Raw genomic sequence first — 288,358 nt, 5'->3', positions numbered from 1 at the left:
ACGTCTTCACCACCTGCTGAGCTCAACACGCTGCTCCACACCACAACTGGTTACATTTTACTTATGAACAGAAATGCAGGAGATATTAACAAATGCCTCACAGTGTAACAAAAATACAAGAGATATCCCAAATGCCTTACAATGTTTCAACTTGTACATAATGTCAGTGAACATTCCTAATTCAGCCAATGTTTTCAATTATTTTATTAACTTTTTAATTGTTCACAAATTCATGTCTAACATTGCTGCACACAGGGAGGGAATCTAACCCAATGTTGATTACCATTATGCTGATTTTTCTTCCTAAACCATGGAGAATTTCATAGTGATGACTTGACAAGTCATCTAACTCTGTGTTACTGTAAAATCTGGGTGTATAATTTACAGCTCCAGGTATGCTTTAGTGTCCTCCAAATATAGGGTTGCGCCTTATAACTATTATGACTCATAGCTTCCTTAGTCATTTCCTTTTGTGAAATTATGATGCAGACTAGATACTAGATATTATCTTTTGATTTTTTTCAGGTTATATTAGTGTGGTTTATTAACTCTACTTCTGGACTAAAGGAGATAATTTTAAACAAAAAAAGTTAATATTTTAAAGATCTCAACCTGACCCCAAACCGCCTCCAACCTGCCCACTTCAGGGTTTAATAGAGGGGGTTACAGCAGGGGAGAGCAACCAACACTTTCCCAGGAGTCTGGTTGACAATTTATATATTATAATAAGCTTGCATGCCTCATATTTAACCTATCCTTCAAGTTTAATCCCGGCCGGCCAAGTTGTCCAGACTTTTCAGGGAACCCAGCAGCTGAAGGGAGGCCAGGACTACCTCCCGCCTTTGCAGCACTGCATGTGGGCCAGGAAGAGCAGGCGTACTTCCTTCCAGCTCACCAAACTTAGGACAGCTCCCAGATCTGGATCAGACCCACGCTGGATCAGGGATATGACCCCCCCACCCCCAACACACACACACACACACACACACACACACACACACACACACACACACACACACACACACACACACACACACACACACACACACACACCCCCCCCCCCCCCCCCCCCCCGGTATTGGACCCCACCAGGATTGGTGACCACAGCCCCCCCAAGATCTGGACCCCTCCCCCACAGACTCCCTCATACACAGCTGCAGGCTCCCTAGCTGCTCCTGGCACTGCGCCCTTCCTCCAAAGCATTTACTGCTCGACAGGGAGCCAAGCTTGTCAATCAGACTGGCTTCATGGCAGGAAACCTGTTGGAAAAAAAAAGATGCTCTTCCAGGATTCCTGAACAAAACTCTTCTCCATTCCCCCACCCCAGTGTTCAGTGGAGCCATAATGAATCCAAATGTGAAACAGTCTGCTGTGGAACTAAATAAATTTTGTTGAATATAGAGGTTTTTCGGAACAATTTTAGATCATTGAGACAAAATATGATTGTGTGATACAGACAAAATCGAACAGGGACAGCTTCGTATCTTTAAGAAAAAGCAATTCTTGTTTTAATTCTTCATGCAGAAGATTATCAACAGCTAGAATGGTTCAAATGGAAAGGTGGTTAATGTACTGGACTGAATTAATGTAAGGAAGTGTCTGTGATGGGTTAGGTCGGTATTGTCAATGGATGAGATTAATCGGACTGAAAGGTCTTTTTCATGGAACCTATCTTGTGCTTTTGTAGTGCTTGTTACTAATAATGCAAGTTGACAACCATAAAAAAATTCTTTTACTTCTTTTCTAACATGTAGTAAATTCCCACATTGGTTTTGTAGCTTTTCTCAGACAATTCTTGTTGGGGATATTACATGTCAGACAGAACAGTAATGTGGCAAGAGCCAACCGACAGTCAGAATGGCAGCATGTCATTTCAGGGTTATTTACATGATCAATGCACTCCCAACTGGAAGTTAAGGGATTGTGTGTCAGGAATAGGGCTACAGTATTGCCAAATTAGCCCTTTGGTGATCACTAGCTGGAAATTAATCACTCAATGTGATAATCTTCCCTTGGGGTACAGGCAGCAACAGTGATACTGGATAAATGCTGCTATTCAGTTGTCATGACTGGTAACGTTACTGCCTGTAGGATCAATATTTTATTCTAATGAAAATCAGAGATAATAACTTCATAGATAAGAAGTAACTCTGAAGAACAAAGTCCATATTTTCGCACCCCTTTCCACCAACAGTTTTTCACTTTTTATTCTCCTTTATGCGTTATTTTGCATTCAAAACCAAACAACTTAAAGGCTCTGAAATTACTATCCAACATTCCTCTCTCTCTCATTGAAATGGAGACGTTCACCCAGTTATTATAAACAAAATACTTTTAAATAGGCTAGTGCCAATATTAATGTCAAGGTAGATTCCAACAGCTGCATTAACATTTACGCACTTCTTCTTCTTCTTCTTCTTTGGCCTCCTTGTCTCGAGAGACAATGGGTAAATGCCTGGAGGTGGTCAGTGGTTTGTGGACTAGAAACTATTTACACACTAGAATCCCAATTTCCAATTCGAGGCTTGCGATTAGAATATGTTAGGATCAGGATGGTGCAAGTTTTGTGAAGACAAAGGACAAATTTGTTTTTTGGTCAATGTGTGCAGATTTTTTTATCAACGGCCAGCAAAAAAAATTTGAGTGAACTAACATTTAGTACTTTTCATATTGGCAGGACATTTCAAAGTGTTTTTCAGACAATGGATTGCTTGTAGGAATTGGAGGAGGCCATTCAGCCCCTCAAGCCTGCTCTGCCATTCAATAAGATCCTGGCTGATCTGCACCTCAACTCTTTACCTGCCTTTGCTTCATGTCCCTTGATACTCTTACCTAACAAGAATCTATCTATCTCAGTCACTGTTGTTATGCAGGTGAACCTGGCAGCCCTTTTGTGCACGAGAGTCCATAAACAGCAATGAGGTAGATGACTAAAATTCCTCACTTAACTTTTGGTAGTGTTGGTTAACAGAAGAATGTTAGTCAGGATATTGGGAGAATTCCCTGCTCTGCTTTAAATATTGTCATGGAATCTTAAGCATCTATTTGGGTCCTCAGTTTAACATCTCATCTGAAGGACCCATCACCAGCAATGCAGCACTCCCGCAGTACAAAACTGGAGTGTCAGTCCTGATTATGTGCTCAATTCTTGGAGTGTAACTAGATTGTACAGGCTGACCCCGAGACGAGAATGCTACCAACAGAGGCAAGCTGACACAAACTGGTGTGGTATCCCATGGTGGGATGCAAGTTCATGCCCAGAATTCTTTATCCATAGAGTGCTTGCTGTAAGTCAATTCATTGATAGAGCTGTGCAGAGAAAGCTTGGTAATTCCTTAGATGTAGGGTGAGTTATCCTTGGTCGCTTATCCTCCATGTAAAATCTTATTAAAGGGTCACGTCTATTGGGAACTGGGGACAGGTATCTGTAGAGTATTCACAGCAAGTCATTTACACATTCTCATGGCTGGAGAATGGGATATAAAAGTAAAGATGTGCTTAATGTTTGTTAAAGGCCTTTTTTGTGCTTGTGGTATATATAGTCCGCCTCATCAGGGATCCTGAGTTCCAGACGCTCTTTTATTCATGTGATAGACCTTCATAACTCATTTGTGCCTGCAACTCCCATGAGTTATGAGCCTTTCATACTCATGAAGTAAATGCCATAACTCATTGTCATCAGCAAGATGTCCTCTATTTAATAGCAGAGTTTGAAATCTCTAATACTCTACATTGGGTGAAATGGAGGATTTATGTGCTAGCACAGTCTTGTGACAGCAACCTGCCACATCAATCACTTAAAATTCCTTACTTACTTGAAATGTTTTATTTTTCAGAAAAACATTACAATAAAACACACATAAATATGAAAGGACTGTGGAGCAATTCTCTTCAAGCGTTAAGATGTGAACACAATTGAAATAAATTCAGGTCCACTGTGTTAGAATGAATGGTAAGTTATTTATCAGTTGGACAATGTAGGAATCAAGTCTGTACAGTCTGAGTGAGGAAAAGAGCAAAACAAGATACCATCAACTTATATTAGAATCATACAGCACAGCAGAAGATCATTCAGCCCATCTTGTCTATGCTAGTTCTTGGAAAGAGCTATTCAATTAGTCGTACTCTCCTGATTTTTCTCCAGATGTTCTGAGATGAACATTCCTCACTTGGTCGTTCTAGCACAATATTCCACAAAGGGGTTCTGTACATTCAGGAGGTTTTTGGTTTCAATGGAGGTAATTTTGACTTTGACTGATTATACCACATCACCTGAATTGAGGTTGCCTGCTACACTGAGACAGGATCTTCCATCTAACTGTACAGTGGGGCCAATTAATGAATTGACCTCTCCATGATCAATCTCTGGGACTACATTACTGCCAACTGCTGAAGTTCACTTTGTGACTGTTGTTTTCCAGTGTAATTCTGGTTACAGATTGAATCACTTTAGGATTACGACGAAGAATCCCTTAGCAGTGCACAAGTCCAGTTCTTCAGCTCTCCCTGTTCAACAAATGTAAGGAATAGCTGATGTAATACTGGAGCAAAATAGGTTAATGGGATCATTTTTTTTGTCTCTCACAAACTCTATTCCCCATGGCAACACTCTAAGGTAAAATTTCACATACAGACATGTAACTCCCTTGTGCTACATTCCTGTGTCTATTTTAAACAGACTAACAGGAAGGTCATACAAGTCCTTGCATCCGTATGCAAAGTCTGGTGATTAGAATTTCTACTCTTTTTTTGTGCAAACAATATATTTCATTTTTATTCACTTCATATATTTAGGGTTACATTGGACTTATTAAGATAAAAGATGTCAGTGCTGGGAATGGAACATTTTTCCACTTTGGATGTGCAGTGTCAACACTTACTATTCCCAGATAGGGAATAACATAATTAACTGCAGAGTAAAGCTCTTTTTACTCTGTGTCACCAACACAGTAGTATAACCCAAACCTCAATCCCCATTATGACATCTCCCACCACTTGCTAATTATCTCTTTGGGAGATATTAACAACTGGTATCAATTTGTGCCAAGTTACATCAGCAGTGCTTACTCCAAGTAGGTTAAGATTGCTCCAAATCTACTTCACACAAAACACATATATCCAGTAGAAGCAGTCCTTTATCTCATTGGTGTGGAATGGCTTTTAATTGAGGTTTGTTGAAAAGACTGTTGTAACGAACTGCATGGCTGAGTCCCCCACCAGAATCCAACACCTAAACTACAGAAGCAAATCTTCATGTCAAATTGCAGACTTATTGCAAATTGGACACAGTGGAAACTGTCTGTCCTGTTACTGAGCCATTAGATAATACCTTTTAATTAGATTTTCCATCAACTTGGGGAAGTGTCCAGCATTGCCTGGACTCCTTTGGTATGCTATTCTTCTTTGGCCTCCTTATCTCGAGAGACAATGGATACGCGCCTGGAGGTGGTCAGTGGTTTGTGAAGCAGCACCTGGAGTGGCTATAAAGGCCAATTCTAGAGTGACAAGCTCTTCCACAGGTGCTGCAGAGAAATTTGTTTGTCGGGGCTGTTGCACAGTTGGCTCTCCCCTTGCGCCTCTGTCTTTTTTCCTGCCAACTACTAAGTCTCTTCGACTCGCCACATTTTAGCCCCGTCTTTATGGCTGCCCGCCAGCTCTGGCGAACGCTGGCAACTGACTCCCACGACTCGTGATCAATGTCACAGGATTTCATGTCGCGTTTGCAGATGTCTTTAAAGCGGAGACTGCTATTGCTATTGCTGTGGAACTAATCAGGACATTCCTTTGTCTATCCTTGAAATCAGTGCTATTTACCACCTCATTCAAAGATAAGTTCATTGAAGTAACTCCCACCTCTCACCCACCAACATGCCTCCCAGCCTTATGGATTACAATGATCTGTACTGCACATTTCTAAGTTCAAAGCAGTTATATGGGTTAAATAAATTCACTTAAAATTGACTTGATTTGATGCTTACATCCTGCCTGGTTACTTTAGGAGGGATTTTAACATCTGGTGTACAATCAGCAGAAGCTGTAGACTGGCTGCCAAACCTACTGCAGGAGGTCCAGTCCATTCTCAAAGCTAGTCCCGGCTTCATTAACATATATCTGAGAACAAAATTTGACTGATTCGGTCACCATATACTTGATAATAGGAAATCAAGGCCTTTGTGTGTATTATAGGGAAAGCTGCTGCTTTTTGTTCTTTGTTGGTAACACAGATAAAATTCTGGATTTATTTCCTTAGAACATTGGAGATAATCCTTTAGAAAATTGGATTTCTTCAGTCACTATAAACCATTGGACGTGGTGAGTTATCAAGGACATAATTTACACATAACCATCTAGGCAACATAGGCGAGCAGAAAATATTCTGATCAGAGGAAGAACAAAAAGCTGAAGATCATTCTAAGTGAGTACATTGAAAAATGAGGGATATGTCAGAATAAAAGTACAATTTCACCACTGAATGTATAAGGGAAGAAAAGGTTGAGAGAATACTTCCTGTATACAGCAATCCCTCATGTTCCATATGTGTGCAACATTGTATTTTAGCCCTGGGACCATGGCAATTTTGGACTCTGCTCCCCGCCTGTGCGGGTGATAGGGATTACACATCTCCTGGAGTTCCCTAGTGGCTGATCCAGAACAGCCAGGCCAGTTTGCAATACCAGCTTCAATTAAAAGCATTGGCAATCCTCTGAGAGGCAAACAGGCTTCCCCTGTTACTTAAATTACTCTAAGCTCCTTGGGAAGGGAGCAGAGACCTGAACTGTTACATTTCCACAAGTACCAAATTACAGAAAAACAATAAGGTTGTCTCCATACAGATAGGAGACATTTTTTTTTCAAATCAAGAAATACCTAGCATGTAATGTCCAAGCCTTCCTTTTTCCCCTAGGTTCAGCCTTAACAGAGGCTAAAGAAAATGGCATACATCACAGATATTGCATTGGTAGCAAGTGCACTGCTGGGCTCTTTTTCCAAGTGTAAAATGTCCATTTGCAGAGGAATTATTCTGGCTATTTTAAATATGATAGAAAACTGTTAATCCACCAAACCTAGTGAGAGATTATAATCAGAGGTACAGTCCAGGCACCCATGGAAACTGCAGCAAGCATTCCTGGGATCTTGTTCCATTACCATCTCCTTTTGCCTTGTACTAACATCCGTTTTGATATCTCTCTTGCCTTCTACCCTTTCACAGACCTGCCCTTTTGTTCTTTACCCAACTCCCCCTTTCCCCGCGTCTGTACTTGCTTAAAACTTGTTACATCTCTAACTTTTTCCAGTTCTGATGAAAGGTTTCATTCTCCACAGATTCTGCCCAACCTGCTGTGTACTTCCGGCATTTCCTGATTTTACTTCAGATTTCCAGCATCCGCAATATTTTGCTTTTGTATTGTTCCTGTGATCTATTTGATTGGTGATTCCCACTGTGATTCTTTTTTTATATTCGTTCATGGCATGTGGGCATCACTGGCTAGGCCAGCAACTATTGCCCATCCCTAATTGCCCTCGAAAAGGTGGTGGTGAGCTGCCTTCTTGTACCGCTGCAGTCCATGTGGGGTAGGTACACCCACAGTGCTATTATGAAGGGAGTTCCAGGATTTTGACCCAGCAGTAGTGAAGGAACAGCAATATAGTTCCAAGTCAGGATGATGTGTGGCTTGGAGGGGAACTTTTGCAGGTGGTGGTGTTCCCATGCATCTACTGCCCTTGTCCTTCTAAGTGGTAGAGCTCATGGGTTTGGAAGGTGTTGTCTAAGGAGCCTTGGTGCATTGCTGCAGTGCACCTTGTAGGTGGTGCACACCTGTGCCACTGTGAGTAAGTGGTGGAGGGAGTGAATATTTGTGGGTCGGGTGCTAATCAAGCAGTCGGCTTTGTCCTGGATGGTGTTGAGCATCTTGAGTGTTGTTGGAGGTGCACCCATCCAGGCAAGCGGAGGGTATTCCATCACAGTCCTGACTTGTGGTGGACAGGCTTTGGAGACTCAGGAGGTGAGTTACTCATCGCAGGATTCCTAGCCTCTGACCTGCTCTTGTAGCCATGCTATTTATATGGCTACTATAGTTCAGTTTCTGGTCAATGGTAATCCCCAGGATGTTGATAGTGGGGGATTCAGCGATTGTAATGCCATTGAATGTCAAGGGGAGATGGTTAGATTCTCTCTTGTTTGAGATAGTCATTGCCTGGTACTTGTGTGACGTGAATATTATTCGCCACTTATCAGCCCAAGTCTGGATATTGTCCAGGTCTTGCTGCATTTCTACATGGACTGCTTCAGTATCTGAGGAGTTGTGAATGGTTCTGAACATTGTGCAATCATCAGCGAACATCCCCACTTCTGACCTTATGATTGAAGGAAGGTCATTGATGAAGCAGCTGAAGATGTTTGGGCCTGGAACACTACCCTGAGGAACACCTGCTGTGATATCCTGGAGCTCAGATGACTGACCTCCAACGTCCACAATCATCTTCCTTTGCGCTAGGTATGACTCCAACTAGCATAGAGTTTTCCCCCTGATTCCCACTGACTCCAGTTTTGCGAGGACTCCTTGATGCCATACTCGGTCAAATGCTGCCTTGATGTCAAGGGCAGTCACTCTCACCTCACCTCTTGAGTTCAGCTCTTTTGTCAATGTTTGAACCAAGGCTGTAATGAGATCAGGAACTGAGTGGCCCTGGCGGAACCCAAACTGAGCATCACAGAGCAGGTTATTGCCACTTGATCTCACTGTCAACAACACCTTCCGTCACTTTACTGATGACCGAGAGTTGACTGATGGGGCAGTAATTGGCTGGATTGGATTTGTCCTGCTTTTTGTGTGCAGGGCATACCTGGGCAGTTTTCCACATTTCTGGTAGATGCCAGTTTTGTAGCTGTACTGGAACAGCTTGGCTAGGGCTGCGGCAAGTTCTGGAGCACCGGTCATAATGTGTCTTGTCTGCATGAGTGAGCTGTTGACATGTTTCATTCCAATTTGTAATAGTAGCTGGGCACTGATTTTTCATCACAGTTGATATATTCACAGGGGTGTAACGTAAGGGGGAAAGATTTATTCTGTATTCAGTGTTACAAAATCACAAATGCACCCTTTATAGAGAAATGCTTTTATGATTTGACATACTTATAATACATCCTCCCCAATGAACTTTACTTCCACTGAGAAACAACAAAATGGGACAGAGAAAATAAAATTAATACCCTTATAAAAAGATAATTCATCTATATGGAAATCGCAATGATATTACTTCACTGGCACTTGGAATACATCTTTTTCTAACAGCAACACTCATTTCTTTTCTTAAAAGATGTCTTTGACAGAGCCTCTCTCAGCACAGGCGTGCTGTGAGGCAGCAGGGAGTGCTGGAGACTGTTATCACACATCTCTTTCGATTGATGTGCAGTTTTCCCTCAGAGGTCCATTCTTTAATAGAAACTAAATGCATGGAAACTGTAAAGAATTAACTGTGTGTTAAATGTTCACCCAGATCAGCAACAACAGCTGCTTCTGTTGACAGGAAATACAATTTGTGGAAGCTGAGCAAATAATTGGCTGTGCTGTGAGGAAATTCGCTTATGGATGGTTCCTCCGGCCTGCAATAAAAATGACACCAACTTGTGCTCCAGGCTTTTGACTGCATCACACATTCTCTGTTAAGCAGGACTTGTGGCACTTTAGCCCATATTAACATTTCTAATAAAAAATAAAAGGAAAGTTATTGGAATTTTTGACTGACAAGGCAAGTACATTTTTTTTCAAGCATTGAAGTGTTGTCACAGTAATCCCTTTGGAGCTTTTTAGACTTGGACCCAATCAGTAAGTATTATCTGAAATTTGATTTTAATACAGTCTGTACCTACATAAAAGGAGTGCGGGCCATGTGAACCTATTTCCTTGTGAGCATAAGTTGACTAGCATGAGGGGTGGGGGAGGGGTGGGGAATGGTGCAGTGAGTTTCCCTTTGTGAGGTTGGGATAAAACTTAGCTTTTAGAGCTGTGTGGCGGTGCATCTAATCTGTGTGAAACCTGACCAAGGGTGCTTGTTGTTGACTCTGAAATGGGAAAACATTTCATTTTTAATCACATAAAGTGGGTAAGGGAAACTAGGAAGACATCTCTGGCACTAGTGTTCAAGCATTGTTTAAATAGACAGGGTAAAAGTTCCTTTCTCTTTCCCTTCAGAAAAAGAAACAAGTGGCATGGTATGAGTTTGGGCAGTGCTAACTTGGTTCTGATTGAGATAATAATCAAGCCGTATTACTGACAAGGATAAGGGAATCATAAACGCAATCTCACAGTTAACCGGTAACATGCAAGCACTGAAAGAATATTCCAAATTGCCTGTGTCTCAGGACACCTATGAAAAGTGATCTTGTTTAGCAAGCATAAAGTTTGTGCTGAAGCATGTGTCTGCAAAATTAATGTAAAGCACCCCCTGTAAAGATATGTTTTAATGGTTTACTTTCATTAATGCTGGTCAAGTATGTTGTATGCCTGTTTTTCAGCATTGATCTCTGAGTCTGTTTCCTTTCTTTATGGTGATCTGGTGAATATGTCTCTGTTTTTCACTATTTCCTCAGGCAATCTAGAAGTTGATAACGTTAACAGTCCAGGTCAGGTATTCACCCAATTCCCTGACCAGATATACACTATTACAAGATTTTGATATCTGGGTTTGATCATTTGAACGGCTTATTCCACAATTCTATGTCCATTCATTGTTAAAGAGTGAAAAATCTGTCCCTTTGAAGTTTGGATTTATCTGAATATTAATACTTGGGTAAGGTTTAATATAACTCTTCTAGGTCCCAATACCTGTGCCAACACCAACTGAATACCTAACTTGATTGAATTTTTTGATGAGATATGTTTTGATGAAGGTAATGTGGTCGATGTGGTGTACTTCCAAAAGGCATTTGCAAAAAGTCCCACATAAAAGGCTTATCAGCAAAATTAAAGCCCATGGAATAAAGGGGACAGTGGCAGCATGGATATAAAGTTGGCTGAGTGACAGGAAACAGAGAGTAGTGGTGAAAGGTTGTTTTTCGGACTGGAGGAAGCTATGTAGTGGGGTTTCCCAGGGACCGTTTTAGGACCACTGCTTTTCTAAATTTGCAGTTGACTCAAAACTTGGAGGTATTGTGGACTGAGTGGAGGATAGACATAGACTTCAAGAAGACATAGACAAGCTGGTGGATTGGGCGGACGCGTGGCAGATTAAATTTAATGCAGAGAAGTGAGAAGTGATATGAGGAGAGGCAATAGAAAATAAAGGATACAATTCTAAAGGGCGTGCATGTGCACAAATCGTTGAAGGTGTTGCGAAAGCGGTTATTAAAGCATGTGGGATTCTGGGCTTTATAAATAGGGGCATATAGAACAAAAACAAGGAGGTTATGGTGAAGCTTTATAAAACACTGATTCGGGCTGAACTGAAGTATTGCGTCCAACTCTGGGCATTGCATTTTAGGAAGGATGTGATGACATTAGAGAGGATGCAGAAAAGATTTACAAGAATGGTTCCAGGGAAGAGGGGCTTCAGTTACAGATAGATTGGAGAAGCTGGGGCTGTTCTCCTGAGAGGAGAGAACGTTGAGAGGAGATTTGATAGAAGTGTTCGAAATCAGGAGGGGTCTGGACAGAGTAGATAGGGAGAAACTGTTCCTTTTGGTGGAACCAGGGGAAACCCATTTAAGGTGAATGGCAAAAGGACCAAAGGCGACATGAGGAAAAACGTTTTTATGCAGCAAGTGGTTAGGAAGTGGAATGCACTGCCTGAGAGCGTAGTGGAGGAAGATTCAATTGTGGCTTTCAAAAGGGAATTGGATAATTAACTGAAGAGAAAAAGATTTGCAGGACTACGGGAAAAGGGGGAGTGGGTCTAGCTGAGTTGCTCTCGCAGGGAGCTGGCATGGACATGACAGGCTGAATGGCCTCTTTCTGTGCTGTACCCATTCTATTATTCTGTGAATTAAAAAGAAACTCAAGTCTGTTCTAAGCAAATACTGTAAAATCACACACTACAGTAGCATCAATTGGAGCTGCTAACTAACTGGCTGTAAAAGATAAAAGGTAAATTATATGCTGCTGGGAGCTACGAATTAATTCCATTCAGTATCACAGCAAGAAGTTAGGTTGGTCTCTGAGGCTGAACAGGAAAGGAGCAGTAAAGATGTCATGAGCAGAGTCACATTCTATTTATGACCCTACCACCTGTATTATTCCTTTACCTTTGTCTCTCAGAGGCCATTCAGACTTGTTGGGATGACATGAGGAGTCAGTTTCGGAATCACACTATGGTCTCAGTCACTGAAAGATAAATTGATGAATGAAACGCTTCACTCTTATCTGGTATTGAACTATTACAACAAAGTGTTAAAGTCTTTGTAAAATGCAACTGTCTCCTGAATTCTTTCGTCACGCATCATTGCAGAAATGAGAGTTCCACACTGAAAATACCTTGTACAAAGTAACTGATGTAAGTCAAGCAGAGGCTTAAACACCTATCAGCTGGCACAGTACTCTACAGGGTGCAATTTGGTAACCGGGTCCCTTCTGAGCACCCTCTACTTTGCTATTTTGTTTAATCTTACATCTTGTGAATTAATGCCAGTTGTCCTGTAGCAACATGGCATTATCAGCTTGGAAAATGACATTCCAAGTTATATAATCTGTGTGAAGACATGGTGGCTTAAATGTTTTTCATGAGTTTAATACAGAGGCATAATTTAAAGCTAATGTATATGATGCCTGTGCTTTTCCATTAAATTTCTGCCAAAATTTGTAGATCAGACTTTCCTAAACCATGATTACAGCCATTGCTGAAATCTCCTCTCTGCCTCCTAATCCTTTTAAGATGCAAATTCGCCGACGTACATGGTCTTCCTCCTCCCTGCAGCCACACTATTGGAATCAAGACTGATCACACGGTTTTCCAGTCTAATACATTATCTTCCTGTGCCTTAAAACTGCACAACCCTTTATCTCACTCAATCTTTTTTTCCCTAAATTCTGGAGTTTAAAAAGCCAAATTTAGCACCATCTAATCACCATTTCTTGTCTTACATTGTTGTTTCTCTTACTCCAGTTGTGTTCTATACTAGGAGAACTAATATTTATATAGCGCCTTTCATAAATTTAGGATGCCCCAAATTTCTTTACAGCCAACAAAGTACTTTTGAAGTGTAGTCACTGTTACACTGTTACTAATTTGAGCACAGCAGCATTCTACAAACAGTAATAAGATAAATGACCAGATGATCTGTTTTAGTAATGCTGGTAAGAGATTAATATTGGTCAGGACACCTTGTTGAATAGTGTCATGGGATCTTTTACACACATCTGAGAGGGTAGATGGGACCTCGGTTTAACATTCATTAAAAGATGGCGACATGTATCATAATTACCTATGGTAAATTGAACACTAGAGGACCGCCTGATGGAAGCAAGTATCCCCGAGCAATAGCAGTCCAGGTTCTCCTGTTATATCGTTTACTATATCTAATGGAAATATTATATATATTATGTTACAACACCAATAAGACTGTTTATTGAACATAACCGTCAGCAATGAGATAATGGACAAAAAATTGCTATGAAGATTGAATATTGGATATCTTTGTTAGTAAAGCAGTGGTCAATCTTTTCACTGCAGTTTTTTTAATCATGCCAAAATTAGTTTGTGAGATCACCGAGTATCAAACAGGGTCTAGCTGGAGTGAATGTTATTTTGAAGAAATTAACTTACCTTGGAGACTAAAAAGAGAGCAGCTTTACTTACTATCTGTGCACCTATAACATGTCCATTGATTAAGAATCAAGATGGTGAAAATATTTCTCAGTTTGTGGCAAAATGTGTGACTTTGGTGGTTTCTTGGACAATACAATAATAGATTGCTTTGTATGTGGTTTGAAGGAAATGTTGTTACAGGGGAAACTGTTGGTAGAAGACAAACTCACGTCCACTGGAGCTCTTGAAATTGCATTTGAGACGGAGACTGGGGCCTGGCTTGGGTATAAAATTAACACCCGACCTGGGCTTGACCCAACAACAGCCAATCTGAACCTAACCCAGGCCTGAGTCCTTTAATTTTTTTAAATGCCCGACCTGACCCGAAAATAACAAACACAGTAACAAAACAGAAAAAAATCGTACATTAAAACGAAAACAATACGAAATAAAGCAGTGCGGTGCAGCCTGACCTGACCCGAGCCCGAATACTGGACGCAGAATACAGACCCGACCCGACCCGACCCGACCCGAACCCGACACACGTAGTCGGGTTTGGTGGGGTTCAGGTCGGGTAGCCAGGCTTTAGCCTGCCAGGCTAGCAAGTTACAGGCCACAGAGTCCGATGGCTCTGATATGAACAGAATCACTCAACCATGTTGTAGGTAAGAAAGCTAATTGCCATCACTGCATGGAATACAGTCGTTTAGCTGAGTGTTTCTGGGAGCCAGTGGGTGCTGCTAAATTGGAGGGAGGGAGAAGAAAAAAGGCGGCAAATTATCACCTCACATTGTGAGGAACCAACAGAAGAAAAGACAAAAAAAAAACAATGTCCGTAATGCTAATTCCAACGAGGAGCCTGGGGATGAAACCGTACCACTGGGTGATTACCACAGGAAATGGACAATATTAAATTGTGATCATTGTCTGGATAAAAGGTGTAAAATGTGAATTTGAATTGGACACTAGGGCTGAGGTAATGATTATCATAGACTGAGACAACACAATTAGGGCGGCGCAGTGGTTAGCACTGCAGCCTCACAGCTCTAGCGACCTGGGTTCGGTTCTGGGTACTGCCTGTGCAGAGTTTGCAAGTTCTCCCTGTGATCGCGTGGGTTTCTGCCGGGTGCTCTGGTTTCCTCCCACAGCCAAAGACTTGCAGGTTGATAGGTAAATTGGCCATTGTAAATTGCCCCTAGTGTAGGTAGGTGGTAGGAGAATGTTGGGGATGTGGTAGGGAATATGGGATTAATGTATTAGTATAAATGGGTGGTTGTTGGTTGGTGCAGACTCAGTGGGCCGAAGGGCCTGTTTCAGTGCTGTATCTCTCTATGACCTCAAAAAGAGGCCTTTTGGCCAATCGTGCCTATGCCAGCTCTTTGCAAGAGCTATCTAATTAGCACCACTCTCCTGCTCTTTGTCCATGGCCCTGCATGCATTGCTTTTTCAAGACTACATCCAATTCCCTTTTGAAAGTTACAATTGCATCCTATGCAATCCTATTGCACCCTTTCAGGCAGTGCATTCCAGATAACAAGTTTCTGCATAAATTATTTTTCTCCTCATCTTTCCTCTCGTTCTGTCTTTATTTATGAAGCTGAGGATTCCCATATACTATTGTCAAGATTGGAAAATGGAATAGGAAATGTGGATGTAGGAATTTTTAATGGGAAAAGTGGATGCAAAAATGTGGTCAAAAAAGTCACATCAGGAACTTGGGAAGTGCTGATTTGTTGCCATCCAAGGTTACTCCTAATCTTAGTCAAAATCTAAATATAAATATAAAAATAAAGAAGTTAAATTATAGTTACAAGGTTAGGTTGGAAAAGCTGAGGTTGTTCCCCTTAGAACAAAGGAGATTGAGGGGAGGTTTAATAGAGGTGTACAAGATTATGACAGGCTTAGATAAGTTAGACAAGGAAAAACTGTTCCCACTAACTAATCCCAGGACTAAGGGACACAGATTGAAGGTTTAGGCAAGAGATGCAGGGGGAATATGAAGAAGAAATGTTTTTACACAGTGGGTGGTAATGACCTGGAACTCGCTGCCCACAAGGATGGTGGAAGCGGAGACAATCAAAGACTTCAAAAGGAAATTGGATGGTCACTTGAAGGAAATAAACTTGTGTGGTAAGAGGATCGAGCGGGGGAGTGGGACTGACTGACAGCTCCGTGGAGAGCTGGCATGGACTCAATGCACCGAATGGCCTCCCTCTGTGCTGTATAAGACTCTATTCCCACATTTATTCCAATTTATCAAAATTTCTTTATGTTGCCACTGAATGGCTGATTCGAATATGTGTTTGTCCTCCAACCCATTTTCCATTTTCTCTGGAGCTGCATCAAACCAAATAAATTTAAAACAAACAAAAAGCAATTGAACAGCTCCAAGCGAAGTGCAGACATAGAAAGGTTTAAACTTTCTAATCAATGATTTTTACAATTAGGGTAATTTATGCCTTCTACCTGTGTTTACGTCTTTTTCTTACAGACATAAAGTAATCTTAAAACATGTGTTTCAGCTCCTACTTTCCGAGAGAAATATCAGTGTTTCTGTCTCGAACTTGCTAATTCAACTGCCAAATTAAATAAACCCAGGCTTCTGATCTGCAGCCTGACCTGTAATTGACTCCAGCATTATTCCCAGAACTGGGAGCCTTACAGCAATATATGCATTAATTTTGTTTCACATAGTATTATGATTTATTTGTCAATAACTTTGGGTTACCCCATCTGAACCAATGTGTAATTTGGTGTAAACGAAAATGAAACTATAAAGAGGGACTGTGTTCATTGCCCACCCTTTGCTGCTCTGAGGGGATTAGGAGTCAACCACATAGCGCAGGGCAGGAGTCACATGTAGGCCAGACTGGGCAGAGGTGCCAGCTTCCCTTCCCTGAATGATATTACTGAAACAGTGGGGTTTTAAAGTCGTTTTCCGACGCTAAATTAAAAATGACCAGATTTCTTTTTGAACTCAGTTTCATAATTTACCATGATAGATGGTGATAGGGCAGAAAATACATCCACCCAGGCATATTTAAACCTATGCAAATCACAGAAATACATCACAGTGTAATTTACCTTTGCCATTCCTCAACACTTGACAGAAGAGAGGTCTGTGAATTTAACATGTTGCTATGGGTGTGGAATTGTTATTTAAAAAGCAAATGGTGGAGAGGGAACCTATGCAATTTACACCAGGCCCAATCAGCTATTTTTTAATTATATTACATGGGCTTTTAACAGATCTTTCCAGCTCAGGAGGTAGACCTGAGGCAGATCTCTAAGACTCTGGATTTGGAGTTTATGGATATTATAATTTAACTTTAAATATTGTGGTCAAATTAGTATACTTAACCATCTCCATCATCACCTCCACCCCTTCAATGCTATCTGCTCCCTCCCATGCCATCCCCATCCCACCACATTTCCACATTGATTCTGACTCCCCATCCCCCCACCACCACCTCAACCCCAGAAGCAGTGGTTCCTCAGCTGACATTTTGAAAATCATCTAATCAACAGGATCGGTTATGCCTGAACTAAACACAAGGCAACACTGACTCACAAAGTGGAAAAGGATCTCAAATTCACTTCTTAAGGCAGGGGAGTTTGTGGGTGGTACCTTCCCGGTCAGTCCCGCCGCAATCCTTACTGTTGACTGTGGCCAGTGTGTGTAGAGGGTAACCTACATTCAATGCTATCATCTCATAACATTAAAATGATTTGGAGTTTCATCTTTTTTATTGACCTTTTAATCAAAATTTGCCTTGAAAAATATTTCTCCATGAAACTTCACCAAATGTGTTGAGCACCAACGTTTATTACAAAGTTTTACTGTAAGTTACAAGAAATCATGTTAACTTTCTGTTAAGCTTCATAATATATATTGATCCTGTGCAATATGATACTATGAATATTTCAGGGAAGTTCTGAAAGGTCACTGCAAAGGACACGTTGTATTTCAGGGTATCAGCTTCCTCCCAGCTTACTTGTTTAAATGGCTGACGTAACATATTTGCTACCGATATCTATTCATTCATATTCATAATTAATACATGTTTAATTATGTTGGCTCCTTGTTGTGCCAATTAATCAGTAAAATCAGTGTCAGTAGAGGAGTCTTACTTTTTTGTCACCTTTTTAGAATTTAGTGTGCACTCACACACATGTTTAGCCTTGGTGCGAAACGGTTTCCAACACTAAACATGAGCAGTGTAAATTGGGTGTGAAGGCCCAAACTGACACTCAAATAAAGCAGATTGAGACAACCTACCTTCCCCTCTAAATACATGCTGTTTTTGCTGTAAAAGCAGCACTGGTTGTAGAGTGGTAAAAGCTTGAAGCTAAATATTGTCATTTAGTGGGCAGACAAGCATTCTAGCAATGCAATACTTCGGTATTATACTCAAATTAGGTCTGTATCAGAAATTCCACCTAAACCAGGCAAGCTCAAAATAGAATTTATGGGACCGAAAGTCCAAATGCAAAATCATAATTCTGAAAAATATTGAAAGAAGTGGAATAGAAGATTTATGTGCTGCATATATTATAATGGATGGCCACAGAGAACTTAAACTTTATGTTTTGGAAGGCTTCAGCAATGTAAATTGCTGCACAGGGCGGCACAGTGGCGCAGTGGTTAGCACCGCAGCCTCACAGCTCCAGGGACCCGGGTTCAATTCTGGGTACTGCCTGTGCGGAGTTTGCAAGTTCTCCCTGTGGCCGCGAGGATTTTCGCCGGGTGCTCCGGTTTCCTCTCACATCCAAAAGACTTGCAGGTGATAGGTAAATTGGCCGTTGTAAATTGCCCCTAGTGTAGGGAGGTGATAGGGAATATGGGATTACTGTAGGGTTAGTATAAATGGGTGGTTGTTGGTCGGCACAGACTCGGTGGGCCGAAGGGCCTGTTTCAGTGCTGTATCTCTAAATAAATAAATATGATCATTGATATGATCAAGCAACAGCAACTTATATATATATATATATATAGATAGCGTCTTTAGTGTAATAAAACATCCCAAGGCACCTTACAGGAACATTATAAAACAAAGTATGACATCGAGCCACGTAAGGAGATATTCGGTCAGATGACCAAAAGCTTATTTATCAAAGAGGTAGGTTTCATCGACAGGTTTGCGTCTGCCTGCAATGAATTTGGCCTAACCATCAGCCTCAAGAAAACGAACATCATGGGGCAGGATGTCAGAAATGCTCCATCCATCAATATTGGCGACCACGCTCTGGAAGTGGTTCAAGAGTTCACCTACCTAGGCTCAACTATCACCAGTAACCTGTCTCTAGATGCAGAAATCAACAAGCGCATGGGTAAGGCTTCCACTGCTATGTTCAGACTGGCCAAGAGAGTGTGGGAAAATGGCGCACTGACACGGAACACAAAAGTCCGAGTGTATCAGGCCTGTGTCCTCAGTACCTTGCTCTACGGCAGCGAGGCCTGGACAACGTATGCCAGCCAAGAGCGACGTCTCAATTCATTCCATCTTCGCTGCCTTCGGAGAATACTTGGCATCAGGTGGCAGGACTATATCTCCAACACAGAAGTCCTTGAAGCGGCCAACATCCCCAGCTTATACACACTACTGAGTCAGCGGCGCTTGAGATGGCTTGGCCATGTGAGCCGCATGGAAGATGGCAGGATCCCCAAAGACACATTGTACAGCGAGCTCGCCACTGGTATCAGACCCACCGGCCGTCCATGTCTCCGTTATAAAGACGTCTGCAAACGCGACATGAAATCGTGTGACATTGATCACAAGTCGTGGGAGTCAGTTGCCAGCATTCGCCAGAGCTGGCGGGCAGCCATAAAGACAGGGCTAAATTGTGGCGAGTCGAAGAGACTTAGTAGTTGGCAGGAAAAAAGACAGAGGCGCAAGGGGAGAGCCAACTGTGCAACAGCCCCAACAAACAAATTTCTCTGCAGCACCTGTGGAAGAGCCTGTCACTCCAGAATTGGCCTTTATAGCCACTCCAGGCGCTGTTTCACAAACCACTGACCACCTCCAGGCGCGTATCCATTGTCTCTCGAGATAAGGAGGCCCAAAAGAAGGTTTTAAGGAGTATCTTAAAGGAGGAAATTGATGTGGAGAGATTGAGAGGTGTAGGGAGGGTATTCCAGAGCTTGGGGCCTAGGCAACTGAAGGCGTGGCCACCAATGATGGATCGATTAAAATCGGGGATGCACAAGAGGCCAGAATTAGAGGAGCGCAGATATCTCTGAGGGTTGTGGGGCTGAGGGGATTACAGAGATAGAGAGGGCTGAGGCCATGGAGAGATTTGAAAACAAGGATGAGAATTTTAAAATCAAGATGTTGCTTGACTGGAAGCCAATGTAGATCAGCGAGTACAGGGGTAATAGGTGAATGGGACTTGGTGTGAGGTAATACACGGGCAGCAGAGTTTTGAAAAACAGAGAAGCTACCTCAGGGAAAAGAGGCAACAGTTAATTTATGCAGTTGTCATCAAGGTTTGATGTTCAGTGACTGTCTGCCTATAATTGCTCAATATATGCTGTGAAATTCATCTTTAGAGTATTAGTGTATAAATACTTTATGTGCTCATATTAAAACCCTCTTTATGCTTTAACAGAGGCACCAGCCTGTTTAAGATAATATGCCACCTTTAAAATAGCGGAGAAAAGAATATTATACAAATGTGTTAAGCATTTGCATGGTGAGACAAAAAGATCAAAATTCATATAAAAGTCCTTAGTCTATGGATTTAACAAAGATAACTATGTTAAAATAAACATGTTAAACCCAGTGTCAAAATAGCAGACAAAGAAGTATGATAAAAAGTGTAAACATTGTCAAGCAATGTTCATACAATAATATCACACATCTATCATATGATAAGATTATACAGTATTCACACAATAATAACACAAAAATTCATATAAGAATATCACAATGTTCATGTAATGTAACACAGTATAATTTCCAGGCCTTTGCAGAGTGTTTTTCTTTCACCTAATGCCCTTTGTTTAATTAGATAAATATTGTTTCACAAACTTCTAAGATCACAGAGAGGTCTGTTACAACTTGATGAAAGAGCTAATGCAATTTGCAAAACCTATGGAATAAATAATCCTTTAACACCTGAATAAAAATCAGTGAATCTTATTTTATTCTCCTTCAGCAATAACACAAACCACAGGGTAGGTCTGACACTAACATACTTGTCACAACAGTGTAAACATAGCATTTTCTCTTTTGGTTTTGTGGTTTTCAAAACTAAAAATATGTACATAATGTAGTATTAATGCACAAAGGGACTTGTCTGGTAACACGGCCATTTTGTCATCTGTGCTAGTTTTTCAAGACAGTGGGAGCCCCAACTAATGTTGGTTTAAATGATGCCGTTTTCTGAAAGAATTCATTTCTCCAGATTCCTTTCAACAGGGTGTCCTTTTTCAATGGAATATTAAATTTTATCTATGACCCAACTTTTATAGACTGTTCTGTTGAACAGCTGTACTCAAAATGTTAACTTAGTTTACTTTTTGAGATGCTGATTTACCTGCTTTGTATTTCCAGCATTTAAAAAAACCTTATAGATTTCAATCTTTGCTTTTGTGTTGGTCATCAGTGTGCAGACAGATAGTTACTAGATCATCAGATATGTTCAGGTGAAGAATGTCCTTTGATTCATTTGATCTCATCCTGAGTAAAATACCAACTCTACCCTCTACAGATTATGGTCCTGATTGTATTTTATTTGCCACAACCAGAATACATTCCATGAATGAATTTATCTCCATTGTTAAATATTTGTGCCGAGCAATATGGAAAGGAGTGAATGATTGAGCCTTAGCGAGAAGCATTGCTACTTACAGCACTAATACTATTCCACAGTTCTTTTGACATTTTCAATATTATTTTTCCCTATAATACTATGTACTCACTGTTCAATAAAAAGTTTTTTAAAAATCTTCCAATAGGCTGCTTATTTCCATACATCTCAATTTACGATATAAAATATTAATGTGACTAACCAAAGGATGAATTTTCCGCATTTGGGATAAGTTGAAAGATTGTGGTTTTAAGGTCCAGTCACGTACTCTCGTCCAGTACTGATTGAGTGCTGTACTGTTGGAGGTGTCCTCCTTTGAATGAGGTATCAAACTGAGAGGCCTCTGCCATTTCACGTGGAATTAGGGATCCCATAGAACTATTCTAAGAAGAGTAGAGAGCACCTATAGCGTCCTGGCCAATATTCCTTCCTCAAAAATTAGAGGGAACGAGAAAGCACAACTATGAGCTGAAGCATTGACTATCAGTGTTGTTTTATAGCCTCACCAATAGTTGATGTAGTGTCAGCCTTCACTGTTACTGCAATAGAAATTCACCCTGTGTACAGCAAGACTGATGGCTTGCACCTTTAAAATGGAATTCACGACCCCTTGCTTCAACATTTTCTTGAACTGTGTCATTATTTAAAGACCGTTGAATGAAGTTAAATTCCTCCCTCAAGGCAGGCATTGCCTTTTTAAATTCTATTTACTTGCACCAGTAAGAATTTCAGTGGTTAAAATTGACACTTGCCCATGAACAATTTTACTGCAGCCCACCCCGGGAAGAAGTGAGAGAACCATTGGCCTCACTATTAATCAATAGCAGTATTCTCACTGATTGCACATTGTCACTAGGTGCCAGGATGAAAAATTGACTTGTGGCGTTATTCACTCTTCCTGACTTCAGTTAGAAAGAAAACTTGAGCTCTTTATTTTGGGGAAACTGTTAAATCAATGGTTTTTTTTTGGTTTGCAGAAATGCTGCAGGTCCTGCCACAGTAACAAAATGCTGAAAATGTGCAATAAAACTTGACTGGAAACACTGAATTAAAATTGCTATTTAACAGTACTTTCCTATTGCACGTGTGACTAAATTTAAACCAGCCTGCAGGTTTATCTATCAGCACCTGTAGCCCTGTTTAATAAAACAGGAAAAAACACAAGGAGAGGAAATTCTGATGTCTAGTTTTGCTAAAATAAAGTTTCAGTTTCTTTATATTTTTGTACTTTTCAGTGTTTCTCCACAAGAAAAACAATCACTTTCTTTAGGTCATCTATACTGATGATGCGGTATTATTTATCTTGCAACTTAAAATGTCTATAATATAGTCAGACTGTCAGATCTGAACACCAGTATTTCAGTTAAGATTCAATCTTAAGTATGTTTCTCTGCTATCTCAATTAATGAATGAACTGTAACTGATGAAGTGATGCATGATCTATCAAAGGTTTTAGTATCCAATCGAATCACTCGATGACCCATACTAGTCTGTAGTTAGTGTCTGGGCTTTGCCCAAAGCTTGTAGAAAACAGTCTCCAGAAGGAGACAAATTTCTTATGAAATGAAACCCATGCCCTTATACACCATTCTCTGTTATTTACATTTATGGGTGGCACAGTGGCACAGCGGTTAGCACTGCAGCCTCACAGCTCCAGTGGCCCGGGTTCAATTCTGGGTACTGCCTGTGTGGAGTTTGCAAGTTCTCCCTGTGACTGCTGGGTGCTCTGGTTTCCTCCCACAGCCAAAGACTTGCAGGTTGATAGGTGAATTGGCCATTGTAAATTGCCCCTAGTGTAGGTAGGTGGTAGGAGAATTGAGGAAAGGTGGGGATGTGATAGGAATATGGAATTAATGTAGGATTAGTATAAATGGGTGGTTGATGGTCGGCACAGACTTGGTGGGTCAAAGGGCCTGTTTCAGTGCTGTATCTCTAAATAAAAAAATAAATAAATCTAGTGGATCAGTTAGCAAGCCCAGACATTGCAACTGCACACATTGTTAACTGCTTATTGACAGTAATTGGGTGTAAGTACTGCACCATGTTCTGCGAGTTTGGTATTGGCAACAATCTCATGACATGCAGCAGTCATTAACCGTTAACCATTCCCAGACTCCTCCATGGGCTAGTAGTCATTTAATAGTATCTCCCACTTTATTACAATGGCAACACTTTAAGGTGCTAAAATTAGCCCTCTTTGATTTGCTGGGCTAAGAATCTTTGTCCACCTGGTATTAGCTGATCAATTGGTTTGGTGAAATAAATGCCAGGTGACATATGTGGCACACTCAGCTTCTCGTCTGCTTGCCAGCTCCCTGGCATTTGTGAGACGACAAAATGTGTAGCTTACTTGGCCTGACTCTTGATCAAGCAATCATACCTTTAAATCATCTGGAACAGCTTCTAGTAAACAAAATTCAACATTAACTCACACATTGTATAAGTTGTTACATTTTCTTCATCTGAAAGAAAGACTTACATTTTAACTACAATCAGCATATGCCCTTCATTTCCATTGTCAGTTTTCTGTAATTATAATCCTGAATTTTACATAATACTTGAAAGGTATGTATTTATACTTGTAGCATAAGATCAAACGCAGCAGGAGTCACTTCCTCTTTACCTCATAACATACGTCAGATCTACTCAAGAAAATGTAGAAAATGCCTTGATGCTAAATGATGAAAGTGCCTTTCTGCACTCATTGCTCCCTTCCACATATAATAGTTTGTGAACAATTCAAATGGACCTAATAGATCCTTATGCAGTGTGCCCTTCATAAATCCTCACAAGGCCTGTTTCAGTGCTGTATCTTTAAATAAAATAAATAAATAAAAATACAAAATGCCTCCAGAAGCCCAGAAACATCCAATAATAATGGGGATACTAACTGCTGAGAAAGATGTCTGCAGCTCCCTGAAAACCTCTCGGGGCCTATTGGTCCTTTTCTCAATCTGGTAGAACGGAGAACTCTTCAGAGTGGGTACCAAACCTAGCATGATGTAGGCCTCACCAGATCAGGTCCACGTTTCAAAAACAACAATTTTCATTTATACAGCGCCTTTAACATTGTAAAATGTCCCAAGGTATTTCACAAGAGTGCAATCAAACCGAGCCACAGACAGAAATATTAGGACAGGTGGTCAAACGTGAGGTCAAAGAGGTAAGTTTTAAGGAGCAACTTAAAGCAGGAGTGGGTGGTTGAGAGGTTTATTGAGGGAATTCCAGAACTTAGGGCCTAGGCAGCTGAGGCGTGGCCACCAATGGAGTTGTGATAGATATCAGGGTGACCAGAATTAAGGGAGTGCAGAGATCTCAGAGGGTTGTAGGGCTGGAAGAGGTGAACTGAATTGTGGAAAGAGAGCCTCACAATCACCAACTGTAATGGAATACATGAGGACCATTTCAGGATGATATAACTACACCTCTCACTTGATGTACAAAATCTATCCCTGGAAATGCTGTGGCTGGAGAAGTACATCTTACACAACATATGGTCTGCTCCTATCCCCTCATTCTGTCCTTTGGGAGGCATAGAGAACACAGGCCTCAGAATCCTTGCAGATTTGAGCCCGTGCCTGCTGGGTTCATTTACTAGACCATTAAAACCCCTGTGACAGTTACCGTTGGCCACACAAGGCCAGTGGCAACACCAAGGTAGTTTACCCAATTCACCAACATGTATTTATAAGGAATGTTTTTACAATTTCATTAGTTTAAAGGGAAAATTCCCTTTAGTATTGTATAATGTACCATTGTGTTTGAAGTTGATACAGATTTACCCCCTCCCACCTCCTTGTCAAAATGAACAGCAGGATTATATACTGTACATAGAAACATTTTTTTTTTTTATCCCTTGGCAGACACACTAAATATATTTTTTTGGCAAATCCCTATCAACACTTGCCTCCCCGCTGAGCCTCTACCTCAGTAATCAGCAGCAGTTGATTGGGTCGGCAATATATCTCGAATTCAGCAATATCAAAGAGTGTAATACACTGCCAGAAACTCAGAGATCAAACCACAACATCCCTGGGGTTAAGCATAGCAGCTGTTCCCAAAACATAAGGAATGTTGCCTCTACCTGCATTAAAGATGGACATTTGTAGCTCTGAGAAAATCAGATGTAATGTAAATATCAACTGGATTCTGAACACGGAACTATATTTACCTGAAAGTCTTAATTTATAATTTGCTCCTGGAGCCAGTGTGAGTGGGCAACACAGGCAAGTTTGTATTTATTGCCCAACTCTAGTAAGGCATAAGAGTCTACAACACAGTGGGGAACTGGAGTCACATGCAGGCCAGACTGAGTAGGGGGTGACAGGTTCCCTTCCCTGAAGAACATTACTAAACCACATGGGTTTTGATAACAATCCAGCAGGTTCCAGGGTCAATTTCTGGTGTTAGCTCACAAATATCCAAATTTAACAAATTCAATTTCACAGGTTTTCATGTTGGGGTTTGATCTATTGCAGTACGACAACTGCTAGGCAACCTTACTCACTTGTGCAAGAAGGGACTATTTATGTTTAAGATGCAACCTCACTTTCAGGTATATCATGTCTGCCGAATGTGATTGAATTCTTTGATGAGGGAACAGTGAAGGCTGATCAAGGTAATGCAGTAAATGTTTTATATATGGACTTTTGGAAGGTACGCAACAAAGTTCCACAGGGGAAACTTATGATGAAGATGGAAGCCTAGGGAATTAAGTGGAAAGTGGTGGTATGGATACAAAATTGGCTCAGTGACAGGAAGCAGAGGCTGCTGGTGGATGGATGTTTTTCAGACTGGGAGGTGGTGCGAAGTGGTGTTCCCCAAGAGTCAGTTTTGTGTCCATTACTCTTTGCAATTTTTATTAATGGCCTAGACTTAGGCTTGGGGAGCATCATTATAAAGTCTGTACATGATATGAAACTGGGCAAAGTAGTACGTCAGGATGACAGACCGGTTGGTGGAATTGGACAGAAGCATAGCAGTTGGAGGTAAATGTGGATAAGTGTGAAGTGATGCACTTTGGGAGGACTCATATGGAAAGACAGTAAATGGCACAATTTTGAAAAGCGTGGATGAGAAGAGAGTGCTTAGTGTCCATTATATACATATAGGTGGTTTAACAATCATATGGGTTACTTGGGATTATAAATAGAGAAATAAAAAGTAAAAGCAAAGAGATCATGCTAGAACTTCATAAATCATTGGTTAGGCCTCAGCTGAAATAGTGTGGACAAGTCTGGGCACCACACTTCAGGGAAGTAGAAAGGGTACAGAGGTGGTTTATTGGGATGTTAACAGGGATGAGAGACTTCAGTTAGAATCATAGAAAGTTTAAGGCAGAGAAAGAGGCAACTTGGCTCATCGTGTCTGTGCCGGCTGAAAAACGATCCACCCATTCTAATCCCACCTTCCAGCATTTGGTCCGTAGCCCTGCAGATTGCAGCACTTGGGGAGCATATCCAGACTCCTTTTGAATGAGTTGAGGGTCTCTGCCTCAACTACCCTTTCAGGCAGTGAGTTCCAGACCCCCACCACCCTCTGGGTGAAAAGGTTTTTCCTCCTCTCCCCTCTAATTTTTCTACCAATCACTTTAAATCTATGCCCCCTAGTCACTGACCTCCACTCTATCCAGGCCGCTCAAAATTTTGTACATTTCAATCAGATTTCCCCTCAGTCTTCTCTGTTCCAAGGAGAACAACCACTGCCTATCCAATCTTTCCTCAAAGCTGCAATTTTCCAGTTCTGAGGAGAGGTTGAAAAAGTTAGAAAAGGTTAAGAGGTGACCTAATAGAGGTTTTCAAGATGAAAGGTTTAAAGATAAAGATTGGGTCTCGATAGAGTGGTTAGGAAGGACCTATTTTCCTTAACAGAGAGGTCAATAACTAGGAGGCATAATTTAAAGCAATTGGCAGAAGGATTAGAGGGAGTTGAGGAGAAATGTTTTCACTAGAAGATAGTGAGGGTCTGGAATTCACTTACTGAAAGGGTGGTAGAGGCAGAAGCACACATTGCATTTAAAAAATACTTGGATATGCATTTGAAGTGCTTAACGTAAAGGGCTACAGACCAAGAGCTGGAAAGTAGGATTCGGCGTTTTAGCTTATTCTCAGCTGGCACAGACACGATGGGCTAAATGTCCTCCTTCTCTGCTGTAATTTTTTCTATGTTTCTATGATAGAGTAAATAAGGAAAAAATATTCCCTCTGAGGTGATAGATTCAAAATCGTTGAAAAAAGATCTGGAGGAGAAAATTGAAAAAAGACATGAAAATTGGTGGTGTCGTAAACAGTGTGGAGGAAAGCCTTAGATTACAGGATGATATAGATGGGCTGGTAAGATGGGCGGAGCTGTGGCAGATGGAGTTTAATCCTGAGAAGTGTGAGGTGATGCACTTTGGGAGGACTAGCAAGGCAATGGAATATACAATGAATGGTCGGACCCTAGGGAGTACAGAGGGTCAGAGGGACCTTGAGGTGCTTGTCCTTAGATCACTGAAGGCAGCAGCACAGGTAGATAAGGTGGTTAGGTAGGCATATGGGATACTTGCCTTTATTAGCCGAGGCATAGAATATAAGAACAGGGAGGTTATGATGGAACTGTATAAAGCGCGAGTTAAGCCACAGCTGGAGCACTGTGTACAGTTCTGGTCACCACCTGTAGGAAAGATGTGATTGCACTGGAGAGTGTGCAGAGGAGATTCACCAGGATGTTGCCTGGGCTGGAGCATTTCCGTTATGAAGAGAGACTAGATAGGCTGAGGTTGTTTTCCTTGGAGCAGAGAAGGCTGAGGGGGAACTTGATAGAGGTATACAAAATTATGAGGGGCATTGATAGGATAGATAGGAAGAAACTTTTTCCCTTAGCGGAGGTGTCAACAACCAGGGGGCATAGATTTAATGTAAGGGGCAGAAGGTTTAGAGGGGTGTTGAGGAAAAATGTTTTCACGCAGAGGGTGGTTGGAATCTGGAACACACTGCCTGAAGGGGTGATAGAGGCAGGAACACTCACAACATTTAAGAAGTATTTAGATGAGCACTTGAAACGCCATAATATACAAGGCTATGGGCCAAGTGCGGGAAAATGGGATTCGTTTGGACGGGTGCTTAATGGTCGGCGCAGACGCGTTGGGCCAAAGGGCCTGTTTCTGTGCTGTAAAACTCTATGACTCGGTGACTCTAGGAGAGATGAGGATAATATTTTTTCACTCAGAGAGTTGTCGGGATCTGGTACACTCTACCTGAGAAGGTGGTGGAAGCTGATTCCTTAAATAATTTTGAAAGGGAGTTGGACACCTACGTGAGGACGAGGAACTTACAGGGTTACGGTCAAAAAGTGGGGATCTGAGACTAAGCACGATTGCTCTTTCAAAGAGCCAGCACAGGCATGTGGGGCTGAATGGCCTGCTCCATGCTATAAGTATCTATGATTCAATGAAGAAGCTGTGAAGGGACATTAGTACATAAGCAATTTGTAAATCATCACTGGTTTGATTGTGCAGGTAGCAGCCACCTTTAACAAAGGCTGGTTGTAGCTAACTCAAGCCTAATTCGTTCTGATTTTCTGACCTTATAACCTCTTCAAATCACTTAATTGGCACATAATTGAGTTTATTCAAACTGTTCACACAACTCCATTTTAGTTCTGAAAAGCTGTTTAAGTCCATTATTTTCTCCATTGGTCCACTTTGGAGCTAGCCAGATGTCTCTGATTATTCCTATTCTGATTTATTTGGTTTGTGTGGTCACTTGCAGCCTGTTAGATCAGTGTAGAGGGAACTTTTTCCAGAGCTTCATATCTGCATCATACTGCATAACCAGGGCTAGTGCCAGATCAACATTTTCATAAACTGAAGCATGCATTTGCATTGCTCTAAGGAGCTCAGATTCCAACAGCAGAAGTGTATGTGAGTATTCAATACAAATATGTTTCTCTCTTCTTACCATGTAAATACAGCTTTTGTTGTGCCAGTATTGTAAATGTGAAGATATAACTAATTTTAACTGATCAGAGAGCTGGTAATGGGAGCAAAAACTGAAAAGGTATTCTGTTCCTTAGCACTGAGAGCCCCCACTTTTATAAGCAGGGATTAAACCCCATTAAAATACAGTTTAAAAGTAAATAGCAGTGGTGCTGCTGATACTGTTGAGCTGCTGGCCGTGTGATTGGCCGAAGCTCTCGGAGGTAGGATCCCTGTTGCCATGCAGACCCCCCACCTGCCAAGATTGAGGCATATTAATTTTGTCATATGGACATTGATTTTAAATTGTTGCTGGAGCGAGGAAATGACTTGTTAAACAGATCAGCCGTGGCTGGAAAAAACATTTACATATGAACAGACAGTGCTTGTGGAGACAAAGAACCATTCCCTGACACATGCAACCCACAATGGACATTGATCACCAGACATTGAAGGTGAGGAAGCTCACATTCCAGGGTGACTGCTTAGATGGCCGAATCCACAAACAGGTGTGGTCAAACCAGTTGGTGACATGACTAACCTGCTGGGCAACCTGAGTTTCTTTGAATTGTACAAACAGTTTTGAGAGAGAGACTGTTTTGCTCCTGGACTGAAAAGACCTCTCCTGGCTGGCTTGCCACAGCCCTTCCTGTCTGCTCCCATCTCTTTCTCACGAAACTCAAGAGAGAAAAGTCTCCAACATCGAACAAGGTTTAAGAAGAATACTGGGCCCCAACGAAAAGCAAGATCTACCTACAATCAAGGACTCTACAGCGAGCTCAAAACAGGAACCAAAAACATCTTCAGATATTGCCTCAACATTTCCACTTTATTTCTTCTGCTATGTTCTGTCTGTATCTGCATGTGTGTGTATCGCGTATGCATGCTAGCTTGGACGCGTCGCTTATCTGTAGGCATTAACTGAATTAGAGTTTAAGTTTAATAAAGTTCAACCTTTCTTCTTTAAACCTAAGTAAACCTGTTTGGCTGTTTTCTTTGCCTTATAATTGGAAAGCAGTGAACAAGGATTCACCAAGGAGGAGCTAAAAACACAGTCTGCTTAAAGTTAAATCCTGTTACGGTAAGACCAGGTGAAGGCTGAGAGGGAACCCTAGACCCCTTCTCACCTGGTTATAACACTGTATTTAAAGGGACAGAGATCCTGCTGCTGGACACTTAGGCAACAAAACGATGGAGAATCGCTCAGGGTGGGGGTGGGGTGGTGTTGGGGTTGGATGTGGTGCGTGGGTGCATGAGCAGGCCAAGGCAGGGCTCCCCCCACCTTTTCAGCATGGTGCTGGGAGCCCCACCTCCTCCACAAAATGAAGCCCATAGTTGTGGAGTGGGAGCAGAGAGAGAGAGAGGAGCATGGTGGGAACAGCAGGAGCAGAACAGGGAAAAAACCGAAAGTGACATCAGAGTGACGTCACAATCAACACTGGGAGCAGAGTAACAGAGAGCAGTCGGGGTGAGTATACAGGTAAGCTTTTAATTTAATTTAATTTAATTTAAATCAAACATAACATCAAACATCACAGGCAAGCAGGTAGGTGACTGGTTTGGGAAGAAACTACCTGTTTGGTGAGGATCTGGTAAGTGATTAAGGCCCATTCTAATCCTAACGTTTAAAATAGTAAAGGAACTAGTGGTAAGCTTAATAAAATATATATAAAAAAGGAAAATAAAATAAATCATTGAATAAGATAATTAAGTAGTTAATTAAAACACGTTAAGGATGGCAGGACAGGTGATGTGTCACGGCTGCAGCATGTGGGAGCTCCTGGATGCTAGTGTGATCCAGGGCAAACATGTCTGTAGTAAGTGTTTGTGTCTCGAAGAGCTTTGGCTCAGATTCATTGAAGTGGAGTCCGAGCTGCAGACACTGTGACACATTAGGGAGGGGGAAAGCTAACTGGACATTTTGTACCAGGAGGTGATCACACCCCTTAGGATAGGGTCTTCTGATTTGGTCAGTGGTCAGGGACAGGAGAGTGTGGCTGCAGCTGAGGCAGGTAAGGGGACCCAGAGGGCAGGAGTGCAGGAGCCTCAGCCTTTTCAATTGTCCAACAGGTGTGAGATTCTTTCAGCGTGTTTGGAAGAGAGTGGGGGCTGCAGGGAGGATGAGCAACCTGACCATGGTACCATAGTACAGGAAGCCATTCAAGTGGAGGGAGAAAAAAGGAATGTAGTGGTAGTAGGGGACAGTATAGTTAGGGGTTTGACACTGTTCTCTGCAACAAAGAGTGAGAGTCCAGATGGCTGTGTTGCCTGCCCGGTGCCAGGGTTCGTGACATCTGCTCAGGAACTTACAGTGGGAGGGGGAGGGCCCAGTCATCATGGTCCATGTAGGTACCAATGACATAGGCAGGACAAGGAAAGAGTATGAGGAACTAGGCACCAAATTAAGAAGCAGAACCTCAAAGGTAATAATCTCTGGATTATTACCTGAGCCACGTGCAAATAAGATTACAATCACCAAGGAAGTGGTACTGAACAAATTGTTGGAGCTGCGGGCTGATGGATTTCATCCTAGGGTGTTAAAAGAAGTGTCTAGTGAGATAGTTGACGCATTAGTTTTAATTTTCCAAAATTCCTTAGATTCAGGGAAGGTTCCGCTAGTTTGGAAAATAGCGAATGTAACTCCTTTATTCAAAAGGGAGACAGAAAGCAGGAAACTACAGGCCAGTTAGCTTAAATCTATCTTAGGGAAAATGTTAGAAGCTATTATTAAAGACATTATAGCAGGGCATTCGGAAAAATTCAAGGTAATCAGGCAGAGTCAACATGGTTTTGTGAAAGGAAAATCATGTTTAACCAATTCTTTGAGGGAGTAGTTACATGTGCTGTGGATAAAGGGGAACTGGTAGATGTATTGTACTTCGATTTCCAGAAGGCATTTGATAAGGTGCCATATCAAAGTTTATTGCAGAAAATAAAAACTCATGGTATAGGGGGTAACATATTGGCATGGATAGAAGATTGGCTAGCTAACAGGAAACAGAGAGCAGCCATAAATGGGTTATTTTCTGGTTGGCAAGATGTAACGAGTGGTGTGCCACAGGGATCTGTTCTGAGGCGTCAACTTTTTAAAATTTATATAAATGACTTAAATGAAGGGACCGAAGGTATGGTTGCTAAATTTGCTGATGACACAAAGATAGGTAGGAAAGTAACTTATGAAGAGGACATAAGGGGGGTTACAAAGGGATATAGATAGTTTAAGTGAGTGGGCAAAGACCTGGCAAAAGGAGTATAATGTGGGAAAGTGTGAAATTGTCCACTTTGGCAGGAAGAATAAAAAAGAAGCATATTATATAAATGGTGAGAGATTGCAGAGCTCTGAGATGCAGAAGGATCTGGGTGTCCTAGTACATGAATTGCAAAAGGTTAGTATGCAAGCACAGCACGTAATTAGGAAAGCTAATAGAATGTTATCGTTTATCGCGAGGGGAATTGAATATAAAAGTCGGGAGGTTATGCTTCTGCTGTACAGGGCATTGGTGAGAGCACATCTGGAGTACTGTGTACAATCCTGGTCTCCTTATTTAAGGAAGGATGTAAATGCGTCGGAGGCAGTACAGAGAAGGTTTACTAGAATAATACCTGGAATGGGTGGTCTGTCTTACGAGGAAAGATCAGACAGGCTAGGCTTGTATCCGCTGGAATTTAGAAGAGTAAGAGGTGACTTGATTGAAACATATATGATCCTGAGGAGTCTTGACAGGGTGGATGTGGAAAGGATGTTTCCTCTTGTGGGAGAATCTAGAAGTAGGGGTCACTGTTTAAAAATAAGGGGTGGTCCATTTAAGACAGAGATGAGGAGAAATTTTTTCTCTCAGAGGGTTGTGAGTCTTTGGAATTCTCTTCTTCAAAAGGCGATGGCAGCAGAGTCTTTGAATATTTTTAAGGCAGAGGTAGATAGATTCTTGATAAGCAAGAGGGTGGAAGGTTATTGGGGATAGGTGGAAATGTGGAGTAATCATTTCAGCCATGAACTTATTGAATGGCGGAGCAGGCTCGAAGGGCCAAGTGGCCTTGTCCTGCTCCTGATTCGTATGTTCATATGCAAGTGCAAACATACTAGAGCTTTGCATAGCCCAAAAATACTTGATGAACCGAGCAGTACATCCATAAATCTTATTTAAACTCTCAATAAGCACATTGCATTGCTTATGCACCTCTGGTAAGTGATCAGTTATTACTCCCAGCCTCTTTCTTGAGTTGGTATTCCTGCATGTTGTAAATATATCTGAAATTTCCTAATCTCAAGTGCATGCCACTACATTTGTCCACATTAAATGACATCGGCCAACAAGGGCCCATTTGCCTAACTTGTCTAAGTTGGCCTGTAGCCTTTTCTTTGCACTAACTTTTGCACACATTTCCATACTACCAGCAAATTTAAGTATTGTTTTATTTAAACAGTTCTCTAAATCATTAATGAAAATGATGAACAGAAATGGTCCTTATACAGTCTATCGTGGACCTTCACCCATGGGGCTGAATTTTATTCGGGCTGCGCGCTGCGTGACAGCGCCCTTTCAACTCAGTGCAGCGCCTGCATTTAGCGGCCGCCGCAGAGCCCTTGCGATATTACGCACGAAGGCTCATTAGCATCACTGCACTGAGCCTCCCCCCCGATATTACGTGGGGAAGGCGGGACATTCGGCGCAGTGAGGAACCCTTTGACAGTTGTGCAGCAGGTGCTGGGGCCCTATTTTAAGCGCCCCAGCACCTGCTTCCTGTCAGCTGTCAAATAAATACTTACCTGATTACTGAAGAGTGGGGCTGCTGGCAATCTGGCAGCAAAACAGAAAATGCTGCACAAATCCAGCAGGTCAGGCACTTTTCTGTGGAGAGAGAAGCAGAGTTAACTTGTCCAAGTTCACAGAACTGAAAGTTAACTCTGCTTCTCTCTCCACAGGTGCTGCCTGACCTGCTGAGTGACCCCAGCACTTTCTGCTTTGCTGCCACATACTTACCCTGCTGTGTCCCAGTGTCCTGTGAAGTTGCGATCCTCTTCTCCCACTCAAGTGTAACATTCCTTCCTGGAGGCGTGCCGCACCTGGGTGAATAGTCTTAAATTTGCACATTCCAGGATGTGAGACTTAAAGAGACAATAAAAGGTATTACAGAGGTTTACAGAGAACACACTGACACAAATGGGAATGCACGGGTGTCACAGCAATGTAAATATGTCTTTCACTAAATGTTCCTCACCAACATGTGTGTCCTTTTCTCTGTGTGAATGATGTGTGCCAGCATGTAGCACCGATGTCACATCCCTTTGCACCACTGGCCCTTCAGAAGAGCCAACGTATGCAATAACATCATTGTCATGCCACCATTACACATGAGCATCTCCACGGATGCAGTGACATGGACATTAGCTCAGTCAGCTGCTGCCTCTAATGGTTTACACAGGGAAGCTGCAGATGTGGACTGGTGCAGAGCAGGTGAGCGAGGATGATGTGTGGCTTGCAGAGCTCATGTCAGTTCCTATGGTGCAGAGAGCCTTTGTCTGATAAGCCACTTCCGTATATCCCTAGCTTACTACTAGCCCTGCGTGCAGAGCCTGTGTGCCATCTGCCCTCCCATGCATCTTTCATGTTGTAGGTCGTCAGCATCCTCATAGTCCAAGGAGGAATCCTGTTGACGTCTCTCCTCATCATACCATGCCTGGCCCCTATTGGGTGCCTAGTTGTGCAGAGCAACAAAGAAAGGAGCTGGCCTTTTCGGCCTGTAGTACAGGGCATCACCATATCAATACAGGCATTGGTGGTGCTCTTTCAGCATGCTGATCTCCTGCTCAGTGGTAGCTCATGTAGCTCAGCGACTGGCGTTGTATCTCTCTTCTGTAGCAGTGGTGGAGTCTCTCGACAGTGTTGGGAGCCATGTCTGCAAAGGAAAGCCCTTATCTCCAAGAAGCCACCCCTCCATCTGAGCCAGTTCAATGAAAAACGGTTGCATCCGGGACAGGCGCAAGACCCAGGTGTCATGGCAGCTGCCTGAGAAGCGGTCACACAGTCGCTGCAAGCATCTGCGGTGTTCACATACCAGCTTCACCTAGATTGAGAGGGCTCCTGTAATGGTGACGTCTGCGGGTGGTAGCCTGGGAGTAGGCCTGAAGGCCACATGAGTGCAGTCTATGAACATTACAACCTATGGTTCTCCGGCAATGGTGCCAGAACCAATGGCCCTCTGGGCCTGGCTGTGAGAGTCCGTCCTGAAGCGGACATCCTTACTGGCCCTCCGGTGCAGGGCATTGGTGACCTCCCTGATGCAGCGGTGCACTGCTGACTGTGTGACCCCGCAAAGGTGTCTGTTGGGCCCCTAAAACGCTGCAGAGGCGTCAGGCTTGAAAACCGCCGCCACTATGAGGAACAAAGGCATAGGATGTCCACTGGAGCCCATGGGCTGCAGGTCATCCTTGAGCAGGGTAAAGAGACATGTCAGCACCCTCTCTATATGCGCAATCCCCTCTGACACTGGTGTTCTGACATCCGATGGCATGTCATGTGGGGCCTGTCGATGCATGGCAACCGTAATGGTGGGCTCCCCTTGGGGGCTGATGCTCATGACTGGGAGCCACTACGTGGATCACACCTGCCTGTTGATATTGCCTCTGGCGCATACGGATTCTCACATGCAGAGGATCACACAATGTAGAATGAGCCATACCTATTTCCATGTGATAAATAAAGTTGAACTCTGCACGTATTCGAAAGTTCCTAACAGGGCAGGGATTGGTGTTGACGGGTACATCAGCTGCTTTCCTGGATCAACTATGTGGCGGGCCATGGCATTGCCCATCTTGGCCAACACTCAGACTGACACAGCATGACCACATCAAGATCCTACCAGCTGAATCGATTGCCCCCACCATCCATAAAACCTTACTGCTTCTGTTGTTTCTGGCACCCTCCCCACACACAGGGTGCCTAGTGTGCCATTGCCCTCTCACAAACGCAGAACTTAGACTGTTAACGGAGGGATGGTACACGGTACCTCCCTTCATTCAAGCACAGCTTTCCCTCCAGTAATCCCAGACCCCCTCCCTCCCAGAATGCAAAGTTAGACCCCTGTGTATCTCCTCCCTCCCAGGATGCAGAGTTAGACCCCTCTGTATCCCACCTCCCTCCTCCCTTCCGTAATGCAGAGTGAGGACCCGCCGGCTTTTCTGATCATGAATGGGACGGCACTTGACGGCTACCCATTCAACGAAAATTCCGGCAGTGTCGGTGGAAAGGCGGCGGGCTGCATAATCAGCAAAGGTTGATTGTGTTGCCACTGCCATGCGGCGTGGTAAAGGCCTGCTACCAGACCCGAACCCGACTGGACCCGACGACGTGCGTCGGGTTCGGGTCAGGTCGGGCCCCTCTTCCAGGTCCGGCTCTCGGGCTCGGGTCGGGTCGGGCCGGGTCCGGGTCGGACAGGGTACAGGTTGGGCCGGACACACATGGTAATTGCACTGCCGGTAAGTATTAAAAATAAAAATCTTACCTGAGCTGGGAGTCCGTGACGAAACTGAGTCTGCGCAGTGAGCGAGTGACGTCATCATGCTTCAGCTTCCTGGAGGTTCCGAGTCAGAAGGTAAGTCAAGGGATGGTCGGCTCGGGTTGGGTCGGGCTCGGGGCAAAATTGGAGGGACGCGGACTGCGTTGGGCTCGGGTCCGCTGTGGATTGGTCGGGTTCTTTTTCCCGACCTGAGCAGGCCTTTATGGCGGTGGGGGGGGTGCCCACACCAAGGTCCAGCCACTGGCGGTAATATGCGGCAAGGCCTCCGTGACGTCACAGGTTGAGGCGGGCCTTTCCCTGTAACATTTACCGGCCCCCACACCACGACCCACAGCTTCGAGGGGCTGGTAAAATTCAGCCCATGATGTTCCAGTTAAATTGATTTCCATTTGCTTACATGATTTCAACAAGCTATCTGTCATTGCAGCACTTCAGGAGACTCGCCTCCCCGCGAGTGGCTCTCTAGCAGAGCAAGACTACACCTTCTTCTGGCAGGGCAGGGATCCTGAAGAACCAAGACAGCATGGAGTGGGCTTCGCCATCAGAAACTCCTTGCTCAGCATGATAGAGCCTCCCTCAAATGGCTCGGAACGCATACTGTCCATCCGACTGCTCACCACCTCTGGTCCAGTACACCTACTCAGCATCTATGCTCCAACACTCTGTTCCGCACCTGAAGCTAAAGACCAGTTCTATGAACAACTCCATAACATCATTAGCAGCATCCCCAACACCGAACACCTATTCCTGCTGGGGGACTTTAATGCCAGGGTTGGGGCCGACCATGACTCATGGCCCTCCTGCCTTGGGCGCTATGGCGTTGGAAGGATGAATGAGAACGGGCAGAGACTGCTTGAGTTGTGTACCTATCATAACCTCTGCATCACCAACTCGTTCTTTCACACTAAACCCTGTCACCAGGTTTCATGGAGGCACCCAAGATCACGTCGTTGGCACCAGCTAGACCTCATTGTCACAAGGCGAGCCGCCTTAAACAGTGTTCAAATCACACGCAGCTTCCACAGTGCGGACTGCGACACCGACCACTCCCTGGTGTGCAGCAAGGTTAGACTCAGACCAAAGAAGTTGCATCATTCCAAGCAGAAGGGCCACCCGCGCATCAACACGAGCAGAATTTCTCACCCACAGCTGTTACAAAAATTTCTAAATTCACTTGTAACAGCCCTTCAAAACACTCCCACAGGGGATGCTGAGACCAAGTGGGCCCACATCAGAGACGCCATCTATGAGTCAGCTTTGACCACCTACGGCAAAAGTGCGAAGAGAAATGCAGACTGGTTTCAATCTCATAATGAAGAGCTGGAACCTGTCATAGCCGCTAAGCGCATTGCACTTTTGAACTACATGAAAGCCCCCAGCGATTTAACATCCGCAGCACTTAAAGCAGCCAGAAGTACTGCACAAAGAACAGCTAGGCGTTGCGCAAACGACTACTGGCAACACCTATGCAGTCATATTCAGCTGGCCTCAGACACCGGAAACATCAGAGGAATGTATGATGGCATGAAGAGAGCTCTTGGGCCAACCATCAAGAAGATCACCCCCCTCAAATCTAAATCGGGGGACATAATCACTGACCAACGCAAACAGATGGACCGCTGGGTTGAGCACTACCTAGAACTGTACTCCAGGGAGAATGCTGTCACTGAGACTGCCCTCAATGCAGCCCAGCCTCTACCAGTCATGGATGAGCTGGACATACAGCCAACCAAATCGGAACTCAGTGATGCCATTGATTCCCTAGCCAGCGGAAAAGCCCCTGGGAAGGACAGCATTACCCCTGAAATAATCAAGAGTGCCAAGCCTGCTATACTCTCAGCACTACATGAACTGCTATGCCTGTGCTGGGACGAGGGAGCAGTACCCCAGGACATGCGCGATGCCAACATCATCACCCTCTATAAAAACAAAGGTGACCGCGGTGACTGCAACAACTACCGTGGAATCTCCCTGCTCAGCATAGTGGGGAAAGTCTTTGCTCGAGTCGCTCTGAACAGGCTCCAGAAGCTGGCCGAGCGCGTCTACCCTGAGGCACAGTGTGGCTTTCGTGCAGAGAGATCGACTATTGACATGCTGTTCTCCCTTCGTCAGATACAGGAGAAATGCCGTGAACAACAGATGCCCCTCTACATTGCTTTCATTGATCTCACCAAAGCCTTTGACCTCGTCAGCAGACGTGGTCTCTTCAGACTACTAGAAAAGATCGGATGTCCACCAAAGCTACTAAGTATCATCACCTCATTCCATGACAATATGAAAGGCACAATTCAACATGGTGGCTCCTCATCAGAGCCCTTTCCTATCCTGAGTGGTGTGAAACAGGGCTGTGTTCTCGCACCCACACTTTTTGGGATTTTCTTCTCCCTGCTGCTTTCACATGCGTTCAAATCCTCTGAAGAAGGAATTTTCCTCCACACAAGATCAGGGGGCAGGTTGTTCAACCTTGCCCGTCTAAGAGCGAAGTCCAAAGTACGGAAAGTCCTCATCAGAGAACTCCTCTTTGCTGACGATGCTGCTTTAACATCTCACACTGAAGAATGCCTGCAGAGTCTCATCGACAGGTTTGCGTCTGCCTGCAATGAATTTGGCCTAACCATCAGCCTCAAGAAAACGAACATCATGGGGCAGGATGTCAGAAATGCTCCATCCATCAATATTGGCGACCACGCTCTGGAAGTGGTTCAAGAGTTCACCTACCTAGGCTCAACTATCACCAGTAACCTGTCTCTAGATGCAGAAATCAACAAGCGCATGGGTAAGGCTTCCACTGCTATGTTCAGACTGGCCAAGAGAGTGTGGGAAAATGGCGCACTGACACGGAACACAAAAGTCCGAGTGTATCAGGCCTGTGTCCTCAGTACCTTGCTCTACGGCAGCGAGGCCTGGACAACGTATGCCAGCCAAGAGCGACGTCTCAATTCATTCCATCTTCGCTGCCTTCGGAGAATACTTGGCATCAGGTGGCAGGACTATATCTCCAACACAGAAGTCCTTGAAGCGGCCAACATCCCCAGCTTATACACACTACTGAGTCAGCGGCGCTTGAGATGGCTTGGCCATGTGAGCCGCATGGAAGATGGCAGGATCCCCAAAGACACATTGTACAGCGAGCTCGCCACTGGTATCAGACCCACCGGCCGTCCATGTCTCCGTTATAAAGACGTCTGCAAACGCGACATGAAATCGTGTGACATTGATCACAAGTCGTGGGAGTCAGTTGCCAGCATTCGCCAGAGCTGGCGGGCAGCCATAAAGACAGGGCTAAATTGTGGCGAGTCGAAGAGACTTAGTAGTTGGCAGGAAAAAAGACAGAGGCGCAAGGGGAGAGCCAACTGTGCAACAGCCCCAACAAACAAATTTCTCTGCAGCACCTGTGGAAGAGCCTGTCACTCCAGAATTGGCCTTTATAGCCACTCCAGGCGCTGCTTCACAAACCACTGACCACCTCCAGGCGCGTATCCATTGTCTCTCGAGATAAGGAGGCCCAAAAGAATCTGTCTAACATCATAACTGCCCTATATCCTATCTGGACTAAGTTTTTTCTAATAGCCATTTATTATCAGCTATCAAACACTTTTTTGAAAATTAAGTTGTGTGATATCTACAGGTCTTTATCTTACATTCAGTTTGCTTCCCCAAAGATCTAATTGGGATAGTAAAACAGTGCTTCATTTCCTAATGTCATGCCAATTTCCTAATGACTGCAAAAGCCATCAAAATGGTCACAAATACCAAACTTTATAATAATTTCCAACAGCTTCCCCATATCTAACATCCAACTTTCAGGCCATTAATTATTAGAGTCTGGTTTCTTCCCCGTCTAAAGTAACGGGATCACACGAGTCTCCTTCCAGTCCGCCCACACCTAGTGAGCTACTGAATGTATGAGCCAGTGGCTAACACATCTCTTCCCTCATTTCTCTTAGTATTCTGGGGTAAATGGAATTGAATCTTGCAGCACTATCAGCTTTAAAGACATCAGTGCATTATTTTTGCAGTAATGTGGCATATGGTTCTGCATTAAAACAAAACTATGTACCTGGCACAGTTCCTAACTAGTCAGAATCCTCATTAACAAATGAGGTTTCATTCTGGTTCGAGGCTGACTGTTGTTTTAAATTCTGGTACTGTTTTGACATTCAAAGCACTGGACGAATAAAATCTGGGCTATACATCTGAACAGAGCTTCACCAAATTCTTAACACCAAATGAGGTTTAGTCTTGTGAAACATAACAGGAATCAGGTAGAAATATGTCATTCGATTTGAGAGAACACCATTAAGTTTGTTAAAAAGCTTGGAGCTGTAGACACAGCTGTCACATTGTTAGGTGCTTCCAGACAGAACAAATTACGCTGACATTTCCTGGTGGCTATTAGACCAAGGAATTAATGCAGCTCGGAGATAAGGAGAGAATGGAAAAGCTTGATTGTGATGATTCACCCTCCAGAACATTTAGGGAAAGATTATGAAATACAGCTGTAGCATCAACTTGGTATCGACCTAATATTGGGCCCGATTTTAACATTGTACAAGTAGGTGGGTTTTGAATGCGTTTAAGGAGGGATTTTAACATTTAGGCAATGGCCCCACCCACCAGACCAAAAGGCAGGGGTGAGCCTGCCTCCGCCAGGCCTGGAAACCAAGCTGTCATTTTGTGTCACCCAGGACCTTAATTGATCTCAGTCAGGACTTCCGTCCCTCTGAGGCAGGAAGTCCCGCCAATTAGAAGCCTGCCAGCTCTTCAGTCCCAGCAGCGCTACCAGGACTGAACCCAGTGAGAGCAGCCACGATGGATGCCAACCTTGGAGCAGGTAAGTGGGGATTGGGCCTCGGCCTGGACTATGCCCCGGTGAGGGTGGGGTGGTGGAGGATGGGTTGGAGAGCAGAGCAGAGGTGTAGTTTGAGTGGGGTGGCCCATGTTGCTGGGGAGGGGCCCTCCATGGGCCACAGGGTGCCTGATCAGGAGGGCCCCTCCAGCCCTAGTTATTACTAGGCAGCCTCCTCACATGCTGAAGTACCCGTCCACGGTGGGAGGAGGCCCTGAAGTGGCAATTAATTGGCCACTTAAGGGCCTCAGTTGACTTGAGGCAGTTGGGCTGTTTTCCACCTCCCCTGCTGCTGGTAAATTGCAGCAGGCCGGGTAGGTAATGGGCACAGCAACTCCCCACCCCTCCGCCACCTCCCATTTGATTTTACTCCCATCTCCCAGCCACTCTCGGTGGGGTGGGGGTGTTAAATGCCAGCCAAAATCTTGCCCAATAAGTCTAATTTTTAAAAAACGCCTTGGCTTCAGTACCTTAATGTTTGGCCTGTACACTGCAGTGTTTGAGAAACACCTCAGCGGGCTGGAGTTGGAAATTTAATGCTCTGTAAGCATCATAGAAATGGAAAAGTCACAACTGTGGCAGACTGGTCGAAGCAAAATAAAAATTGTAAGTAGCAACCTCAGCAAAAAGAATAATGCAAATGATAAAATCTTCAATACTTTTACACATTTATTAACAGAAATCTATATTTGTAAATGTTATACTGAAAGGGTTGACTGAATAAGAGAGTGATGGAATGTCCTAGATTTTCTCCAGTGGCGGCTTTAGCACTGGAATAGCAGCAAAATTTCTGTCCATTAGTATGACTCCTCCCGGACTCAACTCAGTTTACCTCAGCGTACCTTCGTTATATAGTTGTAGTGGATTCCCAGCGCCAGTAACACACTATTTAGGCAATCTGTTTCTGAGGGGAGAAAACTTTCAGTGCTCCTGCAGCAACTTGTTTCTGTAACAATATGACTCAGTGTAGTGCCGGAGGCCGATTCTTCTTCATAGCACCAAAGCCAGAACTGTAAAGACTCTTTGGTTTAAGTTATTACTGTTTGTAATTCACCCAGCTTTTAGGCCCCAAAGCAAGGAAGCCCACAAAGAGAGTAATACAGGTTACTGGAAGGAGTTGGCCTTGGCAGTGGGTGCCACCTTATCCCCATTAAAACAGAGAAACAGGTGGAGGCTTAAGAGAGATGCCATTGGCCCCTGGGACCCACTCTGCAAGATTACTTGACAAAAGGCCATAAAAATAATTTTGAAAACTCTTAAATATTCTTTTTACGTGGTTGAAGAATGTTTGAAAAATCTTAAAACAAATTGTAGAAAGAATTCGGAACGTTTTAAAGTGAAACTCTGACAAAATTTAAGTATAATTTTCAAACTTTTGGTGATATTAATTGGTCTGCCTCTTTACCTCTGAGTATCTCTTTTAGCTCTAAGATATTAAGAATTGCCTCTGTAACAGTGGAATTCAGGAGTAAAATAATGGCGTCAATTTTTTACTTTTCTTTTTATAATTAAATGAATTGGGCCCTAGCTCGAAAAAAAAACTTACAATATTAGGGATGACACACTAATGATGCTAATTTGACTGAATTTAGTATTCAAATTAGGTTAATTAGTACAAAGACAAGTACTATCATTATGAATTTACTATGAATAATCATTATACTAATTGTAATAAGCTATTAATAAACAATGCTATTTGGATCCAATTGACATAGCAAAGCGGCCTAATTAAAAGACAGATTTTCCTATCTTTATAAAGGATGGGCACTCTAAATTGTACAGCCAATAAGAATAATCCATTAACATATTAATAAATTATTCTAATTAGTCATAACCTTTTGTAAAATAAATGGCTCTTTTCTAAAACTGAAGCCTTATAAATCTCAGGCCTGAAAATTAGGTGGCCATATCCTGATTGTAATCAGAGTCACTCAACTTGTGCCACAAGCAAACATTACAGTAGAGAATGCTGCTTCTTGGGGGAGGGACCATGTGCTGATTTCCCCACCTCAACAGAAGTTGAAAGTGCCATTTCTTCTCAGGCAGAGACCAAAATCTTTACCTGAACCCAAGTCCCCACTTCTGCACTAAAATAAGAGCAAAATACTGCAGATGCTGGAACTCTGAAATGAGAACAGAAAGTGCTGGAAATACTCAGCAGGTCTGGCAGCATCTATGTAGAGAGAAACAGAGTTAAGTTTTGGATCTGTGACCCTTCATCAGAACTGGCAAAAGTTAGAAATGTAACAGTATTTGAGCAAATGAAAGGGGGGAGGGAGCCTTTTGTCTGACTAGTATGCCTTATCTTACCAGGTTGTCAATTCTACACAGGATTGCTCTTTGGGCCAGGAGTGTCCTTGGAGTCCCCGCCCTTGGGCCCACCTTCTGCTGTGTCAATCACCTGAATTGGGGATGGGTGGAGGTTTTGGTCCCAATAGGCCATGTAGGGTAAAGGTCTGCAAAGGAAACCCGACCCGAGCCCGAATGCCAGACCCAGAAGTGCGACCCGACCTGACCCGAACCTGACACGTCGTCGGGTCCCGTTGGGGTCGGGTTGGGTAGCAGGCCTTTACCCACGTACGACGGGACCCAACGACATATGTCGGGTTCGGTTCGGGTCGGGTCGCACTTCCGTGTCCGGCATTTGGGCTCGGGTCAGGTTTCCTTTGCAGACCTTTAATGTAGGGAACGCTTGGGGAAGGCTGGGATCCAGTATAACTGGCCCTGTCCTAATACCTGAGTTATGGTAGAAGTCCGCTGGAAGGGCAGCAGGATTTTGGTTCCTCCTCTCATTACAAAGTCTGTAGAGTACAGTTAAGGCTATCTCCAACACAGAAGTCCTCGAGGCGGCCAACATCCCCAGCTTATACACACTACTGAGTCGGCGGCGCTTGAGATGGCTTGGCCATGTGAGCCGCATGGAAGATGGCAGGATCCCCAAGGACACATTGTACAGTGAGCTCGCCACTGGTATCAGACCCACCGGCCGTCCATGTCTCCGCTTTAAAGACGTCTGCAAACGCGACATGAAGTCCTGTGACATTGATCACAAGTCGTGGGAGTCAGTTGCCAGCGTTCGCCAGAGCTGGCGGGCAGCCATAAAGGCGGGGGTAAAGCGTGGCGACTCGAAGAGACTTAGCAGTTGGCAGGAAAAAAGACAGAGGCGCAAGGGGAGAGCCAACTGTGTAACAGCCCCGACAAACAAATTTTTCTGCGGAACCTGTGGAAGAGTCTGTCACTCTAGAATTGGCCTTTATAGCCACTCCAGACGCTGCTCCACACACCACTGACCACCTCCAGGCGCTTACCCATTGTCTCTCGAGATAAGGAGGCCAAAGAAGAAGACAGTTAAGGCTAACTTGAGGGGGGAGTACACTTCAACACATTGTAGAAAATAATTTGCAGCCTGGACTAACTCTAGTTATTACATTAAATACACCTTTTACAAATCACTCTGTCAAACTGGCAGAAACACTATTAAATGCTTGAAGCATCGGCATGGAGCCAGGCACCACTATGCTTTATCTGACAATGTCAGTTTTTATTGCAAATTTTTTGAACAAAGTTGTCATCCGCATGTACACTTTATTACCATTTTCTTGTCACGAGAATCAAATGCAGGCATTTGCAGCTTTTCATAAATGGGCAATGTATTCAAAATCTTCACAGAACTGCTGCAGCAGTCACTTTAAGAAGTAAATGATTTTCTAATAGTTGTAATGTAAAATGGTTCACTTCGAGTGTTTCTCTAAAGAATACCACATCGTGTTGTGCTCAAGCTCTGTTATTTTGCTTATTATTCCAATTTTGTCTTGAAAATTGACAACAGCTTGAGGACTCCCATTATCTATGTTAGATAAAGAAGAGAGCCAGGTGACAGCAGGAGAAAGAGGAAGCAGGAGGGCAGAGAGGGAGAGATGAGGAGGCAGAAGAAGGGGAGAGAGGAGAAATGCTGATTTAAGAGAGGGAGGGGAAAAGAGTGAGTGAGGAGGGAGGGGTAAGAGAAGGGTGGAGGGAGAGGAGAGGAAAAGAGAGGGAGGGTCAGGGGGACAAAAAATATTCAGAAAAAGTACTTATAATAGGAGAGATTCAAGCATGTTTTAGTGCAGAGTCCCTCTCTTCATCTTCAGTAATCTTTGTCTACTGGGGAAATATATCTTTACAGACAGGGAGGAATTTTCCCAGGCTGGTGGAGGTGGGTTTGGGGTTGAGTGGGGTGGGAAAATTCTGCAAAATGACCTTGGGTCGGGATCTCAATATGATCCCACCCCCTTCTGGCTTTCCTGGGGCAGGTTGCGAGTGCAGTGGAGAACCCCTATGGCTGTGGCGGGAAGCCAATTGAGGTACTTAAAAAGGCAATTAAAAGCCATTTTAAACAAGCAATCTCTCTTTCCCAGCAGTGCACGGGTCACACACTGGGTCTGTAACCTCGCGGGTTGGAGAAGGCGAGTGCACAGCAGGAAGTCATTGAAGACTGATAGTGACCTGATATCATACGATAAAAAGTAAAACCGGCAAGTGTGAGGTCAGCCACAGTCAGAAGCTCCTGCTAACGGGAGCAGTTCCTTCAGCCTAAACTCACTGAATTTGTGTAGCGACAGCAACTTAATGTCAATTATTTCAAATGCCTTGGATGTCTCTGAGGGACAAGTCACCTTATCGCCGGTGAGATCGCACAGTGCCATGGGATCCACATATCCGGAAGCTGGGTGGGCCACTGAGGAGGAGGTGCAGCCTCCTCCAGCTCAGCCCCCACAGTGGCAGGGACAGCAACTCCATTCTCCCCAGCCACATGCAGCTGGACGGAACTGAGGGATGGACACAGGGTTGCACCCTAGAAGGAGGCGATACCCTCAGCACAGGCTTTATAAGCCAAGGGTCAGCTTCCTCAACCTCTGAGCAGCAGTGTCTCCGAAGGCTCTGGCTGTCATGGCAGGTGGTCACAGACATCTGCTCCATCTTGGAAGAAGACTTAAGGCCGGCCAATAGGGGTAGGTGCCCATCCATTGCCCATAGTAGTCAAGGTGACCACAGCCCTTAATTTCTTTACGTCAGGTTGATTCCAGATTTAAGCTGCTGACACATATACATATCGCAATCTGCATCTCATGACTGCATCAACCAGGTTACGGGTGAGTTGTTTGTGAGAGTTTCCAACTACATTAACTTTGAGACGGATGGTGCCAGTCAAGCCCAGAGGGCTGTTAGCTTCATCTCCCTTGCAGGATTTCTACAGATCCAGGAAGTATTAAACTGCACCCCTGTGGCAATCAAGGTACCTTTGGAACCGCTGGGCGTTTTTGTTAATTGGAAGGAATTCCACTCCTTCAATTTAAAGCTGGTATGCAACCACTGTAAGAGGATACCGCAAGTGTGCGCCATGTATCCAGAGAGGTGCCATGACACGTTCATCCTTGGGCAGTTTCAGGTTCTGCAGCTCTTCTGTCCACCAGACAGCCTCAGCGGTTGGCTCCTGGGGATACCCACTCAAGACTAGGCTTTGACTCCAGTGAGGAACCCCACCACAGAGGCACAGGAGAGGTACAACCAGAGCCATCTTACCACCAGGACCACAATACAGCAAACCATTGGCTTGCTTAAAATGCGGTTCTGTTGCCTTGACCCATCAGGAGGCGCCCTTCAATATGGCCCGGCAAGGGTATCCTGGATAGTAGTGGTGTGCACAACTTGGCACTGCAGAAAGGACTGGAGCTGGTGCCAGAGGAAGGTGGAGAATGTCCAGCATCCTGTGAGGAGGAGGAAGAGGAGCAACACGAACACCTTATAGTGCCGTTGGTGCCTACAGCCATAGAGATACATGTCCGATAAACCCGTGATGCCCTCATCCAGGCACGCGTCACCAGAGTTCTGCCATTGCACTTAGCCCATGATGACCCCTCCCCCTGTCCCCAGCAACAAACCTCCTCAATACAGATAGGCATCCACCATTACATTGAGAGGCTTACATCCTCCTTAATGCATCTAAGGCCATTCACAGCCATTTAACTGCCAGGGTCAATATGGTAGAGCACAAACTCCGTCATGCCAATTATCAAGTCACACAAAATTATACCTTCATTAACAGAAACATCATCCAAAAGACAGTAACAATGTAATAACCACCCAAGTGATTCCCTTTGTGCAACTAAGACCATTTGCACATCCTTTTTCTCTTACTTCTACGTGGTATTACCCTTGTGGCTTCAGCAGAGCTAGGAGGTAGGCTGGTCATTCCTTTGCTCTGACATGTGAGACGCCCATGGCATACGTCCTCTGGGCTTTTGAACCAGTGAAGGCCCCGCCATAGATTGCTTGACCTGCATCTGTACCAGGGCAGCTGCAGCACTGGCAGAGGGGCTGAGGGCAAGGACTATGAAGTGGGGGTGCCATCATCCCTGTCTCCCTCTTCCCTGTCAGGGCCCACCTGAACTTTCCTGCTAACCAAAGTGATATAGCTATTGGCTGCAGTTGAGTGTGGTGTTCTGCCATCGGGGTGATTCTTTGATCAATGCTTTGCAAAGTTGCCACCATAGTGTGGGCCAGCATCCATTCATTTGCCTGCATCATGTGACTCTCCTCCATGAGGTGGTCATGAGCTCAACTGCTTGAGACATCATGGCACTCATGGTAGATATTGACTCCTGCATCTTCTGTGCAAAGGATCACCCTGCCTCTGAGAATTCTGACAGATGTCCACACATTTCCCTTTACTGCTCCACAATTACCCGTTTAGTGTATGACCCCCAGTGCTCAGAATCTGTGTCCAGCTGGGCAGAGCTTGAGGTGTTCTGAGCCTCGCCACTGTTGTCCCTGTCTCCAGGGCTTGCTGCTGCTCACATGTGATGTGCTCCTCACCATGTGCTGCCCTATCTACCTGTAATGCAGGACTCACGAGTGTGTGCATCTGCGCTGTTGGAAGTTTGCATGAGTCATGTGACAGTGCTTCCTCAGAATGATGCTCCTCCTCTGAGGTCTCCACGGCCTCCTCCCTCATCCTCTATGACCGCTCTGTGGGAGATGATAGACATGAGTTAGGGCTGCACGTAGGTGAAATTGGGTTCCAATTTAGCAAAGTACATATCATGACGGTTAATGTACTGGTGACATCGATTCAATATGAGTGACAGTTCAGTGCCAAGTACTGATTGATGTCTAATGCTGTCACCAGGCCTCTCAGCCATCCCTATCTTGCCATCGGCAACGGCCTGTAATACTGCCATCCTGCCAATCTCCAGGGCTTCCTCCTCTTGCGCTCAGGATGGCCATGGATGCAGCTCCACCCCCGCTTCTCTGTCTCTCCTGGCTGTTGTGGGCTCTCCTCCTGCAATGAGAAAAGGCAGAGATTAGGAGTTTGAGGAATTAAGTGATTGCTGAGGATGGAGGTGAGACATTTGAAATGCTGACTGTGGGCTGGGGGGCCAGACAGCACCTGTTTGCAGTGAGGGTTAATGCTGTCTGTTGAAATGGAGACTTGAGGAGAAGCCTGGAGAGAAAGGAATGTGTGTGGCAGAAAAGTGTGTCACTCAGCAGATTGCTGTGGGAAAGACTGCGAAGGAGGTGAGAGATTGATGGCTGCCAGCTGAGAGTTGCAGGCCACTCACTTTGCTGGACCTCAGGAGGTCATTGAACCATTTCCTGCACTGGATTCAGGTCCTCCGCACCACCCTCCAGTTGCTCATCTCCTCTGCAACCTCAAGCCAACTCTGTTTGGAGAGGCTGGCTGACCTCCTCCTGCCGTCCTCTGGAAAAAGGAAAACTCTCCGTGCCCTGACTGTTTCCAGTATTACCTCCAGGGACGTATCCGTGAACCGGGTGCAGCCTTTCCAGGCGTTCCATCCATGTTCCTCCTATTTTCTGCCTTGCACTGATTGATTCACACGACAGAAATAGTATTGTGAGTGCTGCCGGGGTCCCGTTAAATAGAGATCCTTCATTCCTACATTAGCTGTCCTACCTGCTCTCCCTAATTGGTCGGTAAACCTGGAGGCGGGCTGTTAATTGGTTTGCACTGGGAAAGAGCAGCTGCAAGGTCCACTCATCAGGGAGTCACGACCTGGAAATTGACCCACCGTTGCTCCAGAGACTAAAGCAGTAAGATTCCGTCCAAAGACTTGTTTTTTTACAGTGAGCTAAGTCCAATTTTCTACTACAAACTGATTACATTACTTCATAGTTTAGGAATGCTTACTCCCAGTGGCCTCCGATCATCCTGAAGAGAATGCTGCAAGGCACTATTACTGAAAAACAATATGCTACCAGAACAATCTGATTGATGGCAGTTTATTAAAAAAATTACAGTAGTACCAGGTGGCTGGCCCGAGATCCTTGATAAAATTAGTTACAAATTCTCACAAATTATACACTGCCTGCAAAACCAGGTTATCTTTTGGATTTAGATTTTTTTAAGGGGAGAACAATTTTATGTTTATTTGTGAAGGAGAAATGCTAATACTGAGGAACAGAGTAGGTGTCGATAGATACTATGTAGTATGAAGCATGCTGAAATCAATGCTACAATATTCTTTAAATTCAACCTTGAAAGAGCATCCCTACGTCACTGATATGAATTTTACATTATGCTCAATTTTACTTTCTATTGGAGTCAAAGAGTGACCAGACTCTGGCTAAAGGTGTTTTTTTTTTAAACCCCTTTCTGGCGCATGGACATGAAGATTGATTATAGTGCCTTGGATGAGATCAGCTAACAAACAGAGCATGCCAAAGACCACAGCAACCCCTTTTAAAGGGACTCCATTATCACCAATATTCTGTAATACAATAAGAATCAGAATCAAAACTATTAGCACTACAGTGTTCAAAATCATGAAGGGTCTGGACATAGTAGATAGAGAGAAACTGTTCCCATTGGGGCTGAGGATCCAGAACCAGAGGACATTGATTTAAGGTGATTGGCAAAAGAAGCAGAGGAGATTTGAGCATTTCTTTTTAATGCAACGAGTGTTTAGGATCTGGAATGCTCTGCTTGAAAGTGTGATAGAGTCAGATTCAATGAGAGGTCTTCAAAATAGAATTGGATAATTATCTGAAAAGAAAAAAATTGAAGGGCTACGGAGAAAAGGCTGGGGAATGGGACTAGGTTAGTTGCTCTTGCAGAGAGCTGGGCCAAATGGCCTCCTTCTGTGCTGTATACATTCTATGATTCTATGCTACTACACTGGCTCTTCAGAACTCCCTTCATGTTCCTTTAGTTAGGTGTCTCCGAGTGTGTCCAAACTGCTCATTATGAACGGAATGAGTTATGTTTCAAGAAGAGTTGTTTGCGTGCAATTTTTGATAACCAGAGGAAGAAGGTCCTCAATGGAGATCAGCAAAAGAATACTCATCAAAAGGTCCAAGCAAAGTAGAGCTAATAGATAGGTAACTGGGCCATTCTTACTTGAAGAGACTCTATTTATTCTGTAAGAATGTGAGTACAAATTGGAAATATAAACATCAACATGTACTGTTCCATCGGTGTTCATTCTGATGCCTTGAAAATAATTAGAGGTACCCGATTTCAAAGGGCACTTTTGTTTTCCCTGAGTGAACAATCAGGATGAAGGAGTTGACAGCTTTTTGGTATGTGATGAGATTTTAATTAGGTTTTATTTCTTGCAAACTAGGGCTGGTAAGTTTCTAAATGTCAGAAAGGGACTAACATATGTTGGTGAGAACGAGAGAATAACAATGGTTGACCCCATAGCTGCAGGGAAATTTTACTGGATGAATCTGGATTTTGAGTAAATATATCGATTTCACAAAGGAAATTAAATATCTTCTGAATTACAAAGCACTGGTATTAAGGATAGTGCCTGAGATACTCACACAGTGTGCCAGCATATTAATTTTGTGATCCATCAGCAACCAACTTAAGAACCAAAATGATTATTAGCTGAAACTTAAAAGGCAGAATTCTCTATAAATTAACAGTCTAATTTATAGCTCGCAAGGAAAGTGATTTATCAAACTTTTGTGTGCCTACTCCATTGTATTTGACAAATTAAGTGAGGGATGGTACATAAAAAGAGCCAGAATTTTTATCAGCTTAAGATTTTTGAGTGCTTTCTTGTGGAAAAATACAATAATTCTATCCATACGATAAATAGTGTCGCAATAGCAGTCAAATAGGAATAGAAATATTTGAGAGATTATGGAGCAATTGTCCATTTTATTCTGCTTCTTCACTTTACAGTGCAGTTGTGCGTTTGCTTTTGCATCACTGTGAAACAGGTTCCACTTTGACAGTGCAACTTCTAACCTTACTTAGAAAAACAGCAGGAAGATACTTCATTGCCTGGGCGTTACAATATGCGTAATAAAGCTCCAGGGCAACATCCCCCCTCCCTCACACCCACCCCACCGCTGGGTGACGGGATCTAACTTTAAATATTTAATAGAAGGAAATACATACATTTAAATAAATTTCACAGCTATCTTACCAGCTGCCGGGGATTTTCTGTGCGGCATCCGGCACTCCCGCGCCTTCACTTTCCTGTCCAGGGTAAGCTGGTGCCACTGAGGTGGGGCAGGCAGGGGAAGGGGGGAATGTAGATTTTTTTTTTTAGTGTAGTGGGGGGCAAATGGGGTCAAATCTGCACTAACAAGGGCGGCGCAGTGGTTAGCACCGCAGCCTCACAGCTCCAGCGACCCGGGTTCAATTCTGGGTGCTGCCTGTGTGGAGTTTGCAAGTTCTCCCTGTGTCTGCGTGGGTTTCCTCCGGGTGCTCCGGTTTTCTCCCACATGCCAAAAAGACTTGCAGGTTGATGGGTAAATTGGCCATTATAAAAAAATTGCCCCTAGTATAGGTAGGTGGTAGGGAAATATAGGGACAGGTGGGGATGTGGTGGGAATATGGAATTAGTGTAGGATTAGTATAAATGGGTGGTTGATGGTCGGCACAGATTCGGTGGGTCGAAGGGCCTGTTTCAGTGCTGTATCTCTAAACTAAACTAAACAGTGTTGGGGGGGGGGCGTAGCGATGTCCTCTGCATTTTGATAGGTGGAGAGGTCAAATCATCCATTTGTTTTTTTTGGGCGGGGAAAGAGGGCAACTATTTTATGTAAGTCTTTTTTTGGGAGAAGGGGCAACATTTTATTTGTGATGTACTGGGGGTACATATTCATATTTAGCGGCAGATCTGGCAGCCCTTTAAAAATGCACAGAGGCAGCTGATGCTATTGCCGGTATTGCAGAGCCCATCCCACTACATGATTGGCGGAGGGTGGGGGGGTGACCCAACCGTGTATTGTCATGAGCCGCCACGCGCTAGATCGTGGTGGCATGGCGGCACGATGCGGGGCTGCCATTTTATTTGCCTGCCGTCGCTCCCGGCAGCAGGAACATTAAATCCAGCCCACTGTGTGGGAATATAATACAAATACCAAAGTATTCGGTTACTTTTTTCTTTACTAGAATGAAAGAATAAACATCTTAAAGTTGTGATTGAACAACAATCATGAAAAAGTAATGCGTTGTAATTAAAGGTCATTTCTTTTATTGAGGACAAGGTCACTGATCAAAGTTTCCAAACAAACTGGAAATTTTCAGTTGCAAAGCACTTTATTCCTGCCTGCTTATCATTGCTGAAAATCAAACACAGGGCACTGCAGATTAATTATGTTGTTTGGAGAATGTGATGCAAAAAAACCCTGAAAACACTAGAGATTGGTTCACTTACCCAACAACTCAACTGGTTGCTCATTGCTTTTGGTAGATATAAGATGAACAAAATTATCAATGTTTGCACATCATGCACGGTTGCCCTGATTGTTAAATGAAAAAAAAAGTATTTCAAATGCAATACTGATTGTCTCCAGACAAGGAGACAATCACCAATATATTCCAAGCTGGAAGTTGCCATCTTGCAAGTATTTCACATCAGTCTTTGCTTCACAATATCTTAGATGAGTTATGTCAAATCAAATAGGATTATCTCTTTTTTTACTTCAGACACACAAAGGTTTCACTTAACATTTCTATCCTTCCCTCTGTTCCAGAAACCTCAGTAAAATAGCAACAATAACAGCTCATAAATAACAACCATCTGCGAGGGATGCTAGGAAATAATTTGCCGCCTTTCATGGTTTTCCAGTTTTTTTTATTGTCAGCATCACCAACCCTTGTGATGCTCCTGTAGTTGGCTGCAGTTTCTTTAATCCATACTTTTTATGTGGGAAATTTAGACAATTTACAAAGCCATGTTTAATTGTGAGCCCTGAAAAAACGCTTACAAATCATAGGATTTGCAAGTGAGTTGCAAGTTCTGGCGAGGCGAATTTCGCACTTTCAGGTCACTTTAAAGTGAGGCACTGAGGTTAATGATCTATTTGGAAAAATTCTAGTAAATCCAATATATGATATCATTTGCCAATATACTGCTTGTGTGGCACTCTTTATTCATGGCTTCCAAATGCTCCCATCCCCACCACTGTCAAATCCATAACCACCAGTACTTTGCCTTGATGTTGGGCTGGGTTTTGTGGTCAGTGGCAAATATACATTGTCTTTCTCTAGTTCCACTTCTCCACAGGTCACAACATATATTTAAATGTTTACCCAGTTACCGATACAGTCAATCATATACTCTATTTTATTTCAGAATAAAGTACATCAACCACATTTCTTTAATAAACAACAAAATTATTAATTTATTATAAAACAAGACTTATCCAGTATAGGTGCAAAGCATAACATGCAGATTGAAACATGAAAGTTCCCTTTTAAAATTAGCCATATACACACACATACCAGTTAAGGTAAAAAAAATAAAGAAATTTTCTCTGCAGAAATCTCTTTACAAAAAAAGAATACTTTGGCCAAATATTTGTTAATTCTTGAAGGAAAAGGAGAAAATATGGAAAGATATCAGTTGTCCTTTGGTCTGGCACCCAGGTACACGGAGATGGGTCACTGGGATCTTTTCAGAAGCAGTTCGCTCTGGAGATATCGAGAATTGTTCTGGTCAGCTTTCCAGGAGAAATGCGACATCAGGGGTTTCAGATATCACACTAGATACACAGGGATTCTCAGAGCCAGAAGGAAAGACGTGAGCTGGGTGCTTCTCTCTTAGCAGGCTGACGTCCAACTGCCTTCAAAACAGCCCACACCCCAACTGAACCAAAATATATCCAAAAGTGAAACCAACTGTTGACCATCATAAATTTTGACATGGCACTTCTCTGTAAACAACTCCCCTGAGTTACCAAAGCTTCTGTTGTTTATTTAGCTTAAGGCATGTGACATCCAGTAAAGATTTGTTTTCAAACAAAACCTCAAGTGTCCTCCCAGTGACCCTTGTAAAAAAAAAAACATATCCATTGAATCTTTTCAGTTTTCCAAATGAACCAATGTCTATTATCTTTAACACAAGTCATCAAAACATTTCAAGAATGGAGCACCTTCATAACAATACCCTCACCTTCACCTTTGATGCTCTGTTCCCCATTAGAATCATTACTTTCTCTCACCCTGGCTGCTCCCCCAGTACAGCCCACATCTCCGCTCCCTTAAGCTCAAGGCATGCAGACTTGAACGGATATGGGGGTCAATTGGCTTAGCCATTCAGTGACAGATTTGGCAGGCCAACATAAAGCACTATCAGACCCTGCTCTCGTCTACCAAAACTGCTCACTATTCCAGTGAATTCTTTGTCACTAGGTTGAGATCATTAAATCAGTTGCATCTGCCAATTCCCTCCCTTCTCCTAGCCCACCAGGCCAAAGTTCCTTGAAGGATTCCCCCTGTCCTAGCCCTGAACTTGTATCTTTGTCTAGTTTCTCTCCTATCTCCCTTATGCCCTCTTTTTGCTCATCTTGTTCATAAGATTCACCTCTTGCTCTCTCAATCCTATTTCCATTAAACTGCTGACCATGCAACTTCCCTAGCTGGCACCAGTGTTAGTTGATATTATTAACGGTTCACTCTCCTCAGGTGCTGTTCCCCCCCCCCCCCTCTCCTTTATCAGGTGGTAAATCAGAACTGATGAAAGATCATAGACCTGAAATGCTAACTCTGCTTCTCTCTCCACAGATGCTGCCAGCCCTGCTATTTCCAGCAGCACTTTCTGTTTTTATCACCTTTACTATACACCTGGAGAGCCCCTTGACTTGGTGCCAGATTGAAATTAACATCAGGAGGGGGGAAATCCATGCCACAGGGATTGCTAGATCTTTGTGGCCAGCTTTCTTTGAGATCAGCGGTGAATGCTAACTGCAAATTCCAGGCCATTTATTTTGTACACTTAAATGTACAATGGCTTAATAAGATATATATGTGAATGTGCATTTTTTCCAACTCAATAAAAAAAGTTATAAAAAATTAGTTGGGGCTACTTCACTCCTCGAATATAGAGTGCACTTCAGACTGTTTTCCACATGTCAGAAAGTGATACCTTATCTTAACCATCCTGCTCATGAAAAGGCCAAGAGTTGCTGAATATATTGTCATGAACACCCCCACCTGTCAAGAACGAGGCATATTAATTTTGTCATATGAACATTAATTTTAAACTGTTGCTGGAGTGAAGAAATGACTTGCTTAAAAAGAGATCACCAGACACTTGGCTGGAGCACATTTGCATACTAAGAGACAGTGCTTGGAGAGACAAAAGAATTGCTCACTCATTCAATTAACAGAGATTGGACTGGGCGATGATGATCGACATCTTGTCGGGGTAAGAGACAGCACTACACCCCCCCCCCCCCCCCCTCACCACCACTGAAAGGCTTTAGAATCCACAAAAGATGCAGGACAGTTTGTTGAAAAAAATTAGTCATGCGACTAACCTGCTGGCCAACTTAGAGGTTTGAATTGTGCACACAGGACAGTTTGAATTCAGACTGCAGTTTTGCAACTGAACCTGGAACAACACAACTTCTTTCCTGGCTGGCTCTCTCTTGCTTTCTCACAAGCCTCTGGACCCACTGAAGACACGTAAACCTCAAGAGAGAAAAGACTCCTACATCAAAACATGTTAAAGCGTGAACTGGGCCCCAACGAACAGCAAGACATACCGGCAACCAAAGACTCCACATTGAACTCAAAGGACTGTAAGTACAATCCATCTATTGCCTCAAACTTTTCTCCTTTATTCTTTTCTACTTTTTCTGTCTCTATCTGCGTGTGTTTATCGCGTATGCATGCTAGCGTGGTCACGTCGTATATTCGTAGTCGTTAACCGAATTAGAGTTTAAGATTAATAAACTTCCATCTTCCTTGTTTAAATATAAGAAAACCTGTCTGATTTCTTTACCTTACAATTGGAAAGCGGTGAACAAACATTCACTGAGGGGGTGCTGAAAAAATGGTGTTTCTAAAATTAAACCCTGTTACGGTTAAACCAGGCAAAGGCTGAGAGGGAACCCCCTAGATCCCTTTCTCACCTGGTCGTAACAATATAAAGGTAAGTAATCCCACCTCAGTAGATAGTTTAGCATAGTTACTGATGCTATAATAGAAATCCTGAATCATTCTCATCCTCTACAAAGAGACGGATTGGTGTAAGTGCAGCACATCTGTTATTTTATTTGAGTTTTGAGTATAATATTTGTTGGTCAAACTTTATGACAGAAGCCAAATTCTATATCTGATCTGTATATGCCGTTTTCATTCAGAAGTGATTGTCAGACTTGTTATTTCTCATAAAGGCACAATAATGACATCCATTGTCAGCTGTGGCTTATTTGGTAAAACACTTCTGAGTTACAAGGTTCCAGGTTCAAGTTCCACTGCAGGGCTTGAGTACAAAAATCAAGACTGACACTCCAGAGCAGTACTGAGGGAGTGCTGCACTGTCGGAGGTGCAGTCTTTCGGATGAGACTGTAAACAGAGGCCCCATCTGTCCGCTTGGCTGGATGTAACAGATCCCATGGCATTATTTCAAAGAAGAGCACGGGAATTATCCCCGTGTCCTGGTCAACATTTATCCCTCAATCAACATTGTAAACAAAATAACTGGTCATTATCACATTGCAGTTTGTGGGAGTTTACTGTGCACAAATTGGCCTCTGTGTTTCCTGCATTACAACAGTGAGTACACTTCAACAGTACTTCATTGGCTGTAAAGTGTTTCGAGATGTTTGGTGGGCATGAAAAGCTTTATACAAAGGCAAGTTTTACTTTTCTTTGCAAAAAAGTATTATTTCTCCCTACAGGTGTTGTTGGTCACTGCACTGAAACTTCGGAAGCTTTCTAAAAACAGCAAGAAATGCTGCAATTCTCCTAAGCATTGCAAGTTTTACTGTTCCCAGTAATTGTGAGTATGTCAGAGAGCGAAGATAGCTAGTAGCCATGTATTGCTAATCTAATGACATCATGCTCAAATGGCACAATGATAGACTTCAAAGCAATTTGTGTCATTACATTCATGTATTTGTAAACCAGTGAAAAAAGATTGTCCAAACAGTTTTCATGGAGACGGTGCACATTATAATCCTTCAATGACACCATCATTAAACTTCAACAGTTTTGAGCACAATATCTAATAGCATCCACTGGTACAGTTACTGTTATGAAAGGGATCTAGATCTGAATAAAACCATGCCATAGCTCCCCCAATGGCCTCAAAGTCACTAATACAAGGTGAACATCTCCCAACATGACTTCAGAACAATTGAAGCAAAAATTGAAAGCTCAGAAGTGCAATTATTACTCCTCATACCTTTGATAGACCAATACTTTGATAAGAGCTATTCAAGTGGACATTCAACAGGTCAGTATAGAAACCAATGAGTTAATACCCTCCATTAAAATAACAGACAAAGGACTGTCTTGTTAAGCTTTTGTTTTATAAAATGATAATGATATTTTAAAATGTAATTTCTGGGGTCTACTTTAAACAGATTTCCCCCACTATCACAGAGCTAACTACCAATGTGACTGACACTGCTGATAAATTTTTGCAAATACTTGTGGAACCATTAACAACACCATGATGCATCTTAAATGTTTAAGACTCAAAGCATTGGAATTCTTCATCAATTGTGAATTCATTTGCTGGCACATGACCAATGTTATGTGCAGGTGGGAAATGGCATAGCTGGTTTCCGCTGGTCACCTCCCAACTGGCCACCAATAGTGTTTTGTTTAAATTAGTGTTTCAGCCCCTGTGCTATGTTGGTCAAATAAACAGACGGTGGCAGGTTTACTTGTGAGTTTAAAACAGAAGATTAAATATTTATTAAACAATAGTTATCTGAAATGTTTGCAACACCACCCATGCACACATTCACTCTCTCTTGCACACTCAAGAAAAGATAGATAGAAGGTAAATGGTAAAAGGTATTAAGAGTTCAAGGTGTAAAAGTCTGTTGTACAAAGAACAAAGAAAATTACAGCACAGGAACAGGCCCTTCGGCCCTCCAAGCCTGCGCCGATCCAGATCCTCTATCTAAACATGTCGCCTATTTTCTAAGGGTCTGTATCTCTTTGCTTCCTGCCCAGTCATGTATCTGTCTAGATGTTGTTTTCAGGAAAAACCTGTGGGGTCCTCTTAGAAGGTAAGTTTAAAATTGCAGGCCTGTTTGCTGGTCGTTTTGCCCTTGCTGGGTTGCTGAAGTCTCTTGGCAGACAAAACGTCAGTTTGAAGTTAGTGCTGGTATCTTTTCGTTCACTTTTCACAGGTGGAGGAGTTGTTTAAAAGAAACTCTCTTACTTCTCCGCTGCAGCTGGCTGCCAATTCATCTCAGCAGGGTTCAATTCTCTTAGCTGGAATTGATCTCTCACTATCTCAAAGCCTTGTGGTGGAATTCAAGATGGCTTTCAATGTTCTCTCTGTGGTTAGAGATCTTAGACTGATAGTCTTGATGTTCTGATGTTGTGAACTTGAATTACTGCTTTGTTCTCCAAAAAAGTTACCTTTAAAGATAAATTCATAAAGTGTTCGTTTTGCCCATGTGACTTTAGGTTTTTGGTTCCTGAGAGGCTACACAATGGCTCTGATCTCAGCCCATTTTGATTATATGAGGGCTGTTCACACTCTATTGTGGTAAGTGTATCTGGAGATGTAGAGTCTGTGAGTGTCTTTGTTTCAGCTCATTTTGTGGATATCTGACATCCATGTGTGATGAACTGCCTCATTTCAATGCAGATGGGGTGAATGTGTTTTAGTTCTTAGCAGACATAGAGTCATAGTCATTGATGGTACAGAAGGAGGCTATTTGGCCCATCGAGTCCATGCTGGCTCTCCACAGAGCTACTCAGTCAGTCCCATTCTCCCGCTAGATCCCAATAGCCCTGCAAGTCTATTTCCTTCAAGTGGCCACCTAATTCCCTTTTGAAATCATTGATTGTCTCCGCTTCCATCACCCTTGTGGGCAGTGAGTTCCAGGTCATTACCACTCGCTGAGTAAAAAAGATCTTCCTCAGATTCCACCTTTTATCTCTTGCCCAAAACCTTCAGTCTGTGTTCCCTAATCCTTGTATCATTAGCTAATGGCAACAGTTTTTTCTTGTCTAACTTAAGTTTGTCATAATCTTGTACATTTCTAGTAACTCTCTCCTCAATCTCCTTTGCTCTAAGGAGAACAACCCCAGCTTTTTCAACCTACCGTTGTCACTAAAATCCCCCATCCCTGGAACCATTCTGGTAGATCTCCTCTGCACCCTCTCAAGGACCCTCACATCCTTCCTAACCTGGACGCAATACTCCAGTTGGGGCCTAACCAGAGCTTTATAAAGGTTCAGCATAACCTTCCCCTGCTTTTGTACTCAATGTCTCTGTTTATAAAGTTGAAGATCCCATATGCATTAATAACCACGCTCTCAGTACGTCCTGCCACTTTCAAAGATCAATGCACATGCACCCCCAGTTCCCTCTATTCCTGCACACTGTTTAGAACTGTTCCATGCAGTATATCTTGCCTCTCCCTATTCCTTCTGCCAAAATGCATCACCTCACACTTTCCAGTATTAAATTCCATCTGGCATGGATGTGTATTTTGAGTGCAGGAGATGGTATTTGTCATGTGGCTGTGTCCTCCATCTTGTTGAAGGCAAAAATGTGCCAGTCTTTTTTTAAATTGTTATAATTTTTTATAACTCTTCAGTTTATTTTTGTATTTTCATCGCTGCACCTCTCGTGAGTGTGACACCTACAACAGCACAGACTGCAGCTATAACCAGTGTATAAATTAAAACTTCTGGAGGTCTATGATAACATCTCTAAGTTACACTTTCAGTTTTGCCACATTTGTTATCACTACAATCAGCTCGGAAATCAGCATCTTCACCACCACCAGGACATCTGACACAAAATTGCAGGACTCGAGCATCAATCACACGACACATGCAGCAAGTACAGAGATTTGCTGGTTTTGTCATGGGATGTTGCACTGTGTTAAATCACTTGTGCTATTTATGGGAAAGCTTTTCTTTGCACCTGTTTGAATTTGTAAAAAGGTATAAGACTTTAACATTTGGAATGGAGAACTCTAGGGAAGTGGGAGGTGGATAAAGCTGAGAATGAAATAGGTTGTAATTGTGAAGGGGATGAAAGAACACTTGTTTCAAACAGTCTGTTGGAGGTTTAATATATTATTAAAGACACCTGCTTATCTGCAGTCATTTTAACTGCTTAAGATCTGAGTTAAATTGTGAACCATGCACAATTGTTGGAAATTAAAACATTCTGAATCAGTGAATGTAGTTCTTTCAAACTTAACGAAGGCCTGATTATGAAAAACACTTACCATCTGATGGACTGCCAACCAAACAAACCCCTTCAAGTAGTTTTTGGTGGCAACAGATAATAATCTATTGGCAACCAGCATACTATTTGATCTAAAGTGGCATCTTTTGATCAGTACAATGGGCCAGAAAAATAAGGCAGTGGTTGTAATTTTGATCAACTAGTAATAATAATGGACTTGAGCCGCACTGTATCAAAGAACTGCAGGACATAATCAGCAACATTATTCTTCAGTTGACCTGTCAGCTCCCAATTCTCCTGTGCAGAACCCAATGCTACTTCCTTGTTTTTTCTTATCATACCTTTTCAAAATGATTTCTCACCGAAGTTGGAGATTATGTTTAGCAACCAAGAGAGGTAGAGAGAAGTCCTGGGCTGTCGGATGGGGGAGAACTCAACATCACTGCAAGCATTTGGACAGAGGTTTGTGAGAGTTCCACTCAGATACGATGAAGGAAGAGGTTTAGAGTTTTTAATTGGTTCTGGAAAAATACAAATGAGCAAATTCCTAGTGCAGAGCTTCTCTAGATTGGAGGGCAAATCGAGATAGGACAATAAAGGCCAATTTTCTGCTCTGTACTCCTGTCTGGTGAGTGGAGTTTCACCGAATTTACCCCATAATGTTTTCCCGACCTATTGCTGGTAGAATAAGAAGGGAACTCCCTACAAATACCATTGGATGGTGGGGGGAGGGGGGAGAAAGGGGTTATATTAATAAATAAACATGTGCATGCAATTGTGGTGGTTGGATAAGTATAATTCCCACAGATATGGTTATTCCTGTCAAAATTACTTCAGAAAAGTTCACCCTTTACCTTGTTTTGATATTTAATGCAATTTGAACCATTCGCATGGGTGTTTGGGTGTGACACCCAAAGTGTGACAGATTAAACAAGCACATGATGACTTTTATACATAAAAACGTGACTCTCACTTGCATAACACAAACATACAGATAAGAATAAAGCAGTTGGTGATTAACATTTGGAAATAAGAACAGAAAATGCCAGAAATCCACAGCAACTTGGTCTATATTTGGAATCCTGAATGTTGGCACGGTGTCTGCCACAACCATTAATCTCAGAAGTAACTTCCACAGCCTTTTTTTTATTCATTCATGGGTTGTGAGCATCACAGGCTAGGCCAGCATTTATTGCCCATCCCTAATTGCCGTTGAGAAGGTAGTGGTGAGCTGCCTTCTTGAACTGCTGCAGTCCATGTGGGGTAGGTACACCTACGGTGCTGTTAGGAAGGGAGTTCCAGGATTTTGACCCAGCTACAATGAAGGAACAGTGATATAGTTCCAAGTCAGGATGGTGCGTGGCTTGGAGGGGAACTTGCAGGTGGTGGTGTTCCCAAGCATCTGCTGCCCATGTCCTTCTTGGTAGTAGAGTTCGTGTGTTTGGAAGGTGCTGTTGAAGGAGCCTTGGTGAGTTGTTGCAGTGCATCTTGTACATGGTACACACTGCTCCCACTGTGCATTGGTGGTGAAGGGAGTGAATGTTGAAGGTGGTGCAGGGGGGTGCCAATCAAGCGTTTTTTTTATTCGTTTCATGGGATGTGGCCATTGCTGGCCAGGCCAGTGTTTATTGCACATCCCTAATTGCCCTTGAGAAGGTGTTGGTGAGCTGCCTTCTTGAACCGCTGCAGTCATGTGAGGTAGGTACACCCACAGTGCTATTAGGAAGGGAGTTCCAGGATTTCAACCTAGCAACAGTGAAGGAATGGCAATATAGTTCCAAGCCAGCGTGGTGTGTGGCTTGGAGGGGAACTTGCAAGTGGTGGTGTTCCCACGCATTTGCTGCCCTTGTCCTTCTAAGTGGTAGAGGTCGCGGGTTTGGAAGGCGCTGTCGAAGGACCCTTGATGCGTTGCTGCAGTGCATTTTGTAGATGGTACACACTGCTTGCCAGTGTGCATCGGTGGTGGAGAGAGTGAATGTTTGTGGACAGGCTGTCAATCAAGCAGGTTGGTGTCAAGCTGGTGTCGACACCTAGATGGTGTTGAGCTTCTTGAGTGCTGTTGGAGTTGCACCCATCCAGGCAAGTGTAGAGTATTCCATCACACTCCTGACTTGTGCCTTGTAAATGGTGGACAGGTTTTGGGGAGTCAGGAGGTGAGTTTCTCGCCGCAGGATTCCTAGCCTCTGACCTGCTCTTGTAGCCACGGTATTTATATGGCTACTCCAGTTCAGCTTCTGGTCAATGGTCACTCCTTGGATGTTGCTAGTGAGGGATTCAGTGATCGTAATGCCGTTGAATATCAATGGGAGATGGTTAAATTCTCTCTTGTTGGAGATGGTCATTGCCTGGCACTTGTGTGGCGTGAATGTTACTTGCCACTTATCAGCCCAAGCCTGGATATTGTCCAGGTCTTGTTGCATTTCTACACAGACTGCTTCAGTATCTGAAGAGTTGTGAATGGTGCTGAACATTGTGTAATCATCAGCGAACATCCCCATTTCTGATCTTATGCTTGAAGGAAGGTCATTGATGAAGCAGCTGAAGATGGTTGGGCCTAGGACACTACCCTGAGGAACTCCTGCAGTGATGTCCTGGAGCTGAAATGATTGACCTTCAACAACCACAACCATCTTCCTTTGTGCTAGATATAATTCCAACCAGCGGAGAGTTCTCCCCCTGATTCCCATTGAATCCAGTTTTGCTAGGGCTCCTTGATGCTCTACTTGGTCAAATGCTGCCTTGATGTCAAGGGCAGTCACTCTTAACCTCACCTCACCTCTTGAGTTCAGCTCTTTTGTGCATGTTTGAACCAAGGCTGTATTGAGGTCAGGAGCTGAATGGCCTTTGCGGAACCCGAACTGAGCAGGCTATTGCGAAGCAAGTGCTGCTTGATGGCACTGTCAATGACACCTTCCATCACTTTACTGATGATTGAGAGTAGACTGATGGGGCGGTAATTGGTCGGGTTGGATTTGACCTGATTTTTGGGTACAGGATACACCTGGGCAATTTTCCACATTGCCGGGTAGATGCCAGTGTTAGAGCTGTACTGGAACAGCTTGGCTAGGGACGCAGCAAGATCTGGAGCACAGGTCTTCAGTACTATTGCCGGAATGTTGTCAGGGCCCATAGCCTTTGCAGTATCCAGTGCCTTCTGTCTTTTCTTGATATCACGCGGAGTGAATCGAATGTCTGAAGACTGACATCTGTGATGCTGGGGACTTCAGGAGGAGGCCAAGATGGATCATCCGCTTGGCACTTCTGACTGGATGGTGTCGAGCTTCTTGAGTGTTGTTGGAGTAGTACCCATCCAGCAAGTCGAGTATATTCTATCACAATCCTGACTTGTGCCTTGTAGACGGTGAACAGGCATTGGGTTATCAGAAGGTGAGTTACTTGCTGCAAAATTCCCAGCTTCTGACCTGCTCTAGTAGCCACAGTAGTTATGTGGCTCCTCCAGTTCAGTTTCTGGTCATTGTTAACCCTTAGGATGTTGATAGTGGGCGATTCAACGATGGTAATGCTGTTGAATGTCAAGAGGAGATGGTTAGATTCTCTTTTGTTTGAGATGGTCATTGCCTGGCACTTGTGTGACGTGAATATTAGTTACCACTTATCAGGGGGAGGCGGTGGCATAGTGGTATTGTCACTGGACTAATAACCCAGAGACCCAAGGTATTGCTCTGGGGACATGGGTTCGAATCCCACCACAGCAGAAGGTGGAATTTGAATTCAATTAATAAATCTGGAATTAAAAAGCTAGTCTAATGATGGCCATGAAACCATTGTCGATTGTTGTAAAAACCCATCTGGTTCACTAATGTCCTTTGGGGAAGGAAATCTGCTGTCCTTACCTGGTCTGGCCTACATGTGACTCCAGACCCACAGCAATGTGGTTGACTCTTACATGCCCTCTGAAATGGCCTAGCAAGCCACTCAGTTCAACACCACCTTCTCTAGGGCAATTAGGGATGGGCAATAAATGCTGGACTGGCCAATGACGCCCGCATCCCATGAATGGATGTTGCCAGGTATTGCTGCATATGGACATGGGTTGCTTCAGTATCTGAGGAGTCGTGAATGGTACTGAACATTGTGCAGTCATCAGCGAACATCCCCACTTCTGACCTGATGATGGAGGGAAGGACATTGATGAAGCAGCTGATGGTCAGGCCTAGGACACTATCCTGAGGAACTCCTACAGTGATGTCCTGGGACTGAGATGATTGACCTCCAACAATCAAAACCATCTTCCTTTGTGCTTGGTATGACTCCAACCAGTGGAGAGTTTTCCCCCGATTCCCATTGACTCCAATTTTGCTATGGCTCTGATGCCATATTCGGTCAAATGCTGCCTTGATGTCAAGGGCAGTCACTCTCACCTCACCTCTTGAGTTCAGCTTTTTTTTTTCCATGTTTGGACAGTGGCCCTGGTGGAACCCAAACTGAACATCAGTGAGCAGGTTATTTCTGAGCAAGTGCTGCTTGCCAGCACTGCCACCGACCCCTTCCATCACTTTGCAAACAGCCTCCCAACTAGAAATTGTAAAGAAATGTATCTTTCCTTTTGTTCTAAAGCTTTTATTTTTGATCTTATATATATGGTTCCTTGCTCTTGACTCTGGAAAGAATTTGTTTCCAGCTACCCTTTCACAGGTGGAAGAGAAAAGGGTGGGGTGCGGTGATGCAGAAGAGGCCAGAGTTGCAGGGAATGGAGATTTCTGAGGAGGTTGCAGGGCTGTAGGAGGTTATTGAGGGGTGAAGCCTTGAAGAAATTTAAATGCAAGGATTTAAATGGGGGACTGGACATCAATGTATGTCAGCAAAGACAGGTAGGACGGGTGAGGAAGCCTTGGTGGGGGATAGGATATGGGCAGTGGACTAATGGATAAGCTGATGTTTTCGGAAAATGGTGGATGGCAGGTTGGCCAGGACAGCACTAGAATAGTCAGGACCAGTGGTGAGAAAGGCAGAGCTTGCTTGACTAATCTAACTGAGTTTTTTAATAAAGTAAAAGAGAAGGCTGATGAAGGGAATGCGGTAAATGGTGTTTATATGGATTTTAAGAAAGCATTTGATAATGTACCACATAAAAGGCTGGTGAACAAAACTGAGGCTGATTGATGTTAAGTGATTCCCAGCCAAATGGTAAAGAATGAAGCTTGACACAGATTTTTTCCTTGATTGTTGGTTTATTAATAGAATAAAGCATAACAAATCTCTGCCTTCTGTTTGTTGTCCCCTTGCCCCAGCAGGCTCTCCTTATACAGCAAAAACAAGAAATGCTGGAATCACTCAGCAGGTCTGGCAGCATCTGTGGAAAGAGAAGCAGAGTTAACGTTTTGGGTCAGTGACCCTTCTTCGGAACTGACAAATATTAGAAAAGTCACAGCTTTTGACGCATGCTGGAATGAGGAACACGACTACCATATCCTATCTTGGCTTAGCAGCCTTTACAGATGTAAAAAAATTAGTTTAATGCGGGGTTGTAAAGAAATAATAGTATACTACATTGAAAGAAGAGCTGCTCACAGTGTGGTCTCCTCTACATTGGGGTGACCTAGCGCAGACTGGGTGACCACTTTGCGGAACATCTCCGCTCAGTCCGCAAGCAGGACCCTGAGCTTCCGGTTGCTTGCCATTTCAACACTCCCCCCTGCTCTCATGCTCACATCTCTATCCTGGGATTGCTGCAGTGTTCCAGTGAACATCAACGCAAGCTCGAGGAACAGCATCTCAACTACCGATTAGGCACACTACAGCCTGCCGGACTGAACATTGAGTTCAATAATTTCAGAGCATGACAGCCCCCCATTTTACTTTCATTTTTAGTTATTTTTTCTTCCTTTTTTTTACATTCTTTTTTACATTTTTTACTATCTTTTTTTGCATTTACTTCATTTCATCTTAGTTTGTTCAGTTTGCTTACCCACTGTTTTTTTCAGGTTTTTTTTCAGGTTTGCACTTGCTGCTGTTCAATATTCAGTGTATTCACACCTAATCTGTACTAATGCTTTGTCTTTCAACACACCATTAACATATTGTTTGCCTTTGCTCCGTGACCTTTTGGTCAGCTATGTGGCCTGGTCCAATCTGCACCTTCTCCTTTGTTATCTCTTGCCCCACCCCCACCTCACTTGCTTATAATCTGTGACTTTTCTAATATTTGTCAGTTCCGAAGAAGGGTCACTGACCCGAAACGTTAACTCTGCTTCTCTTTCCACAGATGCTGCCAGACCTGCTGAGTGATTCCAGCATTTCTTGTTTTTGTTTCAGATTTCCAGCATCCGCAGTATTTTGCTTTGATTTTAGGCTCTCCTTATATTTGCTCTAGGGCCTTAATTAAATATTGCCCTTCAACTGTTTATCTCTAATAACACAATTAACCTACCATTAACATATTCCCCTTTAAACAAAAACTTTACAACATATTTAAATTACAAAGCAATCAAAGAGAGAAGAAAAACAACTGATTTTCCATATTTCTCACAACTCTTCATAATACAAGGAGTCCCTTCTCTAAGACCTCCAACAATTTCTTGGAGTAAGTTTTCTGCTTTGTAAAACAATCCGATCATTGGTAACTTGCATCGAACCTTTTTATTTTAGAAATCTCTTTTCTCTCCAACATTTCCTTTATACTTAATCTTTTCTCAGTGACACTTTTTGTCAAATGAACATTATCCCATAGAGAGCAGTTATCTACAAAGAATTCAATGGGCAAACTTGTCTCTGAAAGCCCCTTGTATAAGATTTTCTTCAAAATATTAGAATCCCATATCTATCACTTTTACTAATGCCAGTGTTTCCACAGCTAAGGTGCTTTTAACTACTCTGTTTATTTTCTTGGCTCCGCAATCAAGGTGCAACACTTTCCATTTTTCCCCACCAAGAATATGATAAACCCGGCTGTACTCACATAACCATCCTCTACTACCAGGTTAAGTGATTCCCAGCCAGAATTGTGAAGAATGAAGCCTGACACAAATCCTTTTCTTGATGGTTGGTTTATTAACAGAATACAGCATTACATATCTATGCCTCCTGTTTGTTCTCCCGTTGCCCCAGAAGGCTCTCTTTATATTTGCTCTGAGGCCTTTATTAAACAATGCCCTTCAACTGTTATCTCAATTAACATAATTGACCTACTGATAATTGGATAAAAATTGGCTTAAGGGCAGAAAAAAGCGAGTCATAGTAAATGGTTGTTTTTCACTCAGTTTTTCAGACTGGAGAATGGTAGACAGTGGTGTTCCCCAAGGGTCTGAATTGGGACCACTGCTTCTTTTGCTATATAAATGACTTGGATCTTGGAATACAGAATAGAATTTCAAAATTTGCTGATGACACCAAGCTTGGAGGTGTGGCACAGTGGCGCAGTGGTTTGCACCGCAGCCTCACAGCTTCAGGGACCCGGGTTCGATTCTGGGTGCTGCCTGTGCGGAGTTTGCAAGTTCTCCCTGTGACCACATGGGTTTTCGTCAGGTGCTTCTGTTTCCTCCCACAGCCAAAGACTTGCAGGTTGATAGGTAAATTGGCCATTATAAATTGCCCCTAGTATAGATAGGTGGTAGGGGGATATAGGGAAGGTGGGGATGTGGTAGGAATATGGGATTAGTGTAGGATTAGTAGAAATGGGTGGTTGATGGTCGGCACAGACTCGGTGGGCCGAAGGGCCTGTTTCAGTGCTGTATCTCTAAATAAATAAATAAAAATAATGGAGATCTAGATACTAATGACATCAAGGGATATGGGGAAAGTGGTGTTGAGGTAGATGATCAGCCATGATCTAATTGAATGGTGGAGCAGGCTTGATGGGCTGAATGGCCTGCTCCTGCTCCTATGTTCCTAAGAAAGGAGGGAGAGAGAAAACAGGGAACTACAGGCCAGTTCACCTGACATCTTTCTTCCTTTGGCCTCCTTGTCTCAAGAGACATTGGGTAAGCACCTGGAGGTGGTCAGTGGTTTGTGGAGCAGCGCCTGGAGTGGCTATAAAGGCCAATTCTAGAGTGACAGACTCTTCCACAGGCGCTGCAGATAAAATTGGTTGTCGGGGCTATTACACAGTTGACTCTCTCCTTACACTTCTGTCTCTTTTCCTGCCAACTCCTAAGTCTCTTCGACTCACCAATCTTTAGCCCTGCCTTTATAGCTGGCGATCGCTGGCAACTGACTCCCACAACTTGTGGTCAATGTCGCAGGACGTCATGTCGTGTTTGCAGACATCTTTAAAATGGAGACATGGAAGGCCGGTGGGTCTGATACCAGTGACGAGCTCGCTATACAATGCGTCCTTGGGGATCCTGCCATCTTCCATGTGGCTCACATGGCCAAGCCATCTCAAGCGCCGCTGGCTCAGTAGGGCGTATATGCTGGGGGTGTTGGCCGCCTCAAGGACTTCTGCGTTGGAGATACGGTCCTGCCACCTGATGCCAAGAATTCTACGGAGACAGCGAAGATGGAATGCATTTAGATGTTGCTCTTGGCTGACATACATTGTCCAGGCCTTGCTGCCATATAGCAAGGTAGGGAGGACACAGGCTTGAAACACTCAGACCTTTGTGTTCCGTGTCAGTGCGCCATTTTCCCACACCCTCTTGGCCAGTCTGGACATAGCAGCAGACGTCTTTCCCATGCGCTTGTTGATTTCTGCATCGAGAGACAGGTTAGTGGTGATAGTTGAGCCCAGGTAGGTGAACTCTTGAACCATTTCCAGAGCGTGGTCGCCGATATTGATGGATGGAGAATTTCTGATGTCCTGTCCCATGAAGTTCGTTTTCTTGAGGCCGATGGTTAGGCCAAATTCATTGCAGGCAACCTCAATCCTGTCGATGAGTCTCTTCAGACACTCTTCTGATTGGGATGTTAATGCAGCATCGTCAGCAAAGAGGAGTTTCCATACTTTGGTCTTCGCTCTTAGACGGGCAAGGTTGAACAACCTGCCATCTGATCTTATGTGGAGGAAAATTCCTTCTTCTGAAGACTTAAACGCATGTGAGAGCAGCAGGGAGAAGAAGATCCCAAACAGTGTAGGTGCGAGAACACAGCCCTGTTTCATGCCACTCAGGATAGGAAAGGGGTCTGATGAGGCACTGCTATGCTGAATTGTGTCTTTCATATTGTCATGGAATGAGGTAATGATACTTAGTAGCTTTGTTGGACATCTGATCTTTGCTGGTAGCCTGAAGAGACCACGTCTGCTGATGAGGTCAAAGGCTTTGGTGAGATCTGTGAAGGCAACGCAGAGGGGCATCTATTGTTTGCGGCATTTCTCCTGTAGCTGGCGAAGGGAGAACAGCATGTCAATGGTGGATCTGTCTGCTTGAAAGCCACACTGTGCCTCAGGGTAAACACGCTCAGCCAACTTCTGGAGTCTGTTTAAAACGACTCGAGCGAGGGCTTTCCCCACTATGCTGAGCAGGGAGATTCCACGGTAGTTGTTGCAGTCACCGCGGTCACCCTTGTTCTTATAGAGAGTCATGATATTGGCATCGCGCATGTCCTGTGGCACTGCTCCCTCATCCCAGCACAGGCAAAGCAGCTCATGGAGTGCTGAGAGTATAGCAGGCTTGGCACTCTTGATTATTTCAGGGGTAACACCATCCTTTCCAGGGGCTTTTCCACTGGCTAGAGAATCGATGGCATTACTGAGTTCCGATTTTGTTGGCTGTTCTTCAACTCATCCATGACTGGCGGAGGCTGGGCTGCATTGAGGGTGGTATCAGTGACATAATTTTCCCTGGAGTACAGTTCCAGGTAGTGCTCCACCCAGCAGTCCATTTACTTGCATTGGTCAGTGATCGTTTCCCCTGATTTAGACTTGGGTGGGGGGGGCGATCTTCTTGATGGTTGGCTGAAAAGCTCTCTTAATGCCATCATACATTCCTCTGATGTTTCCGGTGTCGGAGGCCAGCTGAATACGACTGCATAGGTGTTGCCAGTAGTCATTTGCACAGCGTCTGGCTGTTCTTTGCGCGGTGCTTCTGGCGGCTTTAAGTGCTAAGGATGTTAACACGCTGGGGGCTAGTCAGTAGTCAGGAAAATGCTGGAATCTATTAATAATGCACTTAGAAAATTATAGTATGATCAGACAGTGTCAACATGGTTTTATGAAACAGAAATTGTGTTTGACAAATTTATTAGAATTTTTTGATGATGTAACTAGTAGGGTAGATAAAGGGCAACGAGGTGGCAGATGGAGTATAATGTAGGGAGGTGTGAGGCTATTCACTTTGGTAATAAGAATAGAAAAGCAGAATTTTTTTTTTAAAAAGGAATTATACTTTTAAATGTTGATGATCAGAGAGACTGAGGTGTACTCGTACAAGGAACGCAGAAAGTTAGCATGTTGGTACAGCAAACAATTAGGAAGGCACATGGCATGTTGGCCTTTAGTTACATCTGCACAGGGCTGTGGTGAGACCACACCTGAAGTACTATGCAGTTTTAGTCTCCATATCCAAGGAAGGATATACTTGCCTTGGAAACGGTACAGCACAGATTCACTAGATTGGTTCCTGGGATGAGAGAGTTGTCTTATAATGAGAGGCTGAGTAAATTGGCCTCTAATCTGGAGTTTAGAAAAATAAGATGTGGTCTCATGGAAATATACAATATTCTGTTGGGGCTTGAAAGGGTAGAGACTGAGAGATTGTTTTCCCTGCTGGGGAATCTAGAACACAAGGGCACAGCCTCAGGATAAGCGGACGATCATTTAGGACTGAGATGTGAAGAAATTTCTTCACTCAAAGGGTTGTGATTCTTTGAAATTCTCTACAAAAGATGGATGCACCATTGTTGAGTATATTCAAGGCTGGGATAGACAGATTTTTGAAACGCAGGGAATCATGGCATATGGGGAGCAGACAGGAAAGTGTCATTGAGGCAGAAGATCAGCTATAATTGTACTGAATGGTGGAGCAGGCTTGATGGGCCGTTTGGTCTACTCCTGCTCCTATTTCTTATATTCTTATGTCCTTATGTATTAAAGATGCAATTTCATTTATTCAAGTAACGTAAACCAGTCGTCCTAACAATCTATATTTTCTTTCATTGTGTCATCATGAAAAAAAATGCTATAGCACCAACCCGTATCTTCCGCCCTGCTACTGCTCTTTCCGACAGTGACCAGTGAACAGATCAACTATATTGTTGATGATCTTCAAAGTGCAAGGGCTGAAAAATTGCATACAGCCCAGTAAATAACTAAATACAGCTTTAGTATATAAAGAATGAGAGCTCGCTGGCAGAGATGCAAGACAGTAGTTAAATCCAGGAGTTCTGATGACATTGAAAAAACTATTCTTTCACAGTTACACACAATTAGAATCCCTTGATTCAATTACTGCCTTGTGTCCTACTGCTTGCTATCTATTATCCTGTGCAGGCTGCATTCATCCCCTTTAACGGGAACACTTCGGGCATAAATTCCTATCAAGTGAATGAATAATGTTATTCAAGTGAACCATTTCACTTTGTTTCCCTTAAAATGTTAATTTTTCTGTTGTGTGATTTTTGTTTTTGCTCATGACACTTGTGCTGTGTTGAATTGGAAACAGTTTAATCTTATGGTGCCATACTCACTATAAATTGGGTTGAGACTGACCAAACTCATTTCTTGTTGGGACCCATGCAATCAGTGGATAAAGAAGACTTTGATCTCATAATTGCCTTTTTCAATATTTATCCCTCAACCAATATCACTAAAACAGATTATCTGGTCATTATGACATTGCTGTTTGTGGGACCTTGCTGTGTGCAAAATGGCTGATGTGTTTCCTATGTTATAACAATGATTACACTTCATAAGTACCTCATTGGCTGTAAAGTGCTTTGGGGCATCCTAAGGTTGTGAAAACCATTACAAAAAACAAGTTTTCCTTTTTTCTTTTATCTCTTTCAGCAGTCTGGGCTGGATTTATAGCTGAACCTCACAGATGAAAGACAGACTAAATTATAGTAATTTAAATGGGTCCAGCCAATTTTTGATTATCCAGGAAGATGCAATACATTTGACTTAAGATGCAGTCAGATTCACTTCTGTTCAGTTTGAACACATGAAACAGTTTATATGCAGTTTCCTCAAGCAGCTTGATTTCCTTCTATTCATTTCAGTGGCATTTTCATGCAACTCTCTCAACCAATTTATATTGCCAATCCCAGCAACTTCACCATAGTTATATACCATTGTGATTTTAAAATGACTTCTTATGCGGAGATGCAAAATATCTCTTGATGTTGCTTAATTGACATAGGATGTGGAATTTCAATGCCTTTTTGTAATGTTTTCCTTCGTTAATTGTATCTGTGTGTGTGCAAACCCAGGATCAGGACGGTTAATGAGGTTGTTTAGTCCCCAGTCACAAAAGCAGCAGAAGCAATAAATCATCACAAATTAGGAGTTCTACAGCTTTTTCCTTTTTGTTTATTTTAAAGAAACAGTGGCAGAGTGGCACCTATATGTTAGTTCAAGAGCACGGTCTAGAGCTGAGCCCAGTGCCCTCCTTAAACGATGACAACATTTCGTAGCAGTTCCATGCCCACCTCCCCCGCCCCATCCCCCATGCTCCCATTGTGGCAGCATGACAAGAATATCACAGTAGCTTTTTTAATACGAGAGATCAGACACTTTGTTCAAGTGCTGTACAACTGCTGTGACTGCAACAAAGTTCATCTCACGGCATGTAGCTTTGGATATATGCAAGTAATAAAGTAAGATGACTCAGTAATGAACCAGTTGGATGCTGTAACAGCGGGAACATTAGGGTAATGCTGGACAGGTGAACGAAGGCAGGCTGAATGACCTTTCTGACCAGTAATTATCTTGTGATCTTACAATTACTGGGTAATAATGTCTGTTTCTTTTCATATTGAATGCTTTTGGTGATCTCTAGAGAACAATGGAAGTGCAATTTGACTTATTTGCAGTTTTTAAAAAATCTCTTTCCTCTCGAGCTTGTTGCTTTTCCTCCTCTTCAGGCTTCCCCTGTGCCATTGCATCATTCCAGCTTTCTGGACCTCTTCCTATAACCAGTGCCTGGCTTTCCAACAGCTTTTCCCTCTATCCTTGTTGGGGAACACTTTGGAATCCCTCTCCTCGCTGCCTCTCTCTGATGGCCTAAGATGGAGAATTTAATGCAGTCTGCAGCTTAGCAAATCAATCCACAAATGTAGCTGCAAACATATCTTAAATATAACCGTAGTAATCATTTGTATTCCCCGAGCAAACTTTAATGCTGTTCAGGTAAAGTGAAACAGAAACAAACCCAGTCAGTCCTAAGTGATATCAGTCCCCGATAGTTACCGCATGGTCATAAATATTTCACAGTATAATTTCATTTTTTAAAATATATGTGGTCATTATATGGGTTAAAAGTAGCATTCTGTTAAATGAAAATTTTGATCTGCTGTCCCAGAGTATTTGAATTATAGTTGGAATCCATTCAGGTATATCGGCACTGACTTTAGCCTGGAGGTGAGTTCTGTGCAGGGTAGAAGGTGGTGGAACTGTTGTGAGGTCAGGAAACATGGAAGAATGGGTTTCCCACCGGACCTGCAGAATTTAACTGCAGGGCTGCTTTAATTATTTTTTTCTGTAGGCTTCCCGCTCACAGGCAGCCTGATTGGCTGGCTGGAGTCCTTAAGGACAGGAAGCTTTTTTCACCAGGCCAGAGCCTACGAGAGCAGGTAAGGATATTGGGGAAGTGAGAGAGATCATGGGGGTGGGGTGGGGTCTGGATAACTGGGGTTGGGAGGGTGGTACAGATCGTGAGGGGTTCCCTATTGCAGGGATGGGATCCGGATCAAGGGGTAGGGTGGTCCCAGTCATGGTGCTGTTCCAATCACTGGGGCAGGGATCCGATGGTGGTTTGGGGGGGTTCTGGTTGCGGGGGCAGGGGAGAGACCGATGGTGGTCTGGGGGTATCTGATGGGGGTTGGGGGGGGTTCTGATAGTTGGGGAGGGGCAGGGGGAAGCAGACAGGTAACCGGGGGTTGGGGGTGGCATGTGGTGTTTATAGGATGGCTTGTTGAGCCTGGAGGAAGCACTCCTACTCCCCCTGGCCCACAAGCAGTGCTGTAAAGCCATTTATACCATGGATGTAGCCCCTCTTGCCTCCTTTAAGCTGCTGAGTTTCCCGAAGCCTGGCAAACCCAGCCACCTTTGGTAATAATAGAAATATTGTTAAAATGAAGGCAGGCAGCCTCATTATAATATATAAATGACCAAATCACTTGCCGCAAGTCACCCATCCCTTGTTCCAACTCCATTAAAACTAGAAGTGGGCGGGTTTGAGGTGGGTTCAGTTCCTGTTCCAGATTTTTTGCATTTTAACCTTTGACACAACCCCAACTCACGCATTTTTTGGGAGTTAAGACTCAGCGCATAGTTTAGTATTTTCTAGAAAAAACAAAGTACCTCGAATGTTATTCACCCAGTTTAGCAAGTAGCTTGACAGCCCAAGCACTCTGACCCTGGACTTTGTGCATTTGTATAATACTGCAAGGAGGAAAAAGGCAGAAGTGGAATTTATTCCTCAGTGACGGGAACTGGGGAGGAAATAAGAAACTGAAGCCAATACTAATGCGAAAATATGTTAAAACTGTTATTTTGAAACACACATTGTGATATTTAATTGTGAGTTCTTGTTACATAAATGCTTATGGAAAGTGAATACAAATTATGTAACAAAAGGTTGTTTACTCTGCAGTTGATAGCACAGTGGCTTGGAGGGTTGGTGTAGATTTTCAAAAGATTCTTACATTGCATAAAGTGCTCACTAACTCATTGAACTTTACAGCATATATATGGAAGAACACAATTCTGGAAGCCCACTACATCAGTGACTTTGAACAATCTTTATGAGTCCAAGGTACCCCTTGCCTTTGCCCTATGTGTTATATAAGTGCTGTATTTGCCATAACTTGCGCCTACATTTCCTGGTGTCCTGTTGAGTAACTAGAATCTGAGCTCCAACCAAAATATATAATAGGGGTTAATTCAGAGCTACATTCCTTAAACTGGAAAAATAATTCTAATAACTTCTCAATACATATACAGAAGGATCTGAATTTGTGCATTTTATTGCAGCGAGGTTTCATAGGCTGCATGATATAAGTTATCAGAACATATATTTCAATAAATAAACTTTCCACAGGGCCGACTGTTTCTGAGCAACATTAGCAGAATCTAAACTCATTATAAATTGGGCAAATATGAGGCTGATCCTAAGCTGGAGAGTGAATGCAAAACATCTGAAACAGGAACTGAACCCAATTCTATTCCTTAGTGAGGGGAACTGGGGAGGCAGTAGAATCTGATGAAACGTTTGGGGAATAACAGAAGATCCGAGACAATATTTGCAAGTAAGCAGAATTATGGCAGGCGAAATCCAAAACTGATAACTGCAAGTTCTGTTCACTTACCCACAAGGGAAACATTCAAGGCCCTATATCCACGGCAGAGAACAGCAATGTAGCTGATTTGGTGTCAGAGCACTGTGTTATAAGAAAAAGGGGAGAAACGTGGGTCATTAGTCTTGAAATGAAATGTATAGGGAAAAAAACTTACAAGATACTAAGTGGAATAGAAAAAAAAGGTTGATCCTGAGCACATGCAAGTCATAAGGACGTAGATAAAAACTGGTATCAGCAAACACAGGATTGATGTGAGAAAATACATCATTGGACACGATCTGATTAATACCTGGAATGGTTCTCTAGGCAGGGTAGTTTATTTACAGCAAAATTCCAAAACCAACAAGAAGGTGAATGACCAGATGATATGCTTCTGGTAGTAGTTGAAGGAGGAATGTATCAAGACACCAGAAGAATTCTCTGTTTTTCTTTGAATAATGCAATGGGATCTTAAGGCAGATGTTCCCACAGGCCTTGCTGGCAGCAGATGTGAAGACTGTGTGAATGATGATCAGGATTTCTGGACAGAGTAGATAGATAGAAACTGTTCCCACTTGTGAAAGGATCGAGAACGTGAAGGCACAAATTTGAAGTATTTGGTAAGAGAAGCAAACGTGACATGAGGAAAAACTTTTTCACGCAGAGGGTGGTTAAGGTCTGGAATGCGCTGCCTGAGAACATGGTGGAGGCAGGTTCAATTGAAGCATTCAAAAGGGAATTAGACTGTTATATGAAAAGGAAGAATGTGCAGTGTTATGGGGAGAAGGTGGGGGAATGAACTGAGTGAATTGCTCTTTCGGAGAGCCAGTGCGGACACGATGGGCTGAATGGCCTCCTTCTGCACTGTAACAATTCTGTGATTCTGTGAGAAAATTGGGCAATTAGGGCTGTTCCTCGCCTGAATGCTTTCATCTTCAATTGTCAGCAGTGAGTTATCTTGTACAGAAGTATAAGAGCCTCATTATGATCCCAAATAATGGCCTGGATTTTGTGTTCAACGATGAAGGAACGATGCTGACTGTTAATTGCGCTTACAGCTACCCAGAGACTTTTGGTGGGGGGCTTATGAGCAGCAACTTGCCGGACTTAGAGATCCTTTCAGTGCAGCGCCCTCTACAGGGGATCTGTGGCATTTGTGAGCAGGCTAAGCAACAGCATGGCTCTTCAACCAATCAGATAGAAGAATCCTCACTGAGACACGCAGGACTTGATGTTTAGGCCCCACAGGAGCCGGATCGGAGGCAGGCGGGCGTTAATATTGTGTTGCTGGCCTGTGCATCGGTTCCCCAGCTCCATTCTGCTCCCAAGCCATTTTTACAGAGGCAGGGTGGGTGCGCAGCAGGTCTACCTGCCTGCGCATGGCAGGCAGTCGATCAAGGTTGTTAACAGCCTATTAAGCATAGTTAAAGGAGGCCAACTGGGATTTTCCAATTGGCCTCCAGGCCCAAGTTTAACGGCTAGAAGATGGTTCCTTGGTGGCAGACGAGGAGGGGGTGGATGTGGGGGTTGAAGTGGCAGCGCCCCAGGTAGGCCTAGAGGCCTTCCCTGCCTGCTTGGGTGCTGCAGCAGCCACAGGCCTCCCTGTAGAGGGGCTTCCTGCCACCCCACCACAATGGTGGCCTGGCTGCAAAAGCCATTTTTAAATTTAAATTCAAAAACGTTGGAGAGAGGATGCCTCCATTTTGAAGCGCCCTCTCCCTTACTTACCTTCCATTGCAGCCTGCTGCTCCTTTCAAGCTGGAAGGCCTCTGATTGGCCCCCCAGCTTTGAGAGCCTGCCCACTGTCCTTAATTGGATGGCGATGCTGCCCTCTGGCCATTAATTGAGCACGCCGGGGAAAATCACCATGGGCTGGATTTAATTAGCGTGCCATCAGCAGTGCCCTTCCAACATGGAAGTGCCACCGCACAGCCCCCGTGATATTATGCACAGGGGCTGATTTAAATAGAGGGGGCGGTCACTGCGTCCCCGGCAATGGCGTCCAGCGGCACCACGCAGGCGCCAGCACCAGCGCCATTTTTAAACGGCTTCCAGCCCTGACAGCTGATTTAAAATTTTAAAGGGACCAGCACTTTAAATGTCAATAAAAACATTAAATTCAACATAAAAGCGCTACTTCCACCCCGCAATGAATACGAAATAAATTTATTTCCCTCTCACCCCCAAAAAACTATTTTTGACAGTCCTGAACTTTAAACCCCAAACTTTGGACTCTTTGCCCTTCAACCTCTTCCCACCATCCCTGCAGACAATAAAAAATGTTTTCCCCACTCCTCCACCACTCCTGCCCTGAAAATTTTATTCCTCTCCCCTCCCCATCAGTTTCTTGCCTTGGAACTCCGTATGGAGTTCCGTAGGTGCGTGAACTGCGTTCAACAGTGGTAAAGTTGGCAGGGACGGCTGCCGCCTGCAGGCAAGTTTATTTACATATCATTTAAGTTGATTTAAATATGCAGATGAAGGGCCCGCCGCCAGGCGACGGAGGAGCCGCACCAAGGCCTCTCCCTGCAGAATTTTACCGGCTCCCCCCGCTGCGACCCACGGCATTGAGGGGCTGGTAAAATTAAGCCCTATGAGTGACTGTTTCCCACAAAGTGCGGGGTTCTGACCCACATTTGAGTCTGACGGCAGGTTCCAGCAGCCCACAGGGAAAGTCCTGCCTATGGAGTCTAAACCAGGAAGTATAAATTAGAATATTCAATCCATGTAAAATCATGTGCAGAAAGTAAAATAAAGTGGGGGAAAGAAAGATGGAGTTAAGAGAGAAATAAAAGAGACAGAACGAAAAAGGTTCCATTAGGAAGCGTGAACGTTGGTAATTGGGTGTCAATGTGTGTTTCTGGTTGGAGATGATCCAGTATCTCCACATGCTGGGTCCTGAGATAGTTTTGCAACTGCTGTCACCATATCCCATGCAGCAGTGGATGACTATTACTGCACAATATCTGTCACATGATGAGTCATTTGAACAAGATGGGATGGATGTAGAGTTACTGAGACAGTTCTCTCATCATATCTCTAGGTAGCAATGAAGCCTGGGAAGAAGTGCCTCAAAGTTTACTCGGTACGATCCTACATCATGTTGAATCCTGGAAGAGAGACTCCAGTAGATTGGAACCCAAGGCCTCTCCAGCCTCAATCAGGGCATTCATGAGAGAATCTATGGCTGGACCCAGGGTCTCGGTTAGATGGAGTGCTCACTATAGGTGGCGGAAACCAGGTGGAGAGTAATTAAAATGGAACAGGAGACGCATCCACTCCTTTCCTGCCCCAATCTGGTCGATGCAATTCTAAATTGCAGGCAACAAGGGCACGTACCTCAAGCTGGCGTGGCCCTTTTTCAATATACAAATCAGGCTGTGATGACATCTGAGGCCTGAGTTGGGGAATGCTGGTGGCTTCGATGGCAGGAAAAACTTGCTGGGAGCAAACAGCCTGGGTCAGAAGACCCAGCTAGGAAGGTTTTAAAACTAAATATTTTTAATGGCTTTGAGGAGCCCCCAGAAGGATTTTTGTCATTTGAAGGAATCCAAAGCAGGAAACAGGTTATCGCAATGCTTGGACCTAACTGGTACACTTCAGCAGACCACATAGACCATCTTTTAGATCACAGAGTATTCCAGTACAAAGTCTTGCTGAAGAGTATTCCAGTAAATATTTCTGGCAAAAGAGGTATAGAATACCCCCAGACAGTAAGCACCTTCTCTTGGCAAAACTGTAAAGGAAACAAGTAAAAACAGTTATTTATACAGATAGAAATCACAGTGGCTAAACACAACCACATGCTGAAAATCTTGGCTTACAGGTTTGGCCAGCCCACAGTGTTGGCAAACACACTTTTATATCACAGCACCAAAAACAATGAGTAGTTCAGAGGATAATGATCCTTGGTTTAGGTTAAGCATCAGAAAAGTTTACACATTTTTAACAATTAGGACTTCTATCTTTAGTCTTTTCATAAATTTATTTCAATAACCGTTCAGCATCTCCTACTAAAAATAATTGAAGCCATTTGACAGACCAGTCCCAGAGTGGCTGAAGATGACCATTAACAGTCATGTCAACTTGGTCAATAATACATTAAAGTAGTTGTTCAAAGCTTTACAGGATTGGATGGTACAATGTTAATGCTAACAGGGGTCAGCTTTAGATTTTTCCCCCACTTTTTATTAGCAGGAATAACAGTTGTGGTGAGATCATGGTGCACCCTGGGAAATCACACTGGAAAATCATTAGGTCAGAAAAATTGTTAAATTCTTTCTTTCTTTTGGGCCTCCTTATCTCGAGAGACAATGGATATGCGCCTGGAGGTGGTCAGTTTTTTGTGAAGCAGCGCCTGGAGTGGCTATAAAGGCCAATTCTGGAGTGACAGGCTCTTCCACAGGTGCTGCAGAGAAATTTGTTTGTCGGGGCTGTTGCACAGTTGGCTCTCCCCTTGCGCCTCTGTCTTTTCTCCTGCCAACTACTAAGTCTCTTTGACTCGCCACAATTTAGCCCTGTCTTTATGGCTGCCCGCCAGCTCTGGCGAATGCTGGCAACTGACTCCCACGACTTGTGATCAATGTCACACGATTTCATGTCGCGTTTGCAGGCGTCTTTATAGCGGAGACATGGACGGCCGGTGGGTTTGATACCAGTGGCGAGCTCGCTGTACAATGTGTCTTTGGGGATCCTGCCATCTTCCATGCGGCTCACATGGCCAAGCCATCTCAAGCGCCGCTGACTCAGTAGTGTGTATAAGCTGGGGGTGTTGGCCGCTTCAAGGACTTCTGTGTTGGAGATATAGTCCTGCCACCTGATGCCAAGTATTCTCCGAAGGCAGCGAAGATGGAATGAATTGAGACGTCGCTCTTGGCTGGCATACGTTGTCCAGGCCTCGCTGCCGTAGAGCAAGGTACTGAGGACACAGGCCTGATACACTCGGACTTTTGTGTTCCGTGTCAGTGCGCCATTTTCCCACACTCTCTTGGCCAGTCTGGACATAGCAGTGGAAGCCTTACCCATGCGCTTGTTGATTTCTGCATCTAGAGACAGGTTACTGGTGATAGTTGAGCCTAGGTAGGTGAACTCTTGAACCACTTCCAGAGCGTGGTCGCCAATATTGATGGATGGAGCATTTCTGACGTCCTGCCCCATGATGTTCGTTTTCTTGAGGCTGATGGTTAGGCCAAATTCATTGCAGGCAGACGCAAACCTGTCGATGAGACTCTGCAGGCACTCTTCAGTGTGAGATGTTAAAGCAGCATCGTCAGCAAAGAGGAGTTCTCTGATGAGGACTTTCCGTACTTTGGACTTCGCTCTTAGACGGGCAAGGTTGAACAACCTGCCCCCTGATCTTGTGTGGAGGAAAATTCCTTCTTCAGAGGACTTGAACGCATGTGAAAGCAGCAGGGAGAAGAAAATCCCAAAAAGTGTGGGTGCGAGAACACAGCCCTGTTTCACACCACTCAGGATAGGAAAGGGCTCTGATGAGGAGCCACCATGTTGAATTGTGCCTTTCATATTGTCATGGAATGAGGTGATGATACTTAGTAGCTTTGGTGGACATCCGATCTTTTCTAGTAGTCTGAAGAGACCACATATGCTGACGAGGTCAAAGGCTTTGGTGAGATCAATGAAAGCAATGTAGAGGGGCATCTGTTGTTCACGGCATTTCTCCTGTATCTGACGAAGGGAGAACAGCATGTCAATGGTCGATCTCTTTGCACGAAAGCCACACTGTGCCTCAGGGTAGATGCGCTCGGCCAGCTTCTGGAGCCTGTTCAGAGCGACTCGAGCAAAGACTTTCCCCACTATGCTGAGCAGGGAGATTCCACGGTAGTTGTTGCAGTCACCGCGGTCACCTTTGTTTTTATAGAGGGTGATGATGTTGGCATTGCGCATGTCCTGGGGTACTGCTCCCTCGTCCCAGCACAGGCATAGCAGTTCATGTAGTGCTGAGAGTATAGCAGGCTTGGCACTCTTGATTATTTCAGGGGTAATGCTGTCCTTCCCAGGGGCTTTTCCTCTGGCTAGAGAATCAATGGCATCACTGAGTTCCGATTTGGTTGGCCGTATGTCCAGCTCATCCATGACTGGTAGAGGCTGGGCTGCATGGAGGGCAGTCTCAGTGACAGCATTCTCCCTGGAGTACAGTTCTAGGTAGTGCTCAACCCAGCGGTCCATCTGTTTGCGTTGGTCAGTGATTATGTCCCCCGATTTAGATTTGAGGGGGGCGATCTTCTTGATGGTTGGCCCAAGAGCTCTCTTCATGCCATCATACATTCCTCTGATGTTTCTGGTGTCTGAGGCCAGCTGAATATGACTGCATAGGTGTTGCCAGTAGTCGTTTGCGCAACGCCTAGCTGTTCTTTGTGCAGTACTTCTGGCTGCTTTAAGTGCTGCGGATGTTAAATCGCTGGGGGCTTTCTTGTAGTTCAACAGTGCAATGCGCTTAGCGGCTATGACAGGTTCCAGCTCTTCATTATGAGATTGAAACCAGTCTGCAGTTCTCTTCGCACTTTTGCCGTAGGTGGTCAAAGCTGACTCATAGATGGCGTCTCTGATGTGGGCCCACTTGGTCTCAGCATCCCCTGTGGGAGTGTTTTGAAGGGCTGTTACAAGTGAATTTAGAAATTTTTGTAACAGCTGTGGGTGAGAAATTCTGCTCGTGTTGATGCACGGGTGGCCCTTCTGCTTGGAATGATGCAACTTCTTTGGTCTGAGTCTAACCTTGCTGCACACCAGGGAGTGGTCTGTGTCGCAGTCCACACTGTGGAAGCTGCGTGTGATTTGAACACTGTTTAAGGCGGCTCGCCTTGTGACAATGAGGTCTAGCTGGTGCCAACGACGTGATCTTGGGTGCCTCCATGAAACCTGGTGACAGGGTTTAGTGTGAAAGAACGAGTTGGTGATGCAGAGGTTATGATAGGTACACAAATCAAGCAGTCTCTGCCCGTTCTCATTCATCCTTCCAACGCCATAGCGCCCAAGGCAGGAGGGCCATGAGTCATGGTCGGCCCCAACCCTGGCATTAAAGTCCCCCAGCAGGAATAGGTGTTCGGTGTTGGGGATGCTGCGAATGATGTTATGGAGTTGTTCATAGAACTGGTCTTTAGCTTCAGGTGGGGGGCAGAGTGTTGGAGCATAGATGCTGAGTAGGTGTACTGGACCAGAGGTGGTGAGCAGTCGGATGGACAGTATGCGTTCCGAGCCATTTGAGGGAGGCTCTATCATGCTGAGCAAGGAGTTTCTGATGGCGAAGCCCACTCCATGCTGTCTTGGTTCTTCAGGATCCCTGCCCTGCCAGAAGAAGGTGTAGTCTTGCGCTGCTAGAGAGCCACTCGTTGTGGTGAGATCATGGTGCACCCTGGGAAATCACACTGGAAAATCATTAGGTCAGAAAAATTGTTAAATTAAGTCAAACAATATTATCCTATTTGAAATAAAAGCAAAATACTGCAGATGCTGGAAATCAGAAATAAAAGCTGGAAATACTCAGCAGGTCAGTCAGGCAGCATCTGTGGAGAGAGAAGCAGAGTTAACGTTTCAGGTCTGTGACCTTTCAACAGAACTAACAAAGGTTAGAAAAGAATTAGGTTTTATCCTATTTGAGTTTAGTTCTCTTCAGCTAGTTCGTTTAATCTCCTTTCGTAAGCCAGTTATTTCCATTTGTTTACTGCAACTTCTGGATGAATCCACATGTCCTGAAATTATAGCTTACAAATGAACAAATCAGAAGGAGTGTTCATGGCTTAATGTGCAAGGGCACTGCTGAGTGTAATAGCCACACAAAGAATCCTAGCTCCCTTTCCCATCTTGTACGTAGTTATCTGAACTCGGCCAAGGCTCCAATTTATAACACAGCAGCTTGGATCTTCAGCCAGTAAAATGTTTTCCCTTTCCTTTTTATGTTTTTTCTTCTTTGAGTATTCATCCACTTCTTTTGTGAACAGTATTATGAATTCTGTTTTCATCACTGTTTCTGATAGATCATTTCATGTCTTTAGAACCCTCTGTACTAAAAAAATCCTCCTAACCTCTCGCTAAGTTCATTTGGTGATGATCTTAAATTTATGCCCTTTAGTTACTGATTCCATGACCAATGGAAATATTTCTTCTTCACTTACTTTATCAAACCTCTTATAAGATCTAACAGGTCTCCTCTTAGCCTTTCCTGTGAAAAGAGCCCATTTTTCTCTTATCTTACATCTTAACTAACGCTGCTCATCCTTGGTATCCTTTTAGTGAATGTCTTCCACACTCTCTCAATGGAGTGAACATCTTAGAGTCATAGAGAGATACAGCACCGAAACAGGCCCTTTGGCCCGAGTCCATGCTGACCATCAACCACCCATTTATACTAATCCTACATTAATCCCATTTCCCTCTCCCATCCCCACCTTCCCTCAATTCTCCTACCACCTACCTACACTAGGGGCAATTTACAACGGCCAATTTACCTATCAACCCACAAGTCTTTGGCATGTGGGAGGAAACTAGAGCACCCAGAGGAAACCCACACGGTCACAGGAAGAACTTGCAAACTCCACACAGACAGTACCCAGAAATGAAGCTGGGTCACTGGAGCTGTGAGGCTGTGAAGCTAACCACTGCGCCACTGTGCCGCCCTGAAGTAAAACTGTCAAAATTGGACACAATATATTAACTGCTGTCAAATGATTCGTATAAATTTTGCATCACCTCTTTACTATTGAATTTATAAAATCATGATCCTATGTGCGTATTTAAAACAGTTTAATCAATTTATCCACACACTTTTAAAGGCTTGTGTATTCATAAATGCAGGGAGCCAGCATGTGAACAACACTTACCCACAATCAGAACAAGCACCAATGTAAAATGCCTTATGCCTGCAGCACTCACTGGATAAACTCACTGATTCATTAAAATAACTTACCTTTAACTCATGATTCAGGTAAGTGATTTGTGACAAATCCTATGGTTTCCACCTTTCAGCATCACTTACCCTCCCAGTTTCCCTATTCACCAGCACTTCAATTTTAATCAGTAGCAAGTATTAAAGTGCCGTTATTCCATCTCTTTCAGCCCATCTAAGAGTGAAGGAAACTTCCAAGTGATTACTCCAACAGTCAGCATGCACTCTGCTCAGCAGCAATTTCATTCAAACCCTAATTTTTAAGCAGTGGCAGTAAGCTGAGTGCTTTAAAATATGTTGCTGATTAAAGTGCTGGCGAAAAGTATTCTCTGCAACTGCCCAAGATTTTAACAATTTCCCTCACAATGGCCTTGCACCTTTCAGCATTTTTTGCCATTATAAGTCACTTGTCCCACTGAGGTTACACTGACGATATAGTAATGCTATCGATAAGATCTATCCCTAATTAGACTACATGCAGGCCAGCTCAAAGATTGGATTTAGAAAGCAGTAAGGCCTCGGGAAAGGTTGCCACACTTTCTCAAGCTTGGTTGCCATAACCAAAACCAGACAAGGACAGAGCGTAGTAGAGTTGATATCTATAAAATAAACATTCTTCACTTAATATTAAACAAAAGTTTGTTATGGCATGTTGCAAGATTCTTTCAAATCAAAATAAAGTGCTGGAACAAATTCAAATAAAATAAATTGTGTGCTTACGATTATTTATATATCTGCCACATGTTATCCAACCTAAATATTGAAATGTAAGATTAGATCTTGAGAATAGATCTTTAGGGAATACAGAGGCAAGAAGGGAATTGCTACTGTCTTGGGGAGAAAGTGAGAGATAAGGAGAGATTTGCCAACAGCTGCAGATCTGGAGCAGAATTAAAAGTCAATTCTGGTTTTGAAAAGGAAACGAGTATTCAAAGAGGCTGTAATCGCCAGCTGCTGCTAACACCACATTTTAGAGTCACCATGTTTCTCACTGGAAAGGTTTGCACTGCAGCAGATGTGACATATCTCATCATGATCTATCATGGAATAGTATTCAAACAGATTTTTATTTTCCTAGTTTTCCCCCTTTCTCGATTGAAGGTGGTGATTTGCTGCAGTACAACTCCTTGGGCACAGAGAGCTTTCTGGTACCTTGTCCAATTAACCATTCTTCACCTGTCAACCTAGACAGTGAATGTCTGTAGGCTATCTGGCTTTAGAGAGCATAACAGGCCTTGTTTGATCCTGTTCTCACCTGATACCATCATAGCAGGGGTTACCAGCTAGTGAGCCCTAGCTCACTTTTGTTTTCCTCCTCCTTCCTAGCCCAGGGTGACTGAAGCCAATTGTAGTGATGCTACTGCTGTATTAGCTGAGATCAAACCAGGGTTCTCTCTGATCTGTATGACTTATTTCTGGTGCACTCACCCACCTAGCCAGTACATTTTAAGGAAAATTTAATCAACCTACAACACTTTTTCAGCAACTTTCTCCAAACACAGGTATATGTTGGTATTGTGGAGCTGGAGGTTGCTTGGTCGATGGTTCTGATAGCAGCCACTAGGTCTTGTTACTACCTGACTGATGCTGAGATAATGTCACTGTGATAAATTTAGTCACATTTAGTTAAAATGACATGCAAGTCACTTTACCAGAATGGTGGCATTCTCTCAGACACCCAGCTGAAGCCAATATTAATGGTTCTCTGCTTCTCTTCCTGCTTGCTGTTCGTACATGTAGGATCGCAGATTTAGCACAAAAACCATCAGGGTGGAGGTAGGTCCAGCTTCTATCTGATCTTATCCACCCAGTGAACTTAACACCACTGAAAGGGAAAAGTCCGATGGTGGGTGAGTGAACATGCCCTGGCTCAGAATGGGCAGCACATTGTATGTTGTGAAATGGTGGATTCCTACTGTTGGTGTTGGAAGTGGAGATGGCTGCTACCTCGTGGGCGTTGGTGCATTTTCTACACACATGCTACCAAAAATAACACTTTGATTCTTTTTTTAAAGAACTGAAGTTTCTTTAACTCAAGCTGGTCATTCTCATAATTCATTAAAATAATGTTCCGATAAATGCAATAATGAGTATTACAGAGAACAAAGGATACGACATGGAATGTGGTTGCCTTTCTAGTCAGCTCTGAGCTATTCATTTGATATTATATTTGGATGCGATGTAAAATTGCTTTGGCAGTGCTCAAAGTCTGAAATTATAGCCCTGAACTCATAATACATCCTAAGCAGTGATTAAACTGCTGCACTTATGCCAGAGTGGCTGACAAACTTACATACAGTATGAGGGTGACTTTTATTATTCCACGGATAGCTGCTGGTGCACAAGTTCTTGGCCAAGATGTAAATTTAAAATGCTGATTGACAAAAATTCTCTTCCATTTTGAAAGTGGGTTGAATTGCAGCAAAAAAAGTTAAGGGTATTGTGGTTACTAAAGCTACTCATTGTAAGTAAAAGGGCTCCATTAACTCAAGTTTCAAATATTTGCAGAACCAATAGCTCCCCACACCCCCAACACCCCACCCCTGTGCCCCTCCTCTTATCCTGGCCTTCACAGAGTGCTTGTTCCATCACTCCATGAGCCAGTATCATGCAGCATTACTGAGAATGGCTGTCCAGCCAATTGCCTTACATTGGCTAATGTCATACCTGCTTTGACTGGAGTGCTGTTTTAAGGAATTTGAAAACATCTTGGAAAAAGCACAAGATCTATCGAATGCATGCAGATTTCAAGGCCTGGAAAATCGCGAGGTCAGCCAATTTAAATAATGTTGGGTGGGACAAGGGCAAGAATCTGGCCAGCAGTCGGCCAGATACGCTGGGAAGAGCCCAGAAAATTCAGGGAAAAAGTGGAGCAAATGCGCAACTTTTCATATTTAAAGGGCTGCACTCAGCTGCAGGACTGAACAGGTTCTTGGAAGAGGGATTGAAATGGCTGCTGCTGCAGAAGGGAAAAGATGACCTGTATCATTGATTCTCTGGTGCATTTGCATTTGATAGGCAGGGAATTGAGGTGGGAAGTTCCTACCTGAAAAGCCTCAGGAAATTTAAATTGCATAGAGTTGTCATAATGCCTCCAATGACACTTCTGGATGGATTCTGCTGGGCATCAGTCTGGAGATACTGGATAGTAGAGGTTGTAGGGCTGTCCCTTCAAATCAGTAGCCAGCAACTTTCTCCAAACACAGGTAAGTATATATTGGTATTGTGGAGCTGGAGGTTGCTTGGTCGATGTTTCTGAGAGCAGCCACTAGGTCTTGTTATGGCCAGGTGAGGAATGGGTCTCAGGCTCCATTCTCACACCTTTCCTGGTTTGGCTGTAACAGGGTTTAACTTTTAAAACAGTGTTTTTAGCTTTCCCTCAATGGTCCTTACTCACTGCTTTTGAATTGTAATTGTAAAGGAACCAATTAGACAGGCTTTCTTAGGTTTAAACAGAAAAGATGTAAGTTTATTAACCTTAACACGCTAACTCAGTTAAAATTACTAAAAAATACGCACGCAACCATTCTAGCATGCATATGCGACAAACACACACACAAATAGATGCTGAGGAGGAGAAAGAATTAAAGGGGAAGGGTTTGGAGTAGTAGATAGAATTCAGTTACTGGTTTTAGTTTTGCTGTAAAGTCTTTGATCGAAGGTAAGTCTTGCAGTTCTCGTTGGGGCCCAGTGCACAATTTCAACTTGTTTTGCTGTTACCAGAAGGCTGCAGGGGTCTTCTGTCTTGAGGCTTAAGTTGCTTCAGTAGGTCTCTGGAACTTTGCTGGAGAGAGAGAGAGGTGCTTTCTTCTTGAAGTTCAGTTGCAGTCTGCCAAACCTATCTGTGAAGCACAATTCAATCAATTCGCAGGTTGACCAGCAGGTTAGTCATGTGACCAGCTCTTTGTCTGAAACAGCATCACCTGTGAAGGTTGTTGATTCTTCAAAGCTTACTAGACACACTTGAGGGGGGGGAGGGGTGGAGTGATGGCTCTTACACAGACAATGACTCTCAATGTATTTTGATCATCACTATTGACAAAACCCACCTGGCTAATTGAATCAGTGAGCACTCCCATTGTCTCTGTATGCAACTGTCTCTCAGAATGCAAATGTGTAGCCATGTTTTCAGCTGTTCAGCTCTATGGTCTTTTTAAACAAGTTATGTTCGATGTCCAGTAAAAGTTCAAATAGTGTTCCATATGACAAAATTAATATGTTTCCATTTGGCAGGTGTGGTTTCCGTCACAGTCTAAATTGCATTCATAAAATTAATAACAAGAAAATTGGAAGGGCCCTTAATGGGGCATGTAAACCTCCATGCCCGATTATCTGATTTGCCCTCCCATTAAGCAAGGCTCCATGACAAGAGAAATAACTTGTAAAATGTACCCTAAATTTGGTGTGCCACTGAGAAGCCTTAGGCATGTCTGGTGTTGGATATGGAAATTATAGACAATGCCACACTGTGGAGCAGAGCATGTTTTTCTTAGATTGGAGCTGAGACATTTGTCAACGTTGAGTAAAAGCAGTTTTATTCCAAATCTACAGTATCTGACCTGGGACCACTAACATCCCTTAGTTTAGCGAACACAAAATTCACCTCAAAAATGTAAATAAATAGTTGTGATTCACTCATAGGTTCTTAAAATTGATTTCTTACCGTTAGCGTACTGAAGAAGAAAGCTACGTTTTGGTATCCTGACAAATATATGCCAAGGAACCAGATGAATCCTTGACACCCTTGCTAGGAACCATCTGGGGTTTACCTCCCAACCTAATCCTATAGATCAGTGGTACCTAGGTTGGCTCACAGAATGTTCCTTCCACGAACTATTTCAGGTGAGAGTTAAATTTATTTCAACCCTTGATTAGGATACCTACAAGTTGTTGTGAATGAATTAACACTTTCTTGCTGAATTATCATGGTAGACAACCAGACATGCACCTTAAAACTGTTTATTGGTTACAAAATTCCAACTTAATATTTAAGTTTGTTACATGAGTTCTGAATAGCTATGAAGAGACACAGAATTATTTAGCAGTCAGAATAGCAAATCATTAATGAACAGTTACTTAATAAAGTGAATAGCCAATGTTATGCATCCAATTCAGTGTATTTCTATAAATTAGTATTAACAGACCCTGAGTATTAATTATAGCAGTGATCAGAGTCAGAGATCATTACAGTTGGTGAAATTATTTTAGGGTTAAACCCCAAGATAACTGATCACCGAGATAGATAAGGGAAGCAGGTTCATGGGCACATCACCACCTCCAAGTTCCCCTTTAAGTCATATACCATCTTGACTTGGAAATATGCCACCATTCCTTCATCGTCGCTGGTTCAAATTCCTGGAACTCCCTACCTAACAGCACTTGTGGGAGTGCCTTCACTATACAGACTGCAGCAGCTGAAGTAGGCAGTTCACTACCACCTTCTCAAGAGCAATTAGGATTGGGCAATAAATATCAGCTTTGCTAGCGAAATCCACATCCTGTGAATCGATATTAAATTAACAGCTTTGAATAGATAAACATCTAGATACTGGTTATTAGCAATGTTTCAGAGTTTGGATGACATCACCTTTATGAGCAGTGCAGTGGAGACAATCTCTTCCTTTCTGCTTCTGTAGCTTCAAGTTTATGAGATCCCTCGCAGCACTGGGTTATTTGTTCCACTTTGAACTTCCGTTCCGGCTAAATATACCTTGAGTGACAATACCTGAGCTGGCTTCACTGACAACTTTCTCAGATCTCAGAAATTAAAGTGAGTCTTTTTTTCTGTCAGCAACTGGCTAGAACATCCTTACAAATTATATCATTATTTTTACTCTCTTCCCTTAATATGCTGTACCCATAAATGAACCATTCTGCATCTTCTAGTTAAAGGATCTAACAGAAGAGAACTAAGAACTATCAGAGACTGCCACGTCGCCAAAGGCAAAGAGAGACATTACGACAAACTGTTTACTACAATGCAAAAAATACTGCAGATTGTCTCCGACTGATTGATCGAGGGCTGCAGAAGATATTTTTATATCTTAATTTCAAAGGGAAGTCTCCCTACATTCAATTTGACCAATCAGAGTGACATGTGCTAGAGTATTCTCCCTTCCCGCACTCACACCCTCCTCAAACTTTTTGCCATAAAATCTGGTACATTTGGAATTCTGTGACTGTTATTGAGTCACTAGGCTTTGGCTCCAGTTATGATATTTTTATGACCCTTTTCTTTTAAATCTTACATTTCTGGAAAGTTTTTTTCACAAAAAGTGAGAGAGGTTTGCATCTTTATGTTTCATTAGGTATTACCTAAGTGGTTAGACTTGGGCAATGATACTTTCTCATGCTAGTAAGGAAGGTTTGTTGCATAAACTCAGTCTTTTCTAGTGCAATTAACTGAGAGGTATTTTGGTTTTACTTAGTTTATGGCCTTTACATTGCTTGAAGTAGCTGAGAAATATGCTGGCTGAAAGCCTTTTCTGAGCATTCAGTTCAATAGCTGAACTCCATTTGTGTGGTCAGCTTTCAAACTGCTGTTACGACCGAGTGAGGAAGAGGCCTCAGGCTTCCCTCTGGCCCCTTTCCTGCTTTGGCCGTAGCAGGGTTTAACTTTGATAACACAGTGTCTTAGCTTCACCTCAATGGGTTCTTACTCACTGCTCTCTAATTGTAATTGTAAATGAACCAATCAGACCATCTTTCTTAGGTTTAAACAAGAAAGGTGTAAGTTTATTAATTTTATCCCTCTAACGCAGTTAAAGTTACTAAAAATACGCGACACAACCATGCTAGCATGTATACGAGATAAACGCACACACAAATCGATACAGAGGAGGAGAAAGAATTAAAGGGGGAGGGTTTGGAGTAGTAGATGGAATTCAGTTACTGTCTTTAGTTTTGCTGTAAAGTCTTTGGTTGAAATTGCGGTCTTGTAGTTCTCACTGGGGCCAATATACACTTTCAAACTTGCTTCTCTGGTACCAAAAGACTGAAGAGGTCCTCTGTCTTGAGGCTTAAATTGCTTCTGTGGGTCCCTGGGACTGTGTTTGAGAGCGAGAGACAGGGAGATAATGCCCTTCTCCTTTGTCTTCAAATTGCACTCTGCCCTTTCTGTGTGGCACAATTCAACATGTTCCCAGGTTGGTCAGGTTAGTCATGTGACCAGCTCTTTGTTTGAAACAGCATCGTCTGCGAGGATTGCTGATTTTAAAAGTTCTCCAGTCACACTCTGTGGGTGTGGGGGAGGTGGGGGGGTGGGGGGGGGGGGGGGCGGTGGGTGGCAGGGTTGTGCAGGGTGCTGGAGGTTTGTTTCTTACAAAGTCAGTGGCTCTCAATGTCTCAATGTCTTTTGATCATCACTATTGACAAAACCCATCTCACTAACTGAATCAGTGAGCACTCCCATTGTCTCTCTATGCAACTGTCTCTCGGAATGCAAATGTGCAACCATGTTTCAGCTGTTCAGCTCTGTGGTCCATTTAAAGAAGTTATGTTCACTGTCCAGTTAAAAAGTTCAAGTAGTGTTCCATATGACAAAATTAGGATGTTTCTATTTGGCAGGTGTGGTTTCCGTCACACTGCAATTCCATTTTAAACATATTTTGCGGTATTTCCCTTATGAATTTTGAAGGTACTTTTTGGACAAATTACAGGGAACTGTTCCTACAACACCATCTTGTGAATCACAAGACTTTCCTTCAGTGAATATAACCTTGCTGCAAAAATATTATTCTCAGTTTTAAGTTTTAATAGATACGAACAACATATTTGTCAAATTGTCATTGTATGATCTATTATGCAGTTTACTTTACCAAATGTATGAGGAAAATCATTAGTCTCACAAAATAATTTTGCATTTGTGTACTTATTCAGTTCTGACATTACATGTTTTTCTATTAAAATAGCTCAATGTGTATCATTGTATCGAGAGACACACAATAATAATTGGAAAGAGAACAAACTCTTTCAGAACAGGTTATCTTATTTATATTATATTGCAATTCAATGGACCTGAACTGATAGAATCTCATAAGTTTTAGAAGATAAACTCTATCCAGGGTTAAGAGGTAGGTCAATGGCTTGAAGGGAATTCTTAAATGAAAGCGTCTGCAAAAGGCAGATTCAATTTCAACCCAACTATTTTCATTTGGATTTAATGTGGCTGCATTGTTATCCTGCAGCTTACTTCTGCAATAGATCGCCTTTGATAAATTAACAGATTGAATATTGATTTGCTTTTTTGCGTGATGGGTCTACTACAAGACTGTTGGTCAAGCTACCATGTACCACGTAAATCACTGATGTTTTGCAAAAGATATGAGCTGCAAGCCCAAATTAAAATCCAAGCAACTTTATTATCTGTGTGTTTGAGAACATTCGAATTTGACCTGGTTTCAACTGTTTTAGGTTTGATGGTGGCGTAGTGGTAATGTCACTGAACTAGTAATCTTGAGGTCCATGCTAATGTTCTGGGGGCACAGGTTCAAATTCCATCATGGTAGTGGGTGGGATTTAAATTCAGTTAATTAATAAAAATCTGGAATTGAAAGCTAGTCTGAGTAATGTTGACATGAAACTATCATCAATTGTAAAAACCCATCTGGTTCACTAATTTCCTTGAGGATCTGCTGTCCTTACCTTGCCTGGCCACCATGTGACTCCAGAACCACAGCAATGTTGTTGACTGCCACTCAGTTGTCAAGGGCAACTAGGGATGGGAAACAAATGCTGGCCTTGCCAGTGACACCCACATCCCCTGAAAGAATAAAAAAATTTCACTACCTATGTAAAGTGATATTTTCTTGCTGGAGCTGGCAGAAGTAGTGGTCAAACTTTGCAGTGCTCTGGCGGACGTCTCCGTGACTATTATGTCCAGTTCTGGCCAGTGTTATGAGCAGGTGAGGAGGGGGTCACAAGGCTCCCCTCTTGTCCTTCTCCTTGTTTCACCACAACAGGATTTATTCCTTTTAAAACAGTGGATGTGCTTACCACTTCAGTGAGTGTTTTAACTTTTACCTTTGTTGTGATCCTAAAAGAAACAATTGGACAGGTCTTCTTGAGTTTAAACCAGAAAGAGGTGAGGTTATTGTACTTAAAAAAAAAATGAAACCCGATCTAGATAAAATAATAAAACTACACTACACTTTCACTCACACACACACATGAGAATCATACACACAAATAGAGCAGAGAGTGCTAAGAGATAGTCTGATTTGGATTAAAGTCCAGAATGAGTAAAAATAATATACAGTCTGTGGGGGTCAGGTAATTCTGTTATCTTCCAGCTGAAGTCGGGATCTTGAAGTCATTGGCTGGTAGAAGAGCACTTTGTGGCTGGCCCGAGGTATTTCTTGAAGAGAGAGTTGTATGTGGCTTTCCTCCCCGGGGTCTCTGTCTGTAGCAATGTAGTCTTGGGTGTTCCACATTTGCAGACAGGTTTCAAACTTGCAATGTTATCTGGAGAGAGAAAGAGGGAGAGAGCCACACACAGCCCCACTGGGGTCATGTCTGGTTGGCACTCAAAGCTTGTCTGATTCAAAGTCTCAGGAGCTTTTCCTTTTGAAAAAGACTGCTAGTTTTTCCACAAGATGGTGAGTCTGTCACATGATTGTCCAGTGTCCTCATTTGCAATCTAATTAGATTTGAGTCTCGGTATTTTCAATCTCTCTCTCGAGTCTCTTTGTTTCAATGTTCTCTCCCTGGAGGTATGAATGTTCCAAGATGGTTTTGAATATTTTGCCATTAGAAGTGAAGCTGTTAGCTGATGCCAAATTCATGAGGCATTGTCCTGGATCTAACCTCGTTAGACATGCTTCTCCAATTCGATGTCCTGGAATGTGAGGTATTTCAATGCAAATTGTGGTGGCCATCTTGGCTGCCAGCTTTTTAAAAGTTAACTGTAGGTTTCCAACGGATGAATTAAAAATCCTCATTTGGTATAGCATGTTTCCTTGACACCAACAAAAAATAAGGAGACACTCAAGCACTGGGGGATGTGCAGAGAAGGTCCACAAGGCTGATTCCTTGTGGCAGCAATCTGAATTATGAAGACAGACTGCAGAAACTTGGGATTTTCAGCCTGGAAAGATGATTTATAGAGGCTACATAAGATTGTTCAGGAGATGGAAAACTTAACCCAAACTATACGCCTTAAATTGTTGAAGTAGAACAAGGGGACACAGAGTCAAACTATTACATTTTAGAGTGATAGAAGCACGTGGAACAGACTTTCAGAATTAGTGGAAGCAAAAATCTCAGGGTAGAAATTCACTTACTTTTTCCTGCCTCTGTACTTGCTTAAAACCTGTTACTTCTCTAAACCTTTTCCAGTTTGAATGAAGGTCAATGACCTGAAATACTGAGTGAGCTTTTAATTCACTCAAAACCCAGCCATGTGTATAGAATTAAAATCAGGCCCATTAACTCTGTTTCTAAACAATTCAGCTCTTAGAGACCAGGCAATTCCATCCCATTTGTGCTTATTTCTTATTTGCTGGTTTGTACTATTTGAATTATTTGGACCTACAGATTGGAAGGAGTTATTAGTTTAGTTTAGTTTAGAGATACAGCACTGAAACAGGCCCTTCGGCCCACCGAGTCTGTGCCGACCATCAACCACCCATTTATACTAATCCTACACATTCCTACTACATCCCCACCTGTCCCTCTATTTCCCTACCACCTACCTATACTGGGGGCAATTTTATAATGGCCAATTAACCTATCAACCTGCAAGTCTTTGGCATGTGGGTGGAAACCGGAGCACCCGGAGGAAACCCACGCAGACACAGGGAGAACTTGCAAACTCCACACAGGCAGTACCCAGAATCGAACCCGGGTCCCTGGAGCTGTGAGGCTGCGGTGCTAACCACTGCGCCACTGTGCCGCCCATTGCTACGTCATTGGTAAATCAGAAAACCAGTAACTGTACAAATTAATGATTACATTGATTTAAATTTATACATGACTTTCAAGGTTCGATTTATGTACCTATGTGGCCTATAGAACCATAAAGGTTAAACATCCTGGCATATGATATCCAGTGGGCTGAGTTGCAAGCAATCAGGAATTACTACCCTCTAGGTTGAGGTTTTGCCAAAGAAAAATACATTTTTTGAAGTTAAGAAAAACTCTGTTCTTCTATTGTAGCACTGTTTACATCTTAATGGTTGAGAAATGCAATTGTGTCAACTCACCCTCAATAATTAAAAATCATAGACTTTCTTACTGAGAATTAGATACCAGCAGGTTGAGTGTATGGAACTCTGCCTTCCTCAACATCGCAAAAACTCATTACTGTGATCATTCATTTCCTCTATTACAAGGAGAAAGGAGTTAATTTGTGGAGTGACATGTCAAAAGATCCTCTCAACCAGAATGGAATCAAAATGATCTTTTTTGGCAGGCTTTTCTGTGAATTTCCAGCAGCAGGCCACCTTAACCTCTGGCTGGAGATCAATCCAAAACCTTAGCATGAAATACTGGATGCTTCATTCTGTAACATTTAAAAACTTTCAATTCCCCATTCCCCCTTTTCCTTCTCTTACAATGAAGCTCTATAATTTTGTATAATACAGAGCGACAGAGGGACCTGGGTATTCATGTGTATAGATCTTTAAAGGTGGCAGGATATATTGAGAGAGTAGTTAGCAAAGCATTTGGGATGTTAGGCTTCATAAATAGAGGTATTGAGTACAAAAGCCAGAAATTAGGCTGAACCTTTATAAAGCTCTGGTTAGGCCACATTTAGAGTATTGTGTTCAGTTCTGGTCACCGCACTTTATGAACGATGTGAGAGTCCTTGAGAGGGTGCAGAGGAGATTTACCAGAATGATTCCAGGGATGAGGGAATTTAGCTACAAAGTTAAGTTGGGGAAGTTAAGGTTGTTCTCCTTGGAGCAAAGGAGATTGAGGGAAGATTTGATAGACATGAACAAGATTCTGGCAAGTTTGGTCAGGGTAGACAAAGAAAAGCTATTCCCATTAGCTGATGGTACAAGGACTACGGGGCACAGATATAAGGTTTGGGGCAAAAGATGCAGGGGAAATGTGAGGAAGAACTTTTTTTATGCAGCGAGTGGTAATGACCTGGAACTCACGGCTCACAGGGGTGGTGTAGGCGGAGATGATGAATTATTTCAAAAGAAAATTAGATGGGTACTTGAGGGAAAGAAACTGACAGGACTACAGGGATAGAGCCTGGGAATGGGTCTGATTGGATTGCTCTATGGAGAGCAGGCATGGACTCGATGGGCCAAGTGGCCTCCTTCTGTGCCATTATGACTTACAAAGCATTCAGAGCTCATATTTCATTGGAAACCTTGTTTATTTAGAACCAAATAAACTTACAAATATGCTTCCTTTCAGCTTTTGTGAAGCAAAAGAAAACCCTAAAAAGTTATGTCATAGTGTTTCTGTTTTAAATACTTCTCTACATAGGGCTGCTCCAGCTGCTGGCTTGCTGTGCATGACAATGCCCACTGTTGACTTTTTTTTGTGAATTTTATACTGATCAAGGTGAAAGATGCTAGTCCTTTTCAGGCTTCAGGTTGCTTATCTAGCACTCCAAAATCACTTATAAAGTGATTATAGGCAGAGTAAAGCTCGCTGAACTAAACCCCACCAGTGTGCCTCAAAACCCAAAAAGCACCCTCTACAGTACCTGTGTAAGATTTCTCAATTTCCCACATCAACCACCTTGTGGCTGTTCTGAGTGTGATTGTTAATTTTAGGAGATATTGCTTGTCTCTCCTTGCAAACAGATTCATGCAATGGGAACACATCGAAAAGAATGATTAAAAGGATATAGGGAAAGGGCTGGGAAATTAGATTATATTCACGGAGCCATGGTACAGGTGTGATGGGTCGAATGGTCTGTGCTATAAAATTCTATGAGTCCATCAACATTTTGATGCAGAGGTCAGTGTGCCCTGCGCTATTTTTCATTGATTAAAATTATTGGATAGAAAACCGTATGGACTGCAAATAAGGCACACCAATTCCGACACTTGAATGAGAGCAGAAAGTGCCAGAAATACTCAGCAGGTCTGGCAGCATCTGCGGAGTGAGAGAGACAGAGTTAACGTTTTAGGCCTGTGGACTTTCATCATAGGACAGAGGGCAGGAGAGATTAAATGACAGAGATGACATGGAATAAAAGGCAAATGGAGTGCTACATAGTTGTAGTAAAAGACAAAGCATTTGTCCAGTGAGAGTGCTAATGGTGGAATAACGAATAGCTCTGCCCGAAAGCAAATGCATGAAAAGCAAGTTGAAGGATCGCACATGGTTAAAAATAACAAAATAAAATTTTTTACAATTTCAAAATAAATAAGTTAATAAATAATGGGGCTCATGGTTTGAAATTATTGAACTCATTATTGAGTCCAGAAGGCTGTAGAGTGCCTAATTGAGGTGCATCGAGATTGCTTTGAAAATCACTGGAACACTGCAGCAGGTCAAGGACAGAAATGTGGGCGTGAAAGCAGGGTGGTGAATTAAAATGGCAAGCAATCAGAAGCTCAGGGCCATGCTTGCAGACTGAGCAGTGGTATTCCGCAAAGCGGTCACCCAATCTGCGTTTGGTCTCCCCAGTGTAGACGTGACCACATTGTGAGCAGCGAATGAACGAGCACTTGAATGGTCAATATGTGCTCACATTATGTACACGTGTTACTGGTGTACAAAAATTCATAAAATTCTTAGGGAATAAATTTGGTAGCATATAAAAACGAGGTGCATGGATTGCGATGTGTGATTAACCCGTGCTCATTAATTGCAATGTAGTCAGAACGTCAAATTTGTACTGCCTGCTCATCTCAATATTCAGTCAATGCTAACTATGCTATTGATTGGTTGGATACATCAATAGTAGAGTTAGTACTAGTGCACTGCAGCATTCAATACCTGCCAACTACTCACTCAGTACTCGCCCTTTGCAACACACAGTGCTGTTACGACCAAGGTTGGAGGAGTACACTGTCTCCCTCTAGTCTCACTACTCCACTTTAAGAGTGATATCCCTTTTAGATCTTAGTATGCTAATGAGCTAAGTACCAGGGCCCAGTCATGTGACTCGAAGTCAGTGTCACTCTGCAACTGTAACACCCAGAGGAAGGTTCTGTAAATAGTTAGCTTTGTACTGTATATAATAGTCTAGCTGTAAATAAACCTGTTTGAGATCTTCAATCAACTGGACTCCACACATCTCATTTATATTGCATCAGACAACATAAAGGACGCATTATATGGTGGCAGTGATGGTGAGAAGACAAAGCTTGAGGTTGAAGACCACTGTTATAACAACTCTGAAAACAACCTCTCCGACAGCCAGAAGAGAGAACGTTCAAGAAAAATGCTGGCTCAAACAGTGAACAAAGATAATCTTACCTCGAGCTGTAGAAGATGGAGCACAGAATGACAGGCTGCAAGTAAATGGCGTGAGTTATTATGCAGATGGATGAGGGATACTGCTTTAAAAAAAGCATTGAAGTATTTCCAAAGACTGTTTTTTTCAAAATCTCTGTGTAGAAAAAAAACGGGGAAGACCCGACTCCTTTTCCAAGCTGATCAAGGTCTGCTCCATTACAGGAGACATCCATTAGTAAAAATGTGGGAAAACCCAGATCATTGCAAAGCCTTCATCCACGCAGCCCAAGTTTAATAAAATAACCCATTAAACTACTCAAAGGTGAATAAGAGCTTCCTTTCATAAAATCATGGCTAAAAAATACTATTAAAACCACTCCAGTGTGAAGAACATAAAAAACTCTTAAAACAACCATTGAACTGCCTATTGAACAGCTGTATAAACAGAATAAGCTTAAGTGCTGGAAGAAGGTAAACACATAGCACTAGCAAACACCTGGTCTTGTCAATCAAAGCAGCTAGTATAAATAACAGACAGTCTCTTAAAGGGGAAACAATGCAGAGTCATAGAACAAGTCTTAAAGCAAAAGAACAGCAGAAATATGGATATCAAATTTCCTAGCATGAACTGAAAGGCCTTGAATATTCTATCTGAGTTACAACCGTTCAAACAGAATGCAGTTATGCTTCACAGATCAAATAAGTGTTGTTGTTGTTGTGTTGTAGCCATAGTCCCAAAGGACCATAGGCATCTCTCCCAGTTGAGAGAGACAGTTGGTGATGTATAGCTTGAGGGTCACCACTCCACAAGCATGGTGAAGAGGCAGACTTCCATGAAATACCACAGCCGGTATCGCGATTAAACCTGCGCTGTTGGTGTCTTTTTGCATCAAACAGTAGCCATCTAGCCAACTGAGCGAACCGGCCCCCCCACCACAGTAAGTGTAGAACCAGAAAGACAGGCTGTAAAGATGCTAATAGCAGTTGGAAATGAGGGATTACACAGAATCAACACCTCTGGAATCTCTGACAAGGATCAGAAAGATCCCACAAAGATATGGAAAGTGCTAGAAGATCAGCTCCGATTACAGTTGAATTTTAGAAATCACCAATGAATTGATGTCCTACAGGCAACAGCCACAGGAATATAGACCAGTTCATCAGTAGATGCCGCAGTAAGGTCAATGAATGCAACTTCTCAGAAACTGAGCTGTCAGACCGAATAATAGAGCTAGTGATTGTACTGACACCCATTGAAGTGTTTCAGAAAGGTCTCTTGGGGGGAAAAGAAAGGTCACAGCATTGATGCGCTGCTGGAAGATGGCAGGAAATACAAAGCCATTGTAGCTGGACAACAGCACCTGCAAGCACTAGTTGCAGCCAACAGTATGGGAACCATAACCAGGTCGAAAAGAACAAGCAAGCTGTGTGGTAAATGCGTTCTTTCCCACCCATGGTAAAATTGCCCTGCATTTCATGACCTGTGCAAGGCGTGTGGTGCAAATGGACACTGGGCCCACCTATGTAAGAAATCTAGCTCCAAAGATGCAGCCAGAAGTCACAGTAAGACACAAGCAAACAGAAGGCAGGCGCAGCAACAGGGCAACAGGGCAACAGCAGCAAGGAGAGCGCCAGCGATCTGCGTCCGATACATGAAGTCCACAGCAAAACAGACCTGAGGCAAGAGTGAACGAGGAGTAATTCTCAGCTGGAAGACGAACAGGAGTTCCACATTGTGAACCTGACACATCGCATTGATGAAGTCAAACAACTGGAAGCTTTCGTCACCATTAACATCACATGCCCAAAGAAAGCTGGCAAGCATACACTCAGGGTTAAGATTGACATTGGAGGTAGTGCAAATATTCTACCAATTCGAATCCTGAAGGATATGTACCGGAGTCGTTGGAAATCAATGATACAACCGATGACTGCTAAGTTACCTGCATACACCAGGTCACACTAACAATACAATGCAACTATGGAAAGCTGGCATGAAACCATATATATTCTACCTGGTAGACACAAGTGGACCAGCTGGACTACCAGCGTCTAAGGACCGCAACATCATAACTATCCAAGAGGTCACCAAGGTACCAATTACAGCGGAAGAGACCATTAAGTCACAATTTCTCCAAGATCTCAGTGGTTCTGGTTTGGAAAGTATCAGCCCCTTCACAAAGATGTCACACCCAGAGAATGAAGATCCAAACTCAGATGGTGAACGTTCTCTGTCAACAGGCAGGAAGCGGGTGTTGTATGATTGCCTTAAAGAGTGATATCCCTTTAAGATCTTAGAATGATAATGACCGAAGTACCAGGATGTAGTCACATGACTCAAAGCCAGAGTCAGTCTGCAACTGTAACACCCACAGTAAGGTTCTGTAAATAGTTAGCTCTACACTGTATATAATAGTTAGCTGTCAAGAGTCAATAGAGTTTTACAAGACAGAAACAGGCCTTTTGGCCCAATGCGCCTGCGCCGACCATCAAGCACCCGTCCTAACTAATCCCATTTCCCCGCACTTGGCACGTAGCCTTGTATATTATGGCATTTGAAGTGCTCATCTAAATACTTCTTGAATGTTGTGAGTGTTCCTGCTTCTACCACCCCTTCAGGCAGTGTGTTCCAGATTCCAAACACCCTCTGGGTGAAAAACGTTCTTCCTCAACTCCCCTCTAAACCTCCTGCCCCTTTCCTTAAATCTATGCCCCCTAGTTATTAACCTCTCCACTAAGGGAAAAAGTTTTTTTTTATTCATTCATGGGATGTGGGCGACGCTGGCCAGGCCAGCATTTATTGCCCATCCCTAATTGCCCTTGAGAAGGTGAGCTGCCTTCTTGAACCTCTGCAGTCCATTTGGGGTAGGTATACCTACAGTGCTGTTAGGAAAGGAGTTCCAGGATTTTGACCCAGCGACAGTGAAGGAACGGCTATATAGTTCCAAGTCAGGATGGTGTGCGACTTGGAGGGGAACTTGCAGGTGGTGGTGTTCCCATGTATTTGCTGCCCTTGTCCTTCTAGTTGGTAGAGGTCGCAGGTTTGGAAGGTGCTATCTAAGGACCTTCTTCCTATCTATCCTATCAATGCCCCTCATAATTTTGTATACCTCAATCAGGTCCCCCCTCAGCCTTCTCCGCTCCAAGGAAAACAACCCCAGCCTATCCAGTCTGTCTTCATAACTGAAATGCTCCAGCCCAGGCAACATCCTGGTGAATCTCCTCTGCACCCTCTCCATTGCAATCACATCCTCCAGCTGTGGCCTAACCAGCGTTTTATACAGCTTCATCATAACCTCCCTGCTCTTATATTCTATGCCTTGGCTAATAAAGGCAAGTATCCCGTAAGTTTTCCTAATGACCTTATCTACCTGTGCTGCTACCTTCAGTGATCTATGGACAAGCACCCCAAGGTCCCTCTGACCCTCTGTACTCCCTAGGGTCCTACCATCCATTGTATATTCCCTGGCCTTGTTAGACCTCCCAAAGTGCATCACCTCACACTTCTCAGGATTAAACTCCATTTGCCACTGCTCCGCCCAGCTTACCAGCCCATCTATATCGTCCTGTAGTCTGAGGCTTTCCTCCTCACTATTTACGACACCACCAATTTTTGTGTCAAATGCGAACTTACTGATCATACCTCCTATATTCACGTCTAAATCATTAATATAACAGTCAGAGTCCCAGCACCGATCCCTGCAGTACCCCACTGGTCACAGGCCTCCATTCACAAAAATAACCCTCTACCATCACCCTCTGCCTCCTCCCACTAAGCCAATTTTGGATCCAATTTGCAAAATTACCCTGGATCCCATGGGCTTTTACTTTCTTAACTAATCTCCCATGCGGGACCTTATCAAAAACCTTACTGAAATCCATGTAGACTACATTAACTGTTTTACCCTCATCTACACCTCTAGTCACCTCCTCGGAAAATTCAATCAAATTTGTTAGACCCGATCACCCCCTGACAAAGCCATGCTGACTATCCCTGATTAATCCCTACCTCTCCAAGTGGAGATTAATGCTGTCTCTCAGAATTTTTTCCAATAGTTTCCCTATCACTGATGTGAGACTCACCGGCCTGTAATTACCTGGTTTATCCCTGCTACCCTTCTTAAATAATGGTACCACATTTGCTGTCCTCCAATCCTCTGGTACCTCTCCTGTAGCCAGAGAGGATTTGAAAATTTGTGTCAGAGCCCCTGCGATCTCCTCCCTTGCCTCACATAACAGCCTGGGATACATCTCATCTGGGCCTGGGGATTTATCCACCTTTAAGCCCGCTAATACAGCTAATACTTCCTCCTTTTCAATGCTAATTTGATTAAGTATATCACAATCTCCTTCCCTGATCACGACACCTACATCATCCCTCTCCATAGTGAACACAGATGAAAAGTAATCATTCAAAACCTCACCTATGTCCTCTGGCTCCACACACAGATTGCCTCTTTGATCCCTAATGGCTCCCACTTTTTCCCTGGTTATCCTCTTGCCCCTAACATACTTATAAAACCTCTTGGGATTTTCCTTTATCTTGTCTGCCAGTGATTTTTCATGCCCCCTCTTCGCTCTCCTAATTACTTTTTTAAGTACCCCCCTACACTTTCTGTACTCCTCTAGGGCCTCCGTTGTTTTCAGCACTCTGAATCTGCCATATACCTCTTTTTTTTCCTTCTCCAATCCTCTATATCCCTTGACATCCAGGGTTCCCTTAACCTGTTGGTCCTACTCTTCATCTTTACAGGAACGTGCTGCACCTGAACCCTCACAATTTCCTTTCTCAATGGCTCCCATTGGTCTGATGTAGACTTTCCTATAAGAAGCTGCTCCCAGTTCACTTTGGCCAGATCCTGTTTTATCATATTGAAATCTGCCTTCCCCCAATTCAGTACTCTTATTTCCGGTCCCTCTATGTCCTTTTCCATAACAACCTTAAATCTTACAGAGTTATGGCCACTATCCCCGAAATGCTCCCCCACTGCTACTTCTACCACTTGTCCGGCTTCATTCCCTAGGATTAAGTCCAGTACCGCCCCTCCTCTTGTAGGACTCTCTACGTGCTGGCTCAAAAAGCTCTCCTGAATGCACTTGAAGAATTCTGCCCCCTTTAAGCTTTTTGCACTGATACTATCCCCTCTAATATCGGGGAAGTTGAAATCCCCTACTATTATTACCCTATTATTTTTGCACCTCTCTGAGATTTACCTACATATCTGCGCCTCTACCACTGCCTGACTGTTTGGAGGCCTGTAGTACACTCCCAGCCAAGTAATAGCCCCTTTTTGTTTTTAAGTTCCACTCATATGGCCTCATTAGAGGAACCTTCTAAGGTATCATCCCTCCTTACTGCAGTAATTGTCTCTTTAATCAACAGTGCAATGCCACCTCCTCTTTTACCTCCTCCCCTATCACGTCTGAAGATTCTATACCCTGGGATAGTAAGCTGCCAGTCCTGTCCTTCCCTCAACCATGTCTCAGTGATAGCAATAATATCATATTCCCATGTCTTAATCAACACCTTCAATTCATCTGCCTTACTAGTAAGACTCCTTGCATTAAAATAGATACAATCCAGTCTTGCCTGAGCCTTAACAGGTCTACATTTACTCTGTCCTCCGGACTGACTTAGCTTCACATTTATATTTGATTGTACATCACCTGTTTGAGATCTTCAACATAATTGGACTCCACGCATCTCATTTATGTTGCAACAGACAAAATTATTAATTTATTATGAAACAAAACTTATTCAATACAGATGCAAAGCTTAATAGCATACAGGTTGAAATATGGAAGTATAAATAAATTACCTTCTAAATAACCCAACACACATGCGCGCGCGCGCGCGCGCGCACACACACACACACCAGTTAAAGTAAAAATAGAGATCAACTTTGCAAAAACAAAACTACTTTGGCCAAATACTGGCTAATTCTCAAAGGAAAAAAAGGATAAGATATGGAATGTTGCAGATAACGTTCGGTCTGGCGCTCTGGTACATGTAGACTGGTGTCACTAGACACATGCGGTTGTCACTGGGATCTTTTCAGAAGCAGTTCATTCAGGTGCTGTTGAGAGGAAGTCTTGCAGGCTTTTCGGGAGAATTACTGCTTCAGTGGGTTCAGCTATCACACTGGATTCTCAGAAGATTTTTCAACACAGGTGGCAAAGGATGAGTTGGGTGGCTTCTCTTTTAGCAGGATACATGCCAATTGCCCATTCAAACATTCCAAATCAAAACCAAAAACTCCTGACCACCATAAATCTAGACACGTGACTTCTCTGTAAACAATTCCAAATAGTTTCATAGTCCATAAGGCCCCAGCTGTTTACTTAGCTTAAGACATGTGACTTCCAGTAAGTGTTTGTTTTTAAACAAAGTCCCAAGCGTCTTTCTGGTGACCCTTTAAAAAAAAGCATCTCCTCGGGTATTTTCCACAGTCTTTTAGACACAAATACCCCAAAAATATTAATAATGGAAGCACGTTCATGACATAACCCACTGCACCATTCGATATTGGCCCACTGCAGCACCTTCTATAGTAGCTTTTTGCACCACTCAGTACTAATCCACTGTACCACACAGCCCATACCAGTGTCAGCCCATAGCACACCCAATTACCCTGCACGGGTAAATAAAATAATATGTTAACACAATTAACACGAAGATGTATTATTTCTATTGGTGCACAAACAACAAAAACTCTTTCACCTAATCTTCCAATGGGATACTTAAAAAGAAAAACAATACACCTTTGCATGATACACAAACTGTGTCAGCACCTCTGGTTTTAAATTCCCTTCTATAAATCACAGCTAGTTTGAGAATAGGACTGATAGTTTAAGACTGATAGTCACTTTATATTTTTAACACTTGCCAAAACGGAAAAACTCTATCAAAGTCCATAAGCAATCATTAAATCCTGTATCATATTCTGTTGTCAGGTAAGATTTAATGAACTTCCAAATGTCATACTGAAAATCCTATAGGAATTTTAGAAAGGGATTAGGATGGAAATCAGGCTTCCAACATCTTGAAGCTAGATAATGTAAATGTACCTCAAATATGTATATAACATGGACTTTATCCAGCATTATTATTTCTATATTTTACATTTATCCCTTATCTTGTCCTCCTCACTTCTGTGGTTTTTCTGAAGTCAAACTAAAATAAATATTGTATTGCTTTACATTTGTTTCCTTTTCAGAGCAGCTTTCTAGTTCTTTTCGACAAAGGTATAACCCTCCCAGCAAAATATATCACATTTGGGTGATCCACTGGTTAAAAAAGTAGTAACATTATTAATAAAATTACTGAATAATTTTCTCATTTAATAACACTGTTCCTTCCAGGGAAGATTGATTTCACATGTGGAATATTTTATTGATATTTGAAAATGTTTCAAAATACTAAAGGGTGGACTTTCAGAATGTTTCTGTAAATCAGGACACAAGTACAGCTCACGTTCATAGTAAAGTGTTTCTGTTCCAAATCTGCAACTCCATTAACTCCATTGATTTCACTGTACTTATAGAGTAAAATCGACTTCTGTGTCTCTGATGAATTACTCTGTGATATTATGCTCCTTTCTGCATCCCTATCTTGTTGATATCAGGACTCATTGCATCAACTCCTATTTTAACTTGATTTTTTTCCAGGATCTCAAAACTGTTGAACTCCTCGCCTCCCTCAATCTTCTGGATGGTTTTACAATCTATAGGTTCTTAAAACATAAACTTGGAATCATCGAACCACTATATCTTGATTTAACTTATCTCCTATATATTTTTCTTCTTAGTGGTAACTTCTATTATGTGCTTTGTCCCTGTATCCTGTGGTTCCTGATGGCTAATTGCCATACTTGCCAGAAATCAACTCTGCATTACCTCTCAATAAACATGCAGTGAACCCTGCAATGTGAAGAACTCACTGCATCAACTATGTGGAACCCATATGTCATTGACTTCCACCAAAACAAAAAGGTCCAAGAACAAATGGTAATCTTCTCCACAAACACCACAGCTTGATATAAAGCAGTAGTGGACATATGGGAATAACTAGAAGACTATCTTTGAATAGTGATTATATATTGTTCAAATATAGTCACAGTCTCCCAGTTAAACACTACTTGACCTCCTCAATTGCTGCTGTTAATCACTTATACATAACCATTTCTTCCTGCATATGGTATTATTTTTAGAAAAAAACATTCTCTTTCTGTCATGCAGTGATATTACAACTATGCAAGAATATGATAACAACATAAAATTATTTTACTGGCACTGGACCAGAAACTTAACTGGACCAGCTACATGAATACTGTGACTATAAGATCAGGTCAGAGGCTGGGTATTCTGCAGCAAGTAACTCACCTTCTGACTCTCCAAAACCTTTTCACCATCTACAAGGTATATGTCAGAAGTGTGATGAAATACTTTCCACTTTTCTGGATGAGTGTAGTTCCAACAACACCCAAGAAGCTCAAAACCAACGAGCAAATAGCAGCTCGCTTGATTGGCAAACCATTTGCAACCTTAAACATTCACTCCATCTACCACTGGTGTATCGTGGCTACAGTGTATACCATCTCCAAGATACATTACAGCAACTCACAAAGACTTCTTCAACAGCATCTTCCAAACACATGACCGCTACCACCTATTAGGACAAGGGCAGCAGGCACATGGTAGCACCACCACCCGCAAGTTCCCCTTCAAGTCACATGCCATCCTGACTTGAAAATAAATCATTCATCATACCCTGCCTAATAGCACTGTTGGTGTAATTACACCACACAGACTGCAGAGGTTCAAGAAGACTGCTCACCACCACCTTCTCAAGGGCAATAAGGAATGGGCAATAAATGCTGGCCTTGTCAGTGATACCCACAAAAAAATTATAGTTGTTGCCATCCTCAGGAAGTTAATTAAATTGATTTAATTTTGAATATTTTTATTTGTTTATGAACACTTAAAATGATGATATCATTTGTGTCACAGAACTATTACAATATTGCCAAACATTTTTGAATAATTCATGTCTGGCTTCATCTTGATGATGTAAACTTCTCAGGCCTCACAGGCACTTGCCTTCTTGAAAATGAGGACAATGCTCCTTTAAATGTTTCCTTCTCAGTTTTTTGGAATGTCAGTGTTACAATATGTCTCCCACATTTCAAGCAGCTCTATAAAAAAAAATCCATGTTTCTGTTTGTGCTGGACCATTTTTTTAATATGTTTGCTGATGCTTTTAATTATTTTTCGTGGCTCACTGAGTTTATTGAGTTTTGATTTGATTTGCAAAGGTGGTTTTCATGCTGAACTATCAGCTGTCACTAGCTGGTTTGTTTATCATGTTACTCTTGATGTTCTCCATATGTGAGCAGTACTTTCTGTTCAGCTTCCTCTGGTGTGCACATATTTTTGTTGCTCTGGTTTCAAGAATGACATGTAATGTTCACTTGACCTCGCAACATGATCGTTTAGAAAAAAAAAGCTGTTCCAATGGTGAGGGGCAGGTTCTATAATGCGCCAATGGTAAGCCACTGTGGAAACTTCCACACTGTTAATATAGATTATCTATGTCTTAAAAGTAAGCTTGTCATGTTGTTTGCTGGCAGATTTTGTTAAGTGCGTAGCCTTCATAATTTATGTTCCATAATAAATACTTTTTAAATTAGTTATGTTTCCTCAGGATTCAGGTGAAGTGTAAGATGTAATGATGGAACCGGTGGGGCTGGTTTGCATGTGCTGGTGTTGAAAGCAAATGAAACTCTGGCTGGAGTTTCTGGTTTTGTTCATGTCCCATTTGTTCATGACGTTACTAGTCACAGGGATGGAAGAGATCATACCCATAGATATTGCATATTTTGCTCACTATGAGAAGTTCTGTGTTGGCCATTGCTCAATGTGAACTTATGCTCTCATCTCGAGTCAAAAAGGAGGTGAATTCAAGTCCCAAACAGATGGATGTAAAAGATTCCATGTCACTATTTTGAAGAACAGCAGGAAGTTCTCCTTGGTTTCCTAACCAATTGTTATTCCTCAACCAACATCACTAAAAAACAAATTATCACATTTTTGTTTTTGAGGCCTTTCTGTGCACAAATTGGCTGTTACATTTCCTATATTACAACAGTGACGAGATTTCAAAAGTACTTCATTGACTGTAAAGTGCTTTGGAACGTCCTGAGGTTGTGAGTATTGCTGTCTAAATGCAAATTTTTCTTTCAAGAGATCCAAACTGGAGATTTCTAATAATAGTTTAGTGAAAGATATTTCTTTAACTTTAAATACATAGCAAAATGCATCCCCAGATTATTTAACAGAAGTAATACCATGGTAAAAACACGACATGACACACAGTTTACAGTTTAATATTTTCCGTACTTACCTGTAAAGCCTGAGGGTGGCCGTAGGGTGCTAGTCCAAGCCTCTCCTTCATGTTTTATATTTCATGGTGAGTTTTGTGCTCATTAAGAGTGATGGTTGCCATTGCTATTGAGTGGAACATGTTTCACAAATTTGCTGATGCCTAAATTATCACTGTGCAAGTAAAAATAGTACAACTCAGATCAGAATGGAAAGGGTCAGTGCATCTGGGAATATTTTGGTGATGAGATCTCCATAACTTTACACCATGGAGCAGTGGGAAAAAGGAATCATCCTCACAACCTCCATAACTAACCCTGCCAATGGAATTTGGGGAACAGAGGAGAGGACAGGGAGCTCTCCATACTTAGGGAGGTAAAATCAAATTGTGAGTTCCAACACACTGATCTCATACCTCTTTGTGGTGTAAAAACATCGGCAGGGGATCCGAAACAGATTACCAGTACTCTTAGCTGAGGATGGAATATAATGGAGGGAGACTGAAGATAGCAAACGTGAACAAAAGACCTTAAAAAAGGACAGGGATGCCATAAAGAAAAAAAAGCAACCTAATTAAAAACATTAAATACATTTGAGGAAAATCAAGCTTTATTTCTGTACCTTACAAGCTATAAGTGCCCATCTCAAATTTTGTGATGCATACTCCCTGACTTGATATGTATCAAGGCCGTTAGTATAGAACTCAGTGTTTACTAACTGATATGTGGTTCAACCTGGTAATTTATATTTTGACCACCTTTTCACAGAAGGACAGGTAATATTACTGGAGAAAGAGCTTTTCACTTTCTGTCTACTGACGATATCAGGATCTCTCAGGCAGGATATGCCATTATCAGACACACTGCAACTTGTCTCACACTGACAACCTGACAATATACTTTAACTTCATTCTGAAGTAAGTGTTTCATCCCTATCTTTGATGAGTCCTGTGTGACACATTATTCACTACTCTATCTATTCTTATAGCTGAGTGACAGTGTCAAAATTAGTGACATGTAAAGGGTAAGCATCTGTATTTGTAATGTGAGTGCTTACTGCATCTGCAAGTCTTACCCTTCAGCTTGATAATCGCGTTGCTGTTCCCTGGCTGGTGTACAGATTTACAGTTGGCCAGATTTGTGCATGTGTCTGCCAAAATGCATATGTTAAATTCCTAATCTGTGCCAAATTTCAGGTTGTTTTTCTTCTGCTGCATAATTTTGTCTATTGGGAGCTGGATAAAAACTGTCCGAATTGAGCTTAATAAGGACTCGCAGCAGCTGGTTGAGCGAGAATAACTTCATCCCATCTGTCTGCATTGGGCCACCTCTCAGAGATGCAAGGACAATGTTCAGATGTATCTTACAAACAATTTTCTGCTAAGTTCAAAAACAATGCTATGCTTTTTATCAGTGAGTAAAGATTAAAGGTAAAACTAATTGCAGTTTATTTCTGCTTGTACACAAAGGAGTAAAGCTGAAGGCATTGAGTGTTGGCCAAAGGAAATAAAGATTAAGGTTATCCCTTTTTCACTTGAGTTGCCGTTTACTGTCGCTTGGCAGCAGGTACAAAATACTACTGTTTTTCTTTCTTTTTTCCTAGCCTTTTAATTGCACATTAAATTTAGTGAGGGCTTGTTATATTCCAGAAAGCCAGTTGGTGAAGGATAGTACTGGAACTAATCTTTATCAGTCTAACATTTATTTACAGAGTGAAACATTACAAGCATACAACTCCTAACTCAACCACACCACAATTTCAGTAACTGCCTCTTTATATGTGCACCTCCACCTGCCTGTAATTAACCACAATTTATAAACAATTAACAGGGGTTTCAAGATTTCACGGCGGTAGGTGGTGCTATAAATGTAATGTCATGTAATTGATTGAAAACAATGGTCTGCCACCTAATGTTACATGACAGCCCCAAGCAAAACCCTGAATAATCTCAGAAAAAGTATTAATTGTGGTTTCCTGGGAGCCATCAAATGCAGCAGAGAATAATGCAATAAACCTTTCCGTTCTTAATTGGGAACCAATTCATTTACTTTAACTTGCATAGTATCCAAAATAAAGGAGATTCTTGTTAATTACCTGCCACAGTGAAAGACAAACAAACACATGGGTAAAAGAAAGTCTTGCTTTTATAGAGCACCTTTCATGACTTTAGGATGTCCCAAAGTGCTTTACAACCAATTAAGTACTTTTGAAGTGTAATCACTGTTATAAAGTAGGAAATGCAGCAGCCAATTTGCACACAGCAAACTCCCACAACAATGTGATAAAATGACCAGATAATCTGTTTTTGTGATGTTGATTGAAGGATAAATATTGACCAGGTCAGCAGGGATAATTCAGCTGCTCTTTTTTGAAATAGTGCCATGAGATCTTTATATCCACCAGAGGCAGGTGTGATCTTGGTTTAACATGTCATCTGAAAGACAGCACCTTCGACAATGCAGTACTCCCTCAATACTGCACTAGGGCGTCAGCTTTGATTTTTGTGCTGAAGTCTTGGAGTGGGTCTTGAATCCACAACTTTGCGACTCAGAGGTGAGAGTGCTCCGAACTGAACCCTGGCTAACATAGTAAAGCAAAACGAAATAAAAACAAGAAATGCTGGAACCACTCAACAGGTCTGGCATCATCTGTGGAAAGAGAAGCAGAGTTAACGTTTGGGGTCAGGGTCCGAAGAAGGGTCACTGACCCGAAACGTTAACTCTGCTTCTCTTTCCACAGATGCTGCCAGTCCTGATGAGTGGTTCCAGCATTTCTTGTTTTTATTTCAGATTTCCAGCATCCGCAGTATTTTGCTTTTATCAAAGCAAAACTAATGGTAGTATAAGGGAAACATAAATAAGAATCAGATTGACGTGAAATGGAAGCAACGATCATCCATAACTATGATGTTCCAAAATTCTGCAGATGGAAAATTTGCCAGATGGCTGAAGGGTGGCAAATGTGAATCTCCTCTTCAAAATAGGAGACAGGATTAAGGTAAAAAATATAGGCCTGTTAATCTTACCTTTATTGTTGGTAAACTACTAGGAGTTGAAAAAAGGGAGATATACGTAATATGTTCAGAACTGTGCATATCCATAAAAACTCCAATTTTTGGCATGGATCGATAATGGTGGAATGGAAAATCAGGCAGAAATCAGATGTGTCTGATTTCTTTACAGTTTGAACCCTAACATTCTCCAATAGATCTGGGACCAATGGTAGAATTCCCCCATCTGAAATGAATGTACTTGTATTGAAAATGTGACCAAAGAATGTATTTCAATGGGCCCATTATTGCAAGTAGCCTAGCTCTACGCTCTATGATGCTCCCTCTGGAAGTCCTATTGTATTTGGATTCCTTAGAGGAACTGAAGAAAGAGGAAAGTGTTACGACCAGGTGAGAAAGGTGTCGAGGGGTCCCTCTCAGCCTTCACCAGGTCTTACCGTAACAGGGTTTAATTTTAAACACACTGTTTTTAGCTCTCCCTTGGTGAATCCGTGTTCACTGCTTTCCAATTATAAGGCAAACACACCAGCACAAACAGGCTTCTCAGGTTTAAAGAAGAAAGGTGAAATTTTATTAAACTTAAACTCTAATTCGGTTAACACCTATGGATACACGACGCGTCCACGCTAGCATGCATACGTGATACACATATGCAAATAGAGACAGAAAAGAGCAGAAGAAAAATAGAAAAATAACGTGGAAAAGTTTGAGGCAATATCTGAAGAGTTTATGTTACGGTTCTTCGAGCTCACTGTAGAGTCCTTGATTGTCGGTAGATCTTGCTTTTTGTTGGGGCCCAGTATTCTTCTTAAACCTTGTTCGCTGCAGGAGACTTTTCTCTCTTGGCATTCATGTGTCTTCAGTGGATTCAGAGGCTTGTGAGAAAGAGATGGGAGCAGGCATACAGGAGAGGCTGTGGCGAGCCAGCCAGGAGAGATGGTCTCAGTTCGGGGGCATTCTGCTTTTTGCCCAAAAAGATGCTACATTGTCTCAGGAGTTTTAACTCTTATGAATGAAACCTAACCATATAGCAATTTCATCAATTAAAAACTCTAGTTTAAACAATATACTAATGGGCCAAAATGTTATAAGAGCTCAGTCATCTATTCACTGCGAAAATCAAAGGGGGAGTTGGTTCTGCACTTCTGCTGATTGTTTCCTGGTAGCAAGCTCAAAGCAGCATGACAGAACTTTAATTTAATAGCTAATATACTTGAAAATGCAACAAAATGAGAAATAACATTGTGAGGAAAGCAATTGTTCCCCGGAACAAACAAACTGTCTGTTAAGATGTTAAAGTAAATTTCAGAAAGGAAAAGGACCTCTGATACTCAGAAAATATAATTTTACAAGCTGGATGCAGTGTGGAACTTTTGACAACGGACCTTGCTAGAAAACTATAGCAGTGCCCTATTTTCTAAATGGAGATGGTGGTGTAATGGTAAAGTCACTGGACTAATAATCCAGAAGGCCTAGCTAATGCCCTGGAGACACGGGTTCAAATGGCAACTGGCGGAATTTAAATTCAATGAATTAATAATAATCTGGAATTGAAAGCTAGTCTCCGTAATGGTGTCATTAAACTATCATCGATTGCCATAAAAACCCATCTGGTTTACTAATGTCCTTTTGGGAAGGAAATCTGCCTTCCTCACCTGGTCTGGCCTACATATGATTCCGGACCCACAGCAATGTGATTCACTCTTAACTGCCTCTGAAATGGCCTAGCAAGCCATTCAGTTGTCAAGGCCAATTAGAAATGGGTAACAAATGCTGGCCTTGCTCGTGATGCGTACATCCCATGAAAGTATAAAAAAATGAATATATATATGAATTTCAATGCCAGTGTGATGCTAGGTATATAAGCCAGACGTCCCAGGGATGCAGCGATGGTGCAGGAGGGAGGATTTTGGTTTCCTGGATAACTGGGGCTCTTTCTGGGGTAGGTGGGACCTCTACAAACAGGATGGTCTTCACCTGAACCAGAGGGGTACCTATATCCTGGGGGGGAGATTTGCTAGTGCTCTTCGGGGGGGTTTAAACTAATTCAGCAGGGGGATGGGAACCTAAATTGTAGTTCCAGTGTACAGGATGTTGAGAGTAGTGAGGTCAGGGATAAGGTTACAAGGACGCAAGAGGGCACTGGCAAGCAAGAACCTGGTTTAAAGTGTGTCTACTTCAACGGCAGGAGCATCCGGAATAAGGTGGGTGAGCTTGCAGCATGGGTTGGTACCTGGGATCTCGATGTAGTGGCCATTTCGGAGACATGGGTAGAGCAGGGGCAGGAATGGATGTTGCAGGTTTCAGGAATTAGATGTTTCAGTAAGAACAGAGAAGATGGTAAAAGAGGGGGGGGTGTGGCATTGTTAATCAAGGATAGTATTACAGCGACAGAAAGGACGTTTGAGGACTCGTCTACTGAGGTAGTATGGGCCGAGGTTAGAAACAGGAGAGGTGAGGTCACCCTGTTGGGAGTCTTTTATAGACCTCCAAATAGTTTCAGAGATGTAGAGGAAAGGATAGCGAAGATGATTCTCGACAGGGGCGAGAGTAACAGGGTAGTTGTTATGGAGGACTTTAACTTTCCAAATATCGACTGGAAATACTATAGTTCGAGTACTTTAGATGGGTCAGTTTTTGTCCAGTGTGTGCAGGAGGGTTTTCTGACACAGTATGTAGACAGGCCAACCAGGGGCGATGCCACATTGGATTTGGTACTGGGTAATGAACCCGGCCAGGTGTTAGATTTAGATGTAGGTGAGCACTTTGGTGATAGTGATCACAATTTGGTTAGGTTTACCTTAGCGATGGGCAGGGACAGGTATATACCGCAGGGCAAGAATTATAGCTGGGGGAAAGGAAATTATGATGCGATTAGGCAAGATTTAGGATGCGTAGGATGGGGAAGGAAACTGCAGGGAATGGGAACAATCGAAATGTGGAGCTTATTCAAAGAGCAGCTACTGCGTGTCCTTGATAAGTATGTACCTGTGAGGCAGGGAGGAAGTTGTCGAGCGAGGGAGCCGTGGTTTACTGAAGAAGTTGAAGCGCTTGTCAAGAGGAAGAAGAAGGCTTATGTTAGGATGAGACGTGAAGGCTCAGTTAGGGCGCTTGAGAGTTACAAGCTAGCCAGGAAGGATCTAAAGGGAGAGCTAAGAAGAGCAAGGAGAGGACACGAGAAGTCATTGGCGGATAGGATCAGGGAAAACCCTAAGGCTTTCTATAGGTATATCAGGAATAAAAGAATGACTAGAGTTAGATTAGGGCCAATCAAGGATAGTAGTGGGAAGTTGTGTGTGGAATCAGAGGAGATAGGGGAAGCGTTAAATGAATATTTTGCGTCAGTATTTACAGTAGAGAAAGAAAATGTTGTCGAGGAGAATACTGAGATTCAGGCTACTAGGCTAGATGGGATTGAGGTTCACAAGGAGGAGGTGTTATCAATTTTGGAAAGTGTGAAAATAGATAAGTCCCCTGGGCCAGATGGGATTTATCCTAGGATTCTCTGGGAAGCTAGGGAAGAGATTGCAGAGCCTTTGTCCTTGATCTTTATGTCGTCATTGTCGACAGGAATAGTGGCGGAAGACTGGAGGATAGCAAATGTTGTCCCCTTGTTCAAGAAGGGGAGTAGAGACAGCCCTGGTAATTATAGACCTGTGAGCCTTACTTCGGTTGTGGGTAAAATGTTGGAAAAGGTTATAAGAGACAGGATTTATAATCATCTTGAAAAGAATAAGTTCATTAGCGATAGTCAGCACGGTTTTGTGACGGGTAGGTCGTGCCTCACAAACCTTATTGAGTTTTTCGAGAAGGTGACCAAACAGGTGGATGAGGGTAAAGCAGTGGATGTGGTGTATATGGATTTCAGTAAGGCGTTTGATAAGGTTCCCCATGGTAGGCTATTGCAGAAAATACGGAAGTATGGGGTTGAAGGTGATTTAGAGCTTTGGATCAGAAATTGGCTAGCTGAAAGAAGACAGAGGGTGGTGGTTGATGGCAAATGTTCATCCTGGAGTTTAGTTACTAGTGGTGTACCGCAAGGATCTGTTTTGGGGCCACTGCTGTTTGTCATTTTTATAAATGACCTGGAAGAGGGTGTAGAAGGGTGGGTTAGTAAATTTGCGGATGACACTAAGGTCGGTGGAGTTGTGGATAGTGCCGAAGGATGTTGTAGGGTACAGAGGGACATAGATAGGCTGCAGAGCTGGGCTGAGAGATGGCAAATGGAGTTTAATGCGGAAAAGTGCGAGCTAATTCACTTTGGAAGGAGTAACAGGAATGCAGAGTACTGGGCTAATGGGAAGATTCTTGGTAGTGTAGATGAACAGAGAGATCTTGGTATCCAGGTGCATAAATCCCTGAAGGTTGCTACCCAGGTTAATAGGGCTGTTAAGAAGGCATATGGTGTGTTAGCTTTTATTAGTAGGGGGATCGAGTTTCGGAGCCACGATGTCATGCTGCAGCTGTACAAAACTCTGGTGAGACCTCACCTAGAGTATTGAGTGCAGTTCTGGTCACCGCATTATAGGAAGGATGTGGAAGCTATGGAAAGGGTGCAGAGGAGATTTACTAGGATGTTGCCTGGTATGGAGGGAAGGTCTTACGAGGAAAGGCTGAGGGACTTGAGGTTGTTTTCGTTGGAGAGAAGGAGGAGGAGAGGTGACTTAATAGAGACATATAAGATAATCAGAGGGTTAGATAGGGTGGATAGTGAGAGTCTTTTTCCTCGGATGGTGATGGCAAACACGAGGGGACATAGCTTTAAGTTGAGGGGTGATAGATATAGGACAGATGTCAGAGGTAGTTTCTTTACTCAGAGAGTAGTAGGGGCGTGGAACGCCCTGCCTGCAACAGTAGTAGACTCGCCAACTTTAAGGGCATTTAAGTGGTCATTGGATAGACATATGGATGAAAATGGAATAGTGTAGGTCAGGTGGTTTCACAGGTCGGCGCAACATCGAGGGCCGAAGGGCCTGTACTGCGCTGTAATGTTCTAATCTAATAATGTTCTAATGTCCCAAAGGACTGGCAGATCGTATCAAACAACATGTCCCTTCCGCTGTTCGCAAGGTACAGGCCGTACCCAACCAGCCCATGCCTACAAAACTCAAAACACAGTGTCCAACATTAGATGTGATTTTGTGATTGGACAACATTTGCTAAATAGTCCTCAGTGTGCTAGGAATTACGCTGACAAATCAATTTAAGATTGTCAGTCGGGCTCGCAGTGTGGCGCATTTGCGCGTATTGGAAGCTACATATATTAATACACAGGGCCCTGGTCTTTGCAGACAGAAAGAACATGTACACACATTGTGCCTGTTTCAGCTAACAAAATAAGTGACAGCCATTCACTGGTTCATTCCTCAGGGCAATGCCTTGACCAATCGGAGTCAAGCTGCCTGGTTTAAATTTCAAACAAAGCGTGGCAGTTAACTGTCAGTCACATAAACTGGCGCATTCTCCATGGCAACAACTCTACCAAATGGAGTCCACTTGCCAACCAATCAGCACTCTCTTCTCATACAGCATATATGTGTTGCTTTACCTTACATTCTTGCAATTGTCCTGATGAGTGCAAGACAAAAAGCTTCGACAAAATGTCTCTATTTTCAGCAGTACTCAAATTCTGTACTAACAAATGCCTATAAAAAAGCAATCGAATACCAAATTTTATAACTTAAATACTTAATTAAATAACTTAATGCAAGACATCCATAACAGACTGTGGCATCTGGCACATCTAACTAACCTCAGAATGCTGAGACATAAAGAAAATCAACACATTAATGAATAAATTTACAAGGGCATGAGATGCAACAAGGAAAAGCTTTTTTCTGAGTTTGATTCACAATTGTTAGAGGCCTCTTGCCACCCTTTGTGACTTGCTGGCACCTGAACACCTTTCCAATGGTTCATATAGCTTCACTCCTAATAATGCTTTTATCATCACAATGCTACAGGGAAAGTGTACCTTAGGTTATTATAGATATTTCTAAATTATACAGCTTCTTCAGGAAAATAAAAATAGAAGCTAAAATCAGTGTAGTAACTGATGGATTATCAAAATGGCAACAATTTTTGAAGTCCAGTTGAGACAATAAGCCAACTAGCCTTTGGTGTTACAGAGACAAAACACTAAAAGTCAGAATTAGAAGCAGATGACCTAAAGGGCGGAGAGGATTTTGGATAAACGTTTTGAGTAACGAATTAACTATTAAATCACAAGCAAGAAAGTAAACAGTTGTTCCTCTTTTCCTTGTACTAAGGATGTGAAGATATGTCTTGATGGGAACAGGGATAGGGAGGTTCCCAAAACAGAATTTGGAGGGAGTGGCATCTATCTGACTTTGAACTATTGTCCAAGACCCAAACTCAAGCAGTCAGCCATGGAAGAAAGAAATACTTAGGTTTTCTGCAAGAGAAAATGGGATTAACTGTCAACTATCCAGTCTATACTTGGATGAAGGTGAAGGGATCTTCTGGTAGCACCTGTAAAATCATTAAACTAAGAATTATATTTTGTATATTCATGCTGTAATGGTTTTGCAAAATTACCCTGATTAACAGCACTTGGCATTTCTATAGTGCTTTTCACATCCATGCATAATTGTTGAAGGACAAATTATGCAGGAGAGGAAAAGGGAAAAATTGAGTAGGTTAGAAGAAGGACCAAAGGTTTGGCTGAAGTAAGGAGATTTTGAAAACAGGGAGGGTAGTGGAGCATAATAACCACAGATAGAGGAGCAAAAGGGGGGATAAGAAGAAGCCCAATGTTAGAAGAGTTCAGGCAGGAATTTAAGGTAAGATGGACAAGATGAAGGCTAATGGAATGTCAGCCTTTATCTCAAGAGGGCTGGAATACAAAGGGGTGGAAGTTACATTACTCCTATATAAAGCTGTGATTGGATCTCATTTAGAGCATTGCATTCAGTTCTGGCACCTCCCCTCAGGAAAGATATATTGACCTTGGAGAGAGAAAGCATTTACTTTGGTGGGGGAGTCCAAAACAAGAAAGCATAACCCTAAAATTAGAGCTAGATCATTTAGGGTTAATGTCAAAAGCGTTTCTTCACACAAGGGTAATTGAAATCTGGAACTCTGTCCCTCAAAAAGTTGTTGAGGCTAGGTCAATTGAAAATTTCAATACTGAGATTTTCATTAGGCAAGGGTATTAAGGATTACAGAACCAAGGTGGGTAGATGGAGTTAAGATGCAGATCTGCAATAATTGAATTGAATGGTGGAACACAGTCAAGGGGCTGAATGGCCTACTTCGATGCTCCTATGCAGCCAACATTACAACTGTTTTGCTTACAGTAAGATGCTACAAACAGCAATAACAACAATTAACCTGAAGTCACAAAGAAGTGATTTTAAATCAAAATTTAACACAAACTTTTACTTGGGTAAAATGATGTCCACCAGTAAATCGTAAAACAGAAGAAGTATTTCTTTTAATAACAGGGACAAAGACTGCAGTCCTGTGCCTATATGCCAAGGATGAGTTTGAGACCTGGAGTGAAACACTTTGCTCGTTTTTTAAAGATTAAATAAACATATACGTACAGCCAATATCCCAAGATTACAAAAGCTGCTTTGCCATAAAAGAAGCCATGCCACAACCGATTGAATTCAACCTTCTCCCCCGCTCCTCCTCTCTCTCTCCTCCTTCTGTTCCTTCTTCTAATTTATGGCTACAGTCTTACTTCATATATACTCTTTCTAGTTGTATTAATCCATAGGCATCTGCATTTCATAACCCTTTACCCACTTTTGGTACCAGTGAAAATACTAACCCTCTATCACTCAAGACTTTTTTTCTGTTGTCCACAGTCTCTAGACTAACTGACTGGCGTTTAGGGTTAGCAAGTCATAGAATGCATTTTTATGGTTAGTTCCAGATAACATAATCTCTAAATGCAAACAATGTATGACCTAATTCAGAATCAGACCTCTGTAGCTGACTGTTACCTACATTGCCAGGTATATTTTAGTCTTTCATTCTTCCTATAGCATTTAATATGAATTGGAACATCATATAAAAAAATTATTTTTGTACAAGATGAATTAGTTTATTAACTCTTGATCTTGATATCTAACACAGATGTTGGAAGGCCTGCTACATATTTCCAACATTTTCTGTTTTTACTTCAGGTTTATTTCTTTTATCATTATATGTTCTATGGGTGGTGATTCATTTGGTTGATATAAATTGCCCAGTTCAGTAAATCCATGCAGAGATATGAGAGCTTCAGATGCAGGTGAAACTATGAACGTTTTGGCGATGCAGCTGTAACATATAGCTGATACCCAGTAGTGATGACTCTCATAAAAACAAATCGGAGTTTTCAGTTTCCAATGCTGGAAACACTATTGTTTTCCCCCCTTTTCTTTAGTGGAGTAAGAGCATTATTTTCCAGCTAAACCACTCATATTGTTCTGCTATATTTAGTTTTAATTAGAAGTACCATTATTATTATTATTCAACAAAGTTAAATGATCGATCAAATGTAGTGTGATTTTGGAGTTGAGGCATATTTTGAAGCAGGACAAAGCAGCCCACTTAATTGGCACCCCATCTACAAACATTCACTCCCTGCACCACCGACGCACAGTGGCAGCAGTGTGTACCATCTACAAGATGCACTGCAGCAATGCACCAAGGCTCCTTAGATAGCACCTACTAAACCCGCGTCCTCTACCAACTAGAAGGACAAGGGCAGCAAATACATGGGAACACCACCACCTGCAGGTTCCCCTCCAAGTCACACACCATCCTGACTTGGAACTATATCACCGTTCCTTCACTGTCGCTGGGTCAAAATCCTGGAACTCCCTTCCTAACAGCACTGTGGGTATACCTACCCCAAATGGACTGCAGCGGTTCAAGAAGGCAGCTCACCACCACCTTCTCAAGGGCAATTAGGGATGGGCAATAAATGCTGGCCTGGCCAGCGTCGCCCACATCCCATGAATGAATAAAAAAAATATATTTTGAGTAAGGCCACTGTTTTACAGTGACTAACTGATCAAATTCCATTTTTATGATATTGGATTCCAAGATATTTTCCAGTATTTTGGGGATCACGTATGTGATTTTTCCATGCAAACTGTAAACAGGTGTGCAGGAGATATTCTTTTGGGTTCAGCATCACTGGTCCCTCCTTTTACTACACAATATCTATTCATACAATAGCATGGTCCATAATCATGCAACCTCACATTGTGTGTACTGGATAGTGTAATCACACATGTGCTCTCACGTACATTGCTCCTACTTTTGAGAAGATGGATTGATGACTGCTTTAATGGACTGAGGCCTCTGACTGCCTTGATTATGTGTGATTCTAATCAGACAAAAGAATCAAACAGTCTGTAACAAAATTAAATGAAAAATTGCTGTCATTAGAAAGAATGCTAATAAAAGAGAAACTCTTTTCATTTCCCGGCGGAGCAGCAGGAGAAGGTAGCGACTCTTCGGTGGGTGAGTGAAGGCATCAGGAGCTGTGTTTTAAAAGTAAGTACTTACTGTTTTACTTACTGTTTTCCTTGTCTTTGAGTTTCTTTTGGCGCCGGAGGAACCGGAAGCTGGTCGGCAGCGAGGTCTCCTGGGTAGGTATTTTCCTTAAAGGTGCGGAGCTGAGTAAACCCGAGCCACTACACATGTAGTGTCTCCCGCCCATCCTCCTCCTCTAACCTAATAATAAGACCCTTTTTACCCTCCTCCTCTAGCCAAAAAGGACTGAACAGGTAAGCTATTTACTGTTTTTGTTAATATCTAGAGTTGTACTTAACTAAGGGGTAATTGAATAAAAGAAATGGCAGCCAGTGTAGTGTCTTGCTCCTCCTGCAGAATGTTCGAGGTGAGGGAAACCTCCGGTGGCCCTGCCGACTTCACCTGCTGGAAGTGCATCCGTCTCCAGCTCCTATCAGACCGTGTTAGGGAATTGGAGCTGGAGCTGGATGAACTGAGGATCATTCGGGAAGCTGAGGGGTTGATAGATAGAAGCTACACGGAGGTCGTTACTCCACAAATCAAAGGCAGCTGGGTAACAGTTAGAGGTGGGAAGAGGTCAGTGCAGGGATCTCCTGTGGTCGTTCCCCTCAACAACAAGTATACAGTTTTAGATACTGTTGGGGGGGACGGCCTATCGGGGGCAGGCTGCAGTGACCGGGCCTCTGGCACGGGGTCCTGCACTGTGGCTCAGAAGGGAAGGAGGGAGAATGGGAGAGCACTAGTCATCGGGGACTCGATGGTGAGGAGTACGGACAGGCGGTTCTGTGGGCGCGGGCGAGACGCACGGATGGTTTGTTGCCTCCCTGGTGCCAGGGTCCGTGATGTTTGTGATCGCGTCTTCAGGATCCTTAAAGGGGAGGGGGAGCAGCCAGAGGTCGTGGTGCACATTGGCACCAACGACGTAGGAAGGAAGGGTGGCACAGATGTTAGAAGTGAGTTTAGGGAGTTAGGCTGGAAGCTGAAAGCTCGGACGGACAGAGTTGTTATCTCTGGTTTGTTGCCGGCGCCACGTGATAGTGAGGCTAGGAATAGGGAGAGAGCACAGCTGAACACGTGGCTGCAGGAATGGTGTAGGAGGGAGGGCTTCCAGTTCTTGGATAATTGGACTGCATTCTGGGGAAGATGGGACCTGTTCAAACAGGACGGGCTTCATCTGAACCAGAGGGGCACCAATATCCTGGGAGGGAGGTTTGCTAGTACTGTTCGGGAGGGTTTAAACTAGTTTGGGAGGGGGATGGGAACCGGACTTGTAATCCAGGGACCAGTGGGTCCACTCAGAAAGACAAAGAGTGTAGTGAGGTATTGGGGAAGGTAGCACTGTCACAGAGGACAGATGGGCACGGAGAAGGGTTAAAGTGCGTATACTTCAACGCAAGAAGCATCAGGAATAAGGTGAGTGAATTGAAGGCATGGATGGGCACTTGGGACTACGATGTTGTGGCCATCACTGAAACGTGGATAGGTGAGGGGGAGGAATGGTTTTTGGAGGTACCTGGTTATAGATGTTTTCATAAGATTAGGAATGGTGGTAAAAGAGGTGGGGGGGTGGCATTGTTAGTTAGAAATAGTGTAACAACTGCTGAAAGAATTTTCGAGGAGGATCTGCCGACTGAGGCACTGTGGGTTGAGGTCAGGAACAGGAAAGGAGCAGTCACCTTGATGGGAGTTTTCTATAGGCCCCCCAATAGCAGCAGGGAGGTGGAAGAGCAGATTGGGAAACAGATTTTGGAAAGGAGCAGAAGTCACAGGGTAGTAATTATGGGGGATTTCAACTTCCCAAATATTGATTGGCAACTCTTTAGATCGAATAGTTTGGATGGGGTAGTGTTTGTGCAGTATGTCCAGGAAGCTTTTCTGACTCAGTATGTAGACTGCCCGACCAGAGGGGAGGCAATATTGGATTTGGTACTAGGTAATGAACCAGGGCAAGTGATAGAGCTGTTGGTGGGCGAGCACTTTGGAGATAGTGATCACAATTCTGTAGCATTCACTGTGGTAATGGAGAGGGATAGGTATGTGCAACAGGGCAAGGTTTACAATTGGGGGAAGGGTAGATATGATGCTGTCAGGCAGGAACTGAGGAGCATAAGTTGGGAGCATATGCTGGCAGGGAAGGGCACGGTCGAAATGTGGAACTTTTTCAAGGAGCAGATAGTAGGGGCCATTGATAAGCATGTCCCTGTCAGACAGGGAAGGGATGGTCATGTGAGGGAACCGTGGTTGACAAGAGAGGTTGAGAGTCTTGTTAGGAAGAAGAAGGATGCGTATATAAAGTTGAGGAAAAAGGGCACAGGCATAGCTCTGGAGGGATACAAGATGGCCAGGAAGGATCTGAAGAAAGGGATTAGGAGAGCTAAGAGAGGGCATGAAAAATGCTTGGCGGGTAGGATAAAAGAAAACCCCAAGGCCTTTTACGCGTATGTCAGAAATATGAGGATGACTAGGGGGACCATAGGTCCGGTCAAGGACAATAGCGGGAGACTGTGTGTTGAGCCGGAAGAGATAAGTGAGGTTTTGAATGAGTACTTCTCTTCGGTATTTACGAATGAGAAGGGGTGTATTACTGAAGAGGACGGTGTGAAACAGACTGGTAAGCTCGAGGAAGTGCTCGTTAGGAGGGAAGATGTGTTGGGGTTTTTGAATAACTTGAAGATAGACAAGTCTCCCGGGCCTGACGGGGTATATCCAAGGATGTTATGGGAAGCAAGGGATGAAATTGCAGAGCCGCTGGCAATGATCTTTTCATCTTCTCTGCTGACGGGGGTGGTACCAGGTGATTGGAGGGTGGCAAATGTTGTGCCCCTGTTCAAGAAAGGGAATAGGAACAACCCTGGGAATTACAGGCCAGTTAGTCTTACTTCGGTGGTAGGCAAGTTGATGGAAAAGGTGCTGAGGGATAGGATTTCTGAGCATCTGGAAAGACACTGCTTGATTCGGGACAGTCAGCACGGTTTTGTGAGGGGTAGGTCTTGCCTCACAAGCCTGATTGAATTCTTTGAGCAGGTGACCAAGCAAGTGGATGAGGGTAAACCAGTGGATGTGGTGTACATGGATTTTAGTAAGGCATTTGATAAGGTCCCCCATGGTAGACTTATGGAGAAAGTCAGGAGGCATGGGATAGTGGGGAATGTGGCCAGTTGGATTAAGAATTGGCTAACTGATAGAAGGCAGAGAGTGGTCTTAGATGGTAAATACTCAGCCTGGAGCCCAGTTACCAGTGGCGTGCCGCAGGGATCAGTTCTGGGTCCTCTCCTGTTTGTGATTTTTATTAACGACTTGGATGAGGAAGTCGAAGGGTGGGTCAGTAAATTTGCAGATGATACAAAGGTTGGTGGAGTTGTGGATACCGAGGAGGGCTATTGTCGTCTGCAAAGGGACTTGGATAGGTTGCAGTGCTGGGCTGAAAAGTGGCAGATGGAGTTTAACCCTGAAAAGTGTGAGGTCGTCCATTTTGGAAGGACAAACATGAATGCAAAATACTGGGTTAACGGTAGGGTTCTTGGGCATGTGGAGGAGCAGAGAGACCTTGGGGTCTATGTGCATAGATCATTGAAAGTTGCAACTCAAGTGGATAGGGCTGTGAAGAAGGCATATGGGGTGTTAGCGTTCATTAGCAGAGGGATTGAATTTAAGAGCCGTGAGGTGATGATGCAGCTGTACAGGACCTTGGTAAGGCCTCATTTGGAGTACTGTGTGCAGTTCTGGTCGCCTCATTTTAGGAAGGATGTGGAAGCCTTGGAGAGGGTGCAGAGGAGATTTACCAGGATGTTGCCTGGAATGGAGAATAAGTCTTACGAGGAAAGGCTGAACATTCTAGGCCTCTTCTCATTAGAAAGGAGAAGGATGAGGGGTGACATGATAGAGGTTTATAAGATGATCAGGGGAATAGATAGGGTAGACAGTCAGAAACTTTTTCCCCGGGTGGAGCAAAGCGTTACAAGGGGTCATAAATTTAAGGTGAAGGGTGGGAGATATAAGGGGGATGTCAGGGGAAGGTTCTTTACCCAGAGAGTGGTCGAGGCATGGAATGCCTTGCCCGGGGAAGTTGTTGAGTCAGAAACTTTAGGGACTTTCAAAAGGCTTTTGGATAGGTATATGGATAAAGGAGAATGATGGGGTATAGATTAAATTGTCCTTGACAGAGGACAAAGGATCGGCACAACATTGTGGGCCGAAGGGCCTGTTCTGTGCTGTATGTTCTATGTTCTATGTTCTATGTTCTTCCTATTACTACAGTGTAGGCATTCCTGCTGATGAATGCGCTTTCACTGGTGGGAATGAGTAAAAGGGTGCCTGAAAGAAGTAAATTTAGATCCCTGGCATTCCTGCCTACTTTATACTTTGCACAAGATCATGGGCCTGGTTGTCCACCTGTTTTGTTTACTTCAGCACAGAATGTGCAAGGGCTTCATTGGGCATCCAGATTTCATTCAGCTGAAGGCATAATGCGGCTGCCCTCAAATCTGTTACTTTGCTGATTCCAAAAGACATTTCAAACAGAGCTTGCATTGCAATATATGTATGTAATGTTTTTGTGCCAGTGTGTCAGTGAGCAAAAAGGAGGAAAAGGCATAACAAATGCAGAGTGGCAATAGTCCTGAGATCGGGTAAGACCTCTGGCTTTCCCCCTACATCATTGAAGATTATATTGGCAAGGATATCCAATGCACCCTCCTCTAAGAGAGTGAAGGACACGTCATTTCTGCGCCCTCCAGTTTGAGTCTGTTCCCTTTTGTTATATGCCATCACGTTCTGGAAGCAGGGAAGTAGCCTTCAGATGTTGCATGTTTAAGGAGTATGTACAGTGACAGATATTTGATGAACCTGCAGCCATCTTGTGTATCAGTAGCTGTATTTGTAGTGGCATCATGTAGCTAGAGTGTGTTGGAAGGTTTTGCTGTCTAAAGCCCTTTGTTACAAATTTTAGGCCTGTGGGAGATAGTCTCTTGGGTTCAGCATCACTGGTCTCTCCTTTTACTGCACGATATCTAGTCATACAATAGCATGATTCATAATAATGAAACACTGCATTGTGTGTTCTCGATAGGGTAATTACACATGTGCCCTCATGTACATTTATCCTATCTTTGGGAAATGGACCGATTACTGCTTTAATGGATCAAGGCCTCTGACTGTTCCCCAGCTCTCCAAGTTTGGGGATAGACCATTTGAGATACCAATTAAATCTATTACCGCTCTCCTTGGTGTAGATTCATGGTAACTGCCCTCCTGAATAAAGTCTTTTCAACAAAATATGAATTATTAGAATATCATGGCAAACCCACATAGTCTCAAATTAGTATAGTATTTTAGAAACACCTACCTAACACATTCTTTTTGCTGTATATTTGCCTAGATCTCATGGGTTTTGCAGGAATCTATCACCTTGTCAGCTATTTCCCTACATATGTTTCAGATGACTCTTGTCTAGGGAGAGTGCTCCTCAATGCCAATCAGAAGTACCTTCCTTTGCAACAGCACCCAACGGCTCCATCCATAAATGTGCCCTTGTAATGTGTGAAAGCTTCCATTGGACAAAAACAGTGTGAAAGCTTGTTCCTTTTGTTTATTTCACGTCAGATTGCTTTAAATAGCTGCTGCAGTTCTTTAAACAGCTGCAGCAGTGCTTTAAATTCATTGGTTAGTATGGCCATTGGTTATGAAGGAGCTCATAATTAATAGTTTTAAATTGGAATTGCAGACCTGGATCTCCTACATCACATTGTTCTTTTCAGAATAGTGCTCAGCAATGAATTTCTACCCTTATATTTGCAAAGACACCTGCAGCTTTAGTATTTAGCATTTAATGTTATAATATATATCTCCCCCTCAAAGTAGTGATCATTTCAAACAGTAAATTTCAATGAATGCCCAATGTGACTTGGTCCTGATTTTGTATTTTGGAACGATATATTGTATGATAATTTCTGTTGACGGTTTAATAATTTTAATAGTCAGCTTTAGAAACTAACAGTTTTCCTACTCATGTCAGCTTGTCACCATTTTACAAGAAAAAACAATATTTTCTACAGGCATTGAAGACTGTCAATATCAACCAATCAGGTCATTCGGAAGGCAGGTCACAGCCAGATAGGTTGGAGGTGAGGACTGGAAGCAATCAAACCTTACTTTCTCCTATTATTTGTTGGACACAAATTAGAACAGAAAAAATGAGCTAATAGTTATTCAGAATCCCACATACAGGTGTGTTTATTTCCTGCTTGTACCCAAAAGCAGTGATAAATAGCTGACTTTTTTGATACCTATTGTCACTGGACTTGCCAAGGATTAGAAATAAAAGGGAGTAGAGTTGGAGTGATGAAACATTTTAATTTAAAACAAACTTTGATTCACACTCAGAATTGCAATAGGCTGCAGAATGCCAAATAAATGCATCAAACTGCATGGGTGGTGCAGTGGTTAGCACTGCAGTCTCAGAGCTCCAGTGACCTGGGTTCAGTTCTGGGTACTGCCTGTGTGGAGTTTGCAAGTTCTCCCTGTGACTGTGTGGGTTTTTGCTGGGTGTTCTGGTTTCCTCCCACAGCCAAAGACTTGCAGGTTGATAGGTGAATTGGCCATTGTAAATTGCCCCCAGTGTAGGTAGGTGGTAAGAGAATTGTGGGGATGTGGTAGGGAATATGGGATTAATATAGGATTAGTATAAATGGGTGATTGATGGTTGGCACAGACTTGGTGGGCCAAAGGGCCTGTTTCAGTGCTATATCCTCTATGAATCTAAAACAGGTGTCAAAATCAAACTGTTCTAGGGGTGTGCACGCATAGAAAGTAATAAAAAGAGAAAATGCTGGAAATACCCAGCAGGTCAGGCAGCATCTGTGGAGACAGAAACAAAGTTAACGTTTCAGGTCGATTAACACTCCTCTATTCATTTGCCTTTTCTAAATCATTCCTGTTGCTAACTATGCTTTTGTGCAAACATGTAATTTTTTCATATAACATTGTGACAATCAGTGAGATTTGCTACATTACATGAATTACTCCTTTTATTTTTGCCTTTATCAAAGATGGCAATCCCTGGCTTCAAATGGACACAATGAGGGGTAATACGCATGCACCTGATAACAAGTCAGCTTTGCGATGAGCGGCCACCTGAATCTGCGCAGCCGCGAAGGACGTCATTTCCGGCAGCGCGACTGCCGGATGGGATGTGAAGCGCCTGTTAACTCGTGAAGTACCGGGGCAGTGGAGGCGAGGGGGGTGGAATGGTGGTGGTAAAGACAGCAATAAACCCGGCAGAGTCTGTGAGTATGTTGGCGAGGGAAGGCCGCAAACCGGGTAAAATCACAAACAAGCGACGTGCCGGCGGTGGTAGCGGGGGGGTCAGGCGGTGGCAAGGCGGTGGTAGCAGCTGGCTTCCGCCTTCCCTCTGCAGGCTGCTGCAGTCCCGCAGGCCGCGCCGCCAGTCTTTATTGCAAATAAACTTTCCGCTCGTCCCTGCTCCGATCCAAAAGTCCTCCCCGCTCCACCTCCCAGCCTTTACTCCCCGGAGAGGCTGGAGGCCGAGGCGGGGTGTGGTGACCGGATCTTGCCCCTTTGCCATCCACCGGCGCTAGTTTAACGTGTTGGAAACATCTGGAGCAAATGCGGAGAGGGTCTCCCCTATAAAAGTTTATTTATCTCTTTTCTAAAAAATAAAATAGAAGACTGCGTTTCAGAGTTTGTCTTATCGCATTTAATGTCTGAGTATTGGGGTAAGGGCTTTCTGTGTATAAAGTCTTGGTGCAAAGTTTTAGTGGAAAATAAGTTATCTTGTTTTTCTCGCCGTTTTATTTTAAGTGCATTTGACGCAGATTTTACTCGAGTTGGGGGATGGTCAGTCTATGCTGTGACTCCTGAGGTCACAAACTCCTGTGATGTCACAGCAGCTCCCCTTAGATCAGGCAAAAATAGTGCAACTGCCATGAGAGCATCACAATTCCAGTTGGTTTCAATTGTTCGAATACCGTGGTGGCTCTGTATCTTCTATCTAGCAAAACAGACTGGTGAGTTTCCCATTTGAGCCTAATCTTTAGCGGTGGTAATCTTGAATGTGCTGCTACTTTCCATCAATCTCATTAGCTCGTACGCACTGTTATCAGTGTCACTTTCTAGCGATCTCATTGGTCAGTAGCAATCATGTAACTGCATTTTGCTCCCTCTTCGATTTACAGGAACCCTGGACCAAGATGGATTAAGTGAAGCTGAGGATTTGGCAGGCTTCAGTTTATGCAGTTATGTTGATGTAATATTCATAGTTGTTGGGGAAATGACTGCTGCTGTGTCATTATTAACAACGTAACATCAATGAGTCACTTGTGATACAGTGATGCCAGAATTTTTTAATGACTCAAAGGCTTGTTTTGTTGAGCAGGGAGGGTGAAAAAACAATTGAGGTGGCAACAGAGAAGAGGGGAGTGAGGGTAGACATAATGATTGGCTCTGGAAAATGGGTCAAGGGTGTGAGTGCAGCCCAGCTTCAGTGCCACAAACAATATTGAGGGAAATAGATGAGTACTTTGATTCAAAAGACATTTTTTGCATACTGCAAAGACTCCTTTTGACTTTAGGTTGACTTTGTAACTTCAGTTGAGTCATTCTGATTTGTGAGACTATACAGTATTTTAGGTTTTAGAATTGGAATCTTTATGATTTGCAAACATCTTTATTGCAGTGAAGGCTTGAGACAGTAATTCAAGCCACACCATCCCTCTTCAATGCTGCTATTAACTGTAACACTTCACGGTGTACAGTGTTTCTGTTAGAGGATATTTCAATTTTTTAAATCAATATAGATTTATTTTCTTTTTCTCCACCCATTTTTTTGGTTCTTGCTCCTTATCTTCAAAGCTGCTGTCTCACAGCAAAACTAGTTCATTTTTAAAAATTTCACTGTGATTCAGTTTAAGAAAAATACTTTGTTCAGTTGTGGCAGTCTTCATGCTGCTGTATTTCTCATACTATTGTTCCGATTCAGAATAGGAGTAACACTGGTGTGTACATTATGTAAGGTAATGATTTTTGTCTGCTGGCTCTGCAGTACTTGATGCTTTTAGATAGTGAGCTGGGTGTTGTGGTGAATTGTGGATCTGCTCAAGCTTACTTGTTGAGTACTGGCCAGCCATTTTTGGGAAATGATCATTCTCCCTGTGTCTGCGTGGGTTTTCTCCGGGTGCTCCGGTTTCCTCCCACAAGCCAAAAGACTTGCAGGTTGGTAGGTAAATTGGCCATTATAAATTGTCACTAGTATAGGTAGGTGGTAGGGAAATATAAGGACAGGTGGGGATGTTTGGTAGGAATATGGGATTAGTGTAGGATTAGTATAAATGGGTGGTTGACGGTCGGCACAGACTTGGTGGGCCGAAGGGCCTGTTTCAGTGCTGTATCTGTAATCTAATCTAATAATGTTCATAAAATCATTTAACTTTTCTGGCCAAAAATTAAATCAGCTAAGTGTAATCAGGTTTTCTGTGATATATCCTTTGTATTGGTTACTTCAAAATATTTTTAAACATTGTTCCTGGCAGTGACTTAAAAATCTGCAGTGTACCAATCAATAAATATACGAGAATCAAAAGCTGTTTGAAGCCAGATACTGTGTTGAGATAAGGGACTGCACTATATTGTGGAAGTCGCATCAGCTTTAACCTAACATGAAGCAACAAGGCTAAGTGGTAGTAATCTGCCACTTTCAATGCATGGATTTGTGTCTTTTCTCTCTCTCTTCTCCCCAACCAAGAAGAGTGTTTTTCTTTTAAATATATAAACTGAAGAGTGAGAAAAGGTCATTTGTTCCATCAAAGTTCATTCCTCTCTTACTTTGTTTCTGCCTAGTATCCAATTGCATTTTGAGTACTTTAATATCCTTGATTCTGCACTAATTTAAAATGTTAGATTTTATGCAGAGATTATGAGCACTGTCACTGCCAAAACATTTAATGACATTTACTGGAAATAATAGTATGCAAAAAGAACTACTTTCCATTTTAGAGGGCCGTGACTTGAAATCATTCTCACAAAATAAACATCAAAGTATTGAATACCAAAAAATTGACATGATCAAACCTGAAGTCCACATGCACCCATTATTTAAAAACAGGAGATTTGCCTCCGTTGTGACTCTGGTAAATGCAACATTTAGTATGACCTTCACCTAAAGAGAAAAAGGGAATTCCAGATTTAGTCCCTATTGGTGCTAAGCTAAATGGTATGAAGTTTCTGTTCTTGACTGGTATCCTGCTGCAAAGTTTGTGTTTTGCTGGTGATTAAAAATAGGATTGGACTCTGCTACGATGCTCCCTATAGTGGAATTGCCAGTCAGTCATGATCTAGGTACGCATTTGAAGAAAGCTATTTTGGCGATGTCCCATAGCATTGCCAGAGTATGAGCCAGTGTGTTAAGGATATGTCGACCATCTGCCATGGAAGACATTGGTCTACGCACCAAAGCAGTATCTTTGCTATGCTGCAACATCATGAGTGTCTCAAGTGTTCAACTGTCAACTGACAGTACTTATCAAAGATGGTTCAGGTGTAAATAACAAGGCCAGATGATGAAGCCTGCAGAGTATTAACTCTTGAAGCCTGATGTGCTTTCTTTGCTGTCCTATCTTTTCCCTCCTCGTCGCCACCCTTAATCTCTTTGGCTTCCCAATGCAACACTGCCCTCGACTATGGTTTGCTGTTAAGCCACATTTATCCAGCTTGTAGTATTGAAAAGTTTTGGTGCAGTGGTTAGCACCGCAGCCTTACAGCTCTAGTGACCTGTGTTCAATTCTGGGTACTGCCTGTGTGGAGTTTGCAAGTTCTCCCTGTGTCTGCGTGGGTTTCCTCCGGGTGCTCCGGTTTCCTCCCTCAGCCAAAAGACTTGCAGGTTGATAGGTAAATTGGCCATTATAAATTGCCCCTAGTATAGGTAGGTGGTAGGGGAATATAGGGACAGGTGAGGATGTGGTAGGAATATGGGATTAGTGTAGGATTAGTATAAATGGGTGGTTAATGGTCAGCACAGACTAGGTGGGCCGAAGGTCCTGTTTCAGTGCTGTATCTCTAAATCTAAAAAAAAATCTAAAATCCTTCTTGCAAATGTCTATAATCTGATGTCCGATCAGCGGCCTTGCCCTTAAAGCATCTACAAGCTCTCCGTACAAAGGATCCTTTACTATAGAATATTATTTTCGATCCTATATAGTTGCTAAAGCCACCAAAGGCAGCTGTATGTGAACAGTGTTATTAGACTTGGTAATTTAGTTTTCTCAAGTATTTTGGCATGAGGACCTTTGTCTTCCCACTTGATGCGGCAGGTGCAGTGGGTGTAGAGTGTGTTTAGTCCATCCATATTAGCTGAAGGTGATCCAGGTCTCGCTGATATGACAGTGAGCTTGGAGCAAGTTTGGTTGAGCGATATCTTGATGTTCAATGTTAATTTTCTAATATCCCACATATGCTTTGTTAGTTAGCTGAATGTGGTTGTTGTCTTTCTGATGCAAGAGTTTACCTTGTCATCAAAGGATCAGTTGATTCTAGGTAGCAAAACTTTGCACAACCTCTAGCAACCACTACTTCTGGTGTGGTGAACCTACTCTGTGCCAGTCTGATTTGATCCTTCCATGTTGATACAAAGGCTACAGTCCAGTACAATGATAATCAATATGACAGTTGAAATCAGTACTGGTGTCAAAGAGAGATGTGTTTTGGTACCAACACTCTTTGGTATATTCTCTGCTGCTTCATTATGCTTTCTCATCCAACGCCTCTTCAATATTGCATGTCTAATTCCAAAAAGTAAAACCAATCATTTGTTAAGTGAACTTTTTGCTGACCATGCAGCCCTTGGTGCACACAGTAAAGTGGAACTTAAAACAACTTTTCAATGGCTTTTCGCATGGTAATATTGCACGATAACTTTGGATTAACCAATAGTCTAAAGAAGACAGTGATCAGTGCCTTAACAAATTGTGTAGAAAATTGAGGGACCCCTTCCAAAGACAATCAACGTTAGAACCTTTCTAATACACTGGCTCTTACTGATGGCCAATCTTCATTTGGGAGTCTAGATAACAAATACCAGCAAGCTATTCAACAAAAGGGGCGGCGCAGTGGTTAGCGCTGCAGCCTCACAGCTCCGGCAACCCAGGTTCAGTTCTGAGTACTGCCTGTGCGGAGTTTGCAAGTTCTCCCTGTGACCGCGTGGGTTTCCGCCGGGTGCTCCGGTTTCCTCCCACAGCCAAAGACTTGCAGGTGATGGGTAAATTGGCCATTGTAAATTGCCCCTAGTGTAGGTAGGTGGTAGGGAATATGGGATTACTGTAGGGTTAGTATAAATGGGTGGTTGGTCGGCACAGACTTGGTGGGCTGAAGGGCCTGTTTCAGTGCTGTATCTCTAAATGAATAAATAAATCTAACCATGACCCAAATAACTTAAATCCTTGTGATTATTTCTCTTATATTTTGTGTGAATATTAGAGCACTGTTGATGGTAAAATTGCTTGTTGGGTTACCAGAGCTGACGATGAGTGAGTTGGATTACTATCAGCAGAAATAGTTATTTAACATTGGGTGCTAATGCAATGGTATTTTAATAGGCTTAGTATTTGCTCCAAGATGGTTCCCAAATCCATGGTTATCAGTGTTCAATGTTTTTAAAAATATAGAACCGGAAACGAGCTTCAACTAAATTGATACTAATTCTTGGTAGAAATTTTACATTTATTTTGAAAAGGCATTGATTGTATAAACTCTTTGTAAGCAGTTAATCTGTGCCTACCTTTTTAAAATATTTGATATGGCTGCTTATATGTATTCGCTATCCTGTCAACCTTGAAATTTTAATCTAGTTGTCATTGTTGGGTTGAAGTTCTTGGACATCTGCAGTAAGGTGAGACAGGTGCAAACCTTCCTAAGCTCCAATTCCATATTGTCAGAGCTGCTACCTACTTGCTTTCACAAATAAATCTTAGCATAATCACCTTGTCCTAGCCATCTTTTATCAAATCAATTCAGCATCTATTTTCAATACACTAAACACCTTTTTAATATAAATGGAAGACATATTCTTCTGGCGTACACAGATAATGCTGTTGCACACTTGAAATGTCCACTGTTACTACAGAAGCCTTGAAGTTAAGTAAGCAGAGCCTTGTTGTGAGTTGTGTTTGCAAATGAACCAGACATTTAGAAAGCTTCTGAATAGGAAGTAAATTTTTTGGTTTTAGAAGAAAACCAAAACAAATGCAGATTTGTAATTTAAAAACAAGAAATGCTGGAACCACTCAGCAGGTCTGGCAGCATCTGTGGAAAGAGAAGCAGAGTTAACGTTTCGGGTCAGTGACCCTTCAGATTTGTAATTGATCCCTTGGACTTGGGAGATGGAAAATTAATTTCTTTTTTAAAGTATCGTGCTGGTGGGTTTACTGATAGCAATTTAAAATTTTCACTGCACCAAAAGAATTCCCGCTGTACTGTATATATTTTTTTGCTGTTGTCATGGGAGCTACTGTGTATCTCAGTATGCTACATGGATGATGACTAGAATGGTATTGCTCAGTAACAGGTATCTGCAGTAATCTGTACTTGTAGGCAGTTGCCTGATGGATCTGAGTAAATACGCAATGGGTGAGGGGGGGGGGATAAAATTTCATTTAGGAGTTCAGATAACAAACGTAGCTCCCTGATAATTACTGGTGGTTTAAAAATGGGATATTATAATTGTATCTAGTTGAATATCGGGAAGTAAGATTGCTGTTTGTTTTATACGATGAAATAATCTAATTGAGGGATTCAAATGGAAAACCACAGAAGTGTCATCTAAATCTCCAGATTGGATCATTGCCTTCAGTTTACTTGGAGATAGTGTATCTTTAAATTGTGCCTTTTCTTACTGCGATGCTGTCTATTTGTGGAGCTTTTCAATGTAATGTGTATGAGGTAGGTGAAAGGGTATTTTGTCATTTTAATGACATACCTGAAGGCACGCTACATTTAATCACATGATGGGACTTGTAGTATTACCAGTTTATGATTGTTAATGGTGGATTATTGGAAAGTTTATGTGTATATGTGAACTGTTCTGCACCAACCTTGCCAGGCAACTTAGCAGCAATAGCATTCTGCATTTAGACTCAAAACTGAAATGTTCTAGATATGGAAGGGACAGTACAAATGAAAGCACTTTGTATCCTAAAGGAACATCAGACCTGTGACAATCTATTCCTGGCCAGTTCGCTCATTTAAAATGTAATTTGCTCACTTGTGCCAACTTACGTTAACAACTGGTTCTTTTCTTTCTTTGTACTTGTGGTTTCAAGTCTCTTTTATCCTATATCAGAATTTTCAACATTTATTTTTCCTCTTGCTCCATAAATGGGAGCTCCAGGAATTCACCCCCATCTTCTTGAATGTGAAAGAAAGTCTGAGTGTGTTGCATATAAATTGCCATCACAGCAACCAATTCTGTGCTCCGTAGCCTGTGATGTTCATAGTGATCATTATTATGCCTGTTCCCCTCTGCGTACTTGTTCTGTGTGTACAGACACAGGAGCACCACAGTGTTTTTGTCGGTGCCAAATGGAGTACTTGCGTTAAAAGTACTGGAATGCCCCTTGGATTTACATTCCCAAACCCTGACATGTACATAGGCTCAAAGGCCAGTAAATTATACTTTTCTGTTGGTTGAACTTTACTACTCGTCACCCAGTTAGATTTGAGATGTTTTATCTCTTCTGCATTAGAGTTCTATGTCTCTTTGCTAATTGTCAATCAACAGCTTCCTATTGAGGTAGAAGTCTGCCTCTGAATACTGCTTGCCACACCTTGAGCAATAATGGTTACTTGAGTCAGAAACTTGAGCTGTATTGAGGAAAGCTAAAGACTGGTAAGCTTTAAGTTTGTTCGGTAGGGGAACCTGGTGTTTCCTGTAGTGCAAGAAGCCTTCATTACAGCTTTGTAGAGCACCACCTTCACATTCACCCATAAATTGAATATGAATGACATGCCTGTTCTAGGTGGTTTCCACCCTCACCTCAGAATGCATCATGTTGGCATCTAGAAAGAAGTCAAATTTGCCATCTGAGGTACCTGAAGCACTCGTACCTGTCCTATATAGATCTGAACAGCAGTTTTGTTACTGAGGGCCTGCATGAAGCTTCTGCAGCCCCTGGGCAGGGTACGGACTTCAGTGACCTTACTGCTTTCAACTTTAAAACCATTGCACATGTGCAAACTTGTGTGTGCGTTTTTGAAGTTGATTGGCTGCTAGGGAAACCACATAATAACTTGAGCCATTTCTACCAGAGCAAGAGTTTCAGGAAGTGGTTCTGTAATATAAATGCATCTTTTAGAAGAGTTTTTTTGTGGAATTACTGTATAGGGGATAACTTTTTAAACACTTTACGTGCTGAGCTGTTCGTGCACTGCCTTGATTATAATTGTTTTACACTGAGACATGTAAGGCTGCACTAAATTACTATGGTACCTCTCGAGTAGAAGAGTGCCTCATAGTGTCAACTTGTTCAGTGTTAGCACTGCAGCCTCTGAGTCAGAGGTTATGGATTCAAGACCTACTCCTCGGTTGGGAACATAACCTAGGTTGACACTTCAAGTACAGTTCTGAGGAAGTGCTCCATTGTCAGAGGCTGTTCCACAGATGAGTTACTGAACACATTCTAACCGTTAAGGTCGATGTAAAAGATCCTATGACACTATTGCAAGAGGAGCAAGGGAGTTCTCCTGGTGTCCTTACCAAGATTTGTCTCTCGATCAACACTACCACAAACTGATTAATCTGCCATTTATCTTATTGCTGCAGGTGTGATCTTGCTGTGCACAAATTAGCTACTGCATTTGCCTAAAAAAAAATTCAAAAGTAATTCTCTGCTTGTAAAGTGCGTTGTGTTGTCCGGACTACACAAATGCAAGCTTTGTTTTTTTATAGAGCTGAGGAAGAATGGAAAACAGTTTGGATGGTGGAGTGAAGTCATTGTACAGGGGTCGGAAATCTTTCTTTTAACCTGAAGAGCCTTTTTTTAAAAAAAAAAGTAAAATAAACTAAAGTAAAAGTTGTTGGGAGCCCTAAATGAAAATTAAGCATTTCTAAACTAAATACATGGCAAATTGCCACATGTCTCTGGTAGAATGTCTAATTTGCATATAAAATAAAATACATGTATTGAATTTAAGTATCAATAGAAAAAAAAAGAAATTAAAATAGACCTAACTCTGAACTATCTCACTTTTTGACTTTTTTGCGTCTTTTTCATGTTTTCCTTTGTATCTTCAGTATATGTATTTTCAGATGTTTAGATTAGCCTTTTTATCCTTTTTCATAATGCAGTTCGACTGGAAAAAGCTGGGAGTTGCAAATGAGATGTTAAAGAGCCACAGGTTGATGATCCCTGTCACAGTAAATTGAGGTAGGGTGTAACAAGACACGGAGAGATTAAAATGAAGATGAGAATCTTCTCTGGAGCATAGGGAGTCAGTGGAACTTGTTAAAGTGGAAAGTAGCGGGAGTTTAGAATTTGGAGGAAATGCAGATTGGAGCATTCTGAATGAGCTATAAACTGAGGCTGACTAGGAGATTGTTGGATAATTTGGCTTTTGATGTAGAAGACATGGGTTAGGTTGGCATTGGGAAGTGAGCAGAGTTGAAGCTGGTGGTCCTTCAGAGGTGGAAGTAAGTGGTCTTGGTGAGAGTTATATGGGGGAGTTAAGTTCTGCCTAGGGTTGAGTACTATATTGGAGTGCTGCACCTCATCGACCTGGTCAGGTGGAAGTTGGCAAGGTTGCTGCAGTTGAGGCCAGAGCGACAGCAGTGCTGATGGGGAAGGAAAACAGTGACTTTAGTTTTATGGACATTGAGCCAAAATTTCATCTAGTTTATTCAGATCTTGATATCTCACAGGAAATTGGAGAGTGTGGAAATAACCTCGGGGACTGATGGAGAGGTAAAGTTGTATGTTGGTGTACATTTGGATTATGACCTGATACTTTCAGATGATATCTCTAAGGAAAAGCATCAAAATAATTAGCAATCAAGGATGGAGCCTTGGTGTACACTGAGATGGGCAAAGTAAGATAGGAAAGAGAAGCTGTTGAAAGGACATGTGTTTTTGTTGAGTCGCACCAGAAGAAAGCAGTGCTGTGGAGCTGTAGTGCCGAGGAAAGAAGTTGGAAGAGGATAGAATGATTGATAAAAGCAAAATACTGCGGATGCTGGAAATCTGAAATAAAAACAAGAAATGCTGGAACCGCTCAGCAGGTCTGGCAGCATCTGTGGAAAGAGAAGCAGAGTTAACGTTTCGGGTCAGTGACCCTTCATCGGAACTGACAAATATTAGAAAAGTCACAGGTTATAAGCAAGTGAGGTGGGGGTGGGGCAAGAGATAACAAAGGAGGTCGAGATTGGACCAGGCCACATAGCTGACCAAAACCACGCAGTAAAGGCAAACAATATGTTAATGGTGTGTTGAAAGACAAAGCATTAGTACAGATTAGCTGTTAATACACTGAATATTGAACAGCAGCAAGTGCAAACCTGAAAAAAAACAGTGGGTAAGCAAACTGAATGAACTAAATGCAAAAAAGCAGATTGTAAAAAAGAATGTTTAAAAAAAAGAAGAAAAAAATAACTAAAAATGAAAGTAAAATGGGGGGCTGTCATGCTCTGAAATTATTGAACTCAATGTTCAGTCCGGCAGGCTGTAGTGTGCCTAATCGGTAGATGAGATGCTGTTCCTCGAGCTTGCGTTGATGTTCACTGGAACACTGCAGCAATCCCAGGACACAGATGTGAGCATGAGAGCAGGGGGGAGTGTTGAAATGGCAAGCAACCGGAAGCTCGGGGTCCTGCTTGCGGACTGAGCGGTTTTATTTTATTTTATTTTTATTTATTTAGAGATACAGCACTGAAACAGGCCCTTCGGCCCACCGAGTCTGTGCCGACCATCAACCACCCATTTATACTAATCCTACACTAATTCCATATTCCTACCACGTCCCCACCTGTCCCTATATTTCCCTACCACCTACCTATACTAGGGGCAATTTATAATGGCCAATTTACCTATCAACCTGCAAGTCTTTGGCATGTGGGAGGAAACCGGAGCACCCGGAGGAAACCCATGCAGACACGGGGAGAACTTGCAAACTCCACACAGGCAGTACCCAGAATTGAACCCGGGTCGCTGTAGCTGTGTGGCTGCGGTGCTAACCACTGCGCCACTGTGCCGCCCATTGATTGATGCTGTGGAAGAAATGGAGTGGCTGAGGAGAGACAGTGAAGCCATAACTGGAGATGCAGAAGTTGTTTGTCACTTGAATCAGTGCAAGCTCCGCCATTGGCAGGGTGGATGTTTTATTGAAGAGTTTCAAACTGGCAGTTGTAGTACCATAGTTATGAACCAACAATATGCTGTAGGACTTAGAAGACGAAGGAGATATTTTGGTAGTCAGAGACTGGAGCAGTGGCTAAGGCTAGGAGCCCTCCTTGTGGAAAATTTTGTTTCAAGTGCATGTCTGGAGTATTGGAATTTAAAATGCAATGGTATGCAACAACAGGGAAAATAACCTTAAGTAGAGAAAATTATGTTGCAATATTGAAAGGAAGATTATTTTAGAAGTTTACTGATACACTGCCCAATTTGGTTGAACTTATTACATTATTTTAAATTCATTCTCGCGATGTGGCGTCATCTGACAAGGCCGACATTTATTTCCCATCTCTAATTTCCCTTGAGAACTTGGTGGTGGTCGCCGCCTTGAACTGTTGTAGTCTGTGGTGAAGATACTTGCATACTGCTGTTCAATAGGGAGTTTCAGGATTTTTACCCAACAACAATGAATGAATGATATGTACAAGTTGGTTTGGTGTGTGATTTGAAGGATTTATAATGCCAGAAATAATGTTCCTTGTGCTGTTTTGTAATCACGTTATGGGTACCATTATGATACATGGATTATATCTTTTCCACTATATGGTGATAAGCTTTATAAGTTGTGGTTTTATACACAAGGGAAGAAAATCATGAGTTTTTTTTTTAAAGCAAATGTGTGTATATATAACAGATGGTTTGGAGTGCATTAGAAAATGTGATGCAATTGTCTGGGTTGAAATGATATTAATAAACTTCTCCAGTTTTACTCCTGTGGTTTATGATGCATCTGAACCCCATAATTGTATAAGAGCCTGCAAAACATTCCCAGCCATCTGTTTCAAGTGCCTGTCTGGTGTATTGGTACAACAGTGGCAACTGCTGCTGCAGGGCAAATCTGTAAGATGTAGCAGAATCAAACGTGACAGCATTTTTTCTAAATGCACTATCAGCCTTATTGTAACTTGCAAGGCTCTTGAAATGTTGTGTGTTGTGAGATTATGGACAGGCCCTAAAAATGATTAGTCTTTTTATATTACTGGGGAATATTTATCTGTACTATCGTCTAGTTTAAAGACAGAAATGGGTTGCCATAAACTCTTTTTTTGATTATACATTCCAAGCTTAGAGAGAGAACTTGAGTATGCAAGTTGGAGAAAATGATGCATTGTATGCTAGAAGTGGAATGATTGAGGTGAATGTTGAGAATAAAAGAAATAGATGACGAATGTTTAATAAACAAATTTGCTCCTTAGATTTTAAGATTAACTAACCAATTTACAGCTAAACAAAGTGAGTTTTTAGGATAGCTCTATAATGCAGAAATAGTTGAGTTATAATTTTGTATTTTTTTATACATGTATTGGGTTTTTATTTTTTTAGAAATTACTCCGTTCCTGAATTGATAATTTCAATAGAGTAAAATGAAGTTCTGTACTTGGGATTCCAAGGCTAAAAATGTCTTTCACTCCAGGCCCAGTCCTGATTTTCTTGCTTCTCATTTCTCTCCTGTAAGTATTTTTTTTATTAGAAAGGAAAGTTGCAGTCTGAAAATGGAAATTAAAGGCTCTGTTGGGATGTGACATTGATCTGTGACTGAGAAGACCAGTGATATTGCGCCTCTAGCTGACAAGCAAATTTTTTTAATTATTCAGAACCTGAAATTTAAATAAAAGTATTACAGATAGCTCAACAAATGAGAGACATAGATATTCAATGAGTGATCTTGAATGAGCGTGTGGAGATATTAACAAGATCTGGGAATTGATTTGTAACCCTCAATGCCTAGACACTTAATTTTTAAAAAAGTGCTAAGATTTATAGCGAGGACAATTGAATATGCTAACCGAAGTTATGCCAAAATTACAATTAGCTGAATAAATCTTAATTAAATAGTTTTGATTCCACAAAAAAAAAACATGTTTACTTTCTGGACCTTTTTAATGCAATGGAACTGATCTCTAATTGTGAAGTGGATGAGCTGTGAGGAACAGTTGGAGAACTATTAAGTTTTGCAGTGCAGAAAGGTTATTGGCGGGAGGTGGCAAGGGTGGAAGAAACATGTCTGAAGTATACTAAATATTAAATGATAAGTTGCCTTTTTTAATTCAAAGGATGCAAATAATTTGGGATCGGAGGGCATAAATGGTATTATAATGCATAGGAAATTCATGCCATTGCACGTGTGCTAGTGCTGGCACTTTAGCTAAACTGCTCAAATCCTATTTTCCATCTCTAGCCTGCATACTTTTATATTTTTCTAAGCCTCTTGTGATAAAGCATTCCAGGTTTTAATACCTCTCTTTTCTAACTCCCCCCTTCACACTTCTAATGGTAATTCTGAGTCTTTTCTTCCTTGTTAGCAATTTGCCACCAGTGGAAATGGTCTTGCACTATTTACCCTTTATAAACTTCTCATAATCTTGCAAATGTCTATTAGCTCTTTAGAATACCATGTTCAGTTTTAGTTCTTCGATTGCACTTAAGCAAAGAAAGCCATCAAACAGTGTAAGGGGCAAAAACACTGACGTTACTCAAATACAATCGAACGTGAGTTGACATATAATAAAAGGAATTGATGGGCTAAGTGATTTCTTTTTCACTCCTCTGACCAAATGATCAAATTCCATCCATTTAAAATTATTCTATGACTCTGTCATGCCCTAATTACCCATTTCAACCCTATTTATTGTTGCGGTCTCATCAAATTTTCATGATTTTATTTCACTTGATGGATAAAAATGCCTCATCAAATATCATGCAGAATTAATGCTTATATAATTTACCATTTGTTTCATAGATTAAAAAGCAAAACTGGCCTTCAGCTTTTTAAAAAATTGTTTTTCTCAATGACGAACACAATAATGTACCTAAAAGCTAAACTGCAGCACAGTCTGGACAATCAAGTATGTTTCACAATCACTTTGTATCTCCTACATACAGAACCGTGCTTTCTGTTCTCTGAACAATGTATAAATTTATTACTGTATTGAGTAATTTTAAGAAATTTTATTTGTATTTAAACACAAGATTCCTTTATGTAATTTTCCTTTGTAATGTTAACACTACCTTTGTAATATTGCCACAAGGTGGTAACTGCTTTCCCTATGTGTGCATTGAGCTCTGCATCAAGGGACTGGTTGTCACCTGGGACCTGAGGTAGCAGAATTTGCTAACCACTTCCAGTGGGGTACTACTTAGTGTGATCAGGGGCGGAGATGCAACACCTTGTCCCATGACCATGGTTTTCTTGTTGCTTATAGTCAAGGAGAACAAGTTGTAGGTATGGGAGAGACAGTCCATAAGTCTTTGTAGCTGAATGACCAGTACAGTATCGTCACCATAGAAGGACGCAATGTGTTTTTTGTCTTCACTTTCAGCCTGATAGATTGGAGAGCTTGTTGTCTGACCTAGTGTGCAGGTAGACTCCTTGGGAAGGTGAAGTTTAGGAGCATGGAGCTGATGATACCAAACACTGGGGGCTCGGGCACAATCCTGTTTCACTCCATTCTTCACTCCAAAACTGTCAAAAATGGAACTGTCAAACTGTGCAAAGCATGTTGTCATGGAAGGAGCGGATGAGACTGAGGAGCTTTGGTGGACAGCCAGTTTTTCCGAAAATCCTGTAGAGCCCTGCTCTGCTGACAGTGTTGAATGCCTCAGTGAAATCTACAAAAGTAAGGTAAAGGGGTATACTCTGTTCCTTACACCTGTCTTGAAGCTGGTATATGGAGAAGATCATATCCACAGTAGATCTGCTAGCATGGAAACTGCACTGCGCTTCCAGATACACTCGATCTGCAAGTAATTGGAGTCTTTTAAGTATGACCCTAGCAAAGGCTTCCCTGTGACGCTAAGGAGTGCCTCTGTAGTTGTTGCAGTTTCCTCTATCGACTTTGTTTTGGTATAGTGTGAAGATTTTGATGTCACGCATCTCCTGTGGAACAGATCCTACTTTCCATCAGAGAAGGTCATAAAGGTGTGGTGGTAGATGGGACTTACTGTGCTTGAGCAGTATGGCTGGAATTCCGTACTTGTGGTGACAGGCAATCTGTCCCTTGATGCAGAGCTTGATGCATGCATAGGGCGAGCAGCTACCACCCTTGGCTGACGTGAGACGTGCATGGGATTACACCAAGTTGACCCTTGGGACCAAGCTGCTGGTTTATAAGGCCTGCGTTCTCAGTATCTTCCTGTATGGCTGTGAAACATGGACAACATACAGCTACCAGGAAAAGAAACTCAATAATTTACATCTCTGCTGTCTGTGGCGCATTATGGGTATACCCTGGCAGGACGAAATCACACATGCGGCAGTCCTCTCAAAGGCAGAACTACCAAGTTTGCAAATGTGTTAGCACTAATCGAACACAGGTGGTTTTGATGGATTGGACATGTCCGCAGGGTGGAATAAAAACACGAAATGCTGGAAATACTCAGCAGGTCTGGCAGCATCTGTGGAGAGAGAAGCAGAGTTAACGTTTCAGGTCAGTGACCCTTCAGTTCTGACCTGAAAAGTTAATTCTGCTTCTCTCTCCACAGATGCTGTCAGACCTGCTGAGTATTTCCAGCATTTCTTGTTTTTATTTCAGATTTCCAGCATCCGCAGTATTTTGCTTTTATATCTGCAGGATGGAAGACAGTTGCATACCCAAGGACCTGCTGTATGGTGAATTAGGCGGGGCCAGATGACCAGTGGGGCACCCAAAACTCCGCTTCAAAGATGCTTGTAAGCGTGACATGAAGGCTCTAATGTCGACTATCACACCTGGGAGTCACTAGCTGGCAAAAGAGGGAAATGGCAACACATTTTGTGGACTGGTGTGCATGATCATGATGGCCAGTGGCTACAGCAGCTTGACGACAGGCGCCAATGACAAAAACTCTCACTGTCATTTGGCAGCTTCACGTGCAGCACTTGTGGCAGAACCTACCTCTCGAGGATTGGCCTTCACAGCTAACAGCAAAGATGCACCAAGCGAAGACATCTCACCTAAATGGATTATTTGCTGCGTTTCCATTATCATTCGTAGATGGAAGGATGCAAACCCAACCCAATATTGTTACACTGTTTAAACAAAAAAAAAATTCTAAAACAAAATTCAATGTATATATTGAGTTAAGAGCATCCATTGAGTACATGGAAGAGATTGACTTTTTACTGCTGGAGGATTGTGTTGGGTAGTAGTAGCTAGGAGAAAAATGAAATCTGTAGTTCTTTGCCATGTTTTATCAACAAAAGGCAGGTGGCATCCAATGAAAGTGGTTCCTTTTTGTGTAATAAAAACAGAAAATGCTGGAAATACTCAGCAGGTCACGTAGCATCTGTGGCAAGAGAGAGAAGCCGAGTTAACGTACCAGCTCGATGACCTTCTGTCAGACGATTTGCTAAAAGCTCAAGCTCCTATCGCCTGCTGTTTCATACTAGGGCAAATCAACATCATTATAAAAGGAACATTGAAAGAACAGTTTGATGTGAAGTTAAGAGGACTGTGATCACTGAGGACTCTTATCCTCCCATAGTAAATTACAGTTGAATCTCATTTTAATATAGTGTTGATAACAGACTAGAATTCAATTGTCAGCTTGTGTTTTTAAAGCCACTCTTTCTGTATTTTATCTGCAGTGCCCAGTTTTATCATGAATGTATATAAAACACATCTATTTTTAAAAAATACATTTTGTCTCCAATTTTGTAATTGGCCTTGATACCTTTTTTAGTCACTGATTTAATAAGACTAAGGGCATATTTACTTTGAAAATTAAGCATTGGTACAATGATTTCCAATTTAGCACTGTTGAATTTCAGAGATGGGACCTGACCTGACTTGGTAGTAAAAGCGGGTGAGACTCCTTGGCAGGTGTAGCATCCCATCAGTTTGTTTGACACTGCAAGAAATATCAGTCCAGTTTAGTTAACAAATGCTGAGGGTTTGTTGAAACTCCTGGGCTCTGTTTTGGCATACTTATGTCAATTTATATGTAGAGAGCAGGGATTCTCCCATCCCTGCTCTCTAAACATTTAAATTTCTAATTGCTTGAAAAGAGTTCTGCGTGTGATTGTATACAGGCATGTACAGAGCTCTTTCTTAAATAGGGCATTTGCAGTTCCTGCCTGACGGGAATTACAAATGTAAACTAGGTTCTGTCTGGCTCAGACCCACAGGGAGTTCCAGTACCAGTGCCGTGTTAAATGTTTCTTTCTTACCTGGTTGTAGCAGTGACTTTGAGCACTGAGTAACAGTGCAGCTGGAGCTATGTCTAATCAGGAGAGATCTGTGAAATTGACCCTGATGGTTATTGAGCGCATAGAAGGACCTGGGTAAATCCAGAGCTCTTTCCTCATCTGTAACCCTGGTGCAGCAAGTTATAAATAAATGTGTTTGAATTTCTGTATACAAGGTTTTCAACAGCAGCAATGTCTTGGTGTGAGTGCTACAGGTATTGTATACAGCTTTAGAGCTGATATTCTGTGTTGACTAGCATTGATGCTGGACCTGTTGCTGATGTATCTATGTTTTTGCTAAAAATACCTCTTTAATCACTACTTTCTGGTGATTCCAGTGTATTTTCTGATACCACATATGTAGTACTTTGGTTATACTTTTGGCTTTGTATTCCTGGGTTGCAGTTGGTAGCAGTGATTTTTTTTTTTCGTGTGGTGGGGTAGGGAATTTGAATAATTTCTGGGCTATGCACAGAATTGGAGATATGTTATCTCAGTGAAAAGGGCAGCAGGCTATGATCATTTTTGTAAGTGGCCGAAATAAATAGTGACTAGAATGGATTAATATGTTATCTTGATGACTATAGAATTTGCCTAGTTGTATGCTTAACATTCGTCATTGAGAAAAACTGAGGATCGTTGATTTATGACCCATTAGATTGTTTGCAATTCAGAAAGGATATTGAGTTGGAAGGCAAACAGCAAGGAGCACTGATGTCCTTCCTCCTCTGTTTGCCGCAGTTTGGCTGGAGCTTGTAGGTATATTTTATATTTGGATCGCCTTTTTAGGTGCTCCAGATCCAGCAAACAATTAGGAAGTTTATGGTAATTGAATGTGATTGCCAAGTATGAACAGTGCCTTGGTATGGATGTTTCCTCTTGGAACTGAATTGTGACTGCCGTAACGATTTCAATTTGAGTGTTTAGACTGCATTTGACCTGCACCTGTATCATTGGTCTGAAGTTGTTTTACTTTGTCCCGGTGTAACTCAGATTTAAAGTCCAGCTTAATTGCAGAGGAAAATGGAATGATACTATCTAAATCGGCACTGAGGATGTAATTGTATTGTGATTACTGATGACAGCAAAAGTGCATGAGTGAGGACAGAGAACCATCAGCTTTAACCAGAACTTAAAATTCTAATAGAAACCTAAGAGAGGGAGATCCAATACCCATGTAACAAATGTTTTGAAAATTTGGCCCATTGTTTAAGGCTTACATTCCTATTGTAGGTTATGGGGGGGGAGAAAGGAAAGTAACCGTCATGCTTTGTATGTTGCCTGGCTGCTCTAACCTAAGGCAGCTAGGTCATTCCAACTGAAGTCCTAGATGCATGTTACCTTGAACAGAACCATTAGAAAACTTGGAAAGCTCACTTAAGATTTAATATTTTAAAAGGTGCTAAAGTTAGCAAAAGGAAAGTTTTTGAAAGTATGATATTGACGATCTGATTTTGCCATGACCTTGAGTCTCAGTTGTTACGACCAAGGTGAGAGGAGTGCACTGTTAATTCAGTCCCACTTCTCCACAAGTCACAACATATTCTTTTACTGTTTCAACAAATGGAAAGTTTAATTGTATATAATATTTTCCCTCCAGAATAGAACACACTAATCAGGTTTCTTTACCGAACAAGCAAAATTAACAGTTTATTATAAAACAAGTGTTAACTAGTAATGAAGTAAAACCGTAGCACCTAGATCAAATTTTTAAAGAACCCAACATTAAATCTTTTTGAAAAAAAAAAGTCTTTACTACTGTAATCAATTTTAAAGTCCTTTTTTACCTTCGTCCCTTCACACTTGCGCACGCCCACACATGTATGTATATTCCTATACATAAATTGGTTAACCACAAAAAGTCAAAGGGATTTTTAGATCAGAGCTCTGTTAGAACCAAAAAGAGCTTGGGTAGGTTACTTGCTAATTTTTGAAGTAAGCAGCAAATAAGCTATGTTGTTCCAAACTGGCATTCAGTCCAACCTTCTGAGCACATGAATCTTGAGGGTCTTTAGAATCTTCCAGAAATTAGTTCTCTTCAGGCGGCATTGCAAGTAATTTAGCAAGCTGCCTTGAAATACAGGAAACGACAAATTCACGGTGGACTTCACAGGATTCTTCAGAGATATTGGAAAACGAAGCTGGGTTGTGGTCTTCTGTTCTTTCTTGACTTCTCCAGGCTTGATGAACGCACTAACAGCCGAACAGCTTGACAGTTTTTACCCACCCAGGTGTTCTGTGCTTGCTACTAGGCTTGTCCAATCAAAGGAGAGTTGTCAATTTTCTGTCTGTTGCCATGGCTTCTGCCCTAAGCCTAGCCCGAACCAGGTGACAAACAGTAACACTGTTGCCAATCCAGCCCCCTCTGTCCTTTTGGTTAAAACACTTATTGAGCTTAAGTAAAAATTCCTTTTTTGAAAAATTATTTTTAACAGAACAGTCACAAAACATGATGAGCAATTCAAAATTTTGTGACTGAAGGAATGTATTTAAAGATAGTGATGAACAGCCAATTGATGTCAAACAGATTGCAATATTTTCTCCATGGCATATGTTTTGGCTAATGTAAAAATGTTTTATTTACTTGCTAAGTTTTTTTCTTCAAAAATTTTCCTGAATTCTGAGTATTTTAGTTTCTCTAGATGTGCAATAAACAAAACAAATGACATTGTTATAATGTCAAGTGCTCACTTGTAACACTGCCATTTACTTGTCTGAACATTGCAATATAATATAGTGCATTATCTACGGGTATGTGGTAGTCAGTCCAACCATAATTAACTGTATATATCTTAGCAATAATTTCCCCCCTCCACCTAAACTGTCTAATTATGTTCCAAACCATGTAGGAAAGTGGAGCTTGATTACTTTTAATATAGAATGCCAGCTCCATTTTGTGAAGTAAGTATTTTTCCCCCTTTGGTTACTTGGTTACAGTGCAAAGGTTGCATATATTTTGATTCAGTTCAGTTTAGCAATAGATTTAGGCATAGCCATAGTATCAATGTACAGTACAGAACTAGCTATTAGAAATGGTCCGATTGGATTCTGATTTTTCACTTGTTTGAGCTACATCTGGTTATATTTCTGTCTTGCATGATTTTATATCTTAAAATTAAAATCAATTATAGCTGCCCTAATAATTTATTGACTATATGCACTCTAATATGGTATGGTCATGCAGGCCCCCACATGCTAAGAATGAGGCACACATTATTTTGCCACATGAACATTAAAACTTAAAATTGCTGCTGGGAAGAAAAGAGGGCCTATCACAAGGAATTGCCAGGCCCTTTGTAGGAAAGACGTTTTTTGCATACTGGCAGATAATGTTGGAACAAAGGACCTACTCCCTGCTTCTCCAGTACACACAAGACCTGGTCAGGCCAGTGTAGTCACGTGACTAACTGGCTGTTTGAATTTGAACTTGCCGCAAAGTGTTTGAAAGGCAGAAAGCTCTTTTCTCCTGGATTGAGAACACCTCTCTCCTATCTGCTCCCAGCTCTTTCTCATGGAACTGAAGACACATGAACCCCAAGAGAGAAAAGTCTCCTACAATGAACAAAATTTAAGAAGAATACTGGGCCCCAACGAAAAGTAAGACTACCTACAATCAAGGACTACAGTGAGCTCGAAGGACAGTAAAAAACCCCTCTTCAGAGATTGCCTCAAACTTTTTAACTTTATTTTTCTTCTCTTTTCCGTCTCCATTTGCGTATTGTATTTGCATGCTAGTGTGGGTGTGGCGTGTATTCGTAGGCATTAACCGCATTAGGGTTTAAGGATTAATAAATTTCACTTTTCTTTTAAACCTGAGAGAACCTAGTGTGCTCATTTCTTTGCCTTATATTGGAAATTGGTGAACAAGGATTCACTAAGGGGGAGCTCAAAACAGTGTGTTTAAAAAATTAAGCCTTGTTGCAATAAGACCAGGTGAAGGCTAAAAGGGACCCCTAGACACCTTTTCTCACCTGGTTGTAACAACGGTATATATGTACTACTATGAAGTTGCAAGGCTTGGTCTGTGTTGAGCTGACTCATTTCGGCCCAGGTTAGCGATGGACAATAAATGCTGGCCTTGTCAGTGATGACATCCAAAGAACAAATAACAACGTGGCAGGAGTGCCCTTGAGCCATGGACATTTAAGATTATCTGTTGTCCAGTGTTCTGTGCTGTAAAGTGCACAAGTGTGAAAGTTAAACAAGGACGCGTTCAGACTCCTATTATAAGGTTATAATGGTGAATTGCCAGCATCTGTAGAACCATGCTTTACCATGCAATATAGTTGCTAGAGCGTGAAATGTTTTCCCAACTGCTCCCTGTGGCAAAACTAGATAGCTATTTCATGCGTAGCAAGGTACGTGAGGAGAAAGCAGGGTAGTGGTCTTAGTTTTGGATTGTTCTAGCAAAGAACCAGCACTGATGCAAAGGATCGAATGTGGTATTTGTGCTGTAAACTTGATAGAATCATAGAATGATACAGCAGAGGACGAGGCCATTTGAACCATCATGCCTCTGCTCGCTCTTTGGTAGACTTATCCAGTTAATTGCACTCCCCTGCATTTTTTCCATAGCCCTGTAATCTTTTTTCCTTCAAGTATTTATTCAATTATTTTTGATGGCTACTGTTAAATCTGCTTCCACCACACTTTCAGCTAGTGTATTCCAGATAGCCGCAACTTGCTGTTTTTTTAAAAATTCTCATCTCACCTGTGATTCTTTTGCCAATCACTTATTATGACCAAGGAGGGAGAGCGCACTCTCTTTCTCTGGTTCCACTTCTCCACAGGTCACAACATATATTTAAATGTTTACCTACTTACCGATACGGCCAATTGTATACTCTTGTTTTTATTTTAGAATAAAATCCACCAACTAGATTTCTTTAATGAACAACAAAATTATTACTTTTATAATAAAACAGGACTTAGTCAATAAAGATGCAAAGCTTTAATGCATAGTTTGAAATATGACAGTAAATATATATGTTCCCTGCTAAATACCCAAAACACATACACATCCCACCCACCCACTGACTCACGTCAGTTAAAGGAAAAATAAAGATGCTTTGGCCAAAGTACTTTTTAATTCTTGAAGAAAAACTATAAGATATGTTATGTTCCAGATGGCATGCAGTCTGGAGTCCGAGTACACGTAGACAGGTCACTGGGATCTTTTCAGAAGCAGTTTGTTCAGGAGATGTCAAGAGTAAGTCTTCCAGAAGCTTCACAGGAGAAATGAGGCATCAGGCATTACAGCTATCACACACTGGATTTTTTTAAGGGTTTCTCAGGTGAAGAAAAGATGAGCTGGATATTTCTTTCAGTAGGCTACAAACCCAACTGACTCAACAGTATTCAAAAATGAAACCTAATTTTGACATGTCACTTCTCTTGTAAACAACTCCCATAGTCAGAAGGCACCTGTTTACTTAGCTGAAGACATGTGAAATCCTGTAAATGTTTTTAAACAGAGTCCTCCAGCCATCTGTGGAATCACTTCAGTCTTCCCAATGAATCCATCTTCACAATTCTAAAACACGAGTCCTCAAAAAAAAAAAAAATACTAAAAAAATGGAAGCACTTTCATAAAACACTTTAAATCTGTCTTCTGGTTACTGATCCTTCTGCCACTGGAACCAGTTTCTTTTTATTTATGTCATCAAAACCATTCATTTTGAACACTACTATCAGATCTCCTCTTATCCTTCCCTGTTCTAATGGCACTACCTCTGCTTCAACAGTCTCTACACATACCTGAAGTTCTTCATCTCTGGTACCAACAGAATTAATTTCTTCTGCACCCTCTCCAAGGCCTTTGACATCCTTCCTAAAGTGCCATCCCCAGAATTGAACACAATATTCCCGCTGAGGTGGCGCTAGTGTTTTATAAAGATTTAGCATAACTTCCTTGTTATTGCTCTATTTACAAAATCAAAGACCTCATATGCTTTTTTAATAGTCTTAACTTGTCCTTCCATATTCAAAGATTTATGTAGATACACCCCCATGTCTCTCCCTTCCTAAACTCCTTTTAAAATTTCTTCTCACTTCCCTGAGTAAAATGTATTGCTTCACATTTTTCTGTTAAATTTAGTTTGCCACACGTCTGCCTATGTCCTCCTGAAGTTTATTACTATCCAGTTCATTGTTCACTACATGGACGAGTTTCATATATCTGCAGCCTTTGAAGTTATGCCTGGTGTTCCCCAATCCAGGGCAGGAATGGGAACTAAACATTTCTGGCTACAATGTATTCAGAAGGGAATTATTCAGCTAAGAGGAAAATAAATCTGGATTCCCTGCCTGTTACTTTTACAAATTATTTTGATATTTTCTGACAACATGCAAATCATTTTCCTCACTGTGCCTGATTCTGTCTGCAAATTCTATCCTGACAGCTATCACTGCTGAATGCATTTGTTTTGTTATGTGACTCAGTTCAAAGGAAATCTGAAGCAACGTTCTGTTGATTTGACGAAGTAGCAGTTAAAGCTGGCGGTAATGAGCAGTGTGTGTCATTTAGGGAATGCAGTACTTTGACAGTGGATGTGCATTCGTAACATGGTTGCAAAATCTGCCAAATTCTTCTACCTTGGGTCCACGGAGATGGACAATCTGTCCCTTGATGCAGAGCTGAATACATGCAATCGGCAAGCAGTTATCATCTTTGGCCAACTTGCAAAACATGCATGGGATAACACAAAGCTGACCCTTGGGACCAAATTGATGGTTTATAAGGCCTGTATTCTCAGCACCTTGCTGTATGGCTGTGAAACTTGGGCGACTTACAGCTACCAGGAAAAGAAGCTCAATAATTTCCATATTCGCTGTTTGCGGTGCATTATGGGTATATCCTGGCAGGACAAAATCATACAAGTGGCAGTCCTTTCAAAGGCAGAGCTCCTAAGTATGTTGGCACTAATCGAACAGAGGCGGCTTCGGTGGATCGGACACCTCTGCATGATGGAAGATGGTCGCATACCAAGGACCTTCTGTATGTGAAGTAGCGGGGGCCAGACAACCAGTGGGGCACCCAAAGTTCCGCTTCAAGGATGCCTGCAAGCATGACACGAAGGCTCTAAATGTTGACTATTACACCTGGGAATCACTAGCTGGTGAAAGAGGGAAATGGTGACACATTCTGTGGATAGCCATGCACTGCCACGATGACCAGTGGCTACAGCAGCTTGGCAATAGGTGCCAACACTGAAAACAAGAACTCACAGCGTCACTTGGCAGCTCACATGCAGCACTTGTGGCAGAACCTGCACCTCAAGGATTGACATTCACAGCCAACAGCAAAGGTGCACCAAGAGAAGACACCTCACCTAAATAGATTGTTTGCTGCGTGTCCATCATCTTTCATAGATGGGAGGATGTCAGTCAGCATAGATAGCAGTTAATTAGTGAATTGTCCAGTCCACCAAGATTTTTAAAATTGTGCTTCAATATGAATGTATATTCCTATCGTACATTCGTTGAATGTTGTGGCAGTGATAGCTAGCAAACCTTCGCCTATAATTGTTGAGCAAAATTTCAATAGAAATTGTAATTCAAGATTCCATGATAAAGTGTGATATGCTGTATAAATTGTTAGTTAAACTGCATGTAAGGTGAAGTGAGAGTGACTGCCCTTGCCGTCATCAAGTGGCATCAAGGAGGCCCAGTAAAATTTGAAGTTAGTGGAAATCTGGGGAAGTGGGGGTGGGGGGAGCTCTGACTGGAATCATACCTATCACAAAGGAAGATGGTTGTGGTCTTTTGGAGGCCAATCATCCCAGCACCAGAACATCACCTGTAGAAGTTCCTCAGGGCAGCGTCCTCCGTCCAACCGTCTTCAGCTGCTTCATCAGTGAGCTTCCCTCCATCGAGAAGTCAGTGTATATGTTTGCTGCTGATTGCACAGTGTTCAGTTCTATTCGCAACTCGTCCGATAATGAAGCAGTCTGTGTCTGCAGCAAAACCTGAACCACATTCCGGCTTGGGCTAAGAAATGGCAAGTAACATTTGGGGCCACACAAGTGCCAGGCAATGACCATCTCCAACAAGAGAATCTAATCACCTCCCCTTGAGATTCAACATCATTACCATCACTGAATCCGCCACCATCGACATCCTGGGGTTACCATTGACCTGAAATTTGACTGGACCAGCCACATAAATACTGTGGTTACAAAAGCAGTTCGGAGGCTGGGAATTCTGTGGCAAATAACCTACCTTCTGACTCCCCAGCATCTCCAAGGCACAAGTCAAGAGTGTGATGGAGTACTCTCCACTTGCCTGGATGAGTGCAGCTGCAACAACACCCAAAGTTTGACACCATCCAGGACAAAGCTGTCTGCTTGATTAGCACCCTATCCACCACCATAAACACTTACTCCCTCCATCACTGGTGCACCGAGGCTACCGTGCCTGTTCTCTACAGGATGCACTGCAGCAACTTGCCAAGGCTTCTTCGACAGTAGCTTTCACACTTGCGACTTCTACCACCTATAAGAACAAAGGCAGCAGGCACATGGGAACGCCATCACCTCCAAGTCGCACGCCATCCTGACTTGGAAATTTATTGCCAGACCTTCTCTGTTGCTGGGTGAAAATGCTGGAACTCCCTCCCTAGCAGCACTGGTGTACATACACCATATGGACTACTGTGGTTGAAGAAGGCGCCTCACTAGCATCTTCTCAAGGGCAGTTAGGGATGGGTAGTAAATGCTGACCGTGCCTGTGACACCCACATCCCATGAATGAATTTTGAAAAAAAGTAACATTTGACAATGGATACCTTTATGGTAGCAATTGTAAATTAGTAAGGGGTTGTTGGATGATTATTGGGAGGAGGAATCCTGGCTACCCTCCCTAGCCCAAGGGCACTGTTGTCTCTGTCATCCAGGTGGATCAATTAAAGCTGCTTCTATATTGGCTTTGTTTTAATTTGGATTATGGGATATTAATGTAAGTGAGTGGTTCAACATTTACAGTATCAAATATAGTTCCTGTATCCTGGTGGCAGGTTTATAGACCTAGTCCTACTGTTGGTATAAGGGAGTTGATTTGGTAGCATCAGTGCCAGAACTTGGATCATGAATGTGTTGCCAGTATCTGAATGAAAATGAGGGTAGTAGAAAAGTACTGAGTACCTCTTCACACAGATCAGGAATAGAATCAAAGATTTCTTTGATTTGTGCAGCTCAGTACTGCATAATGTTTCTGTACTAAACTAATGAGGAACTGCATGGCCCTTAATTCCCCTAATTGTAGCCATGTCATGTATCAGAAGGTCACCTCATTGATTAATTTAATTGAATTCTTTGTCAGTTGAGTGCAGAGATAGAGATAATGCTTATATTCATTCTCAAAAGACCTTTGATAAGACACCACATAGGAGACTTTACAGAAATTACAAATTATGCTCTTAATGGGAATATAGCCACAAGTTAGATTTTGATGGGGTATTTCCTATAAACACTTTACTAGGGCATTGTAGAGCCATAGTCTGATATATTCCTTTCATGTAGTTTGCAACTAAATTTTTATTTTATTTTCAAATTCTCTTTCATACTAAAGGTATGATTTAAATGTTTTCTGTATTCCTATGGTATCTACAGTATTGTTTTACCTATATTACTGTTAGAAATGGCCTCTGGGCTACCAAAGCTTATTACTCATTTGCTTCACCTGCAGTTTTTAAGCCAGTTCTTTGTTCTCTGCAAGTTATTGGAAATTATTACAGATTTTCATCATGGTTGGCATTCATCCAGAAAACAAGATTGTGTCAGATAGGGAGTCCTTCCTGGGCTCAATGAAAAAAAAACAGATTGAATTAAATTATCTTATTAATATTTAATGTATCCTAATGTGATATAATTGAAGTTGCACAATCCAAAAGCTTTTTGGATTTAAAAAAAAACTATTGACTACATTGTAGAATAAGATAGTGTATGCAAACAGTGATGGGGTTACTTGCATCTGAAATGCAAAAGGTTTATTAATCCTAAGAATTACTATTGTGGGTGGATGGTACCTCATGCAATTGAAAGGCGGCCTCAATAATGCTAATGAGCTGTAGATCATTCTTTGGGCCTCCTTATCTCGAGAGACAATGGATACGCGCCTGGAGGTGGTCAGTGGTTTGTGAAGCAGCGCCTGGAGTGGCTATAAAGGCCAATTCTGGAGTGACAGGCTCTTCCACAGGTGCTGCAGAGAAATTTGTTTGTTGGGGCTGTTGCACAGTTGGCTCTCCCCTTGCGCCTCTGTCTTTTTTCCTGCCAACTACTAAGTCTCTTCGACTCGCCACAATTTAGCCCTGTCTTTATGGCTGCCCGCCAGCTCTGGCGAATGCTGGCAACTGACTCCCACGACTTGTGATCAATGTCACACGATTTCATGTCGCGTTTGCAGACGTCTTTATAACGGAGACATGGACGGCCGGTGGGTCTGATACCAGTGGCGAGCTCGCTGTACAATGTGTCTTTGGGGATCCTGCCATCTTCCATGCGGCTCACATGGCCAAGCCATCTCAAGCGCCGCTGACTCAGTAGTGTGTATAAGCTGGGGGTGTTGGCCGCTTCAAGGACTTCTGTGTTGGAGATATAGTCCTGCCACCTGATGCCAAGTATTCTCCGAAGGCAGCGAAGATGGAATGAATTGAGACGTCGCTCTTGGCTGGCATACGTTGTCCAGGCCTCGCTGCCGTAGAGCAAGGTACTGAGGACACAGGCCTGATACACTCGGACTTTTGTGTTCCGTGTCAGTGCGCCATTTTCCCACACTCTCTTGGCCAGTCTGGACATAGCAGTGGAAGCCTTACCCATGCGCTTGTTGATTTCTGCATCTAGAGACAGGTTACTGGTGATAGTTGAGCCTAGGTAGGTGAACTCTTGAACCACTTCCAGAGCGTGGTCGCCAATATTGATGGATGGAGCATTTCTGACATCCTGCCCCATGATGTTCGTTTTCTTGAGGCTGATGGTTAGGCCAAATTCATTGCAGGCAGACGCAAACCTGTCGATGAGACTCTGCAGGCATTCTTCAGTGTGAGATGTTAAAGCAGCATCGTCAGCAAAGAGGAGTTCTCTGATGATGATGTAGATCATAAATCTGTGTATTAACCCATTCGTTCATGATCTGGGCATTGGAAATTTTATTCACGACCATACAATAAAGGTATAAAACACTAAACAAATATTCTTCACATAAGCAGTCATGGATGGCTGTTTGGAGGCTTGTAAATCTATTAGTAAATTAATTAAATGTAATGTATCCAAGTTTGCAGACAACACATAGGTGGGTGGGAGTGTGAGCTGTGAGGAGGATGCAGAGAAGCTCCAGTGTGATTTGGACAGGTTGAGTGAGTGGGCAAATACATGGCAGATGCAGTATAATGTGGATGAATGTGAGGTTATCCACTTTAGTGGCAAAAACAGAAAGGCAGATTATTATCTGAACGGCGATTAGATTGGGAAAGGGGGAGGTTCAGCGAGACCTGGGTGTCCTTGTGTACCAGTCGCTGAAAGTAAGCATGCGGGTGCAGCAGGCAGTTAAGAAGGCAAATGGTATGTTGACCTTCATAGCGAGAGGATTCGAGTACAGGAGCAAGGATATCTTGCTGCAGTTATACAAGGCCTTTGTGAGACCACACCTGGAATATTATGTGCAGTTTTGGTCTCCTTATCTGAGGAAGGATGTTCTTGCTATGGAGGGAGTGCAGCAAAGGTTCACCAGACTGATTCCTGGGATGGCAGGACTGACGTATGAAGAGAGATTGGGTCGATAAGGCTTGTATTCGCTAGAGTTTAGAAGAATGAGAGGGGATCTCATAGAAACCTACAAAATTCTAACGGGACTGGACAGACTAGATGCAAGAAGGATGTTCCGGATGGCGGGCGAGTCCAGGACAGGACCAGGGGTCACAGTCTAAGTACAAGGGGTAAGCCATTTAGGACTGAGATGAGGAGAGATTTCTTCACCCAGAGAGTGGTGAACCTGTAGAATTCTCTACCACGGAAAGCAGTTGAGGCCAAATCATTAAATATACTCAGAGTTAGATATAGTTCTTGGGGCTAATGGAATACAGGGAGAAAGCGGGAACAGGTCACTGAGTTTGGATGATCAGCCATGATCGTATTGAATGGCAGAGCAGGCTCGAAGGGCCGTATGGCCTACTATTTTTTTGTTTCTAAATGGCTACCAAACATCAACGTGTTGTCAGTGAAAACTACCATGGACATTGGAGAAACAAAAGCTTTTAGTTTTGCTCAGCAATGATGTTCATAAGTTGCAAGTCCTTCAGTAATTCAGATATACAAGTTCTTTTGAGTTGGTAACCCAAACAGTGGAAAGTTAAACATAAGCTCTTCCACTTAGTACTCAGTTGATGTTAGAAAGGAAATTTAGATTTTGTATCCAGATGGTGTTGCAACACATCAGTCCGTTAATTCTTTGTGGTTTTGACCCGTGGTTACCTAAAGCAAGGCATGGTGTCTTCACTATGGTGGGTATTGGTACCCTTTTTATCCTTGTCGCTGTGTTCATACAAAAACAGTAACAATATACTGTACAGCTTTGAACAGTTAATCTGCCAATGGATTAGCACAGATGTTAAATACAGTAAATGATCTAGACACACTTAACTGGTATTTTTCTACCTCCAGGACTTTTTAAAATAAAAAAAAGTGCCCTTCTCAGGTACCAAATAAAATTGTATAAAGTATAGCAATGTACAGAATATGTTATGAGATGGTGCACCATGCCAGATCACTTGACCTAGAATTAGAGTATATGCATAATGTAGCCAGTGGATTTAAAACAAAATCTAAAAACTTGCTGGACTGTGCAACTTCAAATTATATATCAGGATGCATTAAATATTATACTTGGGACAGTGTAACCCCAACTGATCATCACAGCCAAGATATAGTAATGGATAGTAGTAAAGCTTTTACTGTGCTGCGCAGTTCCAAGTAGGTTTATCTCCAACAGGAAGTGCAATGTATTGTGCGGGTTAGAGTACTGAGAGGGAGAAGTAGTGTATATTATAAGACGCACAATTTTTATTTGTAAAAAGCAACAAGTACCTAAGCTCATCAAATCTGATCTTTATTGTTTTCCTTACTCCACTGTGTAATTTCTTTTTGAATAAAACTTTTTGATATTTGCACAGATTTTGTAAAGTAGTTATCAATGTTTAGATTAGCACAGTCTTATATTCTCATCAGTTACTCAGTTAACTTGTTGGATAGGAAATGCTAGAACAAAAATCTAGTTTAGTGGATGGCTAACCTGGGGGAGCGGGGTGAGGGTTATTTAATTCAATTCACAGTTAAATCCACAATGGAGTGAAAGATGAAACATCAAAATAACTAAAGGAGCCATGTTTTCAGCTATAGGCAGAACTTTGTTTCACAGATCTGGCGGGTAGTAATATTTAGTCAGTATGAGTTACATCTGGGTTTTTAACTAGTATATTTCTCAAGCTTGAAGTAGATTCAGTAACAGTCTAAACAGATAGTAAACTTGTGCCTTTCATTTATGTTTTGCATTATCTTCAGTTAATTAAGTAACAAGGGTACTAAAGTTTTGTTAACTTAGAACACACCTTGATAAGTTAGCACTATCTTTTGATTGCACATGCTTGGCACTACCTTGAAAATGGTATTTTTGACCATTCTGATTTATTACTGGCTCAGAATGGCAGACTCTAGATGTCAGTGGAACATAACCGATGTTTCTACTTAACAGAAAACAGCTTCCAAAGCTGGTGTAAAAAAATGAATTAGTAAGTGAGAAAGATAGGATCGGGGTAGGTAATTTAGTCCATTGAACCCTCTCCATGTTTTGTTCGCCATGGAGCTCTATCTTATTAATTGTAATTCACTGCCTTTTCTTCATAATCCCTTAATACACTTACTTTCCAATTAAGTATTTATCTCCTTTTCAGCCATCTTAATTTACTTACATCTATGGCCTTTTGAAGCAGTTTCTTCATTCTCTCTCTCAACCATTTGCAGGAACACATTTCTTTCTGGATTTGCTTTCAACTGACTTAACTGGAAGTTTATGATATCCTCTTTATTGGCCTACTAAAGGGAGTAGTCATTTCATTTCTGATCTGTCAATATTCATTATTTGAAATGCTTCAATCATATTAACCTTCAGTCGCCTCATCTCTGGAGAATATACCCATTTACTGATGGCCTTGTTGTGGCTGAGTTGCTTCATCCCAGCTTTTCCAGTGAATTGACTGTTACTGAGGTCCCATACATTTTTTTCTGAGGCACAGTGAACTCAGAGCGATATAACTTTCCAAATGCAGTTTGTATAATTGCAGTAAAAGCAAAATACTGCGGATGCTGGAAATCTGAAACAAAAACAAGAAATGCTGGATTCACTCAGCAGGTCTGGCAGCATCTGTGGAAAGAGAAGTAGAGTTAACGTTTCGGGTCAGTGACCCTTCTTCGGACCCTTCCGAAGAAGGGTCACTGACCCGAAACGTTAACTCTACTTCTCTTTCCACAGATGCTGCCAGACCTGCTGAGTGAATCCAGCATTTCTTGTTTTTGTTGTATAATTGCAGTATTGCTTCCTTTCTGTTTTTATATTCTATCACTTGAACTCTATTGTGCTGTTTGCATTTTTGATTTTTTTGACCCATAAACTTTTTAATGACCACCTTCTGTTCCTGGACCTCCTAAATACTTTGTTAATCTAGAGCTCCCTCCCACCTGCCCCTGTGCTTCACCACTTGGATTGTGCTCTCATTTGCCATTCTTAAATTCAAAGTGAACTACTTCAACTGGTTGCATTAAGTAGGATCTACCATTATTTCACCCACTGCTTTTAACCTCTGCCCTCTTGCACTTTTCTCTTTACAATTGACCATATAACCTATTTTAGCAATTTGGATATACACCGCTGTATTCACAAAGCCACACCAAATATACAAAGTAAGAAGCTGGATCTCCAATATTGATCTCTGGGACACCACTTTCCTGCCAATGTGACAATGCCCCTTTTATGCCAACTGTCTGTGTCTTACCACCTTGTCAGTTTCCTGTATGTGCCTTGAAATTTTCTCCACCTGGACAATGTCTGCATAAGTGGTTTGTACCTAATTGTGATCTTGACCTGTTGCGTGTTAGGTTAGTATTGCAAACTGTTCCTTTATTTGCTCTTGGGATATACGCCCTGGCAAGGCCAGCATTAATTGCCCATCCCTAATTGCTCTTGGGAATGTGATGGTGAGCCGCCACCTTGAACTACTGCAGTCCATGTGGTGTACGTACACCAGCAGTGCTGTTGCGGAGGGAGTTCTAATGAAAATGAAGGAACACCGATATATTTCCAAGTCAGGATAGTGAGTGACTTGCAGGTGGATGTGTTCCCATGTGTCTCCTCCTCTCATCGTTCTGGATGATAGAGGTTGGGGGTTTGGAAGCTGCTGTCAAAGGGGCCTAATTTTCTTATATAAAAGCAAAATACTGCGGATGCTGGAAATTAGGAATAATAACAAGAAATGCTGCAATCACTCAGCAGGTCTAGCAGCATCTGTGGAAAGAGAAGCAGAGTTAACGTTTCGGGTCAGTGACCCTTCATCGGAACCTTCCGATGAAGGGTCACTGACCTGAAACGTTAACTCTCCTTCTCTTTCCACAGATGCTGCCAGACCTGCTGAGTGATTCCAGCATTTCTTGTTATTATTCCTAATTTTCTTATGTTGCCTCTTACTGTTGTACTACCTGTTACGGACAATATTGAGAGAGAACTGAAGCCCCAGTTCGCTTCCCTTTACTGTCTGTAATTAGTCTGTTTTTAACAAGGAAGGTGTGTGTGTGTGTTTCTTAACCCCTGAGTGTGTGGCCAATTTGAAAAATCAATGGCACACTTTTTGTGGGTTTAAATATTGTTATTCAAGCAGTAATCCCCAAAGTCTAATGCTTCATCACTCACTCACCACTCTCACACACTTGAGACAGAAAAGCGTTAGAGGGTAGTGTACCAACAAAAGATTAGTTCATAAGTCATGTAACTTTGGCTCATCCCGGGGAAAAGGCATGCATTGTGGGCCCGGTGAAGATGGCGTTTCCACTCCTGAAGTGTAGTTGGGCGGATTTGATATCCGGAGTCATATATTGAAGTCGTTGCAGGATTCTCTCGAAGAGGTTTTCCGCAGGTCTGAAGTTAGTTGCTTGTAGACTTATTACTAGGAGGTCAAGTTTCTGTACTAGTGGACTTGAAAAAGAACCAGTTTGGAGACCTTAAGATGCTACAGCCTCCTGTTATTTCTAGGCACAATGGTACTGTCTTGTCAGCTTTTCTCTGCAGCTGCTGTTTGTTGACTGACCAGTTTTTTCTGTGGTGCTTGGAGTAATAAGATGTGTTATCTATGTTCAGTTTTGGTCACTTGACCACCTGATCAATGCTTCTATTGTCCACCGAAAATGATTTGAACTTCAAAGCGATTGCTACACAATGGGGAATGGATAGTGGCCATTCACCTCGGCTTTCTGATTTTAACTGGTTTCTTACAGCTCTCCTTGTTAAGTTTCGGGTTCGGAGACAGTGATCCTAGGAGTCCATAGATATTGAGTTTTGGGTAAGACCAGAAACAATAGGAGGAGTGAATTCCATTAATCGTTTTGTCTTGGTATGCCCAATCAAGGGAAGCACTCCATGCATGGTCATTCAATTAAGAACTTTCCGGAGGCTTGAGATACTTCTGAATCTGTGCCGAAATTGCAAAACTCACCTGACCTTCCGCAGCCACTTTATGCAACATTTTAATGCCCATATTGGTTCATTTTTTTTCAAAAAGGAAAATTCAGTTTCAGAAGATTCTATGCTGAATGTGGTCCATGTTTAAAGTTATGAATAGGCCATGCCTTTACTGGGCAAGACATACCAAAATCTGGAATGCACTACCTGAAAAAGTGATGAAAGCAGATTCAACGAGAGAAAAATTCGAGAGCTATGGGGAAAAGCAAGCGAATGAAACTTAAAAACAGAAAATGCTGGAAGTACTCAGCAGGTCTGGCAACATCTGTGGGGAGAAAAACAGTTAACGTTTTGAAGAAAGGTCATCAACCTGAAAACACTTCCTTTCTCCACAGATGCTGGCTGCCCTGCTGAATGTTTCCAGCAGTTTTTGTTTTTATTTCAGATTTCTAGCATCTGCAGTATTTTGTTTTCGTACAGGAACATAGGCACAATGGGCTGAATAACCGCCTTCTGTGCTGTATTGTTTATAAAAATATTAAAGTACAAACGTTATGAGCTTGGGTGCTTCTGAAAAATGAGGCTGCACTTGAAACTAAAATTTAGTAGATTAAGTGTTCATCTATTATTCAGACTGATTTTGTACTTGTGCAGCTTTCATATAGTTAAAAGTGGAAAGCAATGCAACTGTGAAACCAAGTTGGTTTACACTAGTGGTCTTTTGCTGGTAATGCTGTAACAAGCTCAGACAGAATCTTGGGCTGTGTCTCATAACATCAATTGTAACCTCAGTTTCTAGTGCAAAAAATTGTTCTAAAGTGGAAATCCCTTTTTGTAATATAACAATGAACATTGTAGGATTTTGAGCTTCATTTTAGATGTATAGTAAGATGAAAGTGAAGCTATCAAATTTTGCTATTCTGTGCAAGTACAGGCTAAGGTGTCAATTGTGGTTCAGTTAATAGTGCCTTTGCTTCTGAGTCAGAAGGTCATTGGTTCAAGTCCAACTCCACAGGCTTGAGCACAAAATCTAGGCTGACGCTCCAGAAATACCAAGCTTAGGATGAGAAATTAAACAGTCACTGTTTGTGCCCTCAGGTGGACGTAAAAGATCCCATTCACTATTGCGAAGAGCAGGAGTTCCCCTTGATGTCCTACCGATATTTATCCCTCAACCAACGTCACCTAAGCTGTTTGCCTGGTCGTCATGATGCTACTATGTGTGGCACCTTGCTGTGTTTCTCACATTACAGTAGTGTAAACAAACATTACATTTCAAAAAGTACTGATTCAGCTTAGGTACTTAAAGCACTTTTGGATGCCCTGGTAGCGTATTTGAAATCATATACTAGTTCATTTCCCATGGAATAGCTTATAAGAGACCTGAATTCCTAAAACAAATTCATGCAGAAATTGTATTTGCTGTACCAATTAAACTTTGATTTATTACATTTATTCCATATCTCGATTTTTTTTTCTGAATAATTGTTTTAAGTGCAATCTGATTTAATAAATTATGAAATTCAGCAAGTAAATTAATGAAATTGAGTAATTTAATTTAAATATAGAATGACTTTATGATTTATAAAATAAAGCAGCTTATTTAGGGAGCAACATAGAGAGTGCAAGATATAAGTTGAATTGCGTTCTAGAGTTGCAGCTTGATTCGGTTGTCAAAGTCAATGTTACTGTTTGTTTTGTGCTGGATTACTTGTCCTGCTACTTGTTTTTTGCGTCAGTAAGTGCAACGTTGTCAGTGTAATTGAGCAGTATAGATTGCATATGCATGCAGTTGAGAGGCCTGAAAAGTTGTGCACGTGTAAAGGGCTGAAATGTATTGCTATGAAAGGCCAACGGAACTATCCTGGCTTGTAAAACAGAAGCAAAGCCCAAGACACTTGGGAGTTGCACGATGTACTGTAAGATGCATTGGGCTTTTATCCTGAATTATATGTATGATGTAAATTTTACTTTTAGGGATCTTTTCATAGTGGATAAAGAACTGACCTGGTTGCTGAAAATGACTTGGGGGCTGTGATTGGTTCTTTTTTTGTGTGACTGAGAAAGTGAAACAATTTTTTTCACTATTTAGTGAGTGTGATATTTGAGCCCCTCAGATATGTCAAATGGACGCACCATGTGTCCTTGACAAACACATCTGCAGGAAGTGTCACCGGCTGCAGAAGCTTGAGCTCCGGGTTTCGGAAGTCGAGTGGCGGCTTGACTCACTGTGTGCATCCACGAGTCGGAGGACTAAGTGAATAGCACGTTTAGAGAGATAGTCACACAGGTTAGGAGCATGCAGGCAGATAGGGAATGGGGACTGCCAGGCAGTCTAAGAGAAACCAGGTAGGTCGTGCGGGGGTCCCCTGATATGATCTCACTCGCTAATCGGTTTTTCATTTTGGGTACTGGTGAGGGTGATAGCTCCTCAGAGGAGTGCAGTCAGAGCCAAGTTCGTGGCACCACAGGTGGCTCAGTTGCACAGGATGGGAGGAAGAACAGTAGAAGAGCAGTAGTGATAGGGGATTCGTTGGTTAGGGGAACAGATAGGTGTTTCTGCGGCAGTAAACGTGACTCCAGGATGGTGTGTTGCCTCCCTGATGCCAGGGTCACGGATGTCAAGGAGAGGCTGCAGGGCATTCTTCTGGGGGAGGGTGAACAGCCAGAGGTCATGGTCCACATTGGTACCAATGACATGGCTAAGAAGGGGGATGAGATCCTGAAAGCATATTTTAGGGAACTGGGGAGGAGATTAAAAATCAGGACCTCAGAAGCAGTAATCTCAGGATTACACCCAGTTCCACATGCAAGTGAGCATAGGAATAGGAGAACTGAGCGATTGAACACATGGCTGGAGAACTGTTGTAGGAGGGAGGGCATCAGATTTATGTGACATTGGGACCGGTTCTGGGGCAGGTGGGACCTGTACAAGATGGATGGGTTGCATCTTAGCAGGACTGGGATGAATATCCCCACCGGGACAATTGCTAGTGCTGTTGGGGAGGGTTTAAACTAAATTGTCAGGGGGATGGGAACCTGAGAGGGTGCTCAGATTGAAGGGAAGCAAAACTGGTAACTTGTTTGGGGTGTGGGAACCAGGAGCAAGTATTGGAGAGGAATACCAAGGTGCACAGAATACTGGGGGAGATAGATAGTTCGGGAGTAGGGAATAGTACGTTATTAGGTGTGGTCAGAGTATGGGAGAAAGTAATAAAGTCTGAATCAGTCTTTATGTGCATGTATGTGAATGCACAGGGTGTGGTTAATAAGACTGTTAAGGTATAGGTGCAGATTGCCATGTGGAAATGTTATGATGTGGCTATAACAGAGACCTGGCTATAACAGAGACCTGGCTCAGAGAATGGCAGGACTGGGTGTTAAATATTCCTGGATATGAGGTGTTCAGGAAAGATAGGAAAGGGAAAAAAGAGGGAGGGGTGGCGGTATTGAATGAGCATTGCAATGCTGGAGAAAAAGGATGTCCCAGAGGGTTGGGGACAGACAGTTTGGCTAGAGCTAAGGAACAAAAAAGGTGCGGTTACATTGCTTGGTGTTGTCTATAGGCCACCAGCTAGTGGGAAGGATGTGGAGGAACAAATTTGCAAGGCAGTTACAGCGTGGTGCAAAGATTATAGAGTAGTTATAGTGGGGGACTTCATTATCCCAGTCTATGTTTGGATAGTTAGTAGTGTAAGTAGTGTTAGTAGTGCAAGAGTTCCTAGAGTGTGTTCAGGAAAATTTTCTACAACAGTATGTTGCTAGTCCAATGAGAAAGGAGGCACTGCTGGACCTGGTTGTTGGGAATGAGGTGGGCCAAGTGGATCAAGTATCAGCATTTAGGGGATAGTGGTCATTGTATCATAAGATTTAGGCTAACTATGGAAAAGGAGAAAGAGCAATCCAGGGGAAGAATAATTAACTGGGGGAAGGCCAACTTCAATGGGGGTATGAATGGAGCAGGGCCGACTAAATTAGAGTCAAAAGCAAGAAGGAAAACAGGTAGATGAACAATCGGCTAACTTCAAAGAAGACATGGTTCGGGCACAGTCAAGGTATGTTCCCTCAAAGGGGAAAAGTAGGGCAAACAATTCCAGAGCTCCCTGGATGGCAAAAGAGGCAGAGATTAAGATCAAAGTGTGCTTATGACAGATGCCAGGTAGAAAATACTATTGAGAACCAGGCTGGATATGGAGGGTCCAGAGGGGAAGTGAAAAAACAAGTAAGAGAAGCAAAGGGGAAGCACAAAAAGAAACTGGTAGCTAGCATTAAAGGAAATCCCAATGTTTTCTGTAGGCATATAAATAGTAAAAGGGTGGTAAAAGGAGGAGTGGGGCTGATTAGGGACCAGAAAGGGGATTTACACATGGAGGCAGAGGGCACAGCTGAGGTATTAAATGAATACTTTGCATCTGTCTTTGGCTGGGTTGCATCTTCTTCCTTGGTAATGTTGAAAGAGGAGGTAAGTCAGACACCAGTGGGGTTTAAAATTGATAGAGGAAGTATTGAGATGTATCCAAGGATACTGAGGGAAGTGAGGGTGGAAATCGCAGAGACACTGGCCATAATTTTTCAGTCTTCCTTAGACTCTGGGGTAGTGCCAAAGGACTGGAGAATTGTTCAAAAAAGATGTAAAGATAAGCCCAGCAAATATAGGCCAGTCAGTTTAACTTCAGTGGTGGGGAAATTTCGAGAAAAAATAATTCGGGACAAAATGAATAGTCACATGGACAAATGCAAGTTAATTAAGGAAAGCCAGCATGGATTTCTTAAGCGAAAATCATGTTTAACTAACTTGCTGGAATTTTTTGAGGAGGTAACAAAGAGGTTTGATGAGGGAAATGCTGTTGATGTGGTGTACATGGACTTTCAAAAGGCGTTTGATACAGTATCATAACAGACTTGTGAGCAAACTTGTAGCTGATGAAATAAAAGGGATGGCAGAAACATGGATAAGAAATTGGCCGAGTGACAGGAAACAGAGTAATGGTGAATGGATGTTTTTTGGGCTGGAGGAAGGTTTGTAGTGGAGTTCCCCAGGGATCAGTGTTGGGACCCTTGCTTTCCTGATGTACATTAATGACCTAGATCTTGGTGTACAGGGCACAATTTCAAAGTTTGCAGATGATGCGAAACTTGGAAGCACTGTGAACTGTAAGGAGGATAGTGTAAACAAGTTGGTGGAATGGGCAGACAGGTGGCAGATGAAGTTCAATGCAGAGAAATGTGGAGTGATTCATTTTGCTAGAAGGAACATGGAGAACAATGTAGAATAAAAGGTACAATTCTAAAGGGGGTGCAGGAGTAGCAGGACCTCGGTGTATTATATATTGTGCATAAGTCATTGAAGGTGGCAGGTTAGATTGAGAGAGCGGTTAATAAGCATATACGGTATCCTGGGCTTTATTAATAGGGACATAGAGTACAAGAGCAAAGAAGTTATGTTGAACTTGTGCAAGACACTAGTTCAGCTCAGCTGGAGTATTACATCGAATTCTGGGCACCACACTTGAGGAAATATGTGAGGGCATTGGAGAGAGTACAGAAAAGATTCATGAGAGTGGTTCCAGGAATGAGGAATTTCAGTTATGAAGGTAGATTGGAGAAGTTAGGACCGTTTTCCTTGAAGAGAAGGCTGAGAGGTGATTTGATAGAGGTATTAAAAATCATGGGTCTGGACAGAGTAGATAGAGAGAAACTGTTCCCACTCGTGAAAGGATCGAAAATGAGAGGGCACAGATTTGAAGTATTTGGGAAGAGAAACAAAAGTGACATGAGGAAAAACTTGTTCATGCAGCGAGTGGTTAAGATCTGGAATGCGCTGCCTGAGAACATAGTGGAGGCAGGTTCAATTGAAGCATTCGAAAGGGAATTCGATAGTTATATGTAAAGGAAGAATGTGCAGGCTTATGGGGAGAAGGCAGGGGAATGGAACTGAAGGAATTGCTCTTTCAGAGAGCTGGTGCGGACATGATAGGCCGAATGGCAGCCTTCTGCGCTGTAATGATTCTATAATTGTTCTATTTATGTAAAGATTTGCAGTATAATTACCGTATTCATTATTGTAATGTGATAACATTTTCAATACATGACCAAAGGGACACAGATTTAAGATAATAGGCAAAAGATCTGGGGGACATGAGATTATGCAGCGAGTTATGGATGAGCTGGAAGCAGATTCTATAGCAACGTTCAAAAGAGAATTGGATATATAGCTGAAAAGGAGAATTTGCAGGGATATGAGGAAAGCGCAGGTTTAGTGGAAGTAATTGTATAATTCTTTGAAAGAGATGGCACAGACACGATGGCCCAAGTGGCCTCAGTCTCTACTGTATGATTCTAGCTGCAAAATATAGCCCCTTTTCACGTTTGGCTGGTAACTTATTGAGCCTTACAAACCAGGGAGGTGTTAAGGTCTTTGCTAAGTTTGCTGATCTTGACTAAGGTTGCAACAGGGGTGTTGAGCCGGCATGGGGTGGCGCAGTGGTCAGCACCGCAGCCTCACAGCTCCAGCGACCTGGCTTCAATTCTGGGTACTGCCTGTGTGGAGTTTGCAAGTTCTCCCTGTGTCTGCATGGGTTTCCTCCGGGTGCTCCGGTTTCCTCCCACATGCCAAAGACTTGCAAGTTGATAGGTTAATTAGCCATTATAAATTGCCCCTAGTATAGGTAGGTGGTAGGGAAATATAGGGGCAGGTGGGGATGTGGTAGGAATATGGATTTGGTGTTCTTCTTTGGCCTCCTTATCTCGAGAGACAATGGGTAAGCGCCTGGAGGTGGTCAGTGGTGTGTGGAGCAGCGCCTGGAGTGGCTAAAAAGGCCAATTCTAGAGTGACAGGCTCTTCCACAGGTGCTGCAGAAACATTTGTTTGTCGGGGCTGTTACACAGTTGGCTCTCCTCTTGCGCCTCTGTCTTTTTTCCTGCCAACTGCTAAGTCTCTTCGACTCGCCACACTTTAGCCCCGCCTTTATGGCTGCCCGCCAACTCTGGCGAACGCTGGCAAGTGACTCCCACGACTTGTGATCGATGTCACAGGACTTCATGTCGCGTTTGCAGACGTCTTTAAAGCGAAGACATGGACTGCCGGTGGGTCTGATACCAGTGGCGAGCTCGCTGAACAATGTGTCTTTGGGGATCCTGCCATCTTCCATGCGGCTCACATGGCCAAGCCATCTCAAGCGCCGCTGACTCAGTAGTGTGTATAAGCTGGGGATGTTGGCCGCCTCGAGGACTTCTGTGTTGGAGATACGGTCCTGCCACCTGATGCCAAGTATTCTCCGGAGGCAGCGAAGATGGAATGAATTGAGACGTCGCTCTTGGCTGGCATATGTTGTCCAGGCCTCGCTGCCATAGAGCAAGGTACTGAGGACACAGGCCTGATACACTTGGACTTTTGTGTTCCGTGTCAGTGCGCCATTTTCCCACACTCTCTTGGCCAGTCTGGACATAGCAGTGGAAGCCTTTCCCATGCGCTTGTTGATTTCTGCATCGAGAGACAGGTTACTGGTGATAGTTGAGCCTAGGTAGGTGAACTCTTGAACCGCTTCCAGAGCATGGTCGCCAATATTGATGGATGGAGAATTTCTGACGTCCTGCACCATGATCGTTTTCTTGAGGCTGATGGTTAGGCCAAATTCATTGCAGGCTGTTCAACTCTATCCATGGCCATCTGCTCCAATTCTTGGTGTTTTCTCCCCCAATCTACCCTCTTAAACTGTTTAAACTCCCCTGGCTCTTTAAATCAGTTCATTTTAGCCCTAACTAAAAGCTAACAGTTTAGTTTATGTTACCTGGGCCCACTGCCCTCCCCCAGCCACACCTGCTCTTTGTTTTCTCAGCGAAACTGATCCGGACGAAACTGAAGAGTGCAGCTGGTGATGCTTTGATCTCCGATCCTGCTGTCTTCACCGTCCAGAGTGTCCGCGGCCACGGCGTGTGGTAAGTCCATTGAAGAGAAGAAGGAGCAGCAGGACCCTCGGGAAGCCTTGTGAAAAGGTGCCCCGAACACCCAAAAATCCACGAACGGCTCCTCAGCTGCAACGTCAAAGCGCCCGCGGGAGATGGCTCGGAGAGCATCTGCAGTGCACTGTCGGCAATGCTGTATGCCTTTATATAAACCACATCAAAAAACCCTTAGTGAATATAATCACCTTTGTAAGTCCTGCCAAAAGATGCTTCACCTCCCAAAGGACGCGGATGAGCTTTCCAGACGTCGATGGTGGGAACTGAGGAAATGGCTTATTACCTGCCCCCCCCTTCCCCTTTTTCTCCCCCTCCACCCCCTTCCCCTTCCCTGCTCACCCCCTCACAACCCTGTCCCAGCCCCCCCCCCCCCCCCCCCCCGCCTCGCACCATCCTACACCTGTGTAGGGGCCCTAACAACCCCACTACCTTGTGGGCGTCTCGGGAGAGACCAAGGCTAAGGGAGTAAACCCTAACAGAAAATCCGGAGCGGAAACCTGTAGGCGGTCATGTGTCACCTTTGGCATGTTTCCGGCAGTTCCTGCAGCTAAACGTCGTGCTCTGCACTCCTTTGGACCCCACCAGAAAGGCCAAGAGCGGGGTTTTGACGACTGGGCAACTCTCAACCTCCATAAACTTGCCCAGGCATGCGCCATGGAGAGGTCACTCCATAGTTGCCTCACAGCGACTGAAACAACACGGAAGGCAGCAGTTACGGGTTATAAGTCCAGATAAATTGGCATAGAAATTGGGTGCCACGGGTTGCCTTTGTCGGTGGGAGAGGTCATTGCACCTCACTGGACAGCTACCGCCCGCCTCAAACTGGGCAGCCCCTGGTCCATAAGGTTCTGTCCCGCCACAGTCCACCTGCTTCAATGGGTGCTTGGAGCTCAGGGTCATTGCCCGAAAGGTGGACTGAAACACCACACCAAACAACACAAAAAAAGGAAAGAAGGTACCAGCCCTTCGCTTTGCAAGCTGGAACGTCAGAACTATGTGTCCTGGCCTGTCGGAAGACCTTGCACAAATCAACGATTCTCGGAAGACTGCCCTCATGAACAACGAGCTCAGTAGACTCAATGTAGACATTGCAGCACTTCAGGAATTAGTGTAGGATTAGTATAAATGGGTGGTTGATGGTCGGCACAGACTCGGTGGGCCGAAGGGCCTGTTTCAGTGCTGTATCACTAAACTAATACATGAGATTAGTGATTGCTATCCAGCAACCCCAGCTTGACATGCTTTTGGCCTGACCAGCGATATGTCTAAATCAAGATGGTGTGCAATTTGGAAAGCAAGTTGGAGGTGATGGTGATTCCATGACATTGCTGGTCTTGTCCTCCTTGATGATAGATGTTGTATGGCTGGGAGCTGGTGGATGTTGAGCTTGACATTCTTGTTTATGGGTGTTTGGGGATGGGATAAAGCTCGGCTGTAACATCCATTTTTTGTTGAATAGCTCACAAACGTTAGAGCCTGTGAGGAAGAACTATTTTGACAAGGTGCCTCTGCTGTAGCTATGGAAGCATGAGCCTTCAACAAAGGGATGAGTGATGGAAATTGAGGTAAAAATCCCTGAGAAGTTATATAAATATCAAGCTGTAAAACATGTATAGACTATGAGACACGACCCCTAAGTGCTCCGATAGCAGTTGAATTGCCACATACAGCTGTGTTACTTTGCTACCAAGCATAACATAAGTAAGGTCCTTCATTTATTCCTGTATTTATCATCAACTGAAAGCAAGTTATTGTATAAATGGAGGACTAAATAAAATGGCGGACCTGACCAGACACAAGCAGCAAGTTGTGGGTTAGTTATACCTGTAATAATGAATGGGATGCTCTCCATTTATAATGAAGTAGAACATTTCCAGGGTTAACCTTGCAGACCATCTCCAAGGAGAGTGTGAAAACTGAAAAAGGACTACATCACTCTCAACCAATAGGGTGATATCATGGGACCAATACGGTAAACCTGTTTGGAGCTGTTGAAAGCTTCAGGTGGCAGGACTATATCTCCAACACAGAAGTCCTTGAAGCGGCCAACACCCCCAGCTTATACACACTACTGAGTCAGCGGCGCTTGAGATGGCTTGGCCATGTGAGCCGCATGGAAGATGGCAGGATCCCCAAAGACACATTGTACAGCGAGCTCGCCACTGGTATCAGACCCACCGGCCGTCCATGTCTCCGTTATAAAGACGTCTGCAAACGCGACATGAAATCGTGTGACATTGATCACAAGTCGTGGGAGTCAGTTGCCAGCATTCGCCAGAGCTGGCGGGCAGCCATAAAGACAGGGCTAAATTGTGGCGAGTCGAAGAGACTTAGTAGTTGGCAGGAAAAAAGACAGAGGCGCAAGGGGAGAGCCAACTGTGCAACAGCCCCAACAAACAAATTTCTCTGCAGCACCTGTGGAAGAGCCTGTCACTCCAGAATTGGCCTTTATAGCCACTCCAGGCGCTGCTTCACAAACCACTGACCACCTCCAGGCGCGTATCCATTGTCTCTCGAGGTAAGGAGGCCCAAAAGAAAGAATACGGTAAACCTGTTTGGAGCTGTTGAAAGCTTGTTATCTCATATTCCTGACCACTTCCGAAACTACATGTTTATTTCTGAGATGATTTTCATGAACTTCAGAGAGAGATGTGTGCGGGTTGCCACTTTTGTTGGTAACCAGCTCACCACCTTTTGCAATGACTTTAAAGAAAAATAGAAGATGCTTCTCCTTGCCATATAAGTCGATTTCTCATCTCTTTGTAGAATTATATTTTTAGAGTGCACGGCAGTTGTAGAGTGATAATTTCTTCAACTGACAGCTCAGCTTAAATTGCAGGCTTTTCATCATGGGAGTTAGAAGTACTGAACCCCTATGATATCCTTCTGGCCTTTTTAAGATGACTTAACATAGTAGCTGCTGATTGGAACCTAAACCAATCTAGTGTTCAGATTTTATTCAAATAGAATGTAACTGTAATTGCTGCAGATAGTTTTCTCAGCTTGTCAAATGTAGGCTTACGATTTTCTGGAATGCGCAGATCTCAGTACCAGCTATCATTGAAATTGCCAGTGTTTGTGCTGTTGTCTCATCACTAGAAGGGGAGGAAGTGCTGAGGGAAAAGTTATCCTTGACTGCTTTTGGGGTCTCCTTGGTGGCTGGTTTCAGAGTAGCATGGCAACCTTTGGAGCAGGAAGCTTGCTGACTCGTTGCAGAGGACTTGGTGATCGTTAAAGGGAAGAAACCACCTTAAAAAGGGAAGTTTTCCCTCTCGGGATTTTTTTTGTGCTTTATTAAACATTGCCTAAATTCACACATTCTGGAATAAATAGTTGTTTTTACTGTGGGTTATGTTTAGTTAATATCTAATATGCATGGACAGATTGCTTTATTTTTTATTAAAAAAACACATTTAGAAACTTTTTTTTATTTTTGTTTACAGGCATGGTCCTATCTGAACATTACGGTTAAGAGGTTTCCCACAGCAAACTATTGTATTGAAGTACACAAAGACGTTGCTAAGTCAGGAAAGGTGAGTTTTATTCCACTGATCCACTTGCATTATATAAATGGAAGATGCAGTATGTTTAAACATCAAAATTTATTTCTTGACTTGACAAAAACATCATAACTTAATACTCGGTTAGTAATGAGATCAGACCCACTGGCCGTCCATGTCTCCGTTATAAAGACGTCTGCAAACGCGACATGAAATCGTGTGACATTGATCACAAGTCGTGGGAGTCAGTTGCCAGCATTCGCCAGAGCTGGCGGGCAGCCATAAAGACAGGGCTAAATTGTGGCGAGTCGAAGAGACTTAGTAGTTGGCAGGAAAAAAGACAGAGGCGCAAGGGGAGAGCCAACTGTGCAACAGCCCCAACAAACAAATTTCTCTGCAGCACCTGTGGAAGAGCCTGTCACTCCAGAATTGGCCTTTATAGCCACTCCAGGCGCTGCTTCACAAACCACTGACCACCTCCAGGCGCGTATCCATTGTCTCTCGAGATAAGGAGGCCCAAAAGAAAAGAAAGAAAGAATGAGATCTTGTACATATCTAGGATACATTTGTCCTTGTACCATGTAATTAAGCAGTCTGATTGATATACCCCATACCTATAGTTAGATCAAGTGATGTAGTAGTACTTCGGTATAAATTGTGATTTGATTTATTGTAGCTGTCAACCATGACACCTGTGGAATTCTTTTAGTAACTTCACCCCAATCTGTACTATAGAGTACACAAGCAGGTGTGTCTTTATTTGGCAGTACTCTTCGAAGCAAACTAATGTTGAAAATTTAGATAGACTAGATTTCTCTTTTTTTTAAAAAGACATCTAGCAGGCACACAAACATTTTAAATAAAAGCAGAAAATGTTGGAAATACTGAGCAGGTCTGGCAGCATCTGTGGAGAGAGAAGCAGAGTTAACGTTTTAAGGTTGATGACTTTATCTATCATGTGCAGTGTTTGGCTTTTGTACATAAGCATGTTAACCTACCCACTGTATTCTGCTACTGTGAAAGCACACGCAGAACACACACATATTGTGTGTAAACCAAAAAAACCAGTCCAGAAATTGCTGGAAAAGTACTGACAAGTTTGTGCCTCCACTAATATTGGCGCATAAAAAGCCCAGCAATTTGTGGTGAGAAAGAGAGATGCTGTGAGTTGCAAATTGCCAGAAATTGCTGGATGATTTGTGCCAATTTGGTATTGGCTGGCAAACACGGGAGCTCGCCGTCAACCTGCCCATGAGTGGGAAGAAATTGCACCCTTTGCACTGGATATGGGAATGAATCTCGCTGCAGACAGGGCTAGTATTTCATGTTGTAAAGACCCTATTAATAATTCATGGTCCTGACATGAAACTCAACCTTGATAGCCCAGAAAAGGAACAATTGAAACTGGAGTCTCACTACTCAGGTAGCAAATTGTTCCTAGTGGTTTTTAAATTAACATTTTAAATCAAATCTATCTTTTCCCCCTTCTGTCTTTATCCTTTCTCAATCCAAACTTTCTTTTCCTCTCTTCCTTTCTCTTTCTGTATCTAATTTGACTCTAATTCACCCTATTTCCTTCTCTCTTGCTCCCTTTTTTCCTTTCTCTATTATTAAATTTAATTGGCTAAGGAGATAGACTATTGGACCTGACATTCATGATTTCCCTGTTGATGCGCCATTATCGATTTGCGGTGCAAAAATAATGTGATGTGAAGGAAGAGGAAAAGAAAGCAATTCCCAGCTTTCGCTGCAAGATGCGCTGCTCCAGCAATTTCTAGGCCATTAGATCCTTACTTGCTGGTGACATGATCATTACCTCAGTAATTAAGTATGAAGGACCATCTTATTTGGAAAATATTCTATTACTTTGTAACCAAGCTAGCTAATGGGATTGTATTAAAGAAGCCAGTTGAGTTGCATTGAAACTGTATTTTATGCATGTTCAGTGTATAAACATTAGCTTTTGATTGTGCTAAATATTTTGATGAGATGTAATCAAAAATGCTAATTGAATGTTGCTGTTTATTTCAAGAGTTTAGAATGCAAATGTGAGGAAGTTATGCTTCAGTTGTATGGAGCCTCGGGCAACCCTCACCTGGAGTACTGTGTTCAGTTTTGGGCACCAAATCTCAAGAAAGATATATTAACTTTGCCTGGGGATTAGTGCAGATTCACCGGAATGATACCAAGGCTTAAAGAGTTAAATTACGAGGACAGGTTACATAAAGTTGGTTTGTATCCCCTTGAGTTGAGGAATTCTAATTGAAGTGGTTAAAATGATTCGATTGGGGAGATGCAAATAATAAATTATTTTCTCTGGAGAATCCAAAACATGGAGCGTAATCTTAAAAGTAGAACTTGAACATTTAGGAGTAAATTTAGGAAGCATTGCTTCAAAGGGTTGTGTAAATCTGGTAAATTCTCCCAAAAATGCTTTGGATGCTCGGTCTGTTTTAAGACTGAGATCAATAGATCTTTGCTAAGGATATTGGGGGTATGGTGGGTTGAGTTGAGGTACAGATCCACCATATCTAACTGAATGGTGGACCAAGACTCAAGGGGCTGAATGGCATACTCCTATTTGTTAGTGCCACAACTCTAGTTCTTTTATGTTGCCAGTGGACACTGGTCTGTTTGCTGATGAGGGAAATAAGTAAAAGATGTGAAAGAAGAGGGGTAGATGAACATAAAGAAGCTGCAATTAAAAGTTTTTGGAGTACACGTTTTAATTGGTTACTTACCAGTTAATTTTGACTGGTTTAGGATGTAGAAATTTGACCATTTTAATTATGATGTCCCTGCAATTTGTTCCTCAGAATAAGAAACATTGTAGTCTTGTTTAAATGTTCAGTTTTGCATGTAAATCTGTTGTATTGGTGGTCATGTTGTAGAAAGCATATCAACAACTTTATACTTGGTGGAAAAAATACTTAATCACATCCAGTGCGAACTAGGGGCCATGAGTTATTCAGCTTGCAAAAGGTGTCGCAAATTCCAAGGTTTTGTCGCTGCAGAGGTAGATTGAGGCAGGACTAGCTTTGTCTATAATGCAAGTTAATACATTGTGCTCTGTATAAATGCAAGAGTTAAAACATGGATTAGATTTAAAATGGCCTCCCTGCACCAAGTATCCCTGGCTTGTGGAAGGTGTCTTTTGTCTTTGACTTCCAAACCATATTAATATGTTAATTATTCCAGGAAGATCTGTTTGTATGGTGTGAACAGCATCCACCTATGGATTAAACTGGAAATTGAACTATTATATAATGAGATTAAATCTGTAGCAGCAATATGCATGATTTTATGTCTACCCAGAGTTTGCCATGCATTTCAACCATTACAAAGGAGGAAAAATGGCTTTGAAGCCTTTAGCCTTAGAGAAAGAATTCGATCATGGGGTGTCCCTGACAGAAAATTTTGTTAAAATAGTGCTGGAAACTTTTGGTGAACAAACTCTACGTTAACTGCTAGTACAGCAAATTGTAGATTTTCTTTTAAGCTGGTAGTTTCTGATGTCCTTATGCATAACTTTTGGTTCTTTATGCTCCTTGTTTCATTTCTGCAGTCTGATTAGTTAATTCAGAATCTGAGCCACTTCTGGAGTTGGTTGGAGAGAAATCAAATGCGCTAGTAGTCTAGAATTCTGAGAATCCTAATGGGTACAGAGTCTCTGAAGAGGAGGAAAACTGAAAGACTGCAGATTCTAATTCATAAGGGATATGAGATCACTGACAGGAAGTGCTGCATGAGGGAATGGTTTACTGAAGTACTCGATAGTGTGATCAGACAGTGGGAGAGTTGCAGTATCTCAAAAGTGACATGAGCCAGATTCTGCCTAGTCAAGAATTTAGTATCCGTTATTAGACTGCATTATAGCCAGCTTGGAAAACTAACTTGGCTTGGTTAGTACTTCACTTGACCTCTGAACCAGGTTGGTTATTGCGGATCATATTGAAGCCCATTGCAGACTTCAACAAAAAAATGGAGGATGTTGATGAATGAAAAACTCCCTTCAAAGGTAGTGGCAAAAAAAAAATTGGTTATGATCTATCTGAGAGTTTTGTGCAATCTGCATGTTTCTGAAAGTGGACAGTGAACAACAAAATTAAATGCTCTTATTCTTCTTGCAAAACATTGTCTTCTGGTTAAAATGATCTGTTATAAATAATGAAGAAACTTTCATGTAGGATAAGGAGTTCTACTTTGTTTAGCATCTTTTAAGTTGTTAAATGTTTCGTAGTCTGAGATCTGAAAACCTATGGCTCTAAATATTTTTGAGTAACTTTGCTGGGAGAAGTAAGTGCTCTAAACTTTGTCGTCAAATAGCCTCACAATGTTATCACCCATAAGATGATGCAACACAGTTTCAGAACATTTACTGGGAAATTTGTTTATGCAGTGACATTTGCAAACTGTAGTAAATGTTGTCTGACTGAATGTCAAACCACTGAACTTCAGAAGGAATAGATCCAACCGGTAACATACAAGTTGGGTGTTGACTGCATTACAGCTATGTAGAGATTTTTCAGACCATGGTATATTTTGCTGCCTGCACTACAACAACAATATCAAAATATCTTTTTGTGGAGGTCTTGGCCTAGCTGGGACAACTGGACGTGACAAAACTAAAACTCCCATTTTCTACATGAAAAGTTTCTTCACCTGCTGCCTCACATTATACCTTTATCAGTCAGGTTGGTAGCACGTGAATTGTACTGAATTCCAGGTTGTGTTTATAGACTGCTGGAAGCACATTCCAATAACTTGATCAAAATTAGATTATTCAAAAGTCATTCGCACAATAAGATACTGACTGCATAGAGGCACCTGTTCTCACCAGATTCCTCCAGCGTATGGGACAAATATTGAAGTCAGTTTTCATATATGCACTAACAGGAAAAACTGGTGACATTACTTTTCCAACCTATCTAGGAATGTGCGAGTACCCAAATAGTTTATTCTTTGGTCCATCCATCCTCTCTTCCCCTCCTGACATGAGAGAGAATTTCTGATCAAATACAGTGGGGAAATGCTTGAAGCAGCTCGTCTCAGTTTGTGCATGAGGTCTTGCCTTTTAAGTCTTTGGGAGGTGCTTTTTGTGTGTATTGAGGCATAGCTGTTTTGTTTACATGGAGGTCTCACTTCTGAATGTCTTACACTTTGTGTAAAGGTATTTATTTATGTGTATGGGCAATTCTCATGGATGGGAGCTTGTATTTTTGCATAACTCTAAATAGCCATTTATTGATTTGTATCTGGCCCCACTGCTTCAAAAGGTTGGATATCCCAGCCTTATAGTACCCCCATTGTGATTTTGGTTGGAATCGGTCTCTACTTTACAGTCTGCATCATCTTCCATGTTAAAGGACACTATAAGGAGAGTGGAGGGAATAACGCTAGAAAATCTGTGCAGAAAACGTTATATTGTTTTTTAGAATAATTTGTGGGCTTAGAATCATAGAATGATATAGCACAGAAGGAGTCCATTCAGCCCATCGTGCCTGTGCCAGCTTTGTGGTCGAGCATTCCCTTGCTCTTCCCCATAGCCCTGTCAATTGTTTTTCTTCATGCCTTTGTCCAGTTCTCTCTCAAACATTACTGTTGATTCTGCTTCCACCTCCCCTTAAGGCAGCGCAATCCAGATCGCAGGAACTCGCTGCTTTTTAAAAGAACATGCTTCCTCGTGTCGCTTCTGGTTCTTTTGCCAATCACCTTAATTGTGTGTCTTTTGGTTACTGACCCTTTTGCCACTGGAAACGACAGTTTCTCTTTATTTACTGTCAAAACCATTCATGATTTTTGAATGCCTGTATCTAATCTCTTAACCTTTTCTGCTCTAATGAGAACAACTCCAACATCTCCAGTTTCTCCATACAACTGAAGTCTCTCCTTTCTGACTTTATAGTAAATTTCTTCTGTATCCTCTGAGGCTTTGACATCCTTGCTAAAGTGTCTATGGAGGAATTTGCAGACAAGGATGAGAATTTTAAAATCAAGATGTTGCTTTACCGAGAGCCAATGTAGGTTAGCAAACACAGGGATAGACGGTGAATAGGACTTGGTGCAAGTTAAGTCACTGGCAGCAGTGTTTTGGATGACCTCAAGTGTACCGAGGATAAAATGTGGGAGACCAGCCAGAGTGCGTTGAAATACTCAAGTGATGAGGTAACAAAGGCATGAATTATTGTTTCAGCAGCAGATGAACTGAGAAAGGGGCAATGTCGGGAGGTGGAAACAGGATTCACTGGTCTTAATGATGCGAATATGTCTTCAGAAGCTCATCTTGGGATCAAATATGACACCAAGGTTGCCCACAGACTGGTTTAGTCTCAGATTATTAACAGGGCGAGGGATGGAGTCAGTAGCTAGGGAACGGAGTTTGGAGCGGGGAGTGAAAACAATAGCTTCAGTTTCCCAGTATTTAATTGGAAGAAATTTCTGCTCATCCAGTATTGGATGTCGGTAATTAGTCATAATTTAACAACAGTGAACGAGTCAAGAGACTTTGAGGTAAAGCTAGGTGTCTTCAGTGTGCATATGAAGACTAACTTTGCTTTTGGTTTATGTCAACAAGGGACAACATGTAGATAAGAAATAGGACTGGGCCAAGGACAGATCCTTGGGGCACCTATCTAGCTACAATTAGATAAGAATGGAACCAGGTGAGAGCAGTCTCACCCAGCTGGATGGCAGTGGATGTCCAGGTCATTAGTGCATATTAAAAAGGTGAACGCCAATATACTTCCTTCAAGTCTGAAAATCAGATGTTCACAACTGATCTCTGCTTTCTGACCCTTATCCAATTTTGTATCCATGCTGCCACTGTCCCTTTAATCCTGTGGGGTTTAATTTTGCTAAGCCGAATATGTGGTACTTTGTCAAACATCTTTTGAAAGTTCATATGTCCAACCATCAACCACACTACTGTTATCAGCCCTTTCTGTTACTTCACCAAAAAATTCGACCAAGTTAGTCAAACATGATTTAATTTTAACTAGTCCGTGCTGACTTTCATTTACTAGCCTATCCTTTTCCAAATGCCACTTAATTTTGTCCTGGATTAATTTCTCTAAAACTTTCCTTACCTCTGACGTGGGCTGACTTGCCTGGTTTATGCGCCTCTCCTTTATTTAAACAGGGTTATTACATTTGCAATCCTTCAGTCCTCTGTCACCACCTGCATATCCAAGGAGGATTGAAAGATTGTGGCCAGAGCTTCTGCAATTTCCAGCCTTGCTTCCCACAGTAACCTAGGATGCATCCCATCTGGACTGAGATTTTGCTTTTGAGGACTGCTGACCTTTTTAAGTACTCTTTATCTAATTTTTTTCCTATCCAATATCGCTGCTGCCTCCTCATTTACTGCTACATTGACAGCATCCTCGTTCATGAAGACAGATGCGAAGTATTCATTTAATGCTTCAATCATGCCCTCTACTTCCACGAGAAGATCGTTTTGGTCCCTAATTGGCCCCACACTTCCTTGAACTACTCTTTTTTTTTATTGTTTGTGTTTTATACAAGACTTTTGGGTTCCCTTTTATGCTAGGTATTAATCTATTCTCATACTCTTTACCCCACTTATTTCCTTTTTTTAGATCTCTTGCGTACTTTCTTATATTCAGGTTCGTTCTCTACTGTGTTATGAACTTCAATTGTCATAAGTTTCCTTTTCTGTCTCAATTTAACCTCTATCTTTTTAATCATCCAGGAAGCTCTAGCTTTGGATGCCTTTCCTTTTCCTTCCATTGGAATGTCTCTACTCTATAGCAAAAGTATCTCCTCTTTGAAGGCCTCCTGTTGCTCATTTACTGCTGTTCCTACCAGTTTTTCATTCCAGTCCGCTTAAGTCAGATTCCTTTTCAGCTCACTGAAGTTAGCCCTCCTCAGTTAAGTATTTTTTGAAGCGACATAAGTATATAGTGACAACAGTTTAGGACACCCGCAAGATGAGGAATTATTGAAGATATATTTAAAGTAAATCACTTTTAATTGTAAAGTTGATCGGGCAGTGACAGCTTTTGGGGAAAATCTGATTCCTCCAGCTATTCAAAGAACAGTAAACATTTCAATTGAATGTGCTTAAATTTATAGAATTATATGAAATCAAACCGGATGGACCACCCGGCATCGACCTAGGCACTGGGAATGACGACGGCAAGCCCAGCCCTGTCAACCCTGCAAAGTCTTCCTTACTAACATCTGGAGGCTTGTGCCAAAGTTGGGAGAGCTGTCTCACAGACAAGTCGTGCAACAGCCTGACATCGTCATACTCACTGACTAATACCTTTCAATGTCCCAGACACTGCCATCATCATCCCCAAATATGTCCTGTCCCACTGGCAGGACAGACCCAGCAGAGGTGGTGGCAGTGATATACATTCGGGAGGGAGTTGCCCTGGGAGGAGTCAACATCAACTATGGAACCCATGAAGTCTCATGGCATCAGGTCAACCATGGGCAAGGAAACCTCCTGCTGATTACCACCTACCACACCAGCTCCACACCACCACCCCCATCCTCCAGCTGATGAATCAGTACCCCTGCATGTTGAACAGCATTTGGAGGAAGCACTGAGGGTTGCAAGGGTGCAGAATGTACTTTGGGTGGGGGACTTCAGTGTCCATCACCAAGAGTGGCTCAGCCGCACTACTGCTGACCGAGCTGGCCGAGTCCTAAAGCGCATAGCTGCTAGACTGAGTCTGCGGCAAGTGGTGAGAGAACCAGCAACAGGGAAAACATACTTGACCTTGTCCTCACCGATCTGCCTATGGCAGATGCATCTGTCCATGACAATATTAGTAGGAGTGACCACCACGCAGTCCTGGCGGAGACCAAGTCCCGTCTTCACATTGAGGATATCCTCCATCGTAGTGTGTGGCACTACCACAGTGCTAAATGGGATAGATTTCGAACATATCTATTAATGCAAAATTGGGCATCCAGGAAGTGCTGTGGGCCATCAGCAGCAGCAGAATTGTACTCGATCACAATCTGTAACCTTATGGCCTGGCATATCCCCCACTCTACCATTACCATTAAGCCGGGGGACCAGCCCTGGCTCAATGAAGAGTGCAGGAGGGAATGCCAGGAACAGCATCATGCATATCTCAAAATGAGTTGTCTGCCTGGTGAAGCCACAACTCAGGACTACTTGCGTGCCTAACAGCATAAGCAGCATGTGATAGACAGAGGTAAGCAATCCCATAACCAATGGATCATATCTAAGCTCTGTAATCCTGTCACATCCAGTCGTGAATGGTGGTGGACGAGTTAACAAAATAACTGGAGGAGGTTGCAGAAACATTGATGATCTTTCAATCCCCTCTCTCTTGTTTTGAGAATTGTGCTGTTGGACTGGAAAATTGCTTATGTCACTCCATTACTTAAGGGTGGGAGGGATAAACTGGGTACTTAGTTATTTTGTCAATTGTGGGGAAGTTACTAGAATCTGTCTTTAAGGATAGTGACTGAGCACTTGAGCAAATATGAGCTGATCAGAGAAAGCCAGTATAGTTTTCTTAAAGGTAAATTTTATGTCTGACTGATCCAGTTGAATTTTTTGAGTCCTTCGTAAGGTAGGCAAAGGACTGTTACCTACACAGACTTACAAAAAGCATTCAGTAAAGTTTCGCACCAGACTATTGGCAAAAGTAACACCATACTGAATTGGAGTTGACTTGTGTTGGAAAGTATTAGGTAGGAGGCAGAGAATGTATGTAAAGGGTTTATACTTCGATTGGCAGAATAAGTTAAGTGGTCTTCCCCAGAGATCTGTTCCTGAACTTTTCACCACCATTATTAATGATTTGGATGAAGGAATAGTGTTGTATCTCCAAGTTTGCATATGGCACTAAATTAGGAGAGAGACAGTGCAGTTTGAAGCAGGAGGTTGCAAAGGGGGGTGTGGACAAAGCTATGACTGATGAAGTTTAATGGGGGCAAGTGTGAGGTCAACCACTTTGGAGCTAAGAAAGATAAATCAGAGTATTTTCTAAATGATGAAGCAATAGTACCTGAAGGGGAGCAAAAAGATTTGGGAGTTCAAGTCCACAAATTATTTAAAGCTAGTAGACAGGTACCAAAAGGAATAAAAGAGGTTTATGGAATGTTAGCATTTCTCAAGGAGCCCGAATATAAAGGGGAAGAAGTATGTGTTGGTTGTATAGAGCCTTGGTCAGACCCCATCTGGAATACTTCAATTCAGTTTTGGGCACCATACTTCAGGAATGGTATATTGATTGACCTGGTAGGCACTGCAGTGCAGATTCATCAGATTGATACCAGGGCTGAGACAGTTAAATTATGAGGACAGACTGGAGAAACTTGGCTTGAGTATAGACGACTAAAGGGTGATCTGATCGAGATGTTTAAAATGGGAAAAGGACTTGATGGGTTTGGTACCGAGAAACTATTCCTTCTGATAGGGGAATCAAGTATGAGGACATATTTTTTAAAATTAGAGCTAGGCCATTTTTAGGAGTGAAATCCGGCAGCAGTTTTTCCACATAAGTAGTAGAAATCAGAATTTCTCACTTCCAGAAGGCTGTGGATGCTGGGACAATTGGAGCTTTCAGGACTGAGATCGATAGATTTTTGTTAGATATGGGTATCGAAATGGAACTATATATATGTGGGCAAATTGAGGTACAGATCAGCCATGGTCTTACTGAATGGTGAAGCATACTTGAGAGGTTGAATAGCCTACTCCATTGATAAATGCTGTGAGCAAAAGGGACTGGAATTTCAGGTTTTTGTAGGAATCTCAGTCCATCTAGCTTATTCAAAAATATCACACTTTGCTTTTCTTATACTCGCCTGCTTTTGACAAAATAATGCCTGGCTTGCAGTTAAATTTGCTGACGTTAAAATCCATAATCTTTTCATATGAAGTTGTTTGTTCATCCTTTTATTTTCTGAGCTTAATTCTGTAAACATTAGTTGGGGGACCAACCCAACGGTTTCTGAATGAAAACTATAGGGCAATAATAATTGGGGATTTCAACTACCCAAGTATCAACTGGGATACAAACAGTGTGAAGGGCACAGAGGGCACAAATTTCTTGAACTGCATTCAAGAGAACTTTTGTAGCCAGCATGTAATAAGCCCAACGAGAGGGGGCGCAATTCTTGATATAGTCTTTGGTCATGAAGCTGGGCAAGTGGATGAAGTAGCGGTGGGTGACCATTTTGGAGATAGCGACCATAATAGTTTTAGCATGATCATGGAAAAGGACAAAGATAAAACAGGAGTAAAAGTTCTAAATTATGAAACTAAGAGGTGATCTGGCGAAAGTGTACTGGATTCAGCTACTTTTAAGGAAAATCAGTGGCAAACCAGTGGGAGGCATTCAAAAGCGAGATTCTACAGGCACAGTGAAGGCATGTCCCCACAAAGATGGTATGGCCACATCCAGAGGTCCCTAGTTTTCTTAAAGCAGAAAAAGAAAGCTTATGACAGTTAAAGCCTGGCTACCTGATCCGAACCCGACTAGACTTGACTACATGTGTCTGGCCCGGGTCGAGTTTTAATTTTATACCCGAGCCAGGCTTTAATGGCAGTTACAAAAAAACTTCATAATATTTTAGAAAGCCTAGAGAGGTGAAGTAAAAAAGGAAATTAGAAAAGCAAAGAGAGAACATGAAAAATTATTGGCAGGGAAAATCAAGGAAAACCCAAAGATGTTTTATCAGTACATTAAGATCAAGAGGATAACTAGGGAAAGGGTCGGGCCTATCAGCGATGTACAAGGGAACCTATGCGTGGATGCAGAAGATGTGGGCAGGGTTCTTGAGTTTTTTTGTCTGTCTTCACAAAGGAGAGGGATGATGCAGGCGTTGTCGTAAAAGAGGAGTGTGAAATATTAGATACAATCAGCATAATGAGAGAGGAAGTACTAGATGGTCTGACATCCTTGAAAATGGATAAATCGCCATTGCTGGATGGATTGCATCCCACGTTGTTAAAGGACATCAGGGAGGAAATAGTGGATGCGCTGAGGATCATCTCCAAATCCTCACTGGATACTGGCGAGGTGCTAGAGGATTGGAGGTCTGTGAACATACCATTATTTAAAAAGAGTGCAAGGGATAGGCCAAATAATAGTTATAGGCTGGTCAGTCTGAACTTGGTAGTGGGTAAATTATTAGAATCAATTCTGAGAGATAGGACGAACTGCTACTTAGCACGGATTAATCAGGGATAGTCAGCATGGATTTGTTAAGGGAAGTTCATGTCTCACTAACTTGATTGAGTTTTTTGAGGAAGTAACCAGGAGGATTGATGAGGGTAGTGCAGTGGATGTGGTCCAAATGGATTTTAGTAAGGCATTTGACAAGGTCCCGCATGGCAAACTGGTTAGAAAAATGAAAGCCCATGGGATACAGGGGAATCTGGCAGGTTGGATCCAAAATTGGCTCAGTGACAGGAAACAAAGGGTAGTAGTCGACAGATGTTTTTGCAAATGGAAAGCAGTTTTCAGTGGCTCCACAGGGGTCAGTGTTGGGTCCCTTGCTGTTTGTGGTATGTATTAATGATTTGGACTTAAATGTGGGAGGCATGATTGGGAAATTTGTTGATGAAACAAAAATTGGCCGTGTAGTTGATAGCGAAGAGAATAGCTGTAGACTCCAGAATTATATCAATGGTTTGGTCGAGTGGGCGGAAAAGTGGCAAATGGAATTCAATCCAGAGGAGTGTGAGGTAATGCATTTGGGGAGGGACAACAAAGCAAGGGAATACACAATAAACAGGAGGATATTGAGAGGGTTAGAAAAAGTGAGAGACCTTGGACCATGTCCACAGCTCCCTGAAGTTGGCAGGACAGGTAGATAGAGTGGTGAAGAAGGCATATGGAATGCTTTTCTTTATTGGCCAAGGTATAGAATACAAAAGCAGGGGTGTAATGCTGGAACTGTATGAAACGCTGGTTAGGCCACAGCTGGAGTATTGCGCACAGTTCTGGTCACCACATTACAGGAAGGACATAATTGCTCTGGAGAGAGTACAGAGGAGAGTCACAAGAATGTTGCCAGAGCTTGAAAGTTGCAGCTATGAGGAAAGTTTGGATCGGCTAGGGTTGTTTTCCTTCGAACAGAGGAGGCTGAGGGGTGACTTAATTGAGGTGTACAAAATTCTGAAGGGCCGAGATAGAATAGACAGGAAGAACCTGTTTCCCCTAGCGGAGAGGTCAATTACCAGGGGGCACAGATTTAAGTTAGAGGGATATGAGGAAAAGCCTCTTCACACAGAGGGTGGCGGGTATCTGGAATTCACTATCAGGAATGGTGGTGGACACAGAAACCCTCAACCCTTTTAAAAGGTACCTGGACATGCACCTTAAGTGCTGTAACTTGCAAGGCTATGGACCAGGTTCTGGAAGGTGGGATTAGATTGGGCAGCTAGTTTTTTTGGCTGACGCAAACATGATGGGCTGAATGGCCTCCTTCTGTGCTGTAATTTTTCTGTGGTTCTATGGGTGTGGTTATACCAAGCAGTTTTATTAGGGTTTGGTGATTTGTACTGATTAGAACTTTTAACGAGGTCTGCCTAAGCAATTTTCCTCCAATGAAAATATTCATTGATTCCTTGTCATTCAGTTGCATAATCTCGTAACAATCTAGTTGCCCTCCTTTGTACCTGCTCAAAGTTGGTAGTCCTTGCTGTAGTACCACAGTTACCAACAATACTGTTGGTGGGGTTAAGCCAGTAGTCTGGACCAACTCATTTGTACCCCATGGCTTATGGTCTGTTCTTGTGGCTTTCCCAGTGTATGTTGCAGCAATCTTGGTTTGATTGATGATGCCATGTTTGAATTCGAGCATAAAGAGACAGAATTCCATGTGATGCCACTGGGGCTAAGTGCCATCTGCAGAAGGAGCAGGGTGAAGCTTCACTGCTGGAATTCCATTAGTACTTCACAGACTTTTTAAGATTGTTATTAAATGTTGAAGGTCACCTGTTGGCACAAAACATGTGGCTTTAGTGCGAGTAACTGCTTGGCTGCTTTAGCAGAGTGCTAATAGAAAACCAACAGCCCAGCAAAGTCTCTCTTAATTTTCATAAGATATAAAGTTGCCCTTCCTCATTTAGTCTACTGTTTTGTATGGACTTGTATTGAGTTGAGAACTTTAAGGACATGCTGGGTTTTCTGCCCTAACTGACATTAAGTTACTTCAAAAACCCAACTCTTATTATGACTCTAGCATTTTTACAATGGATTTTATTTTTCTAGTCTGCCAATTTTAAAACACTGAACAGATATTTGGAATACCTGTAGAAATGTATTGAAACTTTAGCCTAATCTAAACCTTTTGTTTGGGAATGCTACTGTAACACTAGTGAGGGCTTCTATTGACCCCTCAAACTTCATTTTTCTTCCTCTAGATTTCTGCATGGTTGTATATGATCAGCTCAAGGCAATATGTATCTCAGTACAATAACTTACGTAGTAAATGGGGTCGGAACATCTGAGAGTACACCCCCACAAGTGATAGAATCAGATTGTGATGTTATCACTTCAGAATGGTCTCGACATTTAAGAAACAGATCCAGTTTGTTCAAAGATAAATTTCATGATCTGGATTACATACTTAAAATCGTAGAATGCTTACAGCACAGAAGGAGGCCATTTGGCCCATCGAGCCTGTGCCAGCTCAGTAATTCAGCTAGTCTCACTCCCCTGCCCTAGCCCCATAACTCTGCAATTTTTTTAAATCTTTGGGGTGCTTATTCAATTCCCTTTTGAAAGCCACAATTGAATCTGACTCTACCACCCTCTCAGACAGTGCTTACCAAATCCTAACCGCTTGCTGCATAAAAAAATGTTCTCATGTGGTTCTTTTGCCAATCACATTAAGTCTGTGACCTCTGGTACTCAACCCCTCTGCCAAAGGGAACAGTCTCTCTCTCTCTCTCTCTCTCTCTCTCTCTTCTGTCTAGACCCTTCATGATTTTGAACACCTCGATCTAATCTCCACCACACCCGCCCCCCCACCCCACAACCTTCTCTTCACTAAGGAATGCAACCCCTGTTTCTCCAGTCTATCCTTGTAACTGAAGTCCCTCATCCCTGGAACCATTCTCATAAATCTTTCTGTACCCTCTTTACAGCCTTCACATCCTTCCCAAAGTGCAGGGCCCAGAATTGGACACAGCACCTCCAGTTGAGCCTGAACCAGTGTTTTATAAAGGTTCACTGTAACTTCGTTGCTTTTGTGCTCTATCCCTCGATTTATAAAGCCCAGGGTCCAGTATGCCGTGTTAACAGCCCTGCCACCTTCAATGATTTGAACATTGGAAATAGGAGCAGGGGTAGGCCATTTGCCCCCCGAGTCGGCTCTGCCATTCAACTAGATCATGGCTAATCTTCTACCTCAATGTCATTTTCCCACACTATCCCCTTTCCCTTGATAACTTTATCTAGAAATCTATCGCCCTCTGTCTTGGACATACTAAATGACTGAGCCTCCACAGTCCTCTTCCGTAGAGAATTCCAAAGATTCAGCACCCTCTGAAGAAGTTCGTCCTCATCTCAATGCTAAATGGGCCTACCTCTTATTCTGAGACTCTGTCCACTGTTCTAGAACCTCAGCCAGGGAAAACATCCTTCATGTAACAACATAATAAAAGCAAAATACTGCAGATGCTGGAAATCTGAAATAAAAAGAAATGCTGGAACCACTCAGCAGGTCTGGCAGCATCTGTGGAAAGAGAAGCAGAGTTAATGTTTCGGGTCAGTGACCCTTCTTTGGAACTGACAAATATTAGAAAAGTCACAGGTTATAAGCAAGTGAGGTGGGGGTGGGGCAAGAGATAACAAAGGAGGTCGAGATTGGACCAGGCCACATAGCTGACCAAAAGGTCACGGAGCAAAGGCAAACAATATGTTAATGGTGTGTTCAAAGACAAAGCATTAGTACAGATTAGGTGTTAATACAATGAATATTGAACAGCAGCAAGCGCAAACCTGAAAAAAATCAGTGGGTAAGCAAACTGAACAAACTAAGATGAAATGAAATAAATGCAAAAAAAAATTGTAAAAAATGTAAAAAAAAGAATGTAAAAAATAAAGAAGAAAAAATAACTAAAAATGAAAGTAAAATGGGGGGCTGTCGAGCTCTGAAATTATTGAACTCAATGCAGTGTGCCTAATCGATAGATGAGATGCTGTTCCTCGAGCTTGCGTTGATGTTCACTGGAACACTGCAGCAATCCCAGGACAGAGATGTGAGCAGAGGGGAGTGTTGAAATGGCAAGCAACCGGAAGCTCAGGGTCCTGCTTGCGGACTGAGCGAAGATGTTCCGCAAAGCGGTCACCCAGTCTGCGCTTGGTCTCCCCAGTGTAGAGGAGACCACACTGTGAGCAGCGAATACAGTATACTACATTGAAAGAAGTACAAGTAAATCGCTGCTTCACCTGAAAGGAGTGTTTGGGGCCTGGGATAGTGAGGAGAGAGGAGGTAAATGGGCAGGTATTACACCACCTGCGATTGCAGGGGAAGGTGCCATGGGACGGGGACGATGTGGTGGGGGTAATGGAGGAGCGGACCAGGGTGTCGCGGAGGGAACGATCCCTTCGGAATGCTGACGGGAAGGGAGGTGAAGATGCGACTGGTAGTGGCATCACGCTGGAGGTGGCGGAAATGGCGGAGGATGATCCTTTGGATATGGTGGCTGATGGGGTGGAAAGTGAGGATAAGGGGAACCCTGTCACGGTTCTGGGAGGAAGGGGATGGGGTGAGGGTAGAGGTGCGGGGAATGGGCCGGACACTGTTGAGGGCCCTGTCAACCACAGTGGGGGGGGAATCCTCGGTTGAGGAAAAAGGTCATATCTGAAGCACTGTCATGGAAGGTAGCATTATCAGATCAGATGCGTCGGAGACGGAGAAACTGGGAGAATGGAATGGAGTCCTTACAGGAGGTAGGGTGTGAAGGAGTGTAGTCGAGGTAGCTGTGGGAGTCGGTGGGCTTATAATGGATATTAGTAGGCAACCTATCCCCAGAGATGGAGACAGAGAAGTCGAGGAAGGGAAGTGTCAGAGATGGACCACGTAAAGGTGAGAGAACGGTGGAAATTGGAAGCAAAGTTGATAAAGTTTTCCAGTTCGGGGCGGGAGCAGGAAACGGTACTGATACAGTCATCAATGTACCTGTAAGTGACAGCCATTTGTTGGTTCATTCCTCAGGGCAATGCCTTGACTAATCGGAGACAAGCTGCCTAGTTTAAATTTCAAATGGTAAACTGGTGAATTCTTCATGGCAATGCCTTTACCAATCAGAGTTCACTTGCCAACCAACCAACACACTCTTCTCATGCAGTAGCAGTTGTTTTCCCTTACATTGGCTGTTTTTGTGGATTGTCCTGATGAGTGCAACACGTCTCTATTTTCAGCAGTACTCCAATTCTGTACTACTAAACGACTATTCATAATTCCAAGTTTTGTGTCATCTGCAAGTTTTGAAATTGTCTGTACACCCAAGTCTAAGTCATATTTATCAGGAAAAGGATACTGACTCCTGAGGAGCCCCACTGTATATCTTCCTCCGGTCTGAAAAACCAACATTTAGCACTACTCTGTTTCATGTCACCTCAGACATAGAAACATCGAAAATAGGAGCAGGAGTAGGCCATTCGGCCCCTTGAGTCTGCACCGCCATTCAATACGATCATGGCTGATCATCCAAACTCAGTACCCTGTTCCCGCTTTCTCCCCATATCCCTTGATTACTTTAGCCCTAAGAACTATATCTAACTCTTTCTTGGATGTATCTAATGATTTGGCCTCAACTGCTTTCTGTGGTAGAGAATTCCACAGGTCCACCACTCTCTGGGTGAAGAAATCCCTCCTCATCTCAGTCCTAAATGGCTTACCTCTTATCTTAGATTGTGACCCCTCGTCCTGGACTCCCCCGCCATCGGGACAACTTTGGATCCGTCGCCACTGTCCCTTTTAGTCCATGGGCCTCAGTACAAATAGGCACCCTGTCAACAGAGTCGCTGCTGACTCGAGGGCAAGCATGCTGGAGATCCCTATACACTGGTGGACTTCCATATTCGGCACTCTGTCCTTCCAGGAGATGCCCAATAACCATCTAAGGCAGTAGAGCTGGAAGCTGTTCAGCTGCTTTTCTTGGCTTGCGTAAGTTGTCCATGCTCTGCTACTATAAAGGAGGGTGCTGAGAACACAAGCCGAGTATATGGAGAGCTTTGTATTTTTAGTCAGTTTGTTGTTGGTCCACACTCGTCTTCTCAACTTTAACATGACAGCCGTAGCCCTGGCAATCCTGGTGCTGATTTCAGCATCAAGGGACATATTGCTGGTGATTGTTGATCCAAGGTATGTGAAACTGTCGACGACCTCCCAAAGTAAAGTTGTGGATGTTAATGGAGGGTGTAGTCTCTACATCCTGGCTCATAACTCTGGTCTTCCTGAGGCTGATTGTCAGTCCAAACTCCTTGCAGGCCGAGGAGAACTGATCTACAAGCTGCTGCAAGCGAGTTTAATTCTGGAATGTCAGCGCAGTATCATCAGATAACAGCAACTCCTGGACTCTGACTTTATGCACTTCGGTCTTGACGCGCGGTCTTGCCAAGTTGAACCGTTTGCTGTCAGCTCTGGTGTGCAGGTGGACACCCCCCATTTGAGTTGCCGAAAGCGTGCGGTAGCAGTATGGAGAAGAATATGCCAAAGAGAGTTAGCACCAAGACTCGTCCCTGCTTTATTTATTTATTTAGAGATACAGCACTGAAACAGGCCCTTCGGCCCACCGAGTCTGTGCTGACCATCAACCACCCATTTATACTCTTTGGCCTCCTTGTCTTGGGAGACAATGGGTAAGCACCTGGAAGTGGTCAGTGGTTTGTGGAGCAGCGCCTGGAGTGGCTATAAAGGCCAACACTAGAGTGACAATCTCTTCCACAGGTGCTGCAGAAGAAATTGGTTGTCGGGGCTGTTACACAGTTGGCTCTCCCCTTGCGCTTCTGTGTTTTTTCCCGCCAACTGCTAAGTCTCTTCGACTGGCCACACTTTAGCCCCGCCTTTATGGCTGCCAGCCAGCTCTGGTGATCGCTGGCAACTGACTCCCACGACTTGTGATCAATGTTACAGGACTTCATGTCGTGTTTGCAGACGTCTTTAAAGCGGAGACATGGACGGCCGGTAGGTCTGATACCAGTGGCAAGCTCGCTGTACAATGTGTCCTTGGGGATCCTGCCATCTTCCATGCGGCTCACATGGCCAAGCCATCTCAAGCGCCGCTGACTCAGTAGTGTGTATAAGCTGGGGATGTTGGCCGCCTCGAGGACTACTGTGTTGGAGATACGGTCCTGCCACCTGATGCCACGGATTCTCCGGAGGCGGTGAAGATGGAATGAATTGAGACGTCGCTCTTGGCTGACATACGTTGTCCAGGCCTCGCTGCCATAAAGCAAGGTACTGAGGACACAGGCTTGATACACTGGGACTTTTGTGTTCTGTGTCAGTGCGCCATTTTCCCACACTCTCTTGGCCAGTCTGGACATAGCAGTGGAAGCCTTTCCCATGCGCTTGTTGATTTCTGCATCGAGAGACAGGTTACTGGTGATAGTTGAGCCTAGGTAGGTGAACTCTTGAACCACTTCCAGAGCATACTAATCCTACATTAATCCCATATTCCTACCCCATCCCCACCTTTCCTCAATTCCCCTACCACCTACCTATACTAGGGGCAATTTATAATGGCCAATTTACCTATCAACCTGCAAGTCATTAGCTGTGGGAGGAAACCGGAGCACCCGGCGAAAACCCACACGGTCGCAGGGAGAACTTGCGAACTCCGCACAGGCAGTACCCAGAATTGAACCCGGGTCGCTGGAGCTGTGAGGCTGCGGTGCTAACCACTGCACCACCCTAACAAGCCTTTTATGTGGCACTTTATCAAATGCCTTCTGGAAGTCCATATATACAAAATCAATTGCATTACCCTCAACAACCCTCTGTTACCTCAACAAAACTCGATTGAGCTAAACACGATCATTCAAGATTACTTAGTGCATAGGCAAACGGTGCAGCAAATTTACTGAACAGAAAGTTGGTGATGTAGTTTATATGGTTGTGATCTCTAATTTCAGTGCAGCTTTTCTCTGCATTGGCTTTTTTTTGGTGAGCTACATTTTAATGGACTAATCTGTATTCAGAGAAGTATCTTTTGGTTTTGAACACTTAATGAGCTGATGTAGATTTTGTATAGTGCTAGCCTTTTCTGACTTAAAAGATTTCCCTGATTGTGCTGCTCTGTTTGGCTTGGTATTGCTGATTGATGAAGGCCTTCTTTCCACTGGAGTGCATAAATGGTTGTGAGAGAGTGGTGCAGTATGGACTAAGATGCAGGTTGATGCCCACAATTTTCAGCACTATTTGTGATCTTTGGAGGGAAGTCCTGGCTATAGGCTAGGTACATCTTTACAAGGAAGAGAAAAAATGATCTAGTTCTCAGCATGTGTTGCTGTGCACCTCCCTGAAGCTGGCTTCACAGAAGCATTGGTAAAGGTTGGAGAATATGCTCCCTATTCTTTAACAATGAGTTTACATTTAGTGAACTTTTACAAAGTGTTGCATTTTCTGGTTAACAGTCATTTGCTTTCTTGAATTCTAATGCATGCTTTGTAAACTGCCTTATCAATATTGTTCCAGCCTAACGTCAAGTGTATCGTTTTTTAAAAGTGCTGACCTTTGCAAAATTATATATGTAAAAAATTGGTTAATAGTTATTCTTTTGGGCAGTAATAATGCTGAAATTTTATGTATCTCTCTCCACTTTCTCTATCCGGAAGGTTGTTGGTATTGCAATGCTAATTTATCTGAGTGGCCATTTTCAGCATATTTTCTTCACAGTCTTGTTAGTTTTCTAAGTCTTTTATTTCACTGAGCATTACTTAATTTTTTTTGGAGAGGATAAAATTTAACACAGGTTCCTTGGTCTTGCATTCGGTACCATTTTTGCGTAACACTAAAGCTTTTTCGCTTTTGATAGTTAGCTCACTTCTAGTCTAGTTTTAGGCTGCAGCGTTTTTAAAAGGAGTGGGGTTGTAGCAATCACAACAGCTGTGTTGATCACAGCACCTGTAGCTATATTTAAAATATACCAACGTGCATTTGTGTCCTCTAATAATATGCATATGCTTGCATGCATGTTCCTTTAGCATTTGTGTATTTTGAGATGTAGAGCTTTCTTCTTGAATATGCTGTATGTTGGCCACTGTGGTAATTTCCAGGCAGCTTTTGACGCATGCTGGAATGAGGAACACTACTACCATATCCTATCTTGGCTTAGCAGCCTTTTCAGATGTAAAAAAATTAGTTTAATGCGGGGTTGTAAAGAAATAATTCTGTAGCTAAGTGTTATGACCTCATTTTGGATTATCAGGTGTTATGGTACCTCAGTCTCAATGAGTGAGATAAGTGAGAATTCTGCGGCCAACATTGATGCCTTTTTGACAGTTGTACTGCATTGCAGTCTGCAGCATTGTTGGTGTTTTTTGCCACTTCTCCAGACTTGCAAGAAATTAATGAACAGTAATTGTCAATTCGGTAAAGACTCTAGAATATCGATCTGTAGTTGAGCAGAATTTGATAGAGTATTAAACTGTGACAGCTAAAAGTTTAAAGTGTGCATGCTCTTTCTGATGATCATAACCTGTATGCCATCCTGCTGCATATAGAATCTCTTCAGAGATTAGTTTTATTTTTTGTGCATATATTCAAAAAGAATTAGAACTTGCTCTAGCCACAGGAAACCATGTGTGTTTTAAAGGGCATTCATGTCTGGTAAACTTCCTTTCAAAACAATTTGCTGAGATAATGGGAGTGTATTAAAGGATGTTATTCCCTCTGTGGCTTCAATGAGTCAGAAACCACATAGCTAATTTTCATGCTGCATCAATAATATATGCAGATGTAAGAAGGAAAAGAAACCAAAGGTGCTAATTTTATGTTGGTGTAGTTTTTACAGCTCTGTTTTCATTGTTTAGTTTACTTTACATCACGACCTAGTAACTAACGAGTTGGTTATAATAGAATCTTCAGGACAGGCTTTACCTGCCTTATCTTGCTTGGGACCATATCTCTGGGTTTCTGCCCACCTGAGAGTTTAACCTTTTCAAGTATCCAAACCAGCTGTCCGAAGTTTAATTGCTGATCTATGTTGACATGGCTGGATAAGTAGTAGGGATCCAACTTTGTGCACGTGGGTTATAGAGGAAAGTTTGGCTGATGTCTTTCTCTTTATTGCAACCCCATTGCGTCTGAACAGCAGGTGATAAATTTGGGCTTGGTTATCAGGCTCTTTAGCCTGTCAATACTGTTGAGGCATATGCATAAATAATGTGAGAGACTGGAAAGTGCCCAAAGTCCCAGGAGTCAGTGCTATCATTGGCACAAGGGAGAGCCAAAAAGAGGAAAAAAAATTCAGTGAGGTGTTGATGTCTTATTCTCATTGGAACAGCAATCCTGATGACCCACACTAATTATGCGATTACTTCAACACAAATAATATTGCCTCATTTGTACCAGCTTGAATACCCCCATCCTGCAGTGCATTCTGGGTTCGACGCTATTTCTTTGCAGGCATGTAATGACAAACCAGTGTCTGCTGTGCTCTAACACACTGGGTGTCTGTCCTGTATCATTAGGTGAATGGGCTTAATGTCTTCGATGTGGGCAGCACAGTCTAATATGGCCAGCTAGTATGGCACTGAGACAGGGTTCAATAGACACATGGAAATGATGGCTTTCTCCATGATATAATTGGGAATGCCTTAGCAGTGTTCTAAGCACAGAGCATCTGGTGGCACTTAGTGCTGATGAAGCAACAAAAAAATTCTTCCATGTGGCCATCGCTGTCTTTCCCTTCCGCTGTTGCTCCCTTTCTGCCACCCACTCCCCCTTAGAAACGTCCCAGTGCACGACAGGCAACCCTTCATTGGCTACTGTCACCCAAAATTGCAGGCCTGTTGCATCATGAGAAATACATTGGATGTGTTATAATATTTCTAAACTATTTTGGATATGGTAAGTCAGATGTGGATCTGTCAATTTATTCAGTTTTACTGTACACTAGTATTAATAAATTTCTCCTGCTTATCTTGCCACTCTAATTTCTGATGTTGACCAAATAGGTTTTGTTTAGGTCTGCTGTTCTCATTGGATGACTGTAGTTGGGTAGCACCGGCTTGGGCATCCAACAGTTGGAAACTCTGGTTCAAATCCAGCAGTGGAAAACAAGACTGGATTAGTTTGTTAAATTGAGTTGAATTAAATTCCAGCAGGCTTGGCCTAACCCTTGATTATGTCATTTTGTTATCAGATTATTGAATGTTGTAGGATTTCTAAGCTAATGAAAGGAATCTAGCAAATATGTTCGCAATCTTAATTCCTGCAAAATACAATAACTAGTATTGCACGATTAAGCATTTAATGTTGTAAAATTTCTTTTGGAAAGTAATAAAATTCCTTCATTTGCTAAACTAAACTTAAAGGAAACCATACTGATGTTTTGATTACATTATGCAAAATGGGCAAAAAACACACAAACTGACCCTTTTAAATAACTAATATGTGTTCACCTTTTTACAGTAACAGGATAAGGTTTCTACAGAAATTTCTTTCATCTGCCTTGAGAAAACCTACAGAATAGTCAAGCTGGCGATGTCAAGGGTGCCGAGTCCTCCACCCCCGGCTGAAATGTCAAGTGGGCCTGTGGCAGAGAGCTGGTGCTATACACAGGTAGGCTAGTCCTTTTAAACAGTCCTTTCCTATATTCCTTGGGTGTGGGAGATGGGTGAAGAAATGTATGTTGGTACTATCTAGCTGCTTATACCCATTTTTAGACAGCTTTGTCTGGCCTCGAAATTGTACTTCAGAATTTTTACAGTTGAGGGTTTTTTTTTCAATTCCTCATTTCCTGGAGGCGTTGACTCATGTCGGCTTTGGTTTCATGAGCAGCAGTAACCTTCTAGTAGTTCTTGTGTGGGTCAACTAATAAATGTTCGTAGGCTATTTGACTGAGAAGGTCTTGCTGCCAAGCTTCATCCTGGGTGACTTCGAAAACAATCAGGAGGATAAAGACATAAATGCTGATAAGGGATTTTATCTGGGACCTTTCTGGTTCATGTGACTCATTTGCTACCTTATGTGGCACGTTTGCACATTAACCCTCTGGGGAGCCTGACTTTGTTTCTAAATTGTAATATAGTACCTTGGATGCAACTTTTCAGATTTTGTTTCTGACATACGCCTGACAATGTTGTGCAGAGTGCACTGAAGATTGGAAGTTGAGCATTTTGCACACTAGCTGCCAGAAATATAAAGGATCTAAATTACAACCCCTCCTGCAGGGCATCGGGATATTTTGTTTGTGTAGACCACATAAATGGGTCGTTTTTGGGTTGGCAAGCTATAACTAGTGAAGTGCTACAGGGATCAATGCTGGGGCCTCAACTATTTACAATCTATGTCAATGACTTAGATGAAGGAATAGAATGTATGGTTACTAAGTTTGCTGCTGACACAAAGATATGTAGGAGAGTAAGTTGTGAATAGGACATAAGGAGTCTGCAAAGGGATATAGATAGGTTAAGTGAGCGGGAAAAGATTTGGCAGATAGAGTATAATGTGGGAAAGTGTGAACTTGTCCACTTTGGCTGGAAGAATAGAAAAGCAACATATTTAAATGGAGAAAGATTGCAGAATGTTGGGATGCAGAAGGATCTGGGTGTCCTAGTACACGAAACACAAAGTTAGTATGCGGGTATAGCAAGTGATAAAGAAGGCAAATTCAATGTTGTTGATTGCAAGGGGAATAGAATATAAAAGTAGACATGTTTTGCAACAGTTGTACATGGCATTGGTGAGACCACATCTAGAGTATTGTGTACAGATTTGGTCTCCTTACTTAGGATATAATTGCATTGGAAGCAGTTCAGAGAAGGATCACTTGATTGATTCCTGGGATGAGAGGGTTATCTTACGAGGAAAGGTCGGGCAGGTTGGGTCTGTATTCATTTGAGTTTAGATGAATGAGAGGCGATCTTATTGAAACATATAAGATCCTGAGGGGACTTGACAGGGTGGATGTGGAAAGGATGTTTTCCCCTTGTGGGAGAGACTCGGGGGCACAGTTTGAAAATAAGAGGTCTCCCATTTAAGACCGAGATAAGAATTTTTTTCTCTCGGGGGTCGTGACTCTGTGGAACTCTGTTCCCCAGAGAACGGTGGAGGCAGGGTCATTGTTTTTAAGGCAGAGATAGGCAGATTCTTGATAAACAAGGGAGTCAAAGGTTATCGGGGGTAGGCAGGAAAGTGGAGTTGAGTCCACAAACTGATCAGCCATGATCTTATGGAATGGTGGAGCAGGCTCGAGGGGCTGAATGGCCTACTACTCCGAGTTTGTATAATTACATTCTCATGGAGCTATGAAGGACACAAATGACGTTTAAACCCATGCTCTCATTAATTTGAATGTCTTCAATTGCTGATGACGATCAATCTTGGGGGTTTTGATTTTGGATTGATCTGTCAGTGAGTTAAGCAGGTCTCTCTATCTATCTAGCTAGATAGCTAGCTACAGAATACAAATCCCCCAAGCCAAGCGGTAGCTTCCTTTATTTGCTGAATTTAATGTGATTAGTCCGCCACTTAGTCTGGAGAGGGGACACTGCTCGGTCATGTGCAGCATTGTTTGTGTCTCTCCACAAATGCTTAAGGGGTTTGTACAGCAGTGGAGGTTGGCTGCTCAGGGATCCTGACTTGTCCTGAACCTATTTAGCAAGAACCACTCTTGCCGTGGTAGTTCAAAGCCTGCCATTTGACAGATCAGGTTTCTCACAAGGAACTTGTTCGTGACTGTTAGACTGGCCAACGGACTAACACAGGGCTCATTGCTAGCCCCAACGCTGTTCAACATATAAACAAATGACTTGCCAACAACCATGTCTTGCAAGTTCATTTATGCTGATGCCATCTGTTCCACACAAGCTCCATCCTTCTGCACCCTGGACCAGATCCTTAACAAAGACATTGCAAATTTGACAGACTACTGCAGCATATGGCGCCTCACAGAGAATCCCTCTAAAACCATATCCAATGTATTCCACTTCCGCAATGCCATTGCTAAAAAAAGAATTGTATATCTATGTGAATGGCCAGAAACTAAAGCATGATCCCAACCCAACATACTTGGGAGTGACTGTGGATAGGACTTTGTCCTTCCGGGAGCATCTGCAGAAAACAGCAGCAAAGGTCAAAACCAGAAACAAACTATTAACCAAATTTGCTGGATCTACGTGGGGTGCTGCTGCCACAACACTCAGGACCTCAGCACTTATCCTTTCATACTCAACAGCAGAGTACTGTGCACCTGTCTGGCATAGGTCATCTCACACGCATCTTGTTGATACTCAATTGAATGCAACAATGCACAGCATAACTGGAACCCTCCCCTCAACACCCCTCCTGTCCTCACAAATATCACTTCCCCCATACATCCGCCAACTGACAAAGACCCACGAGCTGGTTGAAACCATCTGTGCTACACCTTGCCGCCTCCTCCATAATGACATGTTCAATCCACCTACTGCCTGCCTTCCATCTCGGTGCCCCATATGGAGCAACCTTCCTGAGCAAGATCTACCAGCAGGTCTCAAGTACAGCCTTTTCCAAACCCATTAATTAAAGCTGTCAATTGGTGACTAGACAATGGTATTAATCCTTTTGTGTGAATGTCCTGTCGCACCAAGGGAATGGATTGTATGGGCAGTCAATGCCAGTGCCAGAACAAACCTAAATGTAAATTTTACTCTTCCTCAAACAGCAATGAAGTTATTTGCAGAGGATTCTAAAACTCACTGTCCCGTCCCTGTTTCTGACATGTTAACTTCAACAAATTAAATTTCTTCAAGGCATTTTTAGTTAGTAGAATTGCTAAAGAGCTTAAGCCCGAAGACTGGACAAGGAGGGTGTTGTAGGGTTGATGGTGAATTATCCAGTGTAGCAAGTTCTATATGAGGCAACCAGTGACATGAGTATTTTAGTATGCCTGCTGAGAAAAATACAAGGCCTTACATATAAATTATAAATAGTTTTCATTAAATAACTCTCATTACTCAACAGCTGAATCCTAAGAGCAGCATGAACTGAGCACCTCTTGCTTTTATTTAGTGCCATATCACATCAAGATATTTCATGATACTTCACACATTGAATTACTTTCAAAGTTCAATGACTATTATATAGACAAAAGCATCAGCTATTCTACACCAACAACATTACCCAAACAGCAAGATGCTAAATGACCAGTTAATTGCTTTTGGTGCTATTGGCTGAGGAAAGAATATTAACTAGGATTGCAAAAGAAGTCCCTATTCATTGAATAATGCCATGGGATCTTCAATGTCCATCTGAATCAATGGAGCAGGCAGACAGGAATTCAGTTTAATGTCTGTTCCAAAGCTTTAATATTTCTGATCAGTGCAGAAATCTCCAATCATTGCAGTGTAATTCTAGCTTAAATTGTCAGCTCAGACCTACTAACTGAACCGAACTATCTCATAAGAACATAACATAAGAAATAAGAACTGGAATAGGTCATTTGCTCCTTCGGGCCTGCTTCGCCATTAAACAAGATCATGACCTTAAGTCCACCTTCTTGCACTATCCCCATATCTCTTAATTCCCTTTAGTACCCAAAGATCTATTGACCTCTGCCTTGAATGTACTCAACAACTGAGCATCCACAGCTCTGTGGGGTAGAGAATTCCAAAGATTCTCTAACCTTTAGAGTGAAGAAATTTCTCCTTTTCAGTCCTAAATGGCTGACCCCTTATTCTGAGACTGTGACCCCCATGTTCTAGATTCCTCAGCCTTGGAAACATTTTCTCAGCATCTACAAGCCCCTCAAAGTAATTTTATATGTTTCAATTTGATCACCTCTTATTCTTCTAATCTCCAGGGAAAATATATATAATCCTCTCAAGTCATCTGTAATAGCGGTCAACTGTCATTGGAAAATTTAGCTGGATGGATGATCTGGCTTCTCCCTATCTGCTAATTTTGTACAGTCATAATTAAGCAAGGATCTACTGTTCATTGTAGTAATATCATTGCACTTTTTTCAGCATTCAGATTTTTATTTGTTTTCCTATTATTTTTTCTCTTTTCGCTAGATAAAAGTGGTGAAGTTCTCCTATATGTGGACTATCAACAACTTCAGTTTCTGCCGAGAAGAAATGGGTGAAGTTATCAAGAGCTCAACTTTCTCATCTGGAGCAAATGATAAATTAAAGTGGTGAGTGTGGAACTCAGTACGATAACTTTTGCATCTATAAGCAGGGATTCAAATAAGTATTTGCTTATGAGTAGTTTTGGGAAAGGCAAAATGATTACTTGAAAGGCTTAGTGAAGCATGTAGGGAAATGAATTTATGTCGTGGATTAATACATTTGACCTAATAACTAAATTGCCCAAGAACCGGAAATTCCTTTACAAGGCCATGGAAACCATGGCACCTAATTTTACAATTTTCATGCAATGGATCAGGTACAGTGCACAATCCATATTTCAGAATCTTCCCTCAACCCTTGCGTGTAATCCTCTATGACAACCCCGTGCTATCCTGAAGCTATTTAAATCAAAAGAATATATTTGTACCGTAGGTAAGGATTGAGATCAGACGCACAGTTGTTAGAAATTTAAAACCCAGCATTTTACGCAGAAATTTAAAACCACTGGCTCAAGGCTTAATGTTAGCCTGTTTGCTGCATACCTATGAGCAAGTATTCTGCTATCTTTCAGCTGTAAGCTGGCCACTTTAATTCTTTGCACTAGTTGAATGGCATTTGAGCAGCACTTTATTGTTTTATGTTCACTGTCCATCTTTCTGTAATAGTGCATAATTATGCACTTAGGATGCAGTGTTGACACTGAGAGCTAAAACATTGTTCTTTTCTCCTCAGAATTTGTATTTAAATGTAGCCAAATGTGCTATGTGTCTTTTGAGGGCTCAAAGTAAGTATTTGTGGACTGAATATTAATTGGAATTAATAAAGCAGCCCCATAGAATGATCCCATGGCATGGTGGATGTGACCTCTTAATCAGGACCAAAGGGCTAAAATCTGGGACACCTGGTACTTGCCTGTTTAGTTTTCTGCAAATGTTCCTCCTCTTCCAAATATTAGTTGAAATATACAGATACTGTTAGTATTTGATTTTTATTTTCTTGCCCTTCTTACCGTCTGCTCAGAGTTCTTTGGTGTGAGATTTGCCAGTGCAGTTACTCATAGCTTTCTCCCCTTCTGTCCAGTGAGAGAAAGCAAGAGAAATTTTTTTCAACATATACATCTATTAATTATTGCTGAGAATAGAGACAGGTTATCTAAGCTTTTCGTCTTGCGCTCATCAGGACAATCTACAAGAATACCAATGTAAGGGAAAACAACAACTTTTTACTGTATGAGAAGAGAGTGCTGGTTGGTTGGTAAGTGAACTCTGGTAGAGGCATGGCCATGGAGAATGCACCAGTTTATGGTGATTGACAGTTAACTGCCAAGCTTTGTTTGAAATTTAAACCAGGCAGCTTGACTCAGATTGGTCAAGGCATTGCTCTGAGGAATGAACCAGGGAATGGCTGTCGCTTATTTTGTTTCGCTGAAACAGGCACAATGTGTGTACATGTTCTTCCTGTCTGCAAAGAATTGAGCCCTGTGTATTAATATATGTAGCTTCCAGTACGTGCAAATGCACCACACTGCGAGCCCTATTGACAATCTTAAATTGGTTGTCAGCATAATTCTTAGCACACTGAGGTTATTTGGCAAATGTTGTCCAATCGTGGAATCACATCTAATGTTTGACACTGTGTTTTGAGTTTTGCAAACACGGGCTGGTTGGGTACAGCCTGTACCTTGTCGGTTGCAAACAGCGGAAGGGGCGTGCTGTTTGATACGATCCACTAGTCTTTGGGATGTACGGCCTATATACCTAGCATCACACTGGCTTTTTGGCTTGACAGTAGCATCCTGTTACTGGCGAACACCACACTTGTTGCTAGTGCATAGTAGCAGCATGAAACCGCTAGCTTCACCTGTTGCTCATACTTTTGGGATACATTACCCTTCCAGGGTAATTTGAGGTAGACTGGGCACTTTTCAGGGCCAAATATGACTGCCTTAGGCCCGTTCAAAAAGTTTGCACGATATCCGAGAAATTATATGGTCAGGGTGGCCATTGCGTGTACTGGGCGCTACATATATTAATACACAGGGCTCTGTTCTTTGCAGACAGAAAGAACATGTACGCAGATTGCGCCTGTTTCAGCTAAACAAAATAAGTAACAGCCATACGCTGGTTCATTCCTCAGGGCAATGCCTTCACCAGTCGGAGTCAAGCTGCCTGGTTTAAATTTCAAACAAAGCTTGGCAGTTAACTGTCAGTCACTATAAACGAGTGCATTCTCCATGGCAAAGCCTCTGCCAATCAGAGTTCACTTGCCAACCAATCAGCACACTCTCTTCTCATACAGTATAAAATTGTTGTTTCCCCTTACATTGGTGGTCTTGCAAATTGTCCTGATAGGTGCAAGACGAAAAGCTTTGACAACATCTCTATTTTCAGAAATGCTCAAGTTCTGTATTACCAAATGACTACATCGATTAATGTTGCAGTCTTTCACTTGTCATTCAGGCCACCAAAGATTGATAAATTGGTGAAGGACTTGGCCACCTTCGTAAGCATTAAATGTTTCTGATGGCTTTCTTTAAAGTGTCATGCAATCACTGCAGTGGTATTTCTAGTGCTCCAAACCTGTTCAATATATTGGATATAATTTAATTGCAAGGTAACAGAAGTGTGGGGGTGGTGGGAGAGAGAGGAAATAAGTATTTCACTTTGCGTAGCCAGTAATGCAGAAATTCTTGTTACAGCATAGTATTTATGGTTGCTTTTTCCAGAGTTGCTATTACTAGAATTTTGAAAATTCTCGTTTTTGTTAATGCAGTCTTGAGTATATTTTGCTTGAAGCTAAATGCAGGATTGTGCTCTTGAGTTATAGGTGCAATGTTATTGGATGTTAGGATTCATTTACATCACTAATTATTGAACTATTTTCAGGTTTTTTAAAATCCAAATGGTAATGCAGTTTGTGCTGTAGGCTACACCATACCTCTGCAATTTCTACATGTATGATTTTTTTATATATATATATATATATATATACACACACACACACACATCTTTTCACTATGGTACCTAGTCAGTTTAATTGTCTTCCTGAAGTCATTAGTGATGGGAGGTTTGTAGCCTCCCTTTCGTAACAAGGAACTATAGGTAAATTGGAAGTGCAACAACATGTATGATATAAACCTTATTTCTGAAGCATTGCAGTTTTTACTTGTGGTTTCTAAGGGTGATGGATTTTGGTGCAAGAGGACACCTGATTTATCTACTTTTTATTTACTACACAGCAAGGTGAAGTACACTGGTATTAAGAGATGTAACATTTTGCATTATTGGGTTCCCAGTTTTGGCACCAAACTCTCCCATAAAAGTACTGTTAAATGTACAGTAAAGCATATTCTGCCCTGCCTCAACAATGTGCTTCAGAAGAGTATACTGCTGCAATATACCAACTTGGAATGGATTGAGACTGGACTTCAAGTTAAATGTCTCCATGTGAGGCAGGAAAGGTATATGTGTATTGCTGAAAATAGAGGCATGTTGTCAAAGCTTTTTGTCTTGCACTCATCAGGACAATCCGCAAGAATACCAATGTAAGGGAAAACAACAACTTTATACTGTATGAGAAGAGGGTGCTGTTTGGTTGGCAAGTGAACTCTGGTGGAGGCGTTGCCATGGAGAATGCACCAGTTTACGGTGACTGATGGTTGAGTGCAAGACGAAAAGCTTTGACAGCATGTCTCTATTTTCAGTAATACTCAATTTCTGTACTACCAAGCGACAATATATGTTTCAGTGAAATCTGGGGATAAAGGCAGGGTGCAAAGGTTACTTTCGTTTATGTTATGTAAGTTCCTGGAAGGTTTGTTTGGCTGTTATTAATTTGGGTAAACAATGGTGAATCTTTGGACTTCTGTGCCCCAGAGGGCTGTGGAAGATCAGTCATTGAGTATGTTCAAGTCTGGTTGGTGCATTTTGGGAAACAATGTTACTTTGCAAGCATCACAAATGATCCAAATCCAGTTACTATCTGATGTCCACACACTCTCAGGTCCAGTAGGGATTGCAAGATAGTGATCAGGAGGGGGAAGACTGCTGATTTTCATTTCCTAAATAAGAGATGCTTAGACAAATTGGAGAATGTCAACATCAATGTAGCTTAGATCTGCTAATTTAGTAAATGCTTTGAGGGTAATTTTAACCTCCCCAGGGCAAATGAGGAAGGTTAAAATAAAACAAGAAACCTGACTCCATCCCGCCCGCTTGCGGTTGTAATAGAGGTGGGGTTGGGGGTTGTGGGGGAACCAGTCTGCTCTCAGGAGGTGGGTGGGTCAGTAAAATTTTTTAAGGGGGCTATGTGCCTCCATTTTATCTCATTTCATTTTTAACACCTGCAGGCTGGGATTCCCAGGCCTCAGGAATCCTGGTAGATGAAGGGATTGCGAAGGGCTGGATCCATGAGGTAAGTGACTTCATTATGCTGCTTATAGGGCAGGAGGTGCAGGGAACGCTCTCCCAGCCCATTGAGCTTACTCTTCAAACATCTCACCTATGTTGGACTTAACTGACATCTGCTCCCTGGCTGCTTTCCACCTCAACAACCAGCCAGCCACCCTGTTAGCCTGGCTGGCTGTTGGGCAGGAAACCTGTTGAAGAAATCTAAAACGGGTCTTGCCTTTAATTTCAACTGGACCTGCGGGAAGCTCCTACTTATGGGTTTTCCAGCCGAAAATCACCCGACTCTTTTCCTGGTTCCAAGTTAATATCGGATCCTGTAGATTTAGACCTGACCCTCCAAGTCCTGTTTGAATAAACTCAGCCATTGGGGAAGCTAGGAAGTTTGTTTTGTATGAAGGGAACATCCTCTACAATAAAGAATTTTCTTTCCTCCCTAATTTTTATTTTTGGTGTAATGAGAGTGCAATCCTTGTATTAAAAGTGCTTCCATGTTGTTGTTGTTCTTTTATCTCAAACTACAAAGTTAAAATTTGGTGAATTTGGAGGGTATAGTCTATATCGTGGTCTAACATTTTATGCTCATATGACTTGATTTCTAGATGCACAATTATGGAAAGTTTGTTTTCACTGTTTTATCTAAAGGAAATGTGCTGCAGGAATATAGTAGATTGTGCTAACTTTATATAAAATTAAAAATTTAAGTGGTACCATTTTGTATTGTATTAACAAAACTTTTGTTAATATTTGTATTGGATACCAAATTTGTACTGGCTTGAAATCGAGCATGAAAAGAAATGGTTAAAGAGAATTAATATTTTCTTTCCATCAATTTTGATATTTAAGAAAAGTTCAACTATGTTGATGGCATAATTGGAGATAGTCGCTTGGAAAAGTTACTGTGCCTAGCAAGATAAGAACAGAATGAGCATCAACTATGTTCGTTAAATCTTTAAACTTGTACCATCAATTGTATCATTGGCAATTTGCTTTTAAAGTTAAAATTGTGAAGAATATCAGTTTAACTACTAACTTCGGACTTTAAAAGAAAAACAAGATTCTGATATCGAAACATGATCTCTGAAGAGTGAGGGTCACTTTACAAATCAGACATTATACCTTTTTTGTAACCCCCTTTTGTTTCTGTCAATGTTTGAAAAATATTTAACTTCAGAGAGTGTGGTGACTGAAGGCTTTAGGGTAATGAGCCCAAAGGAGTTACTGAAGCTAATGGTATAATGCACCTAAATATTATACACAATCAGTGCAGCATGTTGGTGTTAATTCAGCTTCCTTGAGACTTGGTACCTCCTTTCAAAATAGCAACAGTGTTCGCTGCTGATAGAATTTTTTTTTAAAGAAGTAATGAAATTAGTTCCCTCAGCCCCCCTCTCCTAATGCACAGTGATGAAATGCATCCAACTATGTCTTGTAGCTTTCATCCTTTCAGATGATTGTCTTATTTCGTTTTGCAATAATATTTTGGAACTTTTGAGCTTGAAGTCACAGTAAAGAGAAGTATTTATTTCTGGTACTAGTGGAGTTCACTGATCCTGAATCTTGGGGGAGATTGCTGAATGTTGAATCCAATATGTGGGGAAACATGAATACAAAATTCTTGAAATTAAAAATATTCCCCATCAATAATTTGTAATTAGGTTGGGGGTTTTCTTCATGTAACGTAGCCTTAAGATATCAGTGTTGGGACACTCTATAAGCAGTACCCAAACCAACTGTAAAGCACGATAGGAAAAACGGCCACTGAACCAAAGTCTGAATGCAGTCTAGTTATGTGATTGCTGACCGATGATGGTGCTAATTTGTAATGGTGTGTTTGAAAGGAAGCAGATTGCTGCCTCCACTGCAATCTCCCTAGAGTGAAAATTATTCTACATTCTCCCTTTCTTTCCTCCTCCTCTTCTCTTTCCCCCCCCCCCCCCCCATTGAGAATGTAATAAGTAGAATATAAAGTAAAATGAAAGAACACAGAAAATACATAGGACATCTATTAGTATTTGGAAAGAGAAAAGGTGGATTAATGTTTTGACCCTTTATCACAGCTGAAACCTGAAACAACCATCTAGTCTCTTTCCAAATGCTTAAAGGCATACAGTGCATTTTCAATATTTTATATTTATTTCAGATTTCCAGAAGTTGAAGTTTGTCTTTTCCTCTCATCAATTTAAAATATAGTGGAGTGGTGTGCTTCTTTGAACAAGAAGAATGAGCCCTCAGCTCTCCAAAAAGAATTAATCTAGCACATCCCCAAACTATTTGCTGTTGTCCTGACCTTTTTCTTTGGGACAGGCTTACTGTTGTGTTCAAAACAATCACTATCAACTCTACCATATTCTACATGCAGAGCACAGCCAATATGCAGGTGAATGAAAATGCACAGATGTAACTCATGGTCTGGTGATGGGTTGGAGGGTCAGCTACATTATTGGTGATTCTGTACAGCTAAAGACAGTAAACTACCTCTATAATCTTGATGGGAAAAGTATTTGAATTTGTTTGGCTTGACCAGAACCATGATATCTTGATCAAGAGATTATCTTCAGTTATTGTATTGCTTGTGGACATGATCTCTCACCTTCAGTCATGCATTATTAAATGTTTTAAATTACAACATTTAATTCCAAACAGTCAAAGGTTCTGATAAATCTGCAAGAATTTCCAAGTGGACCAATAACTAATTAGAAGAAACTGGAGTAATTATATTGCATCAAGTCATCCACCATCTAATTCTTCAAAAGCCAAATAAAGTGGAAATGTACTTTGATGCAAATTTGCTAAGACTCAACACTTTTTTATAAGAATTTCCAACCGTTCTATTCAACATTCCAACATTTTAACATTGTAAAAGCTGAACACATTGAACCCTTAAAGCTCGACTGCACTGTAGACGGGTAAATGTTTGAGAATTTTAGCTGTTTTTCGAACCTGCTTTATATATCATTTTAGGATGCTTATAAATTTACATGGTGATGTGAGTATCTTCCACTTTATTTAATATAAATTTAGGCATTGCTCATGCTTCCTGCCAACTCAAGTAACTACACTCCAGGGCAAGTGAAGGCACGTAGAACAGTATTGTGAGCAGTTCTGTTTTCATGGCATTGAAGTGCTTGCCAATTTTTTTTAATTTAAGTTTGCACTTGGCAAACAAGATTTTTTTTTTCTTTGAATTCACCCATTAAGCTTTTCACTTGCTGATAACTTGAACAGTAGCATATGAATACTTAAAAGCAATATAATCTACTTTGTAATAGATAGTGAACTCGAGCAGTGTTGGGGAGGAGGTGAAATGAGGGCAATAGGCAGAAAAATAATTGGCATTAAGGCTTCGAGCTGCAGGGACAAATTAGATAAAAATGCTCATAAAGGAAAAGAGTTGCTATGCTTTTCAGTTCATCAGAGCTGAAAAGCAACTTGCCTCACTCAAATTGATGCAACGTTCCCACATCTCCATGTGCTGCATGATAATTACAGGGGAAAATGGTGAGTATGACAAATTCATTGTAAAATGCTATAAATTATAAGTTAGGGAGAGCAGGGACCTGGAGACATTCTGAATATACTTAAGTATGACTTTAGACATAGTAATGTTTGTTGGCTTGTCTTATTTTTGTAGCAGTAGCTGCATTTAAATGGTTTGGGAAGTGTAGTTAAAAGGTGGTAGGTAAAACATGGCCTGAAGTACAGAACAGCATTATTTGAACAGTAGCATTGGAAAGAGAGAGAGATCATCCTTTTTTAAAAAGGAGCTGTACTTCATATACAGTAATTAGATGCAGTTATGGTAAAGTCGTGGTGAAGAGAAAAATCTGGAACAGGCCAATCCTGCATCTAAATGCTCTTTTAATTTTTTTTAGCCTGTATGTACTCATTCATTTTCTTTTTAACATATTTCATTTTTTATGTATATTTAAGGTGCCTCCGAGTGAACCCTAAGGGTTTAGATGAGGAAAGTAAAGATTACCTATCACTCTACCTGCTGCTAGTCAGCTGTCCAAAAAGTGAAGTCAGAGCAAAATTTAAATTCTCCATTCTGAACGCAAAAGGTGAAGAAACTAAGGCAATGGGTAAGTGAAGTGACAGTATGCTTCAGATACAGGCTCAGCATTTAAATGCAGTTCTATTCAGTGTGCAAACTGGTATAAAGGAACAACTATTCATGACCAGTGTTTCTCCTTCCTTGACTTTTCCCCTTTTTTTAAAAAAAAAACTTTCAGCTGCAAGCTGGCAATTTGGGATTGTTGAAATTGCCTTTTACTTCAGCTGGAGCCCCTGCAAAAGCAGGTTTGCCAAAAACAGTTCAACAATTTGATGCAGAGTAATGGATTACTTTTTTAAAATGGCATTTATTAAATTTGGAATTCAGTTACTCTGATCAGACTTGATTCCTTGAATAAACTTATTGAAATTGTGCATTTGTGTCCAAGTTAAAATACACTTTTTTCATTTAAGACCTGGACATTTCAGCAAATACACAGTGCTCACAAACTGCAATAAACCACAAGAAAGCCACAACATTCCATTAGCCTTCACTCTAATAGCTTAAAAATTGCTGAGCCAAGAAATGTGGCTCAAGCTGAAGTTTGCATTAATGAGGAATCCTGTCTAGATTCAATCGTTAGATGAACTCACTGGCTGCATAATGATTCTGTTGTTGGCAGCACTGTTTTATGGCCTCTTTTAATAATTGTAGGGAAGAACCACTACTGTTTGACGAGGCTTCCAACTTCAGCTGCCATGTTGGGATTGTAGCAGCTAGTTTGGTACTCCTTGTACCCTCATGTTGGTTCTGCAATGTAGCAGAGTCTGGCCAATGCCAAATCCTGCCACTGAACTGACTAAGGCCCCGTCAGTGCTACAGGATCATCCAAACTGAGGGCAGCTACCCCAACCTTTTTTGATTCCGAATATAGAGATTAGAAGGAAGGTTAGGGAAAGGTGTCCTCATGACTTGTAAGAAATGGAAGCTAAGCATAAAAGAAATGTAGTATTTGTTTACAGCATGTCTACATGTATTTTACTTCTCATCCCATTTGAATTATATTAAAAATTATTTTCAGAACTACGCATCAACACTGAAGAGGTGGAAATCTTGAGTAATGATCATTGTAAAATTGGAGGAGGAAAGCTTGCATCTCAGTAACTTAAAAACATAACTTTAAAAAGAAATCAGTCCTCTTTGAGAGCAGGAGAATTCTCTCAATTTGATTCTCTTGCCAGGCTCTCTCCTACTGGGAGAATGGAAAGGCTAAACCATGGACTTCAGTGTAAATTTCATGGTTGGTTCCCAGGCGATGAGGTTAGATTGGACAAGTTGCACTCTGGAACACTTCATTTTCACAGGATGATTTATCTAGTAAGCCATCAATGCCTGACAAAAATTGCACAAGTGAACAGTTCAAGTGATTGATAATATGAGAGTCAAACAGCTCTAACCTTTTAATAGAAAATGCTGGAAAATATACAGTGGATCTGTCACTAACTGAAAAAAGAAAAGATGCTAGCATTTTAGCTGGAGAACTAACAAATACACAATATTAATTTGCCTTTTCTCAGATGCTAAAGGATCTATTAGAAATTTTCAACTTTTTTTGATTTCATCACTTCTGTTTGGGAGTGAGAACCAGTTATCATTTGAGCTATTGGGCAATCACATTTTAAAACCATATTTTGAGAAATTCAGTGTTGAATGGAAGCTCATTCTTGCGTGGCGACTCTACTCCCTTACTCATTCCCAGAGGTTTCACATCTCCATACAGTATCATGATTTAGTAGTATGCTTTCGTGCATTTTTGATACATTCAATAACCAGTTTTGTTTAACCTGCTGTTACTGCAGCTTAATCACCCTAGATATTTGCCCTGAATGAAATAGCCTTTGTTTTTGCACTGTGTACAAGATTTACATTGTCATTCATATAATACTATAAAACAGCTGTAAATACTCCATTGAAGTCTTATGGCGTGGGTCTCAATTTTTTTAAAACGCCTACTATCTTGTGCAGTGCACCTTGGTTAATATTTCTTTAACAAGACTGAAGATTTCATTCTGTCTTTCCCTCACTTCCCTGATATTCTCAATATTTGCATTACTTATGGGAAAATTAGTGAATTTTTGGCCTTAATAAGGTGAGAGGTGTTAGGACTGGGAAATGGAATTTGATTTGAGATGCCTAGTATTGATATCAAGCACTGCTAGCTTTGAGATGGCTCTTTTTTAGAAGTAGAGTAAACCTTTTTTACTCTCCTTCAGTTAGGTGCCTCCGTTTCCGTTAACAAGAGGACCTCCTCCTTCGTCAGTCAGAATGCTTTTCATTTTCTAAATCAGTCATGTTGTTGAAACTCTTGGTATCACTCAATGACAAAGTAATAGCAGTTTTGCACTGAGACCATGCTACTATGAATTAAGACTGTCTCAATTCATTTCAAATAGGATCTTTACAGCCAGTAACAAAAGTGACTTTCATCCAATTACTTTGGGCTGGGCTTGAAACTAGCTTGCAGAAATGCAAGGCCTTTGGAGTTAACTCATGGTGTCTCTTTGTTCCTGATCCTTTGCAAAACTAATCTCAATAATTTGCTATAATTAAGCAAGACCCATAGCTGCTGCTTATATAATGACTTCAGCTGAAGTCATTACAACAATCTGAAACCTGATATATGAAATGGTCATTTTGATTGCCATAAAGATTTAATTACTCAATTTACACGATTACTTCCATTTTTAATTTGCATATTTTGGTCAGTCAGCTCAGATACAAACTTTGTTAAACTCTTAACTGGAAAATGAGGTTGTAATATATAAGTTGCTGTAATTCATATAACAGGATTTTACTAAACTAGACATTTGAAAAAATAAGTGATATTTTTATCACTACATTTGCATTGCTGTCCTGTTGAGATGTTGCCTCATGTTTATGGTGTTAGCTTTTCAGCTGAATTTTTCTTTCTATAAATTAGCTACAAAGTAGACTCCCATTGTGTTTTTGTAGAGTTGGATTTACTGATGCATCAGGAATTCTAATTCTAATTTAAAAATGCTTGCTGCTAAAGGCCATACTTGAATTTTATCAGCCCCAGAGTGGATTAAGCTGAAATCTTTTTCCATCGTCTAGAATCCAGTATATAATAATTATCTTGTGACCATACCTAGGTAAAGGATGTTGTTCAGGTGGCTAAAGCTGTTTCTGCTGAAATCCAGCTTGATAGATGTAAATAATAGAAGGCTGGCAGTTTCTTTCCAGGATTGATCTACTTTGCAGTGTTACAGCACCTAAGTGGAATAGATCTAATTTTGTTTTGCAGAGAGCCAGCGAGCGTATCGGTTTGTGCAAGGAAAAGACTGGGGTTTCAAGAAATTTATTCGAAGAGATTTCCTACTAGATGAAGCCAATGGGCTCCTTCCTGATGACAAACTCACATTATTCTGTGAAGTAAGTTCTTAATGAGCATGATTATGACTTCGATTGTCCAAGATGTTAACTACATTATAGAAGTGACTGAATTAGTCCTAATACAGACTGGTAACAAAATGCAGTTGAGAGATCATTGAGAAAGTAGTACTGGTCTGAAGTTGATGTACTTTGAGAAGTGTAGAACATATTCTGAAAATTACTGTACACAGATATTGGTAGATATTGTAAATGGTCATTATGAAGAACCTTGCATTTTCACTTGCTGTCTGATCACTCCCTGTAAGGAATTATTTAACAACTGAGCTTTTTATTTTCTTCTGGCTCTAATCAATTTGTGTTTGTTGGATCTCTACTGTGAGCCACTCTGCTATATTGAAGCCCATGCCTTTTTCAGATGGTTTAATGAGTTGCTGAAAGAGTAAACTTGATCGTCCAAAGCTGTGCCGCTCGTATCCTAACTCACACTGGGGCGGCGCAGTGGTTAGCACCGCAGCCTCACAGCTCCAGGGACCCGGGTTCGATTCCGGGTACTGCCTGTGTGGAGTTTGCAAGTTCTCCCTGTGTCTGCGTCGGTTTTCTCCGGGTGCTCCGGTTTCCTCCCACAAGCCAAAAGACTTGCAGGTTGATAGGTAAATTGGCCATTATAAATTGTCACTAGTATAGGTAGGTGGTAGGGAAATATAGGGACAGGTGGGGATGTTTGGTAGGAATATGGAATTAGTGTAGGATTAGTATAAATGGGTAGTTGATGTTCGGCACAGACTCGGTGGGCCGAAGGGCCTGTTTCAGTGCTGTATCTCTAATCTAAAAAAATCACACCAAGTCCTCCTCACTCTTGGAATCATTGACCTACATTGGCTCCTGGTTAAGCAAGCTTGTTTTCAAATCCCTCTGTGGCCTTGCCCCTCCCTATCTCCAATCTCCTCCAGCCCTACAACACTCAGATTTCTGCATTGCTTCAATTCTGACAGTCTTGTGCATTCCTGGTTTTAGTCATTCTGCCATTGGTGGCTGTATCTTCTGCTACCAATGACCTAAGCTCTGGGACTCCCTCCCTAAACCTCTCCGCTTCTCTTCCTCTCTTCCTTTTAAATGCTTCTTAAAACCTACCCCTGACCAAGCCTCTGGTCATCTGCCCTAATTTCTTCTGTAATTTGGTGTCAAATTTTGTTCAATGATACTCCTATGGAACGCCTTGGGACGTTCTTCTACAATAAAGGTGCTATATAAATGCAGGTTGTTGCTGTAGAATTCTTAGCAATTCTGTACATCTGTCTCTTGGAAATATAGAAGAACGATTGTGTTATGGTTGATTCAGGATTTTAGATTAAAAGATGATCAGTCTTGGAAAAATTGTCAAAATTCAGTTATATTCCCTAATCTATGTTATCCTGAATTCTGCGCGCACGTCTTGGATAAACCTAAATGATGAAGTACATGATAGAATATTGAATAATTGAGTGACATTGGCATCAATTAACCAAGAGTTTAGATGTTACAAATCATTGTTATTTATCAGGCAGCTTATGGACGTCATCTGTAGTTAAAAGTAAATTATGATATTGTACTCATTGCTGTTTAAATCATTTTTATAAGTATCTGTGCAAGTTATATCTGAGCTATATAGGTTCAGTATTTCAGAAAGTATTGCAACACATTAATATTTTTACAGAATGGTATATTTTGGAAACTAATTTACAGTTGTGGCACAAATTTTGAAGGAAATTAAGAACCTGGTGTATATTATAAATCAAAACTGCCAACCCCAATTACATGCTAGATAACCCAACTGTTTGCTTATTGATTTGTAGAATTAAATTGAGTTTTTTTTGCGCTTTATGCACTCGTAGTGCTTTTTTTTTTGGCTAGCTGACAGGTATATGTGTAGCTGTTGCAATTGACCCTTGCTTTTGAACCGGCAGTAGATTTTACAACTGATAGAGCACTGTATCTGATCTTTAGTCCGCCCTTAAACTTGTAATAGTTCAGCTCTTGGCTATATTCTAAGATTCAGATATCATCACCCTTGTAGATTTCTCTGCCCCATTACAATCTGGTGGGGTATTTCAGAATTAATTGCGTCAATGTTAGTTTGTCCAGCAACACTAGATCTTTTTAAGTCATCCACGTTTGACCGAACATATTGTTCATGGTCAGTTTTTGCAATAATTGTGCTTCAAATACAGAAAGCACTGAATAGGTGGAGCCTGTTTATTCTACTCCAGTGCTGTCTTGAGGTTGCTCTGAAATGTAAAGACAGCAGGTTTTCAGACACACAGCAACATTAGTTTATTCACTCAGATTTCTAGTAGAAAGAGCATATTGGTATAAATGCTAATATAACTTTCAGGCTGGTAAACTCTTGCTAGACTCAATGGGAGCTGGTTAAACTAGCCATTTATTATGAGTGTCCTCATTTAAATTTTTGCCATGTTATCTGATCATTCTCAAATTAAATCTGAATATATTGTGGAAAAGTTATGTAAGTTTCTCTTTGGCATAGTCATGATCTCAATGCAAAATTTGCCCTTAAATTTTGGAGTAAGTTGGCAGTTGCAGAAAACATAACTTTGTGCTAATTGGCAGGGAAAGCTGGGTTTGTATGAGACATTATCAGAGAAATGTAGGGTAGGAATGTATCTGGTGTGGAACTTCTGAATATCATAAAATGGAAAATATTTTAGTTTCCCACGGTTCTCATCACTCTGAGCACAAACAAAAGAAAGAAAGTGCCTATGTTTGAACCCTGGATATAAATAGGAGGAATCAGTGCATAAATAACTGATTCAGAAATTTAGGGATCAACCTGTATTATGGTATTAAATTGGTCAAAATTGTACTGCTTAATCAATCTTAACTGGAATAACAACTGCTATGATAAAGCTATCTGTAAAGGAAGCTCTAAGAATCATTTTGCTCTGGGGAAAAAACTACTTTGTGGAATTTTTAGTGATTTGTTGTTGACAGTGGTCATCATTTACACTATTACAACCATATGCTGTTTGTCTGCCTCCACAATAGATACAGGTACTGTAGCACACTTCTGGCATAATTCCAAGGAACATGGCCTGTAAACAGATCCCTCAAGGTGCCTTTATTCTATAAATCTAATAATCACAGAGATCAAGGGGACATCTAGTAGTCCCCTCAGTAATGATTAGAATAGAATAGAAAGTTTACATCCCACATAAAGAGGCCACTTGGCCCATTGTGTCGAATCCCACCTTCCAGCATTTGGTCCGTAGCCCTGCATGTTACAGCACTTGAGGTGCATATCCAGACACCTTTTAAATGAGTTGAGGGTTTCTGCCTCTACGACCCTTTCAGGCAGTGAGTTCCAGACCCCCTCTGGGTGAAAGAATCTTTCCTCATCTCCCCTCTAATCTTTCTCCCAATCACTTTAAATCTATGCCATGCCCCCCAGTCACTAACCTCTCTGCTAAGGTAAATAGGCTCGTTGCATCCACTCTAACCAGGCCCCCCTCATTTGTACATTTCAATCAGATCTCCCCTCAGTCTTCTCTGTTCCAAGGAGAACAGCCCCAGCCTATCCAATCTTTCCTGACAGCTGCATTTTTCCAGTCCCGGTAACATCCTCCTAAATCTCCTCTGTACCCTCTCTAGTGCAGTTACATCCTTTTCTGTAATGAGGTGATCAGAACTGTACACAGTACTCAAATTGTGGCCTAACCAATGATTTGTACTGAGTATAAATAATCAGTACTGAGGGAGTGCTGCACTGTTGGAGGTACCATCTTTCCGATAAGACGTTAAATCGAAGCCCCATCTGCCTGCTTGGGTGAATGTAAAAGATCTCATGACACTGTTCTGAAGAGCACGGGAGTTATCCCCGGTGTCCTGGCCGATATTTATCCCTCAACCAACATCACAAAAACAGATTATGTAGTCATTATCCCATTGCTGTTTGTAGGAGTTTGCTGTGCGCATATTAGCTGACTCATTTCCTACAACAGTAACTACACTTCAAAAGTAATTCATTGGCTGTAAGGTGCTTTGCTATGTCTGGTGGTCAGAAAAGCACTATATAAATGCAAGTCTGTCTTTTTTTCCCCCCTACAGATAATTCATTGCTAGGCCATGGTTCCATGGATAACTATAACCTACTGTTCTCTCACTCAGATATGAAAGCCGGAGAACGTTTGCTGATAACTTGACTATGGGTAATGGCAGCCTAGTCTGGTCTGATTTTGTTTTAATGACCACGCAAGGCATTAGACGGAATCGAGAAGAGTAATCTTCTCTTTACAGAGCCCATCTAGGAAATAGTTGGCCAGGAGAGATTGAGAGATCCTTTCTAATGCATAGGATGTAAACAGACTTGGCTGAGACTTGACAAGCCCAGAATTGTTTCAGGAACAACGTACATAGTGGCACAGTGGAGGTCAAAACTGACCACATTGTGATGGTGAGATATATAAACTGGAAATTAATCATCCCCATGCCTCAACACACCACAAATATAATGCTGGTGTGAACGGAACAGACAATTTATGCGCACTCATGGCAATGGAAAAGCAGTAGACATTATTAGCAGACAAGTTCCAGCCAATTATTACTTTGAAACAGTGGGTGCCAACTTCTGCAGATGTAGCTCCTTGATGCTGACATTACTGTGTTCTTAAATAAGAGGCTGCCAGTGTTGTGCTGTACTGTTCGGGCAGTAGTAATAGATGCTCTGTCTATCCCAATTTGCTTTTATGCTTTTTGAAAGGGCTAGCTTAAAACAACTGGGATTACAGCAATTGGCAGTAATGACAGTACTGGCCTCCAGGAAAGCCTGTATTCTGAAGACTAGTAACAAGTAGCTATAAATGTCACGACCGTCATTTCAACCTATAGGGACGTGGTGTGTCAAAGAATCTTTTGTAACCATAAATGCTAATGGTTGAGTGACTCAGGTTTTTCTTCACCCACCTCGGGCAAACACTGATGGGAGAACTTAACATGGTGTGCAGTTTGAATCTATTGGTCTCCATGATGGACAGTTTTTTTTTTAATGCTATTATTTTTCTATTTGCCTGATCATTTTTTGGCATTCGGACGGGAGAATTTGTCAAGCCTATCCTTTCTGTTTGAAGTTGTTTGAATTTAGTTTGTCTGAGTAGTTTTATCTACCTCTAGTATCCTGTTCCCTCTCCCTCCTTCCCTCTCCCTCCATGAAATCACACAGCTTACTTGTTAGCTCCTATCCCTGAGCAGGGGCCCTAACAACCCCACTGCCTTGTGGGCGTCTCGGGAGAGACCAAGGCTAAGGGAGTAAACCCTAATCGAAAATCCAGAGCGGAACCCCGAAGGCGGTCATGTGTCACCTTTGGCATGTTTCCGGCAGTTCCTGCAGCTATACGTCGTGCTCTGCACTCCTTTGGACCCCACTAGGAAGGCCAAGAGCGGGGTTTTGACGCTTGGGCAACTCACAACCTCCATACATCCGCCCAGGCATGCACCATGGAGAGGTCACTCCATAGTCACCTCACAGCGACCAAAACAACACGGAAGGCAGCAGTTACGGGTTATAAGTCCAGCCCAATTGGCGTAGAGATTGGGCGCCACGGGTTGCCTTTGTCGGTGGAAGAGTTCATCGCATCTCACTGGATAGCTACCGCCCGCTTCAAACCTGGCAGTCCCCAGTCAGTAAGGTTCTGTCCTGCCACAGTCCACCTGCTTCAATGGGTGCTTGGAGCTCAGGGTCATTGCCTGACAAGTGGACTGTAACACCGCAACAAACAGCACGACGAAAAAAGGTACCAGCCCTTCGTTTTGCAGGCTGGAACGTCAGAACTGTGTGTCCTGGCCTGTTGGAAGACCTTACACAAATCAATGATTCTCGGAAGACTGTCATCATTAACAATGAACTCAGTAGACTCAATGTGGACATTGCAGCGCTTCAGGAGACATACCTCCCTGCGAGCGGATCTCTGAGAGTAAGACTACACCACCTTCTGGCAGGGTAGGGATCCTGAAGAACCAAGACAACATGGAGTGGGCTTCGCCATCAGAAACTCTTTGCTCAGCATGATAGTCACCTTCAAATGGCTTGGAACGCATACTGTCCATCCGGCTGCTCACCGTATCTGGTCCAGTACACCTACTCAGCATCTATGCTCCAACACTCTGCTCCCCATCTGAAGTTAAAGACCAGTTCTACGAGGAACTCCATAATATCAGTAGCATTCCCAATACCGAACATTTGTTCCTGCTGGGGGACCTCAATGCCAGGGTTGGGGCCGTCCATGACTCATGGCCCTCTTGCCTTGGGCGTTATGTCATTGGAAGGATGAATGAGAATGGACAGAGACTGCTGGAGTTGTGTACCTATCATAACCTCTGCATCACCAACTCGTTCTTTCATACTAAACCCTGTCACCAGGTTTCTTGGAGGCACCCATGATGACGTCGTTGGCACTAGCTGGACCTCATCATCACAAGGCGAGCCTCTTTAAACAGCGTTCAGATCACACGCAGCTTCCACAGTGCGGACTGCGACACCGACCACTCCCTGGTGTGCGGCAAGGTTAGACCAAAGAAGCTGCAGCACTCCAAGCAGAAGGACCGCCCGCGCATCAACAGTAGCAGAATTTCTCATCCACAGCTGTTACATAAGTTTCTAAATTCACTTGAAAAAGCCCTTCAAAACACACCTACTGGGGATGCACAGACCAAGTGGGCCCACATCAGCGACACCATCTATGACTCAGCAATGACCACCTATGGCAAACGTGTGAAGCAGATTGCAGATTGGTTTCAGTCTCATTTTGAAGAGTTGGAACCTGTCATAGCCGCTAAGCACACTGCACAGTTGAACTACAAGAAAGCCCCCAGCAAGTTAACATCCATAGCACTTAAAGTAGCCAGAAGTGCTGAACAAAGAACAGCCAGGCGCTGCGCAAATAACTACTGGTAACACCTATGCACTTGTATTCAGCTGGCCTCTGACACCGGAAACATCAGAGGAATGTATGATGGCATTAAGAGAGCTTTTGGGCCAACCATCAGGAAGATCACCTCCCCCCCAAGTCTAAATCAGGGGACACGATCACTGACCAATGCAAGCTAATGGACCGCTGGGTGGAGCACTATCTAGAACTGTACTCCAGGGAAAACGTTGTCACTGAGACCCGCCTCAATGCAGCCCATTCTCTGCCAGTCATGGATGAGCTGGACGAACAGCCAACAAAATCGGAACTCGGTGATGCCATTGATTCTGTAGCCGATGGAGAGGACCCCTAAAATAATCGAGTGCCAAACCTGCTGTACACTCAGCCCTCCATGAACTGCTTTGTCTGTGCTGGGATGAGGGAGCAGTGCCACAGGACATCCACAATGCTAAAATTATCGCCCTCTATAAGAGCAAGGGTGACCGTGGTGACTGCAACAACTACCGTGGAATCTCCCTGCTCAACATAGTGGGGAAAGTCTTCGGTCAAGTCAATTTAAACAGGCTCCAGAAGCTGGCTGAGCGTGTTTACCCTGAGGCACAATGTGGCTTTCGAGCAGAGAGATCAGCCTTTGACATGCTGTTCTCCCTTCGCCAGCTCCAGGAGAAATGCCGTGAACAACAGATGCCGCATTATGTTGCTTTCATAGATCTCACCAAAGCCTTTGACCTCGTCAGCAGACGTGGTCTCTTCACACTACAAGCAAAGATCGGATGTCCACCAAAGCTACTAAGTATCATCACCTCATTCCATGACAATATTAAAGGCACAATTCAGCATAGCTGCGCCTCGTCAAACCCCTTTCCTATGCTGAGTGGCGTGAAACAGGGCTGTGTTCTTGCACCTACACTGTTTGGGATCATCATCTCACTGCTGCTCTCGCATGCGTTCAAGTCTTCAGAAGAAGGAATTTTCCTCCACACAAGATCAGGTGGCAGGTTGTTCAACCTTGCCCGCCTAAGAGCGAAGACCAAAGTGTGGAAAGTCCTCATCAGGGAACTCCTCTTTGCTGACGATGCTGCATTAACATCCCACACGGAAGAGTGTCTGCAGAGACTCATCGACAGGATTGCGGCTGCCTGCAACGAATTTAGCCTAACCATCAGCCTCAAGAAAACGAACGTCATGGGACAGGACATCAGAAATGCTCCATTCATCAATATCTGCAACCACGCTCTGGAAGTGGTTCAAAAGAGTTCACCTACCTAGGCTCAACTATCACCAGTAACCTGTCTCTCGATGCAGAAATCAACAAGCGCATGGGAAAGGCGTCCGCTGCTGTGTCCAGACTGGCCAAGAGAGTGTGGGAAAATGGCGCACTGACACGGAACACAAAAGTCCGAGCGTATCAAGCCTGTGTCCTCAGTATCTTGCTCTACGGCAGCGAGGCCTGGACAATGTACGTCAGCCAAGAGCGACGTCTCAATTCATTCCATCTTCGCTGCCTCTGGAGAATCCTTGGCATCAGGTGGCAGGACCATATCTCCAACGCAGAAGTCCTCGAGGCGGAAAACATCCCCAGCATATGCACCCTACGGAGCCAGCGGTGCTGGAGATGGCTTGGCCATGTGAGCCGCATGGAAAAAGGCAGGATCCCCAAGGACACGTTGTACAGCGAGCTTGTCACTGGTATCAGACCCACCGGCCTTCCATGTCTCCGCTTTAAAGACGTCTGCAAACGCGACATGCAGTCCTGTGACATTGATCACCAGTCGTGGGAGACAGTTGCCAGTGATCGCCAGAGCTGGCGGACAGCCATAAAGACGGGGCTAACGTGTGGCGAGTCGAAGAGACTTAGCAGTTGGCAGGAAAAAAGACAGAGGCGCAAGGGAAGAGCCAACTGTGTAACAGCCCCGACAACCAAATTTATCTGCAGCACCTGTGTAAGAGTCTGTCACTCTAGAATTGGCCTTTATAGCCACTCTGGGCACTGCTTCACAAACCGCTGACCACCTCCAGGCGCTTAGCCATTGTCTCTCGAGACAAGGAGGCCAAAGAGAAGTATTGCTTCCGTTCTGGTGTCCCTCCACGTGGTTGTTCTGCATACATAGGACAAAGGACCTAATTTATTTATTTTGGAACATAGGATATTTTGAAACTTTTCACTCTTAACAAATTGGATATATGGTATATCTCCTTATGTTCATTAGTAGGACAGGGCTCAGAGAAAGCTTCTGATTTGACTATTATTCATTTCATAAGCTAACTTTCACAGGTATGTTTTTGAGCACATAGGCAAGACAAATTGTTTGGAGCAATCATACATTTTTATTAAACATTATTATCTACACTTGACCCAAGACATCATGTGCTTTAGGCACTGGTGTTCTCTAAGATGAATTTGAAGGTGTAGGTCCTCAAGCCTCGTGCCAGTTTTTATATTGTTTTGACATACTGTTTAAATCTTGTGTGGAGACTGAATGAGGTAGGTAGATTACTGACCATTTGACCTTTGCTTATGAAACTCTTTCCTGGCCTCTTCCTCACTGTTCTGGCCCCGCTTACTATTACCTGCTGTATAAATAGCTTTTTGCTACCAATTTTATTGTAATGCTTCAGTGCTCTTAATGATTCCTTGGGTCTCACTGTTGCCTCCTTCAGGCAAAGAAATTTAGGTTTGCCTGATCAGTCTGTGATTATATTAGCACCGCAGCCTCACAGCTCCAGCGACCCGGGTTCAATTCTGGGTATCGCCTGTGTGGAGTTTGCAAGTTCTCCGTGTCTGCGTGGGTTTCCTCCGGGTGCTCCGGTTTCCTCCCACAAGCCAAAGACTTGCAGGTTGATGGGTAAATTGGCCATTAGCAATTGCCCCTAGTATAGGTAGGTGGTAGGGAAATATAGGGACAGGTGGGGATATGTGGTAGGAATATGGAATTAGTATAGATGGGTGGTTGATGGTCAGCACAGACTCGGGCCGAAGGGCCTGTTTCAGTGCTGTATCTCTAAACTAAACTGTATGTTAGAGTGCGGATTATTTCACCGTTTAATGGTATGAAATGTATCAATAGGACAGTGTCCCAAGTATTGTCCTCCAAGAGATAATGGCCTAATTATGTACTATGACTTTTAAAATTTTTATCTAAATTCCTGCTGGATCCTGCATCAAATAATATTTGGTGTAGTTCTTATATAAATGTTGTTTGATTAGAATATTTGGGAGCTTGAAGGAGTCATCAGAGTCGTACAGCATAGAAACAGGCCCTTCTAGAGTCTAATGTGAACTCCAAAAAAACAGTTTTATCTGATGAGGTGGAAGTCCCTCACTGTAATAGTGCAAAACCAGCAATATTTGGGAAATAATGGTATGATGCAGACACGATTAAGGCTGTTCCTGCAAAGGTTTAAGTCTGTTTTGTGGTAGGTAGTTTTTCCATTGTTATTTGGAAGAAATTGTGAAGAGCTACTCTTTTTTTAAAACTTTGATTTTGTTTGTAATCCTTTGCTTCAACATTCCTTTGCGTATGGGTTTGTGTAGGATTTTGGTTTAGAAAAATGAATTTCAGCTTTTAATTGAGGGTTTCTGCCTCTACTCCCCTTTCAGGCAGTGAGTTCCAGATCCGCTCTTACCTTGGCTGCTTAGCTGGGAGCATGAGAGTCTGGAGGGTTGGCAGGCTATTTGACTGTGGAGGGGGAGGAGAGGTGTCATAGTTTAGTCCAATCCTGATGCCTACACATGAACTCTTTATATAGCAGGTGTTATTACATCGCAATTTTGCCTGATTTATTTCCACCTCTCTTCCCCATCTTAAATCTCACGTAACATTAATTGCTTAAATTCTTAAAATAGCCTCTGTCACACACTAATGCACTGTTATATAGCTTTTGGTGACGGCTTTGTAACGATGCCTCGTGCATTTATATTTTTCTTCTTGCTTTGAAGGCCTGTTATAAGACAAAATTAGCCTCTCCATTCAGTTCTGTGGGAAGGACGTTTCTTCAAATATTTCTCAATCTGGGATCACATTCTAGGCAGTTGTGGGAAGACGTCGAAGGCCAGTTCAGGGTATAAAGATCTGAAGCCCAATATTGTGGCTATATTGAAGTGGAATGTTGCACTGACATGGACATATTTGTCTAAAATGTAACCTCTTGTCTTAGTTTCTGCACCAATTCCATAGTTCACTGTTGGTTATTTCCCTAATCAATGTCCACTAGCTAATGAGGTTAAAATCAGTACTCATGTAATGTCTACATTGAACCAAGCTTTATACAATCACTGCACATAGTGTAATAATCTTCGTGATAATGAGTGTGCCAGAGTGTTAATGAGCCTGTGATTTATTTTCATAAAGATGGATTGTTTAATGTATCTACAAATTTGAACGTCATTATTTTAACCTCTTGAGTTCTGTTCTTTTATAGTTTGGCTGTTAAATGTGTACATTAGTATATAATGCATGTCTCCCATTAGTAGATAAGTAATGCTGGAATAAAATTATATGTTGCTCTGGTGTATTAAGTTATAATTTTATATATCTTGTGTTCACTGTTTTCTTATCACTGCCATTTTGAACATATTTTCTTGCAAACTGTTTAAACCAGTATGTGCATTAGCAAACTTGCTGGAAATTAAGCTGCAGACAATTATAAGAAGAAATCTTTTTGGAAATACAGTAAAAATAATTAGTGATTTTGATTGGAAATTACTTTGAAAAATGCCGTTCTTTTAATGCACAAATTGCTGCTTCAGTTGCTTTCAAAGTTCCATAAATTTTGCAGGCCATCAGTCAAGCTTTGGGGGGTCTTGTATTGACATTTGAATTTATAAGAAAAGTGGCATTTCAACAAATCAATAGATTATCAAAGTAGGAAATGCATTGTAATGATTTCCCTTTGCCCTTTTAACCTGTATTATATTTACGTACCCTGACTACAGTGGTTTTGTGTGGAGTTTATGCACAACAAGCCTGGATTTTCCAATTGGCATTATTTTAAAACTGGTGGTGGTGCACTTATTTTAAATAATGCTGATTGGAAAACAAAGGATTTAGTGACAATAACGATGTGTTTTGGTGTAACAGTATTTGTGTCTTCTTTACACTCTAGGTTAGCGTGGTCCAGGATTCAGTGAATATTTCGGGCCAGAACACCATGAATATGGTGAAAGTTCCTGAATGCCGGTTAGCAGATGAGCTTGGAGGATTATGGGAGAATTCTAGGTTTACAGACTGTTGCCTTTGTGTAGCTGGCCAAGAGTTCCAAGCACATAAAGCAATTCTAGCAGGTTTGGAAGATGCTTACACCCATATAGCTTTTTACTATGTCTATCTTTTAAGGTTTGTATCAACTAAATTTCAGCATTGAGGAATTTCTCTTAATTCAAACTGTATCAAAGTACACATGTTTTAACCTAGTGCATTCTTATTTCCAATTTTCCACCATTTAAAAAAAAAATCAAAAGCAAACCAGGGATTCTGAAAATTTGAGGTAAAAACAAAGAGTGTCATGTTTGCCAGAAGATTGATCAGCGTCTGAAAACGAAAGATACATTGCTATTTTGGGTGTGGCAGTTCGTCAGATTGGCTATTTGGATGTCCTGCTTGATAATGAGATGGGATCTAAAATTTATCTCTATGAAAGGAATCATCCAAGTTACAAATAAGTTGTGTGGTTTCAACTCACGAGGTCGTCAGATGTAGTATTCAGTATGTTGTCACCAAGAATTTGTTTATCACAGGAGCTGTATGCAGTAATATTTTTAGAATAACACATTGTGTTAGACAAAGAACATTCAATCCTGATGCTCTGATGAAGAGTCACTGACCTGATACGTTAACTCTGCTTCTCTCTCCACAGATGCTGCCAGACCTGCTGAGTATTTCCAGCATTTCTTGTTTTAATTTCAGATTTCCAGCATCTGCAGTATTTTGCTTTTGGTTTAGTTTAGAGATACAGCCCTGAAACAGGCCTTTCGGCCCACCGAGTCTGTGCCGACCATCAACCACCCATTTATACTAAGCCTACACTAATCCCATATTCCTACCACATCCCCACTTGTCCCTATATTTCCCTACCACCTACCTATACTAGTGGCAATTTATAATGGCCAATTTACCTATCAACCTGCAAGTCTTTTGGCTTGTGGGAGGAAACCGGAGCACCCGGAGGAAACCCACGCAGACGCAGGGAGAACTTGCAAACTCCACACAGGCAGTACCCGGAATTGAACCCAGGTCGCTGGAGCTGTGAGGCTGCGGTGCTAACCACTGCGGCGTTTCCAGTAGGGTTTTTGAGCTGCAGTCACTGTGTTTTTACTTTGGAGTTAATTTATATTTGCAAACAATTGTTTTGGGCATTTTCATTATATATTTTTCCTCTGTGCTGACGTTGTTGTAGTTGTAGTATTTTCTTCTCAACTACACTGTTTAACACATTTACAAGGGGTCTGAGATGGCAATGTAGCTAAAGTGTATAGACATTCACTTAAAAGCATTAACCTGAAGTGGTTTTGGAGGCAAAGTTATATCAGAAAGTGATCCCATTCCTTAATAAATGATGTCGATGAGAACATCAAATAAAAATGCACAAGCCAACTTTATCCTCCCACACCAGTGGTATATTGTGGTATTTTTATTGCTACTATTACAGACAATGAAGTGGGAAATTAGTTTGGGATTGGCCACTTGCTATTGAATTGTACATTGTTTCCTACCTGAGTGACTTATATTAGCACCTGAAGCTTTGCATTAATTTTTATATTCCATTCATACAGAATCTTCCTCTGATATGTAGCTTCACAGGCTCTTTTAATTATTTCATTTATCCAGCTGAATGTGAGCAGTTTCCATATGTAGCACCCATTTACTGCTTTGGAGAGATGGTCAGAATTTTGTTAACCAGGTGTCAATCTGCTTTCTATTGCTGAGTAGTTTGTATAAGGGAACTATTAATGTGAACAAAGAGGGGGCTTTTGTAATAGTTTATTCACTGGTGATTGAAACAGAAGAGTAGCTAATGGCCATCTTCTACTGTACAGGAAGAAAAAAGAATTTACAGTGTATTGGGCTTCTAGATTTCAATCAGTTTGAACCAACAGTAAGCAGTGTGAAGTTGCATCTGGTGACTTAAGTCTCTGATCTCTCCATAGGAATTGGTTGTTGTAGTAAGCAGCATATGTTCATTTCCAAACATAATTTTCTGATTATAGATAAAATGATAATGAAATTGTGTTAGAGGGCAGGTGCTGGAGGACTGTTATATGAATGCCTGGAGTTTCTCCTTTTACCCCGCCCCCAAAAGAATGACCATTCAATAAATGGACTATGGTTGTATATGTGGTGGATCAGTGCTATGCAGTATTACAGTACATCTGTTCTGGCTGAGTTCAACCAGATTTATTTAGATTGAAGATTAAAAACTTAGATTTATTCTGGAACCCAAATTCAGGCTCCAGACCGAAATCCATAGGCTTGATTCTGTAATGTCTCTGCTGTGATTCTGAGTTGTCATTGTTCCTTCAATTTGTCTTTATGCTTAAAACTACTGAAATTTTGACCCATAGATACACTTTTGTGATCATGTGGTTTGTTCAGTACTAAGAAGCTTAGAAATTGATTATAAAACCGCGATTCAGGTATTCAAATATGGTATGAACTATTAAATACCAGGTGGCATTTTGAGTCTCTTTTCAGGTTTTAGACTTTAAAATTGCACAAACTGAGCTTGCACAGCTGATTTAGTTAAGTGTTGCATTTTATGTTTACTACCTTTATCGTAAACGTTTATACTACTAATGTAACATTTAGTGCAATAAGTCAGTGGTAGTTAATTGCAGCCTGAATGCTTGAATTAGAATGATTAAATTTTTAAAAATCTACTTTATATTTAGCTCGTTCCCCAGTCTTCAGTGCTATGTTTGAGCATGAAATGGAAGAAAGCAAAAAGGTAATGCATATGTAATTTATCAGAAATAATAGATATTGTGCTTCATCAACGGTGCTCAGTGTTATTTTATTGTGTCCCAGTTAATGGGAAAGAAAAAATCTAGGTGGTGTACTTTTATTTAAAGCACTGACTGAACCTTCAACTTGCTTAAATAAGATGCATGCGACAATGTCCGATATCCCATCCAATAATGATTTGCCATAATGAGTGATCTTCTCTCCATGCTGCTTTGGTGTAATCAGTGACTGGGGCGTGCTTATAGCCTGGAATGACCCCTTATGCTTTAACTCTGTTTTTGACTTCAGTGCAGCCTGTGTGTGGACTTAGAGTGCATGGCCCTGGAAAAATATGCTGTGGACTGGTGTGCTGCATAGCCTCACACACCAAAGATTACATGAGGATGCAGTCAAAGTATTTCTCCTCCCATCCCTCCTTTACACGTTTTTTTTTTGGGTGGGGTGGGGGAGTGAGGCTTCAGAGGAATTATTAGCAGTGTGTTCCATGTTCTTTTCCGCTTCTAAGACTAAGTTAATTTTCAGTATTGAATGCCATTTTGTTCTTTGTCTAAATTTTTTTATGCAAAATCTAATGAGCAGCAATCACAGGATTTAATTTAAAAATCTTTCCTCCCCTAATTTTCCACAGAACCGAGTGGAAATTAATGATGTGGAGCCTGAAGTCTTTAAGGAGATGATGTGCTTTATTTATACGGGGAAGGCGCCAAATCTTGACAAAATGGCAGATGACTTGCTTGCAGCTGCTGATAAGGTGAGTGGGAAGGATGGAAAGGGACCTTAGTTGGCCAGTATTTAACTGTGGAACAATATGGGTTTAAATGACATTGAAATTAGAGCACTGGAAGCTATTCACTTCAGGTACCTATCCTAAAATAAAAACAAAGTTTTCATTTCTGGTTTTATTTATCATTGGAGATTGATTTTGAGTTGCCGAACAGATCATTATTGTCGTCATCAGATGGACAATCCTCTCTTCTTTCCATGTTAGAGCTCCAGCATTTTTTTTTTTTAAATCCTAGGAAAACAGAGTTTTGATTTAATGTATTGCCATGCACCCACTATCCAGTCCAGCATCTGAAGCAGTCCAGATTAAATTACTTTTTAATGTCCAGTCAATATTTCCCCTGTTCTAGTTGTGCTAGTTAAATGGTTTGTTCATAGTTATATCCCACTCAGTGTTATGATTCTTAGTCGATGGTGCATCAACAGAGATGCGTAATAGTTAATGTCAAATCACCACAAAAAGTTGATTTGTTGCATCATAGGTGGTTGGTACCTTCTATTAAAATATGAGCTTTCTACCAATACTTTTAATTCGCTTTCACAGAAAAAGGCAGCTCTTGTAAGAAAATTGACCCTCATCACCCCCAAACCCATCCCAGGAACTTGAACCTGTATTCAAGCTAATACTGACGGTTAAATTTATTTACAAGTAAGGTAATTACACACAAGTAGACTATAGCAAGAGATTAGTAATACAATACTTCATAGATAAATTGTTTCAAATAAACAAAATTCTGAAATCTTAGTGTTTCAGGCTAATTTTCTTGATTAAATGTTATACGGGTGATGACTTCAAAAAACCCTTCTTAGCCACCTCATGCAGAATAAGCAATGTGAAGCAAGAACTTGAGATCTGACTACTGCTGCCTCATTATATGTTAGATCTTTTAAAAATAAACCTACTTCAAATTCAAACAATTAACCAACTGTAACACTTTAGATGAATGGGTGAACTGAAGTATTTTGAGCCATCTGGTTGTTTCTGTGCTTATCGCACCCAGCTGTTAGAAATTATGGCTTGTTTACTTCTCCTGTGCCTTCCAATGATTTTAAACAATGGATAACTTGAGGGTTTAGCCATTAAAGACATTGAGAAGTAGACAAATTCAATCTTCAAACTCTGTGTCACCTCAAAGGTTCTGATTGCAGATCGAAACTCAATATTGCCATATTTTGTGTGTTAGCTTTTGGTGCCAAGCCAATAGAACTATTTCATGCACATTGTACTTTTCTATCTGGTCGCATTAAGAAATTATAATACAGAATTTTTCCCTATTTGTGTTATAAAGTTCTGATTCCTTTACACTTATTGATTTGCTGATTGATTAATTGCATTTTACCCAAAGTGTATTTTTTCTAAGAAAATAGATATGACACTTGAGTAGAAGTTGCAATACTTCAGTGTTGCTGATGTTTATAGTCCTGAGGTTTATAGAAAGCGGTTTCATTTGAAGTCTGATTGGCAAATTTGAGCAAAGAAAACTTGGAAAATGCAATGTGATTCTGCACACTTGGCCACTGCAGCCCATGTTAACCAAGGGTTAAGCTATGAAGAGAGATTACACAAACTAGGGTTGTATTTCCTGGAATTTAGAAGGTTAAAAGGTGATAAGGAATTGAAGGTTTCATGATATTAAGGGGAACAGCTAGTTTATCCCAATCTATCCTATTTTCACTAGTTGGGGAGTCTCTTGGGAAGTATAGTCCAAACTAGAGCCAGAATTTTCAGGAGTGAAATTAGGAACCTATTCACGCAAAGAATAGTAGAAGTTTGGAACTCGCTTCCGAAAACAGCATTGATGCTAGATCAGTTAATTTTAAAACTCAGATTGATAGATTTTTGTTAGCCAAAGGTATTAATAAGTATGGAGCAAAGGCAGGTGTATGGAATTCGGTTACAGATCAACTATGATCTCGTTGAATGGTGGAACAAGCTTGAGGGCCTAAATGGCCTTTCCCTTTTCCTATGTTCCTATATTAACTTGGGTTGGCTTGCCATGGGCACTAGATGGCACCAGCTCCAGTTTTAAAATTTGTGTTGAAAATACCACAAGATTTTTCAATTCTCAGGGCTGGCTCAAAAATCTTCACTTGGGGGTTCAGCTCACGACAAGAATATCTATATTCCAGCTAGATGTGGTACCCAACTGAAGATAAACTTTTCTCATTCGCTGGTCATGTTCCACTTATGGGCAAGGAATGGTTGCAAAACTTCTCTCATAAAAATGTAGCGGCCACGTTGCAGCTGCCTCTTCTATTTAGTGATGGAGGTAATATGTTTTTAACCAGTTTTGAATTAAGTCACAAATTAGCCCAGTCTGTGGGTTGGCTGCTTCTGTGGAATCACCTGCTCAAAGAAAATTTTAAACTCAGTTGGTAGCATTTTTGCTCACGGTTGAGATGTGAGAAGCAGAGCTGTAATTATATTGGATTATTGAGGATATTGAACTATATTTTGTACTATATAGTATGATCATATATTATCTATGTAGAATCGTGCTTGTTCTCAACAATGATTTGAATCTATTGTGTGCACCAAAACTTTTGCAGCAGTAGAACTTGAGATTATTTAGTAGTTATAAATAGTTTGCTTCACTGATAATCATAGCACTGTACAAGTAATGTAAAGTGACTACATATGTTTTGTACTATGATCTGAATGTCACATCTGGTTTTTATAACCCTCTGACTTGTTAATCCTTTTGAGATAGTTATATTTTCGCAATGTAATTTGTGCCGCATGATCAGATTAGTTTGTAAAAATATATGAACTCATAAATATTCTCTAGTTTCATTATTTCTTTTTGATGTTGGTCATTTATTGACCATAGTTTTTGGGGGTCTGTGTTATCTATTTTGAAGTTGAATATAGCAACCATATAAGTGGCTAAATGTGGATGAAATTGGATATTGTATTTAAATTTTAACCAGTTCAGGTCCCAAAGTTCAGGTTATGGTAGAATGCATGCATTTTAGAGTTGCAGAAGCTAAATTCAAAAACTCAGTTAAGATTGAGTATGTAGCTTGGATCTGAGTAAAAAAAATGGATATGGTTGCATGTATTGAGTTTTTTTTCAATTGAAAGTATTTAACTGAAAGGCAATGTGTTTTTAACCAGTTTCAATGGCATAAGTGAACGACAGTAATTTAATATTTGCCTGGTCTTTTTCTAAATGATCCAAATTCTTATTGTTTCAGTACGCTCTGGAGCGATTGAAGGTGATGTGTGAGGATGCTCTTTGCAGCAATTTGTCTGTGGAAAATGCAGCAGAAATTTTAATTCTGGCAGATCTACACAGTGCGGATCAACTCAAAACTCAAGCAGTAGACTTCATAAACTAGTGAGTACCAAAATTCAGTGCTGTAACAAACTGAAATTCTTTTAATTGTGCTTACAGGCTGACTGTCACTGGGTCAGCACTATGCCCTTTCGTCTCAGTTTGAGTTCAGGCTGCTCCTGTCTCGGTCCTGAGTGAGATTAATCCTGGACGCACCCAGCAGCAGACTGCCCACAGTTTAGCATGATTTGGCAGTCTCACTTTGGCCACAGGATAGATCGTGTGGCAATGGAAATCTCTCAGTGTTGCAGCTAGCGATAATCTTCTGAGGCCAAGGATAAGTAAACTTTTCTCACCATTTAAGAATACTTGATGTTGGCATTGAATGCCCAAAATGTAAAAGTCTCATTGTTCATTGTCAGCCCTACCTTCATGAGCCCAAAAAGGTACATTGATGACTCTGGCACTGTCTCATTACAAATGGCTTTGCACATTTACCTGTTCCTGATATTAACTTTTTTTCTGCTTTGTAGCTCCATCTTTTTCAATGTTCTTACTTTTTTTCCCACTTTAAAATAAAGCCATTACTGTCACATGTCTTTACCTTCAATGATAAGTAAATCTTTTGAAGCTTCAAATTGGTATCCTCTGAATCTAAACTTTTTTTTTCAAGATCTTGAATAGATTTGAAATAGATGACTGCACCTCTCTACACCCCAATTCCTAGGTAGTGATTTTAGTTGGGGTGATTTGTAGATGTATAATGGTAGTGTGAAAAACTGCAGTGTGTAAAATATATCAACAAATTTCAGGCTTTGACCAGATAGAAGGTGGACAAAATTCTTTTAAGGCAATCTTTGACAGCCAAGTGGAGTTATGCATATCCATATTACAAAATGCTAATTATATTTTTTTTTAAATGCTATGGCTTCAATTTGTGTTGACTATTTTTAACTACTTTTCTACCATGGTAACTAGTCATAAAGCTGTAAACATAGAGCTGCACTTTGATCACAAAGATTTGATGCTATGTTAACTGAATTACTAATTTGCAGTAACCTGCTTACAACCTTTTCATCTGTTGCTGATGGTTTATTTCCCATCCTGCACAACATGTTCTGAAAACAAACATCAAACAACAAGCGTACTTACTATTGTTGCATGAAGCGATACAATTTGGATCCGGTATCAAATGTGATATCAGTTTTTTGATTTGCATTATTACTTTTATTAACTGCTTGTAACTTGAGCATTGGTATAATTCCACAAAGATTTCAATTTTGGTTACCACCCCTTAACATATTTCTTTCTTTCTTTTGGGCCTCCTTATCTCGAGAGACAATGGATACGCGCCTGGAGGTGGTCAGTGGTTTGTGAAGCAGCGCCTGGAGTGGCTATAAAGGCCAATTCTGGAGTGACAGGCTCTTCCACAGGTGCTGCAGAGAAATTTGTTTGTTGGGGCTGTTGCACAGTTGGCTCTCCCCTTGCGCCTCTGTCTTTTTTCCTGCCAACTACTAAGTCTCTTCGACTCGCCACAATTTAGCCCTGTCTTTATGGCTGCCCGCCAGCTCTGGCGAATGCTGGCAACTGACTCCCACGACTTGTGATCAATGTCACACGATTTCATGTCGCGTTTGCAGACGTCTTTATAACGGAGACATGGACGGCCGGTGGGTCTGATACCAGTGGCGAGCTCGCTGTACAATGTGTCTTTGGGGATCCTGCCATCTTCCATGCGGCTCACATGGCCAAGCCATCTCAAGCGCCGCTGACTCAGTAGTGTGTATAAGCTGGGGGTGTTGGCCGCTTCAAGGACTTCTGTGTTGGAGATATAGTCCTGCCACCTGATGCCAAGTATTCTCCGAAGGCAGCGAAGATGGAATGAATTGAGACGTCGCTCTTGGCTGGCATACGTTGTCCAGGCCTCGCTGCCGTAGAGCAAGGTACTGAGGACACAGGCCTGATACACTCGGACTTTTGTGTTCCGTGTCAGTGCGCCATTTTCCCACACTCTCTTGGCCAGTCTGGACATAGCAGTGGAAGCCTTACCCATGCGCTTGTTGATTTCTGCATCTAGAGACAGGTTACTGGTGATAGTTGAGCCTAGGTAGGTGAACTCTTGAACCACTTCCAGAGCATGGTCGCCAATATTGATGGATGGAGCATTTCTGACATCCTGCCCCATGATGTTCGTTTTCTTGAGGCTGATGGTTAGGCCAAATTCATTGCAGGCAGACGCAAACCTGTCGATGAGACTCTGCAGGCATTCTTCAGTGTGAGATGTTAAAGCAGCATCGTCAGCAAAGAGGAGTTCTCTGATGAGGACTTTCCGTACTTTGGACTTCGCTCTTAGACGGGCAAGGTTGAACAACCTGCCCCCTGATCTTGTGTGGAGGAAAATTCCTTCTTCAGAGGACTTGAACGCATGTGAAAGCAGCAGGGAGAAGAAAATCCCAAAAAGTGTGGGTGCGAGAACACAGCCCTGTTTCACACCACTCAGGATAGGAAAGGGCTCTGATGAGGAGCCACCATGTTGAATTGTGCCTTTCATATTGTCATGGAATGAGGTGATGATACTTAGTAGCTTTGGTGGACATCCGATCTTTTCTAGTAGTCTGAAGAGACCACGTCTGCTGACGAGGTCAAAGGCTTTGGTGAGATCAATGAAAGCAATGTAGAGGGGCATCTGTTGGTCACGGCATTTCTCCTGTATCTGACGAAGGGAGAACAGCATGTCAATAGTCGATCTCTCTGCACGAAAGCAACACTGTGCCTCAGGGTAGACGCGCTCGGCCAGCCTCTGGAGCCTGTTCAGAGCGACTCGAGCAAAGACTTTCCCCACTATGCTGAGCAGGGAGATTCCACGGTAGTTGTTGCAGTCACCGCGGTCACCTTTGTTTTTATAGAGGGTGATGATGTTGGCATTGCGCATGTCCTGGGGTACTGCTCCCTCGTCCCAGCACAGGCATAGCAGTTCATGTAGTGCTGAGAGTATAGCAGGCTTGGCACTCTTGATTATTTCAGGGGTAATGCTGTCCTTCCCAGGGGCTTTTCCGCTGGCTAGGGAATCAATGGCATCACTGAGTTCCGATTTGGTTGGCTGTATGTCCAGCTCATCCATGACTGGTAGAGGCTGGGCTGCATTGAGGGCAGTCTCAGTGACAGCATTCTCCCTGGAGTACAGTTCTAGGTAGTGCTCAACCCAGCGGTCCATCTGTTTGCGTTGGTCAGTGATTATGTCCCCCGATTTAGATTTGAGGGGGGTGATCTTCTTGATGGTTGGCCCAAGAGCTCTCTTCATGCCATCATACATTCCTCTGATGTTTCCGGTGTCTGAGGCCAGCTGAATATGACTGCATAGGTGTTGCCAGTAGTCGTTTGCGCAACGCCTAGCTGTTCTTTGTGCAGTACTTCTGGCTGCTTTAAGTGCTGCGGATGTTAAATCGCTGGGGGCTTTCTTGTAGTTCAAAAGTGCAATGCGCTTAGCGGCTATGACAGGTTCCAGCTCTTCATTATGAGATTGAAACCAGTCTGCATTTCTCTTCGCACATTTGCCGTAGGTGGTCAAAGCTGACTCATAGATGGCGTCTCTGATGTGGGCCCACTTGGTCTCAGCATCCCCTGTGGGAGTGTTTTGAAGGGCTGTTACAAGTGAATTTAGAAATTTTTGTAACAGCTGTGGGTGAGAAATTCTGCTCGTGTTGATGCGCGGGTGGCCCTTCTGCTTGGAATGATGCAACTTCTTTGGTCTGAGTCTAACCTTGCCATTAAACCTACCATTAAGTGAAAAACAAATAAAGTTCGTAAACTCTTGGAAACAGTTTTTTAAAAATCAGTGGTTTTAGCAATAGACCAGCTTGCCACCTCTTATTTATGTGCTTGGGGTGGCATAGCATGAAAATATTTATAAAACAGCATTGCACACTTACTGATAGACTGATAATGGCTTCAGGGATCAAGATTTTTACTTTGGGATGAGATGCAGAATGAATGCATCTGAAGAATAGATGGAGTGTTTTTTTTTCTGTACCCATTGGAGATGGGAGTTAAATAACTAGTGCTTTTTGGGGGGGGGGTGGGGGAAATTCCACTTCTGAGTGCCAGGTTGGATGGCAGTGAAGAACAGCACAATTCTGTAGTATGCTATAAGTCAGAATAGATCAAAACCTTACGTGAAGCAGACTTTTCAGAAACCTAAGTAACTTGAAGTACTTGGGACAGATTGGAGTGCTGTACCAATATTTTTAGAGTTGAATCACAGTTTACGAGAATAAAAGTTTTGCGCTTAGATCAGGATTTCAGTAAATTCCATCTTAAAATTTTAATTATTTAAATATAAATATTCGAACAAAGCAGAAAATATAAACTTTATGGTGTATATTTCAGTGAGTGTTGAAGATACCCTGTATCTTGGTATGGTTTGCCAAAGTATTATACTGGGCACAAGAGGGTCTTTTGGTGGGAAATTTGGTACTTGCTTCAAATTTTTTTTATTTCCAGTAACACTTTGTTGGCTTGCTTGATGACTACCGAGCACATTAGAATTCTCTGCTTGGATGAAACTGAAGACATTAGATGTGAGCTTATGTGGGGCAGATAGCATTAGAATCTGCTGTGTGTATTTTGCTCTGTTCCCAAAAATGTACTTGTTTAAATAGAAATATGTCTAAGATCCAGTAGGATTTTCAGAGCTACGACTGGTAGATTGTCTTATGAAAAATATGCACTACTTTGCTTACCCCATTTCTATTTATAATGTATTATTTTGCATTCATTTATGTGGAGTACTGACCCCTGACTATTGCTGAATGCTTTAAAAGAATTCTTAAAACTGCATCGTAATCAGCAAAGTTCATATGACATTTCATGTGAAAATCCCTTAACAGGCTATGAGCAAGTGTTGTAAAAGAAGCGATGCTTTCACATTTTTGTGCGTACTAAATTATGCCATATCAGGTTTTTGGGATTTGCAATTAAGTTTTAAAAAAAGATGATTTAGGTAGCATGTTATGTGATCTGCAGCACAATTTCTATAAGTTTGTTGATTAGATTTCAGTATACTGGTCAGCCAACATTTTGGGGATGGTAATGATCAATGGCTGATGTTTAATACAATCTACTAAGTGTCAAAGTGGATGAGGGTGAGAATGTATCAAATGAAAAACGGACAAAATGCAAGCAATGTGACATCTAAAATTACAATTGTGTCCAGATAAACGTTGAGTACTGTGAATCCAAACCTGTTTTACACTGTACTTTTCCAGTCTACTATTAACATTTTTGAGTCAAGAATGGTAGATATTGCTGAACAGACATTTTGTTGAAACTTTTCATCTTGCACTCATTCTTGCAAGAATACCAATGTAAGGGAAAGCAACAAATTTATACGGTATGAGAAGAGTGCTGATTGATTGGCAAGTGGACTCTGATTGGTAGAGGCGTTGCCTTGGAGAATGCACCAGCGTATGGTGACTGAGTTAACTGCCAAGCTTTAATTGAAATTGCTTGACTCTGGTCAAGGCGTTGCCTTGAGGAATGAACCAGCAAACGGCTGTCACTTATTTTGTTTAACTGAAACAGGCACAATGTGTCTACAGGTTCTTTCTGTATGTAAAGAACTGGGTCCTGTGTATTAATAGATGTAGCTTCCAGTATGCGCAAATGTTCCACACTGCGAGCCCTACAGACAATCTTACATTGGTTGTAAGCGTAATTCTTAGCACACTGGGGATTATTTATCAAATGTTGTCCAATCGCAGAATCACATCTAATGTCTGTGTTTTGAGTTTTGCACGCACGGGCTGATTGGGTACAGTCTGTACCTTGCCTGTTGCAAACAGGATGCTGCCGTCAAGCCAGAAAGACGTTCTGCCTATCTCTCAAATGAGTAATGTGGTATATGAATTTCAGTGCTCGTGTGATGCTAGGTATATAAGCCGTACATCCCAAAGACTGGCGGATCGTATCAAACAGCATGTCCCTTCCGCTGTTTGCTGGTTCATTGGTCAAGGAATTGCCCTGAGAAATCAGTCAAGCTGCCTGGTTTATATTTCAAAGAAAGCTTGGCAGTTAACTCAGTCACCATACACTGGTGCATTCTGCATGGCAATGCCTCTACCAGTCAGAGTCCACTTGTCAATCAATCAGCACTCTCTTGTCATACAGTATAAATTTGTTGCTTTCCCTTACATTAGTATTCTTGCAAATTGTCCTGATGAGTGCAAGATGAAAAGCTTTGACAAAATGTCTGTTTTCAGCAATACTCAAGTTCTGTACTACCAAACGACTAATGGTATATAATAATAGGAAAGACTGAGCTTGCAGTTTTCAAGTTCAGTGCTATGATCACTAATCTCAGCTAGTTACAGCATCTTGCTCCTCTCTGCTTCTGTTAGGTTGGCATCAAATGCAATCTAAAACATGATCTTGCTCTGCTTTGCATGATTGACCATGTTCTCAATTTCAGTTTTAAGCTGATAATCCTACCTTTTGGGTATTCTGTCCTTGGTAAAGGATCGGTCTATCCAGTTAGGAATCAACTATTCTAAGCCAGTTTTCATTCATGTTGTGCATCAGGCCTAATTAAGGCATTTTAAAAACCTGAATATGAGTTATATGTTCTATTATTACATTGCTAAAAGTTGGTTTATTGGTATTAATGAAGGATTCTTGGAGAAATAATTGAAATATATGAATTCCATTTTCAAGTAAAATGGTACTGTGAAAATTTAGCCTTGGAACACAGACTCTGGAGTAGTGGAATTGTGGTGTTAGTGACAGTCTCTACATGTAAACTTGTAGATGCTTTGCTAGAGATTTGGCCATAGTAATGACATTTAATGTGGAGTGACGACTGTGCTTAGAGAACATAAAATATAACCATTAGTTGGATTTTCTTGTAAATTTGTTCTAAGGGAAACTTGACATTTAAGTTGATGGAGAGGGATAATTAGAACAAGATGTTGTATTTTATAATGGCCTTATAAAATAAGGTGGCAGAGCTGTAAGATCACATTATTTCCAGCTCAGAAAAGTTACTGGTATGGGAAATGATAGTGACCTTTTTTTGAAAAGGAACTGTAGTTTGTTTGGAAGAGAAACAATTACATGTGTACATTTCCTATCACAGATTACCATAAGATTTTAAATTGTAGTTTGCTGGGAGGATAGTCAACCTAAACTCTAGCAGTAATAATTTCAGTAAAAGTTCTTCTTGCCAGTTATATTTTTCCCCTTACTTTCTCTCTTTCCACCACCACCCCACTGCCCTCTCACACAAAAAGTATATCCTTATCCTCAGTGGAGAAAACAATTAAAACTACCCCATATTCACCTCTGCTTAAACAGTCATGGCCAATCCTTAGGGAAGTTAGCTTGAGTATGAGAGACTATGAATTGACAGCTTTGCTGACTTACAAACTACCTAACTGAGACTATGAAGTTTGAAGATGAACATCAGTCAAAGTTGATCTTGCATTTAATCCATAAGAAAATCTTGTTGATTTGAAACTTGACTATCAAGTTCTTCCACTAAACTGCTGAGAGAACAAAAGAGGCAAATTTACCAAAAGGTGAGATGAACTCTGAATGCTGAGACTTTTTGCAGTGTGCTGCTTTAATGCAGACCTGCTATATCACTAATGTAGCTCCAAATCAATTCTGAAACTCGTGGTTTGCCTGCAGTTCCCAGCAGCAGTGTGCAGCCAGAAACCATTTTGGTTTTCAGAAGGGAACTCACAGTTCAAAGAAAACTACAAAGTACATTGCGGTTAATAAAATTTAAAAACAAAAATCTGCTGGTTAGGTTTGCTGTATCTATAAGGCTTTCCCATTGGAAAGGCATCCTAATTTGTTCCAAGTACTAACAAGATGTGTCAAATTAAAAACGCGAAATTTAGTGTTATGGTAGACCTCTCGGAGGGAAATATAAGATTGAGTAGGACTGTGAAATGAAGATTTCAAATTTTTGAGCCAGTTTATTTTTAAATTCATAACACTAACACTGCCTAGAGTAGACTATTTTTTAAATGATTGTGTTAGCAGTTTCTGGCTTTATTGTTATCTCTTTGCTCACTGCAGCAAGTTCTCCCCACCGGTCTGTCAGAACTGGCAGATTCTGATAAGCCAAAGCTTGCTGCTGTGGTTGCTTTCATGACAAAATAAGAGTGAAATGTTCTTCTTGTCAAATGTTTTAGATGCATTTATTCACATTTTCCTTGATGGGTGCCTAAATATATTGGTCGGAATTTTTACAACTTGCTGCCGATCTCTGTGGTGAGCTCCAAAAACAGCGGGACGCACGAATGGGATTTGCCCCACGGAGCCCCTGCGATATTTAGCGCGGTGGCTCATTTACGTAGAGGGGGCGGGCACTCCGTCCCCGGCAACCGCACCACTGCCATTTTTAAAGGGCTTCCAACCCTTCAGTTCCATTTAAATTTTAACGGTGCAGGGGTCTTTAAAAATTAAATTTAAACCTTTATTAGCAGTTTCAATCCCCTCTCCCACTCCCCAATGACTAATCAATTTATTAATTGCCCTGTATCTCCAAAAAAAACTAAACTTGCGATCTCGACCTTCCACTCACCCGCCCCCCCCACCCCTCACCCCCAAAGTTCAGAGCCGTTAACCTTCAACCCATTCCCACTATCCCCTCTGCCTATCGCATTAGTTTTTATCGTTCTTCCCTTCCCACTAGTGTTTCGCCTCACATCTCCAAATGGAGATCCGAAGGCATGGGAGTTCCAGGAACCAGCTGGAATATCGGAGTGGAACGGCCGTCAAAACAAAAGTTTCTGTCACCGAGCGGTGGGAGGTCGCTATGAGGCCTCGCTGCCGCAAATGATATGGGGTGGGGCCTTCCCGGCATCAAGGCGAGCTTCTCCCGGAGGTATTTTCTGGGCCCCCACACCATGACCCTTGACATTGTGGGGGCTGGTAAAATCCAGCCCATTGTGGTTTCTAGAGTGCATTTTCAAGGTTATTGACATTTTCAACACATTTTTATGTTGCAATTTGTTCACTATTTTTTTAATTAACATGGGTTAGCTTAGCTGCCCAGTGGACTGGTGGCTTATGATGTAGCCTGGTGTAATATTAAGCTATACAGGCTAGGTTTACATCCTGGTCTATGTTGTTCTCAACCAGGACGCCACTTGGGGCTACTCTTTTCCTCACCCCATTGTGCACTGGGAAGGAAAATAATCAGGCAGGGTTTGCACTCCCTAGTCACTGTTCAGTCACTCCTGCTAGAAACTGCAATATGTGGGTGAGGAGATGATTGAATCACCTACTGAAACTTAATGCCAAGGCTCACATGGAAAAGTGTCTCAGGCAAGGTGTTCGAGCTTGCCAGTGCCTCTGTGGACTCTATCTCACTATATCTATATGTCTCTATCTCTGAAACAGGTCCTTCGGCCCACTGAGTCTGTGCCGACCAACAACCACCCATTTATACGAACCCTACAGTAATCCCATATTCCCTACTACCTACCTACACTAGGGGCAATTTACAATGGCCAATTTACCTATCACCTGCAAGTCTTTGGATGTGGGAGGAAACCGGAGCACCTGGCGAAAACCCACGCGGTCACAGGAAGAACTTGCAAACTCCGCACAGGCAGTACCCAGAATTGAACCCGGGTCCCTGGAGCTGTGAGGCTTCGGTGCTAACCACTGCGCCCCCCTGTATCCAGCAAGAGTTTTCTGTTGGCTCGCCCACAAACCAGCCGGTCTATAATAATCCTTCCTTCAAATTGGAAGGTACCAAAAGGTACTAAAGCTCTCTTCCCATTTGGCACTGTCTCATGGCAGTCTGCCTGAGATTGATCAGACTGTATGCACAATACAAGACGTCTGAGTTTTAAATAGAATGGTAGGCAGGATTTCATTGGCATGAATTTTCTTTTTGCTAAATAACCACAGTAAATGATTTGCATGGCAGTACGTACCACATTTGTGAAACAGTGACAAAGATCAGCTGGAATGGTTGTGCCACTGATATTCTATTCTGCATTGAGTTCTCCTTTTGAAGCTATTGATTGCACTTGCTTGTGGAGGAGTGTATCAATTTATCCACATTTCTTGGCATGATTGCTTGTGCTGGGAATGGTGCAGGTCAGGGGGATGAGGCAGCTCTTTGGTCATGGCTTCGGAGAATTAGTTACACTTGGACAGATGAGAAGGCCCTAAATGCCCTTTATTATGTTGGTTGAGATCATTGCCCTTCATGATTGAGTAGTTAGGTAGTGGACAGTGCTGTGCTGGGGGGCGGCGGGGCGCTTATACTGAGTGAGCCTCTAGAACAACTCCCAGACTACTCGATAATCATTCACATTTGGTGGAGGTGCGTTTTATAACCGGCACAGTAAGCACTGAGCCAGGTCTTCTGGAAATGCAAGACTGGTCATGCTAGTGGTTTTATGGGCTGCTATCCAGAATATGTATAGGAGGTTCCCTTCTGCCCAAAGTCTCCCTTTTATTTTCCCACCAGCAGTTCTCTGCTATTTAGAAATAAAATTTGTTGTATTTGTCTGGAGTGTGGTATATGATGTATTATCTTAAGTTGGCCTTTGTGTGCATTTGCAACTTGGGCCTTGAATGAAGGGAATTTCTATCTCAGAAGCAGATTTGCACAACTTGTACTTAAAATACGTTTTCAAATATTTAGTGACAATATTTAATTGGCAGGCAATATTTGTAAATATTTAATTAATATCGAAAGAATGTACAGTTACTGCCACTCTCATGTTTGCCATATGAGGTCAAAGACTTGCAAACGTAGAGGTAAAGAATAAGCTCCTAAATCTGTGAAACCAGGTTGAGCCACAAAGCCATTTCCTGAAGCCGGTGAGTAGGGGGGGGGGGGGATGGCGGGAGTTGGTGAAGAAAAAAAATATTTGCACATATATAACATCTAATCACGTCCCTCAGAAATGTCCCAAAGCAGCTCACATTGAATAAATTAAGTGCTTGTGGAGCAAAGTGTGGCGGCCATTTGGTGCAGTGCAAGACACCACAGGCAGCATTGAGATGAATGACCAGTTAATCTGTTCATTTGTTGGTATTGGTTGAGGGAAGAATGCTGGCTGGAAGAACTGTCAATAGTGCCATGGAACCTTCAGTATCTACCTGAACCACGAACACAGCAGTTTGAGGCTTAATTTAGTGCCACATCTGACAGATGGCACTTGTGACCATGTATCATGAGATGCCAACCTAAATTTTGTGCTCAAGTACTGGAGTGGGGCTTGAGCTACTTTCTGACTTGGAGGCCAGAATGGATGCAACTGAATCAAATTGATACCTCTTAGGGAATTTAATGACTTCACTAATTGTCTTGTTAATTACCCTCTGAATTTCCAATTTAACCTGGCTTGATATTTGACTCAAAGGAGATTTTTGCGAAATAATTTGATAATTTTTGCAGCCTCTGGTCTAGCGGTCACAGTATATTGAAAACACTGATCCTCGCCTCATGGAGATTACACTGAGCTACCGTGAAAGAAAAATGACATCCTTTACCTTCATAAATTTGTTAGTCTATTAGAGAAGATTTGTAGTCCACCAGGGCTTTACACCTTTTTAATATGTTATTAATTATGTAATTTTGAAAGCAAATTGTGTGGACTTGCACCTAAACATTTTATTAGTGTTAAGGTAGAAAGGCTTTTATATGTAAGTCTTTATGTACAAGTCATTGTGTTTCCATTTGTTGATCCAGGACCTAATCCTACCTCTAGTGAGAGAATAAAGTTGTCTTTTATTAAGAGCCTCTGAAGGACATTGAGTGGTGGAGTGAAGTGAGAGGATGCATGTAAATGAAGTGGGGACACCGGGCAGCAGGAATTTAAAAGAAGACTAGGAGCAGAGCAGCACAAAAGGAGAGGCCCAAGATCAGAGCAGTCATAAAAGGAGAGGCGTGGGAGCGGAGTGGAACAGCGGCAAAGGAGAGGCGCCGTAGCAGGGTGGCACTATGATCAGTGATCAGCTGTGAGTCTGAACCGAACAGGAGGGAAAAGAAAGTGTTGTCACAGGCCACGTAGTCATGTGGGGTGAGTATACTGGTAAGCATTTAATTTAAATTAATCAACTATAAGGTGAGACCAAATCAATTAATTAGCATAAAATTTAAAATCAATTTTCGAATTTATCACATAATTACAAGCAGTGTTCAATTAATTAATCAAAACTATGGGATGAATTTAAAATTAAATAGGAAGGGATAGTATCAGTAAAGGTTTCTGAATTTTTCAGTAAATTAAAATCTAAGATATATAGTTAAGAGGTATGTAAAACCTTTAAGTTAACCTCCCTATAAAATAATGATGTTAGCACAGGGGAAGCAGCTGATTGGTGAGTAGCTGGTGAGTTTATTTAGTTAAGTCTTGTGTTTATTTCTGTTAAGTCAGTTAATAGTCTAATAAGTAGAGGCGTAGCAGGGTATCTTGGTCCTGTGGAGTGCACATCCTGTTCCATGTGGGAACTCCAGGATTATTCTCGTGTCCTGGACAGTCACGTGCAAGAAGTGTTAGTTGGAGGAGCTCGAGCTCCGGGTTTTGGAGCTTGAGCAGCAGTGGCATCACTGTGTTGCATCTGCAAGACTGAATGTTTTCGTGGATAGCACATTTCTGGATGTGGTCACCCCACAGCTTAAGGGTATGTAGGCAGAGAGGGAATGGGAGACCACCAGGCAGTCGGGGAGGATGAGGCAGGCAGTGCAGGAGTCCCCGGAGTACATCTCACTTTCCAACTGGTATTCTTTAGAATAATGCTCCTCTGGGTAGTGCAACTAGAACCAAGTCCATGACAACCACGGCTGGCTCAGCTGTATGGGGTGGGGGGGATTTGGTGGGGGTGGCGCCGTGCAGCAGGAAGATTGGGAAAGCAATAGTGATGGGGGATTCCATGGTTAGAGGAACAGACAAGGTGTTTCTGCAGCCGCAGATGTTAATCCAGGATGGTATGTTGCCTCCCTGGTGCCAGGGCTAAGAATGTCACTCACTGGCTGCAGAGCATTCTTGAGGGGGGAAGGTGAACAGCAACTGGTTGTGATCCATATCAGTAACAACGACATGGGTAGAAAGAGGGATGAGCTCCTCAGACAGATTTTAGGGAGCCAGGAAAGAAACTAGCAAGCAGGACCTCAAAATTAGTAATCTCCAAATTGCTTCCGGTACCACTTGCTAGGGAGTATAGAAATAGGAGAATAGAGCAATATGAACAAAAGTGGAACCAATGTCCTTACGGAGTGGTTTGCTAGTGCTATTGCGGAGGGTTTAAACTAACTTGGCGAGTGGGGTGGGAAACCAGGAAATAACATTAGAGAGGAAAACCAAGGTGCACACAGAATTGGGTGAGACAGATAGCATTAAAGTAAGAAAGACTAAAGTATTTGGTGTGGTAAGAGGGAATGCAACAAGGCCTAAATTAGTTTTACAGTGCATGGGGTGTGGTAAATGAGGTTGGTGAGCTGCAGGCACAGATAGCCATGTAGGAATATGATATTGTGGTGATAACGGAGACCTGGCTCAAAAAAGGGCAGGACTGGGTCCTAAATATTTCTGGATACAAGGTGTTCAGGAAAGATAGGAAAGAAAGGAGAAGGGGTGGCAGTATTGATTAAGGAAAATATTACTATACTGGAGAGAGAAGATGTCCTAGAGGGGGTCAAGGACAGAATCTATTTGGTTACGATGCGCCCACATTAGCATGCACATGCGATATAAACATGCAAAATAGGGACAGAAAAGAGCAGAAGAAAAGATAAGTAGAACCGTCTGAGGCAATATCTTATTACTGTTTCTCGAGCTTGCTGTAATCCTTGATTGAAGATATGGTGTTGCGTTTCGTTGGGGCCCAGTATTAGTCTTAAACCTTGTTCACGTAGGAAACCTTTTCTTTGAGTTTACGTGTCTTCATTGGTTTCAGTTCCTTGAGAGATGAGCAGGCAGGAGAGGAGATGCTCTCCGTCCATGAACACAAGGCATTCTGCCTCAATTCCCTTTGGGAGTTCAAATTCAAAAAAAACTCCCAAGGTGCCCAGCAGGTTGGTCATGTGACTAGCTCCTTTATATGGAAGAATCTCTTCACATCCTTTGTTGGAGGTTCAAATTTCTCTGCAACAGCCAGTTAGCCATGTGACTAAAACTGGACTGACCACTTCTGTGTATTGGGTAAGCAACTGCTGGATCCCCATTGTTTTAACATTGTCTGTTATCATGGAAATGTCTTTCTGGTCAAGGCTTGCAATTTTAAGTTTTAATGTTCATGTGGTGAAATAATGTGTGCCTCAGTCTTGGCAGGTGGGGTTTTCCTGACAGCAGCGAGCGATTAGAATCTTAAATGCACTGCCTGAAAGTGTGGTGAAGGCAGATTCAGTTGTGGCTTTCAAAAAGGAATTTGCTAATTATCTGACAAGAAATTTGCAGGGCTGCAGAGAAAGTGCAGAGAAGTGGGGACCAGCGTGAGTGTTCTTGCAGAGTTCCAGGCACAAACATAATGACCGAATGGCTTCCTTTTATGCTATAATCATTCTATAATTTTTGTGTCTCATGGCATCAATCATTAAGCTCTAGAATTCTTGTTCTACTGTAAAATAAATTAGAATTTGTATTAGTCTAAAATATAGCCATAGCCAAATGAAAGGGGCATTATCTTCTGCTCCAGGATGCTATGAATGAATGAATATTTGCCATATATTTGCAAATTACTGCAATTGCCAGAAGTGCTTGCCAGCTCTCATTTATATACCCCTATTTTTCCCCTCCTGAATGCAGGTAATTTGCATAGTTATGAGAGATGTACTTGAACTCCTGTTTGTAGCCCATTAACTGATTATTGTGATCTTTTAAACCTGGTGATATGAAATGGAGCAGGTAGGGTATTCTCCTTCCTCTGTGTGTGTGTGTTATCCAATTCTGTAACCCACAAATAACACAATTATCACTATTACATTTCTTCATACAGTTTGTTTGCTTGGTAAATTTTAAATTCATGTAGGTAGTCGGGGAGAAAAACTGGCAAGTTAAGTTTCAGCAAAGTACTGGAAAAAAGGATGTCTTATCTTGGAAATGGGAATTAATGCATTGACCTATTATGAACGTGTGGGTGTGTATAATTTACTTATTTTTCTTTCATCTTTATAGCCATGCATCTGACGTAATGGAAACATCTGGCTGGAAATCTATGGTTTTGTCCCACCCTCATCTGGTGGCTGAAGCTTACCGGTCACTAGCGTCAGCTCAATGCCCTTTCCTTGGTCCTCCCCGCAAGCGGCTCAAGCAATCCTAAAGTGACATTTAGAAAATGGAGCGCATCATTTTAACAGCACTGACCCGATCACAATATTGCACAATGCAATGTATGAAGCTTTCTGACGCGCTTCCCGCCGTGGGAAGGACCGTGCTTGGTGTGCTAATGACCTTTCTGCACTAAGCACTTTGGGGAGAAAAACAAACCACAAACTTTTGCTGCATTGCCTTGTGCCCCCTAGACTTGGCTGAACGGATTCCCGCTGTTTTTTTAACGGATATTTTTAGATGTTGGCTCAGAAGCTTTCATTATGGGGGGTGGGATGGGTAGGGAAGAAAAGGGTAGCCGTTTAACTTGCACTACTTCATCTACTTCATTTCGTGAACTTGAAGCCAGCTTCTGTCAGCACAAGAAAATGGATGGGGCATCTAGAGTCAAATGGACAGCCTCTAAATGGAGGAGAGAAGCACCCAGGCTGTGGATGCCATTGATGTCAATGGGCTTCTTTTGTCCTTCCAGTGAAAATGCAAATATCTTGGTGTCTTTAGCCACATCTGACCCAAAGTGTGCACGTTTGCGACAACAGTCAAGAGAACTGTCTAAGTAGCACTTGTATTATCATATTAAAAACATTTTTACAAGGAAAAACTGAAACCACACAAATTTGGGTCAAATTTTAAAAACATGGGAAGAAACCGTTCAGTTTAGACTTTACCCTCATGTGTTCCTAGCATTCTAAGCTAAACTCTGTTTAGGTACATAAGAGCTATGGCTATGTAAATGTGTTTTCAAATGAATACGAGGTTTCATGTGTAGAATGTGTGAAAAATGCATTTGCATTTTTCTTGAATGGATTAGCAAATGGAACAAGAGTTGAAGAACACATTTTCTTGTTCAATGAAGAAAAACTACTTCAGCTCTTGAATTCTAGCTATTGTCAAACGCTCTCAACTGTTTCTACCCAAGAAGGAAACAGTTAATTTGTAACAACCTGTTCCCAGGTTGCATTGCTTTTCAGAAGTGGGGAAGCAAAATTTAAAATAGTTAACTCCCAAATTTTTCTTTGGAAAATATAAATAAAATATTTTGTATTGAAATGCCTTCTGTGTATTTCCTCTTCAGAGGAAATCCTTTACCCCTAAATAATAATCTGAAATATTGATTAATTGTATGATTTTGACAGCAAGTTCAGCTTTTGTTTAGTGAATAAATTTTGTGCAGAAATTATTTTTAAAGTTAGTCACTTAAACAGAATGTGTATTGAAATCTTTTTTTTTTCCCCAAACACACTTATTTATTGGAGCAAAGTCTGCTATTCTGATTTGATTCAGTGGTGTTATGTTTTGAGGACATCGGAAACTTACTTGAAAAGGCTGATCTCCTTTTCAGATGGTGATTAAAATGACTCTTGTCCTGTTACCAAGGTTGAGATTTCAGTTTTACAAATGTTTTGGATGAGAATGGATGCCACCAACAATCCTTGCATCCTGTAAATTTAGTTCTGAAACTTGGGCATAGTTTCAGTGAAGTCTGGCTGTGCTGTCAAAAGCTTAAAATTCTTGATTTACTTTGTCCCTTTCAAACAGAGTTTGAGCAGTCTTCTCCCAGTGCTGCTCTTTTCTCCTTTTTGTTTCCTCTCCAAAGTAAGAAACTGGTTTGTGTCTGGATGGTGCAGAGTAAAAAAAAAAAATCAGACTGGAAACTTAGTTGAATTTGCATTGGTACTTTATGATTTTGTTTTAAATCAAAGCTTTACTCTGTGTACCACAGCCGCTGGCAGCATAGCTTTACATTCCTGAAACTATAAACTGTATGGTCTGCTTTCATTGCTCATGTGAACATATGAGGATAGGCTGATATATTAAAGAATGTCACCTATGTATTTTGTCCTTTTATCTACCAGCTTATCTCCATTCCATCATACTACACTGCTTATTCAAACCCTTCCATCTCTGCTCTCAGATACTTGAGAGAGCTTCACAAATTTGCTTTTAAACATTGTTTCATGTGTAATGCAATGCTGACTAGAATTGTTTAGACTTATGCTGCATTCCATGCAATAGTTCGGTGAACAAAAATTTTAATCAGGCAACTGCTGGATAAAATTGGTCTCCTCCAGCACAGACTTTTTTGGGGACGTTAAAAATCATGATAAACTGAAAATCCTTTCGGTTACTATTTAGAACATGATATAAGAACATGAAAAGATAGACAATTTTTTATTTTATTAGTCATAGCCATCAAAATTTTAAAGTTAAATATATCAGGCGATTGATGCAAATCAGAAAAAAGAGGGGGTTTTTTTGTACTTTGTGTTCAGTTGCCAGGTATTGATGAAAGCACTAACCTTTAATTTTTATCTCTTCAGGAAGCTGAATATTTCCAACATCTGAGTTGCCCTCTTGTAATTCTCTGTTAAATACAGATTTCCAAGAACCTTTCTGTACACAAAAGCAATATGAGAAAAATGCCCAGAATAAAGAAAATTAGATACCATTTCCTCTGGGCTTGGGAGGCACTCCTTGTCCACTTCACCTGTGCTATTTAGTAATTTCTTGACTCATTTTCTTGATACCTCACATTTGTCATAATTCTGCGGCATTTTTTTTTAACAATTGCCAATTTAAAAAAAGTCCTGCAAGAGCATTCTAAACCAACAATTAAACTAACGAAGTGCATGGCATTGCACCTTATATGCCAGAAGTTACCAGATTTACATGCTGCCTATTTTACTTGTGAATGTTGAAATTATAACTTATTTTAGTGTTCAGTTATGGGGTATCAAAAGAGACAGGATGGAGGTTGGTGTGCACATTTGCATTTTCAGTTGGCCTAAGATCACACTCTGAAATTCAGTCGCAGGTTTGAGCGATCCTGCTTATAACTTTAGAATGGAATTGAGCCGTGATTCTACAAAAAGGTAAACCTATCAAAATACTTTCAAAGGAATAAAAGTGCAAATCCAGATACAGCACATGGTCTGTTTTTAAAAAAACATTAAAAGAAAATTTAAACTTCCTCCGACAGCTTAAATGTCAAGCTGAATTCCATGCTTAAAAATGATTGATAGGTTTGTTTCTTCGTGAGTACTGTGATGTTAAGCCTGTACGTGATCATTGCATTTGCGTCTACTTTCTCGACAGTTCCTTGACTAAAGTTTTACAAAGACAGTGTCACCATCGAAGCTTCTTTGGAAAAAAAAAAGTAGTTCCAAAGATGGCATTATTTTTATGCTGTTCTGAATGTTATATTTGATGCGGAAGATAATTGTTTAAAAAGAGTATTGATAACTGACCTTGACGCAGAAACTCAACTTGCATGTCTTGTTAAGCTGTGCAATGTTGGTGAATGGATGTGGAGAGTTAAAACTGATGAAGTATTTAACAACTATTATCAGCTCCTGGTTCCTCTCAATTTTTTTTATATTAACCAATACAATGTGTATAATTAAAAGAAGTGTATCTAGCTTCCATTCATTAAGTCACATTTCAAATCATGGCCTTGTCAGTGTCACACTTCAAGTGACACACATCTTGGTTCAGAATTTAGTGATGGCTTTAATAAGCACTCGTTTGCTCAGTTACCAATCACCTTATCCAATTGACTAAACATGAATGAACCAAAAGCAGTCGATTCAGTTGATAGATACCATAAAGAACAAAGAAGAATCAAAATACTGGCCTGTGGAATTTCTTAATTTATTTTATAGGTATGAATCCTGAACACTTAGTCAGCAGATGCAGGGCAATCAGATTGTTCATGTAATTTTTTGAACTGAGGTTGAGCTGCCAATTTGACTTTTCAGTTATCTGGCAATATACCAATGGAGGCAAACATTGTAACATGAACCTGTGGGGAGAAAAACATTTAGACTAAAATCCCTGGGAAATGTTTCCTTTGTTATGGAAGCCTGGGCCTCAAAATTAGAGTACTAACCTGCATTTCAAATATTAAATTGGGCTTTGTTGTATTTTTTTTCTGCTGATGCTTTGTTTATTCCTGATTGGCTGCAAATTATCTATATTCTACTCTTGCAATTTAGTTTAGTTTTATTGGTTTATATTTCTATCACTTATTGTATACCTCTAATATCACCTCTCAGAACATGAATTCCTCTGACTTGTATTTATTATAAGTGTATTCAAAGTGTCAGCTCCAGTTTAGCGGTGGCACTTCTGTTTCTGAGCCAGATGGTTGTGGGTTCAAGCTCCAGACTGACATTTGAGTGTAGTAATGAGGGTGTGCTAAATTGCCGTCTTTCAGATGGGTACTAAACAGGGCCTGGTGTGCTCTCTTAGGCCTCCCCAGCATCACAGATGCCAGTCTTTAGCCAATTTGATTCAGTCCACGTGACGTCAAGAAGCAGCTGATGGCATTGGATACTTCAAAGGCACTGGACGCTGATAACCTCTGAATGTGGTACTGAAGACTTGTGTTCCAGAGCTAGCTGCCCCCCTAGCCAAGAATTTCCTGTATAGCTACAACACTGGCAGCTACCTGACAATATTGGAAATTTCCCAGGTATTCGTTCGTTCGTTGGTGCATCATCTTCCCCAAAGTTTGACTCTTTTGGATCTCCACCTCTCTCTGATGTGCTGTCCTTGCACGTTCTGCATAGGCCAACTGCATCCAGTCCATTACGTATGTCATCCATTTTCTTCTCTGCTTCCCTCTCATATTTTCCATTGATCATTCGTTCCAATAATTATCTCTGTCTACCTTCTGCTCTAATAATGTGACGGAAGGATTGTATGTTTCTCTTTGATGTTGTGCACTAATTTCCTTTTTCCTCCAGCCATTTCCAGCACTTACTCATTAGTTTTTCTGTCTAAGATATGCAGCACATCCTCCAATATGCCCACATCTCGACTGCATTCAACTTATAAATAATCACTTTATTTGTTGTCCATGTCTTTGAGACATATAATATAGATACCAAAATGTACATCTCAGCATTCTTTTCCTAAGATTCAGGGTCAGTTTCTTTGATTAAAAAGTTCTTCATTCTGACAGAACTGGTCTTGGCTATCTCAATTCTCCTTTGAATCTCAGTGAGATCTCCAGTCATCTGTGATAACCTGCCCAATTTATGTAAACCTTTTCACTTGCTCTAGGACTTGTCCATTTACTTCAATTTTCACTTCTGGTGTTTATCACCATAGTCTTGGTATTTTTCACTTCATTCTTGATCCATATTCCACGCTCCTTGCGTTCACTTTGTTCACAATTTCCTGTAGGGCCTCTTCTGACTCTGCAATCAGTGCAGTGTGTTATGGGCAAGGTGAGGAGGGGGTCACAATCGTCCCTCTTGCCCTTCCTCTTATTTGACCCCAATAGGGTTTATTCCTTTTAAACAACAAGAGGTATGTTTTTTTTTCTACTCAAGCTAAACCCAATCTAAAATAATTTTTAAAAAAAAGCTACTCATGCAGGCACACATTCACAGGAGTATCTCACACTCACACACATAGATTAAAAAGTGGAAAGTAGGTTTTTTTTTGCTTGAATTCAAGTCCAGAATAAAGAAAAGTTAAATACGCAGTCTGAGTTTGGATAATTCAATGGTCTTCCGGCTGGAGTTGAATTCTAGAAGTCTTCGGCTGTTTTTTAAAACATTCATGGGATGTGGGCATCACTGGCTATGCCAGCATTTATTGCCCATCCTTAATTGCCCTTGAGAAGGTGGTGGTGAGCCATGTGGGGGTAGGTACACCCACAATGCTGTTAGGAAGGGAGTTCCAGGATTTGGACCCAGCAACAGTGAAGTAACGGCAATATAGTTCCAAGTCATGATGGTGTGTGACTTGGAGGGGAACTTGCAAGTGGTGGTGGTCCCATGCAACTGCTGCCCTTGTCCTTCTAGTTGGTAGAGGTCGTGGGTTTGGAAGGTGCTGTCTAAGGAGCCTTGGTGCATTGCTGCAGTGCATCTTGTAGATGGTACACACTGCTGGCACTGCGTCGGTTGTGGAGGGGGTGAATGTTTGTAGATGGGGTGCCAATCAAGCGGGCTGCTTTGTCTTGAATGGTGTCGAGCTGCTTAAGTGTTGTTGGAGCTGCACTCATCCAGGCAAGTGGAGAGTATTCTATCACACTCCTGACTTGTGCCTTGTAGATGGTGAACAGGCTTTGGGGAGTCAGGAGGTAAGTTACTTGCTACAGGATTCCTAGCCTTTGACCTGCTCTTGTAGCCACGGTATTTATATGGCTACTCCAGTTCAGTCTCTGGTCCGTGGTAACCCCCAGGATGTTAAAATGCACTTTGTGGCTGGCCCTCTTTGCTCAGCATTTTCTTGGAGACTGAATTGTAGGTGGCTCTCTTCCCCGGTCTCTGGCTGTAGCAGACTTTAGGCTTGGAGGGTCCGTAGTTGAAGACTGTTTTCAAACTTGATGTTTTAGAGAGAGCAAATGAAAGAAAGGGAGGCACACAGCCTTCTCTACTGCTGCACACACATGTCTCTTTGTGTGCAACAAAACTCCCAATTTTACACAGCCTGGGTAGACGGTCACATAGTTGCCCCTGCGTAGTCTCTGGATACAAGGTTCAGAATTGGCTCCACAGGCCCCAGGATGCCAGTATTTACACTCGGAGGGGTTTGCTGTTTCAGTCGGTCAGGGTTGCCTTGACTGATGAGCTAATGAAGCAATCCTAGGTAATTCAGTTACTAAGAACAAGCCATTGTTCTGGGTCCATGGCTTCAGACTTCTGGTTCCAGTCGGGCCTTGGAATGTGCAAAGGTGTTTCAGATGCAAATTATGGTGGCCATCTTGGCAGCCAGTTTTTTAAAAGTTAACTAGGATTTCCTCCATTAAAAGTCTAATGTAACTTTCCAACCAATTAACTAATTCTCATTTGGCATATAGTGTTTTCTTGATACATCCACACCATGCAGAATGAAATGTGATAGCAGCATTTCATTAGTTGTGGAAAAGAAAAAAAAACATATACATTCTTAAAACACTCTCCACAAATTCACTCATTAATCGTAGATTTTCTGCAGCTGGCTTTGTCTGCAATAGTTATGCTGATTTTAAATTTTTTTGGAGTTTTGTCTGGAATGGTCATTTGTTATCAAATGCGGTTAGAGTTTCTCCAGTATCAATTTGTAACACTCTGGGGATGTACATCTCAATAAACGTTGTTGCTGAAGCTAGGGATCTGCAAATTCCATTATTGCAGCAAATTCTGTTGTATGTACAAGCTTTAACCCCTCGACTGCTGTTTTTGTAACACGTGGCATTAACCATTCAGGTTTCAGCACCTTGATAATTTTTCTCCCTATAGTGCCAGTGCGTAATAGATTGGTTTTTAACCCCTTTGATGTGTCTGAGATTTCCTCTGGGCCCTTGTTCTTCCCGATTTCTGAATTGAAATTGCTGGGTTTAATTATGGGTTTGGGACTTTATCATTGGGTTCTTCAGTGGGTAGGTCCACACTGATCTCACTTTGTTTTTTGGTGAGTCACACAAGTGCTGTTTACTTTAGGGCATTTTTCTTTCCCTTTTCCCTTTACTGTAGGGAGGGTCTCTTTGCTAATATGCCCCATGTCCTCTGGGACATTCCCACTCACAGGTGTCTATCCAGCTTTCACTGCACTCCCCTGTGGCACTTCAACTAGGTGCAGCATCTCCCTTACTGTTGGTCTGCTTTCCTTGTCCCTGCAGGTTTCTATAAATGCTGTTAGCAGCCTGGTAGGGTGCCTCTTTGACCTGCATTTAAGTAGGAGAGTGTGGGGTCTAATTTTCCCAACATTTCAAGGTTGGCTAACTGGACAGTAGGGGATTCCAGTTGAGAATCCTCCCAGTCCCCCCTCTAACTTGTTCTCTCTGTCCTTTTCATCCCCTTATTAACTGATAGACCTGTGCTTGTCTGTCCCCTTTTGTTTTTGGCAGGGATCCCACACAAGCACTCTGCTGAAGGGTTCCCCAAAACCCAGTATGGGAATTAGGGGTGCAGGCTGGGGCTTCCCCACAACCTGGCACATGTGGCAAGTTTTACAGAACTCCACCACATCTTTGAGGTTTTTGGCCAGTGAAAATGCTGTCTTATGCAGGCTTGAGTTTTTCTTACACCAACATGTCCAGCCATTGGAAAGTTGTGGGCCATTCTTAGTATTTCTTTGCAGCGCCACTATCTGGTGAACCACTGTCCACTCTTATTCCGCAGGTCTGTGAGGAGGTCTCCACTTCCTCATCAGCACCTCATTCTTTAAATAGCGTTCAGGGACTCCCTCTGCTTCAGTTTCGGTTTGGGCAGTCTGTGCTAACTTCTTTAGTACTGGAACAGCTTGCTTTGCCTCAACTAGCGAAGATCTGTTTTAACCCATTGATTGGGTCCTCTGCCTTCCCAAAGATGGCTTCAGATAACCAGACAGTAGGGTCATCTGTCTGCAGTGCCAATTCAGCCTCCTCTGGTGGAGCTTGTTTGGCCATGGACTGAGTCACCACAAAGTCTGGGAAAATGTCGGGGACCTTCTCCTGCAACTGCCCTGTCTCCCTGACCTCTTTTGGTGTCTCTAAAACTACTGGGGAAGCTATCACCTTTGCCCCCGCCAGATCATTACCCAGGAGCAGGTCGACCCTATCCACAGATAAACAAGGGACAATCCCCATGCTTACTGGTCCTGAAACTAGGTCACACTCCAAATACACTCAATATAAAGGTATGGGAATATACTGCTGACTGATACCATTCACTAACACCCTAGCGTTCACTGCACTCTCTGGGGGAATGGTTATGCCTTTACCCAGCAGAAGGGATTTGGTGGCTCCTGTATCCCTAAGTATGACTATGGGCTTGCTTGCCCCACTCAAAGGGTATGGGGTCACTTTTCCTTGGGATACAAAATCCTGGTAACCTTCAGGGATATTAAATTTTCCCACACTCACAGGGGTATGTTTACTGGGTCTTTCTGCCACAGTTAAAGCCACAGCCTGCTCTGTTGTGCTTTCCATCAGGGACCCTTCTCTTGCACTGGTCTGGCGTGCCCTGATTAATCCCTATAATTTCCAGCAGTCCGCTTGAAGGTGACCTGCCTTGTTGCAGTGGAAACAAACAGGTCTTTGGGTGTTGCTCCTGCTCTCAGCGCTGTCCTTTTTGACCTGAGGAGGGCTCCCTGTGTGTCCAGCTTTCCCTTCATGCCCAGGGCTGCTTGGGCTCCTGTCACCCTCCCACCTTTTTATCCTCTCCAAGTTTGTGTAGGTGACGAAGGAAGGGTTTCCCTTTGGGTAAAGGCTTGTATACGAGGGTAAATTCATCAGCCAGAATTGCAGCTTGCCTGGTTCGTTGAACCTTTTGTTCTGACCTGAAAGCTGCTAAGTCTGGTGAGAAAGAGTTTTAAGGGTTAATATCTCCTAGCATTGTTTTTTTTCTTCAATTTAGCAACTAACTAAAAATTACTCCTTGAGTTAAGCAAAGTTCAGTTTTATTCCAGCCTTAAAACAGGGGTATACAAGCTGTCTGGGAGCAGTGCAGCTAGTTACTTAGGAGCTGGTTTAAACTGGTTTTCAGAAGCTTGAATCAGCCATTTTTCAGAGAGTATAAAAACGGCTTTCTCAGTGCTGCTTCACCTGCACAGAGTACTGCTTTGAGTGCATAGAGGGAGTTTAGTGAGTGAGGAAGTTCAGTGAGGGAGGTGCTCCTTTCTTTCTCTTTCTACCATTTTTCAGCCTCCAGTAGCTGGCTAAGTAACTGGAGAAGAAGCTGGTGAGTAACTGGTAAGTTATTCTACTTATTCTAATTGTAATAAACAGTTTTTAAAGTTATGGTACGGCAGGTCAAATCAGCCAAGTGGAATGCACATCCTGCGGTATGTGGGAAGTCATGGATGCACTAAGTGTTCTAGACGAACACATCTGCAGAAAGTGTCACCGGCTGCACAAGCTTGAGCTCCGGGTTTCAGTACTCGAGCGGTAGCTGGAGTCACGATTGTGCATTCGCAAGGCAGAGGACTACGTGGAGAACATGTTTATGGATGTGGTCACACCGCAGGTTGTGCAGGAGTCCCCTGAGGCCATCTTGCTTGTTAATCGGTTTTCCATTTTGGATACTGGTGAGGGCGAAGCGTTCCTCAGGGGAGTGCAGCCAGAGCAAAGACTGTGGTTCCACAGGTGGCTCAGCTGCACAGGAGGGAGGAAGAAGAGTGAAAGAGCAATAATAGGGGATTCGGTAGTCAGGGATCAGACAGGTGTTTCTGCAGCAGGAAACGTGACTCCAGGATGGCGTATTGCCTCCCTGGTGCCAGGGTCAAGGATGTCACGGAGCGGCTGCAAGACATCCTTCTGGGAAAGGGTGAACAGCTAGGGCTCATGGTCCACAATGATGCCAATGACATAGGTAGGAAAAGGGATGAGGTCCTGAAAGCAGTTTTTAGGGAGTTAGGAAGGAATTAAAAAGCAGGAGCTTGAGCAGTAATGTCAGGATTACTCCCAGTGACACGTGCTACTGAGTATAAGAATAGGAGGATTGACCGATTGAACATGTGGCTGGAGAATTGATGTAGGAGGGGAGGGTATCTGATTCCTGAGGCATTGGGACCTGTACAAGATGGACGGGCTACGCCTCAACAGGACCGGCGCTAATATCCTCGCAGCTAGTGCTGTTGTGGAGGGTTTAAACTAGCTTGTCAGGGGGATGGGAACTTGAGGGGTAGCTCAAATTGGAAGGAAGGAAAGCTGGTAACAGGAGGTAGAAAAGTAGCAAGCAACATTAGAAGGCAGGCAAACAAAGGTGAGCATCAACGAGGCTTAAAATGCAGAATAACGTCAAGATGATAAGGTTAAGGGCACTCTACCTGAATGTATGCAGCATTCGCAACAAGATAGATAATTTAAAGGCACAAATAGAGGTAAATGGGTGTCATCTAATTGTCATAGCAGAAATGTAGCTACAGGGTGACCAAGAGTGGGAACTGAATATTCAAGTATATTCGACATTTAGGAAGGACAGGCGAAAAGGAGGTGGTGTTGCACTGAAAATGAGGGATTGGGATCAGTGTATTAGTAAGGGATGATCTCAGATCGGAAGAACAAAATGAGGAATCTGTATGGGTGGAGCTAAGACACAGCAAGGGGCAGCAAACATTGGTAGGAGTTGTTTATAGGCTACCAAACAGGAGTGGTCGTGTGAGGCATGGTATTAATCAGGAGATTAGAGAACTATGTAGCATAGGTAATACAGTAATCATGGGTGTCTTCAATCTGCATATAGACTGGGTAAACCTAATGAGCACTAATGCTGTGGAGGACGAATTTCTGGGGTGTTAGGAACATAAGGGCAGCAGAAGGCCATTTAGCCCGAGCCTGCCCTGCCAATTAATATGATCATGGGAAGAAGAAAGAATAGAAGAGCAGTGTATTTAAATGGAGAGAGATTGCAGAACTCTGTGGTACATAGGGATCTGGGTGTCCTGGTACATGATTCAGAAAAAATTAGTTTGCAGACACAGCAAGTGATTAAGAAGGCAAATGGAATGTTATTGTTCTTCTTTGGCCTCCTTGTCTCGAGAGACAATGGCTAAGCGCCTGGAGGTGGTCAGTGGTTTGTGAAGCAGCGCCTGGAGTGGCTATAAAGGCCAAATGTAGAGTGGCAGACTCTTCCACAGGTGCTGCAGATAAAATTGGTTGACTGCTGTTACACAGTTGGCGCTCTCCTTGCGCTTCTGACTTTTTTCCTGCCAACTGCTAAGTCTCTTCGACTTGCCACACTTTAGCCCCGCCTTTATGGCTGTCCGCCAGCTCTGACGGACGCTGGCAACTGACTCCCACAACTTGTGATCAATGTCACAGGACTTCATGTCGCGTTTGCAGACGTCTTTAAAGCAGAGACAAGGACGGCCGGTGGGTCTGATACCAGCGACGAGCTCGCTGTACAATGTGTCCTTGGGGATCCTGCCATTTTCCATGCGGCTCACATGGCCAAGCCATCTCAGGCGCCGCTGGCTTAGTAGGGTGTATATGCTGGGGATGTTGGCCGCCTCGAGGACTTTTGTGTTGGAGATACGGTCCTGTCACCTGATGCCAAGGATTCTCCGGAGGCAGCGAAAATGGAATGAATTGAGACGTCGCTCTTGGCTGACATACGTTGTCCAGGTCTCACTGCCGTAGAGCAAGGTACTGAGGACACAGGCTTGATACACTGGGACTTTTGTGTTCTGTCAGTGTGCCATTTTCCCACACTCTCTTGGCCAGTCTGGACATAGCAGTGGAAGCCTTTCCCATGCATTTGTTGATTTCTGCATCGAGAGACAGGTTACTGGTGATAGTTGAGCCTAGGTAGGTGAACTCTTGAGCCACCTCCAGAGCGTGGTCGCCGATATTTATGGATGGGGCATTTGTGATGTCCTGTCCCATGATGTTCGTTTTCTTGAGGCTGATGGTTAGGCCAAATTCGGTGCAGGCAGCCACAAACTGTCCATGAGTCTCTGCAGACACTCTTCAGTGTGAGATGTTAATGCAGCATCATCAGCAAAGAGGAGTTCCCTGATGAAGACTTTCCGTACTTTGGTCTTCGCTCTTAGATGGGCAAAGTTGAACAACCTGCCACCTGATCTTGTGTGGAGGAAAATTCCTTCTTCTGAAGACTTGAATGCATGAGAAAGCATCAGTGAGAAGAAGATCCCAAACCGTGTAGGTGCAAGAACCCAGCCCTGTTTCACGCCACTCAGGATGGGAAAGGGGTCTGATGAGGCGCCACTATGCTGAATTGTGCCTTTCATATTGTCATGGAATGAGGTGATGATGCTTAGTATCTTTGGTGGGCATCCAATCTTTTCTAGTAGTCTGAAGAGACCACGTCTGCTGACAAGGTCAAAGGCTTTGGTGAGATCAATGAAAGCAATGTAGAGGGGCATCTGTTGTTCACAGCATTTCTCCTGTAGCTGGCAAAGGGAGAACAGCATGTCAATGGTGGATCTCTCTGCTCGAAAGCCACACTGTGTCTCAGGGTAGACACACTCAGCTAGCTTCTGGAGCCTGTTTAAAGCGACTCGAGTGAAGACTTTCCCCACTATGCTGAGCAGGGAGATTTCACGGTAGTTCCAGTCACCACGGTCACCTTTGTTTTTATAGAGGGTGATGATATTGGCATCGTGCATGTCCTGTGGTACTGCTCCCTCATCCCAGCACAGGCAGAGCAGTTCATAGAATGCTGAGAGTATAGCAGGCTTGGCACTCTTGATGATTTCAGGGGTAATGCCGTCCTTCCCAGCGGCTTTTCCGCTGGCCAGAGAATCAATGGCATCACTGAGTTCCGATTTTGTTGGCTGTACGTCCAGCTCATCCATGACTGGCAGAGACTGGGCTGCATTGATGGCGGTCTCTCACAGCATTTTCCCTGGAGTTCTAGGTCGTGTTCCACCCAGCGGTCCACTTGCTTGCGTTGGTCAGTGATTGTGTCCCCTGATTTAGATTTGAGGAGGGCAATCTTCATGATGGTTGGCCCAAAAGCTCTCTCAATGCCATCATACATTCCTCTGAAATTTCCGGTGTCAGAGGCCAGCTGAATATGACTGCATAGGTATTGCCAGTAGTCATTTGTGCAGTGCTTCTGGCTGCTTTAAGTGCTACGGATGTTAACTCGCTGGGGCTTTTCTTGTAGTTCAGCAGTGCAATGCGCTTAGCAGCTATGACCGGTTCCAGCTATTCAATGTGAGATTGAAACCAGTCTGCATTCCGCTTCACACGTTTGCCATAGGTGGTCATTGCTGAGTCATAGATGGCATCTCTGATGTGGGCCCACTTGGTCTCTGCATCCCCTGTGGGAGTGTTTTGAAGCACTTTTTCGAGTGAATTTAGAAACTTATGTAACAGCTGTGGATAAGAAATTCTGCTAGTGTTGATGCGCGGGCGGCTCTTCTGCTTGGAGTGATGCAGCTTCTTTGGTTTGAGGCTAACCTTGCTGCACACCAGGGAGTGGTCAGTGTCGCAGTCCGCACTGTGGAAGCTGCGTGTGATTTGAACGCTGTTTAGAGAGGCCTTCCTTGTGACTGAGGTCCAGCTGGTGCCAACGGCGTGATCTTGGGTGCCTGCAGAAAACCTGATGACAGGGTTTAGTGTGAAAAAATGAGTTGGTGATGCAGAGGTTATGATAGGTACATAACTCAAGCAGTCTCTGACCATTCTCATTCATCCTACCAGTGCCATAGTGCCCAAGGCAGGAGGGCCATGAGTCATGGAAGGCCCCAACCCTGGCATTGAAGTCCCCCAGCAGGAACAGGTGTTCGGTATTGGGAATGCTACTAACGATATTGTGGAGTTCCTCGTAGAACTGGTCTTTAGCTTCAGCTGGGGAGCAGAGTGTTGGAGCATAGATGCTGAGTAGGTGTACTGGACCAGAGGCGGTGAACAGACGGATGGACAGTATGCGTTCAGAGCCACCCTCAATGGCTCGATCATGCTGAGCAAAGAGTTTCTGATGGCGAAGCCCACTCCATGCTGTCTTGGTTCTTCAGGATCCCTACCCTGCCAGAAGAAGGGGTAGTCTTACTCTGAGATCCGCTTGCAGGGAGGCGTGTCTCCTGAAGTGCTGCAATGTCCACATTGAGTCTACTGAGCTCATTGTTAATGATGGCAGTCTTCCGAGAATCGTTGATTTGTGTAAGGTCTTCCAACAGGCCAGGACACACAGCTCTGACGTTCCAGCTTGCAAAACAAAGGGCTGGTACCTTCCTTCCTTTTTTGGTCGTGCTGTTTGGTGCGGTGTTGCAGTCCACCTGTCGGGCAATGACCCTGAGCTCCAAGCACCCATTGAAGCAGGTGGACTCTGGCGGGACAGAACCTTACTGACAGGGGGCTGCCTGGTTTGAGGCGGGCGGTAGCTGTCCAGTGAGATGCGATGACCTCTCCGACCGACAAAGGCAACCCATGGCGCCCAATCTCGATGCCAGTTCAGCTGAACTTATAACCCGTAACTGCTGCCTTTCGTGTTGATTTGGTCGCTGTGAGGCGACTATGGAGTGATCTCTCCATGGCGCATGCCTGGGCGGATGTATGGAGGTTGAGTTGCCCAAGCGTCAAAACCCCCCTCTCGGCCTTCCTGGTGGGGTCCAAAGGAAGTGCTGAGCACAACATTTGGCACCGGTATGGTTGCAGGAACTGCCGGAAATATGCCAGAGGTGACACATGACCGCCTTCGGGGTTCCGTTCCGGATTTTCTGTTAGGATTTACTCCCTTCGCCTTGGTCTCTACCGAGACGCCCACAAAGCAGTGGGGTTGTTTGGGCCCCGACACGCTAGGTGGATGCCGGTGGGGGGAGGGGGGGGTGCTGGGAAGGGGGCTGCAGGGGAGAGGGGTGCGAGCGGGGAGCTGGGAAGGGGGCTGTAGGGGAGAGGGGTGCAGGGGCAGATGGTGTGAGGGGGGTGGGGGGAGGGGGTGCAGGCAACAAAACACCTCACCAGCTCCCACCATTGTCCCCCACCCCCCCCCCCCCCCCCCCCCCACAATGATGCACCGCCACTGGGATCGGGACCCGGGAGCCGAGAAGTAGGAAAGTTTTGCTACAGTTGTACAGGGTGTTGGTGAGACCACATCTGGAGTACTACATACAGTTTTGGTCTCCCTACTTAAGAAAGGATATAATTGCATTAGGAGCTGTTCAGAGAAGGAAGCTTCTCTGATCACTGGGATGAAGGGGTTATCTTATGAGGAAAGCTTGGACAGATTGGTCCTGAATCCACTGGAGTTTAGAAGAATGAGAGGTGATCTTATTGAAACATTTAAGATCTTGAGGGGATCTTGACAGGGTGGATGCTGAGAGGATGATTCCATTATGGGAGAGACTTGAATTAGGGGAAACAGTTTAAAAATAAGCGGCCTCCAATTTAAGACCGAGATGAGGGGAATTTTTTTCTCTGAGGGTTGTTAGTCTGTGAAATTCTCTCCCCCAGAGAGCAGTGGAGGCTGGGTCATTGAATATTTTTAAGGCTGTGTTAGATCGATTCTTGATGAGGGAGTCAAAGGTTATAGCGAGTAGACAGGAAAGTAGAGTTGAGACCGCAATCAGATCAGCCATGATCTAATCAAATGGTGGAGCAGGCTCAAGGGGCTGAATGGACCGCCCCCCCCCCCCCCCCCATTCCTAATGGGTGGGGAATTTTAGTTACAATGTTCGGTTGGAGAAGCTGGGGTTGTTCTTGGAACAAAGGAGATTGAGGGGAGATTTGTTAGAAGTGTACAAGATTATGGCTGGCTTAGATAAGGTAGACAAGGAAAAACTGTTCCCATTAACAAATGCTACAAGGACTTGGGGGACACAGGTTGAATGTTTTGAAGAGATGCGGAGGAATGTGAGGAAGAACTTTTTTGCACAGCGCATGGACTTAATGAGCCTAATGGTGACCTCCTGTGCTGTAAATGACTTTGCCTCTGTTTTCTTGACGCAATCCTGATTTGGATCTATATCTCTGTTCCTTCACTGTGCCTGGGACAAAAACGTGGAATTCATTTTCTCATAGCACCAGATGGGCTGCAGCGGTTCAAGAAGGCAGCTCACCACCACCTTCTCAAGGGCAATTAGGGATGGGCAACAAATGCTATTCTTGCCAGCAATGCTCACATCCCATGAAAAAATAAAAAAAATGAATATAAAACCCTTGTAACAAACTTTATGAATGGCACGAATATCAAATTCTGCCAAACATGCTAGAGGAGCAGTTCCGCAAAATAAAACAGGCTAAGGAAAAGATGATGGATTTTAATGTTGAAAAATAAAATGAATGCATATAGGGACAGGAAGCAGCAACTATTTACCTTTTTTAAATAGTAGCTTTATATAGAAAATATCCCACAGTGCTTCACAGAAGAGATGGATGCTGTGCAGCCATGGATGAGGTAATAAAATATGGTCCAAATGACTTTTCAATGTAATCAGAGAAGAAGCAAGGCACAGCGTGGTTTGAAGAGAGGATCTCTAAAGAGTAGGGCCAAGATGGCTGAAAGCTCTGCCATTCAAGTGGGCGGAGAGTATGCACACTGAAGTTCAGAGAATTGAAGGACATAGGCTGGGCTGGAGAAGGTTGATCAATTTTAGATTATTTGTTTTTGTGGGTTAGGAAGACAATGGAGGTCAGTGAGTGCACAATCAGTGAGACTTGGTATAGACGTTGAGTGTAAAGTTTTGGTTGAGTTGCCATTCACGTGGGGTGCAGCTTGGGTTGGTGATGAGGAATGTGTTGGAGAAAGCACCTCTGGAAGAAACAGAAGGACTGATAAGAATCATTACCACTGAATTCAGTATGGATGGATACAGGTGAGGTGGAAGTAAGCAATTTCTGATCGGCAGAATATGGGCTTCAAAGCTTAAATAATAGGCTTAAATTGGGGTACTGAAGTTGCACATATCGTGGTTTCAGTCTAAGAAGCCAGGGTGAGGAATAGAGCCAGGGATAAGAACAGTTTTTGGCAGGAATAAGAGTGTTATTTTAGTACTCAATTGAGGGAAGTTCTGGATAATTTAAAACTTGAGGTCGAATAGACAGTCTGAAAATATTAGCAGTGATCATAGAGTCAGGGTTGGTGGTGGAAACGTACGCTGACTGTCATCAGCATAAGATGGGAAAGGACCATACAAATGGTGTGCATCACTGAGGAGCAACGTGTAACATAGGAAAAGGAGGAGCCAAGGATAGACCTTTGGGGTACCCCAGATAACAAATTTACTGGACAAAGCGGGTCTATTAGCAAAACTGAAATAAGGAAAAAGATTTAGATGTAATTATTGATGCACTGAAAGTTTCAAGTCGATGTGAAGTCAAAAATATTTGATGCAGGCCAAGGATCTTTGTGTACACATCAAAGTATGCTGTCCAAATCTTGTGCAGTTTACTGATGACCCTTGGAATATTAAGGGATATTTTCTATTTTGGCAACGGCACATTGCAGCTGTTGATTTTACATCCACTAAAATAAACATACAGAAAATCTTGGACTAGGGTGTACTGAGGCAGAAATCTACCCTGGTGCTTTGGGCCCTCTAGCTTCATAAAGATAATATGCTGGAAGTGGTTCAGAGATGACTGATAATTCTGAGCATGAAGCTGTAAGTTACGAAGCAAAATTCTTGGAGCTGAATATTTGAGAAAAGATTGGGAAATATAAATAAGTTGACTAAAGAATATCAAAGACGAAGATCTTATCTACCACAGGTATCCTAAAATTACCTTTCAATTATAGTCTCCCAAACTACACAGTGGGAGAATGATAATGGGGCTCTCTAAAAAACCTGTGTAACAATCAGGCATCTATGATTGGATGAAGTTCTGATGAAGGGTCACTGACCTGAAACGTTAACTCTGCTTCTCTCCACAGATGCTGCCAGACCTGCTGAGTATTTCCAGTATTTCTTGTTATTTCAGATTTCCAGCATCTGCAATATTTTGCTTTTTATTATCTATGATTGGAAGTCAAACGCACACTTGAGTTTTCTTTACGCTCAACCACTAACATACCCAACTTCATTCAGTGCTGCCATCAATGACAACCAGTCTTGGCAGTTTACCAGTTGCAGCAAGGTCATGACTTGTCAGGGTGTGATTTTGACATGATGCTAATGTTTTAATAAGTGAGAAAACTCAGCACATGGGAATGCTGTGGTATGGGATAAATGCACATATATCCTATTCATGTCTGCTGTTACAGTATAGCTATGAATTTGTAATACTTTTTGATTTTCTTTTCGTATCTGTGAATCTCTTGTTTCACAGCCACAGCTCTGATGAACAGGCCAAGTGCGAACTATGAATTTTACACTAGTTCTCAGCCAATCAGAACTTTGGCCATCCTTTGTATCCTTTATCATTTTTTAATCTAATGCATCTTCAGCCAATATTCTAACCAGGGTTACTTTTAATAATCAACTTAATGACAAATTCTTTTGACCTGAGGACAAGGATGAGCTTTACAGGATATGCAATGTCCATCTGGATTCTGGTTTTATATTACTTTTCTGATCCATTTTCACATCAAATGAAAAAGACAGCCTGATAATTAATGTCTTATGTATTTCACAGACAGTTTAAACAATCTTTGTATAACATTTGTGAATGGTGGTTGCACGTTTTGTTGCCAAAAGTAATTTAAATAATGCACTCATCATTATGAAAAGTGCCTGGAAGGCGCATGCTCAGCGGTTGTTTTCAGGGCGTCTGCATCATGCCATGGAGTCTGGGTGTGCCGCTTTTTCTTTAACTGCCCTGGGCGGTATCCACCACTGCACTGAGCAAGAGTCCTTGTATCCCCTGACTCCACGAGAGGGAATACTTAATGAAAATACTTAAACAGAGGTGACTGCTTCAAAAGTCATTACAAAGGAATTGACTGAGTATCTTGTAACAATGGTGATTTAACTATTAAAGTGCTCTTTCACAATATTATCCTCTACCAGAAGTATTGCCTGCCCAAATTATCCGAATTTCACTGTGTTTTATTAGTAACTGTTTAAACCTGTAGCATATACCGTACTCACTGAAAAAAGCACTAGATATGAGTCATCAGTAGAGGACACTCATTAGGGCCTGAATTAATGTTTACTGTGGTACTGTTTTTCATAACTAGTTGTAATGCACGTGCTTTCATTTTGTGAACTGCACTGTAGAAAGGGAAGGGCCAATGAAATTCAGCACTGTCTTGGCAACTTATAGAAATCCTCCCAACCATGCAAAGCAATCTTGCATATTTTATTTGGCATTAAAAGGACTCCTGAAGTTATAAAGAAACAATATATTGCACCCCTCACAACTCTCTAATTAATGTTCTAAAGAATTCTTTCCCATGGTTGAACATGATTCCTTAACTGCCATGGTCTTCAGCCAGTTAATGAAAATACAATGCAGTATTGCTTTGCCTGTGTTTGAGTTCATGGCACCAGTCTTAATTTGTAACTATTTATAGGCCATAAATGATGAAAGTTTCCCTTTCTGTTCATGTACTTTGTCGTTAAAGCACAAAGTATAAAACTAGGAGCGGAAAGTTGTGCCTTTGCAGTAAAATACAAAAAAGAAAATGGTGCTGATAAATTGGGAGGGAGTCGCAGAAATGCTGTATAGAAAATTAGCTTCTAGAAGTGAGAAGTACATTTTCATCCAATAACCAACTGAAAATAAATCTTCCAAGAAATTTTGCATGTTGCCTTGATTGTTTATTTTTAAAAGTATCCTAAATGGTGTCATTTTTTTTTTTCCAGCCATCTCAGTTCAGGTAAAGATTACGTTCTGACCACTTCTACAACTCAGAATCCTAAACTGGCTTTTGTGAGATTTCCAAAATCTAAGTGATTAAATGTACTGTTGGTGCAGTGGTGAGCTATTTAGACTGCAGATGACTCAGCTAATGTGTGTAGAGTTTTCTATCCTCAGTCACAGTGGATTGTTATATTGGCTTAAGTGACTCTGAAAGGACAAGAATCAGCTAGGATTACTGCTCCTTGCTGCAAAGTATTCATGTGTGGACTTCAGCTGATTGATCTCTATTGTGATTTCCCCCCGCTCCCCCTCCCCCTCCCCCCACGGTTGAACAGATTTCTGACACTGAGCCAGGTAATGAAGGGCACCTTCAATAGGGGAGGACAGGGTGGGTGGGGTGGGGGGTTGGGGGGGGGGGGGGGTAACTGGTGGGTTTCTCCTGGTTTGATTGTTTTCCAATCATTTACCCAATGTTTAAACTAAAAAAAAAACTAAACTAGAGATACAGCACTGAAACAGGCCCTTCGGCCCACCGCGTCTGTGCCGACCGTCAACCGCCCATATATACTAATCCTACACTAATCCCATATTCCTACCACATCCCCACCTGTCTCTATATTTCCCTACCACCTACCTATACTAGGGGCAATTTATAATGGCCAATTTATAATGGCCAATTTACCTACCAATCTGCAAGTCTTTTGGCTTGTGGGAGGAAACCGGAGCACCCGGAGAAAACCCACGCAGACACAGGGAGAACTTGCAAACTCCACACAGGCAGTACCCAGAATTGAACCCGGGTTGCTGGAGCTGTGAGGCTGCGGTGCTAACCACTGCTCCGCCCCCTTGTCAGTCACTTGTTCTTTATTAATCTACCTGATCTCAGTATATGTGCTACAGTTTGTCCTAAGTTAGGCAGGAGAAAAAAATAAATCAGCTCATGATTATTTAACCTGCTGTAATGTGCATATGGCCATAAGAACAGAAATGCTTCCACAGCCAAATGGCTGGCTAACTTTCCCTATGCTTGCACGTGAAGTGAACTTACTTGGGTTGGGTACTGGAAGATTGTCAGCAATTGTGGAACTATAACATAAGAAATAAAAGCAGGAGTAGACTATACAGCCCCTCAAACCTTGCCCCCCCCACCAATTCAACATGATCATGGCTGATCCTTTGCCTCAACACTTTCTTGCCCCTTCCCCATATCCCTTGATTTCCTGAGACACCAAAAATCTGCCCATCTCAGCCTTAAATATACTCAACGATGGAGGATCCACAACCCCCTCTGGGTTAGAGAATTCCAAAGATTCACAACCTTCCGAGTGATGCAATTTCTCCTCATCTCAATCCTAAACGATAGCACCCTTACCAGAAACTGTGCCTCCGTGTTCTAAATTCCCCAGCCAGGGGAACAACCTCTGTGTCTACCCTCTCAAGCCCCTTCAAAATCTTGTAAGTTTCAATGAGATCTAAACTCCAGAGAATATAGACCAAATTTACATAGCCTCTCATCATGGGACAACCCTCTCATCCCATGAACCAATCTAGTGAACCTTCGCTGTACTGCCTCCAATGCTAGTATATCCTTAGATCTGGAGACCAAAATTGCACACAAAACTGAACTCCAGGTGTTGTCTTACCAAAGACCTATACGATAGTAATAAGGCAATATTCTTGTACTCCAATCCCTTTGCAATAAAGGCCAACATGCCAGTTTCTTCCCTAATTGCTTGCTATACCTGCATGCTAACTCTGTGTTCGTTGTATGCTTGCATTAAAGTCACTCTCCACAACATTTAGAAGGTTCACGGCATTTTAAAAATATTTTGCTTTTCTGTTCTTATTACCAAAGTGAATAACCTCACACTTCCCCACATTATACTCCATCTGTTACCTTGTTGCCAACTCACTTGACCTGCCTGTATCTCTTTGCAGACTCTTTGCGTCCTCTTGCTTCCATTTTTTCAAAAAGATTTTTGAGGACTTGTGTTAAAACTGAAAAGATTCCATGGATGTGTTTTTTTTTAACCAAGTTCACCGAAGGGACACTTGAGATGTGGTTTGAAAACCACCTGTGCTGCAAGTCATGTGCTTTGTGTTCAGTAAACAACAGTATTCTTGATGACCTGGGGAAAAATGGTTCCAGAGAAGCCACATGTCAAGGTTTATGAAGGTCAGGAGGTCGACTCTCCATTTGAGGTTTGGACGTTTTCAACATTTGGGATGTGAACTGCATGAAGACGGTTCGTGTTTTCCTGCCAAGAGAAAAGGAAATCACCCAGCTCACCTCCTCCTCTACCTCTCTGAAGAAATCCTGCCAACATACGAATCAGGAGTAGGCCACTCGCCCTTCCAGCCTGCTCTGCCATTCAATAAGTTCATGGCTGAACTGATTACTCCACATTTCTACCTACCCCTGATAACCTTCCACCCCCTTGTTTATCAAGAAGCTATCTACCTCTGCCTTAACATATTCAAAAACTCTGCTTCCACCACCTTTTGAAGAAGAGAATTCCAAAGACTCACGACCCTCGGAGAAAAATGTTCTCCTCATCCCTGTATTAAATGGCTGACCCCTTATTTTTAAACAGTGACCCCCTAGTTCCAGATTCTCCCACAAGGGGAAACATCCTTTCCACATCCACCCTGTCAAGACCCCTCAGGATCTTATATGTTTCAATCAAGTCGCCTCTTACTCTTCTAAATTCCAGCAGATACAAGCCTAGCCTGTCCAATCGTTCCTCATAAGACAGCCTGCCCATTCCAGGTATTAGTCTAGTAAACCTTCTCTGTACTGCCTCCTATGCATTTGCATCCTTAAATAAGGAGACCAATACTGTGCACAGTATTCCAGATGTGGTCTCACCAATGCCCTGTATAGCTGAAGCATACCTTCCCTACTTTTGTATTCAATTCCCCTTACAACAAATGATAACATTGTATTAGCTTTCCTAATTACGTGCTGTACCCGCATACTAACCTTTAGCGATTCATGCACTTGGACACCCAGATCCCTCTGCTTTTGTATTCCTGCCAAAGTGGACAATTTCCCACTTTTCCACATTATACTTCATTTGTCAGATCTTTGGCCGTTCACTTAACCTATCTATATCCCTTTGTAACCTCCTTATGTCCTCTTCACAAGTTACTTTCCTACCTATCTTTGTGTCATCAGCAAATTTAGTAACCCTACCTTTGGTCCCTTCATCTAAGTCATTTATATAAATTGTAAAAAGTTGAGGCCCCAGCACAGATTCCTGTGGCACACCACTCATTACATCTTGCCAACTAGAAAATGACCCATTTATGCCTACTCCGTTTCCTGTTAGCTAACATCAGTGGTTGGGAAACTATTGGAAAAAATTCTGAGGGACAGAATTGATCTCCACTTGCAGAGGCAGGGATTAATCAGGGATAGTCAGCACGGCTTTGTCATGGGGAGATCGTGTCTAACTTGATTGAATTTTCCGAGGAGGTGACTAAATGTGTAGATGAGGGTAAAGCAGTTCATGTAGTCTTCATGGACTTCAGTAAGGCTTTTGATGAGGTCCCGCATGGGAGATTGTTTAAGAAGGTAAGAGCCCATGGGATCCAGGGCAATTTGGCAAATTGGATCCAAAACTGGCTTGGTGGCAGGAGGCAGAGGGTGATGGTCGAGGGTTGTTTTTGTGAGTGAAAGCCTGTGACCAGTGGTGTACCACAGGGATTGGTGCTGGGACCTTTGCTGTTTGTAGTGTACATTAATGATTTAGACGTGAATATAGGAGGTATGATAAGTAAGTGCGCAGATGACACGAAAATTGGTGCCATAAATAGTGAGGAGGAAAGCTTTAGATTACAGGACGACATAGATGGGCTGGTAAGATGGGCGGAGCTGTGGAAAATGGAATTTAAACCTGAGAAGTGAGGTGATGCATTTTGGGAGGACCAACAAGGCAAGGGAATATACAATGAATGGTAGGACCTTAGGAAGTACAGAAGGTCAGAGGGACCTTGGTGTACTTGTCCATAGATCACTGAAGGCAGCAGCACAGGTAGATAAGGTGGTTAGGAAGGCATATGGGATACTTGCCTTTATTAGCCGAGGCATAGAATATAACAGCAGGGAGGCTATGATGGAGCTGTATAAAACGCAAGTTAGGCCACAGCTGGAGTACAGTGTACAGTTCTGGGCACCATACTCGCTATAGGAAGGATGTGATTGCTCTGGCGAGGGTGCAGAGGAGATTCACCAGGATGTTGCCTGGGCTGGAGCATTTCAATTATGAAGAGAGACTGAAAAGGCTAGGGTTGTTTTCCTTAGAACAGGAAAGGATGAGGGGGGGAAATGATTGAGGTATGCAAATTTGAGGGGCATTGATAGGTTAGATAGGAAGAGACTTTTTCTCTTAGCGGAGGGGTCATAACCAAGGGGCATAGATTTAAGGTAAGGGGCAGGAGGTTTTAAGGGAAAACATTTTCACCCAGAGGATGGTTGGAATCTGGAATACACTGCCTGAAGTGGTGGTAGAGGCAGGAACACTCACAACATTTGAGAAGTATTGAGATGAGCACTTGAAATGCCATAGCATACAAGGCTACGGGCCAATTGCTGGAAAATGGGACTACAATAGTTAGGAGCTTGATGGCCGGCACAGACACGATGGGCTGAATGGCCTGTTTCTGTGTTGTGTAACACTATGACTCTATGACGCTAACCAATCTTCTATCCATGCAAATATGTAACCTCCTACACCATGAGCTTTCATTTTCTGCAATTACCTTTGATGTGGCACCTTGTCAAATGACTTCTGGAAATCTAAGTACATTACATCCACTGGTTCCCCTTTATCCACAGCACATGTAACTCACTCAAAGAACTCCAGTAAATTGGTTAAACATGAGTTTCCTTTCACAAAACCATGTTGACTCTGCCTGGGAAAGCTAAAATCCCTGGTGCTGCATAGCTCCTGAGAAATTGAAAAAATCCTGTGCTTCTGTGATGGAATATAGGTATAATAGACTTAATTAGGTAGCATTTAGATATAGTTAACATATTGTACCTTTTAGATTTAAAGATTGAATAAATGGTCAGTTTTTAGAACTCACTGAAATTCCTCTTTAAGAAGCTAGAGTTGATTATTTCAAGGTCCTGTTAGAATAGAATTTCTGTTGCCAGGGAATTGGTAGATAAACACACATTGAAATATCCTGCGTGACATCAGTAAATGGTAGCAATAAACTTAATTAGTTTATGGGGTTGTTGATACAGACAAATCGGCTCTGGAAGTCACTTTAAGGTACCATGGAAAGGGCAATTAACAAGAAATGGAATGTACTAACAGGAACAAGCGGTCAAGTAAACACAATTATAAACATTTTGACCAGATAAAAGCTCATAACTTCAAAAAACAGCAAATGGTTTCCAGTGGAACATTAAATGGAGAGTTACTTCATGATACTATCAAATATGGATTTTAAAAGGAACACAGGAAGGTCACATCTAAATGCAGAAGTCAAATGACACTTCAGAAATAGTATAAAAATGAGAGGTTTTGAAAGCAAAATTTAGGGATGCTGTATCCTCAAACGACCCTTCATGCCTTACTCAGGGGATTTCAGGTAAACGTTTACTTTAAATTTTGATGGATATTCTGGATATTCTAACATAATTTTGCTGTAACATTAGCAAGGTTAAACTTTTGGATTCTATGTTAGAAATAAGAATATGTGTTACATCTCTCCGTAATATTTGATATTGTGATATACTTATCCACTTAAGTTTATTGCATGTTAAATCTTTAATAAAAATATAAAAGTCAATAAATCGTCTCATGTAGTCTTCTGTATACAACTACAAGAACCCCCTCTCTGTGTCTCTTTAAGTGGAGAGATATGTATTGAAGAGAGTTTCCCAGACCCTTATAATATCTGGGATATTTATGACTTAGCCATAAATATTTTAAAATAAGCTATCCGAAAGATAGTAATATTCTCTGTTGGGTTTCTTTCTGGGAGGGAAAGCTAGTACAATTCTTAGGACCCAAATAAATATCTGAGAATTTGTCTGGTTTGAATTTGATTAAAGGAGATTCATAGGGATGTACTCCTGATTTGGTTTAGTCCCTATAAGGGGTTTAAGTCATAAATTACTTCAGTTGGCACCCAAAACCGTGGCCTTGTTAACAGAATTCTATTCTTGTATGTTAGTCTTTAATGTATATTTTAGATTTGTAAGTATGAAAGGAATGTTTTCTGTCCGTTGTACTAAGACCCCGATTTAAGAATCTAGAGACGGCAAACTCTTGATCACGGTTTGTGGATCTTATAGAGTCATACAGCATAGAAACAGGCCCTTCGGCCCACCGCGTCCATGCCGACCATAATGCCTATCTATACTAATCCCACCTGCCTGCATTAATTCCATATCCCTCTATGCCTTGCTCATTCAAGTACCTGTCCAGATGCCTCTTAAATGTCGCTACTGTTCCTGCCTCCACCACCTCCTCAGGCAGCTCATTCCAGATACCCACTATTCTTTGTGTGTCATGCCTGATGATTCTATACCCTTGAATATTGAGCTGCCAGTCCTGCCCCTCCCTCAACCATGTCTCTAAATCAGAACTCCCTCATTCTACTTTTGAGGTTTGGAAATTTCCTTTAAAGTTCACTTTAAATCCTAATTGAGATTGGGTCCTGACACATTTTAAGTATGCTGAAGCTGCAGCATTACAGTATGCTTTAGAAGAGGGAGACCCTATTAAGCCCGCATTAATTTGTACAACGTATGCCAGCCAAGAGCGACGTCTCAATTCATTCCATCTTCGCTGCCTTCGGAGAATACTTGGCATCAGGTGGCAGGACTATATCTCCAACACAGAAGTCCTTGAAGCGGCCAACACCCCCAGCTTATACACACTACTGAGTCAGCGGCGCTTGAGATGGCTTGGCCATGTGAGCCGCATGGAAGATGGCAGGATCCCCAAAGACACATTGTACAGCGAGCTCGCCACTGGTATCAGACCCACCGGCCGTCCATGTCTCCGTTATAAAGACGTCTGCAAACGCGACATGAAATCGTGTGACATTGATCACAAGTCGTGGGAGTCAGTTGCCAGCATTCGCCAGAGCTGGCGGGCAGCCATAAAGACAGGGCTAAATTGTGGCGAGTCGAAGAGACTTAGTAGTTGGCAGGAAAAAAGACAGAGGCGAAAGGGGAGAGCCAACTGTGCAACAGCCCCAACAAACAAATTTCTCTGCAGCACCTGTGGAAGAGCCTGTCACTCCAGAATTGGCCTTTATAGCCACTCCAGGCACTGCTTCACAAACCACTGACCACCTCCAGGCGCGTATCCATTGTCTCTCGAGATAAGGAGGCCCAAAAGAAAGAAATTTGTACAGATCGTGACTATTGTAAACGGGCTTACAATCAAGTGCTATGTGAGCAAACCGGCTTTACCAATCATTAAAGTAAACCCATAAAACACAAGTCATTGTGGGAAGATATTCTTCATTTGTGAATGGAGAAATGTAATTCATATACCCAGGCATACCACTGGTTCAGTACATTCAAAGGGCAACAGTCTTGCAGATGGACAGGCAAAACCTTCAGTCTGCATGATACCACCACGAGAGGGGCCTGCCATTATTAATGTAATCACGAGGGCAGAAGATTTGATGAGATTTGACTGTGCCAGGGGAAGCTGACTCCGCTCTGCTGCCGATTTGGTTCATGCTGCACCCAGTCCAGCATCAGGTAAAGCGAGAACAAGGCCACGCAGAAAATGGCGCCGCCGCAAACAGTCACCCGCTTCTTGAGCTTCAACCTGCGGATGTCCCGGGACCCCGCGCTCCTGCCGCCACTCCTTGGGGTCGGCTTCAGCAGCCGCATCCCACCTGCGGGCCTCGCATGGACGTGGCCCCGTGCCAATCTCCTGTCACAGTGGCCAGCCTCGGGGACTGAACCTACTGTTCACTCCTAATATTATGTGCTGAAGTCACTACCTGCACCCCTTCCTCCAGCCCCTTCCCCCCAACCCCTCTTACCACATTCCCAGCTCCCTCCTCGCACCATCTTCCCCTCGCACCCCCTTCCCCTGCACCACCTCCCCTACCCCCCTGCAGCCCCCTTCCCAGCTCCCCCTCGCACCCCCTTCCCCCCACCTCCTCCCACTGGCATCCACCTTTTCCCTGAGCAAGGGCCCTAACAACCCCACAGCCTTGAGGGCGTCTCGGGACAGAACAAGGCTAAGGGAGTAAACCCTAACAAAATCCGGAGCGGAACCCCGAAGGCGGTCATGTGTCACCTTTGGCATGTTTCTGGCAGTTCCTACAGCCATACCGGTGCCAAACGTCGTGCTCTGCACTCCTTTGGAACCCACCAGGAAGGCCGAGAGGGGGGATTTTGTCGCTTGGGCAGCTCACAACCTCCATACATCCGCCCAGGAATGCGCCATGGAGAAGTCACTCCATAGTCGCCTCACAGCGACCAAAACAACACGGAAGGCAGCTGTTACAGTCCAGCTCTTTTGGCGTAGAGATTGGGCACCACGGGTTGCCTTTGTCGCTGGGAGAGGTCATCGCATCTCACTGGACAGCTACTGCCCGCCTTAAACCAGGCAGCCCCCGGTCAGTAAGATTCTGTCCCGCCACAGTCCACCTGCTTCAATGGGTGCTTGGAGCTCAGGGTCATTGCCCGACAAGTGGACTGTAACACCGCAACAAATAGCACAACAAAAAAGGAAAGAAGGTACCAGCCCTTCGTTTTGCAAGCTGGAACATCAGAACTATGTGTCCTGGCCTGTTGGGAGACCTTACACAAATCAACGATTCTTGGAAGACCGCCATCATTAACAACGAGCTCAGTAAACTCAATGTGGACATTGCAGCACTTCAGGAGACACGCCTCCCTGCGAGCGGATCTCTAAGAGAGCAAGACTACACCTTCTTCTGGCAGGGTAGGGATCCTGAAGAACCAAGACAGCATGGAGTGGGCTTCGCCATCAGAAACCCTTTGCTCAGCATGATAGAACCACCTTCAAATGGCTCGAAACGCATACTGTCCATCCGACTGCTCACCGCCTCTGGTTCAGTACACCTACTCAGCATCTATGCTCCAACACTCTGCTCCCCACATGAAGCTAAAGACCAGTTCTACGAGGAACTCCATAATATCATTAGTAGCATCCCCAACACCGAACACCTGTTCCTGCTGGGGGCCTTTAATGCCAGGGTTGGGGCTGACCATGACTCATGGCCCTCCTGCCTTGGGCGCTATGGCACTGGAAGGAAGAATGAGAATGGACAGAGACTGCTTGAGTTGTGTACCTGTCATAACCTCTGCATCACCGACTCGTTCTTTCATACTAAACCCTGTCACCAAGTTTCTTGGAGGCACCCAAGATGACGTCGTTGGCACCAGCTGGACCTCATCGTCACAAGGCGAGCCGCCTTAAACAGTGTTCAAATCACACGCAGCTTCCACAGTGCGGACTGTGACACCGACCACTCCCTGGTGTGCAGCAAGGTTAGACTCAAACCAAAGAAGCCGCATCACTCGAAGCAGAAGGGCCGCCCGCGCATCAACACTAGCAGAATTTCTTATCCACAGCTGTTACATAAGTTTCTAAATTTACTTGAAAAAGCCCTTCAAAACACTCCTACAGGGGATGAGAGATCAAGTGGGCCCACATCAGAGATGCCATCTATGACTCAGCAATGACCACCTATGGCAAGCGTGTGAAGCAGAATGCAGACTGGTTTCAATCTCACTTTGAAGAGCTGGAACCTGTCATAGCCGCTAAGCGCATTGCACTGTTGAATTATAAGAAAGCCCCCAGCGATTTAACATCCGCAGCACTTAAAGCAGCCAGAAGCACTGCACAAAGAACAGCCAGGCGCTGCGCAAACGACTACTGGCAACACCTATGCAGTCATATTCAGCTGGCCGCAGACACCGGAAACATCAGAGGAATGTATGATGGCATTAAGAGAGCTCTTGGGCCACCCATCAAGAAGATCGCCCCCCTCAAATCTAAATCAGGGGACACAATCACTGACTAATGCAAGCAAATGGACCGCTGGGTTGAGCACTACCTAGAACTGTACTCCAGGGAGAATGTTGTCACTGAGACCGCCCTCAATGCAGCCCAGTCTCTGCCAGTCATGGATGAGCTTGATGTACAGCCAACAAAATCGGAACTCAGTGATGCCATTGATTCTCTAGCCAGTGGAAAAGCCCCTGGGGAGGACGGCATTACCCTTGAAATAATTAAGAGTGCTAAGCCTGCTATACTCTCAGCACTCTACGAACTGCTTTGCCTGTGCTGGGATGAGGGAGCAGTACCACAGGACATGTGCGATGCCAATATCATCACCCTCCATAAAAACAAAGGTGACCGCGGTGACTGCAACAACTACCGTGGAGTCTCCCTGCTCAGCATAATGGGGAAAGTCTTTGCTCGAGTCACTTTAAACAGGCTCCAGAAGCTGGCTGAGCGTGTCTACCCTAAGGCACAGTGTGGCTTTCGAGCAGAGAGATCCACCATTGACATTCTGTTCTCCCTTTGCCAGCTACAGGAGAAATGCCGCGAACAACAGATGCCCCTCTATGTTGCTTTCATTGATCTCACCAAAGCCTTTGACCTAGTCAGCAGACGTGGTCTCTTCAGACTACTAGCAAAGATCGGATGTCCACCAAAGCTACTAAGTATCATCACCTCATTCCATGACCATATGAAAGGCACAATTCAGCATAGCGGCACCTCATCAGACCCCTTTCCTATCCTGAGTGGCGTGAAACAGGGCTGTGTTCTCGCACCTACACTGTTTGGGATCTTCTTCTCCCTGCTGCTCTCACATGCGTTCAAGTCTTCAGAAGAAGGAATTTTCCTCCACACAAGGTCAGATGGCAGGTTGTTCAACCTTGCCTGTCTAAGAGCGAAGAGCAAAATATGGAAAGTCCTCATCAGGGAACTCCTCTTTGCTAACGATGCTGCATTAACATCTCACACTGAAGAGTGTCTGCAGAGACTCATTGACAGGATTGCGGTTGCCTGTAACGAATTTGGCATAACCATCAGCCTCAAGAAAACAAACATCATGGGACAGGACGTCAGAAATGCTCCATCCATCAATATCAGCGACCACGCTCTGGAAGTGGTTCAAGAGTTCACCTACCTCGGCTCAACTATCACCAGTCACCTGTCTCTCGATGCAGAAATCAACAAGCACATGGGAAAGGCTTCCACTGCTATGTCCAGACTGTCCAAGAGAGTGTGAGAAAATGGCGCACTGACACGGAACACAAAAGTCCAAGTGTATCAAGCCTGTGTCCTCAGTACCTTATTCTACGGCAGCGAGGCCTGGACGATGTACGTCAGCCAAGAGCGACGTCTCAATTCATTCCATCTTCGCTGCCTCCGGAGAAGCCTTGGCATCAGGTAGCAGGACCGTATCTCCAACACAGAATTCCTCGAGGCGGCCAACACCCCAGCATATACACCCTACTGAGCCAACGGCACTTGAGATGGCTTGGCCATGTGAGCCGCATGGAAGATGGCAGGATCCCCAAAGACACATTGTACAGCGAGCTTGTCACTGGTATCAGACCCACCGGCCTTCCATGTCTCCGCTTTTAAGACGTCTGCAAACGCGACATTAAGTCCTGTGACATTGATCACAAGTCGTGGGAGTCAGTTGCCAGTGATCGCCAGAATTGGCGGGCAGCCATAAAGGCGGGGCTAAAGTGTGGCGAGTCGAAGAGACTTAGCAGTTGGCAGGAAAAAAGACAGAAGCGCAAGAGGAGAGCCAACTGTGTAACAGCCCCAACAACCAATTTTATCTGCAGCACCTGTGGAAGAGTCTGTCACTCTAGAATTAGCCTTTATAGCCACTCCAGGTGCTGCTTCACAAACTACAGACCACCTCCAGGCGCTTACCCATTGTCTCTCGAGACAAGGAGGCCAAAGAAGAGAAGAAGAAGGGCAGAATGGGCAGCTAGTCAGGATGAAGAACTGATTCAGCTATTAGACCCGATGAAAGAGAATCCAAAAGAATATCCATCAAAGTGCTTCTATTCAGAGACCCCGACTGGTATTGTACTGGCTAAGTTGCCCAAGGGTGTCCGGGAAATACTCCCCAAGTCACAAATGAAATCAGCATATAATGGTGCCCGAACAACATTCTGCAAATTGACTCCTTTATATTGGTGGCCGGGCATGCTTAAAGCCTGTAAAACATATGTGGCAAATTGTGAGCCATGTAATTTGATCAACAAATCATCACTTATTAAACTGCCACCATTGACTCTGGTGAAGCCTAATAAATCAATGGAGAAATTTTTTGTTGATTTCATTGGACTACTACCCCCATTAATGGGGTATAAACATGTTATCGTTTGTGTTGATGACTGCACTTCTTTCTGCTGGCTGGTCCCCACAAAAACTGTTTCGGAAACTGCACTTGTCAATGCTATTACTGACATTATTACTGTAGCTGGTACACCCAAAATCCTACACTCTGATCAAGGTGGAGTCTTTGTTTCCAAGGTTTTCAAAGACTATTGTGCGCAAAGGGGGATTGGGTTAGAGCACAGCACATCACGTCATCCGCAGTCAGCTGGACTGGTGGAATGTAAAAACCAGGAAGTAAAAAAGCTATTGACCAAACTGTTGAGAATCCGAGGGAATAAGTGGGTCGTCATCATTCAAGAAGTACAGTTATCACTAAATAATGTGCCCATCTGTACATCAGGGACAGTGTTCCCTAGAACACCGTATTATTTAATGTATGGTGTTGAAATGCATACACCATTCACAATGACAGAAGAAGGAAACACTGTGGGACAGGAATGAAGTACTGCAGACTCTCAGTGATGGGACTTGCTCTTGCGTAAAGCAAGGATTAAGGTATTGCTAGATTCTTTTGTTACAGATCTTCTGGATACAAGCAGTGCATGTGACATGCCAGGGATGTCTTGCTGCTTGAGCACCTCACACTAAGTGATTTCTTGCAGAGAAGCAGGAATAAAACATTTTACTGCATTTTCCCTGAGTGACGTTTGGAGGAGAGGTAATGCAAGTGATGTTCTTATTCATCATAACATTGGAAGGGTGCGATGGTACTAAGCGATGACGGAATGGCTTTTCTTTGTATCGCCAAGTTAGCTTCTGATGGAAAGTACACCTGTTATAAAGATACTCAGGTTCTGAATAAAGCTTCTATCTAGGTGACCTCAGAATTCCCTGATGTTGAGCTCTTTTCATTTTAGTCCTGGTATGAAGACGTTGGCTGGAATGTGACTGACAATAGACTAAAGCACATTTTAGTTTATCTCAACAGGACTTTATCGGTTTAAGATCAAGTGGAAGCTATGGATCCTTCCTTTTCTACCTCATCACATGGTTTCATCGATTGCTCATCGATGTGCGACATGTCAAGATACAGTCATCTTATTGAACGTTTTGTGACCTCAGATCGTGGACGTTTCGCATAGTTTTATTCTGAACATTGTGCTGGAATTAAAAGATTTATTTTTGGAGAATTTAGATCCATATTCAAAAGCGGACTATGATTGTTGTCAATGTACTTTTTGTATTATTGCCCTGTTTCGCATAATAGGTTATGACATTTTATTGAATGTTTATATTTTAGGCATTGTTTATTTTAAACAACTTATTTTTGTTCACCTTTCTACAGGTCAGCTGGGGAGGGGTGGTGGTGGGGACGGTGATGGAATATAGGTATAATAGACTTAATTAGGTAGCATTTAGATATAGTTAAGATATTATACCTTTTAGAATTAAAGATTGAATAAATGGTCAGTTTTTAGAACTCACTGAAATTCCTCTTTAAGAAGGTAGAGTTGATTATTTCAAGGTCCTGTTAGAATAGAATTTCTGTTGCCAGGGAATTGGTAGATAAACACACATTGAAATATCCTGCGTGACATCAGTAAATGGTAGCAATAAACTTAATTAGTTTATGGGGTTGTTGATCCAGACAAATCGGCTCTGGAACAAGAGGTCAAGTAAACACAATTATAAACATTTTGACCAGATAAAGGCTCATAACTTCAAAAAACAGCAAATGGTTTCCAGCAGAACATTAAATGGAGAGTTAGTTCATGATACTATCGAATATGGATTTTAAAAGGAACACATGCAGAAGTCAGATGACACTTCAGAAATAGAGGTTTTGAAAGCAAAATTTAGGGGTGTTGTATCCTCAAACAACACTTCTCATCCCATGCCTTACTCGTGATTTAAGGTGAAAGTTTACTTTAAATTTTGATGGATATTCTAAGATAATTTTGCTGTAACATTAGCAAAGTTAAACTTTTGGATTCTATGTTAGAAATAAGAATATGTGTTACAGCTCAGTAATATTTTATATACTTACTTAAGTTTATTGCATGTTAAATCTTTAATAAAAATATAAAAATCAATAAATCCAATAAATCATCTCATGTGTATTCTGTATACAACTACAGGAGCCCTCTCTCCGGGCTGAATTTTCGCCGCCCCAGCGGGTTGGTTGGTGGCGTGGGGGCGGGCGGCATAAAATTGCGCGGGAGACTCCTGGAGGCCTACCCGCACCGCTCCTGCCTCCGGTCGACTTTACGGCGTCCGGCGGTGGAAACGGCCCGCCTGCCCGAGGCCAATCAATGCCCTTAAGTGGCCACTTAAGGGCCCGCGCCCGCCTCTATGGGTAAGAGGGCATGCTGGGGATGTGAAAGGCAGCCCAGCAATAGCTGCTGGACTTTCTGCACCCCGGGGGGCGGGGGGGCCACAGCAGCGGGCACAGGGTGCTTGATTGAGGGCCGCCCCCACCTCCCAACCCACCCCTGTGACCCAAGACGCCCCCTCCCCCCAAACGACCACTCCAGCCTCACCAGAGAAGGACCGAACATCCTGGTGAGTCATGCCCAACAGTCCTAGCAGTGGCCACTGCTCCCGGTGGCGCTGCTGGGACTAAGTTGCCGGCAGCTCAATGAGGCGTGACCTCCTCCCTCAAGCGGGTGGAATTCCCGCCTCAGGACAATTAAATCCCAGGGACCCGTAAAATGCAGAATGGATCCCCGGGCTAGGCGGAAGCGGGTTCGTCACTTACGTCAGCGAATTCCCATCCGCCTAAGGTAAAATCCAGCCCTGTGTCTCTTTAAGTGGAGAGATATGTATTGAAGAGAGTTTCCCAGACCCTTATAATATCTGGGATATTTATGACTTAGCCATAAATATTAAAAGTAGGCTATCTGGAAGATGGTAATATGCTCTGTTGGTTTTCTTATTTATTTCGAGATACAGCACTGAAACAGGCCCTTTGGGCCTGAAGAAGGGTCACTGACCCGAAACGTTAACTCTGCTTCTCTTTCCACAGATGCTGCCAGACCTGCTGAGTGGTTGCAGCATTTTTGTTTTTATTCCTTGCTTAAGTTCCTTCCTACTGTCTTTATATTCCTCAAGTGCTTCGTTTGTTCCTAGCCTTCCAGCCCTTACAAATGCTTCCTTTTTCTTTTTGACTAGGCTCACAATATCCCGCGTTATCCAAGCTTCCCGAAACTTGCCAAACTTGTCTTTCTTCCTCACAGAAACAGGCTGGTCCTAGATTCTAATCAGCTGATGTTTGAAAGACTCCCACATGTCAGATGTTGATTTACCCTCAAACAGCCGCCCCCAATCTAAATTCTTCAGTTCCTGCCTAATATTGTTATAATTAGCCTTCCCCCAATTTAGCACCTTCACCCGAGGACTACTCTTATCCTTATCCACAAGTACCTTAAAACTTATGGAATTATGGTCGTTCCCTGTTTTTTCTCTCCCCTCCTTTCTTGAATAGCAGCGTTACATTTTCTAACTTCCAATACACTGAGACCTTTATAGAATCTAGGGAATTTTGGAAAATCATAACTAGTACATCCACTATCTCTGCAGCTACCTCTTTTAGAACCCGAGGATGTAGGCCAATGGGTCCTGTGGATTTGCCGGCTTTTAATCCCTTGGGTTTCTCTGATATTAATTACTTTACGCTCCTCACTCTTATTAGCCCCTTGATTACCCTCTATTTCTGGTATGTAATTTGTGTCTTCTACTGTGAAGGTGGACATAAAATATTTGTTTAGTGTCCCTGCCATTTCTTCATTCCCCAGGATAATTTCTTCTGTTTCTGCCTCTAAGTGACCAACATTTACTCCTGGCTACTCTCTTCATATACTTTCAAAAGCTCTTACAATCTGTTTTTATATTCCTGGCTAGTTGACTCTCACTCTATTTTTTCCCTTATCAACTTTTTGATCGCCCTTTTCTGGTTTCTGAAACACTTTCAATCCTGAGGCTTATTATTTTTTTTTGCAACATTATAAGCCTCTTCTTTTAATCTAATACTGTCGTTAACTTCCCTAGTAAGCCACGGATAGATCTTTCTTGCTGCATTGTTGGAGTTTCTGTCTTTTGGATGAGACATTAATTGAAGGCCTGCTTTCCCCCTCAGGTGGTCATAAAAGATCCCATGGCACTATTTCGAAGAGGAGCAGGGGGGTTATTTCTGGTGTCCTAGCCGATAGTTATTCCTCAATGTCTCAAAAACTGATTTTGGGCAGAATCGCATTACTGTTTGTGGGAGCTTGCTGTGTGCAAATTGGCTGCCATATTTCCTGCACTACAGGCTTGCACTTCAAAAGTACTTTGGCCTTAAAACATTTTGGGACATCCTGTGACAGTGAAAGGCATATATATAAATTTAAGTATTTTTTTCTCTCGCTTTAGAACAAATATCGTGTCCAAACACAAGTGCTTCGAGGAGTCCACTGTCAAATTTTACTTTCATAGGTCACAGTATGGTTCGTGTCAGAAATGGATAAAATATAACTCGGGCGTGACGAGGTTACTGTTCTGAAGTTGGGGCAAACTAGACCACCGTACTCTGCAACTAGCTGTGCTATATCTGGTCTGTGGGTGGGTGACAGTGGATGCCTGAAATTGGAAGAGTTTTATTCCTCAGCATCCATATGATAACCAAGAAAACAAATTTTTAGTAAAAATATCTCAGAACAGCTAGCTGTTTAATATAGGCACTTCCATTGTGTTCATTACTTACCATTTCAGACACCCAAGCTCTGATTTTAATTCCAGGTGGGGGCAGAGATCAGCAAGCCCTCTTAACATCATTAGCATTAAAATTGCCTGAGCATCATTTATTAAGATTGACGGGCTGCCAACTTAATCCTGTTTAGAAGCAGGTTGCGCATCTATTTTTGCAGCTCAATTTTTGGTGGGCTGCCCCAGGCCTATTTAAAGTGGAACAACATTCCCTGATGCCAGATTTCCCTATTACGTTACTAGAAGAAGGACCATTAGGAGTTTCAGATCTGTCCCTAGATTTTTTTTTATGCCTCCTTGGAGTTCCTTCTGGAGGTGATCAGGCCAAAGAGGGAGACACTATCTCCCAGCATCTATATGAGCAAATCCAGATCAACTGTCCAGCAGGCCCGGATAGAGGTGGCTCGGATGATCAGTGTCAGCAGCATCAACTCAGTTCAGTGTAGGAAATGGTTCAACAACGACTTGTGCATATATAACACCTTCAATGCAGTAAAATGTACCAAGGTGCTTCACAAGAGTATTATAGAATAATATTTGACACTGAGGCACAGAAGAGATATTAGGGCAAATGACCGAAATCTTGGACAATGGCAGATTTTAAAAAGTGTCTTGGAGGAAAGAAAGGTGGAGATGTTTAGGGAGGGAATTCCAGAGCTCAGGGCCTTTGCAGCTGAAGGTATAGTTACCAATGGTGGAACAATTAAAATCAGGGATTCTCAAGAGGCCAGAATTAGAGGAGTGCAGATATCTCTGAAGGTCATGGTGGGCTGGAGGAGATTACAGAAATATGGAGGGGCAAGGCCATGGAGGAATTTGAAAACGGCTTAACTGGGAGCCAATGTCGGTCAGCAAGCACAGGAGTGATGGGTGAATGGAACTTGCTGTGAGTTAGGACATAGGCAGCAGAAGTTTGGATGATGTCATGTTTACGAAGGACAAAAAATGGGAGGCTGACCAGGAGGACGTTAGAATAGTTGA

At 42.4% G+C, this 288,358-nt stretch overlaps 1 protein-coding gene across 2 annotated transcripts; it reads left to right on the top strand.

Moving 5' to 3' along the window:
- The first annotated feature begins 130,255 nt into the window (after positions 1-130,255).
- On the top strand, positions 130,256-251,224 carry spop (speckle type BTB/POZ protein). Of its 2 annotated transcripts, none has more exons than XM_068013266.1 (11): positions 130,256-130,359; positions 175,807-175,896; positions 199,477-199,626; positions 204,063-204,184; positions 212,459-212,610; positions 215,848-215,975; positions 227,960-228,137; positions 230,742-230,797; positions 231,443-231,565; positions 234,796-234,938; positions 250,022-251,224. In XM_068013266.1, the coding sequence occupies exons 3-11, from the start codon at positions 199,549-199,551 to the stop codon at positions 250,164-250,166; spliced, it is 1,125 nt and encodes a 374-aa protein (XP_067869367.1). In that variant the 5' UTR covers positions 130,256-130,359; positions 175,807-175,896; positions 199,477-199,548; the 3' UTR covers positions 250,167-251,224. The 2 variants fall into 2 exon arrangements, with proteins under 2 accessions (XP_067869367.1, XP_067869368.1); XM_068013267.1 differs by lacking the exon at positions 130,256-130,359 and adding an exon at positions 131,310-131,328.
- The last annotated feature ends 37,134 nt before the right edge of the window (positions 251,225-288,358 follow it).

This window comes from Heterodontus francisci, chromosome 33 (assembly GCF_036365525.1).
Source record: "Heterodontus francisci isolate sHetFra1 chromosome 33, sHetFra1.hap1, whole genome shotgun sequence".
Taxonomy (NCBI): domain Eukaryota; kingdom Metazoa; phylum Chordata; class Chondrichthyes; order Heterodontiformes; family Heterodontidae; genus Heterodontus; species Heterodontus francisci.
The sequence above is the reverse complement of the archived record's forward strand: the minus strand, read 5'-3'. Positions and strand labels throughout refer to the sequence as shown.

Coding starts and splice junctions, on each gene's coding strand:
- spop (XM_068013266.1), top strand. CDS start 199,549: ATGTCAAGGGTGCCGAGTCCTCCACCCCCGGCTGAAATGTCAAGTGGG. Junction 212,611..215,847: donor TGAAGAAACTAAGGCAATGG/GTAAGTGAAGTG, acceptor TTTGTTTTGCAG/AGAGCCAGCGAGCGTATCGG. Junction 234,939..250,021: donor GCAGTAGACTTCATAAACTA/GTGAGTACCAAA, acceptor TCATCTTTATAG/CCATGCATCTGACGTAATGG.